This window comes from Odocoileus virginianus, chromosome 31, assembly GCF_023699985.2.
Source record: "Odocoileus virginianus isolate 20LAN1187 ecotype Illinois chromosome 31, Ovbor_1.2, whole genome shotgun sequence".
NCBI classification, from domain to species: domain Eukaryota; kingdom Metazoa; phylum Chordata; class Mammalia; order Artiodactyla; family Cervidae; genus Odocoileus; species Odocoileus virginianus.
Window position 1 is genome coordinate 10691563 of NC_069704.1, and position 256530 is coordinate 10948092.

Consider the following 256530-nt stretch of genomic DNA (forward strand, 5'->3'; position numbering starts at 1 on the left):
AATTTAAAGTTTTTTTTTAAGTGTGGAAAATGATAGTTTTTTGGAGAGCTAGGAAACTGGCATTTGCTGCCCTGAAACTTGAAGAAGAAACAGATTATAGTGAACAATATGTATACAGATGAGGAAAATAAAATGCTTTGAACTAGGAAGAAGTGTACTTTTCATTTATTTCAACAATTCTTACACATTGGTACTGGAGTAAATTTGAAAATATGATAATATCTGTACATTATATTAATATGTACAAAAGTTATGCATATAATTTTAAAAAATTTTAAATCACATGTATTAAAATTTTTTCCCCTTATCTCCCATCTCTTTTAGTGGACATTTTTGTGGAGGCCATGTGGTAAATCTAATCTAACACAGTTTTCAAAGCTATCTGGTTCACTGATGTCATTTTTTCCTGTTTGAAAGCACTACTGTATACTTAATTGGGTATGTGTCTCTCTGGACATTTTATATTTTACTGGGATTTAGGAGATAGGTTCCAAATAGGAAAAGGAGTACGTCAAGGCTGTATATTGTCACCCTGCTTATTTAACTTATATGCAGAGTACATCATGAGAAACGCTGGGCTGGAAGAAGCACAAGATGGAATTAAGATTGCCGGGAGAAATATGAATAATCTCAGATATGCAGATGACACCACCCTTATGGCAGAAAGTGAAGAGGAACTAAAAAGCCTCTTGATGAAAGTGAAAGAGGAGAGTGAAAAAGTTGGCTTAAAGCTCAACATTCAGAAAACTAAGATTATGGCATCTGGTCCCATCACTTCATGGCAAATAAATGGGGAAACAGTGGAAACAGTGACAGACTTTATTTTTCTGGGCTCCAAAATCACTGCAGCTGGTGACTGGAGCCATGAAATTAAAAGACATTACTCCTTGGAAAGAAAGTTATGACCAATCTAGATAGCATATTAAAAAGCAGAGACATTACTTTGCCAACAAAGGTCTGTCTAGTCAAGGCTATGGTTTTTCCAGTGGTCATGTATGGATGTGAGAGTTGGGCTGTGAAGAAAGCTGAGCACCGAAAAATTGATGCTTTTGAACTATGGTGTTGGAGAAGACTCTTGAGAGTCCCTTGGACTGCAAGGAGATCCAACCAGTCCATCCTGAAGGAAATAAGTCCTGTGTGTTCATTGGAAGGACTGATGCTGAAGTTGAAACTCCAATACTTTGGCCACCTCATGTGAAGAGTTGACTCATTGGAAAAGACCCTGATGCTTGGAGGGATTGGGGGCAGGAGGAGAAGGGGACGACAGAGGATGAGATGGCTGGATGGCATCACCGACTCGATGGACATAAGTTTGAGTAAACTCCAGGAGTTTGTGATGGACAGGGAGGCCTGGCGTGCTGCGATTCATGGGGTCGCAAAGAGACGGACACGACTGAGCGACTGAACTGAACTGAGGAGATAGGAGAGAGAGCTCTTTCAGAATTTATGATGCCATCTTGAAACCAAAAGTCATTTTTTTCTTTGATGAAACCATTAAAATCTTGATATCATTGGAAAAAAAAGTTCTCTGTAAATTCTCTTTTAGAAGACTTTGGTGTACTGACTGTGCTCTCTTAAAAGAAGAACATTTTTCTTAAGCTAAATATTTTCTTGGTAATAATCTCAATGCCAAATTTAATTAACACTCATTCAATATTCTCTTTTAATTCTAGGGACAAGTACTGATAATTTTTCATTGTGTGACTCCATGAACTTACCATTGGGTAGGATGTAGTTTGTTTTTACAAAAAATATCTGTTTGAAAACAAAAACTGAGCCAATAAAAAGAACTGATGAAAGTCACACAATCTAATGCAGGATATAAGTACATCATGTATTGTACTAACATAAAATTTTCAAAATTTAGAAAGACTCTGAGCTTCCAATTCAGGAGACACAGGTTCCAGGAGCTAAGAGTTTGCATGCCATGAGACTCACCCAAAAGATTAAAAAAAGGAAAAAAATTAAAAAAACCCCAAATGGAGCACAACCCTCTAGAATAAAATAATCTTCAGAAGGGCTACCACACAACACCTAGCACCCCATTGAAAAGACACCCAGTAATCTGTTGTCCATTTCCAAGTTTTGGATATTTTTTCCCTGACATCACCAATTAAAAATGTATATGGCTTCCCCGGTGGCTCAGACAGGAAAGAATCTGCTTGCAATGTGAGAGACCTGGGGTTCATTCCTGGGTTGGGAAGATCCCCTGGAGGAAGGCATGGCAACCCACTCAAGTATTCTTGCCTGGAGAATCCCCCTGGACAGAGGAGCTGGGGTTGGGGCGGGGGGAAGGGATGGGTACAGCCCATGGGGTCACAAAGAGCCGGACCAACCGAGCGACTCAGCACAAGCACAATAACCTATACACATACACCTATTTATAAGCATATGTACACAAAAGTATTAAAATGTATGTGTTTATTTTGCATCGGAGCATGGCAGAGAAGAGGTATAGGTTGGTGAAAATGTCCTGAATGTATTTTTGTTGAAACAATGACATGATTTCAGAGTTCATGGTGAGTGGAGCTTAAAGACTGTCTAAATAATAGGAGATAGCTTGCACTACCTGCCCTGTCCACAGTACTCCCGAAAGCAGGCCCTTATCTTCCTTAAGCAAAAAATAATTAGCAAGGAAGCCTGATGCAAAAGGGCCTAGGAAGTTTATTCTTAACCACTTCTTTTTAAGGCTGCCCAGCAAGTTGAGCCCTTATATGGGTGTGGTCCTGGGTGGTGAGGGCGAGAGCGGGCCCACGGCACAGAGAGAAAGCCAGTGAGGATATGGGTGAAGAAGTGGAGGGGGCCGCTGCTCTTGGGGTGCGCCACAAAACGGACACCTCAAGCTGAAAACGTTCAACCTGGAACTTATGTTTTCACTCCCTGCAGCCTCTCCCTACCCCAGCTTGCCACAACCCCCTTTGTGTTTCTATGTCAGCGACTCCCACCGCCATCAACCTAGCTGCCCAAACCAAACGTTCCGGTGACATCTGTCATTTCTCTTTGCTTGTCCTCCACAGTCCACTGGTCATGAGATGCAGTGGATTCCACCCAATACTACTCTCTCGTGTTACTTCCCTCCACACTCAGAGCCAGTGCTCCGCTCCTGGACGTGTCCTCTCTTGCCTGGCCCTCTGAAGCAGCTCTGGGCGGGCTCCCTGCCTCCCGGGCCCCTTTCCCACCCCTACAGAGCCAACCCGGGGAGACTTTCCATTGAGATCCCGGTGACGGCTTCTCAGCAACCTCCTTCCTGGGTTTATGAGGTCTTCTTTATCTCCGCAGCTCACTGCCTCTCTCCAACTGTCCGTTCTCCCTCTAGGGAGGCTTCCCTCCCCATTTCTAGAATGCGCGCTCTCTAGTCTCTTTGCCCACGCCTCTCACCGCTTAGATTCCTCTCTGGGCCCTTCTCACCCCCAGGTCTTCGCTTACATCTTCCTGAAGCCTCTCTGACGCCCCACGCTGACTGTCCCGGGAGTAGCAGGAAGTCCTACCAGCTCTGAAGCCACTGACGGTCTTGTCGCCTGGTCAAGCCTGTCGCCGGGGTGGCCTGGACAGGCGGGCTTCTCGCCCTTGGCGCTCCAGCCACCTCACCCAGCTCTCTTTCAGCTCCTGAAAGATTCCTGTTCCTTTTGCCCCTCACCCCTCTTCCTTTGCCACCCCGGGAGTGCCTCCCTGGGCCCCTAGGATCCCGCGATTGTTCCACAGGCTTAGGGCACAGGACACGTTTCCTCCCGGCGCATTCGGGAACTCTACGTTCGGGTGTCACTGGGCCGGGCCCGCCGGGTGTCCCTGGGCCCCCAGCACCCGGCGCGCAGCAGGTGCACGGCCGGTGCAGGAGGGATTGCCTGAACGAGCATCCTCCGGGGCTCGGGCCTGCTGGGGAGGAAGGGCCCGCGCGCCGCTCCCCGACCCCGGGACCCCGCGGCACCCTCCGCTCCCCCGTGCGGCGCCGGAAGCGCCCAGCGCCGTCCCCTCCCCGGGGCGCCAGTCCTCTTATCTCGGCGCCTCGGGGCCGCAGGAGGAGTCCGGGTGCGCCGGGAGGGAGGCGGCGGCGGCATGGCCCGGGGACCCTGGGGCGTCGGCATCCCGCTAGGCCGCCTGCTGCTGCTGCTGCTGCTGCTGAGCCTGGCCCGAGGCGCGCCCCGAGCGCGGAGCCAGGACGGTGAGTGCGGGCGGGGAGCGGGCGCGGCGCTCCCCCGCCCCTGGGCCGGGCTGGCGCGGAGCCCGGGAGTGGGGCGCAGGTCGGAGATCGGGGGGGGCGGGGCTCCGAGATACTGGTGGGCTTCCCGGGCTGGCTTCCCGGCTCCTGCACCCGGGCTGCCGCCTGGCCCGCGCCCCCCCGGGGACCGGGCGCGAGTGGGGGCTGGGCGCGAGCGGCGGGTGGCGGCGCCCCCTTGGAGAGCCGCGCCTCGAGCAAGAGGGCGTGGAAGGGCGTTCCGCCTGCACTGTCACGCTTCCGGCACCGCTGTGGCTTTTGCGCGACCAATTCTTGACCCTGGAGCAGTTTTCTTCCTGCCCTGTAATTTTTAACATTTGATGAAGAACCAGGTGCTAATATGGTGAGAAAGAAGTGTAAGGAAGTTTATGGGAATAAAGCACTCATGAATCAGTTCATTCATTTAACAGATGAATGGTCCTTGAATAGTTTTCCCGAGAGGGATGTGAGGTCCCTGTGCTGGCCCTCATTGACGTCATAGTCATGTCCGACTCTCTGCGACCCCATGGACTGTGGCCCGCCTGGCTCCTCTGTCCATGGGATTCTCCAGGCAAGAATACTGGAGTGGGTTGCCAAGCCTTCCTCCATGGGATCTTGCCAGCCCAGGGATGGAACCCAGGTCTCCCTCATTGCCGGCAGATTCTTTATGTCTGAGGCACCAGGGAAGCCCATTCTGGAGAAGACAGACAAGCAAATAATTCATTTCCCGGCAGTTGGAGTAGGAGCCCTCCAGCTTCCTCTGTTCATGAAATTCTCCAGGGAGTGGGTTGCCAGTTCCTTCTCCAGGGGGTCCTCCCAACTCAGGGATGGAGCCCTGGTCTCCTGCATTACAGGCAGATTCTTTACTGCCTGAGCCACCAGGTAAGCCCTAAAACCCCATCAGTGCATCAGTGAAAAGTTGAGTGGTCAGAAGAGGGAAAGACTACATCTGGTTAAGGGAATCTGGTGGCCCCCTGGATGCGGTGACCCTTAAAGGGGGCCAAAAAGGATAGGTAATATTCGATATGGGAAGGTGAGGAAAAGGCATCCAAACTCATCGCAGAGGGCACAGTCAGCTCTCCACTGAGAATGAATGAATCCCAGATGGAGGGGACAGGGTAAGAAAGCACATGAAGGCACAAAAGCGCAGGGTCTGCATTTCAGTTTGACTGATGTGTAGAAGGTGGGTGGGAAATGGGGCAGAACAGCAGGTTGGATTTCACCAGAAGGCAGTGCGTTGTAGTTGGAAGACCCAGGCATTTAGACTGAATTGTTTCTGGGCAGTGAGGAGCCACTGATAATCCTTGCAGGTTTAGTACAGGGAGTAAGTGATATAAAAAATGGTACAAAAGAGACTTTTCTGTTGGTCCAGTGGGTAAGACTCCATGCTTCCACAACAGAGGGCGTGGATTCAACCCCTGATTGGGGAACTAAGATCGCACATGCCAGGCAGTGCAGCCGAAAAAAGAGCTATAAGGAAATCATCTAGCTACCCTAATAAAATGAAACAGTCATCCTGTAGTGGATGGCAAATACCATGTAAGGAGATACTCAGAGACTCTGTGGTTCCTACTCTGTTCCCCTCAATTCTTTTTACCTTGGGACTTTCACTATCACTGGATGTTATTTTTCTTGGTTGGCGAACCTTCTGAAGTGCCCCCCTCCTTTTGTTTTAACATCAGATAGGCTGATGGGCTTTCTAACTTCGTTCTCTAACTTGGTCTTCCACAGCAGAGTAGATAAAAGCTTGCAGACGCTTGGAGCATACTTCAGAATCTCCGTGTGAAGACGGTAGCCTAGGAAACTGTCTACTGTGTTCCCGTTGACTTGCTGGGCTGAGATGTTGACCAAAGTAACTACATAAGCTCAGCCATCTGCAACTGCTTAACTGCTGTGGAGTGAATCTTTGGAAATGAAAGTCAGGGTTGCCCTGGTTGATCCTCCTCTCCCTGTGTCGACATTTTCCCATCATTTACAACCGTGGAGAACCTGGTGTGATCAAGGGCAGGTTTCCTTGCAGTAGACAGTGTGGGAACTGACTGGAGGCTTAGGGGCCGTTGAGGAATTGTTACATCTCTTCTAAAAGTCCTGAGGCCTGGCCCCACAGTCATAACAGCAGGAAATGAGGACTGTGTGTAGATGATAAGGTGGAAAGGGAACTGGAAGGACTTAATGACAGATGTTAAGGTTCAAGGGAACCAAAGAGGGAAGATGGAACACTACAGGTTTGGGACTGGTTGATTTGGATATATGGTTCTATAGTGCTAAGGTGTGTCCTACTCTTTGCGACCTCATGAACTGTAGCCCATTAGGTTTCTTGCCTGATTTCCCAGGCAAGAATACTGGAGTGGGTTGCCATTTCCTACTCCGGGAATCTTCATGACCCAAGGATTGAACCCACTTCTTCTGCATCTCCTGCATTGGACAGGATTCTTTACCACTAGTGCCCCATATGGTTCCATTGTTGTTGTTCAGTTGCTAAGTTATGTCTGACTCTTTGTGACCCCATGGTCTGCAGCACACCAGGCTTCCATGTCCTCACTATTTCCCAGAATTTGCTCAAACTAATGCCCACTGAGTTGGTGATGCCATCCAACCATCTTATCCTCTGTGCCCTCCTCCTCCTGCCCTCAGTTTTTCCCAGCATCAGGCTCTTTTTCAATGAGTCAGCTCTTCACATCAGGTGGCCAAAGTTTTGGCGTTTCAGCTTCTTCATCAGTCCTTCCAGTGAATATTCAGGACTGATCTCCTTTAGGATGGACTGGTTGGATCTCCTTGCTGTCCATGGGACTCTTCAAGAGTCTTCTCCAGCACCACAGTTTGAAAGCCTCAGTTCTTCGGCCCTCAGTCTTCTTTATGGTGCCACTGTCATGTATGGTTCTATAGGAGGACAAAAAAAGATTTGAGAAGAAAGATGCGTAGTTTTTTTTGGAGATCCTGAATTTGAGGTGATGTTAGGAATTTGGAGAGATGAAATCAACAGGGAACTGAGTGTGTGGACAGTAAGTTTCTTCAGTGATGGTGACTCAATGGTCACTTGAAGCCTTGAGGTTGATAAGAATAAGAGGACCAAGGACAGATTCTTTTGTTCTTGTTTTTTTCCAATTTTTTCATTATTTTTAATTGAAGGATAATTACAATATTCTGTTGATTTCTTCCATACATCAACGTGGATCAGCCATAAGTATACATATGTTCCCTTCCTCGTGAGCCTCCCTTCCACCTCCTGCCATATCCTACCCCTCTAGGTTGTCACAGAGCCCCAGTTAGAATTCCCTGAGTCAGATTCCCAGATTGCAGATTACAGATTCCCAGAATACAGCAGATTCCCACTGGCTATCTACTTTACATATGTTAGTGTATATGTTTCCAAGCTGCTCTCTCCATTCGTCCCACCCTCTTCTTCCTACCCATATATGTGTCCATAAGTCTGTTCTTTTTTTGCATCTCTGCTGCTACCCTGCAAATAACCTATTCATCAGTACCATTTTTCTAGGTTCCATCAATATGTGTTAATGTATGATATTTGTTTTTCTCTTTCTGACTTACTTCACTCTGATTAATAGGCTCTAGGTTCATCCACCTAATTAGCACTGTCTCAAATGTGCTCCTTTTTATGGCTGAGTAATATTCCATTGTGTATATGTACCACAGCTTTTTCATTCGTCTGTCGATGGACATCTAGGTTGCTTCCCTGTCCTAGCTATTGTAAATAGTGTTGCAATGAACAGTGGAATACGTGAGTCTTTTTCGTTTATGGTTTTCTCAGGGTATATGACCAGTAGTGGGGTTGTTGGATCATATGGTAGTTTTATTCCTGGTTTTTAAAGGAATCTCCATACTGTCTTCCATAGTGGTGTATCAATTTACATTCCCACCAACAGTGCAAGGGGGTTCCCTTTTCTCCACACCCTCTCCACCATTTATTGTTGCTAGATTTTTTTGATGATGACCATTCTGACCAGTATGAGGTGATATGTCATTGTAGATTTGATTTGCACTTCTCTAATGATGAGCGACGTTGAGCTTCTTTTGATGTGTTTAGTAGCCATCAAGGACAGATTCTTGGAAAGACTAAGTTCAGATGGTACATGTGGAGGAGAAGGAGCAGTGCCCACATAGGTCAAAGGGAGACTGAACTAGCAGAGTGTCAAGGAAATCAGAAGAGTGGGAGCCACGGGAGGTGAGGCTGAGAACAAGTCTTTAGTTCTGGTGACTCTGTCAGTGGGAGCCAGAGCTAGCTGAGCAGGGAGGGCGAGAGCCAGATGCAGAGGGCTCGAATGAATGCAGGACCTTGACTCCAGAGTGAATACTCTTTAAAGAAGATCGAAGCAAATAGGAGATTGTGTTCAGTTGGGCTGGCCAGGTCAGTGCACGATATGCTTTTTTTTGGCCAGGAGAACAGTGGTAAAGCTGTCTCCAGCACATTTTATTTTATTTTTATTTTTTAAATTGGACTATGGTTACCTTATGATGCTTTGTTAGTTTCTGCTGTACAATGAAGTGAATCAGCTATATGTATGTACGTATCCCCTCTTCCGTAAACCTCCACCCCACTCGCATTCCTCTAGGTCATCACAGAGCATGGAGTTGAGCTTCTTAAGCTTTATAGCAGGTCCTCACGAGCTATCTGTTTTGTACATGGTCGTGTATACATGTCAATCCTAGTTTCCCAATTCATCCCACCTTCCCCTTCCCTCCTGTGTCCACATGTCCATTCTCTACATCTGTGTCAGTATTTCTGCACTGGAAAGAGGTTCATCAGTACATCTAACACAGTTTAGAATGAGATGAATTATTCAGTAGAGTGAGAAACGGAAAATGTAAAAAAAAAAAAAAAAAGATTTACTGGAGAAGGTCAAAAAGCAAAGGTGGTCTACAAGTGGGAAAGGAGAGGGGAAGGAAGGAGAAGAATGGAGACCTGCTCTTCCCTTCCCCCAAAGCTGGCTACTTAGTGAATGCTGAGCAGTTTTCAAAACCAGACCAACTGTCCTCCCTCTTGGAGGCCCCTTGGAGTTTTCCAGTTCCCTTTGCAGCACCAGAGACACCACACGCATGCCTCTGTACTATATTCTGTGGGACACTACATACTTCCTTGTATACATACATATCTATATAATACCTTTGCCCTATATGCTTACACCATATTGCAGGGTAATTGTTTACTAGTGTGAGAGATCCTTGTGAGTAGGAACTGTGGCTTGTATTAGGAATCTGGTATGGAAATAAATGAAGACTACTCCATGAGAATAGGCGAAGGCTATTTATATAGAGCTTCCTCTAGCAAGAGAGTCAGCCATCATCCCTTATGTTTGTCAGAGACTCAAAGACAGGCTGGGGAGTGTCACAACTTTACAGTGGAAAAGGGAAGTCTTCAGGTGTCCTCCGGGTGGCTGGAGGATGTTGCCATGGGGAAGCCGGAGATGGCTTCCCTCTAACAGCAGGCATCCCATTGGTTAGGGGAGTGCATTTGGCTGTCTCTGATTGGTCCTAAGTTTTAGGCATGGGCAAATACTAGGGAAACTGGCCAATACTGACTAAATCCTGATCACTTGGGACTTACTGTTACAGACGTGGTTTGACTTACTAGACCAGTGGTTGCAGGTTGTAGGTCAGAGTTCTGTTTTTATGTATGATCTAGCCATTGTCCATTTGTATTGTCAATCTCTCACTGGTAACATTGCTAAGTTACATTTAACTGTTATCCAAGATGCTTCACACAGCCTTTGACTGTGTGGATCACAACAAACTGTGGTAAATTCTCAAAGAGATGGGAATACCAGACCACCTCACTTGCCTCCTGAGAAACCTGTATGCAGGTCAAGATGCAACAGTTAGAACCAGACATGGAACAACACACTGGTTCCAAATCAGGAAAGGAGTATGTCAACGCTGTATATTATCACCCTGCTTATTTAACTTCTATGCAAAGTACACTATGCAAAATGCCAGGCTGGACAAACCACATGCTGGAACCAAGATTGCTGGGAGAAACATCAGTAACCTCAGATATGCAAATGACACCACCTTTATGGTGTCATTCGCAGAAAGCGAAGAGGAACTAAAGAGCCTCTTGATGAAGGTGAAAGAGGAGAGTGAAAGTGCTGGCTGAAAACTCAAATTCAAAAAACTAAGATCATGGCATCCAGTCCCATCACTTTATGGCAAATAGATGGGGAAACAGTGGAAACAGTAAGAGACTTTATTTTCTTGGGCTCCAAAATCACTGCAGATGGTGACTGCAGCCATGAAATTAAAAGATGCTTGCTCCTTGGAAGAAAAGCTATGACAAATCTAGACAGCATATTAAAAATAAGAGACATTACTTTGCCAACAAAGGTCCATCTAGTCAAAGCTACTGTTTTTCCTGTAGTCACGTATGGATGTGAGAGTTGGACCATATAGAAGGCTGAGTGCCGAAGAACTGATGATTTTGAACTGTGATGTTGGAGAACACTGTTGAGAGTCCCTTGGATTGCAAGATCAAGCTAGTTCATCCTAAAGGAAATCAACCCTGAATATTCATTGGAAGGACTGATACTGAAGCTGAAGCACCAATACTTTGGCCACCTGATGCAAAGAGCTGACTAATTAGAAAAGACCTTGATGCTGGGAAAGATTGAAGGCAGAAGGAGAAGGGGACAACAGAGGATGAGATAGATGGTTGGATGGTATCACCGACACAATGGACATGAGTTTGAGCAAGCTTGGAGAGATGGTGAAGAACAGAGAAGCCTGGTATGCTGCAGTCCATGGGGTTGCAAAGAGTCTGACATGACTGAGCAACTGAACACCACCACCACCAACAACAAAGATGCTTCAGGGAGAGAGTTGGGGAGTGGAAATCAGGTAGCCTGAGCGGGAGGAAGGTGTGAGATGGTAGTTGATAGAGCAGGAGGGTGTTGGTGGGTGGGTGAAGTGCCAAGCCCTAGTGGAGCAGAGAGGTTAGTAATGGGTGAGGAGGGCTGAAACCAGTCAGTCTTGTTTCTTAACCTTTTCCTGGTATTGCTCTGAGTCTGGGAGTGGCTGAGGAGCCTGTTGGCTCAGGCCCTTTGGGGTTTGGCAAAGCCAGGGAGTCGGCAGAGGCCTTGAGAGGCTTGGGGAGCGATGGTGGAGGAGGTTGGGGAAGTTGTTATAATATGAAGGGCACTGACTTCCCGAATCTGCATCCCATAGACTTGGTTTTCACTCTGTCATTGTGAATCACAGCCGCACCTACTCTGTTCAGAGTGAGAAGAGGAGGAAAGAGGGGGAAATGGAAGGAGTGCCTTGTTTTGGAGTGATTTACAGTCACTCAGAGTAACAGAGCAGGATTAGAGCTGACGAGGCCGATTCCCACCGCGGCCTGTCTACTTTCTCCAGGAACTTGGCCCTGGGCCTAGTCTCAGCTTCTGATCAAATCCTAAAACGGGCTCTTAGGTCTCTGCAGCCCAAGTAGCAAGTGGCCTATTGGCCTTAGGTCTGCACAGGGGACGGGGGTGAGGTGGGGGTGAGGTTGAATGTGGATTACGGGGAAAAAAAAGGTATGCAGATTGCTGGAGAATGTGAGGCAGCCTGTTTGTGGGTGACATTCAGGACATGAACCTTAGGGTGTGGCTGCTTTGCTCAGAATTCCGGAGCATTGGCGTTGGGACACTCAGCCTGGGTCGGTTCCTGGTCTAGAGGCCAGGTGTGGCAGTCCTACTGCAAGTTGGTCTTGATTCAAGAGGAAGGTGGACAGAGGGCAAAAGGGCCAATGCAGCCGAGGGGTGATAATCATTTAATGCAAGGAAAGATGATGGGTTCTGGGTTGGGAATGGCGGCCCTGCACTGGGGGGGGAGGGGGAGTGGACGATGGATCCTCCTGCCCTTCGAGGGCTATGCTACTTGAAAGAGTAGAGTGTGTTCTGACTCGGCGGATTTTTAATGCAGAGGCTATTTTTTTGTTTGCTTTTGTTTTCCTGTCAGGGATGTTGGAGAGGAGAGACTATGAGATCTCTCACATTCCTTCTGTCTCCGGAATTTGATGCAGTCTCTTAGGAGCCATGCAGTTTTCTACAGTGGTACTGTAGAAGACTTGGGAATGCTTTCTCTTCCTGAGCATCGGCCCCCCTTTGCTTACTTCCTCAGATCATCTGATCTGTTTCCACATGTTTCCATGAGTTTGAGAGACAGGATCTCAGGCAGGTTGTGCAGTGGGCTTGTTTGGTGAATGGCTGGGGAGTAGATTATGATTTGAATCCAAGTGCTCCATTTGTGCTTTTAAAACTTCCTTCTTCCCTACACAGTGGACAAAATCTGTTGTTTCAAGGGTGCACGTAAGTTGTTGCTTGAATTTTGAAATACGGACTGGCAGCCTCCCCTCCATCACGAGGTCTAGGCGTACGTGTGCAGTGTAAGGTGGAGAGGAGGGAGGGGTGAGCAGAGCTGAAAGGGTAAGGAAGCTGAACTTACAACTTCTGAGTCAGATGTTACTCAGAAGGCTGAGAGGATGTGGGAGGTGGGCAGGGAGTGAACAAGAAGGGGAGGGTACTTTGGTTCCCAGAATATCAACCCCCTGAATAGGTCGGCATCAGTCTACACGGTATTCCTTCGGGTTTTCGCATCAGTGCAGCTCTCCGTGACTCTTTATTAGTATAATTGGGAGCTGGCTAGCTGTCAGTACCTTCATTTATTCGTTAACGAAGAGCTGTTGAGTGGATGTTACAATAATGCCTAACATATTCTAATTGCTTTACATGGATGAACTCATTTACTCTTTAATCCAACAAAACAGCCTGTGGGGTAGGTTTATTTTCATCCTCAGATTACAGATTACAGGAAACCAAGGCACAAGATTGTCAAGGATTCTTGAGCTAGCTAGTGGCCAAGCTAGGATTGTAGCCCAAGTGATCTGTCTTTTTTTTTTTTCCATTTATTTTTATTAGTTGGAGGCTAATTACTTTACAACATTGCAGTGGTTTTTGTCATACATTGAAATGAATTAGCCCCAAGTGGTCTGTCTTAACCCTGCTCTGAACCAGGGTGTCCCAGACCAGGCACTGTCTCATGCATGATGTGTTTCTAACAACAATAACAACATCTATGGAAAGAGATATAAATATTCTTGGAAATTAGCTCTTTGTCTAGTACTCAAGAGCTCTTGAAGCACTGATATTTCTCATTTAGTCCTCGAAATGTGATCTCCATCTGACAGATTAAAACCAGATCTCTGAGAGTTTCCTTGCCTACAATCCCATAATCAGGGAGCAAGAGAGAAAACTCCAGTTGAGGTTGAGACTCTGGTGCTCTCATTGTTGGATGTAGTTTTAGCTGACTTAGCCGCTGCAGAGTAGAGAAGGGAAGTGACTCTAGGATGACAGCCCTCAGCTGAGGGATGCAGTAATGGCAACAGTACCTGTCAGGCGCATCCTCTTAGATTTTTGGAGTTTGCATTCTTCTGTTGCTCTGCCAGTAATTCTAGGCATCCCTAGGCCAAGGGGAAGGTGGGGGGGGGTGGGTGTCCCTCACCTCTGTAGTAGTCCCCTCAGTTACTGCATCGCAGCCACCTCTCTGCTCTCCTAAGCAGAATCTGCTGAAGACAGAAGTCACATCATCCTTGATGTGGCTGCGAAGCTGCGCCTTGACCCAGTTCCTCCCGCCACCCCTGCCCCCAGGTAATAGCAAAGGCACAGTGACCCGGGCACCGGCCTGGAGGATTCTGTTGGGTTATGCTCTCTGTCATGTTGGTCCCATGGCTGTGCTGCGCCTCAGTCCAGACGTGGTGAAAGATGTCTTCGGTGTTGCCTTTTCTCTCCCCAGGGTCCTTGATATAGAGTGAGACTTCTGGTGGCTCAGGTAAAAAAGAGTCGCCTGCAATGTGGGAGACCTGGGTTTGACCCCTGGGTTGGGGAGATCCCCTGGAGAAGGGAAAGGCTACCCACTCCAGTATTCTGGCCTGGAGAAGTCCATGGACTCAGTCCATGGGGTTGCAAAGAGTCGGACACGACTGAGCGACTTTCACTTTCATTTCAGTACTGCCAAGTGTGGTCCATCTGGGAGTTTCTTAGAAATGCAGATTCTCGGGCCCTGCCCACACCCAAACTTGCCCCTTCAGATTCTGTTTTAACAAGCTCTTCAAATAGGGTATCTAACAGTCCTGGTTTGCACTGAACTGGGGGGTTTCCTGGGACAGGGGACTTTTAGTATTAAAACTGCCTTGAATTGGTTACTCTGTCTCCAGTGATTCTGGGTGTTTATGTGACTACAAATTTTTATTATTGTTTTAAGTTGCTAAGTTTTGAAGTAATTTATTACTTAACAGTAAAAAAACAGACTGAACAACTAACACTTTTTTTTTCCCCAGGAAGGAATTAAGGAATAAATATGTGATTAATGTCTGCAAAATTTAACATTGTTAAATTTTAAAATCGCTTTGTAAACTAATTGTATACATTTATGCTCTTCTCCAGCAGTTCTTTTTTTAAACTAATTAATTAATTTTCCGTTGTGCTGCGTCTGTTCCTGCGCACAGGCTCTCTCTAGTTGCAGTGAGCAGGGGCTATGCAGTTGCAGTGCTCTGGGTTCTCATTGTGGTGGCTTCTCTCGTTGCGGAGCCCACAGGCTCTTGGGCTCCCATAGTTGCAGCCCTTGATCTTGGTAGTTGTGGCTTTCAGGCTCTAGAGCTTGGGCTCAGTCGTTGTGGCGCGTAGGCTTAGTTGCTCTCCAGCATGTGGAATCTTCTGGGACCAGGGCTAGAACCGGTGTCCCCTGCATTGGTAGGCAGAGTCTCAACCACTGGACCACAAGAGAAGCCCTCTAGTGATTCTTAACTGAGCTAGGAGCTATTTATTGATCAATGGACACTATTGTGTGGTCAGTCAGTCAGTTCAGTCAGTTCAGTCGCTCAGTCGTGTCCGACTCTTTGTGACCCCATGAATTGCAGCATGCCAGGCCTCCCTGTCCATCACCAACTCCCGGAGTTTACTCAAACCCATGTCCATCGAGTCGGTGATGCCATCCAACCATCTCATCCTCTGTCGTCCCCTTCTCCTCCTGCCCCCAATCCGTCCCAGCATCAGGGTCTTTTCCAATGAGTCAACTCTTCGCATCAGGTGGCCAAAGTACTGGAGTTTCAGCTTCAGCATCAGTCCTTCCAATGAACACCCAGGACTGATCTCCTTTAGGATGGACTGGTTGGATCTCCTTGCAGTCCAAGGGACTCTCAAGAGTCTTCTCCAACGCCACAGTTCACAAGCATCAGAAGCAGCCCCAAATCCACCCCAGCCCCTGCCTTTCCTTGTACTGAGGTTGTGCTTCCTACCCCTTTCTTTAGGATAGGTTTCTTCCCACTCCTGGTCCCACAAGCAATTAGCACTCAGAGGCTCTCCCTACTAGGCCCTGCAGAATGGGCTAATTATGGCTGAACAAGAGGCTTTGGTTGAGGTCCCTCTTTCTCTGGAAACCACTTTCTCTTCTGCAGGTGGTCTGGGAAGCCTTTGGTAGCCGGACAGACATCTTGTGTTTTTTGCCAATACGGGGAACAAACATTTATTGAGTCAAACATGCCAGGTACTGTCCTTGGGGCTACCTTATGCTAAATTATTCTTAATGGGTCATTAAAACAGGTGCTCGAAGAAGGAAGTGTCAGAACATTAGAGAGGAAGGACTTTAGGGGCCCTTTAACCCCTGCTCCTTGTAATGTGCTCCACATGGCAGCTTCTTAGAAAAGCAAAATGTAGGGCCCCACCCCAGAGCAACTGAATCAGAGCCTGTGGTTTAACGAGATCCCCAGGTCATTTGAATGTACTTTAAAATCTGAGAAGCCCAAAGCCCTTGTTTTACAGATCAAAAGCTGAAACCCAGAGAGGTTAAGTGATTTGCTGAAATTTACACAATGACTTACACTCAGCCTGACTGAGGATCGAATTCTGACCCAAGTCCAGTGCTTTCCTAGACCTGACCAACTTCCTCCAAGGCTGTATTTTGTCCGCTTCTTTTTACTGAAAGAACTTAGTTCTGTTTATTTAAAAACCCTTTAACTTCTCTCCTTCACTAATTCAGACTGGACTTCCTTTCAGTTATCCTAGTGGATGGCATTACTTTGCCTCTTCATATTTTGTGTGTTTATTAGATTCCTTCAAGAGTTACATAATAATTTTCTATCTAATGTATGTTTCTGGAACTGGATGAATATAAAAATGCTGCCATCTTTATAAAGATAAGTATTTTATATAGGAAAGAAATAAAAAATCTTACCATTTTATTGTTTATTTCTTTAGTGTTTATATCAATAGAAAAAAGGAATATAGATATATACATATCTATGTATAACTGAATCACTTTGCCATGCACCTGAAACTAACACTTATATTGTACATCAACTATACTTCAAAAAAAATTTTGTGTTTATATCTATTATTGCACTACCCACGCATGCTGGGGTGACTGTTCATTGTTAGGTGGTTGATCACAGCTGGGCTCGTGGGCATGACCCAGGATCCATTATTTAGAAGGTATTTCCAGGATTTTGGTTGCATATAATTATGTACTGACAGTGTCTTCATGGTACTGTTTTAAAATGTTGTGTATTAAAAATGATTAAATAGATTTACCCCATATTTGTGGACATTTAATGTGGGGACTCATCTCTCCCTTAAGCTCTGTCTGTTGCTCACTTATTTGGAGCCTTCCTGGTGCATTTTTCCAGGTTGTAAAATTCTATCTTATGCCAGGGTTAGTTAGAGGATCTGGGCATTTAACTACTCCTCCATATTTTCCACTTGTTCCTTAAACTCTCAGACCCTACCCTTTATGATTGCCTTCTGAGGCATTTAGGGACCTCATTCTTGAGCCTTTCAGGTTGACTTTTATTTATTTTTATTATTCTTTTTTTTCCTCCCTCCCTCCCTCCCTCCCTCCCTCTTTCTTCCTTTCTCCCTTCCTTCCTTTCTTTTTCTTTCTTTTTAATTCTTCCTCTCAGTCAATTCCCACATGTCCATCTCTTTCACCTTCTGAAATGTTGTCAACATCCTTGGCCGCTGTCATCTTCTCTCCCAGGCTTTATACCTTCGTGGTCCTTAATGTCATTTTTAAATTTTGGGGTGAAGGATTGTGAATGGGTTAAATCTTCTGTGTTTAATTGAAAGTCTTTCATTTGTAATTTAAAAGAAATTGTTTATATTTTAGTTGTATGTTTGTATATACTCTTTTTTTCCTTTACCAATCTTGAGTTTGACTACTAGTCTTTATGATGGGCTGACCTTGGCAAAAGTTTTTTTTTCAATGAATTTGAATATATTTTCTAATTCTTTAACATCTTTGTACTAAGTCCTAACTCCCCCACCCCACAGCCTCTATTTGTTTTTTCTTTCTTCAAGCTTCTTGCATTAAAATTCTATTTTCCCTCATCCCCTGGCTGCCTGCTTTTCTTTTTTCTTTTAAAGTATATGAAAACATGTCAAACTCAGCTTTTCTGAAGTAGATAAGCTTTTATGTCTGATATTAAACATTTCAATGTTGATATCCTCTTTGCTCCAAGAATTATTTAGGAGACTGTTTTGTAGTTTACAAGTAGGCTTACTTTTGGAGATGCAAGTCTTATGTTTTATCTTGTAATTTTATTATATTATTACATGGTAGTCAGTATGACCTTTATAATCTCTACTTTTTAAAATTCATTGCATTTTTCTTTAAAGTTTGGGAAATAATAAAATTTGTAAATATCCTATGGTTGATTTAGTACTTCTTAGTGATAAGCATGGCTTGTCTCATTTTTGTGTTGTACTTTGTTTAAAAAAATAAAAAGCAAGCCTGAGAAATATTTGTATGTCTCCCTTTCTCAGCTGGTTTCATGCCTAGAGCAGTCTGAGGGCTAAGTCTTTATTACCTGGGTAGTAATGGAGCCAGGACTAAGGTGAAATTCCATGCTGAAATGTTCTCTTTCCTAGGTCAGCTCCTGATATTACAGACACTGGGAGTGCAATACAATGTTCCCACAGAGCCTCGGTTAGAAATTCTTGTTTGATCTTGGGCCATGTATCACCATCTGGTAGATCTGGATGTTTCAGGAATTTTAGCCCCAAACATTTTTGCTGCTTATCTAAATAATTGGGATCTGGTGATCCTCCTGGGACCTGGTTATTATCTCACTGACATTTAAAGCACATTCACCACTTTTTCCCTAAAAGGAAAATGGATAGGGCAGTAGATGAGTACCTCTCCCTTCCATTTGCTTCTTTTTAAAAATAACAATTATAGTTTATTTTATTTATTTTTTGGTCATGCTGCATAGGTTGTGGGATCTTAATTCCCCCACCATGGATTGAACCTATGCCCCCTGTAGTAGAAGCATGGAGTTTCTTAATGCCCAGGGAATTTCCCCATTTGCTATTTAAAGTTGTAGGCAGTAGGACTGCAGGTGCCTTTATCTGGTTGGTCAATAAAAATATATTGAATGTTTTTACCCTGCCATAATGATATATGGGTAAATGACATGATTCCTGTTCTTGAGAAGCTCATTCATAATAGCGAGCTGGGAAGACAGAGGTGGAATAGAATATATTGACAAATTAACATGGTTGATATGGGAATGTATAAGCATTAGGAGAGCACAGAGGAAGATACATTTAATTTTCCTGAAGAACGAAGGAATGAGGACCACCTTAGGGAAAGTGTGATATTTAAGCTGGGTCTTGAAATGAGAATAGGTGCTAGTTGGCCAGAGAGGGAAGGATAGACATTCCGGATGAAGGAACATCATGCCTAGGGCATGAACTAAGACAGTGGATAGCATGTTTGTGTGGGAAAGAGCAGTTGGCCTCTTCCCTCGAGAACACTGTGTATTTGAGTTTGGAAGCATTGAGGCTTACAGGAGTTAGTCTGGGGTTACACTTACGGAAGCATTGATTGCCAGGCTGAAGAATTTGCACTGTACTCTGTGGGGAGTGGGGTTCCTTAGAAACCACTGCAGATTTCTAAGGATGAGATAAGGTCTTTTGTTGTTGCTCAGTCACTAAGTCATGTCCAGCTCGTTGCCACCACATGGACTGCAGCACGCCAGGCTTCCCTGTCCTTCACTGTCTCCCAGAGTTTGCTCAAATTCATGCCCACTGAGTCAGTGATGCCATCCACCCATCTCATCTGCTGCCCTTTTCTCCTTTTACCTTCAGCGTTTCCCAGCATCAGTCTTTTTCAGTGAGTCAGCTCTGGGCATTACGTGGCCAAAGTATTAGAGCTTCAACTTCAGCCTCAGTCCTTCCAATGAATATTCAGGGTTGATTTCCTTTAGAATTGATGGTTTGATCTCCTTGCAGTACAATGGATTCTCAGGAGTCTTCTCCAGCACCACAATTCAAAAGCATCAATTCTTGGGTGCTCAGCCTTTTTTTTATGGTCCCATACATAATTACTGGAAAAACCATAGCTTTGACTAGACAGACCTTTGTTAGCAAAGTGATCTCTCTGCTTTTTAATACACTGTCTAGATTTGTCATAACTTTTCTTCTCAGGAGCAAGTGTCTTTTAATTTCATGATTGTAGTTACCATCTGCAGTGATTTTTGAACCCAAGAAAATAAAATCTGTCACTGCTTCCACTTTTCTCCTATTTACCATGAAGTGATGGGATCAGATGCCATGATCTTAGTTTTTTGAATATTGAGTTTTAAGCCAACCTTTTCATTCTCCTTTTTATCCTCATCAAAAGGCTCTTTAATTCCTCTTTGCTTTCTGCCATTAGAGTGGTATCGTCTGCATTTTTGAGGCTATTGATATTTCTCCCTGCAGTCTTGATTCTGGCTGTGCTTCATCCAGCCCGGCATTTTGCATGATGTACTCTGCATAGAAGTTAAACAAGCAGGGTGACAATAGACAGCCTTGACGGACTCCTTTCCCGATTTGGAACCAGTCTATTGTTCCATGTCAAGTTCTGTTGTTTCTTGACCTGCATACAGGTTTCTCAGGGGGCAGATAAGGTGGTCTGGTAGTCCCATCTCTTTAAGAATTTTCCACAGTTGTTGTGAACCACACAGTCAAAGGCTTCAGCGTAGTCAATGACAAAACTGGTCCCCTGGAGGAGGAAATGGTAAGCCACTCCAGTATTCTTGCTGTGAGCAGTATGACCAGGATGGAGTAAAATCTACCCTTTATAATTTTGGTATTCAAATGTTGGTTCTCCATGGTAAATGTCTGCAACCAAAAATGTGGGTCATCTAAAGTAGGTGATTGAAATGTTCTTTTCCTGATATATGCTATTTATGATTCAGATTTCCATTCAGATATCTGTGCCACTTGCCATGAACATGCTACCTGCTCGAAAATAGGAAGGACGAGCATCTGTATGTGCAAATATGGATTTGTGGGCAATGGGAGGACTCATTGTATTGGTAAGTTCTGACTCTTGGCTAAGTTGAAAACTTGACCAAGAAACGAGATTCTCCAGTATTAAAGAGTTGGTGTCCTTGGGGGGAAAACATTGCTATTTTGTTCATGTGCTTTTATTATAAGAAATTTTGTCAATTACAGTAAGTCTCTGTTTTAGTGTTTGGATATATCCTTTCTTTAGTGTTTACAAGGAATTATCCCTCATGTTAGAGATCACTGAACTTGAACCTCTGGGAACTCTCTGACCTCACACAGATGTGAAATCTGTTTTTAAGTCTTGGGTTTAACTTAGCAATTTGAGTGAGTATTGTCTTTTTAAATTTCTCTAGTTGTTTTGACAGAAAACTATTTTTATTAGTACCATGAGGAAAAACAAAGCACAATTGCCTATTGAACTTTTCTGGCTGGTGGGTGAAATACTGTTTCTTTGAGTCTTATGTCTACCAAAATCCACCCTGCAAATTTTTTGTAGTTGTGACCCTTTAAGCTCTTGGATGACTTATAGAAATACAAATACTTTTAGACTAGAAGTATCTGAAATTATTTTTTGTCTCAGAGAATCCACCGTGCCATGAGTCAAATAATATCCAGTTTCAAGCCCAATTCAGAGAGAGAGAGAGAGCTCCATAGCAACTTTACAGTAGTGGATATTAGGATAATCATGGTTTCCTTCCATCATCCATGTTACCTGCAGTGAAAATGTGGATAGTTTTGCCTTGTAGCTGTGGATTGACAGTATATACCATCTCACTGTGGTATCTTTGTTTTTGTTTTTTTTTTGCTCCCTGAAGAAAAATAACAATTAAATCCTGCATTCAAAAACTCATATTCTACTTCACAGGTACTTGTTTTCACAATCACACAGCTTTGCCTGTTCCTGCAGGCTGGAGTTGGGCCTTCCTGACCCTCTCTGTTTAGGATAAAAACACTATATACTATATATCCCAATAATTGGTGTGCTGAGACCACACCATAGGTTGCAGGTAAGATCATAGATGTGCCCAGCGCTAAGTCACAGGACTTAAGAACTCTAGAATCCCCTACAAACGCATATGCCCCTTCTGATGAAGTCTGCAGGGGAGATATGCCTCAGGAACAATAGCAAAGGAATACTCCATCTTATGGGCAGGTGGACTTGTGTTTGAAAGCCCATGCCCTTCTTAGTAAGCCAGACTGGACACCTGACCTGGCTATGGCTTGAGGGTCCATTTTGCCTCTCTGTGTTCTTAGACAGATCTTTTAACCACAGATAGTTTTAATGATGAATAGATTTAATTAAATTTTTAAAAGATAATAGAAGGAAAATGAAAGAAAAAACCTACCAGATTTTGAACGGAGTGTAGGGTGCTCTTGGGTTAGCAGGAATTGTGTGCAATTGTGAGAGGCAATTGAACTGTTGTGAGGGAACCAGTAATGTAATAAAATGCTAAGTGACAGATAAAAAACTCCAGTTCCTAAGCAGATGATATCCTCCCCCCCCCCGCCCCTACCCCCCCCCCCCAAAAAAAAGCTAGCTGGATATCTCCTCTCAAAGGATGTCAGAGAAATTGGTCACAGGAGTTTCCTCTGATGGTACAGTCTAAGGCAGAGTGAGTGAACTCTAACCTGGGGGCCAGACTTCACTGCTGCCTGTTTTCGTAACAGGGTCTTAATTTGTTTACTGACTGTCTGTGCTTTTATGATCCAAAGTATGGATGAGCAGTTGCCACCGGAGACCTATGACTGGCCTTTGACAGAAAAAGTTTGCTGAGCCCTGGGCTGGAGGACAGGAGGGAGGTTTACATTCATTTGACACTGATGTCAAATGATTGAATTAGAAATAGCCAGGGCAGGTCCTGTGGTCTCATCACGCATCCCAGGTTCCAGCCCCTCCTCACTGGGTGATTAGCATTGTTTATGTGGATCGCTAAGGATCAGCAGGAGCTGCTCCTGCTACAGCATTAGCCCTGCCCCCGATGAGGCTTGAGCACTAATTCCATTGTGTGGCCTGGTGACTCAGAAGTAACAAATTTTCCAGTTAATCATTGGATGCAAAATCATCCTACTTTGATTTTTATTAAAAAAAGCAAGAGAATGGCTGAGCTGGAAACGTGGGATTCTGCTGGATTTTTCCCCCCAGGCCTATGACAAGATCTTTTAAGTGTGGAGAAGTTCAAAAAGCATCTCCATCTCCCAGTCTTCAAGTAAGACGGGCTATCAGAATGAGATGTTGGATTTCTCTTATGGTTTCGTACACACTTGGCATGAGACAACGAGGGGCCCATGTCCCGGAGTCTGAGAAGTATAGTGAGCGGAGGAGGGGCTGGGGAAATAGATCTTTCTGCTGTTGTCATAGAATGTTGATTCCCAAGTCCATAGCGCAGGAGAACAGTCTGGGTAGTTAATCGTGGTATGGAGTGACAGCCTTTTCTGTGTGTTGTCCCAATGTACCCACAGATAAAGATGAATGCCAATTTGGAGCCAGTGTGGTCTGTGGGAACCACACATCTTGCCACAACACACCCGGAGGCTTTTATTGCATTTGCCTGGAAGGGTATCGAGCCACGAACAACAACAAGACATTCATCCCCAACGACGGCACCTTTTGCACAGGTACTCAGGAAGAGGGCTGCGGATGGCAACGTGGTGACGGCCGAGGGTACCCGGTCCCTGGGGTGTGGAGGAGGAGAGGGCGGGGCCAGGATGGGGTGTGCTTTAAGGAAGGGACTCTCCTTTATCCATGGGGGATATTTGGACATGCACTGAGTATTAGTTAGTATCAGGGAATTATTGTTCATTTTGTTAGACGGAATAGCTGTATTGCAGTATTTTAGGATAATATTCTTATTTTGGGAGCTATGTGCTAAAGTATCTAGGAGTGTTATTACGAAGCATGTGGTGTAGTGTTTATCTGTAAGATACTTTAAATGGCAAAATGTGAATGATTGTTGAATCTTGGGGGTGGAGGTGGGACTAGGGGAGACTGGAATAATCTTTTGCTTGTTCGGTGTGTCTGAAATGTTTCATAACAAACAGCAAGGAGAGATTCTTCAAGATGGTGTGCCATCTCTGCAGTAACCTTTGGAGTGACTGTGGTACTTCCCAGCCCTGTGCATACTGCCCCAGGGGTAAGCCCTGTGATGCACCTATTAGAGTTGTGGGCCTGTCTCCTGGAGGAAGAAGCTGAGTGAGGAGCACAACTTTTAGGACCTCAGTAGCTTTGAAGATCAGGTTTTGGACATATGTTGGTCAAATAAAAGGGGTGGGCAAAGGCCTCTTAATTTTCAGTGGCTCCTGTATTATTTTCACGATTATATGTCATGATAATATAGCTCTTGGATTTTCTAAGGAAATCTTTGAACAGTAATGAGGAGGAAAGGCAAGAAAAGACTCCTGGTTCTAAGATGGTTTTGTGTAGACTTAATGATTCTTCTTGAGGAGATCATGGCAACCCACTCCAGTATTCTTACCTGGAGAATCCCATGGACAGAGGAGCCTGGCAGGCTACATACAGTCCATAGCGTCACAAAGAGTTGGACACAACAGGAGCAGTCTCTTCTTAAAAAGCTTTGTGATATTTAAAGGTTTGGGGGAGACACAAAGAGAGAGGAGAGCATTTTTATCTTTTTCCCAGGAACCGCAGGTTCTGATGCTCCGATTCATTCTCCCTCTTGACCTGTACCAAGGTAAAATGCCCTCAAAGGGTACATTTGATTTATTCTTGGCATGAATGAGCACCATTCCCTCAGAGAAAACATTTTATAATATCTTGTTGTTTTAGGTAGCAAATTATTTGCTACATGATTGCAGAAGTGCAGTGTTGCAGAATTAAATTAAGTGCCTTAAAAAAAAACTTGGAAGATGATGGTTCATTCAATATACATTTTTCATGCACTTCTTTCATGCACTTCCTACGTGCCAAGGCTGTGCTAGTAGGAGGTGATGGTAGATAGCTAATTTCAGTATAATGTATTAGTCATGGGTAAGCAGAGGGTGCTTTCCAGAGTCTGGAATCCTTGGAGGCACTTACCTTGGAAGTGGGTGAGAGATGGGATGCTTTCCGGAGGACTTAACACCTGAAATTGTGTTTTCAAGACTGTGGGAGTTTGACAGGAAAAATTTTATAATAGTATGTATCAGTATAGTTTCCAAGGATGCATTATGTTTTTTAAAGGGTATGAAGAAGGAAAAGAAAGAAAGAAATATTATATTCAAGGGCCAAATAGATGTCAGCCTAAGAAGAGCTGATCTTCCTGGAACAAAATCCTTATCTAGGCTCTGCTTCTATTTATTCTACTTCTTATAATTATTTGGTGACCTTCCCCCTTTAAAAAAAATTGAGGTATAATTCATTAAACCGCAAAATGCCCTCTTTTAAAGCGTACAATTCAGTGGTTTTCAGTATAATTTTAAAAAGTTGTGCAACAATCTCCACTATCTGATTTTAGAACTTCCCTTTAACCCTCAAAAGAAACCTCATATCCAATGGCAGTTATTTCCATTACTTTTTTTTTTGAGGCCTTTATTTATTACTTTGTAAAACCTGATGGATGACTTTTCTTGATGACACTGAGTTTCTTCCAAAATCACAGTGTCACAGAATCACCAGTGGACTTTAGGTAGGGCAGAAGCTTTAGCAAGTTTTGGGGTATCAGCAGTTATCCAGTGCTTGCCTGGAACCAGAAGATTATAAATTCCTGTTCTTGAATTCTGAGAAATTCCTGTGCCTAGGTGTTCATTGTACTCGGCAGGGTTCAGGTCAGTTTCAGGAGCTGGTTGCAGGTAGGCCTCCTTGGATGTCACCGAGTATAGATGAGGGTGAGCTGCCGCAGTTCTAGGGCTGGAGATCCCAGGGACGTTCTTGTCCCCAGGCTGCCCCTGGGATGACTCCTGGCGATCATGGAAGCTTTGCGATGAGCCACAACCCAGGGAAGAAGCTCTATGGCGCTTGCAGCATGAGGGCATTCCAAAGTGCCAGGGGCCTGGACCAAGGTATCCTTGTCCCTCTTGATGGTCTTCATTTCTTCACATCCTTGCCAACACTGGGTAATATCAATAACGGTCCCCATCTTACATGAGTGTTTGTGTTCCTCTAATGTGACTTCCTAAGATGTAGGTTTCTGAGCTGAATTTGGCATTTGAGGAGGGACTGTAGCCTCTGTTTTAGAGCATTTAAATCTAGCATTTAAATCAACAAGCCGTGTGGCCACTCCCCTGCCTCTAATCAAGAACCCCATGCGAAGATGTGTACGTGTGCATGCTCATTGTTCATGGTCAAGGTCAGGCGTGGGTTATGAAGGAGTGGCTTGTGCTCTAGGGAGAACTGAGTCAGTAGAGAGGCGAGGCCCATTCACATATTGGCTAACGAGTATTGAGGACCAAAGATTAAGCAGGCACTGTGTTAAGTGATTTCCACATGTTTTATTTAATCTGTGCCAAAAAACCCTACTATAATTAACTTCATTTTACAGAAGTGGTTTGGAAAGGTTAAAGAACAGACATTAGTACAACTAGTAGGTAGCAGAATCAATTCTCCAACCTGGGTCTGTTTGACTTTCAAATCCATGAAAGAATTTTAAATATAGAACACCAGGGCTCTGGGATGAGGTCAGAGTGTCCTGCTCAGTTTTGCTATTTTCTACTAAAGAATGGTTCTGGCTGTGGATAAAGTGAAATAATCTTATATATAGAATGAGGCATAGGGAATTTTCTCCCTTGATTAGTTAACTATGTTAATACGGTTGCTTAGAACATTTTTTCTTCACAAGCAAACATGTTATAAGCTTGGAGACCCAGTGGAATCTACCACTACGTGGAGAATTTGTCCTGTTGAGCTTAACATGATGACCTTAACATGTCTATCTAGAACAGTTTAGTAAAGGTATGCTTTGGAAACATTAGGAAGTAGCAGAGGATTAAATATCAAAATCGTGTCATACTCATCTCAGTGATATATGGTAAATACATCTAGACTTCCTTAAGGAAATTGATGTTCCTGATAATCTCTGTGGACAAGACAGAGAATTATTGATTGGATGATGGTAAAATTAGATTTTTAAGGAAGAAACAGTGTGGCATAGTGTTTAAGGATATGGTCTCAGAAGCCAGACACCTGGCTTCTGATTCTAGCTTTTCCACCGTTAAACCTGCATGGCTTCAGGTTAACCATTCTATGCTTCAGTTACTTCATCTGTAAAATGGGGATAATAACAGCATCAACCTCCCAGGGTTTTTGTGAGGATTAAATAGGATGGAAAATAATCATTAATAAATAACAAAGTGTTTAGAACAGTGCTTGACATGCACAAGATGACATGCAGGGGTTATCGTTATTAACAGTCATTATAACAATTATTGTTATTAAACTGTTGAATGACTGTATACAAAGCAAATGGATTAACGCCTGCAGTGATTCATACAGAGCTAATCAGTATCTAGAAACTCCAAGTGTTTTCCATACCACTGCGTTTTTGCCTTATAATACTTGGACCTTTTATTTTTAGTAGCTACTGAAAAATTAATTTATTCCTACTCACTACCTTTTTAGGAATCTGGGGCAGGTGGACAGGCTGGAAAATGGTTTCTGTGTTAAAAGTGTATTCATAAACACAGTTTACAAATTCCTCAGTGGGGGGAAAAAATCTTACTAAGCTAAAATGATAGATCCAGTCTAGGAACACAGTGCTGAAATCATTTCTAAAGTTTGTACTAGATTGAGATTGATTTTAAGAATCCTTTCTTAACAGTTACCCAAATTTCCATGATTTTGTTATCAATAATGTTTGTTGGGTTTGCCTGGTGGCTCAGTGGTAAAGAATCTGCCTGCCAATTCAGGAGACATGGGTTTGATCCCTGATCTGGGACGATCCCACATGCAAATAAGCCTGTGTGCCACAACTATTGACCCTGTGCTCTAGAGCCCGGGAGCTGCAACTGCTGAAGTCCGTGCTCCCTAGAGCCCGTGCTCCCTAGAGCCCGTGCTCCCTAGGGCCTGTGCTCCCTGCTCTGAAACAACAAAAGCCACGGTAATGAGAAACCTGCACAGCTCAACTAGAGAGTAGCCCCTGTTTGCTGCAACTAGAGAAAAAGCCCACAGAGCAACGAAGACCCAGCACCACCCCAAATAAATAAGTTGATAAAATTATAGAAAAAAAGAGCAAAAAACAGTGTTTGTTTGACAAGTTTCACTTCTCACCACCCTTTGTTGTGTTTTATGATGTCTTCTCCTTTCTTGACAATATTTATGCTGATTTTTTTTTTTTGGTCAGTAGTGTGGTTCTTGAGATCATTCATATTCTAAAATGTCATTCCTTTCCTTAAATATAGCATGATGTTTTGCTCTCTTTTCCCTAGAACTCTGTACGTGTTACTTCTGTGCTATCTGGCATTTAGTGTTTCAGACAAGAAGTCCTGGGTCAGATTGCTTCTCTTTTCCTCATAAATTACTATTCCCTTCTCTCAGGAGGTTTATAGATTTTTCTCTTCTTCCTTGAAACCCAGAATGACTCATTTTTCAACATTCATGCCTGTCACCTTAAAAGGCTATTTTTATTTGAATACAAAACTGGAGCAGTTTTTGTTTTGATATTAATTTTTTATATATTTACTCCATTTTCTTCTATAATTCCTTTTAAATAGATATTGCATGTTTTGAGTCTGTCCTCACATTATATTTTTGTCCCATAGTTTCTGTCTTAGATAATTAATCTTTCTATGTGTTTTGGAGAATTCCTTGAGTTGAAATTTGTGAATTTGTTTTCAATGCCTCTATTGAGCTTTTATTTTTGGCATTTGTATTTTGTTTTTAATTTCCAAGACTTCATTTTTTTTTCTCTCAGAAATTCCCTTTTTCACTAATACAGTATCTTCTTAACCATATTTGGGTTTCAGCATCTCTTATTATGTCAGGAATGTCTTGGTTATTTCTTACTGAGTAACTCTACTCCTTCCACCCCACAACTCCCCCCAAATTTAGTGGTTTAAAAATTTATATATGTAACATATATATGTATGTATATGTATATACATATGCATATATGTATATATGTAACATGTATATATATGTGTACATATGTATATATGTATATATATATGTAACAATTTATTATTTGTTACAATTCTGTGGCTAGGTGGTTTTGTCACTTGTGTGCACATATTCAACTGGTGGCTGGACTAGGCTGGGCTGATGAAAGAAGACCTCTCTCACAAACGCCTTGGGCCTTGGTGTGTGTATGTGTGTGTTCAGTTGTGTCCGACTCTTTGCGACCCTATGGACTGTAGCTCTCCAGGTTCCTCTGACCATAGCATGGAATTTTCCAGACAAGAACACTGGAGTGTGTTGCCATTTCCTACTCCAGGAGCTCCATCCATGTCTCTTGTGTCTCCTGTGTTGGTAGGTGGATTCTTTACCACTATCGCCACCTGAACCTTGATTCTAGCTGTCAAGCAGGCCACCTTAGTCCTCCTTCACATGGCATCTCATCTTTAGGGCCTCTCTGCCTGGTCTGTCTCCCAAGCACCCCAGCCTGGGTTTTCTGTAGCATGGACACTGGATTCCAGCTGAGGGAGAGAGGAAGCTGCCAGGCATCATCTAAGGTGATGTCCATAGCAGGCACCATGGTGCTTCTGCCAAGTTCTGTTGGACAAAGCAAGTCTCAAGACCAGCTCAAGAGGAGGGGAAATGGATTCCATTTTTGATGGGAGGAGAGGCAAGAAAGGAAGGGGAGGGATTGTTGACAGCCATCTCTGGAGCCCATTTCCCACAGAGTTTCCCAAAGATGTGGGTTGATCAGAATTGGTCCCTTGGGTCTCCTCCAGCAACTGAATGAATTACTGTTCCCCAGACAACAGTCAGCTCGCAATGAGGTAGGTATTCCTTGGTCCAAAACCCCAAACCAAACAAACCAGTGTAAAGAATATAGTGAATTTTAATAAAATCACTAAACAAAAATATGAAAGGATTCTGAGATTATATTCTTCCTTTTGGGTGGGGGCATTGTTAAAATGTTCTTTTTTAAATTTTTTAAATGAAGTGATAGTTTTTTTTGGAAAAAAAGACTTTACTGGAAAATTAGAATATTGGTCAAAGAAAAAAAATGCAAGAAGGCAAAGTGGTTGTCTGAGGAGGTTTTATAAATAGCCGAAGAGAGAAGAGAAGCAAAAGGAAAAGGAAAAAGGGGAAGATAATACCCAACTGAATTCAGAGTTCCAGAGAACAGCAAGGAGAGATAAGAAGGCCTTCTTAAGGGAACTATGCAAAGAAATAGAGGAAAACAATAGAATGGGAAAGACTAGAGATCTCTTCAAGAAAATTGGAGATAGCAAGGGAACATTTCACACAAGGATGGTGATGCTAAAGGACAAAAACGGTAAGATTAAGAAGAGGTGGTAAGAACACAGAAGAACTATACAAAAAAGATCTCAGTGACCTGGATAACCATGATGGGGTGGTCACTCACCTAGACCCAGACATCCTGGAGTGTCAAGTCAAGTGGGCCCTATGAAGCATCACTATGAACAAAGCTAGTGGAGGGGACAGAATTCCAGATGAGCTATTTCAGATCCTAGAAGATGATGCTGTGAAAGTGCTGCACTCAGTATGCCAACAAATTTGGAAAACTCAGCAGTGTCCACAGGACTGGAAAAGGTCAGTTTTCATTCCAGTCCCAAGGAAGGTTAATGCCAAAGAATGTTCAAACTACAGTTGCATTTATTTCATTTGTTAGCAAGGATATACTCAAAATCCTTCAAGTGAGGCTTCAGCAATGAACTGAGAATTTCCAGATGTACAAGTTGGTTTCGAAAAGGCAGAGGAACCAGAGACAGATTGCCAACATTTGTTGGATCATGGAGAAAACAAGGGAATTCCAGAAAAATATCTACTTTTTCTTCATTGACTACACTAAAGCCTTTGACTGTGTGGAACACAACAAACTGTGGAAAATTCTTAAAGAGATGGGACTACCAGACCACTTTACCTGTCTTCTGAGAAACTTGTATGTGGGTCAAGAAGCAACAGTTAAAACCTTACATGGAATAACTGACTGCTTCAAAATTGGGAAAGGAGTATGACAAGGCTGTATATTGTCACCCTGCTGTTTAACTACTATGCAGAGTACATCATGCAAAATGCCAGGCTGGATGAAGCACAAGCTGGAATCAAGATTGCCAGGAGAATTATCAACAACATTAGATATGCAGATGATACCAACTCTAATGGCACAAAGTGAAGAGGAATTAAAGAGCCACTTGATGAGGGTGAAAGAGGAAAGTGAAAAAGCTGACTTAAAACTCAGTATTCAAAAACTAAGATCTTGGTAGCTGGTCCCATCACTTCATGGTAAATAGAAGGGGAAAAAGTGGAAGCAGTGACAGATTTTATTTTCTTGGGCTCCCAAATTATTGCATACAGTGACTGCAATCATGAAATTAAAAGAATTTTACTCCTGGGAAGAAAAGCTATGACAAACCTAGACAATATATTAAAAAGCAGAGATGTCGCTTGGCCGACAAAGGTCCGTCTAATCAAAGCTATGGTTTTTCAAGTAGTTCACGTATTGATGTGGGAGTTGGACCATAAAAAAGGCTGAGTGCTAAAGAATTGATGCTTTTGAACTGTGGTGCTGGAGAAGACTCTTGAGAGTTCCTTGAACTACAAGGAGATCAAGCCAGTAAACTCTAAAGGAAATCAACCCTGAATATTCATTGGAAGGACTGATGCTGAAGCTGATGTTCCAGTACTTTGGCCACCAGATGCAACAAGCTGACTCATTGGAAAAGACCCTGATGATGGGAAAGACTGAAGGTAAAAAGAGAAGGAGGCAACAGAGGATGAGATGATTAGATAGCATCATTGCCTCAACAAACATGAATCTGAGCAAACTCTGAGAGATAGTGGAAGACAGAGGAGCCTGGCAGTCCATGGGGTTGCAAAGAGTTGGACAGAACTTAGCAGTTGAACAACAACAACAACAACAATAATATCAGTTCTTCCAAAATTACAGGTCTTTGAAATCCCAGAGTCTGGGAACAACCCAACTTTCTTCAGTCACACTGTTCCTCCTGTCCTCTGTCCCGCTGATAGTTCTTGCAAATCTGGAAAAAGTCCCCTTTTACTTAAGGTACTTTTCTTTCTCTAAGTGAAATTGGTGTGTCTGTGGCTCTGATGGAGTTTCTAAAGCTTTAAATTTTGTTCACTAGGCCAAGTCTGAGGGGGAAAACTGCTAACTTGCAGAAAGATTTCTTTTTTTCAGCCTCTGAATGATTGTGTGGTTTTCACTCCTGCACCTGCTACCACTGACAATCTTCAGTCAAAGGGAAAAGTCTGTTAAGAAGCATGTCTTATCCTTCTTGAAGGCTGCTTTAAGCTCTTTTGATCTTGGTAAAATTAGTGAGACCCTTCTAAGTAGCTTCTTTTCTTCTTGCCTTATGCTCCTGAAACATTTTTCACTCTGGTCTAAGCTGTTTTGTATTAGGAGTTCTTCAGATATTTTAACATGAAGTTAATGCTAGCCTTATTTTATAGTAATTGAATTTTTTAGCATACTTCTTTGGGTTCATTCTGTTGGGTTGTCAAGAGAGTTGGTAATAGTTGTTGGCTTTTATAACTTTTCAGAACACATTGACAAATATTTATTGAGCACTTCTTGGTGCCTATGATATGAAGGACACAGGAGAAGAGCTCTTAAGGAATACAACAAATTTGTGATACAGTTACAAACAAATGCATCTACTTATACGTGTAGATGGAAAGTGTGAAAAGTGAAAAGTCAGGAAGAATGGATAAAGAAGATATGCCACATATATACAATGGAATATTACTTAGTCATTAAAAAGAACAAAATAATGCCGTTTGCAGCAATACATGGGTAGACCTAGAGATTGTCACACTGAGTGAAGTAAGTCAGACAGAAAAGGATAAATATCATACAACATCCTGTATATGTGAAATCTAAAAAAAAATGATATAAATGAACTTACGAAACAGACTCACAAACTGAGAATAATCTTATGGTTGCTGGGGGGTAGGGAAAGGGATAGTTTGGGAGTTTGGGTTGGACATGTACACACTGCTGTTTTTAAAATGGATAACCAGCAAGGGCCTACCATGTAATGCAGGGGACTCTGCTCGGTGTTATGTGGCAGCCTGGATGGGAGGGGAGTTTGGGGGAGAATGGATACAAGTATAATGTATGGGCGAGTCCCTTCTCTGTTCACCTGAAACTGTCACAACACTGATAATTGGCTTTACCCCAGTACAAAATAAAAAGTTAAATCCCCCACCACAAAGAAGAAATGGCTGTCACAATGTTCAACCCTTTTCTCCTTTTCCTGGTTTGCTGTCACTTCTTGTATGGGTCTCAAGACATAGATGAGTGTGAGGTTTCCAGCCGGTGCAGGCATGGAGGACGGTGTGTGAACACTCGTGGGAGCTATGAATGCTATTGTATGGATGGATACTTGCCAAAAGGTGGACCTGAGCCTTTCCATCCGACCAGAGATGCCACGTCATGCACAGGTGGGTTCCTGCCAAAGAATGCGGCCTCCGAAGGTGAGAGTCTGTTGATGACTCTCCTGCTCTGATGTTGTTCTCCTGCTCTGAGCCTAAGTCTATGGGTCTGTGTTGAGGATGTTGGTGGGAATCTGTGTTTTGCATATTTATAACCTATAAAATTCAATAATGGTCATTATAGAGTGGGCTATATTAAAGTTAAAAAAACTTCAGGGATTTTTGTAGGTAATAGATGTCCAGATATTAACCATTATATTAGATAGTAAACACAGCTAATCTAGTAAGGACTAGCATCTCAAAAGTTACCAAGGAAGTCATAAAGGCTTATATATTTTAGGATATTGTGCGAAACGAAATTAATACTTTGTTGGGCTAGGCTTATCTTCGTTGTTGTTTAGTCCCTAAGTCATGTCTGACTTTTTTGCGAATCCGTTGACTAGCCCACCAGTCTCCTGTCCTTGGCATTTCCTAGGCAAGAATACTGGAGTGGGTTACCATTTCCTTCTTCAGGGGATCTTCCCGACTCAGGGATCGAACTCACGTCTCCTGCATTGGCTGGTGTGTTCTTTACCCCTGAGTCGCCAGGGAAGCCCATAGGCTTATCTTTAGTTAGTGTAAATTAGTGAGAGTTGATTGCCAGATCCTTTCAGCTTTGTGCTGTTACTTGTGGAAGACCAGACGATTGAATAGAGACACTCATTGGAAACGTGCCCGGAAGTCTTGTAGAAATGAGTCAGTCTATTTTAAAATATGACTCGAGTGTGTATGTATGAGGGAAGAAAGGATAAAGTAAAGATGGAAAGAGATTATGTATTTTGAAAATACACGTTTATATAGTAACAAGTTTGACATTAATTTATTTTCAGAAATAGACTGTGGGACTCCTCCTGAGATTCCAGGTGGCTATATCATAGGAAATTATACCTCTAGGCTTGGCAGTCAGGTTCATTATGCTTGCAAAGAAGGATTCTTCAGTGACTCAGAAGATACAGTTTCAAGCTGCACAGCTGTGGGCACGTGGGAGTCCCTCAAATTAAATTGCCAAGGTAAGTTTTTCAAAGGTCCAGCTTCCCAGCTTATAGCATCTGGAGACTGTTTTTCTATTTCTCTCTAAATCTCTTTTTGGGATAATGAATGAATGAAATAAATCCAATAATTTCCCATTGTTTCTGCTAGGTTTTCAGTTGATTCTCTTGGTATTTAAAGGAATAATATTGTCTGCTAATGATGATAATTCCATCTTTCATTTTGCCATGTTTATAATAGTCATGTTTTTCTCTTAACTGACCACTCAGCTAGTGTGTTCAGAGCAAAAGTTTAATTAGTAGTATTGACATTGAATTTTCTTTCCTTATTCCTTATTTCCTTATTCCTGACTTATGCAAGTGGTTTGAGTATTTCATTATCATTCATGATTTTGGCTTTCTGATGTTACTGACATCTAGTTATGTTTTTATGTACAGTGATAGAGTGCTATGTGCTGAGTTCTGTTCTGAGCACTCATTCAGTCCTTACAATATCCCTATGAATGTGTACTATTATTATTGCACTTTACAGATGGAAAAACTGAGGCATGAAAAAGTTAAGTAATTTGTTTGAGGTTATCGAACTAGTGATAGAGCTGAAATTTGAACTCAAAATTCTGGTTTCTGAGGTTGTATGCTTAATCATTCTTGTATACTCCTGTTTTTGTGATGGTGTTGGCTTCTGGTTTGTTTTCTACTTTTGTCTTTTCATCATTTTACCAGTTTTTGGCTATATATACATGATATTGAGGAAGTATTCATCTATTTCCATTTTACTGGGATTTGTATTATTTTTATCATGTCTTTTAAGCATGTATTAAGGTGATCATGTATACTTTTCTCCTTTTAACCAGTTATATGTTGGTTTATATTATTAAATTTCCTAATAATGATCAATACTAGTTGCTGGAATGGATTCTTCTGGGTCTTTGGTGTTTTATTCTTTCAGTCTGGATTATATTTGCTAAATTGTGTCTAAAAGTCTTGCATTGATATTCATAAGTAAGATTGGTCTATTTTCTTTTCTATGTTATCTTTGGTGATATAGTTATTAATGTTATTCTAAATTTTGAGAAAATAAAGTGAAAGCATTTCCTTCTTTCTGTATTCTCTGGAATACAATAAACAGGATTTTTGAACATTTCACCTGGAAAACCATCTGGATGTGGCACTTGGGAAGAGGTGGTCCTTGGGATATTAAAAAAAATGAATAATTACTGGTCCTGTTTAAGTTTCCTATTCTTTTTGATATTCATTTTGGTAATTTACATGTTCTTAAAAAAGTCATCAATTTCAAATTTATTTGCAGAGAGAAGGGTAAGGCACTCACTTACTTTACACTCACTTTTTGTAGTTATATGTGTTTATAATACTGAAATATTGGAGACAGTTTCAAATGTCTATTGATAAAGAAATTAGTCAAATCGTAGCATATACATGAAATGGAATATTCTGTAGCTAATATGTGGAAAAGAATGTTTACTGACATAGGTCTATTAACAGTATATTACTGAATTACAAACTATGTGAATAATATGCCCTTAATTTTGAAAAATTTCGTATATACATGTTTATGAAAAAGTTCAGAAAGTATACATTAAAACATTAACGGTGCAGAGGAATCCCCTGGTGATCCAGTGGTCAGGACTCTGCACTTCCTCTGCAGGGGGCGCGGGTTCGGTCCCTGGTGGGCAAACCAGGCTCCTATATTCCATGCTGCCGTGTTTAGTCGCTCAGTCCTGTCTGACTCTTTGCAACCCCATGGACTGTAGCCCTCCAGCCTCCTCTATCCTTGGGGATTCTCCAGGCAAGAATACTGGAGTGGGTTGCCATGCCGTCCTCCAGAGGATCTTCCCCACCCAGGGATCAAACCCCGGTCTCCCACATTGCAGGCGAATTCTTTACTGTCTGAGTCACCAGCGACGCCCCCCTGCATGCCATAGGGTGCAGCCAAAACAAAACAAACCCTGAAAATGTTATTGAAGGAATTTCTTTTTTTTACGTAAGTATTAGACAAATTAACAAAGTTGTTTCCATTTTGGAAAAAAGAAAATAAAGTAATTTTCATGGAATTTATTGTGTAGCTGAGAAACCTCAGTGCTGGGCTTGCCTAAGTTAATCCTTTAGATATTCTGATTTGTGATTGAGGCTCTAATCGCATTCTGATAATTGTCATCCTGGGGGTTAAGAAATTCTAAAAGTACATTTTAGTTCTCACATTGTCTTTCTGTGGATCAATTAAAATACAGAACTGAGATTAAAATGTGCCATAATGCATGTCAAAGAACTCCCTAGAGATTTATGTAAGAAGCTTCATATAAGACAATTCGTGTTACTTTGAAAATCAGTCGTCATCCAGATTATTGAACTGAGAATGTAGAAAGTTAATTTAGAGAAGAGTGCTTGTTCCATTCCCCAAAGAACTGTCACTTAGCAGGTCTTCATTTCTTTCTTCCCTCCGGTAATAACTGTTCCCCGTGCTTGCTGACACCCTCCCCCGTGTCACCACATGGCCACTGGCTTCTCCCTGCTGTGCCTTCTCTCTGAGCTTACTCCTTCGTATTTATCCTTCTTCAGTCTTCTTTGGGGCTCCAGAATCTGGGCCCTGTGCCAGCCGGCGCTGTATTTTTAGTTGAGCGTTATGAAGCCACAGGAGTTGGGAATTCCAGTGAAAACACTAGCAAACTGTGAACTTGGTTGCTGAAGAGCAGGTACTTAGGAAAGGAGCAGCTGCGTGGTCCAGATGGCAGCGTGTGAGTCTGATGACGGGCTTCCTCCCCCAGAGAAGGTACAGTTGGCAGATCCGGTTGTTTGCCTTCTCCCAATTACTGGAGGCGCTGCTGCTGCTTTGGTGAGGGGGGATGGAGGGGGGGCCGTGACATAAGTTCCCCGTTCAAGCAGGCCTCGGAAGTGGATGATGGAAGGGAAGATGACATCTTCCAAAATAGGTAAGAAGTTGTGGAAACATCCATCACACATTTCCAGCATCTCTCTGCAGAAGACAATCTCTAGCTTGCCTTTCCTTTGTTGTTGTTCAATTTCTAAGTCGTGTCAGACTCTTTGCCACCCCGTGGACTGCAGCACGCCAGGCTTCCCTGTCTTTCACTGTCTCCCAGAGTTTGCTAAATTCATGTCCATCGAGTTGGTGATGCTATCCAACCACTTCATCCTCTATTGCCCCCTTCTCCTCTTGACCTCCATCTTTCCCAGCATCAGGGTCTTTTCCAGTGAGTCGGCTCTTCACATCAGGTGGCCAAGGTATTGGAGCTTCAGCTTCAGCATCAGTCTTATATGAATAATATGCCCTTAATTTTGAAAAATTTCATATATACATATGTTTATGAAAAAGTTCAGAAAGCTATACATTAAAACATTAACGGTGCAGAGGAATTCCCTGGTGATCCAGTGGTTAGGACTCTGCTCTTCCACTGCAGGGGGCAAATATTCAGGGTTGATTTCCCTTAGGATTGACTGATTTGCTCTCCTTGCTGTCCGGGGAATTTTCAAGAGTCTTCTCAGCACCACATTCCTACAGTATCAATTCTTCGGTGCTCAGCCTTCTTTCTGGTCCAACTCTCACACCTGTACACGACTACTGGTAACTGAACAGACCTTCATTGGCAAAGTGATGTCTCTGCTTTTTAATAGGATGTCTAGGTTCATCATAGCTTTTATTTTGCTATTCTTATTTTTTTTTTCATTTTCAGAAAAGGTGCCAGTTGTGACAGCTTAAAGAATTTGAGTTTTAAAAAATTCAGCCAAGCCAGGAGCAAGATAAGAGAGTCACTTTAACCATTAGTTAAGTAATTTAATCATTAGCAACAACTCCAGAGTCCAGATCTGATACTACACTTGATAGATCCTGTGACTAGGCAAGTCTGGAATCTGGAAGGAGAAAAACCAGGTACACCACAAGTTATTCTATAAGAGTGAATTCCTACGTATCATGTAAGAAAAATGGGTAAAAACTTGGAGAGTTCAGATGGAGAGATGGGGTGGGTCAAGGGAGAGTTGGCATTTGCATTCTTCCGTTTGGGTGGTTTGCTTCCTGTGCAAGCATCTAGTGACAGTGGTTAGCAGTGTAGGTGACCAGCTGAGGGTTCTGGGACCATCCAGGTTTGTTCCCATCCTTTCTGGGGCCTTATCTTCCTTTCAGGCTGGGAGTTCTCACCAGAGGGTGTCTGGTTCTGAATAGTCCCTTAAGAATCCACTTCTATGTTTGCTTTTTCTTGCTTAAAACCCCTCTAAAAACAGTGAAATGGCCACTGCACCTAGAGTAAGATCCTAACTCCTAACCATGGGTTTTAAAAAAATATATTTATTTAATTTGTCTACTTGGCTATATGGGTTCTTAGTTGTGGCATGCAGGATCTAGTTCCCTGACTGGGGCTCGAACCCAGGCCTCCTGTACTGGGAGCGCAGAGTCTTAGCCTCTGGGCCACCAGGGTAGTTCCATAACCATGGATTTTGAAGCCAACATGGCCCTGGTCCTTTTGTCTGTACAGGTTATGTCTCCCAATATTCTCTCCCAACCAGTATGTCTCTTATCAGCTTCAAGGCCCTTTCTCTTTACTTGAAATAATTGCCAATCTGCTTTAAAAAATTGTTATTGTGGTAAACCACACATGATATAAAGTTCACCATTTTAGCCGTTTATAAGCCATTTATAAATATACAGTTCAGTGGCATTAAGTGCATTCACAGTGCTGTGCAACCATCACTGCTGTCCATTTGCATCATCCAGAACAGAAACTCTACACCCATTTAAGAAGAACCGCCCCCCCATCCCTTCTCTCTCTTCTACTTTCTGTCCCTGTGAATTTGTATTATAGTTACCTCATATGTGTGGACTCATGCAATACTTGTCTTTTTATGTCTGGCTTATTTGACTTAACATAATATTTTCAAGGTTCATCCATGTTACAGCATGTATAAAACTTTATTCATTTTTTTCCCTTTTAGTTTCATTGAGATGTAATCAACATGCATCACTGTATAAATTTAAGGTGTGCAGTATAATGACTTGACTTACATATACCATATCATGAAATGATTATCACTGTGAATTTAGTGCCCATTCATTGTCACATACAGATACAACATTAAAAAAAAATAGAAAATGAGGGGAATTCCCTGGTGGTCCAGTGGTTAGGACCCTGCACTTCCACTGCAGGAGGCCCACATTTGATCTCTCGTCAGAAAACTGAGATCTCACAGGTCAGCTAAATAAATACATAAAAGCTACACACTGGATATTTCCATGAAAAAAAAAACACAGAAAAATGGTAGTTTTTCCCTTGTGATGAGAACTTTTAGGATTTACTTTAAACAATTTTCATATGCAATGTATAACAGTGTCAATTTATCACTTTGTACATTTCATCCCAAGTACTTATTTATTTTATAATTGGGAGTTTGTACCTTTCGAAGAATGTCATTCCTTTTTCAGGCTGAATAATTTTCTATTGTGCATATACGTCACATTTTATTTCTTCATTCATCTGTTGAGGGAGGCTATGTACATTTTGCACAGCAAGCTCCTTTTCATCTTTCAAGTTTCAGCTAAGTGTCATCTCTGACGTCCTCTTGCTTAGGATGTAAGTGTGTTGTTTATTATTATGTTTACGGGACAGAGTGATGAAAAATCAGTCTGGGGGGACATCAAACATACATCTTTTTCAGTATTCTCCGGCTCCTGGCACAGTGCCTGGAATACCTAAGGCCTGTGGAAGCACCTCAAACCTCCCCCGAAAGGTGGCAGGGATGATGGCAGGCATAGCGGAATTGGCTTCTGAACTGCGTCGCAGCTTATCCTGTGGCTGAGCCTCGCTGAAACCCTGGTCTCCTCTTTTCCTGATTCCACAGCTTCTTACTCTGTCTTCTGCACTTTCTTGCTTGCTTCTCACCTGGTGTGACATCTCTATGCTTTGATAACCCATAAACAAGGCTCTGGGGCTGACTCTTGGTTTCCCCATCCCCACACGTGTGGCCCTCCAGGATGCATGGCACAACTCTGTGGGCTGATTGCAGAGGCAGAGTTTCTTCCTGGAGTCGGTTAACAAAGGTGGGACATGGTTTCTCAAGTCTACTCACAGCAGAGCCAGAGCTTGAAGGTTTACAAGGTTTTCCTTAAACACTGCTTTGTTTGCTTTTTCGAAATGCCTTCTGATGTGGGTACTGTTTTTTTTTTTTTTTAGTGAAAGTCGCTCAGTCATGCCTGACTCTTTGCGACCCCATGGACTATAAGCCCATGGTCCATTGAATTCTCCAGGCCAGAATACTGGAGTGGGTAGCCTTTCCCTGCTCCAGGGGATCTTCCTAACCCAGGGATTGAACCCAGCTCTCCCACATTGTAGGCAGATTCTTTACCAGCTGAACCATTAGGGAACTAGTTTGGCTTTATTTCCCATTTCATAAATATTCCATTTATGACTAATAATGGGTATCATTTCCCATTAAGAACCAGAGCAAGGAAGTGACTTACCTTATGTCACCAGCTTAGATACCAAGTTGAAAACCCAAAGCACCTTTCCAGAAGGCAAATTTCATATAGAAGCAAGCCTTAGTGAGCCCTGGAGCTGGGAGGCAATGGTGAAAGACTGGAGGGCTCTAGAAGGAGAGGGACACTGGGGCAAACTTACCTTCCTACCCAGTGTGGTCTTGAACCCACCCAGAGGGATGTGTATTGTTGCTGAGTCAACTCTTCATCTTTTAAGATTTTCTTCGTGGAGCCCAATCTCATCTACACAGTTGGGGAGGGTTTGAAAAAGCTTTGGCATAAGTTGGGATACAAATGAGTGCATTCAGGGGAGGGGTGGCGAACAGGTTTCATTGCACTGCTGTCTCTGAATTTTTAGTAGTGTGTGAGTATTCTGGGACCACACCCAGATTTAGCAGGGAAGAGTGCTGAGATCAACCCCCTGGGGAAGGGAGGAGGGCATGGTCGCACACTTATTTTGTGTTTAGCATCTGTGTTCCAGGTGATGGGAGTTTTTGCTCCTTTGAAACTGATTTTCTGGCCCCTCACTACATACTGATCTCTTTTTTTTTTTTAATTTATTTTTTTTTAAAAGTAGAGTTTGTCACTCAGTCGTGTCCGACTCTGCGATCTCATGGACTGTAGCCTGCCAGGCTCCTCTGTCCATGGAAGTCTCCAGACAAGAATATGGAGTGGGTAGCCATCCCCTCCTCCAAGGGATCTTCCCAACCCAGGGATCGAACCCAGGGATCGAACCCAGGTCTCCCACATTGCAGGCGGATTCTTGACTGATTCACCAGGGAAGCCAATTTTTAAAAAATCTATTTAAATTAAAAAATTAATTAAAAAATTAATTAATTTATGACTGGGTCTTCATTGCTGCCTGCAGGCTTTCTCTAGTTGCAGCGAGCAGGAGTTATTCTTTATTGCGGTGCCAGGCTTCCCATTGAGGTGGCTTCTTTTGTTGCAGAGCCTAGGCTCTAGGGTGCGCGGGCTTCAGTATTTGTGGCGCATGGGCTCAGTAGGTGCAGCTCGAGGGCTCTAGAGCACAGGTTCAATAGTTGTGGCACACAGGCTTGGCCGCCTCACAGCACGTGGAATCTTTCCGGACCAAGGATGGAACCCGTGTCCCCTGCGTTGGCAGGTGGACTCTCAACCACTGCATCACCAAGGAAGTCTCCATACTGATCTTTGAAAACTGTCTTGACTTACTGGTTGCTTGCAACAGATCTCTTGTCTGATCCTTTTGCCAAGTAAATGCCATTAAACATATCACTACAAATGTTTGGCATCACTTGAGTGTGCAAAATGAATGATGACATTGGTTATAAGACTCAGGGTGCTGAAACATGAACTCTATAATCAGAAAGTCTTGTGTGAGTTTTGGCTGAGCTGCTCAGTGATTCCATCACCACCTCTAAACTTCTCCAAACTCCAGTTGCCTTCTGTTGAAGGGGGAGAAATTGTTGTCACCCTAGAGTTATTATTAAGTTTTAATGAGATAATGATTAAAAGTGTTTGACATTGTGCTTGATGCAGAGTAGCTCCTGGGTAAGTGTTTGGCATCAGAATATGAGAGTCATAATCTAGACAGGAGTGGCTGCTAATTTTTCTAACAAAAATTCTAGGTCTTTCTAAAACATCCTACCATAAAATGGGAAGGTCTAAAATTTTTTAGCTTTCACTTTATTTATTTGTTTTTGATTCATGTGTTCTGTTTACAGCTAGAACAGTTTTAGTGTTATTTCTTGAAAAAAGGTTGTTATACAGCTCAAAGCGTCAGAAACCATTTCACCTCTATAAATGGAAGATCTCTATAAGAAATATACTGACAAACTTTTTCATTTTCCTTCCAGCGCTCACGCTTTTACCTACCCTATCACCTCCTCTGATGTTTCTGAAGTGTTCAGATTCTACCTGTTTCCATATTAGACACTATTTGTTGACAATAAGTGTTTTTATGAGAAATGGAAAATTTTCTTTTCCCTCCAAATGGTCTGTGGATACGATCTGAAGGAAAAGTATTGAGGTTAAAGTTCATGGGAGACTTCAGAATACAAAATCCACTAAAAAGTAATTCTTTTTTTTCTACCGTCTTAAGGTCAAGTAGACTTTTTGGTACTAATGAGTTCAGTGACAGCACTTCATAAGCTGCTTATAATAATGTGCTTCATGGAATTATGTAACCCTCCCATTTCCCTTGGATGATTGTGGTATGATTTTCTGAATTCAAGTTGTCTCATATTGCAATGTTAGGATTTCAACCCCATCATCAAATATGTATGTAATTTAATGCCCAAGTGATCCTGAATTAACTATATTTGGCCAAATTCAGAACATGTCATAAAGTGTGTGAAACTTTGTCATAAGGCTACATTTATATTTCTTTTTTTTTTTTTTTTTTTTTTTTTTTTTTTTTTTCACTTTCTTTTTTTTTTTTTTTTTTTTGTTGGAGGCTAATTATTTACAACATTGCAGTGGTTTTTGTCATACATTGAAATGAATTAGCCATGGATTTACATGTATTCCCCATCCCGGTCCCCCCTCCCACCTCCCTCTCCACCCCATCCCTCTGGGTCTTCCCAGTGCACCAGGCCTGAGCACTTGTCTCATGCATCCAACCTGGGCTGGTGATCTGTTTCACCCTAGATATACATGTTTCGATGCTGTTCTCTTGAAATATCCCGCCCTCGCCTTCTCCCACAGAGTCCACAAGTCTGTTCTATACATCTGAGTCTCTTTTTTCTTTTTTTGCACATAAGGTTATCGTTACCATCTTTCTAGATTCCATATATATGTGTTAGTATACTGTAATGGTCTTTATCTTTCTGGCTTACTTCGCTCTGTATAATGGGTTCCAGTTTCACCCATCTCATTAGAACTGATTCAAATGAATTCTTTTTGATGGCTGAGTAATATTCCATGGTGTATATGTACCACAGCTTCCTCATCCATTCGTCTGCTGATGGGCATCTAGGTTGCTTCCATGACCTGGCTATTATAAACAGTGCTGCGATGAACATTGGGGTGCACGTGTCTCTTTCAGATCTGGTTTCCTCAGTGTGTATGCCTAGAAGTGGTATTGCTGGGTCATATGGCAGATCTATTTCCAGCTTTTTAAGGAATCTCCACACTGTTTTCCATAGTGGCTGTACTAATTTGCATTCCCACCAACAGTGTAAGAGGGTTCCCTTTTCTCCACACCCTCTCCAGCATTTATTGCTTGTAGACTTTTGGATAGCAGCCATCCTGACTGGTGTATAATGGTACCTCATTGTGGTTTTGATTTGCATTTCTCTGATAATGAGTGATGTTGAGCATCTTTTCATGTGTTTTTTTGCCATCCATATGTCTTCCTTGGAGAAATGTCTGTTTAGTTCTTTGGCCCATTTTTACATTTATATTTCTTACATATAAACTTCACCAGTGTTCTGGTTCAAGACAGTGGAGTGTGCTCACCTCCTCCTGAGAGAGCAGTAAAATCAGAGCTAACTGATGATAACTGTTAACAGGAAGATGCTGGAACCCACTAAACTTCACCATAATTAATGCTCATAATAATATTAATAGCTCACATGACTATAGGGGATATTCTAAATATATAGGATACAGACATAGCTCACAAAGAACTTACTGTTAAGAGGGGAAGAGAACATTTTTTACAAATGAAGAATATAGGTGTAAGTGCTGAATTATCTGATCTAGAGCATGAATGTAGTGTAGACTCTGGCATTCACCTCCCTAGACTGTTTGGGCCCTTACAACCTGTCATGTTACACTAATTTCCAGGTGTTATAAAGCTTCTGATTTGATACTGCGTGCTGCGTGCTTAGTTGCTCAGTCATGTCTGGGTCTTTGCTACCGACTGTAGCCCATAAATGGAGAAGGCAATGGCACCCCACTCCAGTACTCTTGCCTGGAAAATCCCATGGACTTAGGAGCCTGGTGGGCTGCAGTCCATGGGGTCGCTAAGAGTCAGACTTGACTGAGCGCCTTCACTTTCACTTTTCACTTTTATGCATTGGAGAAGGAAATGGCAACCCACTCCAGTGCTCTTGCCTGGAGAATCCCAGGGATGGGGTCGCACAGAGTCGGACACGACTGAAGTGACTTAGCAGCAGCAGTAGCCCACACAGCTAGAGTCCATGGATTCCCCAGGCAAGAACACTGCAGTGGGTTGCCATGCTCTCCTCCAGGGGATCTTCCCACCCAGGGATCGAATTCCTGACAGTCTCCTGCATTGGTAGGCAGGTTCTTTACCTCTATGCCACCTGGCAAGTCCCTGATTTGATACTCAGGCACAGTAAGGGACTTATTATTGTTGGGTAAACGTGAAAATTGACTTGAATGTGATTTTCTTTCATTTTCATCCATGTAGCTGCCCTTTTGCTAGAGTTTTTCATTTAGTAGTTTATTTTTCTGGGAAGAAGAAAGATTTATTTTTCTGGGAAGAAAAAAGTAAAAAAGGTTTTTCTTTTTTGGGGGGTCAATATTAATAAGTAGAATAGGTCAATCATTGGTTCCCTCAGCATTTGGCAAGATGTCTGCCTCAATTTGTGGACATTATTGGTCATTTTTTTTTTCCTTTCTCAGCCTGGTGTTCATTGGTATCTAAAACAGTCTTAAATTAAGCCTTATATTACACTGTTATTTCTATCATCAATCACATTATTTGCTGATGTGTATAATAAGCAACAGTCATTGCTGATACAGTAAGTTGTTGATTAGATGCCATAAATTGCCTATACCTTTCATCAAACAAATTTCCTTCTGGAACATTTTCTTGGGTAGAATATTAAAGGTAACAGGGTGGATAAGCATTTTTACCTTCAAGATATGAAACAGAGTTACAATATCAATGTGATCTTTGAAACCGGCATAACACGTTTTCCCCAAGGAGACCTATTTTGAAGTTGATTATTTGAATAAAATCACGGATAATAGGATACTAAGGAAAAATTCCCAGCCATGTTCATAATTAGATGACTGTGTTCCTGATGCAGATTCAAAATAATTACCCAGAGATATGTGTTCTTTAATGAACACCCCTATGCATATGCAACACAAAATTTGTGCAGCTTTTTTTTTCCTTTGGATGTTAACTGTTTTTAAATGGTTTCTTTCCTTGTAATAGTGCTAGTTTTATTATCAATTGTAACTTCTGTTGGATTGATTTTTGAATATGTCTTAATTGGGGCCACTGGCTTTCTTGGGTCCCATTTGGCCTGAGTAGAAGTGGCCACCATCTCAGCATGATGCAAATATCTATGATGGGCTTATGTTCCAGATGAGACCTGGGCCAGGCCCAGGGCTAAATATCAATACCAAGAAAGCTTCAGGGCAAGTACAGTGGCAGGGGAAATCCATTTCCAGCCACTCTCTTGCTATGGTTAAGTTCTTGGAGACAAGATGGGGGCAGAGGAAATTGTCGTAGAACCAGTCTGGACTGATTTAAATGCTTTTTCATGCGAAGTTTTCTCCTGAGGTTTTGGTTAACCTATAAAGTCAGCGCCTAGAATGAACCCTTTCAGTGTGAGGCTGCCTGGATCGAATGAACCTGGACTTCAGGATCACAAAAACCGTGGTTTGAATACTGGCTCTGTCTTTTAATAGTGAAGTAACTTTTGAATGTGACTTAACCTCTTTGGACCTCCAGTTTTGTATCTGTAACTTACGTGAGAATAAGACATTTACCTTGCAGTAGGGTTTTCCATGAAACATGAATAAGATTGTGTATATGGAAGAGACTACCTTATGTTTAGTTGGATTTTGGTGCTTGCTATTTTAAAATTAAAATTATTAAAATTTTTGATTAAAATTATTGCAGTTTAAAAAGCATTCCCAGAATTCACTGTTACAAGAGTGATATTAGCTTTTGTGGGCCTTTTTCTCAGCTTTCATCTACTTGGTGTTTGATAGGTGTGAGTTACTTCTGTTAGGTAAAAAAATATAGAGGCGATGTGCTCCCGTCTTGTTAGCGGTACTTAGAATTTACTAATGTGTGTTTCCTTCCTCAGGGGCTCTGGTCATATCAAAGTAACATTTAGAAAAAGATTTCTTTTTTTATTTTTGGCTGTGCTGAGCCTTCGTTCTGTGCTCGGGCTTTCTCTAGTTGTGGAGAGCAGGGGCTGCTCTCAGCTGCAGTGCTGGGCTTCTCTTGCTGTGGAGCGTGGGCTCTAGGGTGTGGGGGCTTCGGGAGTTGTGGCACATGGGCTTAGTTGCCCCAAGGCATGTGGAATCTTAGTTCCCGTATCAGGTATCGAACCCATGTCTCCTGCATTGACAGGAGGATTCTTAACCACTGGACTACAAAGGAAGCCCTAAAGTAATACTTATTGCATCTTGAACAATGATGAAGTAGTAGTAAGCTACCAATGAGCAACTATTTATTATTTACTATGTAAAACATACAAATGTAAGTAGGCGTTGTGAAGATGCAAGAGATTGTTAAGATAAAGCTTCTGTCCTTTAGGAACTGTTCATGTATTTGGGAAGACATAGTCATTAAAAGAACCCCACTAAATCCTCAAGCAGGAAATAAAGGTCAAATGAACAGGATAAATAATTATCCTTTTAAAAAATTATTTATTTAGTATATTTTTGGCTGTGCTGGGTCTTTGTTGTGGGCCTATAGGCTTTCTCTAGTTGCAGCAAGCAAAGGCTACTCTCTAGCTCTGGTGCCCTGGCTTCTCACTGCTGTGATTCTCTTGTGGAGCATGGGCTCTAGGGCCCTTGGGCTTCAGAAATTGCTCTTGGAGAACTCAGGAGTTGAGACATGCAGGCTCTCGAGCACAGGCTTAGTAATTGTAGCACACAGGCTTAGTTGCCCCATGACATGTGGGATCTTAGTTCCTGGACTGGGGGATTAAACCCGTGTCCCCTGCATTGGCAGATGAATTCTTAATCACTGGACCACCAAGGAAGATCCAGATAAATAATTATCCTTGTTTCTACTTCTTTCCTCACTCTCACATCCAATCTGTCACCAAGAATCTTGTTTTGCTTCCTGTATATGTCTGGAATCCATCCCATTTTCTCATCTCCATCATCACCTTTCAGGTGCATCTAAGACCTCATTCTCTCTCTGTTGGACTTTTTTTTTCTTAATTTTTTTTCATTTATTTTTATTAGTTGGAGGCTAATTACTTTACAATATTGTAGTGGTTTTGGCCATACATTGACATGAATCAGCCATGGATTTACATGTGTTCCCCATCCTGATCCCCCCTCCCACCTCCCTCCCCATCCCATCTCTCTGGGTCTTCCAGTGCACCAGCCCTGAGCACTTGTCTCATGCATCCAACCTGGGCTGGCGATCTGTTTCACACTTGATAATATACATGTTTCAATGCTATTCTCTCAGATCATCCTGCTTTCGCCTTCTCCCACAGAGTCCAAAAGTGTGTTCTATACATCTGTGTCTCTTTTTCTGTCTTGCATATAGGGTTATCGTTACCATCTTTCTAAATTCCATATATATGTGTTAGTATACTGTATTGGTCTTTATCTTTTTGGCTTACTTCACTCTGTATAATGGGCTCCAGTTTTATCCATCTCATTAGAACTGATTCAAATGAATTCTTTTTAATGGCTGAGTAATATTCCATTGTGTATATGTACCATAGCTTCCTCATCCATTCATCTGCTGATGGGCATCTAGGTTGCTTCCATGTCCTGGCAATTATAAACAGTGCTGCGATGAACATTGAAGTGTCTCTTTCACTTCTGGTTTCCTCGGTGTGTATGCCCAGAAGTGGGATTGCTGGGTCATAGACCCTGCCCCACCTCTCCTTTTATTCCTGTTCTCCCATCTGTTCTCTACCCAACAGTCAAAATGGTCTTTTAGAAGTCCAAGTTAGATTATCTCATTCCCTTGCTCAAAACCCTCGCATGGCGCTCAGCTGCTTTTTCATAAGCTCCGAGCCCTTTCCTAAGGCTTGCAAGGCCCTTCCCTAAGGCCCTCTGTGATCGTCTCTGCTCTTCTCTGCACCGTCATCTCATGCCCCTTCTCCTTGCTGACTGTGTCCCAGCCAACAGGCTGCCTTTCCCTTTCTGGAACACATCAAGAACTCTCTCACCTCAGGGTCTTTGCGTTGGCTATTTCGCTTGATTGAAATGTTCTTCCTCTGGTCCTGAACATGCCAGGCTCATTCTCATCCTTCAGGTCCTAACTCAGCTACCTCTTTAGAGAGCTCAAATCATTCCTGACCACGCTATGTAAAAAGTTTTTCCCATCCTATCACATTATCTTTCCTCCTACTTAACTTTTACCACAATCTGCAATTACCTTGTTGGTTTTTTTTTTTTTTTTTTTGTCTAATTATTCCCTCCCTGAGTTCTCTGAGGGGAGTGATCTTATCCATTTTGTTCACTGTTGTAGTGTATAGCATACTGTCTCACATATACTAGGTGCTCAATAAATAAATGACTAAGTGAGTGAATGAACACAGGCCATGAAAGCTCAGAGGAAGAAGGGATCCCTCTATTAGTCATGGAGCAGTTTCTTCATTGGGAAGGATTTTGCTAGATTAGATTTGAGGGAGGAAGCATGTAATTTGAGTAGAGAGAAAGTGAGCAAGGTGAAAGGTGATAGAATGGGGCATATACTGTAGATTTTCAAAGATGGAGCTGCTCTTGAGAAGCAGTGGTTATAGGAATCTGATGGATGTGGATTTGGCTTCTAACTGTCACACGATTACCTATGTGACTTTGGATGTTTTATTTAACCATGTTAAGTCACTTTACCTGTAAAGTGGGGGAAATAATCTCTGCTATGGAGGGTTACTGTGAAGTAGTAATGTTAGATACTTGAGGCCCATTTGGGATGCGTGTGATATCAAGGGGTAGCCATTCATACCACTGTTTAATTTAGGTTCTCACCTGTGAGTGTGCATACGGATCAGATTTGCAGCTTTGTAGAAATGTGGATACCAAGAACCCAACAAACTACTACTGGTTCAGAAGAGTTGGCTCTGGGTGATGGTGGGCGGTGTGTGTGTGTGTGTGTGTGTGTGAAAGAGAGAGACACTCCATTGTGTGATTTTTTTCAAAAGCTCCCTAGGTGATTCAGACTGTATAGCTGTTGTTTAGAACCATGTGTTTAATCCTCTCTAAATATCTCTTGCCAAGGAACTGTCCAACTTGAATAGCTCTGAGATGGGAAGTCACAGAGTTGGGTCCAAATTGCCTGTTCCTGGGCATCTACCTGAGTCCTAGAGACCAAGCTATTGATTTCTTATCTATTAATATCAGTTAAAAAAGAATCTCGTAGTCTCAACTGAAGCCACCATGCCTTCCATTATTCTTGGTCATGTCCAAGATGAAAGTCAATTTAATTTTTTTCTATACTTTTATACCTTTAGTATATATATGCTGTGCTCAGTTGCTAAGTCCTGTCCATGAGATTTTCCAGTCAAGAACACTGGAGTGGGTTGCCATGGCCTCCTCTGGGGATCTTCCTGACCCAGGGATCGAACCCATGTCTCCTGCATCTCCTGCATTGGCAAGCAGATTCTTTATCACTGTCCCCCTTGAAAGTCCTTAGTATCTATGCCTTTCCCCTAATCCAGAGGTCTGGTTATCAGATTCCCTCCCAAACCTCTCCAATGTGCAGTTTAGAATTACAGCTTCAAGATCGATGAAAGAAAGTGAAAGTTAGTCGCCCAGTCATGTCCGACTCTTTGCAGTCCCATGAACTGCAGCCTGCTAGGCTTCTCTGTCTATGGAATTCTCCGGGCAAGAGCAGTGGAGTGGGTTGCCAATTCCTTCTTCAGGGTGTCTTCCCGACCCAGGGATTGAACCTGGGTCTCTTGCATTGCAGGCAGATTCTTTACCATTTGAGCCACCAGGGAAGCCCATGCTGCTGCTGCTGCTAAGTCGCTTCGGTCGTGTTCGACTCTGTGCGACTCCACAGACGCCAGCCCACCAGGCTCCAGTCCCTGGGCTTCTCCAGGCAAGAGTACTAGAGTGGGTCGCGACTGCCTTCTCCGAGGGAAGCCCATAGACCTACATAAATCTATACCCTCAATTTATTCACTGATGATCCCTCTAATTTCCTGCTGTAACTGAACCCTGTCTTGAACTGACTGTTTTAGATGTCAGCAGTGGCTGGGCAGTCTTAGGAAACAGTAACCATCTGTTCAGTTGGTTGCTCATGTATGCACAAATATACTCACATTGTTTGGGGCCAGTATACAGGCTGAAAGATCTGATGTTGGAAAGATATGCTGAGGGCCAAGAGGTCTTGTGTCGGGCCAACATGTACGAGAAGGGAACAAATCTCTGTGGGCAAACATGGGAATTGAGAGGTGGTCAGGGTTGGAGGCTTTATTTAATGACCACCTCATTCTGGTCGCATAACTGCTCAGAATTTGTATCTGCACTGACCAGAGACTGACTCTTTACTGTTCAGTCTATCGAGCTCTACGTCACACCTAAATGATTATGGAGACTTATCTGTACGCCCTGCTTGTTTCATCCTCGTGTTTCTTGTAAAGGCCCATCTTTCTGTTTTCTTTCGGTATTTATTCTGATTCACTTTTGTTATTGGGTTGAAGTTATTTTTGAATTTTTTCCAAGAAAAGGTACACATATAGATTTTTTAAGAATTGTAAAATACTTGAAAGTGACTCTTTTATTCTTCTATGAGGTGGAGTTTGGCTGGGTCTAAAATGGCACTGTCATAATCCTTGTCCTTCAGATTGCTCTGTGTAAGTTTTCCAATGTCTTCTAGTAGTCAGAGTTTCAGAGGAGAAATTTCATATTCATTTTATAAATCCAGGATTGTCTCCCTCTATGTTGCTGACTTTTTCCCTTTGAAAGGTGCATCTATATTGAATGTTAATTAACATTCCCCGTTAATTTCCTTTAAAAAGTTCAGAGATTTTGTATGTATTTTGTTTACTCTTCAGTTGGCAAAAAAAAACTACAGTTATATTATTATGTACTCAAGAGTTAATGACCTGAAGATACACAGTAAAAGACAGCAGAAAAATCTTAGTATTTAAAAGAACCCTGAGATGGATTCTTTCATTGGCCAAGGAGTTCTCTATAGTATAAATAATCTCATAATTAGAATGTTTTTTATATATACATGTTCGTAAATTTCATTAAGCTCAGAGAACTCTATTTTCTTTACTTCTGAACAGTCTTATTTTAAGTATCTGCAGTTGAATTATTTGGTGGGGTTAATGTCTCTCCTTATCCCAGATGGATGGACTCTATCGTTGTTGAATGTTTATTTCTAAAAGGTGAATTATGGGATGGAAGTCATGGGTGGTAACAAACGCCGTCCTACTTCTGATTGCAGAGATCGACTGCGGCCACCCTCCAGAAGTGCAGCACGCGGTCCTAGAGGGGGGCCACAGCTCCAGACTGGGCAGTGTGGCTCACTATGTCTGTCTGGAGGGCTTTGAGAGCCCCGGAGGAAAGATCACTTCCGTTTGCACAGAGAAGGGCACCTGGAGAGCGAGTGCTTCGTCCTGCTCAGGTATAACCCCGCTCTGTAGGGCTCCTGTCTCCTAGAGGTAAATCGCCAGCAGGAGTGTGGAACCTGGAGCCTTTGATTGCTCGCTCTGCGTACTGTACCTAGCCATGCCATTTGCTCCAGCGGGCACTTGGATTCAGGTTTGTCAGCCAAACCCTGAAGATTTAAAGGGTGGATTGGGAAAATAATTTGGATAGAAAACATTAAGCATCTGTCTTTTGCAACTCACCTTAAATCACAGTGACTCCTATCTCTTCTGCTTGGTTGGCTGAGAGACTTTTCCCTATGAACCATTTTCACAGGGGGGCTTACTTGAAAGTCCTAATTAAGCACATGTTGACAGCTTTTCAGAGAAAAGGTGGTGTCATGTATAGCGAGGTTTTTAATGTTTATTTTTAATTGTGGTAAAATATGCACAACATAAAATCTACCATTTTAACGCTTTTTTGGTGTTAACTATTTCCACATTTTGCAACCAGTCTTCAGAACTTTTTCATCTTGAAAAACCATTAAAGAGTAACTCCCTATTTTCCCACTCCCCACAGCTTCTGGTACCATCATTCTACTTTCTGTTTGTATGAGTTTGGCTAATTGACCTCACATAAGCGAAACCATTAGTATTTATCCTTCCATGGTACTCCAGGTTTATCCATGTTGTTGCCAATGGTGGTGTTTCCTTTTTTTTTTCTGGCTGAATGGTAATATTCTGCTGTGTTTATATACGCATTATGCTTATCCATTCATCTGTTGATGGACAGTTGTGCTACTTCTACCTTTTAATTATTGTGACTAATGCCTCTCTGAGCACGGGCTTACAAATATCTCTTTGAGACCTTGATTTGAATTCTTTTGGTTGTACCTGCTGTGCTAAGTCGCTTCGGTTGTGTCTGACTCTTTACGACCTGCTGTGTCCATGGGATTCTCCAGGTAAAAATATTGAAGTGGGTTGCCATGCCCTCTTCCAGGGGCTCTTCCCAACCCAGGGATCAAACCTGCATCTCTTTTGTCTCCTGCTTTGGGAGGCGGGTTCTTTACCATTAGCGCCACCTGGGAAGCCCACAATTCTTTTGGATATATTCCCTCAAATGGGATTACCTGCGAAAAGGAGTTTTGAGACTTCAGTTCAAATTCTAGCAGTCCCCTGTGTTAGCTGTGTGTCATCAAGTAAGGCATTATTCTCTTAGAGCCTCAGTTTCCTAGTCTGTAAGAGGGGGGAAATATAGCCTGTTTTTCCTACTTCAAATAGTTGTCAAGAGAGAATCAAATGAGATAATCTACAGGGAACATTTCAAAATTTAAACCACTGTGCACATATTAGGTCTTTTACTGAAATTATTAGCCTGACTTAAAGCAGATCCTCTCATGAGTCAGAAGTGTAGACTTCCACATGCTTTATTTCACCTTGGCCTCCAATAAACAGGGTGCGGAAAGTCAGTGATTCTTAGGCTTGTGATAGTTGGCCCAGGGTGTGACAAATTATTGTCACCTAGTCTTGAATGGTGACAACAATTTGTGTCACCCTGGGCCAACTATCACAAGTCTAAGAATTTTGAATGGGGATTCCTTGGTGGCTCAGACGGTAAAGCGTCTGCCCGCAATATGGGAGACCCGGGTTCAATCCCTGGGTCGGGAAGATCCCCTGGAGAAGGACATGGCAACCCACTCCAGGACTCTTGCCTAGAAAATTTCATGGATGGAAGAGCCTGATGGGCTACAGTCCATGGGGTCGCAAAGAGTCAGACACGACTGAGTGACTTCACTTCACTTCAGTCTTGAATGACTGGTAATTTGTTTCTAGATGTTGACTAGCTTGTCTCTGAAGACAGATTTCTGAAGAGTGAAATCCCAAGGTAGCTTTGGTTTGGGTCTCTGGTTTGACTTGCAGTGGAATTATGGCAGAGTGTCTTCAGTTCAGTTCAGTTCAGTTGCTCAGTCGTGTCCGACTCTTTGTGACCCCATGGACCGCAGCACACCAGGCCTCCCTGTCCATCACCAACTCCAAAAGTTTACCTAAACTCATGTCCATTGAGTCGGTGATGCCATCCAACCATCTCATCCTCTGTCGTCCCCTTCTCCTCCTGCTTTCACTCTTTCCCAGCATCAGGGTCTTTTCATTGAGTCAGCTCTTCGCATCAGGTGGCCAAAGTATTGGAGTTTCAGCTTCAACATCAGTCCTTCCAATGAATACTCAGGACTGATTTCCTTTAGGATGGACTGGTTGGATCTCCTTGCAGTCCAAGGGACTCTCAAGAGTCTTCTTCAACACCACAGTTCAAAAGCATCAGTTATTCAGCGCTCAGCTTTCTTTATAGTCCAACTCTCACATCCATATATGACTACTGGAACAACCATAGCCTTGACTAGACAGACCTTTGTTGGCAAAGTAATGTCTCTGCTTGGGTCTTGTCAATCTAAGTTTTCTAAAGGAAAGTCTAGGATGAGCAAATATAACACATGGACTGCACGTTATTATTTGTCCCTAGAGGAAGAGTTTATGACCATTTGTGGGACTGGGATTTGAAGAAATCTATCAATTCATTCAATAGATATTTATTTAGCATACATTGTGTGTGGGGTACTTTGCTGGACACTATCTTTTTGGAATTTACAGGGCAATGGAGTAAAGAGACTTTTCTCCAAAGAAATGCACATACAAATATACATTTAATGTTGAAACCCTTGGGTAAAGAACCCTGGAGAAGATGAAGAACTCAGTCCTGTTGCTGAAACCATGTCTGCCATGCATTTTCCACGTTTAGTTATCTCTGTCACCACTGCAGCAGGATGTAGGTTAGAGACTGCAGTAATAGCACTAATGAGGGGTAGACTTGGATGAGAACCCAGAGATCTAAATCAGCCTTCTCTTAGGTCCCATTGACTGTCCAGCTTGCACAGAGAAGCAAGGGCAGACCTGTAACTTACACCAAGGACTCCAGAATCCCCATCTTCATCATGGAGACACTGAGAAGAGAATGCCATTTCAAACCAGACTGATTGTCTTCCCAAACAATAACTGCCTCTCCAACAGCACCTCTAAGTTATTTGAAGGAAATGAGGCAGCTGCCTCGTGGGTTGCTGAATTCAACATCTGGGGAGGTGGTCTTGGGCCAGAGTTACCTGCAGAGTCACTGGGTCTGAGAGCTGGGCATAGCTTCAGGACCCTTAGCCATTTTCTTCATGGCTCAAGCTGCTTGTGCCCCCACCATTCAGAATTCAGTGGGAGCACTAGGATTAGTCACTCCCTGAAAAACCAGTGGATCTGCATGGGGCATAGTAAGCTATTAATTAGCTGATGCTTGTAGAGCACTTTGAAGAACAAACATGTTATGTAACTGCTAATTATAATTACCGACCTCAGCCTGCCACCTTTCACAATGTCTGTGGCTCCAGCTGCAGCTGTTTCCATGGGCTTATGCAAGCTTTGATTTAAGAAGAGAAAAGGCATTCTCCCCGAGAGCTGTGATCTTTCTCTGAGGAGGCCTCTATGCCCTCAATCAAGATTGGCAGCTAAATTCAATTTCCGCAGATAAAGGGGGCGATTTACATGCTGATTAATTCATGGCACAGTGCACATGGTGGGTAGGTAGGAGACGGTTCTGGAACTGGAGGGAGAGATGCTGATTACCACGGCTCTTGCTCAGCTGCCCCTCCTTCCTTCTTTTTCCTATTTTTCACCCGTTTCTTCCTACCGCCCCCTTCTGCCTTACCTCTTTCTGTGCATTTTGTATTTACCCTCCTCAAAAATCACTTTTTCCCAATTTTTTCTACTTTTCTGCCTAACCTGTGAATCCCCTCTACCCTGGTTCCTCTGTTTCCATTCTGTTTACCCCTCTTTTTATACTTGAATATTTAATTCCAAATTGGATGGAATAATTTCTCTTCATTTTATTTGTGTTTTTCTTAGTTAAAAATAGTTTTGAAGTCCCTATTTATTTGGATTAGTAGCTTAGAAACACATATATTTAAAAATTTTATTGACGTATAGTTGATTTACAATGTTGTGTTGATTTCTGCTGTATAGCAAAGTGATTCAGTTAGAACGGTATACATTTTGAATGGAGTATGACCTCTGGCAAGGTGGTGGGACTCTTTTTTAAGGCCAGTTTAGACTGGAAACTCCAGACAGCCGAGAATTAGTCATTTATGTTGGTGTCTGGAAAAACCCCAGGTGGAAGCTTGATGTTCAGTGAGTCGGCTTACTTCAAGATCAAAGAGACTGATTCATTCTTGATAAGACTGTCCCTGGCTTTCATTCTGCACAGGTCATTTGGCTTTTTATGTTTAGAATCTGAGTTAATAATTATGAAGTTGATGCTCACTCACTGCTCTTAGAAGAGCAGCATCTCTATTGAAACGCAGACCGTTTGACTGCTGGGAGCCTCTCTGAGTCCCTCATCCGACTCAGGCACCAGAGTCCAAATGCCTCCAGGCCTCCTGTTAGCTTCTGCTCCTTCTATTTTTTATTTTATTTTTTGCTGTTTTTGATGCTGCTTTTCAGCCCAGTGAGTGCTCACTTGCAGCTCGAACATATTTCAGATAGAAGAGAAAGGTCAGCCGGAATAAATGTGCACACATGCAAATAGCCACATGCCTGGAATTTGTTTATGTACATAATGTTTAGACCATCAAGCATGATAGCTGCCATTGATCACACACCAGCTTAGACACCCACGGTTCTGCCAGGAGCCTTGATGCTTGATTTCATTGTGTCCTCAGAAAAACCTGGTGAAATAAGTATTGATATTTTCATTTCATAAGTGAGTAATCTGAGGCTCATAAAAGTGAAACAACTTTCACAGGGTCATTCAGTGACTAGTAAATGGCGGAGACAGGATTTGAACTTAGGTCTTTAAGCCTGAGATCTGTCTCCTACCAGTTTCCTAAGGTTGAACTATTTGTAGATCACTCTGACAGAGTTTGTCAGAAGAAAAGTATTCGTTATTTAATATTTCTTTAAACAACTTAGTTTTAAAACTTAAATTTGTAGTTTAAATTTATTGACCAAGACACTTTGTAATATATGTGATAGCCTGAATTTGATGTTAATACATCATTTTTTTTCAAAAGTCAATACCAGGCGAGCCTATAAAAATGTATTCAGGTGCCGGCAAAAATCATCCTAAAGTGTATAAAGCATTTTAGAAAAGCACTGCTCTAAGTCATGCTGCTTCTGCCTATTTTATGCAAAACCCTAAAGACTTAAAGGGCTTCCCAGGTGGCACTAGTGGTAAAGAGCTGGCCTGCCAGTGCAGAAGATATAGAGACACGGGTTCCATCCCTGGGTCAGGAAGATTCCCTTGAGGAGGAATGGCAGCCCATTCCAGTATTCTTGCCTGGAGAATCCCATGGATAGAGCAGCCTGGCGTGCTACAGTCCATAGCGTTGCAAAGTCAGACACGACTGAAGTGACTTAGCATGCACAGACTAAAAACAAAAAGGAAACATAGCAGAACTCTTATAACCAAACATGATTTGTTTAACATTGTCACCTTGAGGAGCCATACTCTCATTTCAATGATGCTATTATCAAAATGTTTCTGTTTTGTAATCCAACTGGGATTGCCTTTGAAGGTAGTTTATGCGTTACCTTGGAAGGTTGGTCATGTTACTTTTGAAATCAGGTTCTGTTTTCACCTAGAAATGACCTCCAGCTTGACCATCTACTAGGGTCTCCTGAGTTTATTTGGTAGGGTCTTTGACTGTTTTCAAAAATAAAGAACATGGATATAAAATTGGAAACAAAAAGCATACGTTAGACCAAGCCCTGCCCACAGTGGGGCTTCTGAGAGAGCAGGGTGTGCTCGCTGCCTGTTCCTTCCCACCCCGCTCTTATCTCAGTCTCTCCTGCAGGAGAATCAGGCGTCCAACACCCCAATACACTATGGTTCTCTCACCAAGGTTTCTTAATGACCACCAAATCAAATTCATCTTCTAGCATCAATCCTTGTTCCTCTTAACCTTTCCATAACACTTAGCATTGCCCACCGTCTGTCCATATATTCATCCATCTATTTAATCAATCAACCAAATGATAAATATTTAAAAAATATCTGTGTCCAACCAACTGTGTTAGTTTCTGGGGATAGAGAGGTGGACCTTGTTTGTCTTTGCTGTTATAGATCTCATGTTCAGGAGAGATTTGTTGTTGTTCAGTTGCTCACTTGTTTCCATCTCTTTGTGACCCCATGGATTGCAGCACGCCAGGCTTCCCTGTCCCTCATCATCTCCTGGAGCTTGCTCAAATTCATGTCCATTGAGTTGGTGATGCCATCCAATCATCTCGTTCTCTGTCATCCCCTTCTCCTGCCTTCAATCTTTCCCAGTATCAGGGTCTTTTCCAGTGAGTCAGTTCTTCACATCAGGTGGCCAAAATTTTGGAGCTTCAGCTTGAGCATCAGTCCTTCCAATGAATATTTAGGATTGATTTTTCTTAGGATTGACTGGTTTGATCTCCTTGCAGTCCAAAGGACTCTCAAGAGTCTTCTCCAACACCACAGTTCCAAAGCATCAATTCTTTGGCGCTCAGCCCTGTTCATGGTCCAAACCCTTAGGAGAGATAGACTTAGATGTTAAACAACTAATTACAAAATTATGTTGTTACAAATGTGATGAGTACCACAGAGAAATACTAGATACTAATAGAATGCTAAAATACATGTCTTTATATATATGTACATTTATACACACACACACAACCATGGGCCACATGCAGATCTAAAGCAAAGCAAAGGTACTTTATCACCTGTGAAGGCTTTGGTTCTCAAAGTTCAATGTAGAGTTCATTTGGATGCTGTGGGGGCCTCCTTTGTTTAAAGCCAGGGAGGCCTAAACGTCCTACAACTGGACAAGCCAGAGATCTGCTCTGCCTGGGAGGCCTAAACGTCCTACAACTGGACAAGCCAGAGATCTGCTCTGCCTGCCTCTATCCAGTCAGACCTCAAGTCTGATCTGGAACCTTGAGCTCTCCTTTGGGAGAGAAGGAGCCGTATGAGACAAGGGTGAGAGATCAAGCCCCGGGTGCCTCTGCTCCCGGCCCTTCTTGGGTGGGGCTGAGAAAGTTGGGGGGCTCGGTCGGAAGGAAGGGAGATAACTTTTGAGGAAACAGACATGACTTCAGATCTTCTCGGTCCTTGACTCCCAAGGCATCGCACTGTCCTCGCCAACCACCGACCTCCTTGCATGTCACCCTCTCCCCTGATCTCCCCTTGAGTGTCCATGTGTCTTAGTCCCTGCCGTGCTGCCCACTCTCCGCTGTACGTGGGTCTGTCGCCTGCACCCAGAGCTTCAATTGCCATCCACACACTGAGGACCTTCAAGAATGTTTTTTTTCACTTAGATAGATTAACTCAGACTAAGCATGTTCTAGGCACAATTCATTAGTTTCTTTCTCACAAATGCATTCTACTCCCTCCCATATTTCTTATGAAAACAGTAGAAGGCAATCCATTCAGACCGTCAGGCTCAGAGACTGGCAGTCAGCCTAGACGCCTTATCACTCATCTCCTATTGCTTCTCCTTCAGGAGAAACTGTTGCTTATGGTTTTCAAGGCAGTGCCCTGATTCCATATTTTCACCTTTTTGCTGAGTAACTGCTTCAGAGCGAAGGCTCTGGGTTTTGGAGTCGGGCGGGTCTAGTTCTGAATTTTGACTTGGCTAATTACTAGCTGTGTTACTTCTCTAAGCGTCAGGTCTGTAAAATGGACATGATAATATCAAACTCACAGGGTTATTTTTGACGATTAGATGAATGATGCATTTTAAGTACTATCTACACTATCTGGTCCATAGTAACAACTCAATAAATGTTCACCTATAATTGACTTTATGATTGCTTCCCATGACTACTGTGAAGATGTGATCAAGTTGATAAAGACCTATATATCAGTATTTGATGTATTGGAATCTCCGAGTAAAGGAGGTCAAATTCTATCTTCAAAACACACCAGAGTTTTTTTTTTTTTCTTTTAATTAAAAAGAATTTTTTGTTTTGCCACACCACACAGCATGGGATCTCAGTTCCCCAACCAGGGATCGAGCTTGTGCCCCTGCATCGGAAGCTCAGAGTCTTAGCCACTGGACCGCCAGGGAATTCCTCCTCCAGAGGTATCTTTCTTAAAAAACAAAGAGTCCCCATCATCTTCCTGCTTTTAGCTCTCCATGGCTGGTAGGAGGAAGTCTGTGTTTAGTCTGGTGCACAGGTCTTCAAATTCCGCTCCTGTTCTCTCTCTAAAACCTTGCTGCCCCTCTTCTTCCTCTCCAGCATGTTACACATCACCACTCTGAAACTGTCCATACCCTTTACACCTAGGACTTTGGACCTGCTCAGCTGTCTTCCCCACTCGTAAGCCCTGCAGCCGTGAAGGGTTGCATGGCCTCCATGAAGCCGGCTTCCCCAGGTCTCCGGGTGAGACTCACTGGCTTCTTTCTCTATACCCTGTGGTACTTGTGTATAACTTTGTTCTGATATTGATGGAACCGTAATTTATCTGCTTGTGTGTCAGCTTCCTCCATTAGATACAGTGTTCCTGAGGGAAAGACTTACCTTCTGATCATCACAGCCCAGTGCCTGGCAGGGGAGGATGTTTGGCGTTCAATGATGGTTCAGTTAAGGGGCAATGGTGAATAAAATGTCCCAGACTCAGTTCCAAAGAGAACTTCCAAAAGTGTTTTCAGTTTTCAGTACTATTAGAATGAAGGTCTAGCCTCTCCAGTCATCTCCTTTAAAAAGGCAGCATGAATGGAGATGTTTAATATCTGATACATTAACAAAGAAATCTTTCCAGCGGTGTGTAGACACCTGGAGGGAAGAGCAACTGAATTTTGTTCAACTGCTCCTTGGAATGAAATAGCTGACCTCCCTACAATAAGATCTGGGTCCCATCTGCGCAGAGAGCAGGGCACAGGCTGGAGGCAGATGGCATTTCTGAGATGTCATTTGCGGTTGTCATAGTGAATGAACAAAAAGGAAGAACAAGAAAGGAAACTTTCATGTCTCCTTTCTAATCTCTGCTTGGGTGGCAAAGGGTCCTGAGTGGGAAGGAAATATGCTTTAATGGCAACTCAGCAACAAGGTGAGGACTGGGGTGTTTCCTTTTCCTTCTGGACCAGGGGATAAGTGTCAGGGAACTGTGGGAGTGAACAGAGGAGTCTAGAACTCTAGTGCTTTGAAGGGCTGGAGAGGGAAGGGACTGGGAATATTTGGGACTTTTTCAAGCTGATAAAAGACTGTTGCCAGTGTCATCATTATGCTACCTAAGGAGGTGAATGAATTGGATCTTTGCATTCATCAGAGTACCCATGTCTACACCTGGAGTATTTCTTTGATTTCAAATTATCTTTGCTCCAGGGAGAAACAATGATGTAGTGACCCAGGAGTGCAATAGATGGGCTAGGTTGATCCTCTGGGGTCTCTCCAGAAATTTACCTCTCTTCCTCTCCCTGCCTCCATTTATTCCCACTTACAGTCGGCTGACTGGACTTACCCATGACCAGGTCATGTGTGACATCAAATCTCGGCAGTGCTGCTGATTGGGTGATTTAGTAAAGATATAAAATGTTCCATGGGCAAGGAGGTCAGTAAATTAGGGTCTATCTAAAGGTAGCATTGGTTCTGAGTATGAAGAAATGGGGCTTCCCAGGTGGCTCAGGGGTAAAGAATCTGCCTGCTAATGCAGGAGATGTGGATTTGGGTCGGAAAGATCCCCTGGAGAAGGCAGTGGCATCCCACTCCAGTATTCTTCCCTGGGAGATCCCATGGACAGAGGAGCCTGGACAGGCTACAGTCCATGAGGCCTCAAAGAGTCGGACATGACTGAACAACTAACACACACACACACACACACACACACACACACACACACACACACACCCAGGAAGCAGGAGTGAAGGCTGAGGTGGGCAGAGCAGGGAAGGAAGCCGAGCCAGCATGAGGATTCCTTGTTGCCTGGTCCTTACATAGTGCACGCAATCGCTCCATCAGTGCAGCGGCACCCTGAGAGGTCTTGTAGGTCTGCTCTACAAGGGGAAGAAAAGTAAGGGGCAGATTTTTCCAGTACTTCCTGTCTTTCAGAAAGTGTTCATTCCCCCCACTTCCAGGATGCACACGCAGCAGGGAAACACCAGCTTGGGAGACAAGACACGGTCATGTTGTCAAAGCCCAGACAGGGCAGCAGCAAGGGAATGTGAGCTGAGAGGGTCTAAAGATCCGCAAGGGACGTCTGCTTCAGTGGGGAAGCTTGGTGTGGGCCGAGGAATATTCCTGTTTGGTGAGATGTTGATTCTGTCCTCCAGAGGTGATAGTTTGGTAATTTCTACCTGCAGGGAATAGGGCTTCCCTGATAGCTCAGTTGGTAAAGAATCCGCCTGCAATGTAGGAGACCCCGGTTCAGCTTCTGAGTTGGGAAGATCCCCTGGAGAAGGGACAGGCTGCCCACTCCAGTATTCTTGGGCTTCCTTGATGGCTCAGCTAATAAAGAATCTGCCTGCAATGTGAGAGACCTGGGTTTGGTCCCTGGGTTGGGAAGATCCCCTGGAGAAGGGAAAGGCTACCCACTCCAGTGTCCTAGCCTGGAAAATCTCACGGACTATATAGTCCATGGGGTCAGACACGACTGAGCGACTTTCACTTTCACCTGCAGGGAATTTTATTCCTTTTGATGCTGTTGTGAGTTTTTTTTAAATTTCATGTTTGGCTTATTCCTTGATAGTGGGCAGGAATGCAATTGCTTTTTGTACATTGACCTTGTATCCTGCTACCTGGTTGAACTTATTTCTTAGCTTTAATTGTGTGTGTGTGTGAATTCCTTAGGATTTTTTTTAGACCAGAGCATGTCAGCTGCAAGTAAAAATAGTTTTACTTATCTGCAGGAAATTTGTTAAATAGATAAAAAGCTAAGTCCTTTCCCCATTCTCATCTGTACAACTTCCTAAGTCGTTTACTAGGTTCATCGGAAACTGTTATCTCAGGAACCAAGGCCATAATATGGTTTCCCACATTGCTAAATTTATTACATGAAATATATACAGAATATTTATTTGAAAATTTTTAATTGGAGAATAATTGCTTTACAATATTGTGTTGGCTTCTGCCATATAACAGCATGAATCCGCGTAAGTATACATATGTCCCCTCCCTTTTGAGCCTCCCTCCCACCCTCCCGCCCACCCCATCCCGGCCCGCTCGGTTGTCAGAGTACTGCGTTGGGCTCCTATGTCATAGAGCAACTTCCCATTAGCGATCTATTTTACATATGTAATGTGTATGTTTCAGTGCTACCCTCTCAATTGGTCCCCCCCTACCCCCACCACATGCAGAATATTTAAAAGAAACAGAGCAACTTAAAGAAATTAGTGGCTTCCTGATAAATCAGATTTAAATGGTTTCAGTTAAAGGAGCCCCAGAAATACCCAGGGACCTCGTGGAGAATTTATTTAGTTTACCTGCAATGGGATGCTCCTGAGGAGTAGTCCTGGGTGGTGATGTGGGTCATTTCCCTCTTGGAAACAGCAGTGACCTGGTGATCAAAACGCTCCATCAGTCAGTGGGATGAGGGAACCGGAAGCTGGTCTAACCTGCACAGCTTCAGGGAAGGCTCAGGGCTCGACTCTGGGTCCCTTCCTCCCCGTCCCCCCGCCCCCCCCCGCCCCCCCCCTCCCCCCCCGCCCCTGGGGAATGGAATGCCAGTGGCCTGTCAGACCAATCACAGGCTGGAATTCTCACCCGTATTTAAGAGAAATCTTGCCTTTTCCTCCACATCAGGTCATGGGCCAAGCTCACTCATGATGAAGTTAAATTGGGTGATTGGCCTGGGATAGCTTGAATTGTTGATTTGATTTCTGAATCCTCGTGTGAATGGTGACCAGCAGAGAGACAAGCTGGGCAAGTAAACAAAGTCATGCCCTCTGATGGGCTGGCCATTGGATTTTTCCAAAGTCCTTTGATGCATTTTGTTGAGTGGATTCTTTCTTTTTCTCTTTTAGAAATAATTATAGAAATTAATGAGGTGTCGGTGTTTAATAACACCTGTGTGAGGTGGCAAATAAACCCAGGAAGAATAAACTCCAAGATCGAATATGTGGTAAGTGAAGTGAGCTCCTTTTTTTCTGCCAGGGCAGAGATGGTTACCATGGGAATAAGAGTCAGAGGAACTTGCTTCCAGAAGTGCTTCTCAGTCAAATAGCTCTCCAATACCATAGTCCTTTTTAAAGTGAGTAGAATTTTTAAGATATCTGGATTATTTTATTTTACTTTTGGTGTTTAATGTGTTTGTCATCCTCCAGGGTGTATGTGTGGGGGGTATATTTATATTTGGCATCATCATGATCGCTTGTTTCCAATCTGTGTGTTACTCCCCCAGAGCAAGCCTAGAAGCATCTGCTGCCTGGGTGACAGGATGCAGCGAGCGGGTCTCAGGTTGTGACTGCCTGCCACTGATCGCTGGTCATTTGAGTGCAGGATAGCACTCCTTAGAGAAACTCTCCATTTTATGTCACTTCTCAGGGTTTCTGGATTACCGGGCTGATCAGACTTCATCATTAGATACCTGATAGCGGAGGGCTGCCCGATTTGTCTCTCCCAGGGTGAGCAGTGCAGGATAAAAGGGAGTAGGTAGAGAGTAGGTTCCAGCACTATAAAATCTCTCTTGGTTGTTTTCAGTGGATCACGTGGGTTCTCTTGTCTTTTCCCCTCACAAAGATATACATAAAAGGACAACGGTTGGACCCCCTGGAATCAGGTCATGAGGAGACAGTTAATTTGACCACAGAGAGCAGGACCCCAGAAGTGTGCCTAGACCTGAGCCAGGGCACCAACTACACGGTGAACATTTCTACAGCCCCTCCCCGACGCTCGGTGCCAGCCGTCATTGAGCTCCAGACAGCTGGTAGGTGGAGGGGAAGTCTCATTTCCTCCTAGAGAATGCTCAGCGCAGGATGTGGGGAAACGTGCTTCAGAATCCACAGGTCAGGAGAGTTCATAGTTACATTCTAAGGTTTGCAGCCAACGGGTTAATTACTCCAGGGGTCAGAACCAGAGCAGGGCTAGTAGGAGAGATTCCTGTCCTAAGGATGCCAGACTGAATGGGCACTGATGTATGGATTCTTAGCTGGGTCTTCTAGTTGACGTGGAAGGTAATAAGAAGGCATTTAAAAAACAGCTGTAAGCAATGATGCACTCTATTTCAGTTGTCCAAGGCAATAGAGGGTAGCCATCTGGCTTATCTTTGGTGGGAAACTCAAAAGTCATTTCTTACTCTTGCTTATGACAAAGGAGGAGGCAGGGAAGCTGACCCAGCAGCTATACATTAAGGATGAGAGGTGACCCCAGGACTGATTGGGGTGGGGATTCAAAGTGACGGTGAGCAGGTGGAGAGGAGGAGGCAGCCTCGGATGCAGGAGGGTAGAAGTTGGTTGTAAAGCAGATTGGACACGAAGGAGCTTCAAGAGGTTGTAATAAACACCAAGACACATATATATCATCTGGATTTTTATATCATCATGACAATTACAATAAGTTTTTTTTCATCACTCTGGTTGTGGGATGTCAAAATTAATTAAATTCTTTAAAATCAAACCTTGAGAAGCCATTGGTGTTATTTGTTGTCTTGTATGGGTTGAGGTAGTTCTCAGCTAGCTATTTGATGTCCTATTTAAGAAAACCTATTTTAAGTTGGACCATAAAGGAAAGTGAGTGCCAAAGAATTGATGCTTTTGAACTGTGGTGTTGGAGAAGACTCTTGAGAGTCCCTTGGACTGCAAGGAGATCCAACCAGTCAATCATAAAGGAAATCAATCCTGAATATTCATTGGAAGGACTGATGCTGAAGCTGAAGCTCCAATACTTTGGAGAACTGACTCATTGGAAAAGACCCTGATGTTGGGAAAGATTGAAGGCAGGAGGAGAAGGGGATGACAGAGGATGAGATGGTTGGATGGCATCACTGACTCAGTAGACATGAGTTTGAGCAAGCTCCAGGATTTGGTGATGGACAGGGAGGCCTGGCTCAGAGTCGGACATGACTGAGTGACTGAACTGAATTTAAGAAAACTCAACCTTTAGGTATTGCTGCAGCTGGGAATTAGGAATTAACATGGATGTGGCAGAAATAAATGAAAAGTGTGCTAGTCTTTACAATATCATTCAGACTATGAAATTATACAAACTAGGTCTCAGGGTACTTGTATAGAAATAAAATGATTTATTTCTAAGTAAAGACTATGTTAGGTAAAGATGCTGTCAACTTAATATGGTAACTAATTAGAGAAAATTGTTCAGACTTAACAATAAACTACTCTAGACTTATTAGGAATAAAAAGATCATCCTAGGACTCCAAACTCATATGTCTCTGTTCAGTCAATGACAGCTTACTGTTCATTGTCCACTGCTTTTATTAACATCTTCTTCAGCCTCTTCAAGTTAATTTCAGCTGGGGCGAGCATGGTCTTTGGGTTCAGACAGACCTGGATTTACATCTTAACTCTGCTGCTTAAGAGTTGGGTGACCCTGACTGAGGCTGTTAATGTCTCCAGACCTCCTTCTGTCTGAAATTTTAAGTGGAACTAGATTAAATTTGCAAGTTAATCTAGTGAGGATTGGGCTTTATATTGAATTATCCCAGCTGGGCACCAGGTACATTTCTACATTTTCTCCATATCTACTCAAGTTTTGTCTTTCCTGTTTATTTATGCCTTCACGGGAAGATTTGTCATTCTGCTCATCTAGATCCTGCACATTTAGCCATCTGATTTCATGATTAGCGTTATGCCAGTTCTCTTTAAATGAATTGGGAAGTTTTCAATTTTTTTTCCATATTTTTATACCCTGGAAAAGTTTATATCACTTCAGGATTATCCCCTTTCTTTAAAGCTGGACGCATTTGCTCATAATATCATTTAAGTTTCACCCCTTTGGGAGATAATTCTTTGATGACTGTCAATTTCTTCTATGGTTTTGGGTATTTGTTTATTTTTCTTACATTTTCTTGAGTCAATTTTTATAATTTATACTTTCCTAGAAAATGTCCATTTAGTTGTGATTTTAAATATATTGGCAGAATGTCAAATGGAATATTTGTTGACAACTCCTCTAGAGTTATAGATTATATATCCCCAGGTTATTTTGATTCCTAGTTTTGTGTTTCTTTCTTTTTAACACTTGATTTGCTTAGCTTGGGTTGTCTGTTTCATTACTATTCTTTTCCCTGAAGAATAATCTCTTGGGTTTTTTAAATTATTTTTTATCTCATTAATTTCTCTCATTTTTAAATTTCCTTGTCTCTGATTCTCTTAAGTTGGTTGTATTATTCTATTACTAAATTCTTGAGCTAAATGCATAGTTGAACTTATTTCCATTATTTTCTGTTTGATGATAAAAGTCTTCAGTTCTTCTTTCTCCATTCTGGATTTGAGCTTTGGTGGAATTCCTTAGGCATTTATACATATTCTCTTTATTTTTACTTTCAAGACACGGTATAATTGCTATTCTGATTTTCCCTTGATGAAAGAATTATTTATGAGGGTGTTGATATATGTTCCCTTTATTTTTACTTTCAAAGCATTATATACTTGGTATTTTGATTTCCCCATTGATTGAAAGATTATGTATGTTATCAAGTGGTAGGTTTAAAATATTCTCAACATTTACACTTTTGCTGTTGATTTCTAGGTTTTTTTTTTTCAATTTTAGTATTCTTTGAGAGGACTTGTTGACATTTTCTTGGGATTTACTATTTGGCAAAGTTTTGCAATACTAGGTATAGTGTTTGCTTATAAATAAGGTAAGATTTAGTTTTAAATCAACTTCAGTGGTAAGATTTTTCAGGACTTCTGTTTTTGTTGTTATTGTTATTTTTTGCTTGTTCAGATTGCCTTTCTTCTCAGTTTGTCTTATACATTCTGATTGTTTCACACATTTTGATGTTATGATATTTATGTTCATGGTTGATGTCTTAATTGTAGGCTCTAACTTGCACTGTTAACAAGTGGCTCACTTTAGCCTATTTAATAATTTTTTGGCCCTCATTTTCTTGACTTCTTTGTGCTCTACTTGCATGATATGCCTTTGCCCACTTTTGTTCTTAAAATCTGTCTGGATAATATCGCTATGGATGTACTTGAGGAGATAACATACGTTGCAAACGTTTGTGAGAAAAATAGAGTTAATCAGTTTACACAGTGGTGTCTGTGATATGGTTTTCCTTTCTTCTGTCACCTTAGTTTTTTCTCTTTTTTGTGCTTTGTTGCTATGTCTGTTGCATTCTCTCTTTGCTGCACAGATGTTCTTTTCTCAGTGATTCAGACAGTATAGATCTTGAATTTATTTGGTACTACACATTAAAAAACAAAACCAAAAAAATCCTATTTGAATGTGTATTTCTCATATTACCAGTGTCTAGACTGGAATCATGTTGACTTCTCCCCGCAAAAGACAAGGAAGTTAGCATTTTTTACTTCCTTTTATTCCTTCCCCTTTTGCTTTCCTTTTGCTACTGGCTTAATACAGCTTTTTATTGCCAGCTTTTTATTTTTAATTATTTTTAAGATGCACTACATCTTTCAAGAATTCATTTTTATATAAACTTATAGCAATATTTATAAAATTATATAAACAGCTATATGTTTTCATAGTTTTAGTGCTTACTAGCGGTTCTTTCATACCAAAGTTTTTCTGTTTTTCTCTATTTTTATTTCTCTTTCTGCATCGTGATTTCTATCTTCTTACTGAGGAATGTGAGATAATCCTGAGCCCAGGATTATCTGAGAACCTCATTTTGTTGTCTTCACAAGTGAAAGGGAGCTTGATTGGAGATAGAATTCTTGGACCAAAACCGTTGTTGTCAGAATCTCGGAGGCATTTCACATTGGCTTTGGGAATTTAAAATTTTGAAAGAGGAATTTGAAGGTGTGATTTTTTTTTCAATCCCACGTAGACAATCTGTTTTTTTCCAGCCTGGATATCATAGTTTTCTTTATATGTGAAGTTCCAGACTTTAATCATTTACTCATGCATGTGGTAAATGTTTATTGACCACTTACTATGTGTCTGACAGTTTTAGACATTAGGAAATCAATAGTGAATGAGACAGAAATCTTTTCTTTCATGAAATGTCAGTCATGGGTTATATACATGTTAATGTTTTTCACAAAGTTTTCCTAGAGCCCTGTGAGTTTTTGGATCTTCACATTTCAGTCTATCTACACATTAAGAATATTTTCTTTCATTAAATCTCTGAGTATTGTTTTTGTTTGTGTCAACTTAAAAAAATATGCACAGTGTGAGAGCTGAGAGTTAAGTTTTATTTGGGGGCAAAGGACTGCTGCCTGGGAGACATTACCTCAGATAGTCTGAGAAACTGTTCCAAAGACATGGGGTGAAGGACACTATATATGTGATTTTGATAAAGGGGGAGTACATGGAATCAAGTACAGATTTTTTGGTAGAAAGTTTCTGCTTGTCTCGTGAAGCTTCTGCTAGTCACAAGAAACAATCTTCACCAAGAAGGATTTTAGGGCTTTTCTAGATATGAGGAGATAGAAGAATTGGGCTCATAAAATCAGCTCCTGAGAATATCTAGCTTTCTGAAGACCTGTCCAGCCAGTTTTCCGGGAGCACAGAGTGCCTCATTTCAGCTCTCCACTCTGAACTCCTTCGGGGGGTGTTGGAGTTCAGCTGCTTGCAGCAGCACATAATTTAATCTTTGTAGAGGTAGTGATGAGCACCCATGGCAAACGCTGATTTGTGGTTGACATTTGTTTACGCACTTCAAATACTCCTATGTAGAATTCCTTGTCTATCTGCATTGGTCTTCCATTTTCTCTCTCTTTTTCTACATCCATGCCTTTTTCCTCTGCCTTCTGTGAGTATGTAGTAAGTTTGTTCTCTAGATGCATTTATGCATCTATGAATTGACATTTCTGATGCACTTTAAAGTCTGTTGCTGCACTTTCATTTCCTTTTGTTTTTTGTCTCTTCTAGTTCCTCTTTTACTTCTGCCTCTCTCAACCAGTTTCCTCTCTGCTATCACATTCTTTTACCATCTCATCCTTTATCTGTTTGAATACATCTTTAAAATATTTTTACTGAGTGTACAAAACAGATGTTGCTGAGTTTCACCATTATTTTGTTCAATATTTTTTCAACAGTGTTCATTCTTTGCTTTCAAGGCTTGATCTCCCTCTTCTTCTTTGTAGATTCATTTCTTAGGCTCCCCTCTTTCTCCATTGCGATTATTTACCCTTGGAAGTAAAAGTTTTATTTAGGGAACTTCCCTGGTGGTCCAGTAGTACAGAGTTTGCCTTGCCATGCAGAGGATGCAAGTTCGATCCCTGATAGGGGAACTCAGCCCGTGAGCCACAAATACTGAAACCCATGAGCCACAACTAGACAGTTTGTGCATCCCAGTGAAAAGGTCTCCCATGAGAACAAAGATTTCGCATGCTGCAACTTAGATCCAAGGCAGTCAAATAAATAAATAAGTAAATAAAAAGGTTTTCCTAAAGTTTTATTTAGGATTGATATTCCCTTCATCATAAAATGGACTTCCCTGCTGGCTCAGACGGTAAAGCATCTACCTACAATGTGGGAGGCCCGGATTTGATCCCTGGGTTGGGAAGATTCCTTGGAGAAGGAAATAGCAACCCTCTCCAGTACTCTTGCCTGGAAAATCCCATGGACGGAGGAGCCTGGTAAACTGTAGTCCCTGGGGTTGCAAAGAATCGAACACTACTGAGTAACTTCACTTTCACTTTCACAATAAAATGGATGGCATTCCCTGTGGTCTTACCTTTTATTGGATAATATTGATATGCTTATCTCAGATCTCATCTTGAAGGATTTACTGCTGGTTGGATGATCCAGTGTCCTTTGGGGAGCAGCTGCAAGAAAGCCTCCTGCCCTGATCGAGCACTTGGCTATCTTGGATCCGTAAAGCGGTAGCTCTTGCGTCAGCTCAGCATCACCTGGCTTCATGTGGAGCTTCGCCTACAGAGGCTGGAAGGAACAAGTCTCCCCTTTTGCCAACCGCAGCTCTCTGTCAGATGGAACCTCCAGATCCGCAGGCCTCCACTTAGAAGTCCTTCTCTGTTAATGATCTCCAGTGTGCTAACGAGAGACTATTATTATTAGAAGTAGAAATAGTGAGAACAGTGTATGTAACCCTGGGTGATTATCAGAATTGCCTGGTGAGTTAAACAAAGAAAAGAAAAAAAAACCCCAAAACCCACTGATGTCCAAGCTTTCCGTTAGAGCTGCTGATGGGCATTTAGGATTGGGAGCCACCAGGCTCAGGGGCTCCAGACGGAGCAGTCCTGTGGCCTGTCCTTGCTTCCAGCCCCCAACTCTGTGGGCATCAGTCCTCCCTGTTCCTTCCTTTGGGGTTTTGGGACCCTGCTCCTTTGCTTGGAAAGCATATTGCACGGAGCTCTCAGCCTTTTTCTTTGCCTAGATTCTTCCACACTGTGCTATGTAGAAATATCTTCATGTTTCTGACTTGTAGATGGCAGTCAACCCTTCTTTCCAACCCAGATGCAAACTGACCCATTTTTACTATTCTCTGTCAATTCTGTCAGGGTTGGGGGTGGGAAGTGGGAACCAGATGCCTTTGTTTTTGGACCATAAGGACTGTAAGTGGGAAAATCATATTGAGACAGGAACTCTGAAGACAATACTTCTGCTTTATGTTCTGTTTGTGTACAGACATATACTGTATGTGATACTGCTCACATAGGTATATTGGTATGCCTCAAAACCAGTGCATACATGGGGCAATTTTTGTTTCTGGTATCCTTATGCAATCTTGAAAATGAAAGTTGTGAAGGTAACGGAGAACACTTGTGATAGGTCTTCAAATTCTTTCTCCTAACCATATTTTTACACCTTCCAATAAGAGCTAGCCAAGACTATTTTCTCCAAGCTGATTGCCTGGTGCTGCCTATGTCAGTGATATTTAAAATGCTGTGGACAATTCTGATTTTGAAGACAAAACTTTATTGCTATCATTATTTCTTCTTAGGTAGCAAAGACTCCAGTGGGAGTAATACACATGAAAAGGTTGTTATAAAAACTTCTCTCTGCTAAACATTTAAACTTTTTCACATTTGTAAAAAGTGTCCAGACTTGTTTGTTAGGAAATCTGCTTTTTCTTGAAAATTAGCCTTGGTTCTACTAGACCCTCTGTGGGGTCTTTATTCATTAGTAAAAAAGTTTTTTTTTTTTTTTAAATTGCCTTAAGAAAATAGAACATCGAAGGAATGAATTAGGCTGCAGGAGGCATGAAATGACTTTTCTTCCATACAGTGATGGAAATACATCTGCTTCTTGATTATTTTACTGCCTTAGCCCTCATCAAAGTAGCCCTGGAAATACTGTCTGCTGAGAACAAACATCTTACCTGGTCATCTACTTTCTGGTCATCTTCTAGGTTGGAAACACTTGCTCTAAGAATTCTAATCCCTGATCTTTGACTTTTATTCAGTTTCTCCTTATTCTCAGACTTTCTGCCTATTGATATACTTACCTTCATGACATTTTACTTATGGGCAATCCAAATGATAGGATTAGCTTTCTAAAATCTCACACCTTTACTGGTTAACAATAGTTTTATTGATTTTATTATTATTTATTTATTTTTGACTGCTCCGGGTCTCTGTTGCTGCACATGGGGCTCTCTCTAGTTGCGGTGAGTGGGGACTACTTTCTAGTTTCAGCGTTCAGGCTTCTCGTTGCGGTGAGCTGTCTTGTTGCAGAGCACGGACTCTGGGGTACCCCGGCTCAGCATCTGTGGCGCGCGGGTCTGCATGCTCCGGCATGCAGAATCTTCCCGGACCAGGGATCCAGCACACGTCTCCCACATTGGCAGGTGTATTCTTGACCACTGAGCCGCAAGGGAAGTCCTACAGCAGTTTTAAAATATATATACATTATTTATGCTTGTGATATAAGAAAAGCAGCCCGGATTGCTTGATTCCACAAATAAGGAAATTGAGGGTCAGAGGGGTTAAGTGACTTACTAAGGTCATGCAATTAAGAAGTTGTAGAGTCAGAACTTGGAGCCAGGTTTGATGTTTCTGCTGTTAAACATTCTGTTGGCTCTTGGAGTTTCAGTTGTCCTTCACCATGGTATGTTTTGCTAGCAACATTTCCCTGTGTTCTTCCTTATCTTTTAGGTGATGATCTCTTAGAAGATGATGGGATTTTCAATATTTCAATACTTAATGAAGTTTGCTTGAAATTGAACAGGCATTCTAGGAAAGTTGGATCAGAACAAGTGTATCAAGTAAGAAGATCTCTTATGCTATTCTTAATAAATTGTGTCACTTAAAAATTTAGGTGCTCTCCAAGTGGGGATCCAGAGTATTTAAACACACTAATGGAATGAACTTCTAGATTGTTTAATTTTTATTTCTAGAGATGGATGCAAGACAGCTGCAAGTGAGGGACTAAATTGGAGGAAGATATTATATTTAGTGATTTGCTATCATTTTCTCTGATATTTCACATATATTATATTTTATTTGGAGAAGGCAGTGGTAACCCACTCCAGTACTCTCGCCTGGAAAATCCCATGGGTGGAGGAGCCTGGTAGGCTGCAGGAGTTGGACCTGCTGCTAAGAGTTGGATCCGACTGAGCAACCTCACTTTCACTTTTCACTTTCATGCATTGGAGAAGGAAGTGGCAACCCACTCCAGTGTTCTTGCCTTGAGAATCCCAGGGACGGGGGAGCCTGGTGGGCTGCCATCTATGGGGTCCCACATAGTTGGACATGACTGAAGCGACTTAGCAGCAGTAGCAGCAGCATATTTTATTAATATTTTGGTATATTAGTTGCAGCTGGTTTTGTCAACAAATTCATACATGGATGTGGGTTTTTAAGAAACTTTTGCAAGGCTGTTGGTTTTAATTTAACCTGAATTTATAAACATCACAAATCTGAAGTAAAATTGTGAGTATAATCAGGTAGGAACTGAGATTTGTTATTTTTGTGTCAGTTTCAGTTCAGTTCAGGCAGACTTATCTTCATTCTATCCTGTTGTGTTCACTCAATCCAAATTCTCATACAGCATAACAGAGTTCCTAGTACTTGAAAAATTAATATGTAAAAAAATAGTGACATTTGTATCTAATTTACCTTTTCTATTTGTTGGGAAGAAAGAATACCTACACTTAGATGGCTTTATATTCAGAGAAAGTCTCCAGTTAGCTGCTTGGAACTTTCTAATTTTGTTCAGTTCAGTTCAGTTCAGTTGAGTCACTCAGTCATGTCTGACTCTTTGAGACCCATGGACTGCAGCATGCCTGACCTCCCTGTCTATGACTAACTCCCAGAGCCTACTCAAACTCATGTCCATTGAGTTGGTGATGCCATCCAACCATCTCATCCTCTGTCATCCCCTTCTCCTCCCACCCTCAATCCTTCCCAGCATCAGGGTCTTTTCAAACGAGTCAGTTCTTCACATCAGGTGGCCAAAGTATTGGAGTTTTAGCTTCAGCATCAGTCCTTCCAATGAATATTCAGGACTGATTTCCTTTAGGATGGACTGATTGGATCTCTTTGCAGTCCAAGGGACTCTCAAGAGTCTTCTCCAACACCACAGTTCAAAAGCATCAGTTCTTCGGTGCTCAGCTTTCTTTATAGTCCAACTCTCACATCCATACACTTAGTGCCTAGTAAATCATCTAGCAGAGCGTAGACTAAGTATTAAATTAGAATATTTCATCAACCATTTGCCAGAAGAATATCATGTGTTAGGACCTGGAATTTCTGATCCGAATTAATATAAGCATACATGTAAACAGACAAACTACAATGTGAGAGTTTTGATAAAAAGTAAATAAATGGAATAGAAGATTGTATGTAAGTGTCTATATGTTCAGGTACAGTTTTCTTTTAACAAGACTCAGAAATGATGCCGAGTCACAGGCAGTAAGTAGGAATTCACCCGATGAAAGATGCTGGGTGAGGGGAAAGACGGACACCGTGGGCAAGTAGTGTAGCTGATTGGATGATCAAGAATGTGGCTTTTTGGAGGGACAGAGAAAACAGGGAGATGGGAAGAAATGAGACAAAAATCTGAGTAGTGGCCTCATCATCCTTGTATCCTGTACTTTTGAGCTTGGATCTTATTTTGATGTCTGTGTGGAGGCACTGGAGGATTTTAAACAGATGAGTGAAATATTCAAATTTTTATACTGGAAAGAACACTGGACCTAGAAATATATTCAGGTACCTAAGTAATTTAATATAAAATAAAGATGGGTTTTCAAATGAATACAAAAATAAATGGTTTGGAGACAATTGGTTAACACCTTGGTTAAGAGGATTAATGATTCTTACTTCATGGCCTACACTCAAATGATTAAAGAGTTCAATTTAAAAAATCGCTTTTTCTTTTTAATATATCAGACAAAGATTAAATAACCTGTGAAACTCTCTTAATGAATCCATTGGAAAGAAGTGAACATTTAAAGGGGGTTTTCAGAAGAGAATATACTTACTGCCAAAACACACATGAGCATGTGTTATGCCTCAAAAACCTTGAGTTACCATAGTCTTTCTATAAATTTGGAGTGAATCCTGTTACACACAGCTGTGGGCACTTAAATTGGCATGATTTTCCAGAGTGGTTACTTGTTAGAGTCTATCAATTTTCAGACATGTACTATAATTTATTATGCAGACCTATACAGAAAGATTAAACTATCCTCTGAAGCTTTATTTGTAACAGGGGAAATTGGAAACAACATAAATGTCCATTAATAGGGATTTGTTCAAATAAATAATCATACATTCATCAGATAGAACACTACACAGACTTGAAGTATCTTCTGCTTCCCGCTGACAGCATTTGCTGCTGTGGACCAATATTCCCACTGAAATAGTCTCTTTATCTCTTTTGGTCTGAGCCCTCTCAGTCTCCTTTACAAGATCTCTCTTCTATCCCTTAAATTTGATTACCTCCAAGGTTGTGCCTTCCTTGTTCTCTTGTCATAATGTACCTGTCTTTGAGTGTCTTACCCATTGTCTCAACTTCCATGACCCTCTCCATCTCCAAGACTTCTGAGTTGATTTAGTTAGGGTTACCGTCTAGCCAAGGCTATGGTTTTTCCAATGGTCATGTATGGATGTGAGAGTTGGACTATAAAGAAAGCTGAGCGCCGAAGAATTGATGCTTTTGAACTGTGGTGTTGAAGACTTTTGAGAGTCCCTTGGACTGCAAGGAGATCCAACCAGTCCATCCTAGAGGAGATCAGTCCTGGGTGTTCATTGGTAGGACTGATGCTGAAGCTGAAACTCCAATACTTTGGCCACCTCATGCAAAGAGCTGACTCATTTGAAAAGACCCTGATGCTGGGAAAGACTGAAGGCAGGAAGAGAAGGGACGACAGAGGATGAGATGGTTGGATGGCATCACCGACTCAATGGATGTGGGTTTGGGTGGACTCTGGGAGTTGGTGATGAACAGGGAGGCCTGGCGTGCTGCAGTTATGGGGTCGCAAAGAGGCGGACATGATTGAGCGACTGAACTGAACTGAACTGAATCTGTTCTCTAAGCTCTGGGCCCTGTGCCCCACCCCCTACAAGCTTCCTGAGCTCCGTTTAGCACTGTGTCTTCACATATGTGACTCCCTACTGCAAAACCCTTTTCTCCCTCATTTTACCTGACTAACTCCTGTTTGTCTTTCAGTGATCAACTTGGTCATCTCCGTGGTGGGAGGCCTTCACTGACCTCTTCCCCCAAATGCCATCCCTTCTTTGAATTGTTTTTCCTATCCCGACTTTTCACATCCCCAGCTCACGTGGGGATTAATGCTAATTTCCCCTTCAGTCCACAATTAAGATGAGGGAGTCTTCCCTGATTCCTAAGGAGGAAGGTCAGGTGGCACTCCTGGGTACTCCTCCAGCCTCATGTGTTGTAACACTTATTCCTGGGTATTTTATTTGCCTGTGAGTTCCTTGAGGTTGGGACCTGTTATCTTATTTTCTGTTGTATACCCAACACTATACTCTGGCTGGCAGGTAACAGGCACTCTATCCATTTATAGGATTATTTAATGATAGAGAAAAGCTTTATAATGTTGTTAAGTAAAAGGACTATATTATAAAATTATTCAAACTGTGTGACTTCAAGTTTGTTAATTAGAAAGTAATTTTTGTTTATAGACTGAAATACAGGTAGTTTAGAATGAGATAGACTTTATAGAAATGCAGCCTCCATAGTTGTGAGGTTTTTCTCCAGCAGATGGCGGCAGTCTAAATGTAGAAGTGGGTGAGGTCAAACATCTGGATGGACAGAGTGATTTCAGTTTTCAAGAATGGGTGACATGGAGAACAAATGGGTAAGGGTGTTCAGGGTATGAGGCAAGGAGAATGGTAGAAGTGATATAACAATGGTTTTTTTTTTTTTGAGACAGGTGGGGAAAGTGAGGGTGGGGGAGTTAGAATATTGGTAGACAGCTCTGAGTGAGGAGTGGTAGACAGTTTTGAGGCTTCCTTGGTGGCTCAGAGGTTAAAGCGTCTGCCTGCAATGCAAGAGTCCTAGGTTCAGTCCCTGGATCGGGAAGGTCCCCCTGGAGGAGGAAATGGCAACCCACCCTAGTATTCTTGCCTGGAGAATCCCGTGGACGGAGGAGCCTGGTGGGCTACAGTCCACGGGGTCGCAAAGAGTCGGACACGACTGAACGACTTCACTTCCTTTTCACTTTCTTTTGAGTGAGGAAATCTTGGGGGATTTCCTGAGAGCAATCAGAGTGGGAGCAAGTGGTCCAGAAGAATAGGGGATTGGGAGCTCCTGGTGGAGCAGCTCAGAGGAGGACACAGTCTAGGATGTGGCCGTGGATATGGGTAGCTCAGGTGGAGTGGAGGAACTTCACAGCAGTGAACTCAAGGCACTCTTGAGACCAAGTTTTGATGACTTTTCTATATAAGGACTTTCATGTTACCCAAGAGAATGCTAGGAATTGGGGGAGAGAGGAATCTCTCAATGAGCCAGGTATCAGAGTCAGGTAGAAGAATGACTGTGATGAAGAAAGGTAGAGGATGGAAGAGTCAGTGACACCAGCATCAAAGGAAACTCTAAGCACATGAACATCCAGCTAAAGCACCAGATGATCATATGATCTGAGACTTTTACATGTTTTTTTTTTCCTTTATAAGCCCCTGTATTATATGTACATATTGAGTTGGTGGTGGCTAGGGTATTGGGTTAACACTGTGTGTGATGACTGCTTGTAATGAAAACTCTTTTCCAGAGCTCTAATAGGCAGGCTCAAGTGAAGTACCACGGCTCAGTTGCTCAGTTACACATTCCAAAGGCAGATAATTTGGGGTTGTCCTCATAAAAGTGTAAAATGTCTGTTCTAGACACTTGTCTATGGATTCCTTATGAATGAGAAGAAAAGGATTTTGCCCAGTAACTCTAGTGCAGTCTCCTTCACCTGGGTAGGCTCAAGGGATTACTGTAGACCAGCTTGACATTTGGTTCATCAGAGATGTAGTTATGCATTTTAAGCTTAGTCTTATAGCTGGTTGAGGGGGAGGTTGCATAGGCTACGCAGGGTAGCTTTGTAAAGTTGTCACCCAGTTTAGCTTGCTATTGTATTAAAAATAATTCTATGTGGGTGAAGATAAGTAGAAGGAAGCAGCTTGCTTTCTTTCATTTTGCTTGTAGTATAGGTTTCTGCAAGCCAAACAAATTTAATGCATCCCTTTCTTTTAATCTCATGACAGTTTAAAGTTCTAGGTCGAAGGCGGTATCTGAATAATTTTTATCACGCAACTTTGTTTAACTTTACAACGAGGGAACAGACGGCAGTGGTGTGTTTAGATCTGTATCCAGCAACTGACTACACAGTGAATGTCACCCTCCTGGGATCTCCGGAGCTGCCGTCAGTGCAAACAACAGTGACCACCGCACCAGCAGGTAGGTGGGGATGTCTTTCTGTTTGGTGTCTTAAGACAACAAGTTAAATGTGTGTGTTGAACTGCACGACGTGGGGGAGCATAAAGAATGCTAGTCTGGAGGCAAGAGACCTGGGTTCTTGGTCTAACAATCTGCCAGTTTTATCTGGGGTGGAAGGTCTCTGAATCTTCCCAGCCCACAGGGGTACTGGCTCAGAGAGGGTACAGACCAGGAGCTGAATGCTTTACTCAGGAATCTCGAGGAGTAATGGATCGAACATTGTGTAAGGCTTTCTATCTTTCACCTCAAATTTAAGACAGCTGAACCCTAAAGGTAGACATTATGGGCAACTAGAACCAACTTCCAGGAGTTCGGAAATGTGAGCTCCACTGTGTCAGGCACTGGGGGGACAAAGAGGCCACCTGACTGGGTCTTGTAGAAGCACATTAACCCGATGCAGAAAACAGTGACCTAAAGCAGATCAGGCTCCTCCTTCCCCTGTGGCTTGTGTTGTTGCTGTTTAGTCGCTCAGTCATGTCCAACTTTGCAACCCCATAGACTGAAGCCAGGCTTCCCTATCCTTCACTAGCTCCTGGAGCTTGCTCAAACTCATGTCCATTAAGTCAGTGATGCCATCCAACCATCTCATCCTCTGTTGCCCCCTTTTCCTCCTGCCTTCAGTCTTTCCCAGAATCAGAATCTTTTCCAGTGAGTCGACTCTTCACATCAGGTGGCCGTAGTATTGGAGCTTCAGCTTCAGCATCTGTCCTTCCAATAAATATTCAGGGGTGATTTCCTTTCCCAATAGAAGCGGCTGTGTCAACTCCACAGCTCCCCCTAGTGGCGAGAGATGCTGTTGTCGCTACAATTAATTTATTGCACTGGACTGCCAGGGAAGTCCTTCTACAATTAATTTCTTTTTTTCTTTTATCAGTAGGGCTTAAGCGACAAACTTATGGACAGCCAGGCAAAGAGGCTGCCTCCTTTGAAGAAACACAGTAGAATAAGATAGGTCTTGCTCCTACCTTCCTGAGGCCTTTATCCTGTTCACCCACTGATCTTTGCGGGTCGGGAGTGAACACTTTGGTCTTTGTACTTGGAAGGCTCTGAAATATAATAGACACAAGTGGAGGCCATGCAGTTAACGGGAGAATGAAAATTCACGATTTTATTTTCCATCTCAGATTATGCTTGGTATCAACAGACGTTGCACGATGAACGCCTCCTCACTGCATAAATCTAGCCCCCTCATCCATTTCCAGCTACAGAATAATGCTCACAATTTGAATATACATTTCCTCCAACTGTTAAATCCTCAGTGGAATAAAAGTCTGAAATTAACACCTACTTCTCCTTGTAAATTAATGTGTGAAGGCACTCCCAGGTTCTTTCTTCCCCAGTGTTTTCTCTGCAAAGTCTCTGTCAGAGTGGCCTGCTTGTGATGGAGACTGTGTTCTAGCTGTTACATCCTGGAAATCTGGCTTTTTGTAATAGACGTTACTTCTTGGTGGAGGTGGTGCTCAGTCGCTCAGTCGGGCCCAACTCTTTGCAGCCCCATGAACATTACCCCGCCAGGCTCCTCTGTCCATGGGATTCTCCAGGCAGGAACACTGGAGCGGGTTGCCATTTCCTCCTCCAGGGGGTCTTCCCAACCCAGGGACTGAACCTGCATCTGTTGATCTCCTGCATTGGCAGGCGGATTCTTTATCACTGAGCCACCTGGAAAGCCTATATTACTTCTAAGGTACCTCTGAAGTTGAAGTAGTCTTGAATTATCCCAAGTTTCATCTTTCCATTTCTCAGCGTGAGTCCCAGAGTTACAGAACGTCGAAAAGCAAAATTATGTCACAACTGTACAACACCGTGAGTGTACTAAATGTCATTGAATTGTATACATTAAAGTGGTAATTTTATGTTGTGTGAATGTCAGTGAGAAAATCCCAGTGGATTAGACACCTTTGTCTTGCTCCTGGGCCTCAGTTACCTTCTGCATGATTCGTTATATGATGTAATGCAAGTGAAATGTTTAAAACAGTTCCTGGTACATAATAATGATGATGACAGCAGTGCTAGCTTTATTTACTCATTTGTTTAAATTAATTTTTATTGGAATATAGTTGCTTTACAATGCCGTGTTAGTTTCTACTATGTAGTGAAGTGAATCAGCCATCCGTATACACAGATCCCCTCTTTCTTGGATCTCCTTCCCATTTAGGTCACCACAGAGCATTGAGCTGAGTTCCCTGAGCTGTTTGATAGGTTCTCGTCAGTTGTCTATTTTATACACAGTATCAGCTCTAACTTTGTTTTTTGAGCCCTGAAGATGTCCAGCCACTGTTCAAAGTACCATCCTTGAGTCAACCCAAACCTACCCAACCTTCTGAGGAAGGCATTGCTATTATTCCCCTTTTACAGATAAGGACCATGAGGCACAGAGACATTAAGCAACTTGCCCAAGATCACAAAACTCCTGAGAGGTACAGGTGGGATTTGAACACAGTCTGGCTCCAGGGCCCTCATTTTTAATCAGTGCATCTACTGCTTTTTACTAAATATTAGTGCTCAAAAAAAAGAAAAATTCTGTTCCTAGAACTTAGTGCATGTCAGTCCAGACCCACTTTGCTTTTGTCAGCCCTGGACCATGAGCAGAAACTTCAAATGCCATGGGTGTGTAAATGCATTCATTTAATAAATGTTCACTTCTTATCTATTGCGTGTCAGGCAGCTTCTGATAGCTGATGATATAGCAACAATAAAACAATCTCAGCTGTCAAGGGGTTGGAGTCAGGAGGTTGGAGAGGAGACAGATAAACAAGTAAGGAAATATATCATATATTAGGTGGGGCTAAGTGGTGCGATGAAGAATAAAATCTGGCATAGGGACTGGCAGCTGATGGTCAGGGAGGGCCTCTATTGTAAAGAGACATTTAAGTACAGGTTTGAAGGGAGTGAGCGAACACCATGTGACAGGCATGTCCTTGACGTGTTCTGGGAACATCCGGGAAGCCAGCATGGCTGGAGCAGAGTGAGTTGGAGAAAGTGGTAGGAGATGTGGTCTCTAGCTTTAGTATAATGAGGGGGTCATGCCGCCAAGTTCGAAAAGTGAGACTGTGGTTAGCTCCTCCTTTGCAAGGTGGACCCCAGATTATCCATAGTGAGTATAATCTACCATGTGATGTGTCAGCCTCTATAGGTCACTACGCCATCTGAAGTCCACCCCCCGTGAATTTCAACTTAATTTGGGAAATCTCTTTTCATAAAGTTACTTGGATTCCGTCTGACCTTAGGCTGCTCATCTGTTATAGGGGGAGGAAATCTACTCTTTCTGAACATTTTGGAACTTCGCCCATGGTGGCTCCGGGTCTTTCTTCTTGTCTATCCCATGTACTTAGAACCTTGTATTTTCATTTCTCCTTCAGGCCCTGTCTCTCCCACCCTCCACCGTTGCTAAAGATCTTGATCTGTGTAGTGAAAGAGCCTCCTTTCTCTGTGAGCAGGACATCCTATACCTATACTAGGAAACTCTTCAAGTGAAATGCATTGTCTTAAACAGAAATGGACTCACTGACATGAGAAATAAACTTCTGGTTGCCAGAGAGGGGCATAACAGGCGGCGCTTGTTGTTTAGTTGCTAAGTCGTGTCTGACTCTTTTGCAACCACGGTGACCGTAGCCTGCCAGACTTCTCTGTCCATTAGATCCTGGGGTGGGTTGCCATTTCCTTCTCCAGGGGATCTTACTGACCCAAGCATTGAACCTGCGTCTCCTGCATTGGCAGGTAGATTCTTTACCATTGAACCATCTGGGAGGCTCCAGTGGGGGCAAGGGGCAGAGATAAATGAAGAATTTGGCATTAACGTATACATGCTACTGTATATAAGGTCATGTTTCCCTGTTGGCTCAGGTAAATCTAGAATCTTTACCTAGAATCTTTACCTGATTCTAGGTAAAGAATCTGCTTGCCAATCGGGAGATGCAGGAGACTGGGATTCAGTCTCTGGGTTGGGAAGATCCCCTGGAGAAGGAAATGGCACTGTAGTATCCCATGGACAGAGGAACCTCGCAGGCTACAGTCCATGGGGTCGCTAAAGTCAGACACAACCTGGCCACTAAACAACAACAACAACATATATAAGGTAGGGAAACAAAGACCGACTGTATAGCACAGAGAACTATATTCAATATCTTATAATAATGTTTAATGGAAAAGAATCTGAAAAGTATATATGTGTGTGTGTATGTGTGTGTGTGTGTGTATTGGAGAAGGAAATGGCAACCCACTCCAGTATTCTTGCCTAGAGAAGCCCATGGACAGAGGGCCCTGACGGGTTGCAGTTGATGGGGTCTCAAAGAGTTGGACATGATTGAGCAACAAACATATATATGTATATATAAATTGTATGCTTGAATCACTTTGCTGTACACTTAAAACTAACATAACATTGTAAATTAACTATACTTCTATATACAGAAAGGAGGGTACATGTCAAATGGGGAGAAAAATACTGCAATAAACTCATAAAAACAAAAAAAAATGTATTGTCTTGCAACACAGTCCTAACTTCCTGCTCTTTTCTCTGAATTTCTCTGTCCCCAGAAAGCTCCCAAGAATTGTTCTAATTCAAATGACTTCTTATTATTGAATGCCTTGCTTCTGAGTCCTGCTTCCTGGTTAAGAGGTTTCCTTTGTCTTTCCTGGAAAATTACCCTCCTCTGATACTTGAGCTGCTGTTGAGTTTCTGGAACTTGTGCTTTCATTGGTCAGATGTGGTCCAGGAAGTCCCCTAGGTTAATGATTTTTCACCCAAACCCCACCTTTCCTTAGAACTGAATTTCCAAGACTTGAACTGCCCGTGTTCCTTTGACGGGAACTGAAGCACTCCTTCCCACCACCCTTTGCTTTACTGCATTGGGAGGGATAATCCTCCAGTGTTCTAGGGTCTCCTAAGTGTTCCATTCTGCTCCATCAGGCTAGCTGAGTGGTAAGCTTTCAACCTTCCATGCCAGCTGTTTCTATTACTTCTTCTTCCCCATGCCTGGCTAATACCTTTTGCTATAGATTAGTACTTACCTTCTCTATATTTGCTTTTTGTTTTCGTCCATAGATTTTTGTTCTCCTAACATATAACTTTGGATTCTGCCTGTGAGGTCTTCATAGAGCAAGAATGATGACTTGCTTCTGTCAGTGTTCAAATAAATTCTTCCCCCCTTCCCTTTTGTTAGGCGGTATTTATTTCTGTTCAGTTTAGTCTGTGACCTCAGCCTGGGCCTAATCAAGGGTCAGGCACCCTGAATCCGCCTTACATTTCTGCTTTTATGTTCCTTCTTTTCAAGTTTTAAGTCAGTGTATTTTCCTGGGTAGACTTCCTGTAGTCTGTGCCATACCTGCCATTTCAGCTGTAAGGACAATGTCACCTTGAAACTCACTTAATGATGCCTGAAGAATTCTACACTGATCTTTCTAGTCTTTCTCTTCTTAAATATGTCACATTTTCTGTAGCTACATAGTACCACAACGCCAGTTATTGAAAAGTTCTCTATTAGTGCTTACACTGGGTTACTTATTGACAACTGTCAGAGGACCCTTCTTGATAGAATAATACTTAATTCTGATCCCACCTTTTGGGGGATCATTTTGTTTTTTCTCCAGAATAGCCCCTTTATTCTTCTCTTTGATGATTTTCAGCCATTTCCCTGACCTAGTGATTATTTCTACCTTTTATAGTCTCTTTAGAGCAGTTATATTTAGATATATCTCCTTTTCCCTATTGTAGTTTTCTAGCTGGGCTAATAACACTGTACAGGAGATGGTGATCAAAACCATCCCCAAGAAGAAGAAATTCAAAAAGGCAAAATGGTTGTCTGAGGAGGCTTTACAAATAGCTGAGAAAAGAAGAGAAGTGAAAAGCAAAGGAGAAAAGGAAAGATATAAACATCTGAATGCAGAGTTCCAAAGAATAGCAAGGAGAGATAAGAAAGCCTTCTTCAGTGATCAACACAGAAATAGAGGAAAGTAATAGAATGGCAAAGACTAGAGATCTTTTCAAGAAAATTAGAGATACCAAGGGAACATTTCATCCAAAAATGGGCACAATAAAGGACAGAAATAGTATGGACCTAATAGAAGCAGAAGATATTAAGAAGAGGTGGCAAGAATACACAGAAGAACTATGCAAAAAAGATCTTCATGACCCAGATAACCATGATGGTGTGATCACCGGACTAGAGTCAGACATCCTGGAATGTGAAGTCAAGTGGGTCTTAGGAAGCATCACTATGAACAAAGCTAGTGGAGGTGATGGAATTCCAGTTGAGCTACTTCAAATCCTAAAAGATGATGCTGTGAAAGTGCTGCAGTCAATACGCGAGCAAATTTGGAAAACTCAGCAGTGACCCCAGGACTGGAAAAGGTCAGTTTTCATTCTAATCCCAAAGAAAGGCAATGCCAAAGAATGCTCAAACTACCACACAATTTCACTCATCTCACACACTAGCAAAGTAATGCTCAAAATTCTCCAAGCCAGGCTTCAACAGTACGTGAACCATGAACTTCTAGATGTTCAAGCTGGATTTAGAAAAGGCAGAGGAACCAGGTATCAAATTGCCAACATCCATTGGATCATCAAAAAAAGCAAGAGAGTTCCAGAAAAACATCTACTTCTGCTTTATTGACTATACCAAGGCCTTTGACTACGTGGATCACAAGAAACTGAAAAATTCTGAAAGAGATGGGAATATCAGACTACCTTACCTGTCTCCTGAGAAATTTGCATGCAGGTCAAGGGGCAACAGTTAGAACTGGACATGGAACAACAGACTGTTTCCAAATCGAGAAAGGAGTACATTAAGGTTGCATATTGTCACCCTGCTTATTTAATTTATATGCAGAGTATATCATATGAAATGATGGATTGGATGAAGCACAAGATAGAATCAAGATTACTGGGAGAATATCAATAACCTCAGATATGCAGATGACACCACCCTTATGGCAGAAAGTGAAGAAGAACTAAAGAGCCTCTTCATGAAAGTGAAAGAGGAGAGTGAAAAAGTTGGCTTGAAACTCAACATTCAGAAAACGAAGATCATGGCATCTGGTTCCCTCACTTCATGGCAAATAGATGGGGAAACAGTGTAAACAGTGACAGATTTTATTTTTTGGGGCTCCAAAATCACTGCATATGGTGACTGCAGCCATGAAATTAAAAGATACTTGCTCCTTGGAAGAAAAACTATGACCAACCTAGACAGCATATTAAAATGCAGAGACATTACTTTGCCAACAAAGGTCCATTTAGTCAAAGCTATGGTTTTTCCAGTAGTCATATATGGATGTGAGAGTTGGACTATAAAGAAAGCTGAGCGCTGAAGAATTGATGCTTTTGAACTGTGGTGTTGGAGAAGACCCTTGGACTGCAAGGAGATCCAACCAGTCCATCCTAAAGGAAATCAGTCTTGAATATTCATTGGAAGAACTGATGCTGAAGCTGAAACTCCAATACTTTGGCCACCTGACACGAAGAACTGACTCATTGGAAAAGACCCTGATGCTGGGAAAGATTGAAGGCAGGAGGAGAAGGGGACGACAGAGGATGAGATGGTTGAATGGCATCACTGTCTCGATGGACATGAGTTTGAGCAAGCTCCAGGAAGTAGGATTGGAAGGACTGAAACTTTAGGATTAACTGGTTTGATCGCCTCTGTCTGGGGCTCTGTAAAACAATCCAGAGCAATTTGAGAGCCTGTGGTGCTGGGCTGACTCCTGAGCCTATAGACTAACGTGGGTTCAGTCTTTTCTCAGATCTCTTCATTCTGAACAAGATAAAGAGAGACAGAATTTGGGGCAGCTAATCTCCTGTTGTCTGCTAATGTCTGGCTCCCCAGATGCTTTCTAAAATCCATCAAAATCTCCCACTAATGCTCTTTTTGTGTTTCACAAACTTTAGCTAGCACAAGAATCACCTGGAGAGCTTATTAAAGCATAGGTTCCTGAACTCCATCCTAGAGGTTCTGACTCAGCAGGCCTGGAGTGTGAACCTCAAAATTTCATTTCTAGTAAGTTTCCAGGCCTTGTTGATGCTGCCAGTCCATATTTTGAGCAGCACTGCTCTAACCACACAAACTACTTAGCCACTTCTGGGCAAATTAAAACCTTTACTTAGAAGAAAAGATATGATAAAGAGAAAGACCAAAAAAAAAAAAAAATAGTGGTAGCCAAAATAATTCAAAGGGCTCATGCCTAAGAAACTTGCACATGTTTCTGATTGGTGAAGTTTTCCTGGTAATTGAATATCTATCAATACCTCATCTAATTTTTTTTTTTTTTAACGTGGCTACACCAAGTCTTAGTTGTGGTGCGTGGGCTCTAGTTCCCTGGTCAGGGATGGAACCCAGGCCCCCTGCGCTGGGAGCACGGAGTCTTAACCAAGTGCTTGATCTGTTCTTGCAGTTCTAGGTATAGAGACCAAGAGCCTCTGTCTTTCTCAGTGATGCTCTGCTCCCCGGTGGCGGCTCTTGTCTTTATATAACCTCAGCGTATTCACATGTTGCAGGTGAAAGAGCGTGAATCCTACCTACCCCACTTCTGCAGACTGACACATGAGAAGTAAAGCATTGACTTTGTTTGCCTGAGCAAGTTCCCAGGAATTACCCCAACACAGTTCTAGTGAGAGTGATACTGGAGAATGAAGCTTAGATATGTGTGGCAAAAAGGGGTTTCCTACTGTCTTTCCCCTGGAAGTTTGGGTAGTTGGGTCTGCACAGGGCCCCTTGCCTGGCTCACCCACCCAGTCTCAGGCTGACGATCCAAGGAGGAGGAGTGGGCAGAGACCAGTTACTCACTTCTCGGAGACGAGATACACATGTCCCTTGCGCCTGAGCCTAGGCAGGTCCCAGACAGCAAGGATCTGCTTCTTTGGGTAGTCACCTATGACATATGAACTCCACCCACTAGGAAATGTGACTGAAGGAATAGGAGCCTTCTTCTCACCTGTCAGATTACATATTTACTGTTCATTCCTTGAGGATTAGTGAGTGGCGAGTGGAGAGAGGCCAAAATTGTTCTTTTTTTCTGTAAAAATCAGGAGACAGGTAACTAGCAAGCTTTAAAACACATGGCCTCTGGAATGTTAGAGAGTTGACTGGGAAAGGTCCATTCTAGTTTTAGGAGTGTATGTTAGGAAAGTAACTCTAAGTTCCTCCAAATTCGTATATTTCAACATCCAAATTTCTTGACTGATTTGTTTACCATTGTTATTTCATTTATCTATTCAATTCTGTGTTCTCATTGATATATACATTGATATATACAACTTTTTCATAGAGTAAGAGTTTGGTGTCAAATTATTTGTGTCAAATACTTCTCCTGTTTTATCATCTTTTTAAATTTTGTTTATGACGTCTTTGATGTATAGAGGTTTTAGGTTTCTGTGCCGTCCAATCTATTGATCTTTCCTTTGTGATTCATTGCATTAATGTTAAATATAGATTTTTTTCAAACAAAAGTTTTTATTTATAGCCCATCTTTCTTTTTCTAGGACTGTAAGTGACCTGTATCATGGGGACAGTATTAGTTGCTCAGTTGTGTCTGACTCTTTGTGACCCCATGGACTGTAGCCCACCATGCTCCTCAGTCGGTGGGATTAACCTGGCGAGAATACTGGAGTGGGTTGCCTTTTCCTCCTCCAGCAGCTCTTCCCGACCCAGGAATAGAACCTGGGTCTCCCACATTGCAGGCAGATTCTTTACCATTTGAGCCACCAGGAAAGCTAAGTGACCTGCATGGGTATATAAAATAAGTATGTAACCTAAAGAAGAATGTAAAGCAAAGTCAGAGACCTAAAAAAGATGTCAGAATAAGGCTAAGAATGATTCATATCCTTGTCATCTATTTACTTTTTCATCAGTGGCTTGCACATTTAGTTTTAAATTTTCAACTCCTTCCAGTCAGAAAGGGAGCCATGACATAACTTATTACAACAAGGTCACAACAAATGGTGTTTTTGGGAAGAAGTAAAGTTATTTTCAACATATAGAAATTTCTGGGGGGATTTCATAAGTAATCCAGTGTTTGAGCAGCATTTTATGAGGATTTTATGATGCTGTTTCTTATATTGGCCCTCAGCATGGCTCATTGTATTTTAGAAAAGCGCAATTCGTTGTGGAGTGGGCAAGGAAAGGTGCCTTAGAAATGCCTGTGCTCTGCTGATCTGACTTGATTCAAGGGTATGATTAAGTTAGTTTAGATTATTTGGAGAAATGAACTGGAGTCCATGTTTTTCAGGAAATGTTTCCTAAATATTACTGCTTAATAAATGATGGGGCCCATGTGTTCAGATTATTCTGTCTCATCCATCCCTAGGAAACAGTTGATCTGTGTTGCCAGTTGAATTACAAGGATCTGTGCCCGAAAAGAAGGCTGCCTGCCTCCGTTATAGGGCTAAGCCTAGTCTAGGGAGCTAAGCTAAGGGAAATGTACAGAGCTGCCCTCTGTGGTTGAATCTCAATTCCTGTCCTTACAATGTGATCACATACTTTTAGCCTGAAAATCTCATGGTGGTTGTAACTAGATATCAAATTTGTCTTAAGAAAAATTTCAACAAAATAATGAACTCTCAACTTTGAACAACCGTTATATCCTTCTAAGACAAACTGTGAAATGTACATCAAGGACAACTAAAATATTACCCTATTTATAGAGTTATAGAAGGGCTATAAAAATAATTGATTTCTAGCCATTTTTTTCTTGACAGTATTTACCTCGAAAAACCAACTGTCTATTTAGGCTGCTCCTAATTAGAGGTTTTAAAACCGTATCATTTATGACTAAGAGAATGCTGGTGTCTCTGTCCTCTTTAGAGGAGGATTGCTTGCATTTAGTTACTTCTAAAATAGTGTTGGTAAATTTTAAAAAGTATCTAAAGAAGAGGAACAGGCCACTTTTCCTCTATTCCCTGGTAGAATGCCTGACTGATGAAGTGGCTTACGATAGCAGGTTTTCTAACTGCATGCATTATTTGGGATCTCTTGGGACCTTATAAAACTTCCCTTCTAAAAAAAAAAAAAAAAAACAAAAAAAAACTTCCCTTCTAACTGATTCAATTCTGTTCACAGAATTAAAGTCCAAACAAAAGATAGTAAAGACTGCAAATAATTTAACATGGTTTCTGATATTTTTCCACAAAATGATAAATATTGTAATAACATTTCTGGGTGGAAAAGGTATGTCTGAAGTCAGCCTGCATCTCTTATAAGCCATAAGCCCTAGAAACTCATACTTGCCATCGGCCAAGCTAAAAATCAGCATATATTTTGCATGGAATAGCCAGTCATCTGTAATATGCCAAAAATGGAGAGAGAAAATGATTGTTCTTTATAAGATAATGATTTTGTAGATCCAGCTAGGTAGAACCATACTCAGAGGATAAATAAAGGTGAATAAGTTCTTTGGAATTGGAACTCCTCACTAAATGGATTTTAAATGGCTCTAGATGCAATAGGTTCATCTCATTCTTTAGGGACACCATATTCTAATCACGTGTACAGACAAAGAGGCTCCAAGGCTCTCTCCTTGGCTGAAATCAGACAAAAGACCACTTACTTCTTAGTTTACCCTATCCATTAATACAATACAAAGGAAACCTAATTACTAGATGTTCTTTTTTCTTTTCATTTCCTTGTGACTTTTTAATTTGATATAATTTCAAATTTCTCTCTCGTGTTCTCTCTTTGGTCCCTTTTTCCTGAAATAAATCCCACTTGGTCATAGTACATTATTTTTTTTTATGGCATTATATTCTGTTTCTTACTCTTCTTTGAGTATTTTTGCACCAATATTCATAAGTGATGCCAATTTATAGTTTTCTCTCTTCTTCTGCACTATCCCCATCAGGTTTAGACATTAGTATTTTCCTTGTTTCATAAAAAGAATTTGGAAAGTTTCCTTCATCATCACAATTTATGAAACATTTGGATTACCTGTTCTCGGATGGTTTGGTAGAATTCCTTTGGGTAACAGTCTAGGCCTAGGGATTTTCTGTGTTAGTTCCTTGATAACGTTCTCAATTTTTTTTTTATGGAAATTGGTCTGTTTCAGCTTTTAATGTCTAGGGGAGTCCATTTTGGTAAACTGTATTGGGAATTACCCATTTTATCTGTTTTCAAAATTTATTTGCATAGTGGTCTGCAAAATTAACTTCTGGAATTTTCTTTTATTTCAAAGATTATTTCTCTTTTTTTACTTGATTTTTTCCTTTTTATTTTCCAGCTGATTAGTTAGCAGTTTGTCTATTTCAATAAGTATTTTCAAAAAGTCAAGATTTTTTTTTTTTTTAATCAATTAGATCTGCTATTTGTTTCCACAATTAGGTCTACTCCACATCAGGGATTAGCAAAGTGTGGACCATGGGTCAAATCTGGCTGTCACCTGATTTCATAATAAAGTTTTATTGGAACACAGTCAAGTCGTTTATTTACATATTGTCTGTGGTTGCTTTTGTGCTACAAAGCCAGGATTGAGTAGTTTTAACAGAACCGTCTGGTCTAGAAAACCTAAAATATTTACTATTGGACCCTCTATAGAAACATTTTGTGACTATTGCTCTACATCATTAATTTCTGCTCTCATATTTCCTGTATCCTTTCTTATGCTTCCTTTTGCTTTATAAAAGTGATTGTAGTTTATTTGTATTCTTCTATTTTGGGTTCTCTTTTGACTTATAGGGGCTTCCCTTGTGGCTCAGCTGGTAAAGAATCCGCCTTCAATGTGGGAGACCTGGGTTCGATCCCTGGGTTGGGAAGATTCCCCTGGAGAAGGGAACGGTTACGACTCTAGTGTACTGGCCTGGAGAATCGCTTGGACTGTATGGTCCATGGGGTTGCAAAGAGTCGGACTTGCCTGAGCAACTTTCACTTTTGCCTGATCGGATCTTACCTTTTCCCTGCACTTCTTTTTCCTGTCACCAGATAGTTTCCAAAGGATCCCTATTCCTTCCTTTTTATTCTCTTCTTTCCCAGAAGCAATACCTTTCTCATTGTTCAGTTGCCAAGTTGTGTCTGACTCCGTGCAACCCCATGAACTGCAGCACAGTGTTTCCCTGTCCCTCACTATCTCCCAGAGTTTGCTCAGATTCATGTCCACTGAGTTGATGATGCCATCCAACCATCTCATCCTCTGTGGCTCCCTTCTCCTCCTGCCCTCAATCTTTCCCATTATCAGGGTCTTTCCCAATGAGTCGGCTCTTTGCATCAGGTGGCCAAATCATTGGAGCTTCAGCTTCAGTCCTTCCAGTGAATATTCAGGGTTGATTTCCTTTAGGATGGACTGGTTTGACCTGAAGTCTCATAGATTTTTTTCATCTTTTGCTTGTAGTTAGTACTCTGATATACCAGGTTTCTTTTTCAGCATTTTCACCCTTAAGGTGGAATTTCTCATTCTGGGAGTGACTCTGACTCATGATTGGGCCCTTTGTTCCCCTCTTCTCTTTCACAGGTCTCTTCTAGAGCCCCCTCCCTCTCTAGAATGATGTGTGGGCAATTGAGAGATAGCTTTGCTGGGATTTGCTATTCATTTTTTCATAAAAGGTGATTTAAAGTTTGCAGTTTTGTCTTCCAGTTGTGATGACAGCTTTGGTTTTATGTTGTTCTGTTTGCTTTTCCAGTTGATCTGAAGTGCATTTTGGAGAATGTATGGAGAGATTTGAATTTAAGGGGCCACCATTATCAATGAAGTAACTGGAACGCTAATCTTAATGGACTCTTTTTTTGAAAATTTATTTCTGGCCGTGCTGGGTCTCTGTTTCTGCACAGGCTTTCCCCCAGTTGCGGCGAGCGGGAGCTACTCTCCCTTGCAGGGCGCGGGCCCCTCGTTCCGGAGGCTCCTCTTGTGGAGCATGGGCCCTAGAGTCTGTGGGCTTCGGAGCACAGGCTTGGGAGTTCTGGTATCCGGGCTTAGTTGCTCTGTGGCAAGTGGGATATTCCTGGATCAGGGGTCCAACCAGTGTCTCCTGCATTGGCCCGTAGATTCTTCCCCACTGAGCCACCAGGGAAGCCCTGTAATAAACTCTTAAGTGCTAACTTTCTGCCTTCAAATCTCTGCTCTCCTGCCATTTCTTCTGCCTGGAACCCTCACCCTCTTCTTCAGTTCCTATATTCCCTTCTTTCATGATCCCCTCAACTGAAAGTACATGTTCTTCTTTCTGAATTCCCATACTCTTTTCTAGGAGGAAATATTGGGAGGAGTTTGGCACAGTTACTCTGGAGTCAGGTTATCTAAATTCAGATCTCAGATCTGCTGTTTACAATCTCTGTGCCTTTAAGCAAGTTATGTAACCTCATGTGGCTAAACTGCCTTAAGTATAAAAATGGGAAAACGTTATGGATTTGTTGTGAGACTAAATGGGTTAATGCCCATGGAAAACTGCATAATATGTGGTACACAATAAGCATCTAAGTAATAAGTTAACAAGTTAATAAGTTAACATTTATCAAATGTTAACTGTGACTTAAATTTATCTTACGACATTTATTATATATTCCTTTATATTTTTGTTAGATTGATATAGTGTGTAACTTCTAGATTAATTACATATTAAGGGCAGGAGCCATGTCTTATTCATAGTATCTGTATTCCATTTGGTTAATATATCAGGTAGGGGCTTCCCTGGTAGCTCAGCTGGTAAAGAATCCACTTGCAATGCAGGAGACCTGGGTTCCATCCCTGGGTTGGGAAGATTCCCTAGAGGAGGGCATGCAACCCACTCCAGTATTTGTCAGGAGAATTCCATGGACAGAGGAGCCTGGCAGGCTACAGTGCATGGGATCGCAAAGAGTCGGACATGACTGAGCAACTTTCACACTCCCAGTATATCAGGTGCTTAGATTTCCTCTTATCTCTGATTGCTTACACTTTAACAGTAGGGAATGCCATGCTCGCCACTATCCTGGACACTAGTTGTACAAAAATGAATAAGACATAGTGTTTCATAATACACACATGCATAGTTATACATACATAGTAATATAATGCATAAAGTGTAGTTTGAAGTTGCAGGGGACCCTGGGAGCCCTGAGAAAGTAATGACTGATTTTACCCAGAGTTGCTTGCCTGCATTAACAAAGCTGAAGCATAATTTCTAAGAATCTCATGAACTAAGAGCCAAAATTTTTCTTCTCTGTGTCATTCTTGCAGGTCTGGTTTTTCAGCTTTAGGCTTCTAGCTTAGATTGGCCCTGTGGGTGGGGAAAGGAGAGAGAGAAGGCAGAGTGACCACTGAAAATGAAGCAGAGAATGACAATTTGAATGAGAGTCAGGGCGTGTATACTATTTAATATAGCAAAGGATCAGAGAGTGGGGTAGGAAAGGACTCAGAATGAGCTGTCTTCTACTGGGGATCCTTTTCCACTCCAAGTGAGCTCAGCAGGGGTTCAGGCCACCTTTAGTTCAAACTGTGAGCTCCTTAGATGGAAAGAAGGGAATCTAGAGAGAGCCACTCTCTGACCAACATGGACCTAAATTTAACCAGTGAGATGTTTCCTGTGAACAGAAGGAATTGTGGACCTACCATTACTGTAACATTACAGTTATTTGTGGCATGCAGGATCTAGTTCCCTTCCCAGGGATTGAACCTAGGCCCCCTGCCTTGGAAGCGCAGTCTTAGCCACTGGACCACCATGGAAGTCCCAAGATTATATTTTAAGATTTATTTTTTCACTTGTATATTTTCTGCCTTTCTCACTAGAATGAATTCCATTAGGTGCAGGGACATCATTTTCTCACCACTTTATCCTGCTCCAAAGCATGCCTGGCACATGGTGAAAACTTTCTAAATATTTACTGAATGAATGAGTAAACTTATTCCAAGAAGGACCATTGGAATCACCTTTGGAAGTACATTCCACTTGTAGATTACTTGGTGGAGAATTGGTATCTGCACTTTCCTATCTTCCCATTCAAGGATGTGGCGTTTTTCTCTTTATTGTTTTCTTTCATGTCCTTCAGAGAAAAAAAATCTTCATGTTGTTGCCAAAATCTTGACTCCCTGTGCAACTGATGCCAAATAGAAATAATGGAGACAGAGTTTGGAGAAAATAAACAAGTAGATTTATTCTTTGCCAGGCAAAGGGGTAACACAGTAGGCTAGTGCTTCAAGAGCTGTGGCCTGCTGTCTGGGAGATAGGGAAAATTTTATATCCTAATGAATGTTTTGCTTTTTTTTGGTAAAATTTCAAAATGGCTACAGGAACCAGGTCTGGTGTCTCTGAAGTTATTGACCTGTGACCTTTTTGAAATGTAGAATGCTACAAGAGAATAATGCCAGGTGCAGAGTATAGTTTATAAGGAGTCAGAGAGTAATTAGTTTTGTTTAGCTTTGTAAAGGACAAATCTAACTACAAGTGTTTGTAGAACAGCTAAAGAATAATCAAGATTGCTTACCTCTTAGGCTTGTTTATGCTGTTTCCCCAGCTTGTTCACTGTTTCCTTATTTTCCTTGTTTATCAGAAAAGTCTCATGTCTGTTTAAGAAAAGTATTATTTTGATTTTTCCTGCCACAGTGCAAGTCTTGGACATTTCTAGTTAGATTTATTTCTAAGTATTTGAAGTTTGTTCATAGTTTCTTCTCTTGTGAATAGAGATCTTTTAATTTCTCTGTCTAATTTGTGGTTTTAGTTTACTTGTGTCAGCAGGCCTGTGTTCATCCTGGGGGCTTAAAGGGAGAATCCATATCCCTGCCCTTTCTGGTTTTTAGAGCCTGCCTATATTCCTTGGCTTGTGGTCCCATCCTCAATCTTTAAAGCCCCTCAGTTTAACCTTAAATTTCTCTCTGGCCCTGATCTTGTCTCCTTCTTTTAAGAACCGTTGTCACTGCATTGAGTCCATCTGGATAATCCAGGATGATCTTCCACACTGTAACTACATTTGCAAAGTCTTTATGCCATTAAGGTAACATGATACAGACTCTAGAACTAGGATGTGGACATCTTTGGAGGGACCATCATTCAGCCCACCATACTTGTTCTTGCAGATATGCAGAAAACTGTTAGTTTTCCTATGTTCTTACCTGTGGGTGCTCTTTGCCAAATTCCTATTATTTGTTTTTCTATTGTTTTCAAACAGTTGTATATTTGTTTTTTAGTTGATTCTTTTCGATTCACTAGCAGTGGCATAATTTGATCCCTTTTTTTCTGGCACTTATAGCTCTTCTTTTCATTGCCTAGGTTTGCATTGTCTAGAATCTCCTGAGTATAGAGGAGCCTGGCAAGGCTGCAAAAGAGTCGGACCTGACTCAGGGGCTAAACAACAACAGGGCTAAATAGCAGCTGTCAGGCCATGCATCCTTGGATTGTTCTTAACTTTACTAGAAATTGCTTCATTGTTTTACCACTAAGTATGGTGGTTTCTAATAAACACTCTTTTAAATCAGTGAGTTTCTATCAAATTAAATCCTAGTTTATGACGATTTCTAGAAAGGAATGTACATTAAATATATTAACCATTATGATTATAAAAGTGACCATATGGTTTTTCTCTTTTAATAGATTAATATCTTTCCCAATAATGATCATCTCTGTATTCCTGGAGTAAATTTCCCTTGTTTCTAGTATATTATTCTTTGAATGTATTGCTGACTTCTATTTGCTATTATTTTATTTTGTATTTTGTATTTATTTATAAGTGAGTTTGGCATAGCATGTTTAGTTATTGGTTGTGCCATCTTGTACAGCTTGGGCGTTGTCGATTATCCAGTCATACTGAATGAATTGGAAACTTGTTACCTTTTTGTATGATCTGGAACTGTTTAAATACTATTAAAATTATATATGTTTTTAAAATTTAAGAAGTGTGAGATTCCTTGAACCACTACTATTTATCTCTAACACCATCTTCCATACCTAGTAGCGAGATTGCCTTATCCTAAATCACCTATACTTTCTTCCCTACTCCGTCTTACAACATTTGAAGTAAAGCTTGTGACCTGTGGAACAGGTTTTCTTTGGGCAAAGCTGCCCAATCCATAAAAAAGCGTCACGTCCATCGGCTTGGCTTCTTTCAAAGGAACCTGTTGGTCAAGGGGCTTACACAATAGGGTTGGCTGTCTTGAGATTTTCTTTTTTTTCAGGTGCTTTGGGAGTTGTCTCTATCACTTATTAATCATCACAGTATTCCTATGAAACTACTTAGCAAGTCTGATATATTATTTTTGGTTTAGGGACAGGGATCATCTTTGAAGGAAGTAACCTCTGATACCAGAGATTTGAATAACTGGTCTTTATTTGGGGCTTCCCTGGTGACTAAGGCAGTAGAGTGTGCCTGCAATGCAGGAGACCCAGGTCCGATCCCTGGGTCGGGAAGATCCCCTGGAGAAGGGAATGGTTACCCACTCTAGTATTCTTGCCTGGAGAATCCCATGAACAGAGGAGCCTGGTGGGCTACAGTCCATGGAATCACAGAGAACTGGACATGACTGATCAATTAACACTTTCACAATCTTTATTTTAAAAGCCTGAAGAATGTGCTTCTATATTACACAGTACCAGATCTGAACTATCTTTTGGATTGATTACTGTGACGTTGAGCAGAGACCAACAAGTGGTTCTTTGATAATAAAAGATGAGGAAGCCCAAACCAAGAGAGGCCATTCCCCACTTTCCATCATGAAAAGCCTGAGTGTTTGAGGTGGCCTTTTTTATTTCCTCAGGGAGAAGTTCTCAAATCTCTGCTGAAACGTTGCTCTCAGTTCAGAATTTCAAACTGGTGCCTTTTTGTCTAAATGAGGTTTATTCAAAGCAAGGACAATGAGTTTTAGCTTAGGAAACCAAGGGAATTTGCAGTGAATAGACTTAAATAATTTTTAAGAGGGCTCCTCTGATTGGGTATCTTTTGATTGTGAATCTTTCATCAGGACTGAGTTTACAGGAATATAAAAATGGAGTTTCTTGGACTGCTACCACTAATTTCTAAATTGAAATACTGCAGAAGTCATCCTTTTGTAAATGCTTATCTTTGGAAGATTGTTCAATTAGAAAGTAGTATTTTGGTATAAGGTGTAAGTTGACTTCTCATTCTTTTCCTCTTGCAGTAAAACAAACCATCAGTAACATTTCAATATTTAATGAAACCTGCTTGAGATGGAGAAGTATGAAGACAGCTGATATAGAGGAGATGTATTTAGTAAGTTACTGAAACTCAATCTTTTTTTAGGTGTTTGTCTTATGTGGGAGGTTCAAAAAATATCAACAAACCAACCAACCAACCAACCAACCAAACTACTTAGATAGCTTCCATAATCAATGAAAGATTTATACTGACAATTGCAATAAGAAGCAAGAAGCATATGAGCCAGGAATCCCACTGCTGAGAAAATACCCGGAGAAAATCATAATTCAAAAAGATATACGCACCCCAGTGTTCATTGTAGCACTATTTACAGTAGCCGGGGCATGGCAGCAACCTAAATGTCCATCAACAGAGGAGTAGGTAAAGATGTGGTACAAATATACAATGGACTATTATTCAGCCATTAAAGAAACAAACTAATGCTATTTGCATCAACATGGATGGATCCAAAGATTGTCATTCTGAGTGAATAAGTCAGACAGAGAAAGACAGATATCATATGATATCATTTATGTGTGGAATCTAAAAAAAAAAAGGTACTAATGCCTATTTGCAGGTACTAATGCCTATCAGACATAGGAACAGCCTTGTGGATATAGCAGGGGAAGGAGAGGATGGACTGAATTGAGAGGGTAGTGTTGAAACGTATACATTAGCACATATAAAATAGATAGCTACTGGGAAGTTGCTGTATAATAAAGAAGGCTCAACCAGTGTTCTGTGACAACCTTGATGGGTAGGATGGTGTGGTGGTGGGAGACAGCTTCAAGACGGAGGAGACATGTGTATACTTACGGCCGATTCGCGTTGTTGTATGGCAGAAACCACCACGACGTTGTAAGGCAATTATCCTCCAGTTTGAAAAAAGGGTACACACGAACTAGAAGTTGGGGATAAGAGAGGGAGGGATAAATTGGGAGACTGGGACTGACATGCGTGTGAGCATGCTAAGTCGCTGCAGTCGTGTCTGACTCTGTGGGACCCTATGGACCGTAGCCCACCAGGCTCCTCTGTCCATGGGATTCTCCAGGCAAGAATGCTGGAGTGGGTTGCCATGCCCTCTGCCAGGGGGTCTTCCCGACCCAGGGATTGAAGCCACATCTCTTACGGCTCCTGCATTGGCAGGCAGGTTCTTTACCTCCAGTGCCACCTGGGAGACCCAGGGACTGGCACATACATGCTGCAGCTGCTAAGTCACTTCAGTCGTGTCCGACTCTTAGCGACCCCATGGACCGCAGCCCACCAGGCTCCTCCATCCGTGGGATTTTCCAGGCAAGAGCACTGGAGTGGGGTGCCATTGCCTTCTCCGGCACATACATACTACCATATATAAAACAGATAACTAGTAAAAGCCTGGGGTACAACACAGGGAACTCTACTCAATACTCTCTAATGACCTGTATGAAAAAGAATCTTAAAAAAGTGGATATATGTATATGTATAACTTATTCATTTTGCTGTGCATCTGAAACTAACACAACATTGTAAATTAACTATACTCCAATAACAATTAAAAAAAATAAAAACAGCGCAATTCTAAAAATAGAAAAAAAAGAAGAGGCGAGAAAGTGGGCATTTCTGCTGCATATTTGAAGTTAGAAGACTTTGGGGATTGATGAGAAAGACATGAGAATTTCTCCATGTAACATAGCCTGATACAGAGCCAACGTTCAGGCAGTATCCACGGAAGGAAGCCAGTGACTTTTCATGGGTGTGTGTCTGTCCGCACCAGTGCCTCTGATAAGGGCCTGAATGTGTTGCCTAGAGAGTCAAGGGGAACTTTTAAAGCTAAATATGTTTGTAACAAAGGCATAGACCATGGGATGAGCTGCTGCTAGAAGAAATTAAGTAGAAAGAAAAGTGCATCTATTGGCCCAGATGTTGGGGAATGTCAGAAGGCAGTGAGCAGAGGAGAAAAACCCTTCCCAGGTCTTACCAGACCAGCTAGGAGTATCCTAACGCACACCCTGCTCTGGAGAAGCCTTAGTTCAGAGTCTTAACTTTTTTTTTCTTAGGAAATTGTTCTCTGGCCTTGCTTCTGCAGTTTTGCCAACAGGCTTTCTCACTGAGCATGTGCCGTTATGTGTGTGGGAACAAAAAAGGCGAAACTTGTCAGTTTCAGGGCATGTTGTGCATTTTAATTTAAAAAAATATTTACTTTACTGATGATATTGTAATTATGGACTTCCCAAATATTTATAGTATTACAGCTCTGCTTGTATTTCATATTTGTTTTCTCAAGCTTTAAACTTTTTATTTTGTATTGGGGTATAGCTGATTGACAATGTTCTGGTGGTTTCCGGTGAACGGTGAAGGGACTCAGCCATTCATATACATATATCCGTCCTCTCTCAAACCCTCCTCCCATCCAGGACACCACATAATGTATTTCACTTTTTAGAGGAACTTTAGAATGGAGAGCAAGAGTGCTCATGAGAAAAAGTTAAGTATCCAGGCATTCAACCTTTCAAGCTAGTAATTTACCTGGTGAACTTTTCTGTTTCAGGTCCACATTTGGGGCCAGAGATGGTATCAAAAAGGATTTGCCCAGGAAATGATCTTTAATATCACTGCCAGCAGTCAGACTCCTGAGACGTGTTTGGACCTGAGTCCAGGTACCAACTACAGTGTCAGCATCCAGGCTTTGTCTTCTGAACTTCCTGTGGTCATCTCCCTAACAACCCAGATAACAGGTAAATCTTGAATAACAGCATTTGCATGAACGCAATCACCACAGAGCTGTGTAGGCTCAAACAAAGAGGCACACTATTACTTTTTATCATTATATGACGAACTTCAAGAGAAAGAGGAAGAAGGATATGAGATTGGAGAGAAGTTCTCAAAGGACTTCCCTGAAACTGTAATGTTTTATTTCTTAAAAAGAAATCTGAAACAAAACAGCAGCATTGAGTAAATCTGGGTAGTGTGTCCATGAGTGTTGGTTACATTCCTTCTGGATATTTGAACTATTTCATCCCTAAGAAGAATTTGTCCTATGATTGTTTTTTTCTCACATATTTTTCATTCTGTTACAAATACCTTAAGAGTAGGTTACCCTCTCAGGGAGAATGACTGGCAGTCCCACTCTAGTACCCTAGAAATCACTTTCCACTCATTTTCTCATCTCTCCTCAAATCTGTGATGGTGTCCTCCAGCCCCCCAACACACACACTCTGAGCTAATTATCAGAGTATTAGTTTCTTGTGTCTTATTTCCCTGATAAATTAGAAGTAGTCAGGTGAGGACTTTCTACTCCCCAAATCTCCCAGGGCTGCCTGCAGGCAGAACCTGTATTTTATCTTCTTTCTTGGTCCCTACTCTCAATCTTCCCTTAATCCTGCCATCCCTTCTTGCCTCATCTGTTGCCCTAGTAAATAATGAGTCCCACCACTGCACTGGTATGTTGTCATATCTCCTTTTTAAATGAAAACAAAGACAGACACACTTCTTTGGATCCCATATTCCCTGCAGCAGCTGTCTTTTCTCAGCCCCTGTTTACAAAGAAACTCCTTGGAAGAATGTTGTGGAGGCGCCACATCCTTACCTCCTCTTCTAACTTTAACTGTTTCCAGTCCAGAGGCATTTGTTCTCAATGCTTTACTGGGAGTGTCTCTATCTTGCCAAATCCACCAGCCAATTTTATTCTTATCTGATTTTCTGTAGAGCATTTGGCATCCCCTCCTTGAAACACCTTTTCTCTTGGCTCTTGGATCCTGCTGCCTTGCCAGCTGCTCTTTCCCAGTCTTTTTCACCAGTTCCATCGACTTTAATGTTGCTCCGCCCTCTGCCTTCTCATCCTTTTACTTCATAACCATTTCTGCTTCGGTGATCTCTACCAGTCTCATGGCTACAAACAATACCCGTATTTTGACAGTCCCCAAATATGTGTCCTAGTCACGTTCTCTCCTCTGAGCTCCATTTATCTTCCTGTCTCCGATATCCTATTTGAACATTTAATAAGCAAGACCAATAGAACTTTTGATTTCTGATCTCTGTCTTTACCCTACAAATCTGTTTTCCACCCAGGCTTCTCTGTCTCAGTTATTGGCATTCCTATTCACTGACTGCTCAAGCCATAAAGTAATTCTAATTGATTCTGCTTCTCCCACCAGTTTCTAGTCCCTAACAAGCTGGCTTGTTTCTGAAATAAACATTATGAATCCAACCACTTCTACCCCCTTTGCCTTTACAACTAGCAACTTAATCCAAGCCAGCAATTTCTTGCTTGGACTCCTGCAATAGCTTCTAAATCTTCTCCCTGCTTTCACAGTTGCCTGTCACCTGCTGCTGTCTTCATCTTCACCAGAGCTTTAAAAAGATCACTCAAGGGATTAAGTGGTTAAGTCCAGTGGTTAAGATGTCACACTTCCAATGTAGGGGACATGGATTTCATCCCTGGGAGCTAAAATCCCACATGTTGCACAGTGCAGCCAAAACATTAAAAAAATTTAAAAAATTGAAATAAAAAAAATTTAATAAGATCATGCAAAGTGTCATACTGAATGAAGTAAATCAGACAGAGAAAAACAAATATGTAATGTTGCTTATATGTGGAATCTAAAAAATGCTACAAATGAACTTATTTACAAAACAGAAATGGAGTCACAGATATAAAAAACAAACTTATAGTTACTGGGGAGAAAGGATGGGCAGGATAAATTGGGAAATTGGGGTTGACATATACACACAACCATATATAGGGCTTCCCCGATAGCTCTGTGGGTAAAGAATCTGCCTGCAATGCAGGAGACCCCAGCTTGATCTCTGGGTTGGAAAGATCTGCTGAAGAAGGGATAGGCTGCCCACTCCAGTATTCTTGGGCTTCCCTTGTGGCTCAGCTGGTAAAGAATCAGCCTGCAATGTGGGAGACCTGGGTTCGATCCCTGGGTTGGGAAGATCCCCTGAGAAGGGAAAGGATATTCACTCCAGTATTCTGGCCTGAAGAATTCCATGGATTGTATAGTCCATGGGATTGCAAAGAGTCGGACACGACTGAGCAACTTTCACTTTCACAACTATATATAAAATAGATAACAAATAAGGACCTATTGTATAGCACAAAGAACTCTACTCAATACTCTAATAACCTGTCTGGAAAAAGAATCTAAAAAAAGAGTGGATATATGTATATGTAAAACTTATTCACTTTGCTGTACATTTGAAACTAACACAACATTGTAAATCTACTATATTCCAATAAAAAATTAATAAAAAAAGAAAAACATTCACATAAGAACATGTCATACCCAGCTCAAAACTGCTGGATGAGTTTGCGTTAGTGTTGGAATAGAATCCATGTGCCTGACCCTGGAACATGTAGTCTGGCCCTTGCCTACCTCACTGAGCTCATCTCCCTCTGCCCTTTCTCTCTCTCACTAAGCATCAGCTGCCTCCCTAACTTCCTTGCTATTTCTTAAACGGGTCAGACTTGTTCTTGCATCCAGGTCTTTCCATCGGGTGCGTACTCACCTTGGATACTCTCTCCACTTGTTGTCATTGTTCTGTAGTCGCTAAGTCATTTTCGATTCTTTTGCGGCCCCATGGACTGCAGCCCACCAGGCTCCTGACCATGGGATGTCCCAGGCTAGAATACTGGAGCTGGTGGCCATTTCCTTTCTCCAGGGGATCTTCCTGGCCCAGGGATCAAACCCACATCTCCTGCATTGCGGGCAGATTCTTTACCCTTGAGCCACCAGGGAAGCCTTATCACTCAGGTTTCTGCTCAAATTCACCCTTTCAAAAATCACCTCCCCATCACCACCCCATCACTCTCTATCCATTTCCTCTATTTGAATTTCTTCACAGAACTCATTTCAGAACTTGTATTTTGAATTTTACTTGTTTGTTTTCTTTCCCCTACTAAAATAGGAGCACTCTGATGGCAGAGATTTTTGTCTGTGTGTTCTGCCTTGAATCCCCAACACATAAGGATCGTGCTAGCCCACGTAAAGACAATGATAGCATAGCAAAGAAATATTTTTGTAATGAATGCATATGAAGACTAATCTCAAAATGGCCAGCGGGTGGTATTGGCATTGAGAAAATGCCTGGTTAGTTAATAAAAGCTTTAGACCAAAAAAGAATTCACCAGCTGGTGAGTTGGAAGGAAATGTTCAATTTGGGTATTTCTTCCCATGGTGATTTATCAAGATGAATCGCTATTCAGTCTCCTACTCTTTGGTCCTTATCCTGTTTGGATGCTTTGCATTGCTGATTCATATCAGCATTTCATATGTTTTGATTTGGGAGAGAGAGTTTCATCTTGAGACTCATTTATACCTTGTTTTATACAAGAAACTCAGCCTGGTAACTCACACACCCTGTAATCTGTGCTCATGGCCACCAGGGGGCACTGTTGAGCTATTTGAATTTATTGAGACCCTGCCTGCCTGTTTTCTGTATATACCCACTTTAAAGAATTTGCAATTTTAAAAAAAGTGTGAAAGTTCTAAGCAAACACACCAGAGAAGAACAGGCCCCAAGCCCTCTCTTTAAAGAAGAAGAGATATGCTTCGTTGCCTAAGATGGGACTCTGTTTTAGTAAAATCGTAAACTTTTGAATTTTACCAGAAATGTGAGGCAAGGGGTTTGGACCTGGAATATGCAAGCAGCTGGTTTCCCAGAAGAAAAGTGCATGGAATTTCCATTCTGAATATCTTACGTTAAGTTAAATCTTACTGATGGGAGCGAGATGAAAGCATGCGCTTTAAATATATTGCTGACCTCAGGGGAGAATGAAGGTTTTTGGAATGTTGAAGGACAGAGACAAGTGTTGCATTGAAAACCAAATAGGGTGCCGGTGAGAAGGGTGGTGAAATCGAGAGGCGAGCACAGTGCTTCTGACTCACGGGCCACACACTTCCGCAGGCAGCCTGTTGATTCCTCAGAATAGCCCCACCATTCATTCATACACCCTTTAGGTCAAGGGGAAGAAAGAACGTTCATCCTTGATGGAGACCCAAAGGGTCAGAAGAGCTGTCACACACAGGTCATGCTGTTTTCTGTTGTTCAGTTGCTCAGTCATGTTCAGCTCTTTGTGACCCCATAGAGGTCGCATGCCAGGCTCCTGTGTCCTCTGCTATGTCCCGAAATTTGCCCAGATTCATGTCCATTGAGTCAGTGATGATTGAGTCAGTGATGCTATTTAACCATCTCATCCTCCACCACCCTGCTTCTTCTACCTTCAACTTTTCTCAGCATCAGGGTCTTTTCCAATGAGTTGGCTCTTCACATCAGGTGGCCAAAGTATTAGAGCTTCAGCTTCAGTCCTTCCAATGAATATTCAGGGTTGATTTCCTTTAGAATTGACTGGTTTGATCTCCTTGCAATCCAAGGGACTCTCAAGAGTCTTCTCCAACACCATGGTTCAAAAGCATCAATTCTTCAGTGCTCAGCTTTCTTTATGGTCCAACTCTCACATCTGTACATGACTATTGGAAAAACCATAGCTTTGACTATATGGACCTTTATTGGCAAAGTGATATCTCTGCTTTTTAATATGCACCTAGATTTTCCAAGTCAAAAAGCTTATAGGCAAAATTTTCTTCTTAGAGAAAGGAGAAAATCAGAGCAGCAGAGGTGGAGGGAGAGGCTAAGAGAGGAGGAAAGAGAGAGAGAAAGCAAGTACCTGCAGGTAGATAAACCACTTATTCTACACAATGCGGTGATTATCTGTGGTTGAATGGTCATTATGGAGCCAAGAGTGCTGGAAGAGAAAAAGGAAACAAATATGTAAAAGAAATCATTTCTTCCTGAGTCTATCCTCAGTGCCAAGACTGGCAACGTACACGAGAACTTCCCCATCTCTGTATTCGTAATAAGGAAAAGAATGCACCTTTTCAGATGTTCAGGAGAGCCACTGAAAACTCAGGTGTGTCCCAAGCTTTACTGGACTATCCCTTTCGCAGAGAGGTCCAGTCAGGATAGCTCTGATTCCCACAACAGGACTAGGGACCACTGCCCCCACCTCTGACACCTCCTCTCTTACTGTTGTGTCCTCAGGAAAGGACCATGTGGGATCAGGTGTCTTGAGTTCTCCTGACATGGGCTTCTCTTCCACAAACCATCTAAGGGCTGTGAACTCCTGTGTCCTCAGTGAGGGCATCATTTCTGCAGGCTGGTTGCTGGGTACCGCCCTGACTCCTGCTGGCCTTCATCTCAGCTGTTTTCTTCTTTATCCAGGCTCTCTCAGAGTCTTTCGTGGACACAGATTCCTTGATGTCTGAGGTCCTCATGGTAGGGCAGCCCAGGATGAAGGCACACGTGTGTCCTTCCATACCTTGAAGGGTCAACTGTTCCTCTAGTCCCCAGAAATCTCCCAGCTACTTTATAGCTTCAGATCAACCCCCAGCCCCTTAAGGAAATGACTGTTAAGGATGGATGTCTCCCCGCTCTTCTCACTGAAAGCTTCTGCACCCCCTCTGAGGCCCCACAGAGACAAGATGGCCCACCACAGAGGAAAGTGGGCTGGATGTGTTATTTTCACAACGTTATGTTAGCGTTGTGTGAGTGCTAAGTCGCTTCAGTCGTGTCCAGACTCTTTGTGACCTTATGGACCAGAGCCTGCCAGGCTCCTCTGTTCATGGGATTCTCCAGGGAAGAATACTGGAGTGGGTCGCCATTCCCTTCTCCAGGGGATCTTCCCAACCCAGGGATTGAACCCACATCTCCTACATCTCCCACATTGGTGGGTGGATTCTTTACTGCTAGTGCCACCTGGTAAGCCCATCTATATTAATGTTAGCTGTTTATAAAATATGAATGGGAAAGTTTCTTTATATTAAAAGCCTAAGAGGCAGGGTTTCTGTGTGTTGGGGTGGTTGAAAGGTATACTGAAACTTAACAATTAATTCAGCACATACCTATTGATTAGTTATGTACAAAGACCAATGCTGAGTGATAAAGGAGATAAAGATAAAAAGAAGATGGTTCCTTTTCTTTGGGAAGCCAAGTCTGATAACCTTACTGACAAGGGAGTTGCAGCTCACCCTGTGATACCTGATGACTTATGGCATAAGCTCTGTTTTCTCCATTGCTATCAATTTCAATTTATCATGCCAGCCTGGTGGGCTACAGTCCATGGGATCAGAGAGTCAGACACGACTGAGTAACTAACTAACACACTCACATTGAGTGGGGGGCGTGGGCCAATTAGGAGATGCTGAGAATTAGAAAAGAACCTCTAGGGTATCTTTACTTTTATATATTCATGTGTGTTAGTTCCTTGCAATTACTTGACGTTTATAGCATAAGGTTGGGACCTTTGCTTAAATTTGGTGCAGACAAAATTTTCCTATACTTTCTGTTCATTTTAGTGGGTCTTAGAGGAATAACACATTTGCACTTCTGTTTCCTTCCTTTCTCTCTTTGATTTTAATAGTTTGCCTACATTAATGATATTAATCTTTTGTTATACATATTGAACCCCAGGTTATGTATTCTTTAATTTTCTTTTCAATATTCTTTTTGACATTCAGACATTTTAAGTTTTCATGCAATCAATTCTATTGATTCTTTTATCGTTTCTGCCTCGGGTTATGCCAAGAAAAAGCCTTTCCCACTTTGCAATCAGGTCAGTTCTTATTCTCTACTGTGTTCTAATGCTTCTTAACAATTTTGCTTTTCACATTTTAGCTTGCACCCATTTGGAATTTGTTCAGATATGTGGTATAAGGCTAAATTTACATGATAACTTTGTTTCCCCCAAATGATCAGCTAGTTTTCCCATCACCTTTGGAAAGACTGTCCATGCCACACACTATATTCTCATTTATTTATTTGGGTCTCTTTCTTGATTATCAAGCTTCTTCCATTGCTTTGCCTATTCTGTGCTTTTACCTTCTTATTTTAGTTATTGTAAATTTGTAGTATATTTAATATTTTGGGGGATAAGTTCTGCCTCATTGCTTTTCTCCTGAATCTTCAAAGCTTTCTCAGCCTCCATAATTGCCTTTGTCACTTACTTCTAGGAGAGAATGGACTTTGTTGGCATCTAGGAGGGGCAGTGAATGCCTTCCTTCTGGGTCGGCCCCCAGCTCACATACTCAGGGTGAAAGAACTCCAGCCCAGGCATGACCCATTTCTTGCCTTGGGTCTGATTTGGTTAAAATCAGTAATGGGCTGATTAGGAGCTGGAAAGGAGAGCAGACCCAGCATTCCAGCTGGAATGGGCTGGAAAGGAGAGCAGACCAGTCAAAGACAGCAGTTTGGGGGATGGGACACAGAACCTTGGAAAATATGGCTAGAAGTAAAGTTATCCGCCTGCAATGCGGGAGACCTGGGTTTGATCCCTGGTTTGGGAAGATCCCCTGGGGAAAGGAAGGGAAAGGCTACCCACTCCAGTATTCTGGCCTGGAGAATTCCATAGGTTGTATAGTCTGCGGGGTAGCAAAGAGTCGGAGGACATGACTGAGTGACTTTCACTAAGGTTATTTAACCTCAAAAATGCAACAAAGAAACAGTCTACTCAAGTTCAGGCTTTTGCATTCAAGAGAAAAAACAGACTATTTATAAGGTGGGGAAGGCGGGGAGCAGGCAGAACAGAAAGCAGTCTAGAAGTCATGTGTTGATTGAATCAACTGGATGGTTGTGTCCTGTTTAGAACTGGAAGGACGGATGATGCTGGGGCTGAAAAGGGGCCACGTGGCACAGAACAACCAGGGGAGGCCTCCCTGCCCTGCTGTGGGCCCGCCTTCCCTAAACTGGGCACACGCTTTGTTCTGCTGTTCCTGGGGTGGGTGAGGTGGTTTTAAAAGGTTCCCCAAGAGATTAGAGGACCTAGAATTATTCATCTCAGAGAAGAGCAAACAGAGGAATAACTTGAAAGAGCCCTGAGGAGGGTTCTCACACAGAAAAGAGTAAACAGTTAATCTCCCTCTGGGCTGAAAACAGGAAATGTGTGATAAAAACCACTTACTTTCCTGCGAGAAAGAAATGTCACCAATGAAAGAGCCTTTCAGCTATAGCCTGAGGGTTGAGTGTAGAGATACTTGGAATGTTCGTGTTCCCTGACCAGGTGGGGAACCTGGTCAGTCTGCATTTCCCCTCTCCCCCTTGCTAGCTGGCTGCAGGAGGCTAGCCACTGTCGGCCTCAGTGGTGTTATAGAATTTCTTTCTGGCTGCCTCTTGGAAAGGTGGTGGACCTTTCAGTACTGTAGGGTGCAGTCTTAACTGTAAGTAGAGGCTGTTCCAAGTCACCCCCAGGGCCTTTAACAATGCCACAGATTTACAGAAAACATGATTTGTATGGCCACTGTATCTGCGTGGTGTTGGAAGAAATTCTAGACTCAGTGTTTAATAAACACTACAGGAAACTCTCCCTTGTCCACCTGGCCTTAGACTCCTGGGTGTCCCGGTGGTCCACTCTGGGCCCTCATTTCTCAGATGCCTTTATACCATCTCTCTGGGCCGCCATGTGAGCGAAGTCGCTTGAGTCGTGTCCGACTCTTCGCAATCCTCTGGACTGTAACCCACCAGGCTTCTCTGTCCAAGGGATTTTCCAGGCAGGAATCCTGGAGCGGGTTGCCATGCCCTCCTCCAGGGGATTTTCCAGACCCAGGGATTGAACCCAGGTCTCTTATGTCTCTGGCATTGGCAGGTGGGTTGTTTACCACTAGGCCACCTGGGAAGCCCCTTCTGTTGATGACTGACTCCATGTCGCCATCACAATTTGCTCGTAAGCTCTGGACCACATTTCTAACTGCCTGCTGGACGGTTTCACAAGGACTTCAAACTTAACAGGTCTAGGAGCGAGCTGCGGCTGAGCCTTCCCCCAGACCTTGGTGACTGACGTCACCACTGACTCAGTGACCAAAACCAAAGCCCAGGTTCCTTCCCCTTCCTTATCTTCCACCACCTTCCATTCTGTCTCTGCCCGACGTACCTCCTCCATCTGCCCTCTTTTTTCCATTGTGAGCACCATCACTTGCTTCAGGCCTCAGACACTTCTTACCTAGGTTTTGGACAATCTATGCTTTTGCTCTTTTCCAATTCATCCTCCAGCTGGCAGTCTAAATTGTCTTTCTAAAATATACATCTGCTAAGAATCTTTAGATGACTTCTCCTTATTTACAGGACCTCAGATCTGACCTAGACACACACCACTTAATTTTTATCTACTTATTTTTTTGATTTTGGCTGCACTAGGTCTTCCCTACTGCATGCGGGCTTTCCTTAGTTGCGGAGAGTGGAGACTACCCTTTTTTGTGTTGATTGGGCTTCTCAATGCAGCGGCTTCTCTTGCTGCAGAACACAGGCTTTAGGCACATGTGCTTCAGTAGTTGTGGCTCACAGGCTTAGTTGCTCCTCGGCACGAGGGATCTTCCTGGACCAGGGATCGAACCTGTGTCCCCTGCATTGGCAGGCGGATTCTTATCCACTGTGCCACCAGGGAAGTCCTACATTTCTCACTTTATTTTCTGCCTCTGCTGAGCTGGAACTCAACCTTTTGGCCACACTGAACTCCTGCTCTTCTCTCTCTGCATGCACTCTCTCTCACCTCCCGCCTCTGAGTATATCAGTTTCTGTATTTGATAGGCTCACCCCACTGCCCTGGGTCAGGAATTCTTCCCCCGCATTCCTACCACTCCCATTATTGTAGCTCCAAGCACCACCTGTTTACAAGACTCTGCGATCAGACTTTGAGCTCCTGGAAAGCAGAAACCATGTCTTCCATGGCGGTTTCTCCCAGCCTCATATAGAGGTGGCTAGTAAATATTTGTTGAAAGGCAGTGTGTAAATAGCATGTTCAGTAGAGCTTTAAGATCTATCTTGGAAGGTCTAAACTTTTTTTTTCAATTATAATTTGAATTGAGAATTGCTACTCCAAGTCTATTTTCTAATTGGGTTAAAGAGTCTTGAGTGTCTGTTTTGGCTTTCTAGTTCTTAATTCCACTGTGGCAGCACTCAAGGGAATTTCGGGGGGACTTCATATTTTATTTTTTCTCTTCCTATCTCTCTCTATAACTCTCATCCACTTGATACCACTGTTGAGAAGATTAGATGAGATGAGGCATATATAGGACACATCTACATATGTGTCGGGCACCCAGCACATATTAGCTGTGTGACCCCCAAGGCAGAGTGGTGGCTGCTATGTTCATACTGTGTATGTGACTCCCAGTTAGATGATGGAACCCTGGTGTCAACCAACCAGTGCATTCTCCTCCCTATGAAGTAACTATTTGGGAAATCTGGTTGCTGGGGAGAGCAAGATAAGGACAGACAGCTGTGTGATTATAAAGGCTCTAGAAGTCTAGGGAATTCCCTCACAGTCCAGAGGTTAGGACTCCATGCTTTCACTGCTGAGGACGCAGGTTCAATCCCTGATCAGGTGGCTGATTCATGTTGATGTGTGGCAAAAACCATCACAATATTAAAAGTAATTATCCTCCAATTAAATTAATTAATTAAAAAAATTTTAATGAAAATAAATAAAAGGATAATCATGCACACACACAAAAACCCCTGGTCAAGGAACTAAAATCCCACAAGCTGCTCGGAGCAGCCAAAATAATAATAATAATAATAATAATAATAATAAACTTTTCCCAAAGGATCTAGAAGTCAGATATGCTGGTCTCCTCACCAAACAGGAACCTATCTTCCAAGATAATTGAAATGACCACAGCATCCACCCTCTGTTAGTGCTGGGGCATCACTTTTTAAAAGAATTATAATAAAAGATATACAACATAAAATGTACTATTTTAATCATTTTTCAGGGCACAAGTTATTGGCATTAAGTACATTCACAGTGCTGTAAACCATTACCATGATCTATTTCAAAACGTTTTCATCACCTCAAACAGAAACTATGTTGACCATTAAGCAATAACTCCCCATTCCCTACCCACACCCTCGGCCCTTGGCAACCTCCAATGTATTTCTGTCTCTATGGATTTACCTGTTCTAGAGATTTCACGCAAGTGGAATCATGCAATGCTTGTCCTTCTGTGTCTGGCGTATTTCTGTTAGCCTCATGTGTTCAGGATTCGCCTGTGTTGGAGCGTGTGTCCGAATTTGCCCATCACTTCTTTCATGAAAACTTTCCTCTTGCTGTCCCATGAGGACCACTTTCTTCATGTCTCAGCTTGTTCTGATCACATCCGTTTTCTTCTTTGCAACATGTTTTCAGAGCCTCCCCTTCCGGAAGTAGACTTTTTCACTGTGCATGGAGGGCCTCTACCACGCTTGCGACTGAAGAAAGCCACGGAGAAAAATGGACCCATCGGGTGAGTAGAGGCCTCTTTCCCATAGCTGTCCAGTGGTCCCATGAAGTGTTTTGGAAACACTGATTTCAGTGAGGATGAGACTTCTATTTAGGTGGCTACGATGCAGTGGTTAAGGCAATGGGCCTCTTTTTTTTTGTTTCCCTGGGCACAGACTAGGCTTCCCTGATAGCTTAGTTGGTAAAGAATCTGCCTGCAATGCAGGAGACCCCAGTTAATCCGTGGATTGGGAAGATCCCCTGGAGAAGGGAAAGGCTACCCACTCTAGTATTCTGGCCTGGAGAATTCCATGGACTGTATAGTCCATGGGGTTGCAAAGAGTCAGACACGACTAAGCAACTTTCACTCACTGGGCACAGACTGAGCCTTTAATTCCAACCGGCACCCTCCTTAGTGAATAGAGAGACTTTTAAGGGACCAGAGATGAGCATTTGGGCAGCTGAGCTAGAGAAACTGAATCTGCTCCTTTGGTCACTGAATAAGCATTGGCTGGGGTGCCAGTGACATATCAGGCAGTATCCTTTGCACTCAGGCCTCCAGGTATATCCGTTAGTGATGGTGGATCAGGAGCATCATTTCACTTACCAAAAACAAAATGTGTTTTCCTTTATTTAAGGGTGACCTTGGGGTGTGTGTAGTGGTTTCTGGGAGAGTCATTTGGATAATTCTTTTAATTCATTCAAGTACTGAGATGTGGGCAAGGCATTGTGTTGTTAATAACTGCTTCTGGGACTCCAGATGGTATTAGGGTGGAAGTAATTTACCTCAGGTGGTGGACTACGTTGTGTTCAATTAAGCTTTTTGTTTATACAGGTCATGGCAGGGTTAGGAAAGCAGAAACAGTCCCTGTTTAGAGAGGAAGATTGATGTTCATCTGGGGAGATGAGCAACTTCCTGACAGGAGTCTAGAAAAATGGGATAGATGGTCTTATCTGCAAAACAGAAATAGAGACACAGACATAAAGAAAAAATGTATGGACCCCAAAGAGGGAAAGAGAAGGGTGGGATGAAGTGGGAGATTGCAGCTGATACATATACACTACTATGTACAAAATAGATAACTTATAAGAACCTACTGTATAGCACAGGTATGGGAAGGAAATCCACAAAAGAGGGGATGTATGTCAATGTATAGCTGATTCACTTTGCTGTGCCGTGGGAAACTATTACAACACTGTAATTATACTCCAATAAAAATTAACTTTAAATAAGAGGAGATGGCAATAACCTGCTTCCTTGACCTAACCCACACTACCTATGTCTCTCCTGACCCTTCAGTCTAATGACCCTACAGTACAATCAGGGTAAAAGTCAGGAGATATCACAAAACTGTCAAAAGAAAGTCTAGCAAAATTATCTGTGTGTGTGTGTCCATTTATAATGAAACTTGGGCTCTTTGTGTCTGTTCGTTTGAGCTCAGTAAATGCTCAAAGGTCTTTGCAGGCATGTGTATGGCCTAAGTTGCTCTGTGTCTTAATTCCTGACAAGTTACTGGAAGGCATTGTAATTCTGTGGCTGGAAGGAGAGTGGAAGTCGTGACCTCAGTGCCTGAGAGAATGTGCAATACGGACGTGATATTTAGGCCAGGTAATTACGTAAGGCAGAAGGAAAGCCAAATGGCAGTCTACCGTGGTGGCTCTGAGCCGGCCAGCGCCTCCAAAACAGGAAGTGGAGCTCTGTGAGTCATCGGGAGGGCGGTGGTGAGAAAGAGGGGAAGAGTCCTTCTGGAACAGTCATGCTCTCCACAGCTACGGCTGCTTCCCCAGTGTCATCGGCACCGATTACCATTAGGATGTTGGGGTGGTTTCCTTGGCCTGACTACCTGGTTTGAGCTGGGGGAAGCAGAATTGCCAGTGGGTGGCAGCCCAGAGTCTGCCGTGTGCATTATCCAGGATGGGGGTGTGGGGCAGTGGTTTGGGCACTCGGTGGAGCAGGGGCTCTGGCCCCACGCCTCCCCTCCCTGACCGGGTGATCTTTGGAGGATGATGCAGCCTGTAGCCTGGCTCCCCTCATGGTTATGTCACCGACACTTGCTAGATTCCAGGAATCACCTAGGGTGCTTTATCAGCCACATGAATTCTCAGACTCTACTGGAGATTATGATTGAGTAGGTCTGGGACGGGGGCTGGAAATTTGAACAATTATCAAGCGACGCGGGTGGTTATGATCATACTAACTGGGGAGACTACTTTATGCCTCTTGAATGGTACCTCTCCTGGGAAATGTTCAGAAACAGATGAGTTCAAATGAACCTTGAACTTGCACTTGAACATCACTACCTACATGGTAAGACGAGAGGGACTTAAAGATGTGCTTACAGACTGCATGGAGCCTGCTGCCCATTTGCTTTTTTACCTGTGTCTGTGATTCATAGGGGTGTCTTCATCTTCAAGTCCCCAGGAAAGTTTGTTGTTATAGGTGTTCCTTTGTAGGCAGTGAGGCTTAGTAAATGTTTACTGCTGGTGGCAGTGACAAAGCATTGCCCTACGGGCTTTACTTTGTCATTTTTGTACCAAGCTCATTGCTGAAAGTGAAACCAGAAACTTTGTGGAAATCAGGGGCCTGAGGACACCTAGGAATTTGGGGAGCCTGGTGGGTGGATACTTTCTAAATCCAACACCTGCTATTAACTTAGTAACTCATGGGCTCTTAGGAAGCAGGAGATGGGGCATTAGGAATGTGGAGCAGGAAGTGTATACTTATTGGTAAAATAGCATTACATGTGCTAATGAGTTTGGGAAATTATCCTAATCATATTTGGTGCTGATGCGTGTTTTTCTTCTTTACTGAAACTTCAACTCAAGAAACATCAGTGAAGAGTCAGTCGTAGCCAAAGAACTGTGCAAAGATTTGCAAGGATGCAGGAGTAAATCATTCAAGTCCTTACTATCAAGCCCGAAAGAGAAAGCAGACATCCCAAAACTTACTAGGAGATGAGCCCAAACAGACGGAAATAGAAAGAAAGATGTGATTTGTTCTCAGAGTGTTTTTGTTCTTACACTTTCTTTCACTGACAGATTCTTCTGTTTGGTGGGATAAATAATCCTGAAACATGATAAAATGAAACCAGATTGCTAGTGTGTTTCTTTGTCCACATGTAGGGAACATACAAGATTTTCCCTTTCCAGCTGTTGAAGGATATTGTAGGACTAGATGAGTTCACGGTGACTTTGCACTCCATGCTTCTCATTCATTTCATAGGAACTTCGGTCTCAGTCCATGAACTGGAGGGAGTGGCTGTCACATGAATTCTGTTTTAGGCTCCTCATGTGATTACGTGGAGCCTTTTGGCAGACTTAGTGCACTAACCCTTGTAGGCAATAGGCCTCCATGTGACTGCTAAACACTTTCCCCAGCTGGACTTTGTTTGCCCACGAGAAAAATCACTGATTAGATCAACTTTATGACACATATGCTCCAGGCAGTTTACCAGGTAGCCATCTGCAGCCAGAACTTAGATCACTCCCCCAGTGTCGTGAAGCTTGAACTCTGTTGGTTCCAACTGGAGTTCCATGACTGTTGGAGCTGTCAGATCGTGAAGCCCACATGGACAAGGACTTTTATCCAGTGTTACATCTCCAGCATCTAGCAAAGTGTCGATCTCATAGCTGGTGCTCAATAAGTATGAATAAATGAAAGAATGACCCCCCGAACCCAAGCAAGGGTCTGATAGACATTTTCTTTTCTCTTACAGTTCATATCAGGTGTTAGTGCTTCCCTTGGCCCTCCAAAGCACATTTGCTTGTGATTCTGAAGAAGCTGCTTCATTCTTTAGCAAAGCTTCTGAGGCCAGTGGATACGTGACTGCAGAACTGCTGGCCAAGGATATTCCCGATGATGCCATGGAGATGTCTATTGGAGACAGGCTGTACTATGGGAAATATTATAATGCACCCTTGAAAACAGGGCATGATTACTGCATTATATTACGAATCACAAGTGAATGGGATGAGGTATATTTCTTTAAAAACTCTTGTGAATTTGATATTTTCCTCTTCATGTGATATTTAAATATTTGAACATTTGTTTTCCCATATCTGAGATGAACACTGCATGTAAGAACCATAAACATGTACTGAACCCTTTCACTTTATAAAGGAGGGGCAGGTGAAACCTTTCTGGAGGTGGATATTCTGAACTTGCTGGGGGAACCTGTTTGGATCTGTGTTTGGACTGAATTTGTTTTGTTTTTTCCTAAGCTTTATGAATGCCCTTATCCTACTGCATTGCGGAAGCCTGAGCTGGAGTGGAACACCTAGATCTTTCTGCCACTTCCCTGTACTCCTGCCAGGCTGCTGCCTTCCCTCATTCTCTGGGAAGCAAGAGGGAGGGGCAGATCATACTCAGCACTATTTTCTGGCTCTATTCTGCTTCCGTTACTTCCCTGGCTGTTGCGTAAGCCCCACTCTCATCTCTCAATCCTTAAAGAGTCTATGTGTTTCTAGCAGTGGTTCTTTCTTGAGATATGGAAACTCATGAGAAGCATGAGAAACACGAAAAGATGAGACATGTATACTCCTTACAGAATGAATAATTATAATGAGCTGGACAAGCAGAATAGCCAGAGCTGAATTGATCAGTCAGGGGTGGAAGAGCTTCTGGAAGGAGAATTGTCATGGTTGCCCTAGGATAACTCAAAGTTTGATATCAATTCATATTGGTTGGCAATGAAAACTAGAAAAATTATATTAATAGAAACGTCTCTTGACTGATGAATTTGAGGCATCTTGCATGTAAGTTTCATCACATATTTGAAACTGAAACATGCTATTAAATTTTCTATAGGACACAAGTCAAATGTGCCATTATCATGCTTGATATAAAACTAAGACTATGTCCAAGTAGCAAAAAGGTCTGGTGGTGTTTTGTGACAATTATGTAGGGATTAAGAATTGAAAGACTAAAGTCCAGGATATATTGCCTTTAGCTTGTTGAGAGGTACTTATGACTGAGACAAGGCCTCCTTGCTAGAATATCTCCTGGAGATTCTGAGTTGGTATCTCTAGCCATAGACAACACTGGCGGTAGAGTGTGTGTGCAATTTAGAGATTGCTCAGAGCTGCTGCCTCAGGCTGAGACTTTGATCTGGGAGGGTGTATTAGTCAGCTTGGGCTGCCATTTCAAACATGCCAGTACTGCCCTTACTAGAACTTTGTAAATTGGGAAGTATGAGTTTTCCAGTCCCCTCTTTCTGTTTTTCCTTTTATGTATCTGCCCCACTAAGTAACATTACCATGTTCCTAGTTGCCAATACAGAAATCTAGGAATATTTCTCGTCTTTCTTTTTCTTATCTTCTTATGTAGTCTTCTATGAAATTATGTCAATTATGTCACCTTAATGCCATTTAAAACCATCTTTTCTCTCTTTCATTAGCACTGTTTAGCCTTTGACATCTCCCGTCTGAACAGCAATTGTCTAACTCATTGTCTTGCCTCTTCTTCTACCTGTACCCTTGCTCCATACTACTGCCATAGTGAGTTTTATAAAATGTACATCTGATCAAGGCACTATATTTTAATGAGCTCCCTTCTCTATCTGACCCTGTCAATGTCTCTCCTTTAATATACTCAGTTCCCAGTAACAGTCTTGCTGTTTGAGGTCCTTTTTCTTCCCCAGTATCTTGCAATACTTCACTGGTTACTCTTGCATATTATCTTTTATTAAATGCACTTGACGCAAGGCTTCCCAGGTGGCACTGTGGTAAAGAATGTGTCTGCCAATGCCGAAGACACAGGAGGGTTCGATCCCTGGGTTGGGAAGATCCCTTGGAAGAGGAAATGGTAACCCATTCCAGTATTTCTTTCCTGGAGAATTCCATGGACAGAGGAGCCTGGCGGGCTACAGTCTACAGGGCCACAAAGAGTCAGACATGACGGGACAACTGAGCTCAACAACTGTCATCTAGAGAAGTGAAGTATTTGTAATCCCAAGCCTTCTCATAGCCTTGCCCATAAGATGCATCACTGTATCTTGCCGAACCTGGATGTGACCTTGGAATCCTCTTCAACGTCATTCTCCAGGCAGTCAGTGCCAGTTGCTGAAAGCTAGCAAGGGGAATGGAATTCACCTCCGTCCCTGCTCTTTCCCTGGAGTGTGTGCTTCCTGAGATCCATTGGAAAGCTTTAGGGTCATCATTCCTAGGGTCACTTCTGTCTCTGTTGCCCTGCTAGACCCTTTGAATGCTTGGTGATCATGAGGCAAGATTGTAAGATGTCACAGCTGAATGAGACTTTTCTTTTTTGGCCACACTGCACAGCATGCAGGATCTTAGTTCCCTGACCAGGGTCTGAACCAGCAACCCCTGCAGGGGAAGCGTAGAGCCTTAACCACTGATTGTCTTTGCTCTTTAGTTGCTAAGTCATGTCTGACTCTTTGTGACCCCATAGACTGCAGCATGCCAGGCTCCTTTGTCCTCCACTGTCTCCCAGAGTTTGCTCAAATTCATGTCCATTGAGCTGGTAATGCTATCTTAACCACTGAAGCAACAGGTAAGTCCCCGGGATGAGACATTAAACATCATGTTGTCCAAAATAAGAGATAAAAACCTTAAGGGGTGTTATTTAAACTGACGTCACGTGCTGCCCAGTTATATATGTTGCTATACTTGCCTTTACAGGTGAGAAGAAGTACCTGTGCAGTCTGGGCTCATGTAAAAGGTAAAACCATTTTCTGTCCTCATTTCTCCTCTGTTCACTCAGCAGCATCAAGTGTCTGTTAACGAGATTTCTTTTTAAGTTGTCACAGATGATGGAAGCACATCTCCGACTGGCCATAGCTGAAAAAGATGGGGGTGGTGGGAGCGCATGGAGTCAGAACCCAAGTGGCATCACCAGGAACCAGGACGGGGCACTTAACACCATGAGTAGGACTCTCCCTTTCTCTCAGTGTGACCTGGCTTCACTTTCTTCTACTGCGAACTACGTGGTGGGGCGGGATGGGCAGCAGCTGCCCCACGGTAGCCACGTCAGTGGGGACAGACAGTTTTTCAGTTCCAGGAGTGTCTTCTCCTAGGCTGGTGACTATCCATTGGATGAATCACTGTTAAGAGGAGATGGGGTAGTGTGATCAGCCTACCTGGGGTCTGGGGCTTACTGGTATGGCTGGTTGGGGGGCAGATCAGTGTGATGGGCAGTCCCACAAGGGTTGCATTGAGAGGGGGATATGACCCCCACCAGGAAAAGGGGAACAGCAAACCATGTTGGCAGACCAAAGAGTTACAAACAGTCCACTACTTTCAACCATTTGGTTACTTCTCATGCACGCACATGCATTCACACACACACACACACACACACACACTATTTAGAAAAACATCCTCCATTAATAAAGTGGAATTATCCTCCATATAACCAAAAATGGAACCCAAAAGGAAGACAGTCCAAAGGTGGATCTGTACTAAATCCAGGTCCAAGACCAGGGGATGATCCATTCCTCTTGACCTACTTAATCTAGATATGCTTCTCATGATCTGCTTAGCAATCTGTGAGTAAATGACAAATTAAACTGTTCTCAAATCACAATATATAATACGAAAGGGAAAGGCGGATAATTATAATAAATACATTCATTTAGAAAGGAGGGAAAGGGCTTCCCTGGTGGTCTAGTGGTCAGGAGTATGCCTTGCAATACAGGGACACTGGTTTGATACCTGGCCCTGGAGGATTCCACATGCCATGGGGCAACTAAGCCTGTGAGCCACAACTACTGAAGCCCGTGCTTGCAACGAGAAGCCTGTACACTGCCGCTAGAGAGTCGCCCCCACTTGCTGCAACTAGAGAAAACCCTCGTGACGCAACGAAGACCCAGCAGAGCCAAAATATAACTAACTAACTAAATAAAATCTTTTAAAAATGGGAAGAAAAGATAAAGAGCCGTGCTGTGCAAGACTTCCCTGGTGGTTCAGTGGTTAAGAATCTGACTTCTGGTGCAGGGGACACAGGTTTGATCTCTGGTTGGGAAACTAAGATCCCACATGCTGCAGGGCAACTATGCCCGTGGTCTGCAACTACTGAGCATGCCACACTCTAGAGCTCATGCATTGCGACTAGAGAAGCCAAAATGCAACGACGAAAGAAGCTTGCACACTGCAACTAAGACCCAGCACAGCACCCCACCCCCCCCCACCCCCCCACCCCCACCCCCGCGTTCTCCAGCAAAAGAACCATGCAGTTGCCAGGGGACCAATACCAATGACCCTATCCTGCTGGACAGGAAAAGCAAGCCTCTCCTGGGCTGGCAGCAGAATGGGTCACCTGCTCAGTCAGTGTGGCTGCTTTGGGTTCTGCCTGATTGATGGGGGAGCACCTTGTCCCTCTGCTTAGAGCTCTCCGTAGAGATGCAGCAGGGAGGAGTCCGCTGAGGACCCTACAGCTCAAACCTTCTGCTTCTGGGTGGGGAGCAGTGATCCGGGTGGAGGAGTTGCCTTAGGGATTGAGCTACCACAGGTCTTGTGTGCCAGGCTGGGATTTCCCTGGCAGGATATTTCTGTAAACCAGAGGGCAGCCAGCCACTGGATTTGACTCATAGGAATTCCATTAATTTGTAGCTAATACCAGAAATCTTGTTAAGTTTATGACCTTTTTGAGTCTGGACCTTTTCCTTGTGGTTCATGCATCCTAGCAACTGCCTGAGGAATTCTGCTCGTAGCCTGGAGTATCAGTTTAACTCCTGACATCCTGTCCCTCACCTCAGAGCAGCATAAAACAATAGGCTGGGCTGGTTAGGAAAAGCCCGCATCACCCTGCTTCCAGGAGGGTTCCACTAGATGGTGCCTTTCAACTGGGGGATGTGTTACCCTGTCGGTGGAGGGTACCTAGCAGGAAATGATTGGGAGGGACCTGGAGCACTAAGCTTCCTTCATTTGTCTGAAAGTGGAAGTTGCTCAGTTCTGTCCGACTCTTCGCAACCCCATGGACTACATAGTCCATGGAATTCTCTAGTCCAGAATACAGGAGTGGGTAGCCTTTCCCTTCTCCAGGGGATCTTCCCAACCCAGGGATCAAACCCAGTTCTCCCACATTGCAGGTGGATTCTTCACCGACTGAGCTATCAGAGAAGCCCCCCTTCATTTGTCTGCTTATCCCCTAAACTCACTTCCTATCTTTTTATCTTTCATCACACCAGCTTCAACAGGGGTAGCGCTCATGGCTTTTCATCCGGGTATTGAGCATTACCTGACCGTCCGCCATCTTGGATTGCATATTGCCAGGGAGTGAGGGCCCGCCTCTCTTTCTTCAGTTTTCTTGTGAAAATAATTTACATATAATGTGTGAATTTAAGGTGTTTAGTGTGATTCGATTCATGTATATACTGCAAAATGATTACCGCCATGAGGTTAGTTACTGTCTCCATCACCTCGCATAATTACTGTATAATATGTAATTTTTATATATATATAAAATCTGTGTATGTATGAATGTTTAAGATCTAGTCTTCTAGCAGCTTCCGAGTGTATAGTACAGTACTGTTAACTATAGTCACCACGCTATACACTAGATCCCCAGAACTTCCCTATCTTACATCTGAAAGTTTATACCCTTTGACCAATATTTCATTTCCCCCGCCCCCCAGCCCCTGACAACCACCATGCTACCCTGCTTCTGTGATTTCAGCTTTCTAAGATTCCATGTGTAATTGAGATCATACCACTTCTGTCTTTCTCTGATTTAACTTCACTTAGCATCGCAAGTGAGGACCTCTCTTAACAAAGATGTGCGCCAGTACGTTTCTGTTTTCTGGTTAGCTAAGCCCCATTTCTTGGAATTGAATGATGGCCACAAGAAATAATCACACATTCCAACATTTGGAAATTTTTCTACCAATCCATTCCCAAAAGCTTGACGGGTGGAAAGGAGTTCCTACAAGGAAAAGAGTTGCTTCTATCAGAAAAATGGAGGCATACAAGCATTGTGGATAGGCCCTTCAGAAACAATAGCTTCCAGAATCGACTGCTTTCCACAGCTGTTTGGTGTGAGTAACAAACTCAAACTACTTAGAAGAAATGGCCAAAGAGCTGGCTACGGTCATTCTACCAAGATTAACAGGAAAGATTTTGCTTTGGAAATATCTAAGTGGTTTTTGGCAGTACCCTTTCCCCCTCATATTGAAAGAGAGTTTGAACCTTTAAATACAAGCTACTAGAAAGCTCTGAGATAATAGAAAACCCACTGTGGTGTTGAAATTCTGAAGGGAACGCTAGCACAGATACATCTATGTAGAGTGTTTACTTGGGTGGTACACTCACCTGGCCGTCTCCTTTTGCAGAGAAGTTTTGGAGACTGCCTTTTCAGAAAGTAATCTGGAGAGAACTAGGATCCAAACTAGTCCTGAGCTTGTTTCGGTTCACTCGTGCCAAGCAACACCCCATTCTTGCTTTTGCCCACTGATGAATTATGCTATTTTACCTTTCACACATTCCCCTAAGAGGGCTTTGTGATGACGACCAGGGAGCCAGCAGTGGGTTTGATGGGAAATGCTGAGGCCTGAGCTCCCTTGCCCAAGTCCTGCTCGTAATCAGTCGAGTGTCTTGTAAATTGTGTTTAACTTGGCTGGTTCTACATTGCCTTCCTCCAAGATCTCTGCGATCCTTTCCAGCCACAAAGGACTTGAGCCTGTGTTTTCCTGAGTCATAGCACAAGATCATCTGATACGTGAGATGATGAGAAAGTGTACGTTCTCATCAGGGAACATTCTTTAGTCACAGGCATGAAACCTCTGAGTCATTTATGACTCCCTCTCTTTCTCTTTTGCACTTGGGCAGGCCTCTCTGTCATTTCTGTGTTCACTCCCTGAGCAGAGGCCTTTGGACAACTGGCCAAGCCTATTTCTTATCTCCCATCAGAGTGTTCAGGGGTCCCCTCTTCCCTCCAGCCTATCCTCCCACCTGACATGTTACTAAGGTGCAGTACTGATTTTCTGATTTCCTCTGATGGTCCCTCCAGAGTTCCCCACGACTTCTTTTTTTTAATTATTTTGGGGGGAATTTATTCCCGTATCTTTTGGCTGCATTGCGCCTTTGGTGCTGCACACAGCCTTTCTCTAGTTGCAGTGAGTAGGGGCTACGCTTTCTTACGGTGCACAGGCTTCTCATCGCGGTGATTTGTCTTGTGGAGTGTCAGCTTGGTAGCTGTGGTGCACACGTTTAGCTACTCCGCGGCAGGGGGGATCTTCCTGGACCAGGGATCGAACCCGAGTCTCCTGCAGTGGCAGGCAGATTCTTAGCCGCTGGCCCGCCAGGGAAGTCCTGCCGGTACTTCTTAGTCTGGTTTCCAAGGCCTCAGTTGGACACCAGTGTACACTTCTGATTGCATCTCCACTCTTCTCCGTTTAAACCAACATGCCCTCACTTCTCTGCCTGTGTCCCTTCTTTCCTCTCCTTAATGTCTTTGCTCATGTGATTCTGTGCTTGCGTTCACCTGGATCACCCTTCCTGCAATTTCTGTTACAATCCCTCCTGGTCTTCAAGATTCAAATCAAATGCCATTTTCTCCTTGACACTTTAGAGATTTCCTCAACAGGACAGGATCTCTCTCCCTCCCTCTCTTCAGCCATTCTATTGTACTTCCAAGTCACTGGAGCACTTGTCTTTTTTTACGCTTGAGGGACAGCATTTGAAGAGCTAGAGCAGTGCCTGGTAAGCAGTAGGTACTTACCCAAATTTATTGGATTGGGTTGAATGATTACTGGGGAACTAGTAGTATAGTCTGATGAAAAATGAAGCATAGTAGGTGCAATACTATCAAAGAAGCCAGAGAAGATTGGCATCCAGATATAAGCCTAGTGGGTATGTATATGTATGAATATGCTATGCATGTGTATATATGCATACATACACACACACTCATTTTGAACCTTCATAATTGTAGTAGGTAGTATTCTCTTAATAATACATCCTCACAAATTCCTGGGGTACACCCGCCTGCTCTTACTTATTCGTAGACTATTCTAGTTGTTTCTGTGAAAATATTTAAAGATGTAACTGAAGTCCCAAATAGGGAGATTATCCAGGTGGACCTGATCTTATCATGTGAGCCCTTTAAATCTGTGTCTAGAAGTCAGAGACCGGGGAATTTGAAGGTTCCAAGGAAGAGATTCGTTTGATATAATGATTTCTCCTACTGGCTTTGAAGATGGGGAGGACCACATGGCAAGGATGCTGGCAGCCTATAGGAGCTGAGCGGCCCTTGGCTGACAGCCAGTAATAATATGGGAACCTCAGTCTTACAACTGCAGGGAATTGAATTTAGCCTACAAGCTGCATGAGCTTGGAAGCAGATTCTTCTCCAGAGACTTCAGAGGGAAGTGTAGACCTCCTGACATCCTTATTTCAGCCCTGTAAGACCCTGAGCTGAGAACCCAGTCAGTGTGCCTGAACTTCTGACCCACGGACTGCGAGCTGATAAATGGGTGCTACTGCTAAGTCTATGGTAATTTGTTAAGCTGCAAGAGAGGATGGATTCAATAATTTACTGATTCATCAGGCTTTATTTATCCTTAAATTAGTTTTCTACTTTGATCTCCTTTGCCATCTTCTACTTCTCAGGAGTGACTTCCCAGATAGCACTAGTGGTAAAGAACCTGCCTGTCAATGCAGGAGACAGGACATGTGGTTCAATCCCTGGGTCAGGAAGGTCCCCTGGAGGAAGGCATGGCAGTCCACTCCTATTTTCTTGCCTGGAGAATCCCACGGGCTGAGGAGTCTGGTGGGCTACAGTCCATAGTGTCGCAGAGTCGGACACAACTGAAGTGACTTAGCATGCACGCATGCACTCCTCAGGGGATTCAAGCAAGGGAACCCTAGAATAGCAGAGAGAAATTTAACATGCTAAATAGAAGTCACAGTGCTATTATTTGTACCTTTTAGAGAACAGAATTGTTGCTTTCAGAAAATGACCCTGCTGGTGTAAATTCATGAAAAAGTCCATAACCATAGGAAGTCCTCAAGCTGTCACAAAATCTAAGAGTAGGAATGGGGCCTTTTAAACGGATTCTTCAGTACCTGTGATATTTCCATTAGTGAAGAGGTTAAAGATAAGGCCAGGGAACCTGTCATTCCTCCTGAGCCCCATACCTCTTCCAGGAGCCACCCTACAGAGACTGGCTTAAGCCTAATGGATTAACTGGTTAAAGAACGAGTCACTGAGAATCTAGGATATACACACGTTTCACTCACTTGGGTTTCTAAAAGAATATTCTACAAGTGATTGAGACAAAAAATGGCATGAGATCATGGAAGGGAGGGTTAACCAGATGACAAAGCTTTGAAAAATGTAATACCCATTGGCCAGTTGTAAATTTACTCGGTGAGAAATTAATGTGGCAAGTCCCTAAAGAAGCATGTGGCTATACCATGATTGGATTGACTCATGTTCACAGAGCACATATACAGTGTAGAAAAAAAGGCATATAACCAGGAGCTGGTAGAACTACCAGCAAGAATCGTGCCAATATTAGCAATAGCTAACATTTGCCAATTGCTTATGGTATGCCGGGCACAATTCTAACCTGTCTGAACTCATGTATTTCTCACAATAATCTCATAAAGTGGGTACTGTGGCTATGAGTCCCATATTATTGGCGCATCCCTCAGTGGGGAAACTGAAGCCCAGAATGGCTGAATAACTTGCCCAAGGTCACACAGTTGGGAAGTGGTAGTGTCCAACACAGACTTGGTCAACCTGACTCCAGTACTCAAGCTTTGAAATCCCTTTATATATTTGGGGCTGTTTCTGGGCTTTCTACTTAAAAAAATTTTTTTTTAATTAATTTATTTTTGACTGCACCGTGTCTTTTTTGTGGTACTTGGGCTTGTCATTGTGGTGGCTTCTCTTGTTGCAGAGCACGGGCTCTAGAGCTCAGGTTCAATAGGACCTTGTTGTTTATCCATTCTGAATGTATGGATTGCATCTACCAACAGGCTTAGTTGCCCCGAGGCATGTGGAACCTTCCCAGACCAAGGATCAAACCTGTGACCTCTGCATCGGCAGGTGGATTCCTAACCTCTGAACCAGCACGAAGGACCCTGGGCTTTCTATTTTGTTGTGCTGTATCCTTTCCTGTACTGATACTGCACTGTTTTCATATCTAGTCATTCAAGTCACTCCTGATTTTTTCTTTATTAATTTCTAATTTAATCAGAGAGCCTCCTCCCATTTCATGATATGGCTTCTTAAAAATGTGAAGGCCTTTTCCTTCTGAATACCGAAAGCAGCCAAACAGTATGCATCATGCTTCTCTCGAAAGTCTCTTGACAACACTTTCTGAGGGAATCGTTTGCCTGGCTCTTTAGCAAAAGGTGTGTTCTCCTCGGCTTTTGCTGTAGCGGCTCCTCTGTAGAGTCTCCGGTAGACTCCACTGCTCTCAGGCCTGGTTGTAGAGCTCTGAGCCATGTCTGTAGATTCCTGCAGTGACGGAAAGGTTTTAAAGGTGTGTTGTCCAGAGTGATCGCCACTCACCACGTGTGACTACTGGGCACTTGAAATGTGCACTTAAAAGAGTGTGACTGAGAAACTGGATTTTTGTTTCAAATTTTTAAAATTGAAGTGTAGTTGATTTTCAATGTGGTGCCAATCTGGTGTACAGCAAAGTGACTCGGTTATATGCATATAGACATTCTTCTTTATATTCTTTTCCATTCTGGTTTATCATAGGATATTGAATATAGTTCCCTGTGCTTTTCAATAGGACCTTGTTGTTTATCCATTCTGAATGTACGGATTGCATCTACCAACCCCAAACTCCCAAGTCCATCCCTCTCCCTCCCCCTTGGAAGCCATAGGTCTATTCTCTATATCTCTGAAACTGTTTCTGTTTTGTAGATAAGTTCATTTGTGCCATATTTTAGATTCCACATGTAAGTGATATCATGTGATATTTGTCTTTCTCTTTCTGACTTACTTCATTTAGTATGATAATCTCTAGTTGTATCTGTGTTGCTGCAAATGGCGTTATTTTGTTCTTTTTTGTGGCTGAGTAGTATTTCATTGTATATATGTATCACATCTTTATTTGTTCATTTGTCCATTGACATTTAGGTTGTTTTCATGTTTTAGCTATTGTGAATAGTGCTGCTATGAATACAGGGGTGCAAGTATTTTTTTGAATTATAGTTTTATGTGGGTATATTCCCAGGAGTAGGATTGCTGGATCATGTGGTAATTCTAATTTTAGTTTTCTGAGAAGCTTCCATATCATTTTCCACAGTGGTTATACCAACTTATATTCCCACCAATAGTATAGAAGGGTGCTTTTTCTCTATACCCTCTCCAACATTTGTTATTTGTAGACTTTTTTATTTTACAGTACAGTATATTGGTAGAGTTTCCTCTTTATTTTTTAAATTAAATTTATTTATTTTAAAATAAAACAGATGAATATTTTTCATGATAAAAGGTACAATTCACAAAGAAGATAGACATCATAAACCATTAGACCCCTGACAACAAAGAAACAAAGATACATAAAGCAAAAATCAGAAGAAATATAAGAGAAAAGAAAAAAATATATAATCATAGTGAGACATGTTAACATTGATTTGAGAATATCTTATCAAGTACAGAAAAAATAAGAATAGGAACATCTTGAATGATGTCATTAATATTTTAGATATAATAGATTTCTATTTATATTAATTTATATTAATCTTATATCCTGTGCTTAGTTGCTGTGCGTAGTTTCTCAATCATGTCTGATTCTTTGTGATCCCTTGGACTGTAGCCCACCAGACTCCTCTGTCCACGGGGATTCTCCAGACAAGAATACTGGAGTGGGTTGCCATGCCCTCCTCCAGGAGATCTTCCCAACCCAGGGATCAAACCCAGATCTCCCAATTTGCAGGCAGATTCTTTACTCCTCTTTACCAGAGGAGCCCAAGAATACTGGAGTGGGTAGCCTATCCCTTCTCCAGGGGATCTTCCCAACCCAGGAATTGAACTGGGGTCTCCTGCATTTCAGGTGGATTCTTTACCAGCTGAGCTACCAAGGAAGCCCCAATCTTATATCCTACAAAATTTTAAATATGTTTTGTATCTCATATGCTGTTATTAGATGTCCATGGGACATTTAGAAAAAAAAACTGGCTATTTGTAGATTTTTTAATGATGGCCATTCTGACTGGTATGAGATGGTATCTCATTGTAGAAACTGAATTTCACATCCAATTTAATTTAAATTAATTTAGATTTAGATAGCCACTTTGGGCTAGTGGCTACTGTGTCAGCACAGAATTGATGTTGAAATGGTTAAGTGGCTTGAACTGTTCTCAAATACACCACATTCACTGCCGGGGAATTAAGTCATCTATGTTTTGAGGGTCTCAAACTCAAGGGCTCTTTTTCCTCTTAAGCTTCTCTCCCCTTCCAGTAGCAGATATTTGCTTTTGCTGTTTTCAGCTCTTCCGAGGCAGTGCTGGGTTACCTAGGGGGTGGACTAAGCATATGCCTGGGGCATCAGTAAAAGGAAGATACAGAAAAATGAAGTACGGTTGGCCCTCTGTATCTGTAGTCTCCACATTCATGGATTCAATGAACTGTGGATTAAAAATATTCAGAAAAAATAATTCCAGAAAGTTTCAGAAAGCAAAAATTGAATGTTGTACACTGGCAACTGTTTACCTAGCATTTATTTTTTATTTACAGCTATTTACATAGCATTTATATTGTATTAGGTATTATAGTTAGTTGCTCAGTTGTGTCCAGCTCTTTGTGATTCCATGGACTGTAGCCCGCCAAAAGTCCTCTGTCCATGGAATTTTCCAGGCAAGAATACTGAAGTGGGTAGCCATTCCCTTCTTCAGGGGATCTTCCCGACCAGGGATCAAACCTAGGTCTCCTGCGTGGCGGGCAGATTCTTTACCATCTGAACTACCAAGAAAGTCCATAATCTAAAGATGAATTAAAATGTACAGTAGGTTATAAGCAAATGCTGTACCATTTGATATAAGGGACTTGAGCATCTGAAGATTTTGTTATCTGAGGGAGTGGGGCCAGAAGATCCCCCATGGATAGCAAGAGATGACTGTAAGTTGATATTCCAACAGTGACAGCTGTAACAAATCTGGAAAATTTTGGAAGTGGATGCACATCCTTACACTTATTCCATGGCTTGGTGGCATTCTTTTTTTAATTTTATGTATGCAGTGTCAGCCCCCCGAGATCTTAAAGTCTGGGGGCTCCATTGTATAGATTTTTGTTCTTCCAAGAGGAATTTGAACTACCACAGCCCGAGCATCATCAGCCTGTGCAGGAAAGATCTGGTCTGTCCCCCCTGACCCTGGGAGAGAACATGGCCCACTCTGCTGCAGACAAAGCTGCAGTCAGATCTGCACTGGAAGAGCATGGTGCTGTGGTCAGAAGCCGAGACCCCAGTGTCAGGCAGCTTGGGTTTGAATCTCGGCTCTGTCATTTAGTAGCTGGGTGACCTTGGGGGAGTTTCTTAACCATTCCATGTCTAGGTTCTTCTTCTATAAAATGGGAATAATAATAGTGCCCAGTGTGGTAATACTTGGTGCTATTATTATGGTACCCAGTGGGTGGTTAGGAGAGGTTTTTTTGATCAGTGTCTGGCACATAATAAGTGGTAAGTAAGTGTTTGCAAATTAAAATGAGGCCTTTAGTTTGGAACATGATCCTTTGATTTAGTCATTTGGCCTAAATGTGCGACTCAAATGTGGGTGTTTTCCCGTTAACAACCAGGGATCTCCCTGGAGTTGGCATGCAATGCACCCCCAAATAGAACATACGCTGCTGTTGCTAAGTTGCGTCAGTCGTGTCCAACTCTATGCGACCCCATAGACAGCAGCCCACCAGGCTCCGCCATCCCTGGGATTCTCCAGGCAAGAACACTGAAGTGGGTTGCCATTTCCTTCTCCAGTGCATGAAAGTGAAAAGTGAAAGTGAAGTCGCTCAGTTGCAGCCGATTCTTAGCGACCCCATGGACTGCAGCCCACCAGGCTTCTCCATCCATGGGATTTTCCAGGCAAGAGTACTGGAGTGGGTCGCCAGTGTCTTCTCCGATAGAACATATGAATGCCTTTCAAAGAGCTTTTACATCAGTTTTCTTATTTTATCCTCATGGCAGTCTGCTGACCAGAGCAGGGAGGTATCCCCCTTACTGATGTGTGGGGAAAGTGACAGATGACTCTACTCAACAGAGACGGTTTTTTTGCTGTATTTGACCACTGAGCTAAACTATCATTTTTGGAGCAAAACTCCAAATGATGTCAGAATGACCTCCTCAAGGCAAAGGAAATCTGCCTGTAAAAATTGATCAAGTGTAATTGACTTGAAGGAGGATGGAGACACACAACACAGGATGAAGTATGTGTTTGTGTGCCCCCCAAAGACCAGCTTTTAATCTCTTGAAGTTACATTCAAGTTAGAACATGATCTCGTTTTTCTGCTCCTTTTTCAAAAGTGCCATGGGACAGTGTTTCCCTGATGCCCTGTTCCCAGGGCCAGCTCAGGGGGCCCGGAGGCACTCTGAGCCTTCTTGGGATGGTTTGTTAAACGGGGTCAAGCTCTGGCTAATACGGAGCGAGCACAGGTGGGTGTGCAGCTCCTGGGGGGTCCATGATTCCGGTCGCTGTGGGCTCAGTGTGTGGTTTTTGTCTCACAGGTTCATCACTCCCACTCTTGCTGCCGCAGATGGTGGGCGTTGGGCTGGGCTCCATGGCTGTCGTGATTGTCCTCGCATTCCTGTCCTTCTCAGCAGTGTGGTATGTGCGACCGTCATTTTTGAGAAATGAGTGGAATGGAAGGAGGAGGGGGTTAGAACCTTGAGGAACAGCTGGGATCGAGGAGGGTCAAAGGGGGCGTGGGGGGAAGCGGTCCTGCGCTCAACAGATACCCAGCAGGTGAAAGGCATGGCATGGGCAACTCTGCACCTTGGGTCGGGGGCAGGGGTGGGCAGGGAGTGCCCTCCAGTCCCAGGGAAAGAGCAAGGCCAGGGACGGCTCCTCGGCCGCCCACACTGGTGGCACATCTCCTGGCCTGCGTCCTCTGCACGTGGGGATCGCCGTGGGAAAGCTAGCGTGTGTCAGTGAACTCTCTTTCCCCCCTCTGTGTCTAGATCACTGGTGGGCGCTGTGTGAAGAGGACGCACTGCTGCTGGAGCAGGTGGTGTGACAGCTTCTCAGGGGTCTGTGCAGAGGCCCCCTGTGTGTGTGGACCTGCAGTCCCATTCCTAGATTCGAGACGGTCACTATCTCTTTGGCATTCCTCCAAAGGAGGACACTCATGAATTGCTGCTGTCTTCCCTGTATCTCTGAACCTGAGAACCTTGATGTGATATTGACCACAGGCCGCAGGTCATGTGGGCTGGGCTGTGTTCTCCTCCAAGCGATGCCTGAGAGTCTCTGCCTCTTCGTTCAGAGCATCTCTGTTGTGAATTCAGAATCTGCTCTTTTACGATAAGTAATGACATACACAGGGTTCCCTTGTAGCTCAATTGGTAAAGAATCTGTCTGCAATGCAGAATACCCAAGTTTGATTCCTAGGTTGGGAAGATCCCCTGGAGAAGGAAATGGCAACCTACTCCAGTATTCTTGCCTGGAGAATTCCATGGTCAGAGAGGCCTGGCAGGCTAGTCCATGGGGTTGCAAGAGTCGGACATGACTCAGCGACTCCACCACCACCAATGAGATACATTTAGATGTGGGCTAGAATTTGACTGTAGGAGGGAAGTCACTGCAAATGATGGATATCACTGACTGAGGCAAACGTGTCAGACACTTTAGAAGCACCCCTTTTCCTGCAGTTAGTTACACACTAATTGGAAAGCATGCTAGCCTGGGACTTCCCTGGTGGTCCAGTGGTTAAGACTCTATGCTTCCACTACAAGAGGCATGGGTTCATTCTTGGTGGGGGAACTAAGATGATGTGTGGTGTGGCCAAAATGAATAAATAAAGTGTTTTAAAATACTGAAAAAAAGGAAGAAAGAAAGAGAAAGTATACGATCTTGGCCACTCCGTAAGTTCCTTGCAGTGTCTACTAGGCAGCCATTACTTTGATACAGTTCCCTTTATCTTATATGTATTCAAAAGCCAAGAGTCTTCTTCCAGTAAAATATATTCTGTTAGCTTAGTTTTCTTCCACATGAACGTTTATAGCAGCCTTGATTAATTTTTTTTAATCACTGCTTCCTAAAAATGTGCTTTAGATTGAGGGTTTGTGTGTTAACAATGGGTTGCAATAATATGAAGCTCATGGCCAGAGCCTGTGTGTTTACAGGGGAGGGGAACAATGTGGTTGACATGATCTTGCATTTTATCTGCAACATCAGTGACTACGAGTGTTACTTTATCACTAACATGACGCATTAGGTGTTAAGCAATCTTGGGCCCGCTGTCAATATGCTGAATTGACAGATGGAGTGGATTCAATTTGACTCTTGAAGCCCGAATCAGTGTTCCTGAACTTTCCTCCCTAAACTACAGGGTAACTCCAAGGCTCAGCAAGGCAGGAAGGGAGAAGGACAGAGCCTGGTGGGTTCTCTAAGGGACAGTGGTATCCTCTTCCGCCTTCTCCATTTCTCTCCAGGCCTGGAGAGTAGAGAGCTTGGGAGGAGGTGGAGGGCAGCTTATTGCCCAACTCGGGGTGCAACATAGATGAACATGGTCCTGGAATTGGGCAACATCAGGGTCCTAAAGAAAAGGGACAGCCTTTCCGACGTGGTGGGCTGGCATATGCTCCACTGGCTCCCTGGGCATCAGTGAGGGACACACCTGAGCAGCCTGGGCTTGTGGGCTGATGAGGAGACAAGGGCAGAAACAGAACAGGTGAAAGCTCTTTATGAAGCTGCTCCCAGCCCAAGGTATACCTTCTCAACTGCGGAGAGTCAGAGAGAGTGACGTGGTACCGAGATGCTTGGGTTTTCAGGGTCAGCTGTTGGCCCTGCCCCCGACCAGTACTGGGCAGTAAGTATTAGGAATAGTTGTCCTTTGTCCTGAGGTACCAGCTCAGACTGCAACTTAGGATCAACATGTAGAACCATGCCTGCCCTCATCTCAGGCGAACTATGGAGCAGAACTCTCAACAGAATAATACAAACAGCTTCCTACTTTTAATTTTTATGTGCAGCAATTCACATTTAGACTGTTTTCACAGCTCTTGGTTTAATTTTGGGAATCATTACAAATTTTTGCAGTTAGTATTGGGTAGAGTCTCTGATAAGTAAGGATTTCCCTCAAAAGCCCCCTCTGTTCAAAGAATCTTAGCCTCCTCCCCTCATTATTATCTGTTGCCAGTTCTGTGAACAACCATATGTTTCTGTAGTTCCCCCTAATTTCCAGTTCTCAAATTAACTGCCAGAGAAGCTACAGTTGTCCATATGGGAACTTAGCATAACTGTCATTGAAAGGAAGAAATCCCATTTGCTTGGTGTCAAAAGTGTCTGCCTAAAACAACTAACGAAATATGAAGTAAAATGTACTTCTGGGTACGTGCAGAAATGTAAAAGCAGTTCATGAAAGAGTACTGAAATAACAAAAACATAGACTTTGCCCCTTCTTCTGAATGTTCCAGATTATAACACAGAGCTGCTTGGTGTTAAATACTTAACAGGAGCAGGTGCTGAATACTTGCAAAAAAGATGCACCATTTTCCTGCAGTTCTTTCCGGATCATTTTCTCATACACATGAAGGCAGCTTTAAGTTCTCTGAATTTACCTGGTTAGCTTTACCACAGCACCATCCTTTTTTTCCCAAGTGGATTCATGGCTAAGGCAGGAGAGCATAGCACCGAGAGCATCTCAGGAGACCAATAGTGAGTCTTCCTATAAGCATTCAGCATCCTTCTGTCAAAAGACTGATTAAATAGCAGTCAGAGTTGAGGGCCACTAAATAAAGCTTCAGCATCAGTCCTTCCAAAGAACACCCAGGACTGATCTCCTTCAGAATGGACTGGTTGGATCTCCTTGCAGTCCAAGGGACTCTCAAGAGTCTTCTCCAACACCATAGTTCAAAAGCATCAATTTTTCAGTGCTCAACTTTCCTCACAGTCCAACTCTCACATCCATACATGACCACTGGAAAAACCACAGCCTTGACCAGATGGACCTTTGTTGGCAAAGTAATGTCTCTGCCTTTTAATTTGCTATCTAGGTTGGTCATAACTTTCTTTCCAAGGAGTGATGCTGAAGCTGAAACTCCAATACTTTGGCCACCTGTTGTGAAGAGTTGACTCATTGGAAAAGACCCTGATGCTGGGAGGGATTGGGGGCAGGAGGAGAAGGGGACGACAGAGGATGAGATGGCTGGATGGCATCACTGACTCGATGGGCATGAGTTTGAGTGAACTCCGGGAGTTGGTGATGGACAGGGAGGCCTGGCGTGCTGCGATTCATGGGGTCACAGAGAGTCAGACATGACTAAGCAACTGAACTGAACTGAACTGAAATAAAGCTTGGTCCTCAAGTAGAGATGGAGAAAGGCTCTTTTCTTAGTTAACTGTCTTGGTGACAGTGTATAGAGGTGAGTGCTAAGATCTAGTCTTGAGTGCCCTTCTAAATTAAAAATAAAAATTGGAGGGTTACTCAGATATTGGACAGTTTGTTTCCTGGTTGACTTTTTTGGTTTGTTTTTGGTGCCTGTAGTTTTTATTTATCTCCACCATAGTTTTTGTTTATACATGTTCTTTTATTCCATCCTCACAGCAGTTTTGTGTGGTGGGAAGCTTAGGGGTTATCATTTCCCCATTTCAAAATAGAGATAGGTTCTCACAGATATGTAACTTCAGTTGTGGGGCCAAATATTCTGCCAGGAAGTCCAGTTCTCATCTGGGATTTGACAGGACCATTTGGTTCTTGGGAGAGTCAGGTTTTTATATTTCCAAACCATATATATATATATATACTGTTACTGCCTTTAGTATTGTAGCACCTGTGCCTTTTTATACTTATCTTTTCACTGTAGATACTGCCCCTAACCACTTCTAGAAGGAGCCATAAAAAACCAAAATAGATGGAGGTTAATTAGGGGAAATATGTAACAGTCCATCCATAACTCCAGACCTATAATTGCAGCTGCGCCCTTTAAGATGGAGACCAGAGCAGAACTGATTATCTTTGACATTCCGCAGTAGCTTGGAAGAAAGTTAATATTTAAATTGATTTTAAAGGATGTAAAAAAGAATTCTCAAGGCTCCCTTCATATTGCTAATCTCATATTTTGATTTCCTAAACCTTTAATTTTTCCATTTGATTCATCAAAGAGAAAGCCAGTGGTAGTAGAAGTCAATCAAATGGTATTTTTAAGGACTGTTTGCCTCCTACAGTCTTTGTTGGTTAAACTCAAGTGCTCAGTTTTGGAGAGGAAAGAGGGTGTGCCTTTTTGTGTGTCTGTGGGTGAGTGATTCAGTGAGGCAAATCAATTTGAAGAAGAGTGCATGCCCATTGTCTCAGAGGGAGAATGAAGGAGTCATTTTGGTGATACATGTGTGTGTGTGGATATGGATATGTTTCCGTATCCATACTTTTTGGGTACAACAAGGGGTTACCACAATGGCATCAAGCGAGACATATGGTTTCTAACATGCTTCTTTTCCATCAACATATCCTGGACACATTTTTTTCAGGTCAATAGTAACAGCATTAAAAGCTGGTACCATAATTTATTTAACCAGTGCTCTGTGTGTGTTGTGCATTTAGAGTGTTTTCAGATGTTTACTATCTTTATATGCCTCTATATAGTTGTATACAATTATCATTCAGGCTAAATTCCTAGACATGAAGTTGCTGGAATGAAAACTATATACATTTAAGATTTACTACGTATTATCAGAGGAATCTCAAAGAAAGTTTATGCCAGTTTATGCTCTCACCGGCGGGAAGCCTCAACACACGTGGCATCATTGATATCCTTGATCTTGATTAATCTGGTAGGTGGAAAATGACCCTCCAATGTTTTGTTTGTGTTTCTCTGACTATTTTGCATGTTGATGGTACTTTGTCATTCTGCTGGGGTGCCTTTTTTCCCCTCAGTAGTTGGCTTGAATCTTATGTTGATTTGAAGAAGCTCTATATTATGGTAATTTTCACTCTTAGCTGTCACCTATGTTGTAAACACATTCTGTACTTTATCCTTTCTCTTTTGACCTTGTTTATGTCATACATTGCCACAGAAAAACTTTAAATCTGTGTAGTCAAGTGTATCAGTCTTTTTTCTTATGCCTTCGGAACCATGCTTAGAAGGATCTTCCAATCTCAAGATAATAACTGTAATTCAGCAGTTTAAAAAAAAATTTGCATCTTTAAATGTTCTGAAATGAATGAGGTTGAGAGGGGGTCTTTTTTAATTTTTATTGTTGCTGAATGGTTTAGCAGTTGTTCTGTGCATATTCCTTGACTGCTATTTTTTCCTCTGGCTATTTGACTCGTATACTGAATCAAATACTAGAGTCTATTTCCGAACTTTCTTTTTTGTTGTACTAATTTATTTCTATGCCAATACCACCTGCTTTGAGTTTAAAATATCAAGTAATAGCAATTTTTTTAATATCAAGTAAAAATCAGTTACCACCCTTTTTATGTTAATTCTCAGAGTATCCTCAGGTTTTATTATATATTTATTCATGTATACATATTTATTATATGTAAACTAAAGAATTATTTGGTCAAATTCCACCCCCCGCCCCCAAATCTTCCTATTTTTCTTGGGGATGTATTAAATAAAGAGTACTTCTATCCCAGAACATGATATATGTCTCCATTTGGTGTTTGTGTGTGTTCCTGTCTAGCATATTCTAATTTTTGACTTGGGCTTCCTGGGTGGTTCACTGGTAAAGAATCCACCCACCAATGCAGGAGATGTGGGTTCGATCCCTGGGTCTAGAAGATCTGTTGGAGAAAGAAATGGCAACCCACTCATATTCTGCCTGGGAAATCCCATGGACAGAGGAGCCTGACAGGCTACAGCCCTTGGGGTCACAAAGAGTTGGACACGGCTGAGGAATTGAGCACAGCGCAGCACAGTTTTCAACTTACAAGCTAGCTAATGCTTATTTTTGGTTGTGTGTATCCAGATATTTTATATCTTGTTATCCTGAACTCTTGAGTCACTACATCTGATCCTGCTCTTGAAAGTGCAGCATCCCACAGCCTCTTATTGCTGGCATTGTTGGAATTCTCTTTGCCTGGAGTTCTGCCGTTTGGGGAAGAAGTCACATTAAGATGGCACCCCAGCCCGGGTATCTACTTGACCCACAAAAACTCACAGACCCCTGTCAGGCCAAATGAGGGATTGCCGCACCATCACAGATCACTCCAAACACAGACTTTAGTATTTTACCTACTCAGCCCTTTGGCCTGTCTTAGTGGAAGCATAGATTCTACTGCATTCCAGTGTAGTTTCCACTTTTCTGCCCCGCTCCTGACCTGACAGGCTCAGCTTCTTGACCCTTGGGTTTCTTATCCGTGGAATCAGATACCAGGCACTGTGTCCTCTGACACGAAGTCTCTGAGTGGAGGTCCCCGTGAAGCTCCTCTTTCCCGACTCACCCTGAGGAAAGTCCTCCTGCCGTCATGGCGGGAGACAGACAATGCACAGCAGGCCAAGAGCTTTCCCCAAAGCGCTCCTTTCGTTTGGCCGTTTCCACTTTAAACCACTTTACAGCCTGGGTATTGGGCGAATGGTCACAGGACCACTTGAAAATCATTATTTCAGAATATGGGAGTGCATGCAACCTATTCTTTTCAACTTTTCCGAAATTTGGTCACAGTGAAGAGTCCAAGTTGAGGCCAAATGATAGAAAAGTACAGTTCACAGAAAAAGAAATCAAAACGGCTCCTAAACACAAGATGCTCAATCTTACTTTTAAGAGAAATGGAGCCTTTCCTGGCAGTCCTGTGGTTAAGACTTCTTCTAATTCAGGGCATGAGGGTTTGATCCCTAGTCGGGAAGCTAGGATCCTGCCTGTCTTGCAGGCGAAAAACCAAAACATAAAACAGAAGCAATATTGTAACAGATTCAATAAGAACTTTAAAAATGGTCCACATCACTTAATGGCTAATTTGATGTTTTCCTACATAATGAGAAGAAAAAGTGAAGGAAGGGAAGCAATATTCCTCAAGGTACCACTGTGATGCAGTTCAGGTTAGAACTGCTTAGGACTGAGTGGACGATTGATTTTGTGTTTGGGAAATAAAGTTTGTGGCGGGACTGGAATGCAAATAGATTTTTGTTGTTTTAGGTAATGTATATCATATGCTATCTTTTATGTAAGAAAGAGGGAGAATGAGAATATGTATTCAATTTTATATAAAGAAAACACTGGAGTGATAGCAATGAATTTATTAAAATGGTTATAAATGAATAGACTGGGGAAATAAATGGTCCACATTAAAAAAAAAAAAACCCTTAAAAAGAAAAGTGCAAGTTAGTGAGGTATCATTTCTCACCTGTCAGTTTGGGGAAAATTCAGAGATTTAACAAAACACTGTCTTCTGAGGCTGTGGGGAAATATGTACTCAAACATTGTTAATGGGAGTACAGAATAGATCAACCTTTATGGAAGGAAATCTGGCAATATTTACTTTTGTTCAGCTTCCGTTGTCCTTAACCCAGCAGTTCCCACCTCTGGGACCTATCCTATGGTTTCACTTGCACATGTTCCAAATGATGCATGAACAGGATTATTTATCATGACGTGGCTTATAATAACAAAAGCTTAGAAATTACCCAAATGGCTCTCAAGAGGAAGCTAGTTACATGAACTATGATACTTCTTTGTACACAATAGAACATGCTGAGTTATAACAAAGGAATGAGGAAGGACTCTATGCACTTGTATAAAGAGATCTTTAAGCTGTATTGTTTTAATGAGGAAAAATGATGGAGAATAATGTATATCATATGCTACCTTTTATGTAAGAAAGGAGGGATGAGACCATTTGTTCAATTTTACATAAAGAAACACTGGAATGATAGTGATGAATTGATGTAAATTGATACAAATGGAGCAAGGGAGAATGGGGTGGACCCCTCCATAGGACAACAGTGAGTCTTTTAAGTGTTTATTTTCTTATTTTGTTTTGACTTTAAACATGTAGTCAGTTCAATCACTCAATCGTGTCCAACTCTGCGATCCCATGGACTGCAGCACGCGAGGCTCCCCTGTCCATCACCAACTCCCTGAGCTTGCTCAAACTCAGGTCCATCGAGTCGGTGATGCCATTCAACAATCTCATCCTCTGTTGTCCTCTTCTCCTCATGCCCTCAATCTTTCCCAGCATTAGGGTCTTTTCCAATGAGTCAGTTCTTCCCATCAGGTGGCCAAAATATTGGAGCTTCAACTTCAGCATCAGTCCTTCCAATGAATATTCAGGACTGATTTCCTTTAGGATTGACTAGTTGGATCTCCTTGCAGTCCAAGGGGACTCTCAAGAGTCTTCTCCAACACCACAGTTCAAAAGCATCAGTTCTTCAGTGCTCAGCTTTCTTTATAGTCCAACTCTCGTATCCATACATGACTACTGGAAAAAACCATAGCTTTGACTAGACGGACCTCTGTCGGCAAAGTACTGTCTCTGCCTTTTAATATGCTGTCTTGGTTTGTCTTCCAAGGTGCTTAAACATGTATTACTATTATGACTAATAGTAATATTACTATTCAAAAACATAAAAATAAAATTGCATAAGAGAAAGTGTCCCACTGAATATCCTATTACACATGTCAGATAAAAATCTGATGGGTACTGCCTTGGTTTCCTTCTCAATGTAAACCCAAGACACTTAGATTTAGATCAGCTTGGTTTAATTCCCCCATCACAAAATTGGTGGGGCATCCAATACTGTCTCTTAAGATTTTTGAAAATTCCATGAGGTAGTAAATGTGGATGTGTTATGTCAACTTTACAGCCAAGTTTCTGCTTCCTGTGAATTAGGTTAGTTAATAGGTTATCTCGCCCTCCTGTGTGGGGTCCCTGTTGCCCTGGCACTGACCCACCTGTAGAACTCAGCTCCTTTTCATGATTTCCACCCAAAGTCTCACTAAGGACGTGGGGCATTTAGGTAACATGAATGGAGAGTGTGTTAGTTTCCTACTGATGCAGTAAACAAATCGCCACACTTTCAATCACACAAATTTATTATTTTACAGTTCTGAAAGTCAGAAGTCTGCCTTGAGCCTCACTGGGCCAAGGTCAAAATATTGCCTGAGCTGTGTTCCTTCTGGATGCTCAAGGGGGGATCCATTTGTCTGCTTTTTCTAGATTTTAGAGGTTGCCTACGTTCCTTGAGTGTGACCTTTTCTCCATCTTCAAAGCCAACAGTGTGGCATTTTCAAATCTTTCTGACCCTCTTGTTCTCTTTCCCAGTCCCACTTCACTTATAAAGATCCTTGTGATTTCAAGGGGCCTCCCTGGATAATTCAGAGTAATTTCAAGATTCTTAATTTAGTCACATCTACAAAGTTCCTTTTGCCATGGAAGATAACTTACCCACTGGCTCTGGCATTAATATGCAGGCATCTTTGGTGGCCATTAGTCCCCCATAACAAGAGAATATTATATTTTAGATATGCAAGTAATTAAAAGCAGATGTTAGTTATCTCTGTTCTTCAATCTTCTCTTCCTTTCCCAATCCTTCTCATCTTCATTCTTTATCAAATCCCCTAAATTCCTGAAATGCAGAACCATTTAGCTGCCTTTCTTTCTTCCCTTCTTTTTTTCCCCACTATTCTATGACCTAGGGGTTTCCCTCATAGCTTAGTCAGTAAAGAATCTGCCTTCAATGCAGGAGACCTTGGTTTGATTCCTGGGTCAGGAAGATCCTTTGGAGAAGGAAATGGCAACCTATTCCAGCATTCTCATCTGGAGAATCCCATGGACAGAGGATCCTGGCAGGTTACAGTTCATGGGATCGAAAGAGTTGGACATGATTTAGTGACCAAACCACTACCACCTATCTATGACCTAAGTATCAACCTTAGTCCAAATAATTTACCAAAATAATTTCTAAAACAAGAATAGCTTCCTCCTTAAGAATTCTGTTTCTAGGTGTTAACTTAAACTTTATATTTTTGACCTTCTGAAAATTTCCCAGAGTTTCTGATTGTTGAATGTATCCTTCTTTGCTGCGTGGTGCTGATTCAGATTTCTTAAACCATTTTTTTTTTTTTTGTGAATCTTTGGTAAATGTGATTCTTGGAGGAAAACTAGAAACTAGAAGATGAAATATTTCAGAGGGAATTACAGCAAAGACTTTATATGTTTTTTAATTTTTTACTGCAGTGTAGAAAATTACTACAAATGTAATGGCTTAAAACAGTACATATTTATTACCTTCAATCTTTTATGGGTCAGGAATCTGGGTTTGGTTTATTTGGTTTCTCTGCTCAGGGTATCACAAGTCTGCAATCAAGGTGTTGATTGGGTTGCATCTTCATCAAGAGGCTCAACTGGGGAAGATTCATCTTCTATACTTATTCATGTTGTTGGCAGAATTAATTTCCTTGTGGTGGTATGGTTGAAGGTCCAAACTTTTTGCTGGTTGTCAGCTGGAAGCTGTCCTCAAGTCTTAGATACCAATCATAGTTCCTAGAGGACCATTTTGAGTTGTTTGCCATCTGGGATTCCTAAACAGACTGCCCAATCCATCAAGTCAGCAAGGATAATCTCTGAATACAGGGAGAGCCCAGTTCCTCTTTTAAAGGGCTTTAATCTAAGTCATGCCCACCTAGAATAATCTACTTTTAACTAACTAAAAATCAACTAATTTGGAGCCTTAATTATATCTGCAAAAGCCCATCACCTTTCCCCCCATATTCTGTTGGTTAAAAGTAAGTCATAATCAAGGGGAAAAGATTATTCAGGCTGTGGATACCAAGTGGCAGAGATTATGAGGGCTACCTTAGAATTTTGCCTACCATTAAGTTACTCAAAATAATCAATTGTAGATTTTAAATTCTACCATAGTATTTCCTAGGTTCTTATAAGGGGCTATAGCAAAAGCCAAGGAATACTTCTATTTTCTCTTAGAAATGTGCCAAGGCTACCAGTGGTGGAAGTGACCAATGGCTAGAGGTTTAAGGAAAGTAACTGGGCCTGGAAGCCTGCCTTCTCCCCTTGAAAAAGATACATTCCTTTGAGTGATGCACAGAGATTTTGAGGAAGGGAAAGGACATAATTTCTCAGGGTCCATACGCATATATATTAAAAAGCAGGAAAAAAAAAAAAAGGCAGAGACATCACTTTGCTGACAAATGTCCATACAGTCAGAGCTATGGTTTTTCCAGTAGTCATGTATGGATGTGAGAGTTGGACCATAAAGAAGGCTGAGTGCTGAAGAATTGATGCTTTTGAATTGTAATGCTGGAGAAGACCCTTGAGAATCCATTGGATTGCAGAGATCAAACCAGTCAAACCTAAAGGAAATCAGTTCTGAATATTCACTGGAAGGACTGAGGATGAAGCTGAAACTCCAGTGCTTTGGCCACCTGATGCAAAGAGCCAACTCACTGAAAAAGACCCTGGTGCTGGGAAAGATTGAGGGCAGGAGGAGAAGGGGGAAACAGAGGATGAGGTGGCTGGATGGCATCACCGACTCTATGGACTTGAGTTTGAGCAAGCTCCAGGAGTTGGTGATGGACAGGGAAGCCTGGCGTGCTGCAGTCCATGGGGTTGCAAAGAGTCGGACACGACTGAGCGACTGAACTGAACTGAACTGAACTGTGTACAGCCAAGAATGGATGAGACAGGGCAAAGCATGTATTGCTCTTACCACAAGCCGTGATTCCTTCTGTACAAGGTGCCTTCCTGTGAAGAGTGGGCCTTAGAACCTGAAAGAGGGCTCAGCTCCAAGAACCAGTGGGAACTCGGGTTGTCTTGAGATGATTTCTATTCATTGCGATCTCACAGAGATGAGGACACTGGTGCTGTGCTGGGATGGTCAGGGACAGCCATGAGGCTCTCCACCAAAGCTGCCTTCTGGCCAAAACGGGGCAGAGCCCAGGAAAGGGGAGTTGTTATCATGGGGCCTTTAAAGGGGCAGCAGCTGGGCAGAGCACCTCTTGCACTGAACAAGGAAGGCAGTGTCTTGGTCAGGGTCAGAGAGTCTAAGTGTCCACACTGCATGAGTCCCTGCCAGGGAGATGTTGCACAAGGCTGCCAGCCTTGAAGACTCCAGCCAGTCTGCAGCTTGCTGCCAAAGGCATGAAACAACTGAGTCTGCCTTGGCTGCCTGGCAACAGCATTCATGAGCATTCTTACCAGATTTCCTGGAGAAAATTAACACATAGCTACCTGGTCTGAACACCAGCCTGGGTTTGGTGAATTTGGAAGAGCTTGCAGGATTAGACAGAGGCTGAAGAAACTCCACCAAGGTCACTGACCTCGTGAGACTGCATCCCTGTCCCCATCTGTAACACACCTCTGGTGTCAGCCACTTTCCTCCACTTCCCTTCATCTCTGCAGTGATTCCCCCCACCTCCTCTCCCTCGACAACCGCAGGCTGCTGCTGCAGAGCCCTGCTATTGTTGTTGAGTTGCTAAGTAGTGTCCGACTCTTTGTGACTCCATGGACTGCAGCACACCAGGGTCTTCGGTCCATGGGATTTCCCAGGCAAGAATACTGGAGTGGGTTGCCATTTCCTTCTCCAGGGGGATCTTTCCAACCCAGGGATCGAACCCGTGTCTCCTGCATTGGCAGGTGGATTATTTAGTGCTGAGTGACCAGGGAAGCCTGCAGACCCCTGTGGGAGTCAAAGTTGCTCAGTTGTGTCCGATTCTTGGCGACTCCATGGACTATACAGTCCATGGAATTCTCCGGGCCAGAATAGTGGAGTGGGTAGCCTTTCCCTTCTCCAGGGGATCTTCCCAACCCAGGGATTGAACCAGGTCTCTTGCTTTGCAGGCAGATTCTTTACCAGCGGAGCCACAAGGGAAGCCCAAGAATACTGGAGTGGGTAGCCTATCCCTTCTCCAGCAGATCTTCCTGACTCAGGGATCGAACCAGGGTCTCCTGCATGCAGGCAGATTCTTTATCAACTGAGCTATCAGGAAAGCCCCGACAGACCATGTAGACCAGCCCAGATCCCTGTAGACCTCTGTAAAGAGATCACTCAGATGGTGGTGGAGCTGGAACAGAGCTGGGACCCCCACTGGAGAGACAGCTGGGGGAGGACATGAATCTGACTGAGAGCCAGGCATGGAAAGACTGAGTCTTGTCCCTGGATGAGACAGCGGAAGCAGAGACCTACATCAGGAGGGACACACGGTGCTGGGCAGACTTGGGGAGCTGCCTGTGTGCCTTGGAGGGCTGCCTATGTGGCCTGGGACTGTGGTCTGTATTGATCGTATTACACACTTAGCTTTCTAAGGGTGACGAGTTGGGTCATCGTCCTCAACCTCTGCCTGCAAGTGAGTTGCCAACTGGCCCTTTTTCACCCACCCAGCTTTCGTCAGCTTTGTCACCCAGGTCATTGCCCTAAATCCCTGGAACTTCACCAGTTTGCCGAGAACAAATGTTTTGGACTGCTTCTAGTTTATGGATAATTCTAGTGCGTTAGCCTGCACTTTTGGAAATGCGAGTTTCCAAATTGACTTATCTTTTAATGCCATATGACTTCTGCTTTGCATAATTATTTGCTTGGTCAACCACCATACTGTGCTCCGGTAAACTGAAAGAAAGTGTTGTAACTGAGCAGCAAGAAAAACAACCTATTCTGAGCAGATGCTTTCTGAGTCGAATGAGAGTCTGAGACTTGGGCCTGTTGGAGAAGATGCTCAGCTATAGTGTACTTTTCAGCTTTTCCATTGAGAAGCTCCAAAGCTCTCTGATCTGAGTGAATGCCTATCTAATTCTGAAGAGATTTCTCAGGAACCTCTGAGGGTGGTGATAAGCCATTAAAGTCATTTGTATTTGTAAGATTTATAAAGAATACTTACAGTGAAAAGAAAGCTTTTCTTGAAAAACAAACAAAACGAAAAACAAAAACCAACATTCATAGTACACAGAGATGGCATTTAACTCCCTGTGAAATAAATCATAGCTTAATGTAGTCTGAGTTATATTGTGTTTTGGAAATATTCTGAACTCAACACTTACGCTAAGACCAAAGTGGGTAGACATTTCCCTCCCTGCCCCTCCTGCCTCAGGAATAAGCCTGCTGAATCACCACAGGTTTGTTTTTAACTACTGGTCTGCTGAGTGTCATTGTCTAGTTGGCTTGGAGCTGCTCGGAGTCCGTCCTTGAGCCCGCTCTTTGAGCCTGTCTGTCATTTGGAGAAAGGACCACTGGTGGTCCTTCCTGCCTAATACAGAGCCTTGGTAGCCATGTCAAATTAGTGGTTAATAGTAAGACTATAACCCTTTGTTAAACATATTTGCCGCAAACAAAGTGTTCCCCAAGTGGTTGGGCATTGTTGATTCCCACACTTCCCTAATAATCTGTCATTCCCTACATAAAATCTTACTTACCAATAACAAAAACTGTAAAATCCTCCTGCAGGGGCAAAAAATGATTAGATAATTCAAAACTAGTTCTGCTGATATTTTTTCCCGGAAGTTACACCTCTATATACTTTCTCTGGCAGCAGCAAAAATAAAGCAAGAAATGAACATGGAAGTAGAAAGCCAGGTGAACATCAGACAACTGACCAAAATGTTCCCTGTCCTAAGGCTAGGTGTGATTTCCAACCTCAGTTGCACAGCCTGTGTCTTCGACCTTTCTATTCCCAGACAATACTGTTTTCTTTTTTGGCCTAACACTACTCTTCCCTAACCGATGGCTTCCAATGGATCATATCTGTCTGAGCATGTTTCTTAAACTCTAAGGAGGACTTGACATGTGTCCTCTGTCTGGAGTGTAGCCAGGCAACTTCCCAGTATACTTTCCCAGGAATGAGAACGGAGGTGTGAAATACAGTCCCATCTGTTGGGTTAGCATTCATCGTGAGGAGACTGGACTCTTGCCCGACTGAAACAAACTGATGTCATCTGCTTTCATTTGACCTTGAATGTCCCCTGTGATTGAGACATCAGCCCAGGTTTCATTTCATAACACCCAGCAAACTTTGCTGAGTGCCTTCAGTGATGGAGTTTCTACTCTGCAAGCAGAGTGACAAGAGGCAAGTGTTAGTCGTCCAGTCGTGTCCGACTCTGTGACCCCATGGACTATAGTCGGCCAGGTTCCTCTGTTCTGGAATGCTCCAGGCAAGAATACTAGAGTGGTTAGCCATTCCCTTCTCCAGGGGATCTTCCTGACCCAGGAATTGAGCCCCAGGCGCCTGCATTGCAGGCAGATTCTATACCGTCTTAGCCACAGAGAAGCTTGAGAGAAGGGGCGCAAGAAAAAAAGGGGGTAGCAATGGCTACTCAGGTGGAGTTTGAGCTGGACCTTGAAGGATTAGGAGGGTTTTGTCAGATGGAGAAATCTAAGAGGAAAATTCCAGTAATAGAAGTGGGAAGGGGTATAAGAATATGAACAAAGGCAGGACATGTCATGAAGAGGCATTAAAGATCACAACAGAGGGAGACATGTCCAGAGTGAAAATGGAAGAGCTGATGGTTCATCAGATTGGCTGGTTGCTGGAGGGAGGTAGTGAGGTTCATATAGGAAGGGAAGACATGCTGATTGAGAACATTTAGGACATTTATGCTAAAAAGAACATTTAGAAAGAAGAGGACATCTGCTAGACAGTTTGTGACTCTAATGAGACTTTCCCCCCCAAAGAGACTAGATTTTCATCTAAATTGTACTTCTTCCAAGTAGGTACTTTGAAAAACTAAATACTTATTATACTGATGCTATTAGTGTTTTTAAAAAGTCTTCAGAAATCCCCTTTGGGAATTGCCTTCAAAATGTGTTTATGAGCTACCAAAGAACACTGAGTAGGTTTATTACCTCGTGGGTTTCCGTCTCTGTTTTTCTACATATGGTGAAAATGTTATACACACATACAAAAATATGTATCACTGAAACTTAGCCTGTTAGGCATTTTTTAATTTACTTTTTTATTGAGGTAGTATTGATTTATAATGTTGTGTTCATTTCTACTGTGATTCAGTTATATATACATTCTTTTTTCATATTCTTTTCTATCAAGGGTCATTACAGGATATTGAACAGAGTTCCCTGTGCTATACAGTAGGACCTCGTTGTTTATCCAGTCTACATATAATAGCTTGCATCTGCTAACCTGACTGCCCGTTCCATTCCCCCTCCACCCCCTTGGTAACCACAACTCTATTCTCTGTGGACATTTCTTTTATAAACTAGAACATCCTGAGGACTTCCCAGGTGGTCCAGTGATTAAGATTTCGTGCTTCCCCTGCAAGGGGTGCGGGTTTGATCTCTGGGAACTAAGATCCCATAGGCCATGGGGCTCGGCCCAAAAAACAAAAACAAAAGCACTACAACATATGGCAGATGGTTTTACCTATTTCCAAAAATTGAATACAGTCCGGAAAAGATTTCACTTATGGACTCAGAATACCATCCCCCAAAATGTGCTGCGGGCTGTGATGGCAATCTTCAAAGAGGGATTCAGCAGTAGTTTGGGCCACCATAGGATTGGAGTCATGTGGCCTCCACAGATGACTTTGCCATAGGGACTCTGTACCACGATTATGCACATTCTGGGGAATTTCTGTGACCGTGGCTGGACTAGCTGTCATATGACAGCTTATGGTTCACAGTGGCCTCCCATGCAGTCACTGATGATTAAAGGCTCCCCCTTGCCCTGAGTCCTCTGGGAAGATGCTGCCAAAACTGGGGAGGGAAGGGGGTTTCCAAAAACCATCAGCGACTAAGACAGACAACCTAACAGCAGAATCTGCGGAGGCCTGGGACTTCGGCTCACTGCACACTCTGGCTTTGTTTCACGAAAGCAAAGCCCTTTAGCAGAGGGAGGAGAGGCCTGTCCTATGCCCGGGATCAGGAAGCAGGCTGCGGAGTTCCTCTGATTCCATGCTGGGGGCAGACGGGTCGTACCCCCTCCAGGACCACCTTCCAGGGCAAGCTTCTGGATCCAGAAAGAATGCAGAGCTTGGAAACAGCTGAACAGTATTCCTGGAAGGTACACACCACAGACCAGCAGTTCTGATTCTTCAGTGAAGTGCCCAAAGGGCGCGAGCATGTGTGTGTATGTATATACTGTGTCTATACTGTGTACATAGTTTGTGTGTGCATGTGCATGCTGTCTGTTGTGTGTATTGTGTGGTGCATGTGTAAATGGTATGTTCATATGGAGCGTATGTGTATAGTGTGTGTATGGTATTAATGCATTGTGTGCATATTTATATTGCCCGCTGTGTCTGCACACATGTGTTGTTGTGTGGTGAATATGCAAATGGTCTGTTCATGTGGGGTGTGTGTATGGTATGTTCACATGCTGTGTGTGTGTGTGTGTGTGTGTGTGTGTGTGTGTGTGTGAAGGGTGCTTGACAATTCTGGCAGGAGTGAGTGATAGGATCTGCCAGAGGTCATCCCTCTCCCTCCACCTTCAAAGCCTATGGGAACGGGTCAGTAGAGATAGGAGACAAATTCTATGAGCTGAAGAACCAATACTTTTTCCCTTGGGAGGAAGAATGATGTTTTCTCAACAACTACACAACTCTTCAAATCAGAGTAGCAGCAGGTTGTCCGCCGTTTGTATTGCACGCATTTCCCATTTGTCCTTTGTCTTTCAACTTTTTTTTCTTTATAGGGCTCTTATTTATTTTTGGCATTGGAAAGTTTTCACTGTTACATAGTTGAGGTTCTTAATCTTTTGTTTGTGATCACTGGCTGTCATGACATGCTCAGACTTTCCACACACGATTATAAAAATAATGGTCCAGTCTCTCTCCTAGGGTTTATGCAATTTTGGTTTTTACTTTAAAACATTTGTTGTACTTGGAATTTATTTTGTGTAATGAATGAAACAAGAACTTGCATTTTATTTAAAATATTCCACACTGACCTGTATTTTTCTTTCACAGTATTCAGCATAGTTACAATAGCCTAATTATTTATATGATTAGCTTTTGCCAGTCACCACTGATTTGAGATACTATATATTTCATATAGTTGGAATACTTTTAAAAAATGCTTCTTTCTGTAAATATCATGTTGGGATTTTGACCAGAAATAGGATGATTTTGTAGATTAAATATTTTGTAAGAATTTATACTAGAATATTTCTGTGCACTTTTCACTTAGTCATATATTATTTTCTATTTTCTTGATAATTTTCTGTTTTTTTCATATAATTAAAATTTATTTGTATAAATTTATGTATTTTAAGATGGACTAAATTTGGGTTATATTTATAATATATTGTAAGACCTTGAGTACTGAATATTAATATTATATCATGAAAACCTTATCAACTTTTTACTTTTCAAAAATTTTCTGCTGAATTTTAGACTTCCTATTATCAGCAAATAATGATAATTTTGTCTTTTTCATTCCAATATTTAAACTTCTTATTTTGTTCTTTTGTCTAATTACAATGTCTATCACATAAAAGCAATGCCATATTATAGAGATTATAAATGTTTGATTGCTAAGCATGATATTGGTTTTTGGTATGAGATACGTTTTGACAGTAAGGAAATTATTCACCTAATCTCATTGACAAAGACCTTTTATTAAGAATGGACATTAAATTTTATGAATGTTTTATTGAAATCTAACATGGGACTATATGCTTTTCCCACTTTGGTCAACATTAATATAAATTTTCTAACAGTTAGCCACCTTTCCATTCTTGTAATACACAGTCATAGTCATAGTATATTGCTATTTAAGTCTGCTCCCAGGTTCTACTTGTTAATACTTTATTCTGGAACTTTTTATAAATCAACTTTGATATCTCTAATTTTCTCTTGTGCATTATCTATTCAAAGCATCAGTACATTGGTATTTGTAAACTGGAAAGAATCCCTTCTTTCTCTGACCTAGGACATTTAAAATATGTTATTTAGTTATTTTAGGGGCTTTCATGATGGCTCATCAGGTGAAGAATTTGCCTGCAATGCCGGAAACACAGGAGACACTGGTAGGTAGTAATTATTCATCTCTTTCCATCTAGCTTTTCAAATGTGTCAGCATAGAATTATTCCATGTTCTCTGGAATCGTGATGTAGTCTTGTCTCTAGATACTGCCCCAATCTGATAGGAAATGATAACAGAGAAAAAAGATCGTGTGCTTGGCAGACCAGAATCTCTTGCAACACCAGATCCCTTGGCAACCAATGATGAGCCAGTGGGCCCCAACGGGAGTGTTTCTTTATTCTTCCAGCAGCTTTCCCATGCCCCCAGGACTCAGACTGGTGGGAACCTTCAGAATTGCCTCCATTTACAATCTATAACACTGCATTGTGGTCACAAGCTAGAAATTGGCGTCAGGCCATGGGACTCTTGGTTTGTTCCAAAGGGCATTATAAAGGCTGCAATCTTCAGGGTGTAGCATATAGTGTTGAGGTCTTTCCCAGCTACAGCCCACTTGAAGTACTTTTTCTTGCTTTTGCTTCATTTTCGTTCCTGCTTGCGTTGGTGTAGGGTTTGTGGTTAACATACTTCTGCCATTGTTTTCTTGATAAGTCCTCATAGATTGTTTCACTTCACAAAAGTCCGCGGGTGAACAGTTTAAAAGATCATTTGTGGGTGACATCCCTGGTGGTCCAGGGGTTAAGACTCCACACTCCCAAGGCTGGTGTCACAGGTTCAATCCCTGGTCAGGGAACTAGGTCCTGCATGCTGCAACTAAGAGCCTGCATGCCACAGCTAAGACCTGGTGCAGTCACATAAATGTTAAAAAAAATAATAATAATAAAATTGGTTGGAAAAAAAGAAGAAGAAAGAAAGATTATTTGGAGAATTTTTCTGGTCACCCAGTGGTTAAGAATCCCAACTTCCACTGCAGCAGGTGTGAATTCCAACCCTGGTCAGGGAACTAAGGTGCTGCAAAAAGCAGCCAGAAAACAAGCGAAAAACCAAAACCAAAGCCCTGTCCCCCAAACAACAACGACCAAAAAACCCCAGAGAAACTGTACTTAAAAAAATAAATAAGATCATTTGGGAAGATAAATGATTATAGAAAGCCTAGACACTTTTGAAAAGGTTTTCCCTGCCAGATAGTATATGCTCATTGTGGTCAGTTGCTCAGTCGTCTCTGACTCTTTACGACCCCATGGACAACAGCCCACCAGGCTCCTCTGTGCATGGAATTTTCCAGGCAAGAATAGTGGAATGGGTTGCCATCTCCCACTCCAGGGGAGCTTCTTGACCCAAGGATGGAACTCACGTCTCTTGCGTCTCTTGCACTGGGAGGCAGTCTTTACCACGGAGCCACCAGGGAAGGTCTCCAGATAGTAACTGTGCCATAAAACTGTGACACTTAAAGAGAGAGATCAATTAAATGAAAGTCCAGAAACACATCCAGGGCCAAACCTGTTGTCAGTGTTTCTGTGAGTGAGCGCAGTCACTTCAGTCATGTCCAACTCTTTGTGACCCTATGGACTGTAAACCACCAGGCTCCTCTGTCCATGAGATTTTCCAGGCAAGAATATTGGAGTGGGTTGCCATGCCCTCCTCTAGGAGATCTTCCTGGCCCAGGGATCAAATCCAAATCACCTGTGTCTCCTGCATTGCAGGTAGATTCTTTACCGCTGAGCCATCAGAGAAGCCCATGAATGTTTCCATGAAGACCTAAATTTTGGCGCCGACATGTGGGGTAGGGGAGACTAAATGAAAAACTTGGATTACATGGAAGATTCTGGAATGGTACTGAAGTTACTTCAGGCCAGTAACACTCTGCTCTGAGTTCCTGGCAGAAACCAATGCAAATTCATTCTGGAAGAACTCATCTTCAATTTAGATCCTCAGGATCCCCATTAATTACTATGAACTATAGCTCAAAGATCACTGAACACTCAAGGAAACAAGTCATTATGACTGAAAGTTAGCTTAATCTGTACCTTCTATGTGGAGACACCAGGGACTGGAATTATTAGACACAGAATGTAAAATAATTGTATGTGGAATATTTATAGAAATAAAGAAGGAATTTTACAAATGAATAATTGGAGATTATTTATTAGGAATGGGAAGATTTAAAAATAATCAAATTTCAACATCTCTCAGATATACTTTTAAGTGAAAAAATTAAATTCATAATAGCATATTTGGTATTGCTAAATTTAGTGTAAGAAAGAGAATGATAAGAATGCATATATGCTTTATCTGCATAAAGAAACATGGGAAACATACACAAAAAACTAAAAGAAATGATTACCCTTAGGGGCAGATAGGGATGGAATAGAAATAAAAGTTTTTAATTCAAACATTTCAATATCACTTAGATTTTTTTAATCATATGGCTTTTCTTATCTGCTCAAAAATATTTTAATCAAATAGAATTTTTATCAATGAAACACATAAATATTTTAGAAAAACCTTTCTTAGTAGGTGGGTTAAACAGAATATCAAATACAGCTAAAGAAAAAATTAGAGATAGTGAAGGAAATGGCAACCCACTCCAATATTCTTGTCTGGAAAATCCCAGGGACAGAAGAGCCTGGTGGGCTACAGTCCATAGAGTCACAAAGAGTCAGACACAACTGATAGACTGAGCACACAGCCCATATACAGAAAAGTAGAAGGATACAGTAAGCCTGAGAAGCACTCTGATCCAATTCAGCATAATTAAGATTTGTACAGTTTTCACACCACAGTAGGGTACAAATTCCATTCAAGTTCCCATAGACTATAAACTAGATGATACTGGAACATATCCAGGGACGTAAATTTTCATGGTCTAATGGCATTGAAATCATCCAGAGTCTGTTCTCTTATCATTGTGGAATTATGTTAGAAATCAATATTAAAAGATATTTGAAAATAACACACATATTTTCAAGTGCAATGTGACATTTACCAAGAGAGATTGCTGAGTTAGCCATTGAAAGCCTCAATAAAGTTAGAGGATTGAAAAAATAGAGGGTGATTGCAAAGAAGAAAGCATTTAAATGGGAAATTAATATCAAAATATCACTCAATTTATTAATTTACTGGAGTCATTCCTTATGCCAGACCATGAGCCCCAGAGCAGAGCCCAGTTCCCAGCTCTGTCTGCTTACGTGATCTCAACCTGGCTACACTTTCCCCCCAAAACCCCAGAATGCCCAAGGAACTGGAGTCTTGGGATTAGTTTTGGGATTAGTTTAGTAAACACTTCTTATAAATATCTCTTAAAATTTCTATTAAAAAGACAGGCAGCTAACATCCCCAGTCTTCCACAGTGGGCCCCACCCCCTGTCTTTTATTAAAGTCAAAACATTTTAGCTGTTTCCATATGAGCTTTATGTATCAGATAGTGACAGAGAGGGGGCATTTCTCTGGGTCTCTTAGTCTATAAATAAGATATGGCTAGTGGGATGAGCACCAGCTATTGAACCTTGTGCTAGGTGTGGAATTATGCACTTTATAAACCAGGTCCATTGCAGGTATCTAAGGATCATCATCATAATAATTATTAGAGCTCTTGCTCATATTCAGTTGAGTCTGAATCTGCAACCCCATGAACTGTAGCCCACCAGGCTCTGCTGACCATGGAATATTTCAGGCAACAATATTGGGGTGGGTTGCCATTTCCTCCTCCAGGGCATCTTCCCAGCCCAGGGATCGAACTCGAGTTTCCTGTGTCTCCTGCATTGCAGGCAAAGTCTTTATCTGCTTAGTTATTGGGGAAGCCCATTTTAAACATGATAAAACTGAGGTTTAGAATCAGTTTAATCATTATCCAAGGTCACCTACAAGTACCTAGCAGAGCTGGAGTTCTAACCCAGGTCTTTGCAGTCTAAATCTTAAGCTTGGGGACTTCCCTGGTGGTCTAGGGGTTGAAACTCAGTGTGGCAAAAAAAAAAAAAAAAAAAAAAAAAATCTTAAGCTTGAAAATTGTTTCTGTACACTCAATTACATAAAAGTGGAAATCTCTCTCATTTTTAGAGGATTCTCTGGGTGATAAACTCAATACTCAATTTCCTGTTGTCTAGTTAAGAGATTGCAAAAAGACTGACCCCAGGAAATAAAAAACACTAGCAAATATCTCTTTTTGTTTCTCACCTGTCAGCATGACACCTTAGCTTTCTATTTTTTCAAATTTCTGTAAAACTCATTTTGTTTCCCATTAAATAGAATTTTAGTTTTGGAAACTTTGATTTTTTAAGGTGGGTGTGAATATATGTTTGTTCTAGGTGCTTGTATGTCAAAACAATTTGTAGTATAGTTAACTTTTAAATGCCTCTTGGCAACTGTTTTAAAATCATTTCAACCTCATGGGGAGTTGAAAAATAAACGTTAGCTTCCTGAGAAACTACAAAACAAACGACTCTTTTCTTGTTCTTGGGAATTAAATTCTCACATTCAACTCCATATCAGAAGTAGCTTCTTTTTCATTTCCTGTGATATTTAAACCCTTTTTTTTCCTGCACAGTGATGAAAGCACCCCTTTATGCAAACATTCTGACTCCTGCTTGTGTTAAAACCCATTTGGAAAGCACCCCTATTCAAGGTATCAATAGCTATTCCTCTGAAGGACACTCTTAAGTGAACTGGCTTACAGAGAATATATCCTGCCCCATGACGCAATCTTGGTCATATGTCTCTGATATTTCTTCACATTAGACCTTGCCAAAACTCACATATCCCAATTTTGGAAAACAGCATTACATGGTCAGCTGATTCCAAGCCCCAGATCAGTGGTTCACAAGCTTTACTGAATATTAGAATTATCTGAGAAGCTTTAAAAGAAAAACAAAAAACAGTGAAGTCTCAAGAGACTGATTTAATTGGCCTGGAGTGCCACCTGGATGTTGAGATTTTTTTTTTTTTTTTTTAATTTCCACAGGTAATTCTCATGTGCAGACAAGTTTGGAAACTGCTGCCCAGAGCCCAGGGTGCAGGTTTAGCCCCCAATCCTGCTTGTAACAGGCTTCCCAGGTGGCTCAGTGGTAAAGAACCAGCCTGCTGATGCAGGAGATGCAAGAGATGTGGGTTTGATCCCTGGGTTGGGAAGATCTCCTGGAGAAGGAAATGGCAACCTACTCCAGTATTCTTGTCTGGGAAATCCCATGGACAGAAGAGCCTGGCAGGCTACAGTCCATGGGGTCACAAAGAGTTGGACACAACTGATCAAGCACGCACTGCTTAGAGTAGAATAAAAAGAAATAGGCAAATGTTAGGTAAAACCATTGTTGGAACCTTGGTTATCAGGAAGCAGACTTCCTATAATACCTCCTTCCATCAAGCTCCTCTCCCAGGGTTGGTCCTCAGAATCATACTTGATGGAGAAAAATATTAACTTTATTATTGTTTTCACCAGTGGGGAGGATAGAGCTGATTTATTTTATTTATGTATTCATTCATTTATTCTTTTAATGTAGGGCTTAATGTTGAATTAAGACCGTAGCAAACCTTAATGGCAGTACACATTACACAGAGCATGAAACTAGCACTATTTTCTGTTAATCACAATATTTTAGGAGAAGTTTAAGGATGTTTATAACTCTTTGGTAAAAGACGCTTACTCCTTGGAAGGAAAGTTATGACCAACCTAGATAGCATATTAAAAAGCAGAGACATTACTTTGCCAACAAAGTTTTGTCTGGTCAAGGCTATGGTTTTTCCAGTGATCATGTATGGATGTGAGAATTGGACTGTGAAGAAAGCTGAGCACCGAAAAATTGATGCTTTTGAACTGTGGTGTTGGAGAAGACTCTTGAGAGTCCCTTGGACTGCAAGGAGATCCAACCAGTCCATCCTAAAGGAGATCAGTCCTGGGTGTTCATTGGAAGGACTGACGCTGAAGCTGAAACTCCAATACTTTGGCCACCTCATGAGAAGAGTTGACTCATTGGAAAAGACCCTGATGCTGGGAGGGATTGGGGACAGGAGGAGAAGGGGATGACAGAGGATGAGATGGCTGGATGGCATCACCAACTCGATGGGCATGAGTTTGAGTAAACTTTGGGAGCTGGTGATGGACAGGGAGGCCTGGTGTGCTGCAATTCATGGGGTTGCAAAGAGTCGGACACGACTGAGTGACTGAACTGAACTGAACTGATAGCTCATTGGTAGATATGTATCCGTAGTCATCAGTTAGTCTCTTTCTAACTGACTCCTTTATTCTGGGCCACAACGTTCAAATCTCCCCTGGGCTTTAAAACATTTTCCTCTTCCCTGCTTCCCACTCAACCCATCATATCACCTTCTTCCATCCTCTCACTGATGCATTCTTCAAGAGCACAATCTGTACTTTCCACTCTTTCCTAAATGTTATCATGCCTAATTTCCATCTCCGTATCTCCATGGCAACTGCACTCAAAGAGCAATCAATGGTTTTTGGGATCAAAATCCAAATTCAATAGATCCTTTTCATGTTGTCTAACCTGTTATTTAAGACAATTTAAAATTCTCTGAAGCAGTGATGATAAGCTCAGACTTCCCTGGTGGTCCAGTGGTTAAGAATCTGCTTTGCAATGCTGGGAACCAGGATTTGATCCCTGGTTGGGGAACTAAGATCCCACACTCGTTGGAACAACTAAGCCTAGTGTGCCCCAACTGCTGATCCTGAGCACTGCAACAAAAGATCCCACATGATACAGCAAGATCCTGAGTGCTGTGACAAGGAAGGACCCTTTGCAGCCAAATTAAAAAACAGAGAGAGGAGAATGCAACCCTCAGAGATATTAAAAACAAAAACAAAAAACCCCAGTATGTACTGACATAAGAATCTATACATAGATGGGAGAAAGGTAGCTGAGTCCGGAAATAACCTTAAGAGCACCTGAGTAATTAACATAGGACAAAGGTAGACTTTAAATTAAGTGGGAAAAGCATTCATCTGTTCAATTAATGTTGCTGGCTGTGCATAATGAGGAAAATGAGGTTGGACCTCTTCCTCACACAATACATACAATTAGTATATCTCTGATGGTTATAAACTTTCAATGTGAAAAAAAGGAAGAAAGTTTAGAAGACTTTATGCTTGAACTTTGAAAAGAAGAGAATTCTTAAGTAAATCAGAAAGCCCAGAATTTATAAAAGAAAACACAGATGTGGATGGCTACGTTAAAAGTTTTGTTTTTTTCACATTGTTGTACAGCAGAAACTAGTACAATGTGATAAAGCAGTTATCCTACAATTAGAAAATAAATAAAATAAAGAAATAAAATTTTTTGCATACTGAAAAACACTGAAACAAAGTCATAATCAAAGTTGCAAATGACAAGTTGGAAAAAAAATCAGTAATACATATAATAGAGATTTAATATCCTAGTATACAAACAGCTCCTACAAATTGATAGCAAAAACCCTCAAGAAGCCAGATTTTAAGTGGGTAAGGACTTGAACAGGCAATTTACAGAGAAACAAATGCAAATGACTAGTAAATGTGGAAGGCAGAATAATACAAATTAAAGCTATTATGAGAACCATTTTTCACTTTGATTGGCAAAACATAAAAGCACCAGTGATATGGCAGACATATGAGTTGCTGCAATTTTTAGAAATGCAATCCAGCTCTATCCATTGCAACTAAAAACATATTAATCTTTGCTTCTGTCTTCAGGAATGCAATCCATTTCTATCCATTACAACTAAAGACATTTATCTTTTATCAGATCTCACATACGATAATCTATCTCTGAGAAATAGACATTGGTATGTAGACATACATGTGAAAGTGTTTCTGGTGTAGCTTTGCTTGTGTTCAGTGTCAATGGGAGAGGATGGGGTCTGAAGTTAGACTTGCAGGGCTGAGTCCTGAAACAAATCTTACAGACTGAACTGGTCTTTATCTTATTATTTATTATTCAGTTCCTCTTTTCCTTTTTTATTTATTTTTATTTTTTTTCCTTTTTTAATTTGTAAATTTAGTTTTTATTTTTATCAAAATAGTAAGGTACACAGTTTTAAAAGTCAAATAGATCAGTAAAAGTCATAATAAAACATTGTTTCCCCATGTCCAATTCCTACTTCCTAGAGATAATCACTGCGACTTTTAAACTATTTCTTTTAGTGCACAACTCCAGATTTCCAAAAATATGTTTATAGAACTATTTCTTGATTTTTCAGTTTTAGATATTATTGTCTATGCTCTTTCAACTATGAAAGAGAAGGATTTACCTCTTTTACACAACACTCTCCCCCCTATACATTTTTTTTAACCCTGTCCTCCTGATACAATTTTAAACCACAATTTTGTTAAATTAGTATTTAGTGTTTAAATTATCATCAATAGTTATAGTTGTGTCAAGGAGTGTATTATATTTCCTTTCTTGTACAACTTTTAATCTTCCCTTGAATTGATAATGATCTTTTTTTCCTTTTAGTTTAGTTTCCTAGTTGCTTATTCATCTCGAAACTCACTGTTGAAAGTGCTTCTGAGCGCTCATCTTTTGTATATCAAATAACATGACATCAACACATGTAAAGTAAAAATCTCTGGAAACTAAGAAAATCAGGACAAAATATAATAAAAATGAGAAAATTTTAAGTATTTCTACCATGTGACAAATCAAACCTGCCACAGTAGAAAAAGAAGCAAGGAAAAGAGGAACTTTCAACAATGATATGGCAGGCACATGAGTTGCTGCAATTTTTAGGAATGCAATCCAGCTCTATCCATTACAACTAAAAACATATTTATCTTTGCTGGAACTTTCAACAGTTCCTCTTTTCCTTGATTCTTTTTCTATTGTGGTAGGTTTGATTTATCACATGGTAGAAATGCTTAAAATTTTCTCATTTCTATGATATTTTGTCATGCTTTTCTTAGTTTCCAGCGATTTTTACTTTACATGTGTTGATGTCATGTTATTTGATATACAAAAGATGAGTGCTCAGAAGCTTGGTTGTGTCTGACTCTTTGCAACAGCATGGACTGTAGCTTGCCAGCCTCCTATATCCATGGGACTTCCCAGGCAAGAATACTAGAATGGGTTAGCAGGAGACCCTGGTTTGATCCCTGGGTCGGGACGATCCCTGGAGAAGGGAATGGATACCCACTCCAGTATTCTGGCCTGGAGAATTCCATGGACTGTATAGTCCAGTCATTTCAGTTCAGTTCAGTCGCTCAGTCATGTCCAACTCACTCTGCACCCCATGGATTGCAGCACGCCAGGCTTCCCTGTCCATCACCAACTCCCAGAGCTTGCTCAAACTTGTGTCCATCGAGTCGGACACCACTGAACGACTTTCACTTTCATGTTCACTATTTCTTCCTCCAGGGAATCTTCCTGACCCAGGGATGGAACCCGCATCTCTTGCGCCTCCTGCATTGGCAGGTGGATTCTGTACCATTAGTGGCACCTGGAAAGCCCCATATAAAAGAAAATAGCTACTAAATACAATGACAAATTTCCTGGCAGCTCAGATGGTAAAGAATCTGCCCGCAATGCGGGAGACCAGGGTTTGATCTGTAGGTTGGGAAGATCCCTGGGAGAAGGGAATGGCTACTCACTCCAATATTCTTGCCTGTAGAATTCCATGGACAGAGGAGCCTGGCAGGCTATAGTCCAGGGATCACAGAGTCAGACTCAATGATAAATTATGTGGCTTTTCCCTTTTTTTTTGAAATCTACTTTATCTAAGATAATGACTATACTCTCCACTTGTATTTAGTTTGCATTTGCCTCAGATTTCTTTGTCCGTCATTTTACTATTCTGTGGCTCTTTTATGTTTTTCAAGGTTTAGGGTGTCATAAATCACATTTTAAATTCTCTGAGATTTCTGGAAGCATTCTTTAAGCTATAATTCTCTGTCAATGATAGGGAAATTTGCTTTCCATACTGAATATGAGGAATTTAGAAAACATTTGCTCCACCCTGTACTTGGCAGAGTGCTTCAAACACTGTAATTCTGGGTGTATTCTGAATGTAGCAGTGTTCCTTGTTTTAACACAAGCAGGCATTTCTTATTAACCTGTGAAATGGAAGGAAGAAAGAAATTAGGATATTTAGCTTATAATCTTTCATTCCAGGGAGAACTGTTTCTACTACTATCAGTTTTACATCTCTCACTGCCAGCTGTGATTCTGCCAAATGAAGCAGGACAAGGGTTAGGAGCATGAAGTCTCTCCAGCAAGGTGTTTTTTTTTTTTAATTAATACTGGATCAGTCATTTTAGAGACTCTATTTTGTATGCTGTTGTTTAATCACTAAGTTGTGTCTGACTCTTTGCAACCCCATGGACTGCAGCCCGCCATTCTCTGTCCATGGGATTTTCCAGGCAAGCATACTGGAGTGGGTTGTCATTTCCTTCTCTAGAGAATATTCCTGATGTGGGGATTGAACCTGCATCTCCTGCATTGGCAGGCAGATTATTTACCATTGAGCCACCTTGTAAGCCCAAGGTTGGTTTTTTTTTTTTTAAGTCTTTTGGCCTCAGTGCATGGCAAATGGGATCCTAGTTCCCTGACCAGGGATCGAACCTATGCTCCCTGGATTGACAGGACACAATCTTAAACACTGGGCCACTGGGGAAGTCGTCTCCACCAAGGTTTGCACCCTGAATTCACCACTTACTTGTTGGGTGGTCTTGAGTGATTAACTTATTCAGTTTCAGCATCTGGAAAAATAAATAAATAAAGCCTGGGCAACAGCAGAATTCTGAATTCCACAGAGTGGTTTTGAGGATTAAATTACGTAATCCACAATGCTGGCACATACTAAATGCTGATGATATGTTAGCTGCTGTTATTATTTTTACCATCATCATCCCCAAAATGAGGTTGATGACCTTTAGAGACCATTTCTACCAGAGCTCAATAAAGTGGCATAATAACGATTGCTTTTCCCGTCCTAGAATTTTCTGCTCACAGTTTTCCCATGAACCAAACACATGCTGGCCTGTCATGGGATACTCGCAGATCTATCAGTAAAGAGTAAATTTACTATCACAAAGCAGTAACTGAGACTTTCTTCAGTTGATTCATTTCTCTAACATAACTTAAGAGGCAAGTCCTTACCACCTCCAGAAAGTGTTTCACACAGAGTCCTCTTTTCATTAAATTCTCTGGAGCTTATTCTTCCCACTTCCTCTTGCAGTCCTCTCTGAGGTCCCCACTGTTCTAGGTCCCACTTCAATTTTCTTGGAAAACTCAACCGTGTTGCATGGGAGATAGAAGCTGAAGACTCTGGGATCTTCACCCATCGCCAGGAGGCTAGCAAGAGCATCCTCTGCTCTTTGTCAATTCAAAGCGAGGAGGGAATCTGGTCTCTCAGCACAGTAGATGGTGAGTTCTCTTCTGGGTTATTTTCCCCTCCAACAATAGCTGTGACCAATTCAGTCTTGCAGATCTGCTATGCAGCCAGCACATTTCATCATCCAGCTGACGGAGGGGCAAATTTTTAAATAAATCATATATTGAGTTGTTACATATAATAGGATCTGGGCTAATTCTTCTCTCCTATGCATTTCTGTTAAATCTTGTATGTACCAGTCTGATTGCATTCCTGTGGCTTTAGAACCTATTTTAATAGAGAACAGAGCTAATTTCCCTTTCAGTGCTTTAATTTTCCAAAATTGTTCAGCTATTTGTGGAAGAATTTCAGGTTGACTCCTCCTATTCCTCCATCTCCTTTTCATTAGAGGCTGGAGAAGTGAAGATGCAAGGCCCCAACCTCCTTTGTTACCCTGGGTGGACAGAGGACACAGTTCTAGCCAATTAAGCTGGAGCAAGGTCTGAGAGGGGAGTTTCTGGGGAGACTTTTATTTTACTGATAAAGGGTTCAGCGAGGGCTGTCGCCTCTCCTTTCCCTCTCTTCCTGTTTTGAAAGCATATATGTGGCAGCCATCTTGAACTTAACAACCATTTCATCAAGTTCAAAAAAATAATAAAGCCAGGGGAATTTATACAACTCTGTGGAATGATAGGGCTATATTTAAAATGTCCTTTCTCTAGATCTATGGGGAGAAATTAGGCAAATACGGGCTCAGTAACTGAGAGTGACTTCCATTAATCCATCCATTTCGTAAGTCTTGGTTGAGTCTTTCCTGTTTAATGTGTGTGGACACAAAAAAAATGAGCTCATCCCCAAAGGTTGATGGGTGTATGGATAAGGAAAGAGGAATCAACCTGGTTGATGGTTTACACTTGAGAGAATGATGTTCAGGTCTGGGCAGCAGCCTCCTATCTTCTGTGGACTCTTTACAAGTGTTATTTCCCAGCAAACTTCTTGCATTTCCTGGTTTTGATGTCCACCCAGTCCCTACCCTCCAAGGATGACTTTTCTTATCTCAAGTTGTCTGTGTGGAGAACATTCTTTTTGGGTAAGCGCAGTCATTTTACAGGTGGCTGTAGGAACCATTCTTGAAGCCAGTTCTGCTACTACAGAGGCCCGAGATTCACCAAGGGGATGGCGATGATGCGGACATCATGTGTGCTTTTGTTACGGAGTTCAAGCTCACTCTGCTTGCCATACAGTAGGCCAGTGAATCTGAGAGATGCGGTGTTGAGCAAGGAATACAACGTTACGCAGAAAGCTGGCTGACTGAGTGGATGGCAGACTAGTGTCTCAAAATAACCACCTTGCCAGGGTCTGGATGTCAGGTTCTTTTATGAAGCCAGGGAGAAGCATTTAGGAACTAAAGTCAAAAGACAGAATAGAGAGGGAGAAGCAGTGGGGAAGTAAAGTGAGAGGAACTTCAAGCTTGCGAAACATCTCCAGGAATGATCATCCTCAGGGAAGGGATATGTTGATACCTTATTTTCACAGAGCAGAGTCAGATGATCTCTCTGTGAGCTAACCAGACACTTTAGTTTAACAGTCTGGCAGAGGGGCAGGGTCCTCTGAGGCAGGCCATTATGTATGACAGTAATTATAAAACCAATGAAAAGCAAGTCAAAGAAACAGTTCCAACATGTAGTCAGAACTGGCTTCTCCCTGCAACACTTGGAGATCAGAAGGGAAGAGGCCACTTTAGACTGGGGGATTAGAGACAATTTCAGAACCAAAGTGGCATTTGACCTCTCGTTTTTGGAATTATGGCTAAAGTCTTACAGACCTTAAGCAATTCACCCAATGTGGAAACAAAAACTTTTGTGGGGAAAGTAAAAATTAGCTGGTGTTTGTTCTTTGTACCACAGATATGCTAGGACTTCCTGGGGTGGGCAGCTGATAGGGTCAGTGGTTGGTCAAAGTGATTGCTAAGTTACTGCCAAGCTAGACTCTGAATCATCTTCAGTGGAGCTTTGTGTCCCAGGGAAGGCCAGACCACATACTTCTCCTGTTTGTCACCTGACCTCCCTTCAGAAGTTTCCTGAAGGCATCCAAGACCAGTAACCACTGAGCTGTGAAGGGACAGTCTGATCTCTTAAGTTTGTAACGTAGAGGCCTGAACTTGCTCCTGGGCTAGTCAACTCTGGTCGTAGGCAGGATAATTTATTAAGCTATTCATCTTTATTTTCCTGGTACTTTACTTGGCATTCCAGCAGGTAGCTTTGTGCTCCCATGCTGTAAGGCCTAAAGAAGTAGTCTGCAGGTCACCTCCCTTTCTGGCTTTCTCCGTTTACCCTAAAGAACTGAGCACATCATGGTAGGGAAAGGAGCTGTAGAGTGGCTTGAGGAATAGAGTTCTTAGCAGTGAAACAGCAAAGATTTTTCTCCAAGGGAAGGAGGAGATATCTGCAATTTTTGTAAGTAATGGCACTCTGTGGCATATCCTCCATAGAACCTCAGGAAGATGACAATTCCATATTAAGTATAGGGAGGTCTTTCTGGACTCTGGGTATCAAGGCTCTCAGCCCTGGCAGATTTCCATGGGGCAAATGGGCCACCCAATTTTAAAAATCTGTATAAGCATCTTGGTGGAAACCATGTAGAGAAGGGATTACATCATAGGTCAAACCTGTCATACCGTATGTTTTTGTACGACCTATAAATTAAGAACGTTTTTTATATTTTTAAATATTTGAAAACTATCAAAAGAAGAATAATATTTTATGACATAAAAATAGTATGAAACTCAAATTTCAATGTTTATAAATACAGTCTTTCTGGAACACAACCAAGCTCGTTCATTTACCTATTATCTATGGCTCTTTTCAATCAACAATGGCAGAGTTGAGTGTGACACAGTCTCATCTGGCCTGCAAAGCCTGAAAAATTTATTCTCTGGTCCTTTGCAGAAAAGATTTGCTGGCCCCTGAGACAAAGCAATGACCAGAGATGCTCCTCAATGTTTTGCTTTACATCATGAGTCCGGGTCATTAGCTCTGGGAATGGGGATGGGACTGGAAGGTGGGGAGGGAAAAGAACCTTCTTAATGACTAAAATTTAATTTCCTCAAAGCTGAATATAATGGGATGATGACATTGATGTCATCCCTACCGTAATTTTATGAAAAGTAGATAGACAGTATGTTCTTTCTAGAATGTTCAGGTTTGTGTTACAAATTCATTCTTATCTCAGAGGCCTTCCTGGCTTTTGTTTCACAGATCCTGTTTTGGAAATAATGCCCATAGGTCTCTTCCATCTCTGAATATCCAAATCCTACCATTTGGTCTCAACTCAAATATTTGCCTTCCTCTCTATCCCTAGAAGTCTAACTTTGTTTTTTCTGCTTGCAGAGCCACCTAATGAATTTTTTTTTTCCCCAAAAGAACATGCTTTCAAATATCCTGATTGTTTTTCTTTGGGCAGCGGGACCATTTCTCCCAAATTAAAGTTTTGGTGTGATTTCTCCATTCTGTAAATCCCCACTGGACTCTAAAACACTTGGTCAGTTCAGTTCAGTCGCTTAGTTGTGTCCGACTCTTTATGACCCCATGGACTGCAGCACGCCAGGCTTCCCTGTCCATCACCAACTCCCAGAGTCCACTCAAATTCATGTCCATCGAGTCGGTGACACCATCCAACCATCTCATCCTCTGTCATCCCCTCCTCTTCCTACCTTCAACCTTTCCCAGCATCAGGGTCTTTTCAAATGAGTCAGCTCTTTGCATCAGGTGGCCAAAGTATTGGAGCTTCAGCTTTAGTATCAGTCCTTCCAATGAATATTCAGGACTGATTCCATTATGGTAATTTGTGTGCATTTCCTATAAATTTCCTGAGTACAGGGGTTGAGTCTAAGGCCAATAAGCCATCCTGAACAAGAATCAACTCAACCAGCTTCAAATTCTGTCTCCACTACTAGCCATCAGGGATGGGCAGCTACCCCTCAACATTTTCTGAATGCTCCAGCATTGGGTGCCCAGTCACCAGAGCCGCAACTGATAAGGTGACTTTATCAGAGGAGATGTGACAATTCCTTCTCTGCTCCGGCTTGCCCCTGGCTTTCGTGTAATCTCATTAGGAACAGAGCCAACTCTCCTGGAGAGGCCAAACAAATCTCAGGATGTACATCCTGCAGAGACAGGATAATTCATGATTCAAAATCCTCCAGATTTATTTATATTAAATAACTGAGATACTGTTCGTACTTCCTCCTGTGAATCACACTCTGTGCATTTGAAACTGAGCCCCCCCCACCAACCAAAAATCGAGTTCCTCTGCCAAGTTTAGGAGACCTTTCTATCCAAACCATATTCCCTTTCTTGTCCAATACCCATTCCTCTCAAGATTGAGGAGCGTCAAAAAAGAGGGTGATTGAAATTTAGTGGGACTCTGTGGGGCCTTCCTGAGTCCAAAAGGCTTTCTGTGTCCCCCATTTCTTGTTTGTAGAAAAAAGGCTTTCAGTCTTCTGGACCATCCCTGAGCTCCAAAGGGTAGATTCAAACAGTTACTAATAACCAGAGGAGTGAGGGAATGCAGAAACAAAGGGAGGGTAGTCAAAAAACAATAGCGCAGTATGGGAGAGGGTCCTGGGGTTCATCCTCAAGGGATGTATATACCTAACAATCTGAAGCAAATCTCTGAATTCTTCTTTATGCACTAAGGCTTCTACTCAGGTGGGGGATGGTAACTTCAGGCTGAGCCCAAGCACGTGGACCCCAGACTGGTTGGAAGCAGAAGACTGATGACTGAGATTCTTGGAGCACTACGCTGTTACCTCCCCACCAACCAATCAGAGGGCGGTCACACACCCAGGAGCCTGCCCCCCAAATTTTGCCTTTATTTTTTTTAGTTTTGAAAATTTTCTTGGCCACGCCACGCCACATGTGGGATCTTCGTTCCCTGGCCAGAGACAGAACCTGTGCCTCTTGCATTGGAAGCACTGAGTCTTAACCACTGGACTGCCAGGGAAGTCTTCCCAAATTTTGCCTTTAAAAATGTTTCCCCAAAAACCACTGGAGAATTCAGGCCTTTTTTGAGCACAAGCTACAGATTCTCCTTGCTCAGCACCTGCAATAAATCTTTCTCTGGTCCGAATTCTGAAGTTAGGTTTGCTTGGCCTCACTGTGAGTCAGGTCCATGAACTTGAATGTGACCACGCACTTACTTTGATCACCCTCTTTGTCTGGTCCACCTCTGTGAGCCTACTCCATCTGAGAGATGTCCCCTCTGTCAGATGGGGTGGGAATCCAAGCTTGGGAAACAGGAATCCTGCTTTCTGGCTCTTTCTCTAATCCATCTTTTCCACTCATTACTGTCTCTTTACACAATTCGAGCCTCTCACAGAGGGGCTTTGTCTGCCTGCTGGGACAGCTGTGAGAGGGTCCCTGAGGGTGCCGTGGACATAGCCTGACTGGCTCTGTACCAATTACTTCTCTGAGACCATAATCAGAAGTCCTCCTAATGCGAGGACAGGCCATTCTTGCCACTCCAGCCCCCATTTTCTGCTTCCAGGGGTCGCCCTGCTTCCAGGTCTGCTGGACAGACCCTGTGTCTGGGTCTTATCCTCAGGCTCTCGTGAGGGGAACAGATCCACTCTCAGTGGCTCTGGGTCCTGGCTCCATCCTCTAACTTCTGAGGGCCACAATGTGAGGTCTTGCATCTTAAATCTCTCTTCTCTGGGAGACTCCCATCAACCTGAAAACATGCTCTTTTGTGTTTCATGCCCCAAACAAAAAGAAAGCCCCTGAAACAAACTTCTGTAGACCCCCATGCTCCTCTCAAGCTGCAACTCACTGTTTCTTTTCTCCTTTATAGCCAGACTTCTCGAGAGTATTGAATCCCCTCACTGTCTCCACCCCCACAACCTCTGTTCCATCTGCAGCCCACAGTGACCTGGTTCCCAGCAGAGGCATCTATCAGAACCACCCTTGTGAAGGTGGTTATTCAGTCCTCAGCTGATTTGATTTCCATTGACACCTCTTCTTAAAACATCTTCTTAAAACTTCTTAAAACTTCTTCTTAAAACATCCTTGCCTTTGGCTTCTGTGACATGTCACAGTCCTGGATTTTTCTCTTACTTCTCTGATCATTTTTGTCTTGGTTTTGTTTATCAACAACTCCTCTATCTAGTTTCTTTGGTTGGAACTCCTCAGAGTTCTGTCCTAGACACTCTTCTTATCCTATACTCATTTCTCAAAAAATTACGTCTACTTCTTTGACTTTAAATACCATGAGAGAGTTCATGTCTTATAGCAGAATGGCCCCACTGCAGTAATGGAGATGTTGGCTTCAATATGGAAGGTCAGGTTGGGTTGGGAGAAACCTAGAGAAGAGAGAAACTGGGGTTTCAACCCGTAGAATCACTGAATAAGCAACCCAGAGAGATACCTTTCCTCATCTGAAAACGTCAGTCACTAGTGGCAGTCTATGGTGTGCCAGACTATGATGGGCCAGTGAACCTGGGGACCCTTGATTGGTTGGGGGCCTCTCAGTCAGATGGGGTTAACCTTAGCTCTTAAAGATATATTACCTGTGTTACTCCATTCCTATGAAATATCCAGAATAGGCAAATCCATGGAGACAGAAGGCAAATTAGCAGCTGCCAGGGACTAGGGGGAGAGTAGACAGGGATTGACGGCGTAATGGGTACATGATTTCCTTTTAGGGCGATAAATGTGTTTTGCACTAGATAGTGGTGATGGCTACACAACAGTGTGAATGTACTAAATGTCACTAATGATAGAAAAAACATATATGTCCTCAGATTGACCTCAGCAAGGGAACCACTGCAGCTGAACTAAACCATCTCCACCAGATACCCATGCAAGGGCAGCTGTGACAAGTAAATAAGGAACCGCACCCTGGAAATGACTCTTGAAAGCTACACCTTCCCCTAAGATAGTGTACGGAGTGTGCTATTTTATAAGGCAACTAGGGGATTCTAACTATACTAAATCACAGTGAACTGTAGGTGTGTAGTGTGACAGTAGAATATAAATTAAAGTTGAATGATACAATTTTTTTTTTCAAGTCTATATTTCTGTGACTATGATGAAGTGAAATCCGATGGTTCAGTGGAGCATTTTGGTTGCATGATCTGAGGCTGGGGAAGGAAGCTGGTTTGAACTATTTAAGGTCTTAAGAGCTGGTCGGACTCTGTAACCACTTGGAGAAGTCTAGAATTATACCCTTGACAAGTGAGTGAACACTGCCTTGTGCTGGTCCCTTACTGATGTTGTTCTATTGTGTTTTTCACAACGACCAAGAAACACAGGAGACCCAAGATTTGAACCAAATATGTCTACCCCCAGAATCTATTAAATCCTTCTGAGCCTGTGAGTCCTTGAGTCAGAAAAAGAGGGACTGGCTGGGGGAGGAAACTGCTGATACCATGGGTTCTGCCTGAGATTGCTGAGCCAGCATCCTTCACGGCATCTCTCTTACTGTGCCTGCAGGCTGTGTGGACCGGGAGACATCGCCTACACACTCGTCTTGTCTGTGACCTTGACATTCTCTCTACCCTGCTGATCACAAAATGGGAGAGAACCGTCGCTGCTCAGTGAAACTTCTAGAGTTCGCTTGCTGGTCAATTTCCCCCTCGTGTTCGCCATCCCCTCTTCATTTCCTGACTTGTAAACAAACGGGAGGAGGGCAGGTGACTGGCGGCTCTGCTACCAGAAGACTCTGCTGTGCTCAGCACATCCTGTTATTGTGAACCTCAAGTCCTGCTTTGGCGTCTGCCAGCCCTATTTTCCCTCCTTTCTCTAGCCTGTGGTTAGGGGACTGAGTGGATGTACGGATATTTTTATATTCACATTTGTATTTTTCACTGGTGTACTCCGAAGATTATGAGCCTGGGGTTATGGGACTGGTGTTGGATTCAAACCCTAGTTCTAATACTAAACCTCAATTTCCCATTTTACCTGGAAATAAATAAAAATATTGAGCTCAAAATCCTTTTTATTTATTTATTTTAAAATTTCTTATATTGATGTATAGTTGATTTACAATGTTGAATTAATTTCTGCTGTATAGCAAAGTGATTCAGATATGTGTGTGTGTGTGTGTGGTTTATCATGGGATATTGAATCTAGTTCCCAGTGTTATACCTTATTGTTTATTCTATATATAATAGTTACCTCGGCTAATCCCAAATTCCCAGTCCTCCCCTCCTCCACTCCCTCCCCATCTTGGCAACTGCAAGTCTGTTCTTCGTGTCTGTGAGACCGTTTCTGTTTTGTAGATAAGTTTGTGTCATATTTTAGATTCCATATGTAAGTGATATCACATGGTATTTGTTTTTCTCTTTCTGGCTTACTTCACTTAGTATGATAATCTCTAGCTGCATCCATGTTGCTGGAAATGACATTATTTCATTCTTATTTATGGCTGAATAGCGTTCTGTTTTATATACATATACATACACACACACCACATCTTTATCCATCCATATGTTGATGGACATTTCCATGTATTGGCTACTGTACATGGGGGTACATGTATCTTTTCAGAATCTTTTTGAAGCCTGCATGAAATGATGGAAAAGGATCTAGCTCTTTTCTTGACTTTCAGTAGGCACTCAAGAAATTCTATTTCTCATCCTTCCCTGAGCTCCCTCTCAAATGTTTCAGTTTTAGCACTAAATCCAGATTAAGACCCTGATGCTGGGAAAGATTGAAGGCAGGAGAAGGGGACGACAGAAGATAAGATGATTGGATGGCATCACCAACTCAATGGACATGAGTTTGAGCAAACTCTGGGAGATGGTGAAGGACAGGGAAGCCTGGCTTGCTGCAGTCCTTAGCAGCTGAACACCAACCACTCTGAGCATTTGACCATGACACAGACTCTGTCTGTTGTGGTGCTTGGAGTGACTGGGGATGGGATAAGCCTTTGGAAATGGTGAGGAGGCTGCTTTTGCTGCACTCTCAGTGAGTGAAGCCAGAAGGCTGCAGGATTCTGGAGGACATTCTGCCTTTTCCCTCTTCTCTTCCAAAGCGCACTCCCAGCCCAGCATCCTCAGCCTGGGTCCCCACTAGCATGAGTTACTCTACAGGCTTGGCCTGTTTTCAACCACAATAGAATGTGGTGGTGCCCAGGCTTGGGAGAAAACACAAACTATGTGATCTGTCTCTGTGCACTAACATCCTGAATTCGATCCTTTCTTTCCTTAGAGCTAGCTTTCCTTGCAGTGTCCTGATCTTTCCTTTCCATCTTTCCCTCCACCCACAAGTATCTATGCCCAAATGTCAACTTCCAGAAGGTATGTGGAGGACTTCCCCGCAGTGGTCCAGTGGTTAAGAATCTGCCTTGCAATGCAGGGGATGAAGGTTCAATCCCTGGTTGGGGAAACAAGATCCCATGTACCGAGGAGCAGCTAAACCCATGTGCTGCAACCACTGAAGCCCACGACCCCAAGGCCATATGCCATTACTAGAGAGTCCTCAAGCTGAAATAAAAGATCCTGCATGCTGCAACTAAGACCTGACGCAGCTGAATTAATAAATGTTAAAAAGAAGAAAAAGAAGGCACGTGGATCAGGCCATGCTCCTCCAGGGCAGGCTTGGTCCGGCCATAACGTATTAGGACATGGTTGCCCAAGAAATGCGCAGCAGAGTGAATCAACAGACGACTCCTTGCCTCCACTCATGAATCTAAATAAAGAACGTCAGCTTGGTACAACATTTCTGTGTGTGTGTATGTGTGTTAGTCACTCAGCCATGTCTGACTCTTTGTGACCCCATGGATTGTAGCCCTCGGTGCTCCTCTATCCACAGAATTCTGCAGGCAAGAACACTGGAGTAGGTAACCATTCCCTCCTCCAGGGGATCTTTCTGACCCGGGGCTCGAACACAGGTCTCCCGCACTGCAGGCAGATTCTTTACAGTGTGAGCCACCAAGGGGCCAACAATGTTTCTCTATTTCTTTTCTCCTTCTTTCTATTAATGTATCGATCAGGTAAGTAAGAACACCCAGAATAAAATCAGGTACCATATATCAAGCGTATGATATGTTTTCAGAACTATTCCGAGTTCTTTATTTATGTGTATTTATGCGCTAGCAGGGCTTCCCAGGTGGCGATAGTGATCAAGAACCAACCTATCAATGCAGGAGATGTAAGAGATGCAGGTTTGATTCTTGGGTTGGGAAGATCCCCTAGGGGAGAGCATGGTAATCTGGAGAATCCCATGGACAGAGGAGCCGGGAGGGCTACAGTCCACAGGGTTGCAAAGAACTGTACACAACTAAAGGGACCCAGTGTGTGCGCATACATGCAGCAGCAACAACTCTATGAGTCAGAGCCATTATTATTCCCATTATACCAATAAAGAAATGGAAAGCACAGAAAGTCGCTCTTCCAAGGCTGTGCAATTAATGGTAAACCAAGTGTTAAACCCTGGAAAATTAACTCTTAGATCCTGGGCTTTTACCATCATGCTATTGCAGAATAGGGTGTAACATGGCTTTAAATGTTGAGGTCTGAATTTTGGGTCATGACTTAAAGGTCAGTACGTATTGGGATGCAATCAGTATCTTTTGACTGAACCTTGTTATTTGCATATTTCTATTATAATCAGAGCATGTGGGTTGAGATATACCTTGGTGCAGCCATCTTTGGAAAATTTGCCCCAACGACTTTGAGAATGTTGCAAAAATCAGGACCTTTATATAAAATATTACAGCTTATTCTGCTACTATACAGTAAAATGTAGCCACAGAATTTCCTTCTTTCTCTGGGTTTCACTTACATATTCAAAGCATTTTCTATCTAGTGGATAGAGGTGGCCTCAAAGCCGTAGTCTCTATATACAGAGAAATCTCAAAGGCTACATAAAAAGTTTCTGCTTTTAGGGATGTCCCTGGTAGTCCAGTGATTAAGAATCTGTCTTCTAATGCAAGGGACACAGGTTCGATCCCTGGCAAGGGAACTAGGATCCCGCATGTCCTGGGGCTACTGAGAATCAGCTATAGAGAAGCTTGTGTGCCACAACAAAGACCCAGTGCAGCCAAATAAATAAGTAAATATGTTTTTTTAAAGATTTAAAGAAAAGTTTCTGCTTTCAGACTTACATATTCCTCCAAGTAAAGAATGTCTTCCCTTACTTGATACTTAAAAAGCCAGGAGGTGGAAACTTTTATCCATTTTTCTGTTGGAATTTTCATTTTTTGGCTTAATTTGTAAGAAATCTTTATATGTAATATAACACACACACACACATATATAACACACCAAACTACATTTGGTGTTTAAAAAAATATTTATGTTGCAAGTATTTTCCCAGTTTCATGTTTGTCTTTTGTTTATGCCTTGTTGTTTTTTATTTTTGTTGCTATATAGTATTGTTTTACTGTTATACAACTGTTAGCTTTATTACTCTTTTCCTTTGTCATTTCTAATTTTTGTATTAATCTTCTAAAGGCTTTGCATATGCCAAGATTATATGAATATTCACCTATATAAGCTATTATGAGTTTTTTACATTTATTTTCATGTTTTCTTATTTTTTGGCTACACTGAGTGGCATGTGGGATCTTAATTCCTCAACTAGGAACTGAACCTGTGCCCCCTGCAGTGGAAGCATGGAGTCTTAACCACTGGGCCTCCTGCTGCTGCTGCTAAGTCACTTCAGTCGTGTCCGACTCTGTGCGACCCCATAGACGGCAGCCTGCCAGGCTCCTCCAGCCTTGGGATTCTCTAGGCAAGAACACTGGAGTGGGTTGCCATTTCCTTCTCCAATGCATGAAAGTGGAAAGTGAAAGTGAAAGTCTCTCAGTCGTGTCCAACTCTTCGCGACCCCATGGACTGCAGCCCACCAGGCTCCTCCGTCCATGGGATTTTCCAGCAAGAGTGCTGGAGTGGGGTGCCATTGCCTTCTCCATCTGGGCCTCCAGGGAAGTCCAATTATTTTTACATTTAATTCTGTATTTTATCTGAATGCATTTTTATGTAAAGTTCAATTACTTCCCCCAAAATAGTTGGCTAGTTTATCATTTTCCCCAAATGGTTAACCATGTTACTTGTGGAATAATTCCTCCTTTCAGTGATTTAAAATGCAACTTTATCATGAATGTGAGCCACACTGTACTATGATCTATTTCAGGAACTTCCATCTCCGAGTACACCCTCTGATTTTGCTCTCATGACACCAGTCTCAGGTCTTCTTTGCACATGTCCTTAAAAATCCAGCCCATTAATGATCAGTGGATTGGATCTGATTAAATATTTACTGGTAGAGACAGAGAAATGGGTTTCCACTAAGTTCCAACGCACAAACAAATCAATGAGCCCCTGCTGAGCGGCTCTATGCTTCCCCACATGGGTCTGAGTCCTGATGGGGTTTTCAAATATTTGTTTCATAGGTAAGGTCAGTTCTCCAGTTTTGCAAACCCTCTTACCCGAAGGCCTTGGTGATCAAGGAATCTGGGTGCTCGAGGGGAGGAATCAGGGTATTTCGTTGCCCTTATTTACATCCTTGTGGGATTACTGAGTTCTAGAAGTATGCTCCCCTCCTTGGCTGGGACAGCCGGACTTTTTGACAATGGCAGGTCATCCCTGGTGGCTCAGATGGTAAAGAATCTGCCTGCAATGCAGGAGACGTGGGTTCCATCCCTGGATGGGGAAGATCCCCTGGAGGAGGAAATGGCAACCCACTCCAGTATTCTTGCCTGGAGAATTTCAGGGTCAGAGGAACCAGGTGGGCAGAGTCCATGGGGTCACGGAGTTGGACACAACTGAGTGACTAACATTCACTCAACCTCACAGCAGTCCGCTGGCACCTCCAGGCCAGTCTGGAGAGACCAAGGAAGACTGTTGCAGATAAAGGACTGTTGCATTTGAAAGGTGAATGTCATGACTGCTGTAGAACAGATTCCAGGCTGTCCTAGCTCATCGCCAAAGGAGCAGAGAAATCCCCTCTTCCTGCACCACCATCATACCAAGTCTCACTCTTTGTAAATACTTCCATATCTGTGGCCTTATTTACTCCTAACAATTCATCTGTGAGATAAGTGGTGATTGTCTCCAATTTATAGAAATGATAACCTCAGAAGTGATACAACTAAAATGTGGAAAAGGTGGAACTAGATCAGAAATGTAACTGATTAGCCTGGTGCAAGATTGTTTAACTTTCCCCCATGGAATATGTGTTATCCTTGCCCACTCATTCTACGCCACTTCCCCCCACCCCCCATCAATTTGCTTTCTCCTGTAACAAAGTCTTTATTCAGTTCAGCATTTCCCAGGTCAAACTCTGAACATTATGCCCCCTGGTCTCCACGTTTTCCAAGCCAAACTTATTGTTCAGTTAGGCTTTCTGATGGGGCTAAAAGTGGAGCTGCAGTTTAGCTTGAAAAGAGACAAGGTCAAGGCTACTTGAAAGGAACTGGCATTGTGCCCCGGGGTTTGCAGTGGAAACTGAACTTCTTGCATTTTTAGATAAAAAAGGGGTCAGCCTGCCCAGCCTGAATTGTCAACCAGAGGCCCTGTTCTAAGGGAATTCTCCTGCCTCAGGACTGCTGAAGTGAGGAGTGAAGTTCAGGGCGGTGTAGTGGGTGATAGGGAGTTTTGTAGACGAGAGAACTGTATATTTCAATGGGGTCTTCATGCTCACTAGGATACAACAGTTTATGGTTTTCATGAAAGATTTCTAAATCTTCATATCAGAAATTAAATCCTTTTTGGACTCTGGATAAATGTAGTTATTTGTGTTGCCTGATTGTGTTTTTTTAATAACTGGATTTACCAGAGATTCATCTCTTTCTTCTTTTCCCAAAGAAAAAACTCTTGAATTTGCTTATCTGTTCTGTCCAGTTCTGTTTCCTAACTAAGTAGTTTCCAGCTTCATTTTTATTATTTTGATCTTCTTGATTTCTTTGAAGTGGATTTTACTTAAATCCCTGTCATTAAATGTTAACCCATTGTCATTATTCTTCATTTGGTGATAAAAGCATTATTAAATGGACCCGTCTCATTTTTTAAACAAGTTCTATTTTATAAATAGCTTGCAATAGTAAGCCGATATTGGGGAGTGCAGAAGTCTTTTCTAGTTTCTAAATGGTGGATGTTAAAAATCAAGATGGAGTGTTGATGACAATTGCTAATATGATCTACATCTGAAATTGCAGAAATGCATAAATCATCCTCACCAGCCACTCTGTGCTTCCCTTTAGAGGTTTGTTCAGAGCTATATATAAGAAACACTAGGGAATTCCTGGTGGTCCAGTGATTAGGACTCCAGGCTTCACTGCCCACCCCAGGTTCAATCCCTGGTGGGGGAATTAAGATCCTACAAGCCATGAGGTATGACACACCCAAAACTAGCCCAATGGGAATCAAAGCACCACGTTATTGACAGCTGAGCCAGTTCATATAATGTTCAGAGAGAAGCTCTGGAGAAGCTATAGTGGTGTCAAGCCTAACATAGGTTCAGCTCTAAATCTTGGGATCAAACCTTCGGGTCTCCTGCTGCATGAGCTGGCTGGGCTCGGAGAGGTGCCCTGACTATTGCCACCTAGGCATCAGGAGTCCCTGGGCATACAGAACTGGAAGAGGATGGGGAAGTGGGCAGAGATTCTGTAAAGCCAGCTGGCTTGGGGGAAAGTGTGAGGCAGGAAGCCAGTGGGCAGAAAGCTTGTGGCATGGGGAGAAGCAGCTAAAAGTTCCCTTCCTGTATATAGTAGAGAGCTTGTCTTTGTATCATTGTTTTGTTTTTCATGTCTACTTGTGATCAGATACAGTCCCCAAACTGCTGGTTTCAGAAACTAATGAGCTTTCCTTGTGGGGCTCTTTCTCTGTGTAACTGTTTCTTTGACATTTAAAAGAAACAATTTTATATGTAACTATTATGTCTACTAATTCAAACTTACTATATGTATTAGTCAACATTTAATAACTTTATTTATTGTTCATTTGGTGATAGAACAATAGGAAGTCACAAACATATTGCTACAATGGCGTATTTAGAAAATTATATGATAAGCTTTAATATTTCTTCATTCCTCTTTTAACCTCTTATTCATATAAAATGATTCTTTGCCTTGTCGAAGACTTAAGCCTTTTTCAAACTTAATTCCACTTTTCTGCTATGAGCATTGCCAGGACTTTCTTTTGAATTGAAGTAAAATTGACTTGCAATATTAGTTTTAGGTGCACAACATCATAATTCAGTATTTTTATACATTACAAAATGATCATCACAATAAGTCTTGTTACCATCTGTCACCATACAAAGATATGACAATATTATTGACTGTTTTCTCCATGGTGCATGTTACTTGCCAGACCTTTTTGTGTTTGTTTGATGTATCTTTGCCCACATTTTACACTTTTCTAAGTATTTTGCATTCATTCAGTTCAGTTCAGTTCAGTCGCTCAGTCCTGTCCGACTCTCTGCGACCCCATGAATTGCAGCACGCCAGGCCTCCCTGTCCATCACCAACTCCTGGAGTTTACTCAAACTCATGTCCATTGAGTCGGTATAGCTGTGTCTTAATCTGAAACTTATCAAATGTCTGTCACATTGTCTTATATGTTTTGGTTTAAAAAATTGTGTTTTCATTCTTTTCTGCCTCCTTCCCTCTCCCTTCCTTTCTTCCCTCCTCCGCTCCCTATTCCTCCTTCCTTTCTTCTTTTCTGCCTCCCTCCCTCCCTTCTTCCCTCTCCACCCACCTTTCACTAATTATAAATATACTCTTCAATAGTTTTTAGCAAATTTGTAGAGCTGCGCAGTCATGACCACAATCCAGTTTTAGAACTTCCTCATCATGTAACCAGCAATGTTTTCTGTCGATAAATTTCCCTTTCCCATGAAATTAGCTCAAGCGAAATCATACACTAGGCAGTCTTTTGGATCTGGTTCTTTTTCACTTAGCATAATGCTTTTGAAGTATTTTGTATATCATCACTTCATTCCTTTGTCGCTGACTAGTATTCCATGACGTGGATATACCACATTTTGTCTTCTACTCACCAGTTTGTGGACCACTTTTTGGCTATTATGAATAATGCTGCTATGAGTGTGATTTCTGTGTGGACATGTTCTCATTTTCCTTGGGTAGGTTCTCAGGAGTGAAATCCATGAAAAGATTTGCGGTAAGTTTCTGTTTAACTTTATTTATTGTTTGCAACAATGCAAGTAGAATAGATCATTTCCCCCAGATATGATTGGCCTTTCTCTTTCCCTCCAAGCTCCCATGTCAAGAAAAGTATGCTTTCTGTCATTGAACATATCTGTACAGAGTTGTTGCTTTAATTTAGACTCTTTGGAATGTGTGACTCAGTGCTTTTAGTTTTAATTTGTTTTGAGATAATTCCTATAACACAAAATTCACCACTTTAAAGTGTACAGTTCCATGGTTTTTAAATATTCACTATGTTGTGCGACCATCACACTATCTAATTCCAGAATATTTCTATCACTGCCTCCCATAGAGACCCCCTACCTATTAGCCATCAGTCCCAATTCTTCTCTCACCCCAGACCCTGAGAAATCCTAATCTAGCTTCTTTATACATGGATTTGTTTATTTCAGAAAGTTTTTAAAATTTATTTATTAATTGAAGGATAATTGGTTTACAGAATTTTCTTGTTTCTGTCAAACCTCAACCTGAATCAGCCATAGGCATCAGAAATTTCATAAATATGTAATCATACAATATGTGGCTTTAAATGTCTGTCTTCTTTCACTTAGCCTAATAGGTCTGGCTTTTTTAAACAACATCCTATATCACTTCACATTTCCATCAGCGGACTATGAGGACCCCAGTTGCTTTGGATTGTGTTTTAACGATTACCATTCGGTCCATGGGGTCGCAAGAGTCCAACACGACCTAATGACTAAACAACAATTCTTGTTATTCTTATGAAATTGAAACAGAAGAGATGTGCCTGACTCAGCAGTAAACATGTCCCTCTGAGTCGTGTCCACACGGCTGGGAGCGTGAACAATGAGCTGGGGGAAGGGGACTTATCCTAAGTCAATGACAACTTTGTTCCGGGCTTTCTGGACACTCAGGAGCATTGCAATCTCATTTCTTCAGGAAGAGAGCTTCTCCAGTCCTTCCCACATTCTGGACTAGAGAGGGGAAACAAATGGGACCTTGGCTAATTTGGGACATTTAAAAAACACAATGTGAAATAACATCAAACACGGTCCAAAGTGCCTCTTCTCTTCCTTCCTTCCTTCCTCCTTCCTTCCTTCTTCCTTCCTCTCTCTCTCCCTCCCTCCTTCTCTCCCTTTCCTTCTTCCTTTCTTTCTTCTTCTTTTTTTAAAAAAAATCCTGGAAGGAATGAATTGTGCTTTCCAACGAAGTCTGCAAAAGTGAGCTTTGTGATTGACTTGATTGTAGGAGCTAGTTGACAGAAAGTTTGCAGTTCTGAGAACCACACAGCTCAACCTTATAACCAGGGCTGTCAATGGAACCAGCCCTGCCATGCATATCTTAGGAAAATTGAGGCAGGCAGCACAGAGTTGTAGGAAAGAAGAATTCTGGGTTAGCAGCCAGAATCTGTTTGGGGGTGGTTTCCTCGGGCGCATTGGGAAGTTCCTTACTCAACGTCATTGCTGCTGAAGTAAGTTCTGATTGAAGTTGGAAAAACAAATACAACACAGCAGAGGGAGGAAGAATGTTAAAACTGTGGTTTTTTACACGAAAATAAAAAAATGGACAAACAAAAATGTCAGGCCAAAATTTATTTCTTAAGTTTTCTGTTTGGAGCCTTACACAGACAAGTTGGATGGATTTCCTTACAGGTCAATAGAACAAATATCTCTGATGCAATAACACAATGTCAGTGTCCCTTCTCCCAGAGACAAACTCACATCCCCTTCTCAGCACTTGGCTATTGCCTATCAGCTGCTGAGGGTTTGTTTCTGGGGGATGGTCAAGGGCTGGCCCTCCTTCTATCACTGTTTCCCTTTTTTATATATTCTGTAGGCTTGGGCAGATAAAGAAGTTTGAGGGACTTCCCTGGTGGTCCAGTGGTAAGACTCCGAGTTCCCAGTGCAGGGGCCCTGGGTTCGATCCCTGGTCAGGGAAGTAGATCCCATGTGCCACAATCAGGAGTTCACATGCCACAACGCAAGAGCGAAGATCCGACTTGCCGCAACTGAGCCAAATAAATAAGTAAATAAATCTATATTAAAAGAAAAAAACCTTTTGAGAATATGCTCAATAACTCAGTGTAACAACAGAAAGATTAAACATCTGTTACACAACAGATAACAACAGATGGATTAAAATAATTATAATTATTCAGAAGGCTACTTTCTCTTGGAAAGGAAGCTTGCCCTTCTCAAATAATTATGTTTTAAACATGCAGTTTGAAAGTTTGTACCTCTCCAGGAATTTTATGGGCACCTACCCCCAATGATAACACATAATGGTTTGCAGAAACATTTCCATGTGTGTGAGGGAAAAAAAAGACGAGTTTTAAGGTTCCAAGTCTGGCAATTTTTAACTGTGTTCTGATGGCGTGCTGTCTTGAACATCAATACTTCAGCATCTCCCAAGTCCTGTGTTTCAGGGATTCATATCATGAAAGGTGGCTAATGGCATCTGGTTCAGTTTCTATTTCTTTAATCAATATTCTTCCCCGTGGCTAATGGTATCTGGTTCGATTTTTATTTTTTTAAACCAGTACTCTTTCCTGTGATATGGAACATTTGAGAGCTTTTAGGAGCTCATGGAGTGATCACGCACAATATTTAGTGGAAATCAGATGAATGCTCTGTTGAGTGAATTGTCTACAGGGTTTATTATTTGGTTAAACAGCTGTTTTTTTCTTATTTATCACCTCTATTGTTTCATTTATCCTCACAATTGATTGCTGATTAAAGGTCAAGCATAAGAAACCCTGACATTGAAACATATGCCACAAACTAATATAGGATGTAAAATAACAATTCTGCAAATTTGCCTCAGACTGATCTTCATTCTACCCGTTGTATTCATTCTATCCTGTTGCATTTACCCAATCCAAATTCTCATACAGCATAACGGAGTTCCTAGTACTTGAAAAATTAATATGCAAAAAAAATAGTGACATTCATATCTTACCTTTTCTATTTATTGGGAAGAAAGAGTATCTACACTTAGATGGCTTTATATTCAGAGAAAGTCTCCTGTTAGCTGCTGGGAACTTTCTAATTTTGTTATCCAGATATAAAACACAAAATTAAAACAGTACACCAATAGATTCTTCAAAAATTTTTGATTGCCCTGGGTCTTTACCACGGCACTCTAGATTTCACTAGTTGCCCCACTGGCATGTGGGATCTGAGTTACCTAACCAGGGATGGAATCTGGGTCCCCTATGTTGGGAGGCAGAGTCCCAACCACTGGACCACCAAGGGAGCTCCCCTGACACTGCCAATAGATTTCTAATGTTCAAAAATTTAAAAACTTCAAACAATTTTGAAAATGGTTTTGTCCATTTTTGATGGCATACATACTCTTGCTTTAGTACTTCATTGTAGAACATGCTTGATCCCCAAACCAGACTCAACATAACATGTCATTTAATTTATTTGTTTAAAATTAGGATTTTTTTCCACACAGTTAAGAGAATTAGATTTTGCCATTTGTTAGATTTTTAAAAGTAGAGTTTTGCCTTTATATAATACGAAAATTTTCTCAATACCTTAAAGTGAAATGACAGTATATCTATGAGATGTTGATCTAAAATAAAGTATTTTAAAATTAAAATTACTTCTCTATTATATATGGTGCAAAAATGATGAATTCTTTAATTACTAAGAAATGGGACAAATATATGAATAATTAATAGAATGCATTAAATGAAAATTTTAACTTTATAACCTATAACCTATAATTATATTTTTAACAAGCTATAAATATATGCTGTTTTTTGTTGTTCAGTCATTAAGTCGTGTCCAACTCTGCAATCCCGTGAACTGCAGCACACCAGTCTTCCCTGTCCTTCACTATCTCCCAGAGTTTGCTCAAAGTCACATCCATTGAGTTGGTGATGCCATCCAATCATCTCGTCTTCTGCTGCCTTCTTCTCCTCTTCCCCTCAGTCTTTCCCAGAATCAGGATCTTTTCCAATGAGTCAGCTCTTCACATCAGGTGGCTGAAGTATTGGAGCTTCAGCTTCAGCATCAGTCCTTCCAATGAATATTCAGGGTTGATTTCCTTTAGGATTGACTGGTTTGATCTGCTCTCAGTCCAAGGGACTCTCAAAAGTCTTCTCCAGCATCACAATTCAAAAGCATCAATCCTTCGGTGCTCAGTCTTCTTAATGGTCCAACTCTCACATCATATAAATATATATGAGACTAGACAGAGATGTAGATAGAAAGGTATAGATCTAAAGGAAGTACTTTTGAATGAAAATCCCCTGTGAACACATAGTTTATGTTTATGGGGAAAAATGAAAGAGAAGGAGAGAAAATCCTTTGTTATAACATAAAACCATTAGTTCACATGTCTCCTTTCAGAAAATTTACCTCTTTTCTGGGCAGTTCCACCCACTTCCCCAAGAGTATGGGGTTTAAGCCTCTGTTCCAAATACCTTGCTCTTTTTTTCCAGGACAAATTCCTATTTGAGAATTTAAGAGTTTGGTGGTAATTGATAACTTCTCCAGACCTTTCAAGAGTCAAGAGAAGAGGCCTGAATATTGGTTGGTTTTCCCTGTCTCACACTAGCTTTTTCTTTCTTCCATCACTTTCCAGAGTCTGAGTCACATGGGCAAGCAAGCCAAATATTTCCGGAGTCAGATCAGCCACCAGTATGCACGCATCACCAGAAAGCTAACAGCTGTCTTTGACATACAGGCGAAGGTGTCCAGCGCTGGCATGGAACTCGGGCTGGTTTCCTGACATGAATCTCTTGACACACTTCTTGACTCTCAGATTGATTTTTCTTTTCTCTAGTCTCTGGGTTCCACAGTTTGGGAGTTAGCTTCCTGCTTACATTTGCCCAGAATAAATAGCTCTTCACAAGGCAGTCATTATGCAAGTATCAAGTTCATTCCCTAATCCACAGTCCTGCGTCAGTCCCCAGACGTCTGGTCCACAAGAGGAAACAGATGCTATCTCAATCTAGTTTCTGTGAGATCAGAAGCAATCATTTCAGTTCCTCTCTGGTTTCCTGAGACAACCTTCTCCATGCTTCTATTACAAAGCCTGCCTCAACTTTTGCATGGCTAGCTCTAAGATCTCTTTATGGGTGCAGTGAACCCTGAATTGTTGTTCCTATAAGCAATGGAAAAAGAAGAATCGTTCCTGAAAGCAATTCAAGCTCCTAAGTTCTTAGAAACGTGCCTCTTTGGAAACTGAGCAGTGCTTTCTAGAACTTTGCAAGGAAGTTTCATCTTTTTAAATCCACAGGCTTGCTGCATGTGTCATGGTGCCCTGCTGCTGAAAAATCACGACTGAATCAATTTTATGAGGTTCTGAGGTCCCTTTGCCTTGCTAGCTGGCTCTTGGAGACTTTCCTAGCTTTTGAAAGATGTGTTATAGCCAAGGAGAGAAATAAAGAAGGACTCAAGAGTGGGAACATCATAGGAGCACTGAAAATCACTTATATACAAAAAAGAATACATGTAGTTCCAAAGTGACTGCAAAAGCCAGATATTACTCTTAAAATTGATTATATGGTTAGACATGTATGATAATAACCTGAGTGTAGAACATGTACTTGCCTATTTTATTTTTTTATATTATAATCTTCTTTGCAAAACTGTAGGGTCTGTGAGAGATTTTTATTTCTTTACTACTGTATTATTGTGTCCTATATGTGATAGATTCTCAGTAAGCAAAACTGGACAGCGAGGCAAAAAATTGTGGCCTAGTCAAAATTAAAAAATTTTTTTGATCATACAAAGAAATAAATATAAATACTAGTATAATTAGAAACATTGATTTATTTTCCAGGGCACTATCAAAGGTATATCATAAAACTTTAAGCTAAATGCCCAAAGACAATTAATAGAAAACAAAGGAGCACAAGGGAAAAATGCAAAACATAAAATTCGTGATGAGAAACCAAGTTTTTCAACCAGGAAAATAAATGTAAATGAGTAAAGTTGTCCTTTGAAAAGATAAAGACTTTCATATTAATTTTTAAAGTCTGTTATTTATTTCTGTTTAATGTCTGATAAATAAATTTTCTTTGTATAAAAGAAGTCATTCAAAAATAGCTACCATTATAACATCAGAAGCCATGAACATAGTCAAAGAGTGTTGGGGGTGGTGAAATTTAAAAATGTCTGTGAAGACTCCCCCAGTGGTCCAGTGGTTAAGAATCTGCCTGCCAGGGGACACAGGTTCCATCCCTTGTTCCGGAAGGGCCCACATGCTGTGGAGCAGCTAAGCCCATGAGGCCACCACAATGAGAAGCCCATGTACTAAAACAAAGAGTAGCTCCCACTTTCCACAACTAGAGAGAAGCCCATGCACAGCAACGAAGACCCAGTACAGCCATAAATTAATTAACTTTGAGAAATCCCTATGAATAACACAATCATTCATTACATCCAAAAAAGATTGAAAGCTTGAGGATAGAAAGGTATCACAGTCATATACTTTTGGAAATACTACCTTCACCTGTAAGTATCTTTGGAGTAATAGCTATTTTTATGCACCAGAGATTCCTAATAAATATTAAATTACCCCAAAGGCACAAATGAAACACTAACATAAGTATGAAAGTAATTTTATGTAAGGTTAAAAATCTAGTTTAAGATGCTTCAAATATATAGAGCTATAGACTAATGCATTATATCCTCTGAGTTGAGGTGGAAATATCATTAGGGTTAGAGGCATGAAAGAACATATGACCTATGTTAGATTTTTCTTGAATGCAGTGGGAGTTTTGTGAAGTTTTAAGTATAGGGAGAAGCATAATTAAGTTTGCCATATAAAAGGATCACTCTATTAGTCACACCAAGAATGAAGGCACTCTAGAAGTATCATAGAAGCCTGTTAAGAAGCTAAGACAAGGGGGAAAAAAAGAAAAAAAAAAAAAAGAAGCTAAGACAAGCTTTCAGGAGAGAAAAAAATGGTGGCCTGCAGAAGGTGATGCAGTGGAGAGAGAGAGAGGTAAATACATTTGAGAAGTATTTAGAAGGTAGAATGGATAAGACTTGGGATTGATTGTGTGGGTGAACATGGCAGGGGGTATTTCCAAAGGTGGATGCAATAATGTTTCCCATCCAGATCAAGTGATGGAGCCTGTCTCCACATTCTTAACTCTGGGCGAGTCCTGAGACTACTCTCTCTAACCAATAGAACATGGAAGAAGTAACACTGTGCCATTTCCCGGTGTAGCGTTCAACCAGCCTGGTATCTCCCACTTCCTGTCTCTTAGAACACCCAGGTAAGAAGTGTGGCTACCCAAAGAACAAGCCGTGAGAAGCCCAAGGCCATGGAGAGGTCCTGGAAGATGAGACGCATGTGAAGAGAAAGAGACAGAGGAGTACTGAGGTGTCCCACACTGTGAGGGACAAAGACATCTTCAAAGTTGGTCCCCCACCCTAGATGTCCCAGCTGAAGCACATAGCTCAGAGATGAGCCAGCTAGCCAAGCCCTTCATGCATTCTGGATCCCCCAAATCGTGAGTCAAATAAATTGCTGCTTTTAGCCCCTGTATACTGAGAGTCATTTGTTATGCACCAATGGAAAACCAGAACAGTGAATGAGAGGGAAAAGAATAATAGGAATGCCAGGTTTGTAGGATTTGTGGCGATGCCTTTCTTGGAGATGGAAGCTGGTCGGAAAGATGAGGAAGTCAGCTGAGTTCAGTTCATCAGTGAGAAACCCTTGTAGAGTTCTCGTGGGTGAATATATCGTTGGTACAGTGAGCGGAGTGAGACTGGAACAGCACAGAATCTCTAACAAATCAACACTTCAGAGAGGGGAAAATGAAAAACCTTGTTAAGGAGGTCGTGAAGTAGAAGCCATTCGACGGGAGACTCAGAAGCCGAGGGCAGGAAGGGTCTCAAAAAAGCAGGAAGGGTGAATAATGCCATAGGCCGGAGAGAGCGTGTCTGACATGAACCCAAATTGCCCAGCGGATCAGCAGGAGGAGCTTAGGGAAGTGATGGGAGAGAAGAGCAGACTGCAGTTTCTTCGGGAGTGGGAGAGAGGTGAGGATACGAACACAGGGAATACAGATGCTTTAAGACCAATTTGACTATACAAGAGAAGAAAAACGGGGCTCCGTCTCTGTTAATGACTGAGGCTGATTTAACAATGCTTTTTTTTTTCTCTTAAGTCGAGGGAGACAAACTTTTTTCCCCTTTAAAGAAGTGATACTTGGGACAGTTGTGTCTGCTATTGTTCAACTGTCCTCTGGCTTCTTGCATTGCTGTGAGAGGTCCTAGTGTCTCCGGCCCTAAGCCTTCCTTGGGTGGGAATCATTTTGCTTCTTCCTGGCTTCCCCCTGCAGCCTCCTCATCTTTCTCCCATCTCTTTTCTTTTCTATCTGCTTTCCATTAAAAAAAAAAAAAAGCAGTATAGCACAGGGAACTATACTCAATATTTTGTAACCTATAAGGGAGAAGAATCTGGAAAAAAAGATATATGTGTATGCTGAAATTAACACAACACTGTACATGAACTATACTTCAACTTTTTAAAAAATTGGAAAAAAAAAACCAGCTGCCAAAGTGTGAAGTGTAATTTGAAAAAGACTGTAACCTGAATCATTATGCTGTACATCTAAAACTAACACAACATTGTAAATCAAGCATTCTTCAAAAAAATTTTTTTAATAGATTGATGAGTTCATTACTTTAAAAAATTATAAAATTTTAAAAAACAACATTAATTCCTGAGTCTACTGTTATTTCTTCTACAATTCCCTTTGTTGGTTTACGCCTTTTGAAGAACATTCTTTTTACTGTGGATTTTTTTTTCCTTTTATTTTTATTAGTTGGAGGCTAATTACTTTACAATATTGTAGTGGTTTTTGTCATACATTGACATGAATGAGCCATGGAGTTACATGTATTCCCCATCCCGATCCCCCCTCCCACCTCCCTCTCCACCCGATTCCTCTGGGTCTTCCCAGTGCACCAGGCCTGAGCACTTGTCTCCTGCATCCAACCTGGGAGGGTGGTCTGTTTCACCCTAGATAATATACATGTTTCGATGCTGTTCTCTCGAAACATCCCACCCTCGCCTTCTCCCACAGAGTCCAAAAGTCTGTTCTGTACATTTGTGTCTCTTTTTCTGTTTTGCATATAGGGTTATTGTTACCATCTTTCTAAATTCCATATATATGTGTTAGTATACTGTATTGGTCTTTATCTTTCTGGCTTACTTCGCTCTGTATAATGGGCTCCAGTTTCATCCATCTCATTAGAACTGATTCAAATGAATTCTTTTTAATGGCTGAGTAATATTCTATTGTGTATATGTATCACAGCTTCCTTATCCATTCGTCTGCTGATGGGCATCTAGGTTGCTTCCATGTCCTGGCTATTATAAACAGTGCTGCAATGAACATTGGGGTGCACGTTTCTCTTTCAGATCTGGTTTCCTCGGTGTGTATGCCCAGAAGTGGGATTGCTGGGTCATATGGCAGTTCTATTTCCAGTTTTTTAAGAAATCTACTGTGGATTTTTAATGAAGAGAGATAAAAATATGTTCCATTTGTCTTGTCTCTTTGGAATTCCTTGCCTGTGGAATATTAGTAACATTAATAACACCTCTTCTCTGGCCAGATGGCCTTCACTAGTGGTTCAGATAATAAAGAATCCATCTGCAATGTGGGAGACCCAAGTTTGATCTCTGGGTTGGGAAGATCCTCTGGAGAAGGGAACAGCTACCCACTCCAGTATTTTGGCCTGGAGAATTCCATGGACAGAGGAGTCTGACAGGCTATAGTCCATGGGGTCGCAAAGAGTTGGACACAACTGAGTGACTTTCACTTTTGGCCAGAAAGGAAATAATCATACATTCCCCAAAGCTTATAGGTCAGATTATAAAAGCTTATAGGTCTTATAGCTTTTGTCCCTTGCCCCAACAGCAATGGACAAGGAGAGATGAAAACAGAGATAAGAGATATGGTGGGTTTTGTCCTCAGGCTCAGTGGGACTCGGCTCCGACCTGGAAATGAGGTGCAGTGGTGAACCAGGGACTTCTTTTCCTCACGGTCCCTTGGTACTGGCAGCTGCCAAGTGGCAACTGTCAACATGGGGACAGTTGGTGGCAGCGAGGAAGAGGGCTTGAGCCAGATGTCCTTCTTCCTGACCTTGTGTCATCCCCTCCCTGAACTAGGGAGCCTAGCAAACTCAGGCTAGGACAGCATCATTCTTGTTGAGCGTGAGGTCCTCCAGGCTTCCTAAAAAGCCTCAGGAAGACTGAGGGCCAACCTGGAAGGAGGTGGGGACTAGGAGCCCAGAGTAGGAAGAAGACAGATATGAGAAGAGGGTAGGAGATGGGTGATGGCAGCCGGAGTTTGCCTCTCTTGTGCTTGAAGCCTGAGAGGCCTGATTAGAAATGACATCTCTGGGGGCTTCCCAGGTCCCAGATGGCTTAGCAGTAAAGAATCCACCTGCCAATGCAGGAGACATGGGTTTGATCCCTCATCCAGGAAGATCCCACAAAAAACAAACAAAAAAGAAAGAAAGAAATAACATCTTTCAAGTATCCTAAAGGTTGGCAGAAATCATTTTGGGGTTAGAATGGCCTGAATGTTCTGAAGGCTCCTGGCCTCCACTCCAGAAGGTGGAAAGGCTGCAATAAGGTTTTCAAAGGGACAGGGAGCGGTTATTCTGAGCAGGGCCTTTCTCAGATGTGTGTGGGTGAGTGCTTCTGCCATGCCTTCCACTGAGAAGGAACTCGGGTTCTCATAGATGTAGAGAAGGAATCTGTCACTGCTGGATATATGTGTATACTCTCTCTCTTTCTATATATATATGTAATGGAAAAATCAGATTATTTTCCATTATAGGTTATTAGAAGATAATCAAAGGAATCAATCCTGAATATCCTTTGGAAGAACTTGTGCTGAAGCTGAAGCTTCAATACTTTGGCCACCTGATGCAAAGAGTCACCTCAATGGAAAAGACCCTGATATTGGGAAAGATTGAAGGCAGGAGGAGGAGGGGGCGACAGAGGACGAGATGGTTAGATGGCATCATCGACTCAACTGACATGAGTTTGAGCAAACTCCAGGAGATGGTGAAGGACAGGGGAACCTGGCATGTTCCAGTCCATGGGATCACAAAGTGCTGGACATGACTAAGCAACTGAACAACAACAGAAGATATTGAATATAGTTCCCTGTATTAGACAGTAGGTCTTTGTTGTTTAAATATTTTCATATAGTAGTATGTATGTTAATCCCAAACTCCTAATTTATCTCACCCCCTACTCCACTATCCACTTTGGTAACCACAAGTTTGTTTTCCATGTCCTGGTAGTCTTAAAGACTCAGTCCCATATAATCTTGATGGGAATTATAAATTAAATCCCTCGTAATACAACAGAGATACAAGTTAAAGATTGGGCTTCCTTTAAAAAATTCGTTTCGTTTGTGGATTCTGCTTCTTTGAACATGACTTCTTATCTCCTTGGGTTTGAGATTCATCAATGTTGGCTGAGTTCTCCCAGAACTCCTGTCATGGGGATATTAGGCAGAATGAAACTTTGCAGTGTTCCAGGCAACACAGGCAGAAAAAGTGAAAAAATTAGGACAACGCTCACGAGGTGGTCATGGGCTCCATCCTCAAGTGACAGGGATCATGTGCTTCCTCACATGTGGGTCAGTGGGAACAACTCATAAGACCCTTCATGTTCATCCTGCTTAGGGCTGAGCCTGCGGGACGAGTCTTGGAAGAGGAACACGCAGAGCCTAAAACTACCCCCCCTGTAAATACAGGGACCCTTGGCTGGAAGTTGGACAGCTCTTCAGACTTCTGAGCTCTGTGATGGTCTCTTGGTGTTTCTGGGTGCTAGCCTGTGCCTGGGCTGAAGCTGAACTATTATTCTTGCTTCTCTCTTCAGAGGGAGCCTAAAAAAGGAATTTCTGCGGAGGGGGAAGGAAATGTCTGTGTTTGAGGGGTTTGGTGGAATGGGTACATGCTGTCTTTTATTATAGGAGGTTATATGGTACAGAGGTTTTTTTTTGTTTTTTGGGCTCGTGGCATGTGGGATCTTAGTTCCCGACCAGGGATGAAACCTGTGCTCCTGCATTGAAATAGAAGTGTTAACCACTGGACCACCAGGGAATTCCAGGCGTAGAGGTTAAATCACCAACCTTGAAACCAGACTTCCTGGACTCGGATCCTGGCTCTGTTCCTAGCTAGCTTTGTGACCTTGGGCAGCTTACTTAATCACTCTGTGTACCTATTTCCTTATCTATAAAATAGTGATAATAATCATGTTACTCTCAATGGATTGATGTAAATATTAAATTACTAGCATATGTAAAATATATAAAATACAAGCACTAAAAAAAAAGTTTGCTATTAATGTTATTACTCTCCGTGCCCTCAGCTGCAGTTGCGTCACTACCACTAGAGGGCGCTGTTAGCCTTAGGGGGCCTGACTGCTGCGGCTAATGCTAAGTCACTTCAGTCGTGTGCGACCCCATCCCTGGGATTCTCCAGGCAAGAACACTGGAGTGGGTTGCCATTTCCTTCTCCAATGCATAAAAGTGAAAAGTGAAAGTGAAGTCGCTCAGTCGTGTCCGACTCTTCGCGACCCCATGGACTGCAGCCTACCAGGCTCCTCCATCCATGGGATTTTCCAGGCAAGAGTACTGGAGTGGGGTGCCATTGCCTTCTCCATCACCCCTTAATCGTGATCACAGGATCCCTGGATTCGGGGGAGCCCAGCGCTGATGCAGCCCCTGCTCTAGTCCTCATCTGAGTAAGAAGAATTTGTTGTTGTTGGAAAAGCAACCAGCCAAAGTCTAGAAAAAGGGCAGGCCACAGAACAAACCCGAAATTCAGAGTTGTCATGGCAAGCCTGAGCTGGAGTCTAGGGAAAAGAGGAAGATGCCAGCAAGGGTAACTGTTAAACCCTGGCTTTAGAGAGAGTAGTATGCCTTTATCTCAGGCCGATATCTGGAGCCAGGAGAGAAGGGGAGTCAGCAGGAAGGCCCTGTGGGTTCAGTGTGAGGAAAGAGAACTAAGGCTTTAAGCCTGCATGAGGGCAGGTGGAGACCAAAGAAGGGCCTTGACATCTAAAGGGTCAGGGTGGAGTACTGAAATGAGATACGAAGCTGGGGCCTGAAGGTAGGAACAGAGCAATCAGGTTCAGGGGGAATGTTCTGGAAGGAGCAATTATAAGAGGCCTGCAGCCAGAGCTCTGGGTAGGTGGCGAGTTCCTAGGGCCCCTGGGGCTCCTTCCTCGGCTTCCTCCTCCTCCCTGTGTATGTGACCCATGCTGAGTACCTGCTGCTTAGGGGGCTTTGCCTCAGCTGTCTCTCTCTAGGGAAAAGCCATTCTGCAGCTTGGAGAGGCCGTGGACCACTGTTACTTCTCATCACTTCATTCGCTGCACTCTTTGCAGAAATCTATCTGGTTCACACCCGCTTGCTCTAGATGCTTAGCGGTTTCCACAGACCATGTCTCCCGTCCCAGTGAGATTTCATTAATGTCTGTTTCCTGGATTGCCTTGTCCTTGCCCTAGCGTTCTTGCACCCTGCAATGCCCGGGTATCTGCAGCCTCCTCCATGGGTATGTGTGAGTGTGACGTAGGGAGATGCTGAGATGGAAGACAGCACTCCAAGTGGGACTGAGATGGAACACTTCGCTCACCAAGCAGTGGGTCCCTGATCACACTGATCTTATTTATAGAAACAAAGAGAAGTGACATTTCTCACATCTGAGTGTCAAGCGCTGCCATTGGCTACACTGATTTCCAAAAACTACCTGTGATCAGAAGGAGGCACTCTGTGGTCTGATTTGCAAGGCCCTTCTAGAAGGTTCCCACTGCCCTCCCGAATAGCTGCCCCACCACCTCATCTGTCTGGCATTTTTGTCATTAACATTATTCCTATTTTGGGGTGATTTCCTTAGTATGTGGAAACCTTCACCACCTCTTAGTTGACGTGCAAAGAGCTGGACCGAGAGCAGTGCTAACTGGGGAACTCTGCTGTTTGTGGTTTCGTCTCTGTTTAGTGAAACAGCTACACCAGGGGCCAGTTTTCCCCTATATTTTCTCAACTGTTGCTCAAGGCACACGGTGCGGGGGTGTGCAGCTCCTTCCTGGGCCCCTGACTCCCCTGGGGCCCCAGAGTCTGCTGTTACCACGCAAGCCGCTCCTGACCACTGAGGATCTGCAGCGGCAGAGATGATGCAGGCCTGGAGGGTCCAGAGTCCCCCCAGACCGCCTGGGCCTCCTGACCTCTCTGTTCCATCTAAGAGTTTCCTCTTTGCTTTTTCTTGGATAGTCTATCCCCTTTTTCAGGTAGTGGAATCATGAGCTGCCTGTTGGAAACTTCCTTCCAACAGTTTGCTCTCTGTCTACATGCTCAAGTCAGAAGTCTCAGCATCATTTCTGATTCTGCCATTCTCCTTATCCTCCACCTCCGGTCCATCAGCTAGGCCTGTCAGTTCTGTCTTCATAAGGCATCCCAATGCACAATGAGCATACCTTATTTTGTACCCAGACAAATATAAACGTGCTTTTGTGTGTGCTGATGCATATGCACACCTGTAGGCACACACAAAGGGTAGTTTGTATGTTGGCAGCTTTTCTTTTTTTTTGGCTGTACCAAGTGCCATGACCAAGTGGCATGCAGGCTCTTAGCTCCCTGACCAGGGATCAAACTCATGCCCCCTGTAGTGGAAGCACAGAGCCCTAACCACTAGATGGCCAAGGAAGTCCCAGCAGGTTTTCTCTTTAAAAAAAAGCTAGAGAATGTAAAAAGTGGAGGGTAAGGGTTTGATAGGATGAGAATAAGAGTTTAGGCCTCAGAGTATGAACAGAAGATGAAAAATAACTTGAGTTTTAAAATACACTGTATTTTATAACACAAATAAACTTATATACAAAACAGAAACAGACTCACAGATGTAGAGAACAAACTTATGTTTACCAAAAGTGAAAAGTGAAGGAGGGGAGGGATAAATTAGGAGTATGGAATTAACAGATACATACTACTATATATAAAATAACAGCGGTTTACTGTTAGCACAGGGAACTATACTCAACGTTTTAAGGGAAAAGAATCTTTAAAATATATATATATATATGTATATATATATATATAACTGAATCACTTTGTTGTACACCTGAAACTAACACAACTTTGCATATCAACTATACTTCAATAACAAAAATTGAAATAAAAAAACACTGTGTTTTCCACTCCTACTCTGCCACAAGAAAAAAGCTTTTGCAAATTGATATGTGTAGTCTGAGCGTATGCATGCATCCCAGTTTGTTTGTTTTATTTTTTGTTCACCACACAATGAAGCTTGTGGGAATCTTAGTTCCCCAGCCAAGAAATGAACCCAGGTCTCCTGCAGTGGCAGCTCGGAGTCCTAACCCCTGGACTGCCAGGGAATTCCCCACCCCAGGATTACATGAAATGATTTGGCACAGTTATAGCAGTCTTCCTCCAGGCCCATAAGTGGCAGGCCAGAGCTCTGCCAGAGGCCGTTCATCTCAGGTAAACTGGTGGCTCAGGTAGTGACAAACAGACGCCAATCAGGGGGCAGGAGACTGAGGATAATGAGGGCGTGTTCTTGAGTCTGTAACTCAGCGGTTTTTATCCAAAGGCTGGGGTAACTCTGAGTGCACAAGCAAATGCCCTGGTATTGTAAGTGTCAGATGCCAGATTCTGGTTGGCATGAACACGTTTCCCACCTGCTGGGAACTGGGGAGACCAGATGGCTGCCTCGGCTTCCACACAGATGTTGGTTTCCCATCCCTGGAAAGAACTCAGTGAGATCTCCCCTCCCTCTTCAACCCCCTCAGTGTTCTGAAGGGACACAGAAATGGTAATAAGAAAGTAGGGCTTTGGAGTCTCATTTCCTGGTTGAAATTTCCAGCTCTGCCATGTATTGACTGGTGACTTTGGGCCAATTACCCAACTTTTCCAAGCCTGTTGGGACTTCTCTTGCTGTCCCGTGGTTAAGACTGCTCGCTGCCAATGCAGGGGGCACAGGTTCCGTCCCTGGTAAGGAAGCTGAGATCCCATATGCAGCGTGGCATGGCCAAAAGATAAAAAATTAAAATTAGGCCTGTTTTTCCTTGAAAGATAAAGAAACAATATTACATGCCTTGTGAAACTGTTACAAGCATCAAATGAGATAATGAAGATAACACATTTGATTGAATGCCTGGTCAAACAAAATGATGCTCAATACCTTGAAGCTGTGATGATCACCTTGGCAAGAATGTGGGTATGGCAAAACACTGGTTGCTCCAGATCCTGAGTAACAAAGGGGAGGAAAGAGTTCTGGGGTGGTGCAATTGTACCTCTGACAGCAAAGGACCTCAATTATGGTGTCATCATGGTGCTGGGGAATTGTGTCCCACGGTGAGGCGGGGATACAGAAGGAGCGGCACCCCTGAGGCTTGAAGCTGCTCAGGTTCCACTTCCATCCCAGATTTCAGGGCACTCCAGGTTTACTGGCTTCCCTGGTGGCCCAGGCAGTAAAGAATCTGTCTGCGATGCAGAAGACCTGGGTTCAATCCATGGGCTGGGAAGATCCCCTGGAGAAGGGAATGGCTACCCACTCCAGTGTTCTGGGCTGGAGAATCCCATAGACAGAGCAGCCCATGGGGTCACAGAGTCTGACATGAGTGAGTGACTAACACCAATACTAGCAATGGGGAAGTATACATTTCCAGAAGTCATAGTGAAAAATCAGCCTCAAGAAGTCGACCCTGGTTGTCTAAAATTAACTTTTTCCCCCAAAGAGAGCCCCAGGGCCAGAAGAAAGAGGAGAAGTAAGAGTCTGGGGCCCAGTGCTCGGGGCCTGGTTCTTTCATCTTGGCTCCCACTGCCCAAAGGGGTTCATGGCTCATCTGCGTGGGACAAAGGGGCTGGAGAGGAAAAGATGAAGGGCTCCCCAGGCTAGGACTACTCAGAGGACAGGGAAGCGACTTCGTGAGTCTGGGACTTGGTCAACCTGAGTCACTTTAGCGGCCCACCTGGCAGAGAAACCAGGCAAGAAGAGAAACCAATCAGGGTGCCAGGGAGGAAGTTCAGGGACTATGGTTGGTGACGCTGCTGGTTTTACACCATCAGAGCTAATAAGCAGCTGCGTTTATGAGGCTTCCACCCTTTGATAGCCTTGGCACAAGCCACATCTCCCACAGATGGGGAGAGGGCCTTGCCTAAGGTCAGTTCAGAGTCAGGGTTAGCAGGAGCTAACTCTGAAGGAGCTGCTCCTTCACCAGTAGGGCCCACAGAGGAAATCCCAACAGTACCCGCTCCGGCTGGATCCTTGGTGGACTCTCAATAGCTAGCTGGTCCCCAAGTTCCCTGTCCCTCTTATCTTGTGGGCACTCCCTTCCCCACTCCTGGCTCCATCAGGCATCACCATCACTCATTCCATGCCCTGCTCAGAGCTTGACTTCGGGGGGAGGTCTTCCCAGCTTCCTCCCCAGAAGGCCAGCACACAGACCCTCTTCTCTTTGATGATTGTATTGTTCCACGTGAAAGGGAAATAGGATCACAAAACCAACACATCTAAGAGAGTTACCAAACTGAGAGCTTTTCTTTAATTAAAAAAGATACATGCACCCCTATGTTTATGGCAGCACTATTTATAACAGTGAAGACATGGAAATAAAAACCTAAGTGTCCATTGACAGATGAGTGGATAAAGAGATATGGTATGTGTGTGTGTGTGTGTGTGTGTGTGTGTGTGTGTGTACAGTGGAATACTCCTCAGGCTTCCTTGGTGGCTCAGTGGTAAAGGATCCACCTGCCAACGCAGGAGACATGGGTTCGATGCCTGGGTCAGGAAGATCCCCTGGAGAAGGAAATAGCAACCCACTCCAGTATTCTTGCCTGGGAAATCCCATGGACGTAAGAGTCTGGCAGGCTACAGACCAGGGGGTCGCAAGAGAGCTGGGCTCAACTTCACAACTAAACACTAACAAAAGCACTACTTAGCCATAAAAAAAGAAGGAAATAATGCCTTTTGCAGCAACTTGGATGGACCTAGAGGTGAGTCAGAAAGAAAAGACAAATATCATATGATACCACTTACATGTGGAATCTATAATATGACACAAATGAACTTACAGAACAGACACAGACTCACAGAGTCAGACTTGTGGTTGCCAAGGCGGAGGGAGGAGGGGCGGGATGAACTGGGAGCTTGGGATTAGTAGATGCAAACTGTCCTGTACAGAATGGATAAACAACAAGTCCTACTGTGTGGCACAGGAAACTGTCTTCAATAATCCTTCGATAAGTCGTAATGGAAAAGAATATGAAGAGGAAGGTCCATATGTATAACTGAGTCACTTTTCTGTAGAGCAGAAATTAACACGGCATTGTAAGTCAACTATACTTCAATACAATGAACTTATTATTTTATTTTTTCATTTATTTTTATTAGTTGGAGGCTAATTACTTTACAATATTGTAGTGGTTTTGGCCATACATTGACATGAATCAGCCATGGAATTACATGTCTTCCCCATCCCAATCCCCCCTGCCCTCTCCCTCCCCATCTGATCACTCTGGGTCTTCCCAGTGCACCAGCCCTAAGCGCTTGTCTCATGCATCCAACCCGGGCTGGTGATCTGTTTCACCCTTGATAGTATACTTGTTTCAATGCTGTTCTCTCAGAACATCCCACCCTTGTCTTCTCCCACAGAGTTCCAAAGTCTGTTCTGTACATCTGTGTCTCTTTTTCTGTTTTGCATACAGGGTTATCATTACCATCTTTTTAAATTCCATATATATGCATTAGTATACTGTATTGGTCTTTATCTTTCTGGCTTACTTCACTCTGTATAATGGGCCCCAGTTTCATCCATCTCATTAGAACTGATTCAAATGAATTCTTTTTAATGGCTGAGTAATATTCCATGGTGTATATGTACCACAGCTTCCTCATACATTCGTCTGCTGATGGGCATCTGGGTTGCTTCCATGTCCTGGCTATTATAAACAGTGCTGCGATGAACATTGGGGTGCACGTGTCTCTTTCAGATCTGGTTTCCTCGGTGTGTATGCCCAGGAGTGGGATTGCTGGGTCGTATGGCAGTTCTATTTCCAGGTTTTTAAGGAATCTCCACGCTGTTCTCCATAGTGGCTGTACTAGTTTGCATTCCCACCAACAGTGTAAGAGGGTTCCCTTTTCTCCACACCCTCTCCAGCATTTATTGCTTGTAGACTTTTGGATAGCAGCCATCCTGACTGGCGTATAATGGTACCTCATTGTGGTTTTGATTTGCATTTCTCTGATAATGAGTGATGTTGAGCATCTTTTCATGTGTTTGTTAGCCATCTGTATGTCTTCTTTGGAGAAATGTCTGTTTAGTTTTTGGCCCTTTTTTGATTGGGTCATTTATTTTTCTGGAACTGAGCTGCAGGAGCTGCTTGTATATTTTTGAGATTAATCCTTCGTCTGTTGCTTCGAATACAATGAATTTAAAATGAAAATGAAAGTTTGGTGTATGGAGCCGAAACTAAAAACTGCTCATTTTTACCATAAATGTGGTCCTGATCAGAATTCGTTGATTCTGTCACCCATTCATTGAGTATTTACTGAGCACCCGTTGTGTACCAGGGAGTGGCCGAGGCACTGTGGATTCAGCAGCAAACAAGTCAGACACACACTGGCCTCTGCTCTCCTGGAGTTGCTGCCTCCTCTGAGTCAATCACACGATGGGGGTGAGGGTGAGGGGGTGGGGTATATGAGATGAGGGGATGCGAGGGGACAGGGTTGTGCCTCTGACGTCCAGATGCCGTGAGCAGACTCACTCAGGGTACTGCTCTCAAGCCTACGTTTAGGCCAGAAGCAGGATTAGAGTCTGAACTGTTGACCTGGAGCAGCTGGAAGCAGTGAGGCCTTGGATGTCTAGTTGGTCCCAATGGCTAAGGGAAGCCACAAGTCTGACCCAAAGGGGTGGTGACCTGGGTCAGATCTCCGGGCTGCAAAGTGAGTCTGGGAATTAGGGAGAGGTCGGGCGGCAGGGGGAAGGTGCAGAGGAGGCGGCTCTTAGTGGGTCAGGACGAGAGGAAGGCAAGGGTGCTGGGAGTTGTCAGAGTGGCAGGATATAGGGCGTTTGATGCTGGTCATGACAACAAAAACAGTATTTACCATCAAGCGTGTGAAGGGCTTCCTGTGTCTGTGCCAGGCAGCAAGCTAAGCCCTTGACATCCCCAGTCCCACATTAAGTCGGGCTGGGCAGGACAACAGCTCTGAAACATAGAAAGTAACTCACCAAACCTCACTTTCCTAGATCCCAGCCAAAAGTTAAGACCAAATGAGCCCACCTCTCCACCCTTTCCCCTTCAAGTTCTTCCTAAGGAAAATGACAGTTCATCAGAAGTTAAGATGAAATGAAGACAGATGAATAGTCTCTTCACCCCAGGTGGACAACTAGCTTCACTGAGCACTCCCCTCTAAGCCTCACTCACTAACTGAGCCTCAGTCACTCACTAAGCCTTTGTACATTCTAGGAACAGCCTGCTTTGGCCATCACCCTGCCAAAGGACACAGATTCAAGTGCCTCGGGCCAGATGGGTAATATAAATGACTTTGTGTGAAGAAAAGCTGACCCCAGTCTTCAGAGCAAGAGAAAAATTCATGGGGACTGAGGCTATCTGGAGGGTGAAAGTGAAAGTCACTCAACGCTTGTCTGATTCTTTGCGAGCCCATGGGCTGTAGCCCGCCAGGCTCCTCTGTCCACAGAATTCTCCATGCAAGAATACTGGAGTGGGTAGCCTATCCCTTCTCCAGGGATCTTCCCGACCCTGGGATAGAACCGGGGTCTCCTGCATTGCAGGCCGATTCAACATGAAACCCATAGGCCAGATGTTTTTGTTTTTTTTTTTTTTGTCCAGCAGAAAAATAGCAATCAGATTGTAATAAGAAATTTCTAAATTATTAAATGTTGACAATAAATACAAAAGTCAAAACAGACAAACAATACCTCTCTGTGACTTGCATTATACAAAGCAAATCTTAGAGTTGGCCACCCTGCCTTGCAACAATTGGAGATTTCAAAACTGAGTTCAGAGTCCTTGGAACTGCTTCTCCAAACATGTTAAATCCTCTCACAGAGAGGGTAGCTCCTTCAGGCATTGTGTGAGCACCACTATTTCCAGAACTCTAAAGCAGCTTCACAATTGCTTTATCTGCTGACTCAGGGAGGGGGAAGGAACACAAGGGGAGGGGAGAAGATGAAAGACTTGGGGGCAGGGGCTCTCCTGTGCTCTGGGCCTGCCTGCACCCTGGACACTTTATCTCATTTAATCCTCGCGGTTTGTGTGGTAGGTATTCTTCCTACGTCCCAGAAGTGAAAACTTTCCTAAAGTCACTCAAGGCCAGAGTCTATGGGAAGGAATCCTTGTTCTTTCCAGTACATTCTGTGGAACGGACTCTTGGGCATCTGGGCCTGAGGCCTCAGGGGAGCTGACGGAGCCAGCCTCTTGCTCTTGTATGTCCCACTGGCCTTGCTCACTGCTGTGGGCGCGGAAGCACGCTGAGAGTTCCAGGCAGTGGGGTCAAAGGGATGGAACGAGCAGAGGGGTCGTCCACCAGCCCCGCTGCATCCTTGCTTCATCCACAAGCTTCCCTCACACACATCCATCAAACACTCGCTTTCTGCTCCTCACTGTTCTTGGAAGACTGAGACCACCCAGAAGCAACTGAGCCTTTGCTTTCTCCCTGCAGAGAGCGTTCAGTCTAGTAAGGGAGACCTGCCAGAAAACCCTGGGTTGAGGACACAGCTAAAGCAGCTTGTGGATTCCAAGTGCAAGGTGAGGTGACTCAGGTTGCCCTCTCACGGAGACAGAATTGGAGGGAGCTGAATTGGAGAATTCTCCAGAAGTGAAGAAGCTTGGAGCTGGGGGAAACCCTGTGAGTAGACATGTTGGATTTCCTCCCCAGGAAAGAGACCTGGAGGACGGATCAGTGGGAGAGAACTGCTGACTGAGTGCCATTCAGATCCACACCTCTGAAACACTTTTCAGTAATAGAAATAAAAGGACAAAATGTATACATGATACAACCTGCCTGAACCTAGAAGACATGTAAAGTGAAAGAAACCAGACACAAAAGATCACTTACTGAATAATTCTATCGATACAAAATGTCCAGAAAAGGCCAACCCATAGATTCAGAAAGTAGATTCGTGGTTTCCTGGGGATTAACTGTAAATGGGTATAAGAGATCTTTGGAGGGCTGATGGAAATGTTTAAAACTGGATTCTGCTGCTGCTTACCCATCTGGATAAAATTGCTGGTGAATTTTACAGTATCTAAACTTGTTTACACACACACACACACACACACACACACACACACACCCGTGGAGGAGTCGGAAACATTGTATCTTTGATACAAAGCCAAAGAAGAAATTAACTCAAAGAGATAGGATCTGTTTCCCAGAGGTGCTACTTTCTCATCAAACCTGATTGGTCAGGATGACAACAGTTCATAACCTCAAATTCACAAAAGTGGTTTGGGGTAAAGACGCTGGAAGAAGGATAGTGAGTTTGGTTATAGCCTATGTGATTTCCAGCAGGACTTGCAGGAAGGAAGCTGACCAAATCTCAGACTGAGGAAAATAGCCCCATCCATGAACACATCACACTAGAGCTCTCCCTGGGTTTGCAATTCACGGTGGGTGGCTGACGGTGATTTCCATGGAGGAAAGGGTTGAGACTTTATCGTCATCATAGTGGTTCATTCCCAGACTCATCTGGGAATAAAAGAGTTAAATCTTTCTTTGGAAGAAAGAATAAATAAGGAAGCCAAAAGGAGTGAGGCAGGGGAGAAGTGGTGGGAAAAAAAAAGGATTCTGGATGATTTTAGTAGTCTTCACTCATTTACTAGGTATGTGACTTGATGAAAATGTCTCTTAACCCTTCTAAGCCTCAATTTCCTCATCCATAATCAAATCCATCTCAGAGTATTACCTTGAGGCTCAAATGAGGTCATAAACGTCAAGCACTTAGTGTGATATCTCATAGACAGTGCTTCGTTCATTTACTTCAACCAGCTAATATTTTTTGAGTATATAGTATGAGTTAGGCACTGAAGCAACACCAGCAGATACATAAACAAATAACATAATTTCATAGGGGTAAGTGCTCTGAAAAAAGTACAGCAATAATGGAGTAGAGAGTAACTGAGTGGGGGTGGGGTAGGGTGGGGCAAGGAGTACATGATTTTAAATAGTGACAACAGAGAAGAGACATCAGAGCAGAAATCTAAACAATGAGGGACTTTCCTGGCAGTGCAGTGGTCAAGACTTCACTTTCTAATGCAGAGGATGAGGGTTTGACCCGTGGTCTGGGAACTAAGATTTCACATGCCTCATGGCCAAAACACCAAAACCATAAAACAGAAACAATATTGTAACAAATTCAATAAAGACTTTTAAGATGGTGCACATCAAAAAAAAAAAAATCTGAATAATGAGAAGGAGCCAACTATCCAAGGCTCTGAGAGGAATATTCCAGACCGAGAGAAAAGCAAGCAGAAAGACCCTGAAATGAGACTGAATTTGGTCAGAGTCGGGACTAGAGTGAGGCAAGTGAGTCATCCCCCTCAGGGTCAAACAACTGCATGATTAGATCTTGTCTTTATTTTACATGTTGATATTTTGTTCATTGTGAACTTTGGGGCCATCAACTTTCATTTGTCTTTTTTTTTTAAGTTTTGCATTAACATAGATGCCACGCCTTAAATTTTGCACCAAGGCGAGTGCCTCACCTCCCTTCCCCCAGTCCTGACCCTAGGCGGAGAAAGAAACAGGAGGAAATGTAGCCAGTATTTGTGCTGACGTTACCACCAGTGTCCTTTTCCAAAACCAGCTTGAACATCTGGAAGTTCTCGCCATGAAATTAAAAGACGCTTACTTCTTGGAAGGAAAGTTATGACCAACCTAGATTGCATATTAAAAAGCAGAGACATTACTTTGGCAACAAATGTCCATCTGGTCAAGGCTATGGTTTTTCCAGTGGTCACGTATGGATGTGAGAGTTGGGCTGTGAAGAAAGCTGAGTGCCGAAAAATTGATGCTTTTGAACTGTTTTGTTCGAGAAGACTCTTGAGAGTCGCTTGGACTGCAGGGAGATCCAACCAGTCCATTCTAAAGGAGATGAGTCCTGGGTGTTCATTGGAAGGACTGATGCTGAAGCTGAAACTCCAATACTTTGGCCACCTCATGAGAAGAGCTGACTCATTGGAAAAGATCCTGATGCTTGGAGGGATTGGGGTCAGGAGGAGAAAGGGAAAACAGAGGATGAGATGGCTGGATGGCATCACCAACTCGATGGACATGAGTTTGAGTAAACTCTGGGGGTTTGTGATGGACAGGGAGGCCTGGCGTGCTGAGATTCATGGGGTCGCAAAGAGTCGGACACGACTGAGCGACTGAACTGAACTGAACTGAACTACCACCAGTTGGGATACTTTCCAAATAGTTGGGATGGGCCAGTGGGCAAGGCTATTATGATTCTGTAATCATATGATTTAAGCACGAGGTTAGAGTTACGGCGAAACAATCTAATGATAAATAGCTCTGTTTTCCCATGTTTGGAAAACTCAAAGCCCAGATTATACAGAGATGTAGCTGCCAGATTTTGCTCACATCCCCCAAATTCCAAATCTACCAGCTTCCCCTCTCCTGACTCCTCTGAGGCCACATGTGTTAATGGCACAGTCTCCCCCAGATTGCTCTAGTAGGGAGACAATTCAGCCAGTCCCTCCCGGGGTCCAGCACCATGCTTCTGTCACCACTCTTCTCCAGCCGCAGGTGACCTCCCTATTGTAGAGTTCTCTTGAGACTAAGCAGGTTTCTTCCCTCTTAGTTTGCATTTCAGGGCTCCCAGAAAACTTTGTGCAAATAAGCCGCCAGTAGCCTGCCACGTATGTTACTCTCTTTCCCTCCCCCGCTTTCCTCCCTTGCTTCCCCTCTCTCTCCTTTATCAGACATATTCTTTGACTACCTATATATGTGCATCACCATGAAATTGAAAGATGCTTGTTCCTTGGAAGAAAAGCTGTGTCAAACCTAGACAGCATATTCAAAAACAGAGACATCACTTTGCCAACAAAGGTCCATATAGTCAAAGCTATGGTTTTCCAGTAGTCATGTATGGATGTGAGAGTTGGATCCTAAAGAAGGCTGAACACTGAAGAATTGATGCTTTTGAATTGTGATGCTGGAGAATATTCTTGAGAGTCCCTTGAACAGGAGAACAAACCAGTCAATTCTAAGGGAAATCAACCCTTCCAATATTCATTGGAAGAATGGATGCTGAAGCTCAAGTTCCAATACTTTGGCCATCTGATGCGAAAGCTGACTCACTGGAGAAGACCCTGATGCTGGGAAAGATTGTAGGCAAAAGGAGAAGCGGGCAGCAGAGGCTAAGATGGTTGGATGGCATCACTGACTCAGTGGACATGAATTTGAGCAAACTCTGGGAGATAATGAAGGACAGGGAGGCCTGGTGTGCTGCAGTCCATGGGGTCACAAAGCATCAGACACAACTGAGCAGCTGAACAAAGACAACAAATGTGTGTCACCATACTGGGGATGCAAGGATGAATAAGACAGACATGGCCACTCCCATATCGAGCTCTCGATCCAGCAATGCTAGTACCCTGTCGTGAAGAAGGTGTGGAGTGCTGTAAATGTTCACAGGCCGCAAGGAGACGGCTAGAGCCGCCTGTCAGTTTAAAGTATGAGAACGAAGTTCAGAGAAAGAAAAAGTAGTGTCCACACCACAGTCCTAGAACTCTGCTCCTCTCCTTTCCAGACCCATACTCTTTAAGTCCTTCTACTGAATAATAAAGACCTCACTGTGGGCCCAGAGAATCTTTAAAGGGGAAGGAAGTAAGGGTGTGTGACGTAAAGCAGAGGGGTTTATCGGGAAGCATTCAGCTGTTGGCCCACGGTCTTTCCCAGATGTCTGGCTAGTGCAGCCCTGGGCTCCCTCTTACTTCACCGTCCCCGAGACGGCCTGTCGGCAGGAGAGAGAATCCCAGTCCTGGCTGGGGCCTCCATGCGTCTTTTTTTTTTTTCTTTTCATGCTTCATGTTGACTCCACTTTGACGCGTAATGCTTAGTCGGCACAGTATTGATTATCTGGAAGCTGCTTCCATTCCATGGGGAGACCAGAAGTCCGTGACGGACACTAAAAGCAAGGAGTGTGTCCCTAGTAAGTCAAATAATTGATTTCTTTTCCTCTTTTTCTTTTTGGCTGTGTTGTGCAGCAGGTGGGATCTTAGTTTCCCAACCAGGGATGGAACCTGTGCCTCCTGCACGGAGAGCGTGGGGTCTTAACCACTGGACTGCCAGGAAAGTCCCTCAACTAATTTCTTAAACTCCGTAATCAGTCCGTTCTCACGTGGGACATGCCCTCACCGCCGAAGGATAGCTTTCTCAGGACTTTCAGGTCTTTTGAGAAAGACCTGATATGTTTTGTTATTTCTGCCTTCATATCTTCTATTTTTGTGGGCTTGTAACAGAATGGCACCCCAGAGACTGCGTGCATGCATGTGTGTATGCTAAGTCACTTCAGTCGTGTCTGACTCATTATTTAACGGACTGTAGCCCACCAGGCTCCTCTGTCCTTGGGATTCTCCAGGCAAGAAAACTGGAGTGGGTTGCCATGCCCTCCTCCAGGGAGCTTCCTGACCCAGGGATCAAACCTCGTCTCTCGCATCTCCTGCACTGGCAGGCAGGTTCTTTATTTCTAGTGCCACCTGGGAAGCTACCCCAGTGGCTGGATACATAAACACGTGACTCGACAATTGACATTCTGTTTGACCTTGTCTTGCAAGGTCTAATCTGTCTAATCTTAAGCAGCTTCCCTCCCTCCAAAGCAGTTGTTAACAGGGAATTCAGCCTGGGCTCAGGCGTGTAGGTCTAGAAAAAGGCACTGACGAGGAAAAGATAAAGGGCTTTCTACTCCCACACCCAGAAGATGGATATGGTTGCCAAGGGAAAGAGGCCAAGAAATGTATTCCCCAGAGGCAAGGTTATCTAAAGCTTCCCAGAACCTTTTCGAGCTAGAATAGTTTTTCTTTTTTTTCCCTTAAATTGTTTAGTCTGAGGTGAAAGCTGAGAGCAGGTGCCTGGCTGCTTGGAAATCAAGATGATCTGCAAATACAGGCAGAAGGTTTTGACTGTAGGGTCACTTTTGGTTTCTTTATCACCTCTGGTTCTCTGGGGTGGCCTGGTGATTTCCTGGTGTGTCTCTGAATGGACTCAGTCTTGCATTCCTTGTGACATAGCAAGTCTGGCAAGTAAATAAGACCACTTGCTTGGCTGGCTTTGAGGGACCATCCAAATAGACACAGAGGTCCGAGCTCAGCCACGCTGTAACAATCTTCCCTCGCTTGTACCAGGGGAATGTAAAAATTTCATTCTGTTATGACAGTTGGAACAATTAACATTCCTGAGAGAGAATTCAAATACAAAGTGTACCTGCCAACTATTGTCCCCTAGGGGGAGGAATGTGGGAAAATCGAATCTCTTAACAAACAACTTGTGTGAAGAGCCTTATTCCTAGGAAATCAACATTTAATATATCATTCTGGCAAAATAATATCCCCTAAAGCAGTGATTATTAATCTGAACTGCATATTGGAATCATCTTGGGTGGGCAGTGCGGGGGGGGGGGGGGGGGGCTTCAAAAACTGCTGGTGTCTGGCCCCATTCCAGAGATGACGACTGAAATGCTCAGGGGCAGGGCTGGGCATCAGTACAGCTATCCCCTGGTATCCACAGGGGATTAGATCCAGTACCTTCCTCCAGCACCAGAATCTGTGGATGCTCAGGTGTCGTAGATAAAATGTCAGGTGTGCATGTGTGTGTTCTGTTGTGTCTGACTCTGCCGCCCCATGGATTGTAGCCTGCCAGGTTCCTCTATCCATGGAATTTTCCAGACAAGATGCTGGAGTGGGTTGCCATTTCCTCCTCCAGGGGATCTTCCCAACCCAGGGATCAAACTCATATCTCTTGTCTCCTGGCAGATTCTTTACTTGCTGAGCCATCAGGGAAACCTGTAAAATGGCATAATGTTTGCAGATAACCTGTGCACACCCTTCTAATACTTTAAATCATCTCTAAGATAACTTACAATACTTAACACAAGGTAAAGGCTATGTAAAGATTTGTAAATACAATGGAAAAAATCTACGGAAACAGTTACCAGCAAATTCAAGTTCTGCTTTTTGGAATCTGCTGGGAAATTTTTCCACTTTTTTTTAAGCTTTTTATTTTTATTATTTACTTATCTATTTATTTGGCTGCATGGGGTCTTGGTTGCAGCATGCAGGCTCTCTAGTTGTGGTGTATAGGTTTAGTCACCCCACAGCATGTGGGATCTTAGTTCCTCCACCAGGGATTGAACCTGTGTCCCCTGCATTGCAAGGCAGAGGCTCATCCGCTGGACCACCAGGGAAGTCCCTCCACATAGTTTTGATTCATGGTTTGTTGAATCTGGGGATTTGGAGCCCTTGGATACAGAGCTTTTGTTTTTGTTTTCTTTTTTTGTTGTTGTTTTATTTTTATTTAAAGACCCAACTTTATTTTCATTTTCTGGCCACGCCACATGGCTTATGGGATCTTAGTTCCTGGATCAGGGATCAAACCTGCACCCCCTGCATTGGACGCTCAAGACCACTGGACCACCAGGGAAGTCCCAGATATGGAGTTTTAATAACTCCCCAGGTGAGTCTAAGGTCCAACCAGGCCAGGGCTGAGAACATTGGCCAAAGGAATAGTCACCTGATTCCCACTTCAAGTGAATAATCTAACCCAGAAAAAAGAAAAGAAAAAGCACCGTTAAGTGGCACTAAATTAAACCAGCTCACTAGCCCACTGCAGCAAGTAGCATAGTTCAGTGGAAGTGGTTCCAACCACACTCCTGCATATCTGCAGAAGGAATGGAGCTGCTCTGCTGACTTCAGCTTTACTTTTCCTCCCAAAGTAGCCAGGCGTTTTCCCCAAATGGCTAGATGAAATCGCCTATACTTTCTCCACTGACTCCATATTTCTATTATCTATTAATACTCCAGTACTGATAGAGGCTTTCTGAAGCCTCTTTTCTGCTTCATTACTTATTACTGCATCAATTTCACATGGTTGTAATTATGTTAGCGTTAGTGATCTTAATATTAAAGAATTTACCTTTATTACAAGAGTAGTGACAGTGAAATATTTTCCAGAAATAACCACTGTTAACAAATAAAGTAACTCAGGTTTAGGAAGCAGTTGCGCTCTGTCAGCCGTACTTCCACGCAGCAACTAGTTTCATCTCCACAGCCCTATGCATTAGACACCGTTGTTAGCCCCATTTTACAGAACAGGCTGCTGAGGCATGGAGACATTAAGTAGCTCACCTGAGGTTACCCAGTTTATAACTGGTAGAGATGGGATCCAATTCATGCAATGTGATTCCAAAGCTCTTAACAAGTTGTTTATACCTCACAAATTATTTGGTCTCTCTCTCTGTGTCTCTTTCTATATAATGTATACTATATAATATGTTACATAATTTTATAACACAATTTTAAATATTATTTTATAGATACATATATGCAAGTGAATAAAATATAAATGTGTATAAATATATATATTATGATATACATTATATATGATATAATCTGCATATATGTATATAGGAAGTAAGTTTTTTTATTGAAGCATAGTTGATTTACAATGTTGTGTTAATTTCTGCTATATGGCAAAGTCATTTAGTTGTACATATATATACATTCATTTTTATAATCTTTTTCATTATAGTTTATCACAGGAAAGTGAATATAGTTCCCTGTGCTATACAGTAGGACCTTGATGCTTATCCATTCTATATATAATAGTTTGCATCTGCTAATCTGAAACTTGGAATCCATCCCCCATCCCCACCCACTGCCCCTTGGCAAACAAGTCTGTTCTCTATGTTGGTGAATCTGTATCTGTTTTGTAGATAAGTTTACTTATGTCATATTTTATATTCCACATATAAATAATATCATATGTATTTGTCTTCCTGACATTTCACTTAGCATCCAAATTGCTGCAAATGGCATTATTTTGTTCTTTTTTATGGCTGAGTAGTATTTCATTGTATATACAGATATGTTATATTTTTTAAGGAAATGTTTTTTATATTATTTTTGGAAATAATGATGACAATATAAATGCTCATATTCTAATATTTAGTGTACTATAAGTGCTTTTAATGGATCATTTCTAAGTTGGGTAATCTTGACCAAGGTTCTTAATCTCTCCAGGCCACTTTCTTCTATACAAAGGGGATAATAATGATACCTGGCTCATAGGGAAGATGAAATGGGTTTTTACATGGATGAGTGCTTGGCAGAAGATACATATCAATACTTACTAAATATTGGTTCTAAGTATTAAAGGAGATGAATCCTGAGTTAGCCAGGTCTAGTACCTGAGAAAAAAAAAGATAGATGTCCCATTTTTATATTAGAGACTGACTCTTGTCATCTGTCCTAGAATTTCACCCATTTAATGCACTCTTACAAATGTTTATCCTAGTTTTCATTTTCTGATTTTATAGTTAATTTTCCTTTATCATGACTATTTTTTGTGAGTTTGCATTCTGTCTCTTTCACAACACTTCTTACTTTTGAGAATCATTGTTGTAATGAGACTTTACATGTATTGAGAAAAAAAATATGTTGGTAAGTCCTAGTTTTGAAATGTCCAATCCAATACTTATTAAATCTTCTATACATTTGTTTGTGTTCAGTCACTTCAGTTATGTCTGACTCTTTGGGACCCTTTGGACTGTAGCCCACCAGGCTCCTCTGTTCATGGGATTCTCCAGTCAAGAATACTGGAGTGGATTGCCATGCCCTCCTCCAGGGGGTCTTCCTCACCCAGGGATCGAAGCCACATCTCCAGCATCTCCAGCATTGCAGGCAGATTTCTTACCCACTGAGCCACCCGGGAAGCCCTAAGTCTTCTATACTGGTACTTAATTTAAAAAATCTATGTAGATCTAACTGTTTCTGAGAAGGATGTGCTAAAACTTCTTTCAAAAATGGTTTTATCTATTTCTCCCCTAGTTCCATCACTTGTGGCTTTATATATTTTATGGCTAAATAGTTAGTTGTGTATATCTTCACAATTGTTATGTCATTTATATGGCATCATTATTTTTCCCCTTAGTCTATATTTTTGGGCAGTGGGGTGTGAAGAAATTAAAATCTATTTTGCTTGAAATTAAACTGCTATTTCAGCTTTCTTTGACCTCTATCTGATGTGTCTCTCCTTGTCACCTTATTTTCATTCTCTTTATACCTTCTGGAATTATCCATGTCTTCTCTGCAAATAAGTCACATGTCAACATTTACACATCCCTGTGGTCCAGCCTTCTTTCTCAGCACGCTGGTATTTCTCTTGTTTTAGTTATGTGTTGTCTTGGACACCCATGAGTTTTTAAATGTTTTGTCATTATTTATTTAGGCAGCAATAAAGTTATTTACTTACCTTATTCCTCAAATGGCATTGCTTCTTCCTCATTCGTCTTTTAATGCCATCACATTTCTAATTCCACCTCTGGTCTCTATTTCTGAGAGCATCTATAATGCTTAATTTGTGTATTTATCTTGCTGGTCACTTAATTCTGCTCTGATGTTGGCTCTTCAGTTCATCATTTTTGTTTTATAGTGTTTTCACGCTTCAGATGTCTCTCTCTCTTCTTTTAAACTTGTGAGCTCGTATTCGCTTGCATCTGTTGGCTACCTTGGTTGATCACGTGTCTGCAGGAAAGGCTAAATCCTGATCACCGTCTTCTCCAGATGGGTGGAATGGGCACTCAGTACCTCTATGTCAGCTTGCCCCCCAGCCCCCCAAGAAATCCCACTCCTTAAACCATCTGTGAGCCACTTTATCCAGGCACGGAATTTTTGCAGAGCTGGTGTCCTAGGTTGTAATTTCCTGGTAAACAGATGGGGGAGAGCCAGGACATCTGTGACTAGGAAATTAATGACCACAGCTGGTCAATTTTCTTAATATTATGAGATTGGGACCTTCTCTATATTTGGATTTTTTTGTTTATTTTAATGGGTATAGGCTGGAAGGGATCTTGTAAACGTGCATTTAAGCTACTCCCTTTCCCAGAAGTGTTCATCTGGTATATTTTTAACTTATTAACTTTATTGTACATTCTATTTTTACTGTGGTCTTAGGTCAGCTGAGGTCATTACTGAGTGGTGGTGGTATTTTTCCAATTGGTATAATTTCTTTAATCCCGTATTCAGTGGTCGGTCCGATGTCCTTTCCCACAGATTCCTGGGAAGTTTATTGACTCCTGGTTATTCCTGGCTCTGAGTTCAAGTTCCAGCTCTCTAAGCCTGCTTGCTCTCATGTGCCTCTTACCTCCTGAAGCCATTCTTTCTTCTCTATTCCATAACTCAGCTCCTGTTCTATGATTCTTTGCCCTGAAACTGCCCACAGAAGACTTCCAACAGGCTTTAAAAAATATATGGTTGACTTGTCTGAGGATCTGAGGTGATCAAGGGTGGGAGTTATGTAGTCAACATCCCAGGCCCAGTCCTCTCCCTACTTCTGAAGGTTCTGGGTCCTTTCCTCTTATTATTACTATTTTCAAATATTCATTTATTTATTTGGCTGCACTGGGTCTTACTTGCAGCATGTGGGATCTAGTTCCCTGACCAGGGATCAAACCCAGGCCCCTTGCATTGGTAGTGCAGAGTCTTAGCCAACACACCACCAGGGAGGTCACCTTCTTTCCTCTTAGAATTCCCTTCTCAGCTCAATTCTTTTATCCTACCAGGCATAAGAATGACAATAATATTACTAATAATAATAGTAAGCATAAAGAGAATTGACTATGTGCCTGGCTTCTGTGATAAGTGATAGCTCAGTTGGTAAAGAATCCGTCGGCAATGCAGGAGACCCTGGTTCAATTCCTGAGTCGGGAAGATCACCTGGAGAAGGGAGAGGCTACCCATTCCAGTATTTTTGGGTTTCCCTTGTGCCTCAGCTGGTAAAGAATCTGCCTGAAATGCAGGAGACCTAGATTCAAACCCTGGGTTGACAAGATCCCCTTGCGAAGGGAAAGGCTACCCACTCCACTATTCTGGCCTGGAGAATTCCATGGACAGTTTAGTCTATGGGGTGGCAAAGAGTTGGACACGACTGAGAGGCTTTCACTTTCACTTTCATGTGCCAGGCACATCTAAAGGTTAATCCTTTAATCTTCACCACAATCCTGTAACAAACTTAGTAAAAATAGCTGTAGTTTACAGATTTAAAAAACCTAATTGTGTATAATTTGTTCTGCTTAAAAATGGGCCATTAGAAGAACTGACAGAGATTTTGAAATTTTGTTTATTCCTTCTCTCTTCCCCAGTAGTTTCTGGGAGGTAAACTGAGAAGTATGCAGATTTAAGTCTTCCAAAATATCAGTGATGCCAGTTCTTTTGAAAGACAAACATGGATACAGTCAATGGAGTGTTAGATAATTGCAAGATGACAGCTGGGTCCACTCTGCTCACAGGGTTTATTGTCATCTAAAATCCTCATGTCATAACTTATAGAAAGCAATGATCTCCTTCACATTTTTGCACTTGTTTTGGGAGACCTACCTACTAACGGTTATCTCTGCTCTACGATCATAGTTCTTCTGAATCATATTATGGACCATCCCCTGATAACACAGGCTTAGACACTGTAGACTTAAAAATATTCACAACCTAAAAGTTGAGAGTTATGTTTTATTCAGTAGGAATTTTTAGACTTCAAGCCCGGGAGGCAGCATCTCAAGTTACCCTGGGAGAATTGCTCTGAGGAGCTGAGGAGGGGAGCCAGGTTACAGATTTGACTGCTACATCCAAGGAGTCCTCACGGGGCCTGGCTGAGCCTGCCCAGGGATTGAGCCTCACCTAGGGAAGCGGACAGTGTAAAGGCTGAAGCCGTGACCACAGGACCAGGTGGGCCCCAACAAGTTCAGGTTCCAGGGGAAGGGAGTGGAGACAAAATTCACAAACCAGTACCTTAAGACTCCTACATGTATATGTGAGCACACACACACACACCACTGAAAGGCTGGACATAGGACATCACTGTCCGTTTTGAAGAACTAGAGGCAGGATACAAAGGGAACCCAAAGAGGTTGTAAAGGAGGGGAGTAAAGAAGAACCAGGTCTGCTATCAAGAATCAAACAGAGGAGCTGGAGGAAACGTCCCAGCAAGCAGTAGGGGAGACGACATCTGCCTTATACTTTTCACAGCAAAGCAAGGGCATGCGACCTCTGTGAAAAAAATAAAACATAAGAGATGGGGGTAATAAGTCAATTGAGATAAAACAAGGACACTAGAAGAGCTAAGAAAAGAAAGCAAGGACAGAAAGGCATGTTAGAATGAATACATCATCATAGAAACAGCTAACAGAGCATGGTGTATGCAGTAGCTGACTATGTGTGACGCAAAGAAGAAGCTTAAGGAAATCACGTGAACTTTAGAAGAAAACATAAAGAAGGGACTGCCCTGGTGGTCCAGTGTTTAACACTCAGTGCTGCCAATGCGGAAATCGTGGGTTTGATCGCTGGTCAGGCAGCCAAGATCCCACATGCCATAACACACGAAGACGTAAAAGCAATTAGAAGGAAGAAAAGAAAAGCCAGAATATCTTTCTGACCGATGCTGCTGGTTGCTGGCCCCATAGAGATCCTCAGCCGTCTTCTCCTCCCTCTATACATACATGGGATGAAGAAGCAAAATACTCAATATCTCAGCCTCCTCAGGAAGATACACATCTTCTGATCTGAAAACATGTTGAAACTACTTTAAGTGAGAGAAGCTAGTTGCAGAACTGTACAAGGAAAAAAACTATGTGACACACACAAGTCACACATATAAACACACACACATGCACGTAACACTACAGGTTCAATTCCACTGCCCCTCTCCCCCAGGCTCTGTTCCTCCACCCCCCCGTTCATATGTTAAAGCCTAATCCCCAGTATTTCAGCATGGGACTGTATTTGGACATAAGGTCTTTAAAGAGGTAATTAAGGTTAAATGAATTCATAAGGTGGGACTCTAATCCAATTTGAATGTCTTTATAAGAAAAAGAATTTAGGACACACACACCCACACTTGTGTGCGTGTGCACGCAGAAGGCTGTTTGAAGACACAGGGAGAAGATGACCATCTGCAAGCCAAGGAGAGAGGCCTCAGAAGAAACCAAGCCTGTGGATAACTTATCTCAGACTTCTGGCCTTTAGGATTGTGAAAAGATAAATCTATTGTTTAAATTATCTAGTCTGTGGTATTCTGCTAGGGAAGCCCTAGCAAATTTATGTGTGTGTGTGTGTGTGTGTGTGTGTGTGTGTGTGTGTAATAAAATAAAACGAAGAAAAATCTATCAATTTTTGCTGAGATCATTTCTGAGGGGGTGGTTCTAGAAGGGACTTTTAATTATGCACTCCATCTTATATGTTTTTGTTTGAACATATTACACTAAGCACAATTTCTTCCTTAATGGAAGTAAGGAATTTTTTTTTTAAGTTAGGTGGGATAATAGAAAGGGAAAAAGCTAAAACATAGTAACCAACATGTCTCTGTATGCAGCTACACGTTTGCCTCTGAGCTGTCAATGATGTAACTCATAAAAGTACATCTTGTGGGTTACACAGTTCGCTGTGTCCCGGTGATAAAAAAAACCCACTGAAGCCGCTCAGTCGTGTCAAATTATTTGTGACCCCATGGACTGTAGCCTACCAGGCTCCTTCGTCCATAGGATTTTCCAGGCAAGAATACTGGAGTGGGTTGCCATTTCCTTCTCCAGGGTATCCTCCCTACCCAGGGATCGAACCTGGGTCTTTCACGTTTCAGGCAACACTTTACCATCTGAGCCACCAGGGGAGCCCAATAGAAGCCCAGGTCAGTAGTTAAAAGGTACCCACGTTGAGCTGATAGTTGTATCAGTCAAGAATGCTCCGTGTGTCCTCACAAGGGTGATGCTGCAAGCATTCTAACAATTCAAAATATGGCTGGTTCCATGTGGCTGTTTCTCTATTGACCCTCAGCATCACAGGAAGTGCAAGCAAAGGAAGTCTTACGGGGCCAGGATCAGATTTTACTAATTATTCACCTTGCCTGCTTCCCTTGTTTCCATACATGTCTGTTCTCGGCCAATACTTACACGTGTGAGCCCAGTGTAAACAGACTGAGGATGCACAGATGAGGAATGGAGGGAGGTCCTCTTCTTCCCTCTTTCCCTGACCTGTGCTTTGAGCAAAACCAAGTGAGTGGGAATTCCCTGGTGGCCCAGTGGTTAAGAATTCACCTCCAATGCAGGGGGCGTGGATTTGATCCCTGGTCCAGGAAGGTCCCACATGACTTGGGGTGACTAAGCCCAGGCACCACAAGTACTGAACACACACTCTAGGACCCTCTGTCCACAACTACAGGAAGCGTGTGTGCAGCAATGAAGACCCGTGAAGGCAGAAATAAATAAATAAAAGGTTTTTTTAAAAAAGAAGAAGAGAAAAGGAACTCACAGTCTAGGAAAAAAACAAACAACAACAACAACAAAAAACCCAAATGAGTGGTGCCTATGACCAGCTACGGAAAAACTAGCATTATCTACTTAGTAGTTTTGTCTAGGGTCAAGAATAGAGGGTGGGAGGTGTTTATTGCAGAGGGCTGAGGAAAGAGTGTGGATTTCTTTTTTCTTCTAACATGGACCAAGTGAGTCTACTGTGAGTGCATTTCACTTTTTATTTCATTTAAACATTGCAATAACCCTGTGAGGTAGATCCTATTAGAGTCTTCACTTTCATAAATGGGGCCGCTGAGTCTGAAAAAGGTTAAAAGTTGGTCAAAGCTCTCAGCGAGTAGAGGCGGAGGCAGGATGTGAAGTCATGTTGGCTGACTTGATGTTCCTTTAATCATAAGAAGTCCTAGCATAGGGACTTCTTTGGCAGTCCAGTGGTTAAGACTCCATGCTTCCAATGCAAGGGGTGTGGGTTCGACCCCTGGTTGGGCACTAGATCTCACATACTGTGTAGTCAAAAAAAAAAAAAAATAGAAGACCTGGCGTCTAGTTCTATCACAGCTCCTTGCTGCTGTTGTTGTTTAGTTGCTAAGACATATCTGACTCTTTTGCAACCCCATGGACTGTAACCTACCAGGCTCCTTGGTCTATGAAATTTCCCAGGCAAGAATACTGGAGTGGGTTGCATTTCCTCTTCCAGGGGATCTTCCTGACCCAGGGATTGAACCCACATCTCCTGTATTGGCAGGTGGATTCTTTCCAACTGAGCCACCTGGAAAACCCTGCTGCTACTTGCTAGCTGAATGTTTTTTACAAAGCCCTTCCTGTCTCTGAGCCTAATTTTCCTCCTTGGTAGACAGAAGGAGGGCTCGTTAGTTGCAGCATGCAAACTCTTAGTTGTAGCATGTGGGATCTAGTTCCCTGACCAGGGATTGAACCTGGGCTCACTGCATTGAGAGCACAGAGTCTTAGCCATTGGACCACCCGGGAAGTCCCAGAGGGCTATTTTCTAATGTGATTTCCCATCCTAGACCAGACTCCATAAAGAAGGTGACTGTCATCCCTAGTCTACTTGACACTTCTCAGCTTAACACAACCTAGCGGATTTGATTGAGCCGTGCTTTTTCTGAAAAAAACTTTCTAAACAGTGCTCCATGGCAGGCCTTTCTTGGAGAAAGGGTTATAGTTGGTCTCCTTCCAGATTTTCCAACCTCAGTATTTCATCTGCATTCTGTCCCATGCATACCAAAAACTACCCGAGAAGGTACTAGAATACTGGGGCTATAGCTGATATTTCCTGAATCCAGATATCTGTGTGTAGTGTTTTCGGAAGAGAGAAGTCCCAGAGATAAGAAAGAAGACTGGAGCGCATTTATTTCAAGCTCAGACTAGGAACAAAGGCAGAGGTGCTGTAGAGACCAGCAGGGCAGGGGTCACTGAACTTCAGTGCTCAGGAGTCACCCTGATGGACCCCCTCAGGTTTCAGATGGGAAACTGAGGCCCAGAAAACAGAAGTGAATCAGAGACAACCCTGGATTCCTAAATGTCATTTCAAGGTCATTTTCACCACACCCCTCAAAGCAGATGAAAATTGCCTCCTCCCCCCATCTCTCTCCAACTGCACCACTTGGAAAAGGCCAGTGCCTGGTGGATATGGGTAACGTGTTTTCAGCCCTGATCTCTGGAATATGAACAGGCAAGGCCTTTCAGTATGCAAGCAACACCTCCTTCATTGCCTCTTTTTAATTCAGAACTTAATTTTTTCATTTTGGTCACACCACACGGCATGTGAGATCTTAGTTCCCTGATCAGGGATTGAACCTGTGCCTCCTGCACTAGAGCACAGAATCTTCATTGGACCACCAGGAAAGTTCCTAATTTAGAACTTTTCTTTAAAAAACATATATATGGGAGCTATCAGAGCTTAGATGGTAATCTATAAAACTTAGTCAAATTACTGAACACCAACTTCCTCTTTTTAAAAAAATGAACAGAGGCATCACTTTGCCAACAAAGGTCCTTATAGTCAAAGCTATGGTTTCTTCAGTAGTCATGTACGAATGTGAGACTTGGACCACAAAAAATGTTGAGTGTGGAATAACTGATGCTTTTGCATTGTGGTGCTGGAGAAGATTCTTGAGAATCCCTTGGACTGCAAGGAGATCAAACCAGTCAATCCTAAAAGAAATAAGCCCTGAATATTCATTGGAAAGACTAATGCTGAAGCTGAAGTTCCAATACTTTGCCCACCTGATGTGAAGAGCCAACTCATTGGAAAAGACCCTGATGCTGGGAAAGATTGAGGGCAGGAGGAGAAGAGGATGACGGTTGTATAACATCACCAACTCAATGGATATGAGTTTGAGCAAACTCCAGGAGACGATGAAGGACAAGGAAACCTGGCATACTGCTGTCCATGGGATCACAGAGTCAGACGCGACTTAGCTACTAAACAACAACAATTGGTTACTACAGATGTTTTTCCCAAAATCCATGACTTTATTGAGGAAAAGATAGATTGTGAGTTTGGGATTGACATGAACACACTGCCATGTTTAAAAATAAATAACCAATAAGGACTTACTGAATAACACAGAGAATTCTGCTCAATATTCTGTAATAACCTAAAGGGGAAAAGAATTTATAAAAGAATAGATAAATGCATATACATATCTGAGTCCCTTTGCTGTACACCTGAAACTAACACACATTGTTAACAAACTGTACTCTGATATAAAATAGAAATTAAACAAAAACAAAGTACGTGACTTGTCATATTACTCACCAAACTTTCAAGACTCCCATTGATTACAGCTGAAAAGCCAAGTCCTGTCTGCTGACTTTACAGCCCTCCAAGATCTGGCCACACCTACGTTATCTCCCACTCTGGGATGCTTTGTCCAAGTTAAACATCATTCTTTTCCATGGATACACCCAGGCTTATCACACCTCAGAACTATTTGCTCATGTGATAGCTTCCTCTGCCCAAAATGCCGCATCTAAATCACATTCCTACTTTTAAGACCAAGCTTTGAATCCTTTTACTTCGAGGCCTTTCTTCAAATTGGGAATGACTTCTGCCAACGTTTGAGCTCCAATTGTATGTTATCAATTCTTTCTTTTTTTTTGGGGGGGGGGGTGCACAGCATGTGGGATCTTAGTCCCTGACCAGAGATCAAACCCGTGCCCTCAGAAGTGGAAGCTCAGAGTCTTAACTCCTGCACCACCAGGGAAGTCCCTCAATTCTTTTCTTCAAGCACCTATCACTTCCTACCTCACTGCATAGTCATCTACCTAGTAATCTTCCGACTGAACTATGAACTGTGAGGCAGAACTCATGTCACATGAGGCACCTTTGTTATCCACAGCGCCTAGAACATATTAACGAGTGATAAACATGGGGTGTGTTGAGTGTGGAGTGTGAGTAATCAACTGAGTGAATACAGTTCCAGAGACTCTGAGGCATGAAACCAAAGAACATAGAGATGGAAGGGAACAGAGTTGCTCGAGGCATCATTTATGGTGGTGTGGAAACTGATTACCTTGGGCTAGAGACTTGATGGAGGGCATGTAGAGAAGGACAAAAAGGCAGGAAGAAATAAGTACTACGGTTGCAGGAAAGAATCATGTGCGGCCCACCCAGGTGCAGAGAAGAAAAAGGCAGAATTATGGCACCCTCTCCACCCTCTCTTGAAACTCTCATTCATGTGTGACCCAAGTGTGTGCAAAGTCCTTGATTTGCTGATGGTTTCGTGGTGGGGGCTGGGGGAGAGGAAGCGGTTAGAGAAGCAAGAATGGAGAAGCAATGCTGATCAAAAAATGAAGTTAAATTTATGAGAATCAAGAGACTGTGTTCTAATGGGGTCATTGCCTCAGGGAGATTAGGAAGCAAAAATACACTTCTACTGTCATAAAGTAGATTTTGTGTTTTGTTTTGTTTTGTTTTCCTCCTCGGAAAGAACTACTACTTGTTTTGAGCCAGAAAATTCAGTGAGTCTTAGGATACGGGTGAGGTGAGACTTCTGCTCTCAGGAGCTGGGACATTGAGATTGTAGGGAAAGCTGGTCCCAGGTAGTGGAGATGGGCACCTTTGGAAACTCAGATGTAGCACTTAGTGATATAAAGACATCTTGAGTAAAGGTTGTGTGGGTGTGTGTCGCATGAAGGTAGAGCTATGTGGTTGGAAGGCTCTCACATCCGATGTGACAACTGAGCATAACATACTCAAGGGGGAAGCACTAGGTTCTCCATCAGGCTCTGATAATATGGCATGTTTTGATACTCAAAGCACTTTTGTTCAGTGGTCAAGGTCCTCTGCATTTCTAGAACACCCTATTTTGGTGAAAGTGGTATCTAATCCCCATCCCATTTTTGCTGATGGATTAGAACAGAGCTACTGACATAGCAAATGTTGGACTGTCCAGCCTCTATATGGGAAGATGACAAAGGAGAAGGAGGTCTGGAGTGGGTTGATGTATGAGTTTTCTATGGATGCTGTGACAAGTCACCACAAACTTGCTGGCTTAAAAACACATCACAGGGTTCCCTGGTGGCTTGGTGGTAAAGAATCCGCCTGCCAATGCAAGAGACACAGGTCTGATACATGGGTTAGGAAGATCCCACATGCTGCGGAGCAACTACACCTATGTCCTACAACTACTGATTCTGTGCTCTAGAGCTTGGGAGCCACAACTACTGAGCCCACGTGTCGAAACTACAGAAACCCACGTGCACTAGTGCCCGTGCTCCCCGAGAAGAGAAGCCACTGCAATGAGAAGTTCGTGTGCCACAACTAGAATAGCCCCCACTTGTTGCAACTAGAGAAAAACCCATACAGAAACAAAGACTCGGCACAGTCAAAAATAAATAAACAAAATTATTCTTAAAATACAAAGTTATTATCTTACAATCCTGGAGGTCAGAAATCTGAAATGGGTTTCACTGGGCTAAAATCTAAGTGTCAGAAGGGTTATTTTCCTTCTGGAGGATTTAGAGAAGAATCCATTTCCCTGATGTTTTCGGCTTCCAGGGGCCACATGCTTGCTTGGCTCATGGTCCTTTCCTCCATCTTCAAGCTGGCAGTACAGCATCCATAAATCTTTTCTGTCCTCTCATACATTTAAAGGGCCTTTGCATAGAAAAAAAAAAAAAATAAAGGGCCTTTGCAGTTAAATCAGGCTTATCTGCTTAATCTAGGATACTATCCTGTGTTTTCAACTCTACTGTTTAGCAACTTCAATTTCCTGTGCAATCTTAATTTCTTCTTGCCATATGATAGAACCTATTAGTATGTAACAAAAAGTATCCTTCCTAATCAGGAATTAAAATGTGAACATCTTTGGTGGGTGCGTTGGGGGGTGAACTTCTGCCTGTCACTGGTAGTGAACAAAGATTGTCTACTATAGAATAATGGAGAAAGAGTCCTTATCTTTACTTTCCTTTTATCATTTTCATCAGATAGAAAGCTCAAGATGAGTGAAGGGGCACTACCAGCTCTGGGCTCCCGGATCAGAATGGAATTTGCCCCCAAAATAGTGAGGTAATTTAGGAAGGAGAGTTCCAAACTGTTCACATAGAGTTTGTTTTTTTTTTTATAATTGTTGGCTCAAAAATTTTATTATTTTTTTATTTTTTCCATTTATTTTTATTAGTTGGAGGCTAATTACTTTACATCATTGCAGTGGTTTTTGTCATACATTGAAATGAATTAGCCATGGATTTACATGTATTCCCCATCCCAGTCCCCCCTCCCACCTCCCTCTCCACTCGATCCCTCTGGGTCTTCCCAGTGCACCAGGCCCGAGCACTTGTCTCATGCACCCAGCCTGGGCTGGTGATCTATTTCACCCTGGATAATATACATGTTTTGATGCTGTTCTCTTGAAACATCCCACCCTCGCCTTCTCCCAGAGTCCACAGGTCTGTTCTATACATCTGAGTCTCTCTTTCTGTTTTGCATATAGGGTTATCGTTACCATCTTTCTAAATTCCATATATATGTGTTAGTATACTGTAATGGTCTTTATCTTTCTGGCTTACTTCGCTCTGTATAATGGGCTCCAGTTTCATCCATCTCATTAGAACTGATTCAAATGAATTCTTTTTAATGGCTGAGTAATATTCCATGGTGTATATGTACCACAGCTTCCTCATCCATTCGTCTGCTGATGGGCATCTAGGTTGCTTCCATGTCCTGGCTATTATAAACAGTGCTGCGATGAACATTGGGGTGCACGTGTCTCTTTCAGATCTGGTTTCCTTGGTGTGTATGCCCAGAAGTGGGATTGCTGGGTCATATGGCAGTTCTATTTCCAGTTTTTTAAGAAATCTCCACACTGTTTTCCATAGTGGCTGTACTAATTTGCATTCCCACCAACAGTGTAAGAGGGTTCCCTTTTCTCCACACCCTCTCCAGCATTTATTGCTTGTAGACTTTTGGATAGCAGCCATCCTGACTGGCGTGTAATGGTACCTCATTGTGGTTTTGATTTGCATTTCTCTGATAATGAGTGATGTTGAGCATCTTTTCATGTGTTTGTTAGCCATCTGTATGTCCTCCTTGGAGAAGTGTCTGTTTAGTTCTTTGGCCCATTTTTTGATTGGGTCATTTCTTTTTCTGGAGTTGAGCTGGAGGAGTTGCTTGTATATTTTTGAGATTAATCCTTTGTCTGTTGCTTCGTTTGCTATTATTTTCTCCCAATCTGAGGGCTGTCTTCTCACCTTGCTTATAGTTTCCTTTGTTGTGCAAAAGCTTTTAAGTTTCATTAGGTCCCATTTGTTTATTTTTGCTTTTGTTTCTAATATTCTGGGAGGTGGGTCATAGAGGATCCTGCTGTGATTTATGTCACGGAGTGTTTTGCCTCTGTTCTCCTCTAGTTTTATAGTTTCTGTTCTTACATTTAGATCTTTAATCCATTTTGAGTTTATTTTTGTGTATGGTGTTAGAAAGTGTTCTAGTTTCATTCTTTTACAGGTGGTTGACCAGTTTTCCCAGCACCACTTGTTAAAGAGGTTGTCTTTTTTCCATTGTATATCCTTGCCTCCTTTGTCGAAGATAAGGTGACCATAGGTTCATGGATTTATCTCTGGGCTTTCTATTCTGTTCCATTGATCTCTATTTCTGTCTTTGTGCCAGTACCATACTGTCTTGATGACTGTGGCTTTGTAGTATAGTCTGAAGTCAGGCAGGTTGATTCCTCCAGTTCCATTCTTCTTTCTCAAGATTACTTTGACTATTCGAGGTTTTTTGTATTTCCATACAAATTGTGAAATTATTTGTTCTAGTTCTGTGAAAAATACCGTTGGTATTTGATAGGGATTGCATTGAATCTATAGATTGCTTTGGGTAGTATAGTCATTTTGACAATATTGATTCTTCCAATCCATGAACACGGTATATTTCTCCATCTTTTTGTGTCCTCTTTGATTTCTTTCATCAGTGTTTTATAGTTTTCTATGTATAGGTCTTTTGTTTCTTTAGGTAGATATACTCCTAAGTATTTTATTCTTTTTGTTGCAATGGTGAATGGTATTGTTTCCTTAATTTCTCTTCCTGTTTTCTCATTGTTAGTGTATAGGAATGCAAGAGATTTCTGTGTGTTAATTTTATATCCTGCAACTTTACTGTATTCGTTGATTAGCTCTAGTAATTTTCTGGTAGAGTCTTTAGGGTTTTCTATGTAGAGGATCGTGTCATCTGCAAACAGTGAGAGTTTCACTTCTTCTTTTCCTATCTGGATTCCTTTTACTTCTTTTTCTGCCCTGATTGCTGTGGCCAAAACTTCCAAAACTATGTTGAATAGTAGTGGTGAGAGTGGGCACCCTTGTCTTGTTCCTGATTTCACGGGAAATGCTTTCAATTTTTCACCATTGAGGGTGATGCTTGCTGTGGGTTTGTCATATATAGTTTTTATTATGTTGAGGTATGTTCCTTCTATTCCTGCTTTCTGGAGAGTTTTAATCATAAATGGATGTTGAATTTTGTCAAAGGCTTTTTCTGCATCTATTGAGATAATCATATGGTTTTTATCTTTCAATTTGTTAATGTGGTGTATTACATTGATTGATTTGCAGATATTAAAGAATCCTTGCATTCCTGGGATAAAGCCCACTTGGTCATGGTGTATGATTTTTTTAATATGTTGTTGGATTCTGTTTGCTAGAATTTTGTTAAGGATTTTTGCATCTATGTTCATCAGTGATATTGGCCTGTAGTTTTCTTTTTTTGTGGCATCTTTGTCTGGTTTTGGAATTAGGGTGATGGTGGCCTCATAGAATGAGTTTGGAAGTTTACCTTCTTCTGCAATTTTCTGGAAGAGGTTGAGTAAGATAGGTATTAGCTCTTCTCTAAATTTTTGGTAGAATTCAGCTGTGAAGCCATCTGGTCCTGGGCTTTTGTTTGCTGGAAGATTTCTGATTACAGTTTCGATTTCCTTGCTTGTGATGGGTTTGTTAAGATCTTCTATTTCTTCCTGGTTCAGTTTTGGAAAGTTATACTTCTCTAAGAACTTGTCCATTTCTTCCAAGTTGTCCATTTTATTGGCATAGAGCTGCTGGTAGTAGTCTCTTATGATCCTTTGTATTTCAGTGTTGTCTGTTGTGATCTCTCCATTTTCATTTATAATTTTGTTAATTTGGTTCTTGTCCCTTTGTTTCTTAATGAGTCTTGCTAATGGTTTGTCAATTTTCTTTATTTTTTCAAAAAACCAGCTTTTAACTTTGTTAATTTTTGCTATGATCTCTTTAGTTTCTTTTGCATTTATTTCTGCCCTAATTTTTAAGATTTCTTTCCTTCTACTAACCCTGGGGTTCTTCATTTCTTCCTCCTCTAGTTGCTTTAGGTGTAGAGTTAGGTTATTTATTTGACTTTTTTCTTGTTTCTTGAGATAGGCCTGTAATGCTATGAATCTTCCCCTTAGCACTGCTTTTTACAGTGTCCCATAGGTTTTGGGCTGTTGTGTTTTCATTTTCACTCATTTCTATGCATATTTTGATTTCTCTTTTGATTTCTTCTATGATTTGTTGGTTATTCAGAAGTGTGTTTTTTAGCCTCCATATGTTTGAATTTTTAATAATTTTTTTACTGTAATTGAGATCTAATCTTACTGCACTGTGGTCAGAAAAGATGACTGGAATGATTTCAATCTTTTTGAATTTACCAAGACTAGATTTATGGCCCAGGATGTGATCTATTCTGGAGAAGGTTCTGTGTGCACTTGAGAAAAAGGTGAAGTTGATTGTTTTGGGGTGAAACGTCCTATAGATGTCAATTAGGTCTAGCTGGTCCATTGTGTCATTTAAAGTTTGTGTTTCCTTGTTCATTTTCTGTTTAGTTGATCTATCCATAGTTGTGAGTGGGGTATTAAAGTCTCCCACTATTATTGTGTTACTATTAATTTCCTCTTTCATACTCGTTAGCATTTGCCTTACATATTGTGGTGCTCCTATGTTGGGTGCATATATATTTATAATTGTTATATCTTCTTCTTGGATTGATCCTTTGATCATTATGTAGTGTCCATCTTTGTCTCTTTTCACAGCCTTTATTTGAAAGTCTATTTTATCTGATATGAGTATTGCGACTCCTGCTTTATTTTGGTCTCCGTTTGCGTGAAATATTTTTTTCCAGCCCTTCACTTTTAGTCTGTATGTGTCCCTTGCTTTGAGGTGGGTCTCTTGTAGACAGCATATATAGGGGTCTTGCTTTTGTATCCATTCAGCCAGCCTTTGTCTTTTGGTTGGGGCATTCAACCCATTTACATTTAAGGTAATTATTGATAGGTATGGTCCCGTTGCCATTTATTTTGTTGTTTGGGGTTCACGTTTATACCACCTTTCTGTGTTTCCTGTCTAGAGAAGATCCTTTAGCATTTGTTGAAGAGCTGGTTTGGTGGTGCTGAATTCTCTCAGCTTTTGCTTGTCTGTAAAGCTTTTTAGTTCTCCTTCATATCTGAATGAGATCCTTGCTGGGTAGAGTAATCTAGGTTGTAGGTTATTCTCTTTCATTACTCTAAGTATGTCCTGCCATTCCCTTCTGGCCTTCTGGCCTGAAGGGTTTCTATTGATAGATCAGCTGTCATGCTTATGGGAATCCCTTTGTGTGTTATTTGTTGTTTCTCCCTTGATGCTTTTAATATTTGGTCTTTGTGTTTGATCTTTGTTAATTTGATTAATATGTGTCTTGGGGTGTTTTGCCTTGGGTTTATCCTGTTTGGGACTCTCTGGGTTTCTTGGACTTGGGTGGCTATTTCCTTCCCCATTTTAGGGAATTTTTCAGCTATTATTTCCTCGAGTATCTTCTCATGGCCTTTCTTTTTGTCTTCTTCTTCTGGGACTCCTATGATTCGAATGTTGGGGCGTTTCACATTGTCCCAGAGGTCCCTGAGGTTGTCCTCATTTCTTTTGATTCTTTTTTCTTTTTTCCTCTCTGCTTCATTTATTTCCACCATTTTATCTTCTAACTCACTTATCCTATCTTCTGTCTCTGTTATTCTACTCATGGTTCCCTCCAGAGTGTTTTTGATCTCATTTATTTCATTATTAATTTTTAATTGACTTTTAAAAATTTCTTCTAGGTCCTTGTTAAACATTTCTTGCATCTTCTCAATCTTTGTCTCCAGGCTATTTATTTGTAACTCCATTTTGTTTTCAAGATTTTGGATCATTTTTATTATCCTTATTCTAAATTCTTTTTCAGTTAGATTCCCTATTTCCTCCTCTTTTGTTTGACTTGGTGGGCTTTTTTCATGTTCCTTTAGCTGTTGGGTATTTCTCTGCCTTTTCATCTTGTTTAGATTGCTGTGTCTGGAGTGGGCTTTCTGTATTCTTGTGGTCTGAGGTTCCTTTTTATTGTGGAGGTTTCACCCAGTGGGTGGGGTTGGACGATTGGTTTGTCAAGGTTTCCTGGTTAGGGAAGCTTGTGTCAGCGTTCTGGTGAGTGGAATTGGATTTCTTCTCTCTGGAGTGCAATGGAGTGTCCAGTAATGAGTTTTGCGATGGGTCTATGTGTTAGGTGTGACTTTGGACAGCCTGTATGTTGACACTCAGGTCTATGTTCCTGCGTTGCTAAAGAATTTGCGTGGTATGTCTTGTACTGGAGCTTATTGGCTCTTGGGTGGTGGTTGGTTTTGGTGTAGGTATTATTTCTTAATGTTCCGTGTAGTCAGAAGTTTTCTGGTGTTCTCAAGTTTGGGGCTTAAGTCTCCTGCCTCTGGATTTCAGTTTTATTCTTCCAATAGTCTCAAGACTTCTCCAACTATACAGCACTAATAATAAAACTTCTAGGTTAATGGTGAAAAGATTCTCCACCGTGAGAGACAACCAGAGAGGTTCACAGAGTTACATGAAGAATAGGAGAGGGAGGAAGGAGATAGAGGTGAGCAGGAGGAGAAAAAGGGGACTCAAGAGGAGAGAGACAGATCTACGCAGTTATCTGTTCCCAAAGTGTTCTCCGTAGCCCAGACACCCACAAAGATTCACAGAGTTGGATTGGGAAGAGAAGGGGAAAGGAGGAAATAGAGGTGTTCTGAGGTAGAAAACAGAGAGTCAAAAGTGGGAGAGTAATCACCACTCCTGAATAGAAATGGGAACTGAATATTGGATTCTTAAATGTCCAAAATTTATATCACATACTACTGAAAAACAAAGATTAAAAATCTAGTGTAGAGGTTAGACTCTTTGAAATACAATATTTAAAAACAAAAACAAAAACACAAAAAAATTTAGAAATGTATATGAAGTTTGGTTTAAAAATAGGGTTTCTCTCTCTTTTTTGGCAAGGTTATAGTGAAATGAAAATGAAAATTAAGGAATAATGGAGGAGTATTAGAGGACTTTAAAAGGAAATAGGAGAGAAAAACAAGAAAAAGAAAAAAAAAGAAAAAAAAATTTTTTCCCCTAATTAAAAAAATCGTAAAAATACATGAAAATGAAAGTTGAGGAGTAATGGGGGAGTAATAGGGAATTTTAAAAGAAAATAAAAGAGAAAAAATGAAAAATAAAAAAAAGGAAGGAAAAAAAATTTTTTTAATTAAAAAAAAATATATATATATATATATATATACATATATATCTAGGAATTTCTCTGGAGTTGTTGCGGTCAGCGTAGGTTCAGTTCAATTTCAGATAGCTCCTCTTTCCAGCTTACACTTCTCCATATCTATAGGCCCCTTCCGATGTAGTCGGTATTACCTTCAGGGATTTTAATCTGTTGCACCGGTCCTTTCTGAAGCAGTTCCCTTTGCTTATTTGGCTTCTGTTTGCTGTCTCTTCGGTGTCTAATTTCCGCCCTGACACAGGCGGGCAGAGGTGATCTCTTATTTAGGTTTGCTAGTTCAGTTCAGTCCTGCTACGGGAAGGGTGTGGCGCTGCAGACAGACACCGCTCTGTGTGGATAGCGCTCACCGTGTTCCGGCCACACTGGGTTTGCCCCGCTCATGGGTGTCAGTGCTTTCCCCGTCTACACTGCTCAGGCTCCCGGCTGCTCTATATGGAGCGGGCCCTGCATTGAGTGCTGTTCCAGTTTTCGGGTACTCCACAAAAGCGCAGATTCGGCTGCTCCTGCGTCTTGTGCCTTCCCTGGCCTGAGCGGCCCAGGCAGCCAGAGGCTTGGGCGCACTCTCCCCGGATGCGGCGCGCCTTTTCCCTCCACGTCGAGCCGCCCAGGCAGCCAGAGGCTTGGGCGCACTCTCCCCGGGTACAGAGCGCTTTTTCCCTCCTCGGCCCCAGCGCGCGCCGCCAGTCGAGTCTCAGGAAGTCTTTAGCTAGAACCCGGAGGCCTGTTTGCAGTGTGGGAGGGGGTGGCTTCTCAGGGGCTGAGTTTGCCCTTTCCCCCTCCCCCCGTCTCCTACCTCCAGCGGGGATGGGCCGGCTCTTCTCTGGAGTTTCTCAGTCCCTTTGTTTTGCGAACCGCCGGCAGTGTGTTCGAGCCGGTTAATTTTGACCCTTGCTATCCCACAGTTTATTTATTTATTTTAATTTTTTTTTCATTTATTTTTATTAGTTGGAGGCTAATTACTTTACATCATTACAGTAGTTTTTGTTATACATTGAAATGAATTAGCCATGGATTTACATGTATTCCCCATCCCGATCCCCCCTTCCACCTCCCTCTCTACCCGCTCCCTCTGGGTCTTCCCAGTGCACCAGGCCCGAGCACTTGTCTCATGCATCCAACCCGGGCTGGTGATCTGTTTCACCCTAGATAATACACATGTTTTGATGCTGTTCTTTCGAAACATCCCACCCTCGCCTTCTCCCACAGAGTCCAAAAGTCCGTTCTATACATCTGAGTCTCTTTTTCTGTTTTGCATGTAGGGTTATCATTACCATCTTTCTAAAGTCCATATATATGTGTTAGTATACTGTAATGGTCTTTATCTTTCTGGCTTACTTCGCTCTGTATAATGGGCTCCAGTTTCATCCATCTCATTAGAACTGATTCAAATGAATTCTTTTTAATGGCCGAGTAATATTCCATGGTGTCTATGTACCACAGCTTCCTCATCCATTCGTCTGCTGATGGGCATCTGGGTTGCTTCCATGTCCTGGCTATTATAAACAGTGCTGTGATGAACATTGGGGTGCACGTGTCTCTTTCAGATCTGGTTTCCTTGGTGTGTATGCCCAGAAGTGTATCCCACAGTTTAAAAAAGCTCCCTCCGATTGCTCTCAGGGTCTTCGGGCCGGTCCTTACCCTAAGCAATGCCGCCCGCTCCTCTCCGTTCCGCCCCCGCTTGTTGCTGGCGGGTGCGGGCGTCTGGGGTACTTTTCTGCTGGGAGTTGCTTTTAGGCACGTAATCTGTGGGCCTTGTTTAGTTTTTCCTCCCAGTTACGTTGCCGAAAACTTCCCCCAGTCCCGCCAGTTCGAGGGTTTCCTGGTGATTGGAAACTTCCTCTGTTAAGACTCCCTTCCCGGGACGGGTCTCCGTCCGTAGCTCTTTTGACTCCCTTTTTATCTTTTCTATTTTGTCCTACCTCCCTTCGAAGAAAATGGGCTGCTTTTCTGGGCGCCTGATGTCCTCTGCTAGCAATCAGAAGTTGTTTTGTGAAATTTGCTCAGCGTTCAAATGTTCTTTCGAAGAATTTGTAGGAGAGAAAGTGGTCTCCCCGTCCTATTCCTCCACCATCTTGGCTCCTCCCCTCACGTAGAGTTTTAAGAATTCATTTAAGAATGAATTTAAGAATTCATGGGGGATAGTAAAAGAGTTTGAACACTAGAAATGGGCAAGACAGAGTACCAATTTTTAAAAGGGAGACAAGCGATTCCCTGGAAGGTAGGTGAATGACTTCGACATTGTTTCTGGAAATGATTTTGAAAGAAATATGAAGAGAATGTTTCACAGGCACCTAGAAGGGTTCATCACAATTAAGAAACAGCACGAGCTCATTGAGAACAAATCCTATCAGACATATCTTATCTCCTCCATTGACATGGTTTCTCCATGACAGATCTAGAGGGAACATAGACATCATGCATCGGCAGACTGTAAGTCCGTCATGGAGCTTTCCTATAAGGTCCATCTGTGCATCATCTGTGGTGTGCTGGTCATGCTTTCTCACAGAGCTGTTTGTGCACATTTCTGCCCAACACCACGTTCAAGCGGCATTACATTGATAGTTTGGAATCTGCCACATCTAGGAGTAGTCTCACCATGGAAATCAGGAAATACTACAAACCATTTTTTTCCCCCTTGGATAGTTGGTTGTTGAACACTGGCCAGCACAACACTTTCTGTATTACAAGTATCTAGCACAGTGCCAAGACAAAGCCGATACTCCATAACTGTTGGCTGAAGGAATAAATAACTTGAACAAGAAACACAGCACAGTCTCCCATCATATGACTGTCGTCAAGAAAGAGACATCTTAACTGGATGCCAGTGCAACAAAAAGAAAAAGAAAGATAAAAAGGAATAAAGGAAAAAGAATCTATGTCAAACTGAAGGGAATTCTCTAAGAATAGAGTAAAAAGCTCAGTCCTGTGAGTCTTGAGTGATTTTTGTACCAACATGAGAGAATGAGTGTGTTCTATGATACAGAGAAATCTTCACCCATGAATGAACTTATCTATGAAACTGAAGCAGACTCGCAGACATAGATGAGAGAATTGTGGTTGCCAAGGGGGGAGGAGAGGTGGGGGAGGGGTGGGGGAGGGATGGGGGAGGGAGTTTGGGGTTAGTAGATGCGCACTTTCATAAGTAAAATGGGTAAACAACAAGGTCCTACAGGGTCCTGCAGCACAGGGAACTACATTCAATATCTTGTGATAAACCATAAGGGAAAAGAGTGTGTATATATATATATACTCATGCCTGGAAAATCCCATGGACAGAGGAGCCTGGTAGGCTGCAGTCCATGGGGTCGCTAAGAGTCAGACATGACAGAGCGACTTCACTCTCACTTTTCACTTTCATGCATTGGAGAAGGAAATGGCAACCCACTCCAGTGTTCTTGCCTGGAGAATCCCAGGGATGGGGGAGCCTGGTGGGCTGCCGTCTGTGGGGTCACACAGAGTTGGACACGACTGAAGCGACTTAGCAGCAGCAGCATATACATTGGAATCACTTTTCTGTACAGCAGAAATTAACACAACATTGTAAGTCAACTATGCTTCAATTATTAAAAAGGTTTATTTCTTATTTTAAAAAAAGAAGTCATCATCTGGAGTGATGAGCTGAACCTACTGAGATGAAATTTCAGGGGCAAATGTAAAGTCCTGTTGTTGGATTAAGTGAAAACTGAAATAACAAAGCAAATCACACAAGTACAGGATGGTTGTGGGAGATCGTAGCTTAGCAGCAAGTGTTGTGAAGAGTGAGTCTCGGTTCTCCAAACTGGTCACATGATGACTAAAGCATTGTGTCCAGAACCAGGCACCGCATAGTTGAGCATTCAGAGAAGAGTGACTAGAGAGATGGGAGATATAAAACTTGTCATGTGAGGCATGATAGGAGGAATTTGGAGGTTTTCATTGGAGAAGAAAGGACTCAAGGGAATATAATGCTGACATCAAATATTTGGATGACTATTGCAGAGCCAGGGCCATCTCGCTGCTCAACTTTAGGGCACACCGTTGACACTGTAGTCACGTGAGCAGTAGAGCTGTGCAGCGTGTGTCTGAATAACCAGAGTGCTACTCCTGCATGTGGGCACGAGGATGCTACTCCACATAGCAGAAGCCCCTGAGATTGTACTTCAGCTCAATTTCAGCCAAAGCCTCACACCTCCTTGGATAGATTCAAAGCAGAAGCTGGAAGGCCATGTGTCTTGAGATGTACAGTAGGGGGTTCTTGGAAACAGAAAAGCAGGAGAGCTTTATATTTTTCCAGTAACCTCAGAGATGGGAACTAACATTTATAGGGCGTCTCTTTGTTCTAAACATTGTGTTAGGTACTATATATGTGTGTTAGTCACTCAGTCATGTCCAACTCTTTGTGACCCCATGGACTGCAACCCACTAGGCTCCTCTATCCATGGAATTCTCCAGGCAAGAAAACTGGAGTGGGTTGCCATTTCCTTCTCCAAGGTACTATACATACCTGATTTAATCTTCAAAACCACCCTACCAAGTGGACGCTGTTATCCTTAATTGACAGATGAAGAAATTGAGACAGGTTAATTATTTGTCCATAGTCATCCAATGATTAAGTAGCTTAGCCAGTATTTAAACGTGGGATTATATGACTTCTTGTTTCTTCCTGGACTCCTGGGGCTTGGGAGGAAAGCTAACCACTTGACCCACTCCAAGACTAGTTGGGCAACAGGGTGACCCTCGGTAGCAGTGGTCCATGTCGATATTACAGTCAGGGGACTTGAAGAAAGTTCACAGGAGAGACCACGGAGCCATAGCTGTGGGTTCTATTGACTGGTCAGTAGTACCCATGTCCTAGAAAAGATTTTATAGGTTGTCAGAGTTGAACTTGCTGGATCAGACTTTTACTTGCTCCTTCCCTTGTACTGTCTCTTCCCTGAGAGAGGGAGAGAGGAAAGAAACAGGGTCCCTGACGGCATCTGCCATTTTGGACGGAAGGATGTGAGTCAGCAGTCTCTTTATCCCACCTCTTCACCTAAGACACTGAGACCCAGGTCTTGGTGGTGACTGCGGGCTCATAAGCAGCCCCAGGATTGCCTGCATGGAACCATTGACAACCTGGAGCAAGTCACTGGGCGCTTCCACGTCCTGATAAACTAGAAAGCATGATCTTTGAGTCACTCCTCCATTACACAACTATCCAGTCTGCAGAGCTTGGGTGTGCATCATGTGTCACCACATGCCAGAGTCACGCCCCTCCTCCGTTGCTGGATTAGCTGGGCTGGCTGGCTCTTGAGGCCTTGAGAAGATGATTGTTGACTTGGAAGAATCAATTACCTAACGAGCCATATCAAGACTGCCATTCCTAACTGCTAATAATTCTTTAGTGTGAGAATTTGGTTGTGGGCTGATGTTATGTTTTGTGCAATTCCTTTTAATTTCTCTGGAGCCACCCTTGTTGATATGTACTCACACCTAGGATTAAAGTCTACTTATTATCAGAGGGAAAGCACCTTTCCTCACAATGAGCATAGCTAAAGTGACAGTCAGGGAATCATCTCTCACTTCCTTTTAGGCTCTCAAAGGCACAATTTCTTTCTGGACTTGTTGTTTTATCACCTGAATTATCTCCCTGCCATCCAGGCACTCTAGATCCCACCAATATTTCTGTTCCACCTCTTACTCGCACCTAAACTCTTTCTGTGTAGGTAGATTTACCACAGGATCATAAAAATTGGCACTGTAGACAAGGAAATAAAGTAGAGGGAGGCTCATGCTACATAAAAGAGCAAGTGAAATGCTCTTGATACCCAATTATTATGTACCCTTAAATGAAGAACTGTTATAATGTGTGGCAGGAATGATGGGAAAGAAATTGATAGAAAGGCAGTGCCTATCTTTACTTTTCTAGAAGATTCTAATGTTGTCTTGGAATTCACCAAGCCCAGGACATTATGGATAAAGGCTAAATGAAAGGACAAGAACGCCAGAAGTGGACTATGGTATGTACACTGGGTAACAACCCGTGGTGGGCTCTGATTCCCAGCTCTGGCTGCTCTTCAGATGCTTCCAGGGGTGACCCTAAAGCAAAAGGACAGTTTGGGCCTAATTATTATTTTTTTTAATATATATTGGTTAATTTCCTTGCAGCACACAAACCTTTTAGTTGTAGCATACAGGCTTAGTTGCTCCCTAGCATGTAGAATCTCAGTTCCCGGACCAGGGATACAACCCACATCCCCTGCCTTACAAGGTGGATTTTTAACCACAGGGCCGCCAGGGAAGTCCCTGGGTCTGATTCTCTACAGGCATCTCACACATCTCTGCTTCCCCATCTCACACAATGTGCTCTATACTGGGAGATCTGCCTCTTTCTTCTATAGCATTTGTTTGCTATATGTCATCTTTTTGCACACACTAAAGGTACTGTGTGTGTTTGTTTGGCTGTGTTGTGAGGCTTGTTGGATCTTAGTTCCACGACTGAGGATAGAACCTGTGCCCCTGTAGTGAAAGCTCAGAGTCCAAACCATGGACAGCCAGGGAAGTCCCATGAAGGTAGCGATTGGATGTTGAGTCTGGCAATAGCTGAGTGAGGCTGGCTCACTGCTCTAACCCAAGGGCCCTTAGGATGCACTCCGCTAGAACCCTTCTCTTCTCCCATCCAAGTATTAACCAGGCCTGACCCTGCTTAGCTTTTAAGATCAGATGAGATCAAGCGTGTTCAGGGTGATATGGCCATAGACCCCTTCTTTTCTCTGAAAGAGAGAGATTCAACATGAAGTTTGCTACATGTACGAGTATACCCATAGATGAAATTCCTAAAAGTGGAACTATTAGGTCAAAAGGCATGTGATTTGTCATTTTCATACCCCAAATTGTACCAAGGTATAATTCCACTAGCAGTCTCTGAGAGTTTGTTTTTCTGTGCCTTTGTAAATAAAGTGGACTTTTAAGCTTTGCCAATTTTATAGGTGAGAATATAAAATAAAGTTTACATCTAATTGTGAAAATTCATTCTTTTATTACCAGAGAGTCTTTGGGAGAAGGAAACCTGGGTTCTGCAGATTCTTCCTAGAGGTTTACTCATACCACCAAGGATGAAGGGGCTGGAAGGGAGGATGGGGAAAGGAGAGAGGGAAGAGGAGAGAAGAGTGGCAGAGAGCAAAACAGCAGTGAGGAGGGGGCGGAAATAGTGTAGCGGTCGGTTGGGGCAAATCAGAGTGCCGCTAAGGGTTTTATTTCTGAGCTCACATGGGACTTTCCTGTTTTCTCCCAATTGGACTTAGCTCCCTCCATGTGACACAATATTTTCACGCAGTAGCTCTACTTCTTATAAGTAGGGAGTTATGCTCTGGACTTTAAAGCTTCTTTTTAAAAAATTATTTATTTTTATTAAAAACATTTAAAAATTATTTATTTAAATTTTATTTATGATTATTTATTCATTTATTTTTGGCTGCCCTGGCTCCTCACTGCTGCACGCAGGCTTTCTCTAGTTGCAGCGAGCAGGGGCTACCCTTCGTTGGGATGCATGGTTCTCATTGCAGTGGCTTCTCTGGTTGTGGAGCACAAGTTCTGGGTGCACGGGCTTCAGGAGTCATGGCTTGTGGGTCTAGAGTCTGCAGCTGCAGCAGCTGTGGTACATGGGCTTAGTTGCCCCATAGCATGTAGAATCTTCCTGCACCAGGGATCGAACCCATGTCTCCTGCATTGGCAGGCAGACTCTTAACCACTGGACCACCGTGGAGGTGCCATTAAAGTACATTGATTGCTCATGCCCATGCTAGGACCTCAGGATGGACACTAGACACAGATGCAATGACTGGCCAAGAAATCCCTGCTTGGAGTGTCAGAGGAAAATGAGAAAAAAAGGAACTGGCGAGCTATCTATTCACAGAGGCTTCTAAACGATATCACTGATTATTTGGGATGAAAGAAATGACCACAGGGAATTCTGGGTTAATCAGAAGATCTCAGAGGGGATACCACTGTTGGATCAAAAATTCTAACACTAATGTATGTGGTTTGTATATGCCATTGTCAGTAAAAAGGCTAGTGGCTTAGCCTTTTCAGGTTGTAAGGTACAAAGGGGCTTATTCAGATCACTCTGAGTATTGATGGTTTATGAAGTTATATGTTTTAAGGAAGGGTGGTATCTTGACCATACAGCCAGATTTCTGGCGATCCTATAAACAGCCAAATAGCTACCCCACCCCCCAGGGCCCAGAACATTGTTTGGTAATTGGAAGGTAATATGGGGTCCTATGTGAGTCTGGCAATTGAGTGCTCTCTAACCCTCCCTCTGCTGCACAAGGAACAAGTTTCTATCCTAGAGCTTCACCATCCTTTGAGTCCAGCTTCTCCATCTTTTCGTCTATTGTCCGCATCTCTACCTAAAAAAAATGCCCTTTACTCTCTTCCTGACCTCACACTCTCTGCTCACTCGTAGCTTCAGCTCAGGCCTCTTGCTATTTGTTTCTCTGTGTTTTTTGCCCCTCTTATCAACTGCTCACTGTCCAATGTCTCATCTTCAAAAATCCTCAAAAGATAATATCTGATTGGTTGGCCTACCGCCCAGTTTAGAGACCAGTTTATAGCCTGGCTACCCTTGCATCAGATACCCATTCAGTCAGCAGTGTCAGCATGGGACCTAAAAATGAGAAAGCCTGAGAAGGGCTCTTGAGTATGGGGCTGAAGTCATTAGACGTCTTTAGGACTACCTGCCTAAATGTCTGAGTTCACACTGCAGCTCCCATTCGACAGCAACTGCTTCCCTGTGACCTTGACCCACAGGCCTGTCAGGTATATAGGTATCTTTTGTACATTATCTCTGAGGGTCTTTACCACCTTGATTGGTGATTCCATCAGTCCCCAGATAACAACACATCTACTCTTCCAGGCTACTGGGCCTCCCTGCTATAGGATTGCCACACTTACTGACTGTTGCAGATAAGACAAAGATCAGTCTTTCTTTCCTCACTAGAAAGTGTTGTGTTATTGCCTCAGCTGAGGGTCCACGACCAGGATGTTGCAATGTGGGAAGCACAGTGCAGAGAGGGAGGCACGTTTGCTCTCCTTTCCTTACACTGTCTTGGAGGAGAAGAGAAATCTGGGGTAAATACGTTCAGTTCCTCTGTGCTCCCTGGGGGAGGGAGAGTAACTAATGGGAAGAGTAAGGATGTGGAAATCTGTCTTTGGAACAGCCTTCTCTCAGCAAACTCAGGTTCTTTGCTCCTTCATGCAGCGAATTTACCAGTGTTCTGGAGAGGAAGGATTGCAATTTTGGTGATAAAAAGTCTGGGGATGCGAAGCCATAGTCTCATTTATCAGCCATAAAGCTCTTATTTTGATCTTGGTCTGAGGAATGCCTGCAACTACATCTCAATGGCTTTGGGAGCTGGCTTAAGAGGGAGAAGTCTGAGTAATGAGCACCATCTCTTTCCCAATACACTGCCGTCACTGGGCCTGGATGCTTGAGAAAGAATGTCACACCAGCTCTGAGTACAGGATCCAGTGATTTGCCATAAGAGTCCCAAAGTAAAACCTGAGAAAAGAAGGACACACTGCAGGAATACTGGCCTCCTACCCGGGAGTCCCAAGTCCATGACTCTATCCAGAAAGACACTCCATCCCCTCACCTTCCTCGGCGGTTTAATGCATTGAAATATGCACTAGTTTTGGTGTCAGAAGATTTGAACTCAAACTTCAGCTCTGCTGATTATTAGCTGCATAACTTCACTAGGTGAGTCTACTTCTGAGTCTCAGTTTCTCCATCTTTAAAATGGGCCTTGTGATACCTACTTCAGAGAGTCCTCGCGAAGATTTCATTCCACGAGAAAACAAGTGGGAACCATGTTTGTCAGCTCTACAGTTGGCAGTGGTTGCCATCAATTCTGAGGATGAGGGACTTCCCTGATGGTCAGGTGGTTAAAAGTCTGCCTTCCAATGCAGGGGACACAGGTTCGATCCCTGGTTGGGGAACAAAGATCCCATGTGCCAGGGCACAACTAAGCCCTTGTGCTCTGACTACTTAGCCCACACACCACGACTAGAGAGCCTGGAGCACCACGATGAAGACCCCACGCACCTCAGTTAAGACCAGATGCAGTCAAATAAATAAATGCTTAAAAAAAATGCAAAGAAAACAAAACCGCACACAAAAGCTTGAGGACAAGCACATTCTCTTTACTCACCCACCTCCCTCTGCTTTCCTATTAGGTCCTTGTGGTCCCAGGAAGGAGGCGAAAAATACACAGCAGTTCTCTCCATGACTGTAGCTTTGTTAAGTTTCCCATGAGTCCCTTGATATACAGCAAAGAAGAACTGGAGCCTTGGCCAGGCCAACTGGGGCTAAACTAGCCTTGCAAGGGGGAATTCTGAAAACAGTAGGGAATCCATTTGTGACTCTCATCATCTGTGAAACGAATATAGTCACGCCAAACTCATAAGGTTCTTGGAAGCAAGAAATAGGCTCATGGACCTGGCATGTGATTAGATCATCAAATGTTACTTTTCTTCTTTCCATTAAACACTGAGTAAGACACTCTGTCCATGGAATTCTCCAGGCAAGAATACTGAAGTGGGTAGCCATTCCCTTCTCCAAGGGATCTTCCTCACTAGGGATTGAACCCAGGTCTCCTGCATTGCAGGTGGATTGCTTACCATTTGAGCTGCCAGGGAAGCCTGAGGAAGACATTACGCCTCAGAAATGTTTCCTATGGAATGAACTTGCTCTGCATGAGTGCAACTTTGGAGGCCCTCACTACAAAGGAAGTGAGGAAATGTCAGAGCCAACCTTGAATTCAGATCAAGAAGATACAGTCATGTGACATCTTAGACAGATTTGAGTTTGATCAATCTTTCAAAAGGAGACTTCCGTGGTGTTGCTGTGTTTAAGACTCCACGCTCCCAAAGCAGGGGTCCCAGGTTCAATCCCTGTTCAGGGACCTAGATAGCACATGTGACAACTGAAGATCCCACGTCTTGACTAAGACTCAGCACAGCCAAATAAGTAAATATTGAGGGCTTCCCAGGGGGCACAAGTAGTAAAGAACCTGCCTGCCAATGCAGGAGATATAACAAATGAGGGTTCAATCCCTGGGTTGGGAAGATCCTCTGGAAAGGAAATGGCAACCCATTCCAGTGTTCTTGCCTGGAGGATTCCATGGACAGAGGAACCTGGCGGGCTACAGTCTAGCAGGTCACACAAGGTTGAACATGGCTGAGCAGCTTAGCACAAGCACATTCTTTCAAATACCAGAAAAAATGATTAGCAGTGACTTTTCATAGATTTAAAAGTAATTAGAAAGCCTTGTGAGTTGTTGGCCCACAGTCAAGCTGGGAATGAGATTGAGATCCATCTCTGCTCTCCTGGATCTAGACCCCTGCTCTAGCCTAAGCCTCAGTGTCTCCACCTAAAACAGAATGAAGGTCTCTTCACTGACCTGGTCTTGGCATTAACGCAACTCATCTCAAGTCCTTCCTTCACACAGCTTCCCTACTGTTGCCAGTTTAATTCTCCCAGTGTAATTATATCTGTTCCCTGCTCAGAAACCTGAACCAGCTCCATAATCACACTTCCTAGGCTTGCCTTCATTTCCTTCTTTCCATGTGTCCTTCAGCCCTTTCAGTGGAACTGGTACCTACATGAATCAGGCAGAGTCATCAGTTGCAAGAGAAAGAAACTGTGTCTGGGTATTGAGCAGTTCATAGACTAACTGACAAGACCAGAGAACAAGTCACTGCTCCACATGTCCAGGGACCCAACACTGTGCCTCAGAACTCATTTTATGAGAAAATCACCCAAGTTGCTTCCCCTGAACACTGACCAAATACTGTGGTTTCTCTGCTGTCACTCCTAGGGCAGAAATTCGATTTTATTGCAAACACAACAGCAGCTAGAATTTGCAGCTAGTATCTCTTCACCGAGAACCCAGTCTTGAGGGCTCTGAGAATCAGATATTTGTTACTTTACTGAGAGAAAAAAGCATTCACTACTACTTCCTTATATTTGGCACTTTGAAATCAACGTCTCCATGGATAAGCCTACTTGGTGGAGTCTGGGTTATGCATGTCCGACTTTTTGTGACTAAACAGTCCATGGAATTCTCTAGGCCAGAATACTGGAGTGGGTAGCCTTTCCCTTCTCCAGGGGGTCTTCCCAACCCAGGGATTGGACCCAGGTCTCCCGCATTGCAGGTGGATTCTTTATCAGCTGAGCTATCAACTGTTTATGCCACAGTTGCAGAAAAGCTGGGACAGAGAGCCTTTGGGGCTTTCACCTTAGGGGTAGGGAGTGGGACTTATAAGGCGGTTTTTATTTATGTTGATTAGTCGCTCAGTCTTGTCTGACTTTTTGTGACTCTGTGGACTGTAGCCCTCCAGACTCCTCTGTCCATGGGGATTTTCCAGTGGAGAATACTGGAGTGGGTTGCCATGCCTTCCTTCTGGGGATCATCCTGACCCAGGGATCGAACCTGCATCTCCTGCACATTTCTCCTGCATTGCAGTCGACTTCTTTTACCCCTGAGTCACCAGAGAAGCCCTATAAGGTAGTAACTTCCCCAAATATACCAAGGCTGCTCAAAAATTTGCTAGGCAGCTACAAAATTTGTAGCTACAAATTTTACTACAAAACATGCTACAGCATAGTCAATCCTTTGTTTGTTCACCATCAGCATAGACCATTTATTATTCTTAAGCTTACCGATAACAACTTTCCTGCCAGAGATAATGCAACTACTCCTCAAATAAAAACAGGTATATCCACTGTCCAGAAAAGGAGACAAGTCAAGGTCTCATTAGTTAGGGCATGCAGGTTCAAGTCAAGGATTTATGGGTGATGTACATCCTTTTTTCTAGCTCTGTGTTCTGTCTCATATCCTGTAACCTACAGACTACATTGTAAAGATAGCCACCAGCACCATATCCCTCCATATAAATTAGTAAGAGAGGGGAAAAGAGGGGAAAGGTTAATTAGTTATGACACATCAAGGAAAAAATATAAGTACACTTTATAGCCTCCTCCCAACCACAGGCTTTCCAGGTGGCTCAGTTGGTAAAGAATTCTCCTCCAATGCAGGAGACCGCCTACAGTGCAAGAGACCCTGAGTTAGATCCCTGGGTGGGGAAGATCTCCTGGAGAAGGAAATGGCAACTCATTCCAGTATGCTTGCCTGGGAAATCCCATGGACAGAGGAGCCTGGCAGGCTACAGTCCATTGTGGCCCAAGGGACGGAAATGAGTTTGCAACTAAGCCACCACCACGTCCCCACCAGAACTGGTCAAACAGTCAGAATTGGTACTTACATGTCTTCTTTCCTCCGTCATCTACCCAGGCTCCTTTGCCCTCAGTTAGCATATTGACTGATTGCTTCTATACTTGCTATGGTGACCTAAATCTTTATTTGTGTGTATTTTGATTTCTGTAGTTTTCACTCAAAACTGCAGCTTGAACGAGGGCTGACTTGCTATTTAAAAAAAAAAAAAAAAAAACTCTGCATGAGATCATAGGTATGTGTCAAGAAAGAGGTGGTAGTGAGACCATCAGAGGCACACTGGGAATTTGCGTTATCTGCATCTGTAATTTGTTCACGCCTTTGGGACATTTTGATGAGGTGTTCTTCAGTATGCTTGACTTTCTGACTTGGTGGGTCAGATAACATCCTGTCCACAAGAAACGGTCCATATTGCGTGAATTCTTGCTACCCACTGACAGGAATCCAATCACCATGTAACAATAACAAGCCCAGACTGCCTCTCGAAAGGAAGATAGTTACGTGCTAAAGAGCACATGGCTTCTCTCTGAAACCCAGGGGACTCTATTGCACTTCTTCACCGAGGTCTGCCACAGGTGCCATATACAGCATCTCGGATCTACACACTCACACCAGACACCACTGGATCAATAAGAATCCTAAGTGTAAAGTGTTGAAAACAGCTGGGGAGTATTTTCCTTACTCTGAGTCCTGCTCAATTCCGAAAGCCTTTTGGGTCACGCAATAAAAGGATATAGCATGTTTAAATGTGGTACATGGCACCCTTAAAATCTAAAGAAGTGATGTGTTTCTTTTTAAACTGAAGTATAGTGGCTCAGACGGTAAAGAATCTGCCTGCAAATGTAGGAGACTCAGGTTCCGTCCCTGGGTGGGGAAGGTCCCCTGGAGAAGTACCCACTCCAGTACTCTTGCCTGGAAGACTTCACAGACAGAGAAGCCTGGCAGGTCATAGTCCATGAGATCTCAAAGTGTCGGACATGACTGAGCATGCACATTCACCTTTAGAGTTCATTTACAGAGTTTCAGGGGTACAGCAAAGTGATTCAGTTATCTATTGGTCATCTCTTTTTCAGGTTCTTTTCCATTATTGCAAGATAGTGAATATAGGTCCCTGTTCTATAAGTCAGGCCTTTTTGTTGATCCATTCTATATCTAGTATGTATCTGTTAATCCCAAATTCCTAATTTATCCCTACATTACTACCCTCCGGCCTATGCTTCTTTCTTAATAGTAGAAGTTACAAGGTACACTCAACTTTTCCTTTGAGAGTAACATTCCAATTTCTGAATTTTATGAGGAATTTATACTTTAATCAGGTGGCAGCCCCCTGTCTTTTCAGGGGCTACATCTCTCACTTTTGGAGAAGGAAATGGAAACCTACTCTAGCATTCTTGCTAGAATCCCATGGACAGAGGAGCCTGACAGGCTACAGTCCATGGGATTGCAAAGAGTCGGACATGACTTGGTGACTAAGCAACAACAAGTACAAACTCTCACTTTAGGTACTAGTTAAAGTAACTAAAGCATCTGCTACATCCTGGGCTCCAAGTCTTGTTAGTTTGATGTCGTCAACATAAGAAGCCAACATCATGTCATGTGAAATAGGGAGTAAGTCAAGCATGGACTAAATTGTGGCCCAGATGCAGAGTTGACATAATCCCAAGGCAAGACAGTGGAGATGGACAGCTCTTCCTGCCATACGAAAGCAAATTGCAACTGACACTTTCTTCCTGTGTGAATAGACAGAATAGTTACTACATCCAAAGTTGAAAGTGAAAGTCATTCAGTCATGTCCGACCCTTTGCAACCCCATGTACCATCCATGGAATTCTCCAGGCCAGAATACTGGAGTGAGTAGCCTTTCCCTTCTCCAGGGGAGCTTCCCAACCCAGGGATGGATCCCAGGTCTCCTGCATTGCAGGTGGATTCTTTACCAGCTGAGCCACAAGGGAAACCCAAGAATGCTAGAGTGGGTAGCCTATCCCTTCTCCAGGGGATCTTCCTGACCCAGGAATCAAACCGGAGTCTCCTGCATTGCAGATGGATTCTTTACCAACTGAACTATCAAGGAAGTCCCAAAGTTGCATACCAGATGTTAGGAACTGTACTGGTTTACTCTAGTAAAGAGGCCACATCTGGGACAGCAGATGTAATTTGAGTCACTAGCTAATTAAGCTTTTAATAATCCTCTGTCGCCAAGGTTATTTTGTAACAGTTGTGCTGCTGGAGAAGACTATTGAGAGTCCCTTGGACAGCAAGGAGATCAAACCAGTCAATTTTAAAGGAAATCAACCCTGAAGATTCACTGGAAGAACTGATGCTGAAGCTGAAGCTCCAGTACTTTGGCTAACTGATGTGAACAGCCAACTCATTGGAAAAGACCCTGATGCTGGGAAAGATTGAGGGCAGAAGAAGGGGGTGACAGAGGATGAGAGGGTTGGGTGGCATCACTGACTCAATGGACATGAGTTTGAGCAAACTCTGGGACATAGTGAAGGACAGGGAAGCCTGCTGTGCTGTAGTCCATGGGGCAAAGGGTTGGACACAACCAGGTGACTGGACAATAATATGGGAAAAGAACCTGAAAAAAAAAAAAACCAGATATTTATGTATTCCCTGATAGCTCAGTTGGTAAAGAATCCACCTGCAATGCAGGAGACCCCGGTTCAATTCCTGGGTTGGGAAGATCTGCTAGCGAAGGGATAGGCTACCTGCTCCAGTATTCTTGGGTTTCCCTTGTGGCTCCACTGGTAAGGAATCCACCTGCAATGCAGGAGACCTGGGTTCGATCCCTGGGTTTGGAAGATCCCCTGGAGAAGGGAAAGGCTGCTCACTCCAGTATTCTGGCCTGAAGAATTCCATGGACTGTATAGTCACGGGGTCGCAAAGAGTTGGACACGACTGAGTGACTTGCACTTGCATAATTGAATCACTTCGCTGTACACCTGAAACTCATACATTTTAAATAAATTAGACTTCAATTTTTAAAATGTCACAATAAAAAATAATTCTCTGTATTTCTTCAAGATCTATCTGATAACCGCTTAGACAAAATAGATATGTTAAAAGGGATATGATAAGAATCATAATCCCCACAACTCTCAAGCCCTTTTTTTATTTCATTGGACATGCATTTCTGAGACTCTTCCAGGAATGAGGCACTGTTTTGGGCTTATGCTTGCAGTGGGGAGGGGAAGCTCTGACACTGTACTAACACCATAGCTACTAGCCACATGAGCACTTGAAATGTGCTTAGTCTATAACGAAGTGTTCTGTAAGTGTAAAACATGCATCACATTTTGAAGACTTGGTACAAAAACAGGTATATTAAGAAGTTTTGTATTAATTGTATATTGAAATGACAGTATTTGGGATATATCATGTGAAATAAAATGTCCTATTAAAGTTAATGTCATGTCACTCGTTTTACATGTATTCCCCATCCCAGTCCCCCCTCCCACCTCGCTCTCCACCCGATCCCTCTGGGTCTTCCCAGTACACCAGGCCCGAGCACTTGTCTCATGTACCCAACCTGGGCTGGTGATCTGTTTCACCCTAGATAATATACATGTTTCAATGCTGCTCTCTTGAAACATCCCACCCTCGCCTTCTCTCAGAGTCCACAAGTCTGTTCTATACATCTGAGTCTCTTTTTCTGTTTTGCATATAGGGTTATCGTTACCATCTTTCTAAAGTCCATATATATGTGTTAGTATACTGTAATGGTCTTTATCTTTCTGGCTTACTTCGCTCTGTATAATGGGCTCCAGTTTCATCCATCTCATTAGAACTGATTCAAATGAATTCTTTTTAATGGCTGAGTAATATTCCATGGTGTATATGTACCACAGCTTCCTCATCCATTCGTCTGCTGATGGGCATCTGGGTTGCTTCCATGTCCTGGCTATTATAAACAGTGCTGCGATGAACATTGGGGTGCACGTGTCTCTTTCAGATCTGGTTTCCTTGGTGTGTGTGCCCAGCAGTGGGATTGCTGGGTCATATTCCTCTTATCTTTTAAAAATATGGCCACTAGAAAAGTTAAAATTAGATTTATGCCTCACTTTATATGTCCATGTAGCAACTACTTGAAGGCTTCAGTTGCTTTTCTTACCATAATAGCTTTCATGACAAAGGAAATTGGAAATTAGGCCAGCGATTGAATTTATTTATTCTAGCTACATGCGTAACCTCAAGACGAGTTTGGGATCTTGTAGTGTCCAAGGCTGATTAAAACTAATGCATTTATAATTCAACCACCATAGCCAGCCACTGACTTGTAAGCCATAGTGACGTTCTAGTTTACCATTATTTCAAAGCCAGGGGCTGAGGTCTTCTCCTCCCAAGTGTACATTTACTGTGATAAATAGCTGTCTTTGGAGAAGGGGAAGCGTAAGAGGTACAGTACAAACCTGTCATGTTATCAGAGTCTTTGTCAGGGGTATGCAACCTTCCTTTCATTTAAGGGGTTCAGAGTTTCTGAAATAAATCAGGCCTGGGGATTGAGGAAGGAAGTGGCATTCTGTATTGTAGCAGCCCAAGTAAGGTCTCTTTCCACCAGACTGTTTGCTTTTTTCTTTTCAGGGGCTTATGATGGTGGTGGTTCATAAATCAAGTAAAACCTTGTGGTTGGCTATCTTTGTTTCACTTCTGGATCTTCTGTTTTGGTCATCGGATACCATCCAAAAGTCAGACCATTCAGATGACCACCACAGTGCCTTTGCCAGTTATAATTATCCACACCATGCCTCAGAGGCTTAAGTCTGATGCGTGGCCTTGCTTAAGTGTCCTGCCCTTATCTTATTACCATTGTTGGAATCAAGGAGATGATTTCAGCACAGCTAGTTCCTCCCATGTGCATTCTTGGCCTGTATGTGCTTTTCAAAGTTCCTAGCTCCTGAACTGATGTATTTTTGAATGGTACTGTGATATGAGTACAGTGGGCTCCATATATGGGTTCAGCATCCATGGATACAGAGGGCCAACTATGTACTATGCCCTTTTGTATAAGAAACCTGAGCATCTGTGGATTTTGGTATCCCTGGGGCCTGGGGAGTGGGGATGCGGGACCATCCCCACCAGTTCCATGCAGATCCTGAGGAATGGCTATTATTCTTGATCTCTATTGGGAAGAAGACTGAATCACCTATGATAAATCTACTCCTAAATCCCTGTCTTCCTAAGTCTTTCTATTTGTTCCTCTCTATTAAACCCTGGAATTTCTGACTTCTTGGCTTATTTGATGTGGTCCATCTTTGAGTCACTTCGCAGTCTGCCAGCTGAGAAAAACAATTAGATTCACTCCAGCTGCTGGAGCTATCTTTTCATCCAACATCTCTGGAAAGAATACCAGATTGAAAAATAGAGTCTAATCTTTATTTATGTCTTTCTTTCCTTAGCCAAGCCCTTAATCTCACATGTATTCTCCAGGGTTTTGTTGATAAATTAGGAAAGACTTAAAGTCTTTTTATATCTTAACCTCATTCCTGGTTCTGGGTCCCTGGGGACATGCTAGGCTATAATTCTCATTATAAGTCTGAAGACAATCAGAGATGATAAGGATCTGGAGAGAATTGGCTCCTTCTTGCAAAGTAAATATCTACAGCACGATCACTGTGGGTTCCCAGACAGGAGAGGTTGAGAAAGAGGAGGGGGAGGAGGGAGAAGGGAGGGGAAGGTATTAGGGGCAAGGAGGAGCTGAATCTGCTGCCAAGAGAGGCTCAGTGGGGATTTGGGATACTCTGAGTCACATGAATTCCCCCAAGTCAGTTCTTGGCACCAGCTTCTTTGTGGTCAATGCCATAACTTTTGCAATAGACTTGATGAAGCTCTGAATTTAACTAAGGTTTGAATTTAACATGTTGCAGAATCAAACTTTGAATGTTGGAAAGCATCGGGGAATGCAAGCTGGCCATCATATGCAGCCAGTCATACAATGGAACCAACTGGAGAGTGATGCCCTGGATTGTTCTGGTAAAGTTGGGGAGTCAGATGGAGTGGCTGTGATTCTGACATGGACTTTTCTTGGGTGTCAGCCTTCTGGGATCTTAGGGGGTCAGACCCTCTAAAGACAGACTTTGGGGGGACTTCCCTGGTAGTCCAATGGTTAAGAATCTGCTTTGCAATGCAGGGGACACAGGTTCAATCTCTGGTTGGGGGACTAAGACCCCACATACTGTGGGTCTATGGAGCCCAAGCATCAGTAGGAAAGATACCACATGACACAAGGAAGCGCTTACGCAGCATAACTAGGACACTGTGCAGCCAAAGAAGTAAAATAAAGAGCAAAGAAAACAAACAAAAAAATGCAGACAGGCTTTTTATGAGACAAAAAAAGCATTCTCATTGTAGAAAGTTAGCAGCTTATAAGTGATACATTCCCATCTGACCCGTACAAAAGGAAACAAAGAAAAGCTTCTATCCACACTTGGGTCACAGGGCTGTATAAGGTTTCTGTAAATAAATAGAGTTCTTCACTGGGATTAGAGAAGCAACTTTCCTGCTGGCTCCTCTGCCTTCAAGTTCATCCTGTCTACAAGATCATTCATCTCCAGACAGCAGCCAGGGATATCTTTCAAACACACAAAAGCTATTACAGCTCCCCATTGCCTTCAGAATAAAGCCCAAACTCTTTAACCAGGCCCTCAAACCTCCGCACGCTCCACTCTGCCGACATCTCCAGCCTCATCTCGTTGTCCCCACCTCCATGCTTATCCCTATTCTCAACCCTACAGCTTCTCACTGAAAGATGGCACAAGGTCTTTTTTTTTTCTTCTTAATTAACTAATTAATTTGGGGGTCTTTGTTGCTGTGTGCAGGCTTTCTCTAGCTGCAAAGAGATGGGGCTACTCTTCATTGCGGTGCACAGGCTTCTCAATGCAGTGACTTCTCTTGTTGCAGATCATAGACTCTAGGTCCACGGGCTTTGGTAGTTATGGTGCACTGGCTTAGTTGCCCGTTGACATTTGGAATCTTCCCTGACTGGGGATCAAACCCGTGTCCCCTACAGTGGCAGGCGGATGCTTATCCACTGTACAACCAGGGAAGTCCTTGATACAACTTCTTACAGGACTCTGGAGCAGATGGGGAGAAACGTTCTTTAAAAGGGCACAGCCTTCTAATGAGGGTGGATGCTGTCCAAAGGAAGCTCATAATCACAAATTTTCTGCTAGGTTTTTTATGACTAAAGGATAAACTGTTCCTTTTGTTCAGCCGAACATCCTGGTGGATTTTGGACGGGCAGAGGTGAGTGTGGAGCTAAGTTTGAAATCTATACTTAATTGGGCCTATGTAAAGACTGCGATGAAGATGAGAAGGGACAGAAAGTGATGAGGAGCTCAGAAGGTAAAGAAAGGAGACAGCTAGGTTAAAGAGAGAAAACAGAGAGAGAGGGTGAGACTACTGCCAGTAAGAAATCCTCAGTGAAAGAGCAAAGGATTTTCATGTCTAAGGAGCAAGTTCAGGTTATTTTTTGTCACTGCAGCCCCTGCTTCAAAACTCAAAAACCTCATCAAAGCTTGGAACAGCTTTTACTTCCCCAATTTCTTCTTTCACACCCCTACTGATAGGTTTTGAGATAACTTAGAATTTTAGCTAAGGCTAATGAAATTTCTCCTAAAGTAGGTCTTATCTGATTAAAAAATTCTTAGTATTTCACATCATGCTAGCAATGTCCATTTAGATTATAATCAATACAAGTTTCATTAATCACCATATTTTTAGGGGGGTGGGTATTTTTTGTCATCTTCCATGCAGAGATTTTTGATCGGGATTATTTTCTTTAGAACTTTGTTAACTACTTTCCTCAGAGCACATGGGTGCAGACTTTCAACTACTTTCCTCAGAGCACATGCGTGCAGACTTTCTAAGCCACTATGTGTTTTTAAAATGCCTTCTTTTTGTCCTCATATAATAATATTTTGACTGGATATAAGATTTTCAGATCATAATCCATTACCCCCTGCCCCCAATAGCCTATTGATATCATCCTTTTGTCTCTCAAGAGCCTCCGTAGTCCAGTGACATCCTCTGTCTCTCTCTCTTTTTTCTAATAACTTGTTCTTTCGGGTTGATCAGAGTTAAATTAATCCTTGAAGCTGAGAACATTCACCAGGATACCCATGACACACTGGAGAGTGTCTTGTCATTAAATGTTAAACAATGTTTCATTTCATTGTTAAATCTAAGCAATGAAGCCTTCTTGAAAAACAAATATTGTATATTAATGCATATCTGTGCAATCTAGAAAATTGGTATTGTTGTTGCTCAGTTGCAAGTCATGTAACCCCATGGACTGCAGCATACCAGGCTTCCCTGTCCTTCACTGTCTCCTAGAGTTTCCTCAAGTTCACGTCCATTGAGTCAGTGATGCCATCCAACCATCTCATCCTCTGTTGCCCTCTTCTCCTTTTGCCTTCAGTCTTTCCCGGCATCAGGGTCTTTTTCAGTGAGCTGGTTCTTGATATAGAGGATCTTATGTGCAAAGCAGAAATAAAGACACAGACATAGAGAACAAATGCATGGGTATCAGGGGGAAGAGGTAGTGGGATGAACTGGGAGATTGGGATTGACATATATACCCTACTGATACTATGTATAAAACAGATAAATAATGAGAACATGCTGGATAGCACAGGGAACTCTACTCAATGCCCTGCAGAGACCTAAATGGGAAGGAACTCCACAAAAGAGGGAATATATATAAACACATAGCTGATTCATTTTTCTGTATAGCAGAAAGTAACACAAAATTGTAAAGCAACTATACTCCAATAAGAATAAATCAATAAATAAAATCAAGTTTTCCTTTAATTTTCTGCTATCTTCTCCTTCTGGAACTCCTATTATTAGACTACTAAGTCTCCACTTAATTGGTCCTTTATGTCTTGTATCTGTGCATTTTTCTTAGTAGTTAGTATGCTTTATTATATTTTGTATTGGGTTATTGGGACAACCCCCCCAACACCAAACACTAATTTAGTTTTCATAAGTTATCATTCTCTTTAACATCTACACTGAAGTTCTCAATTTGGCAATCATGCTGTTTAGTTGCATAATTTCATTTTTTTATGCTCTAATTCTATCTTCTTAAAAGTTCCCATTATAATTCTTCCCTCATTATGTTCTAATTGACTTTCACTTCTGTGTCGTCCGTGAATTCTGCCTCTACTTGTCCCCATCTCCTGGCCATTGAGTTTGGACTCTTTCCTAAAAATGACATGTTCCCTTTGTCTGTAATCTCTCTCGCTTGATAATTTGGTAACTCAGCTGTTGGAATCCCTCAAGCAGAGTGGGCTGATTGCCACTGTAACATGGGCCAGCAGTACTGGGACAGGAAGTCGGAAGTCCTCAGTTGAGTAGGTTGTGGCTTGGGGTGAGATCGTTGTTCTCAGATGCAAAAAGCCAGACCTGCTTTCTAGAGTCCTTGGTCTCAGTTTCCCCAGAGATGATCATAGCAGGGAAGAGGAGGTAAGGCAGACAGATCTGGATCCTTACCCCTAGATGTTAAATAGGGAGCTCTTAGCTCTTTCTGATAGCTCTGGGCTTCCCTGATAGCTCAGTTGGTAAAGAATCTGCCTGCAACGCAGGAGACCCTGGTTTGATTCCTGGGTCAGGAAGATCTGCTGGAGAAGGGATAGGTTACCCACTCCAGCATTCTTGAAATTCCCTTGTGGCTCAGCTGGCAAAGAATCCACCCGCAATGCGGGAGACCTGGGTTCCATCCCTGGGTTGGGAAAATCCTCTGGAGAAGGGAAAGGCCACCCACTCCAGTATTCTGGCCTGGAGAATTCCATGGACTGTTTAAGTCCATAGGGTCATAAAGAGTTGGACACGACTGAGTGACTTTCACTTTCTTTCCAGCTTTCTCTGGGGGCTCCCTGGTAGCTCAGCTGGTAAAGAGTCCACCTGAAATGCAGGAGACCCCAACTCAATTCCTGTGTCAGGAAGATGCCCTGGAGAAGGGATGGGCTACCCACTTCAGAATTCTTGGGCTTCCCTGACAGCTCAGACTGTAAAGAATCTGCCTGCAATATGGAAGACCTAGGTTCTCCCCGGGTTGGGAAGATTCCCCCAGGAGAAGGGCATGGCAACCCACTCCAGTATTCTTGCCTGGAGAATCCCATGGACAGAGAAGCCTGGTGGGCTACAGTCCATGGGGTTGCAAAGAGTTGGACACTATTTAGCAACTAAACAACAACAATGGAGCTCCCATGCCCTCTCAGAGCCTGCTGTTCTCCCCAGATCTCCATGTGTTCATCAACCAGGAAGGCCTTTGAACTCTGTCCCTTTGACTTTTTACGGAGACACGGACAAATACAAAGACACGATTGATTACATCAACACCTATTGGTAACGGATTCAACTTCCAGCCTCTCTCCCTTTCCCTGTGGTCATGGGGGTGGGCCTACAAGTGCCAACTCTCATCACAGATTCTCCTGACAACCAGCCCCCAATTTAGAGGTGGTCCAAAAGTCACCTCATTCACATAACAAAAGACACTTTTGTGACTCTCATCCCTTAAGGAATGCTTTAGGAGCTCTGTGCCAGGGATGGGGATGAAGACTGAATATATGGTTTTCATTATCATATGCCTATTATAAATCACAATATCACGGCCACTTCACCTAGAGATCAACAAAATGATGTCCTAAGAGTGGAGTCTCAACCCTCCTGTGCCCAAGGCCACCACCTCTGCTCAATGTCCTTGCCTTCCTTACAGTACATCCCTTGGTGATAGACCTCCACTGAATGTTCCTCAAAGTGTGCAGGAAGGTGCCTGCATCAGAGTCTCAGGAGGGCTTATCAAGGCTGAGCATTCTCAACTTGTGGTTGGCATTTAAAATAAGTCTTACTCATATGACAGTTTGGGAACCATGGAAACTATAAAGCCTTGCAGAAGAAAGCCCCCAGTTCTAGAAAGATCTCAGTTCCCCACCCCGACTCCCACCTCATCCTACCCACCACCACCACCCCCCACCCCCACACACACACTCATTGCTCTCAGTTACCCAAGTCTGAGAACACCTGGGAAACTGCCTTTGAATTATACAAAATCAGTTGTCTTTTTAAAGAATGATAGCTGGGAACATTCTGGTCAGATAAAATTCCTTGGGTGCTGCCCATCTCGGGGTGCATCTCATTTCACAGAGCATGTGCAACACCCTATGTAAACACCAGGTTCTCTGAGTCTCGTGGCTTCGTGGATTATTCTCGCAAGAATGCAGGCCTATGTCCTGAGCTCCTGTAACTGCCTGCCATGCCTTGCAGCTCAGTCCATTGGTATTAGCATTCTGGACAGTACTATATGGGCTACAGTAGCACTGTTTCTAATAACTCTAGTTAATCTGATAGATTTTTCTCCTTGAACACCAGAATATTAATTCTGAACCATCAAATGCTGAGGGCATATTGTCTAGAGAAGATCATGCTACCCCTCTCCATTAGATTCTGAACCATTCTTTTCCTCTAGCCTTGAAGGAAAGAAGAGCTACTTTGTGGACTTGAGTAACCAAGTTTTCATTTTCACTTAGTGACCACAGCCTGGCACTGGAGATACTTATCATAGTAACACAGCACTTTTATTGAGAATGTGGCTTTGCATATGCGTTATCTCTAATTTTCAGATCCATCTGAAAAGGAAGAACACTGGTTTCCAGTGGAGGCACAGAGAGCAAATGGTGATGCTGGCAAGTGAACCCAAGCAGGCTGGCTCCACAGTCTGCATTCCGAGCTATTGAGTGATTAGCTATAGGCATAAGGGTTATGATCAAGGCTTGCTTATCTGCATTTGTTCATTAATTCCTTCAATACCATGGACTTTGTGTCAGGCCCTAACCTAGGCTCTTAGGACAAAAGTCGGGCATTACTGACTCTCTCTGCCCATGACATTCCCAATCTAAGGATGAACACAAACAGCTAAAGAGGCAATTAAAACAATGAATGTTAAGTGAGGGGTGAAGTTATAAATGTACAGACATGGGGGGAACATAACCCATGGTTACATAAATCATGGAGGAGCTGGCTTCTGCGTAGAGCCCCAGGGTCAAGGTGGGGGTTAGTTAGAGGAACTGGGGGACACAATTAGAGGAAGAACAGCAGAATGAAGGCTCAGAGGAGGAAAGGGCAGACGTCAGGGGAGCTGCAGGAAGTTTACTACCAGGAGAGTTTCTCTGAGTGGGTTAGGGCAAGTGGCGGGGGACGAGGTTGGAGGGGTTGTTGTTTAGTTGCTCAGCTGTACCCAACTCTTTTGTGACCCCATGGACTGTGGCCCACCAGGCTCCTCTGTCCATGGGATTTCCCAGGCAAGAATCCTGGAGTGGGTTGTCATTTCCTCCTCCAGGGGATCTTCCCAACCCAGGGGTCAAACACAAGTCTCCTGCATTGCAGGAGAATTATTTATCACTGAGGCACCGGGGAAGCCCCTGGAGGAGTTGGCAGGGGCTTAAATGGCCTCTGAATGAGAAAAGTTGGGCTTTAACCCAAAGGTAACATGAAGCCATTCAAGTGTTATAAGAGTATCAAAAAAAAAAAAAAAAAAAAAAGAGTAAGAGGGTCAATTTTCTGTATATTAAGAGGATACTGGTGCCACAGGAAGGGTGACCTCACATGTTACTCACCTCTCAGATCCCAGAGGCCCAAGTCCAGTTGGCAAAGGGGCTGCAAATTTCCTGGACAACAGCATATTTGACCAGAGTTTTTAAAGAATTATGAAAATGCTATGTGCATCTCTATGGTGTAAATGACTAAAACTGACTTTTTAAAATAATGTATAAAATATGAACTGATTATTATCAATGAAATAAACTCAAAATGTCACTCAAGTGCCACATTCCTGAAGTTTTATTGGTAAACTGTTGTAAGCTTTCAAGGAACAGATAACTCCTAGCTAAGTAAAAAATTTTTCCTAGACAATACATTTTGTTTCCCCATCACTTCATGGAAATAGATGGGGAAACAATGGAAACAGTGACAGACTCTTTTCTTGGGCTCCAAAATCACTGCAGATGGTGACTGCAGCCATGAAATTAAGATGCTTGCTCCTTGGAAGAAAAGCTATGACCAGCCTAGACAGTGTATTAAAAAGCAGAGACATTATTTTGCTGACAAAGGCCTGTCTAATCAAAGCAATGGTTTTTCCAGTTGTCATGTATGCATGTGAGAGTTGGACCATAAAGAAAACTAAGTGTGAAGAATTGATTTTGAACTGTGGTGTTGGAGAAGACACTTGAGAGCCCCTTGAACTGCAAGGAGATCAAACCAGTCCATCCTAAAGGAGATCAATCTTGAATATTCATTGGAAGAACTGATGGTGAAGCTGAAGCTCCAATACTTTGGTCACCGAATATGAAAGCCGACTCATTGGAAAAGACCCTGATGCTGGGAAAGACTGAAGGCAGGAGGAGAAGGGGATGACAGAGAATGAGATGGTTAGATGGCATCACTGACTCAATGGACATGAGTTTGAGTAAGCTCCGGGAGATGGTGAAGGACAGAGAAGCCTGGTGTGCTGCAGTTCAAGGGGTCACAAAGATTCAGATATGACTGAGGGACTGAACAACTGAACAACAAATTGACTTTGCAGTCAGCATAACCTCACTCTATAGCCTTGGTAATATTTCATAAAATGTGTGTGTATGCTCAGTAGCTCAGTCATGTCAGACTCTTTGAAACCCCATGGACTGTAGCCCACCGGGCTCCTCTGTTTCTGGGATTTTCCCAGCAAGAATACTGGGGATACAAGAATACAAGCAAGAATACATTTCCTCATCCAGGGAATCTTCCTGTTGCAGGGATCAAACCCATATCTCTTGTGTCTCCTGCATTGGCAGGCAGATCCTTTGCCACTGTGCCACTTAGGAAGCCCATTTCATAAAACACCAGCAAATAAAGTTCAGAAATGTATTGAAAAAACAGTACCCCAAAGCTCTAAGTAAACTTTATTTCAGAAATGTGAATATATGTAGACTCTGAAAATAATGTTACTTCAGAGTCAAAAATGGTTTTCTTTTAAAAGAGGAAGGGAAATAATATCTGGGAAAAGTCAAACTTATCTGGACACCTGCGTGGGCTGTTGAGTTACACAAAGGCTAATCGATTATTTCCATGCCTACCCCGTCTTGCCTTGGGGAAATATCCTAAAGGCAAAGATTTTAACAGTGTGTTCCGGTTGGCCTTGAAAATTATTTTATATGGTTTAAAAGGTTAGGAAAAAAAAAAAAAAGAGGTGTGCAATAAACAATAAGAAAGCCTTAAGACGCTCATGTAAATAAGACTAAGAAATGGAAGAGGGGCTTCCTTGGTGGCTCAGTGGTAAAGAATCCACATGCTAATGCAGGAGACACAGGTTCAATCCCTGGTCCGGGAAGATCCCACATATTGTGAAGCAACTAAGCTTGTGCGCCACAACTATTGATCCTGTGCCCGGGAGCCGCAGTTACTGAAGCCCAATGTCCCAGAGCCTGTGCTCCACAAGAGAAACCAGCGCAACGAGAAGCTTTCACACCACTACTACAGAGAAGCCCGTGCAGCACCAAACACCCAGCACAGCCCCGCAAAAAATAGAAATGCAAGAAACTTCAGTGGCTGAAAGTCATACATACAAGAATACTCCTCAACCATTCATTTAAAAATCTGTCAAATTTTAAATGACTTAGAGAAAGGCAATTCTGAGTTCTAGCAACCATGACAAGTAATGAGCAGTTACACACCTCCTCTCCTGAAACATCTCAGCAATATGTGTCAGAAAGAAACTGGAAAGAAATTATGCATTAACATCTTATTTTTATTTTTTCTTTATTTAAAAAATTGAGATATAATTCCCTTACCATAAAGTTTGCCTTTTAAAGTGCGCCATTCAGAGGTGTTTGTTTTAAGTATATTCACGACTGGTCACCACTATCTAATTGCAAAACATTTTCATCATTTCAAAAAGAAACCCTGTATCCGTTGGAGTCACTCCTCTTTCCTACCATCCTCCAGCCCCTGGCAGCTACTTCCTACTGATCTACTTCCTGTCCCCACAGCTTTGCTGACTCCAGACATTTCATACAGATGGAGTCATATACTATGTAGCCTTTTGTATCTAACTTGTTTTATGTAGCATAATGTTTCCAAGGTTGTGTTGTGGCATGTATCCCCCTTTGGGGGACTGGATACTATTCCATGGTATGGCTATACTAAATTTTGTTTATCCATCTGTCACGTGATGGACATTTGGGTTGTTGTCCACTGTTTGGTTATCATGAACAATGTTGCTATGGACATTCAAGTTTTTTGTGGACACATAGATTCCCTGCTTTAAATTCCCTAGGGCGCATATCTAGGAGAGCTTTTATTTACGTACGCATCCGTTCTTCTATAGTAAACGTGTACTATTTTTATAATTTGAAAAGCAATATGTTACCTTAAAAAACTAAAACACAAGAATCAATAGGCTTATGGGGTGTCGGTGACACGGTCACCTCTGATTCCTTCCAATAACCACTGGCTTCTCAAAGTTAAATCCAAATAAAACAATAAAACAGAACTAAACAACTCCAGAAGAGTGAAACAAAATGTTAGTGTTTTACTCACATGCAGAGAAATCCTTTTGTCAAGCAGAAGGGGGGAAGGAAACAGTAAATGCACTGCTAACAGAAGCAGGTGAAAAGATGTTAAGTGATATTTGATAAAGAGTTTCTCCTCGATTATCAATAAAAACACATTTGTGAAAGTACTGGAGGGAAGGGAAGGTGAGAAGAGAAATGGACACAAAAATAACGAGGAAGACATGCCAAGTTCAGGCCATTAAAAAGCTGGAAATAACTCAAGGACACAAAATTAAATGTCTGACAAAACATAACAGACAATAATATGAGTACACAGCACTCTGGAGAGGTTGTGGACTCAATATGCATTGAGGGTTAAAGGGCAGAGGATCCTAATAGAGAAAATTAAATTGGAGAAAGAGAGAGGAACTTTCAGACCACGGAAACAGCATGAGAAAAAGGAAGTACTGGCTCAATATGAAGAACAGGGGGTGGAGGTGGGGTGGTGGGAGAGCAGGTGGAATGAAGTGAAAAAAGGAAGGACTCTTGAGTGATGCTGAGGAACATGGGGTCAGAAAGAGAAGCCAAAGTCAATGAGAGGTTAAGCTCTAAGGTTAATATAGAAACAGCAGGGAGTAAAACAAGTAGAAAAATAAAAAGCAAAGTAAGAGCAAAATTAAAAGGAACAGACTATGTATGGGTAGATAGGCAGGGCTGGGAAGTCAAAAAAATTTTGTTGGATACTGATCATGGTATAGACAGCATCTGGGCTGTCTCAAATTAAGTCACTGGACTGGAAGATTGGAAGGGACTCTTCATTGTCTTTGTAAGGAATTCAAGTCAGAATTCTTTTTAGCCTAGGATTACTGGGACCTTGGATGAAAAATGCATCATTGTTGCAATTTCCAAGTATCTGTACTCAAAACTTTCATTAATTCCTGGCATGCTCCTTAAGTCCTAATAATCTGATTTCGGTTCCTTCCTCTCTACTGAGTGTGAGGATCAGCCAGCCACTCGTTGTTGGGGTTTTTTTGGCCCTGCTGTGCAACTTGTGGAAACTTAGTTCCCCAACCCAACCAGAGATTGAACCCGGTCCCACAACAATGAAAGCAAAGAGTTCTAACCACTGGACAACTAGAGAATTCCCAGAGCAGCCATTCTTAAAACTTTTTTTTGGCACAAGAGTCAGATGGTTACTCTCAGGGTCAGGAGCCATTTCCAGCTCTATCAGGACACCTTGCCCTTTTCTCTTCCCTGAAGAAAATACAATGTAAAACCAGACAGACTATCCATAAAGAAGCTAAGTTCTCATGTTGTTCAGTCACTCAGTCATGTCTGGCTCTTTGCAACCCCATGGACTGCAGCACGCCAGGCTCCTCTGTCCTTCACTATCTCCCGGAGTTTGCTCAAGCTCATGTCCACTGAGTTGGTGATACATACGACCATTTCGTCCTCTGTCACTCGCTTCTCCTCCTGCCTTCAATGTTTCCCAGCATCAGGGGAAATGAGTTGACTCTTCACACCAGGTGGCCAATGTATTGGAGCTTCAGCTTCAACACCAGTCCTTCCAATGAATATTCAGGGTTGATTTCCTTTAGGATGGACT

The 256530-nt window shown here is 42.5% G+C and overlaps 1 protein-coding gene, 1 long non-coding RNA gene and 1 other non-coding gene across 11 annotated transcripts; 2 read left to right on the forward strand and 1 right to left on the reverse strand.

Annotated features, from left to right (window-relative positions):
- The first annotated feature begins 3093 nt into the window (after positions 1 to 3093).
- Positions 3094 to 136935, forward strand: SUSD1 (sushi domain containing 1). Of its 4 annotated transcripts, XM_070459282.1 has the most exons (17): positions 3158 to 4159; positions 20415 to 20534; positions 22969 to 23124; positions 32876 to 33028; positions 33889 to 34068; positions 51834 to 52013; positions 63990 to 64087; positions 64705 to 64891; positions 73171 to 73280; positions 78733 to 78925; positions 97979 to 98070; positions 100523 to 100709; positions 112151 to 112247; positions 115939 to 116197; positions 118862 to 118901; positions 130858 to 130957; positions 131311 to 131399. In XM_070459282.1, coding segments are annotated over exons 1-17 (2259 nt in total). In that variant the 5' UTR covers positions 3158 to 4053; the 3' UTR covers positions 131312 to 131399. The 4 variants fall into 4 exon arrangements, with proteins under 4 accessions (XP_070315386.1, XP_070315383.1, XP_070315385.1 ...); XM_070459284.1 differs by lacking the exon at positions 51834 to 52013; XM_070459285.1 differs by lacking the exons at positions 115939 to 116197; positions 131311 to 131399 and having other exon boundaries at positions 3094 to 4159; positions 130858 to 130907.
- An 8482-nt stretch (positions 136936 to 145417) lies between these two features.
- LOC139032402 (uncharacterized) lies at positions 145418 to 169392 on the forward strand. 6 transcript variants are annotated; one of them, XR_011484936.1, is made up of 4 exons: positions 145418 to 148813; positions 150144 to 150217; positions 161296 to 161456; positions 168894 to 169392. It is a non-coding gene; the product is annotated as an uncharacterized lncRNA (long non-coding RNA). The 6 variants fall into 6 exon arrangements; XR_011484932.1 differs by having other exon boundaries at positions 147160 to 148813; positions 161269 to 161456; XR_011484935.1 differs by having other exon boundaries at positions 147225 to 148252; positions 161269 to 161456.
- Positions 169393 to 215006: 45614 nt separating this feature from the next.
- On the reverse strand, positions 215007 to 215079 carry TRNAE-CUC (transfer RNA glutamic acid (anticodon CUC)). The gene has a single exon. It is a non-coding gene; the product is annotated as a tRNA-Glu (tRNA).
- Positions 215080 to 256530: the final 41451 nt, after the last annotated feature.

Bases quoted from the DNA above. Each gene is read 5' to 3' on its own strand.
- SUSD1 (XM_070459282.1), top strand. From the start codon at position 4,054: ATGGCCCGGGGACCCTGGGGCGTCGGCATCCCGCTAGGCCGCCTGCTG. The intron at 64,892-73,170 runs GTAGGTGGAGGG...CTTATCTTTTAG, and splicing joins CATTGAGCTCCAGACAGCTG to GTGATGATCTCTTAGAAGAT. The intron at 112,248-115,938 runs GTGAGTAGAGGC...TTTCTCTTACAG, and splicing joins GAGAAAAATGGACCCATCGG to TTCATATCAGGTGTTAGTGC.